The sequence below is a fragment of the Mustela nivalis genome (genome assembly GCF_964662115.1).
Source record: "Mustela nivalis genome assembly, chromosome: 3".
Taxonomy (NCBI): domain Eukaryota; kingdom Metazoa; phylum Chordata; class Mammalia; order Carnivora; family Mustelidae; genus Mustela; species Mustela nivalis.
This window is the reverse complement of record NC_139022.1, coordinates 152,711,140-152,999,497: the sequence shown is the minus strand read 5'-3', so window position 1 is coordinate 152,999,497 and position 288,358 is coordinate 152,711,140. Positions and strand designations below refer to the sequence as shown.

Sequence of the window (288,358 nt, the reverse complement as noted above, 5' to 3'; positions counted from 1 at the left end):
TCCTGTAAAATTTTAAACTCAGAGTTTTTAATTTTTTTATTTTATTGAAATAAAAATGATTGTTTCTGATCTCTGTTTTCTAAAAGAAAATCTAACTAACCATTTTTCTAACATAAGATTACAAAGATCCAAGCATTGAAAAAGGTCTTCCAGGGGCATCCAAATCTTCTTCTGAGTAATCTTTTCAAATGCTATTTAATGACAGCTCAAAAAGATTATTTTAGCTCCTCATCCCCTGATCTCTCCCAGGTAGAGGTGGGATTGGAGGGCATCGGGAAGGCTGTTACAGTTTGAGTCCTAGAGCCAGTGCTTTCTGGGAAAAGCTTTGTAGCATTTACCAGTTTCTTTCGTGTCAGTACTCCCATCAAGACAAATTTCAAGTGACTAACTTGACCTCACTAAACACAGTATTGAGAAAAGAGGACAAATTTAGCTTTTATGAGCTGCTGCAAGGGAGTTTCAACACACCACTACCTGTGGTCTGAGGTAAGATAGTACCTATATCACTGCATGAAAAGGAGTCAAAAAAACCATGAATGAGTGGTAGTTAAAAAAAAAAGTAGAGTGAAATTCTGAAATAATAGCCAAAAGTAAAGAGAAGTAAAGAACTGTCCTGGGTATTGCTTTGAATAGGATTGGGATGTTCAAGAAATGCCTTTTTGCTTTAATCAGCCACATAATATATGGCATATAAGTAGTTGAGCTGCCCACCCAACGCATAAATATTAACATTCTCTCAATATAACAATCATTAGTTAATAATCATTAGTAGGAGCGCCTGGGTGGCTCAGTGGTTTAAGCCGCTGCCTTCAGCTCAGGTCATGATCTCAGGGTCCTGGAATCGAGTCCCGTATAGGGCTCTCTGTTCAACAGGGAGCCTGCTTCCCTCTCACTCTCTCTGCCTGCCTCTCTGCCTACTTGGGATCTATGTCAAATAAATAAATAAAACCTTTAAAAAAATCATTAGTAAATATTAATGTTCTCTCAACATAGTAATCATTAGTTAGTAATCATTAGTAAATATTTGTCAGGAGCCAGTACAGGAGGCCTACTATAAGAGCTGTAAGGGACTGAATTTGATTGGCTGTTCATTTAGGTCCACTCACGCGGGAAGTGCATGAGCACTGCGGTGATTGGCTAGGCGGGCTAAGCTGCCGGTGTATATATGCTTGAATGTACTTGTAGAGGGGCGGGCCCGCGGGGAGCCCGGCCGCGCCGCGCGGGCCGAGGGGGCCGCAGCCCTGACCATGGCGGCGGCGGCGGGGGCGCCGGGCACCGAGGCGGCGGCGCGAGGCCCTGGAGGCGGCGGTGGCACCCGAGGGGCGGCGGGAGCTGCGTGCTGTGCTGCGCCAGAGGGGGAAGAAGATAAAAAGAAGCCATTAAAGAAGTTTGCCTCCACGCGTGTCTCCGTGTCGTTCTTGCTGGCGAGAGCAACAACTGGTGCCGAAACCCGGGATCTCGTGCAGAAGAGACGCGGGGAGTTAGGCAACGATCAGGTAAAGAGTGCACCTATTTCTGTCTAGTGACAGGGAAAGTTCCTCAAGTCGAGGACGAGCGTAGAAAGCTTTCCGGGATGGGAAACGAGATGGCTGCAAAGTTCCTAGGTTAAGGACGAGAGTAAAGCTTTCCGGTATGGGAAACGAGATGGCCACATATAAAATGCTGGGGCCGCTTTCTGATATCCTTAAAGCAATTGGTACTCCTTTAAAAAATAAAACAGCTCGTTTGTTTTTGAGAGAAGTGGGACAAACGGCTCCCTGGTTTTTGGAAAGGAGCTTGCAAAAAAGGAGGAAAAGCTAAAGAAGGCTATGGCGCAGCTCAAAATGCAGGGGAAAGTTATGGCGCAGCTGAAATTAAAAGTGAAAGAAGGAGCTATGGCGCAGTTACAAACAGAGACGGAAGTGGTAGATAACTTAGATCTTATGCCCACGCGCCCAGCCCCAACAGCGCCACCTTACGAGGGGCCTCCTCCGTATAAACCTTGCTGCACCAAGGCCTGCTATTGTGCGAGCTGCACCGCACGAGTGGCTGCCATAGTAGCCTCTCAGGAGTTTGGGTGGGAACAGGATTCTCATTCAGTCCTAAAATCCCCACTTACTCTAACTCCACCTTTTTTGGCTATAATTATACCTACCAAGACCTGGGGCAAGGCGAGTCAGCTCACCTTCTAGATAGGTGGCTGCTCTGCAACGGGGCACAGGCATGTACAGGCTTGTAAAGCTTTCACTTTATTAATGGGACTACATGGCATAACTGTACGTACAACTATCACATAGGCTCTCGATTTGAAAAAATTGGATTCCACTTTAGGTAAGGCTGGGCCCTTCTTCAGGTTCACGAGAGACTTCATTACGACTTCACATCTTTTTGTTTAGTTTAAACTTTAGTGATAACGTACCTTTAATACGGATTCCATTTGTTTTTAAAACCTTGTAAATATAAAAGTTTGAATTAAAACAACTGTTATTATTGCAAGGGTAATTCAAGTTTACATGGTTTTTACATTTTCAATGGTGTGATGACTTTTTTGATTCTGTGTACTCCAAGGTACTGGAAAAGTTTTTCTTTTACCAAATTTTTTCAACTTCTACTAAGTATAATTTAATGTAAAGTGATGAAAACTTGTGCTAATTAATGTATTCTAATATGTGATATAGTTTACAAGTTATAATTATTAAATGTCCATAATTTGGAATGCTGTTATTTATCAGTAAATGTAAATTATTTGAGGCATTTAGCCATACACATCAGAACTTCTTAACCTGTCTGCGTTCTGTAGTATAATTATATTATAAACTGATGACTGATACCGTCATTCTTGATTCTTCATGGCATCAAGTCACTGAAATGAAAATATGGGAGTATTTATTTACTTTTTGTAACTAAGTTGGAAACAAAAAATGATAAAAGGAAGTATGTAAGGGGAAAATGATTCTCGTTAAATCCTGCATTTTCAGTCTCCGTTGTGTCATGTGTATCAACATATTACATACTCCATGTAAAAATTTGCTTAAAGTATACAGCATTTAGCATGTAGTATATATGCCGTAGGTATTAGGTTGAAACACTAAAGTCTGCCAGAAACTTTAGACAGTAGCAAGAAAATTGTTTTGTTTTTTCTTGGAGAGTATCAGTTTTGCAAACTTCAGTTGTAAATTCAAAGGGCTGACTTTAGTTCTTCCATGGTAATGGCTTGAATAACATCATCTTTGGGATATTGCACCTCAGCTAAGCACATAAGTTACTCACCATTGCCCGTCTGTGTTAGAGCTCCCTTTCTCTTCATAGTTTTTAATGCTTCTACTATTAACAAGTCATCTAGTCTCTCTTGTGAGTCCCAGAATTGTCTGCTATCAGAATGTTGGAACGCCACGGTGGGAGACTCGGCAGTAATAGCCAAGATACCAACGTATATCCCGATGCCAGTACAGGTGAACCCCGACAACCTGCCGGTGCTGCTTCAACATAAACGAGACTTTGGAATAACAGCAGCCATTATTGCAGCTATCGCAGCATCCACCGCCGCTGCTACTGCTGCCGCGGTAGCGTTGACAACGTCAGTACAGACAGCAGCTGCGCTCAACAACGTCACAGGAATGGTCGCTGAAGCATTGGCTACGCAAGAACAAATTAACGGACATTTGCATGCTGGGAAATCAAAGAGTTGATCTAGTACAGGAACAAATAGATGTCTTAGAATCTATAATCTCAACAGGATGTATACATAATATGGCGGGACTTTGTGTTACTCCCGTAGCTTACAATAACTTGTCAGTAGCGGCCAATCTGTCTCGACAATTGGGAAGAATGCTTAATGGTACCTGGAACCATCAATTTCAAAATTTAACTAGGCAATTACGAGCTCAAATTATATTCATATATTCTACCAAAGTAACTATTGCACCTGTTAGTGAGTGGAAAAAAAATGTTACAGCAATCTGTTTCGTTCCTCAAACAGTGGGCCGGACTTGGTGCCATGGCTGTTCTCTTAATCACAGCTAACATACTAATGTTACGTTGGGTGTGTGGCTGTGTCCGTCGCAATCAATGACAATAACACCTCATGGTTCAAGCCATGATGGCTCCTGAAGCTGGTACCTCCCCCCAGATATGGCTAAGTATGCTAGATCGGTAGTCAAAGACGGGTAAGACTGATCCCACACCATAGCAACCTAAGACAGGGGCTCTTCGACCAGGGAGAGTACCCGATGACGGGTAAGCATGTGTGCTGAGGATTGGCAACCTAAGACAGGCACGATCTCAGCCATTATAAATAAATAAAAAAGGGGGAGATGTCGGGAGCCAGTACAGGAGGCCTACTATAAGAGCTGTAAGGGACTGAATTTGATTGGCTGTTCATTTAGGTCCACTCACGCGGGAAGTGCATGAGCACTGCGGTGATTGGCTAGGCGGGCTAAGCTGCCGGTGTATATATGCTTGAATGTACTTGTAGAGGGGCGGGCCCGCGGGGAGCCCGGCCGCGCCGCGGGGGCCGAGGGGGCCTCAGCCCTGACCATGGTGGTGGCGGCGTGAGGCCCTGGAGGCGGCGGTGGCACCCGAGGGGCGGCGGGAGCTGCGTGCTGTGCTGCGCCAGAGGGGGAAGAAGATAAAAAGAAGCCATTAAAGAAGTTTGCCTCCACGCGTGTCTCCCTGTCGTTCTTGCTGGCGAGAGCGACAAATATTAACATTCTAACAATATTACAATCATTAGTAAATGTTCACCCAACACGTCAATATTAACATTCTATCAATACAGCAATCATTAGTTAATTAGTTAATATGTATTTGGTGGAATTTTCCTTCTCCTTGCCTGCAATAGTCAGTGGGGAGAAAAAACAACTCAAAAAGGAACAAACAGAAATTGAGGCGAGGCAATTAAATAAAGCATCTCTCAAAAGTAATGGCATTTAGTTAAGATAATTTATTTTGTATCTATCACATACCATGGACTATTCTTGGTATTCAAGAGAACTGGAAAATAGGGAAAAAAAAAAGCTAATAGAAGACAGCTTTAAAAACAAAACAAGGTTGGATAGAGGAAGAACGCCCATTATGCATCCTAAGATTGAAAAGCAATTCTAGAGGCAGTGAAGAGTGGTGGGTGGAGAGATATGACAGCCTCCTGAGGCAAGACATAAAATACGGAGCCATAAAAGACTGATGAATTTGATCACATAGTTAAAATTTTGGAGATTGCAAAAATACATTGTCAACTAGCTGTAAATAAACTGACAAACTCAGATATCTCACAGTGTAAGGGTCAGTCCCGTCGGGGTCCCTCTTGCTAACCACATTAGTTTTCTATTACTTGCCTGCAGGAACCTTCTAGGGCTGCCACAACAGAATAATACTACCACTGAGTCAGGGACTTAACAACAGAAATGTCTTTTCTCACAGTTCTTGAGGCTGGAAATCCAAGAACAAGATGTCTGTTGAGGCCTCTCTCCTTGGTTTGCAGATGGCCATTTTCTCTCTTGTTCTCACAGAACCTTTACTCGGGGGCAGGTGTGGGGTGAGGATCTGGTGTCTCTTCTTCTTATAAGGATTAGAATCTCCCTCTAATGACCATATATTAACCTTAATTACTTCCTTAAGGACCCTGTGTCCAAAAACAATCACCTTGAGGGTTAGGCCTTTGACATATGACTTTTGGGAAAGTTCAGTTTATTACACTGAAGTAACAAATTACACAAAGTTAGCAGCTTCGAATAGCACAAATGTATTATCTCACAGTTCGATGGGTCACAAGTTTGGGTTGGTTTCTCCTCTATAGGTATCATGAAGATGAAATCAGGGTGTTTTCTTGATGGGTCTTATGGAGAAGCTGGCTGTCATTTGGGAGCCCGCCTTAGCACCTAGAGGTCTCTCTCAGGCCCTTGCATGTGGGCCCCCCTATCTCAGAGCCAGAAACAGTGTGTCAAATCCTGCTCACACTTGAAATCTCTGACTTTTACTTCTGTGTTCCCTCCTCCACCATCTACAGTTTGTTTATTTATTTAATTTATATTATGTTATTTTAGTTACCATACAGTACCTCATTAGTTTTTGATGTAGTGTTCCATGATTCATTGTTTGCATACAACACCCAGTGTTCCATGTAATACGTGCCCTCCTTAATACCCATCACTGGATTCACCCATCCCCCACCCCCCTGAAACCCTCAGTTTGTTTCCTGGAGTCCATAGTCTCTTATCGTTCATCTCCCACTCCAATTCCCCCACCCCTCTTCATTTTTCCCTTCCTTCTCCTAATGTCCTCCATGCTATTCCTTATGTTCCACAAATAAGTGAAACCATATGATAATTGACTTTCTCTGCTTGACTTATTTCACTCAGCATAATCTCCTCTAGTCCTGGCCTTGTTGATGCAAAAGTTGGGTATTCATCCTCTCTGATGACTGAGTAATATTACATTGTATATATGGATCACATCTTCTTTATCCATTCATCTATTGAAGGTTATCTTGGCACTTTCCACAGTTTAGCTATTGTGGACATTGTTGCTATTACCATTGAGGTGCGTATGGCCCTTCTTTTCACTACATAGGTATCTTTGGGGGTAAATACCCAGTAGTGCAATTGCTGGGTCATAGGGTAGCTCTGTTTTTAATTTTCTGAGGAACCTCCACCCTGTTTTCCAAAGTGGTTGGACCAACTGGCATTCCCACCAACAGTGTAAGAGGGTTCCCCTTTCTCCACATCCTCTCCAACACTTGTTGTTTCTTGCCTTGTTAATCTTTGTCATTCTAACTGGTGTAAGGCAGTATCTCAATGTGGTTTTGATTTGAATTTCCCTGATATCTAATGATGATGAATATTTTTTCATGTGTCTGTTAGCCATTAGAATGTCTTCTTTTGAGAAGGGCCTGTTCATGTCTTCTGTCCATTTTTTTGACTTGATTATTTGGTTTTTGGTGTTAAGTTTGAGAAGTTCTTTATTTGTTCTGTTTTGTTAAGAGATCATGTGATTAGACTGAGCCCATCTGTAATCCTGGATAATCATCCCATTTAAGTTCTGTTACCTTAATCACATCTGTAAATTCCCTTTTGCCAATATAACATCTTCACAGCTTCAAAGAATATCTTTAGGGACCCATTATCCAGTTTGTCACACCTATATCTATATTAGAGCTTTAAATCTCTCTAAGAGAGATTTATGGAAATGACATTAAACAATAATGGTGATAGCAGGTCTTGATTTGTTCCTGGTTTATGAGAATAGCTTTAGCATTTCATCATTCAGCGTGATTCCGACTTTCAACCTGGGGTGTGTGTGTTTGTGTGTGTCTGACTTCCTGACTCTCCTGTTTGTTTGTATGTATATATATATATACATATATATACACACACACATATATATGTATGAAAGTATCAATTTATCTTTATTTTTAAACATCAACAATGGATGTTCAATATTGTCCAATGTCTATTGGTATCTGCTATAATGCTTATGAGTTTTTCTCCTTTAACCTATTAATATGGTGCATGAATAGTATTATTGGAATGAATAGTTGTTTTTTTTTCTTTTTTTACCGAATGGTCGTTACATTCTGGTGTTGTTTTAACCCACTGAATCACCCAGGAGCCCCCTGGTGTTGTTTTAATATGTGCTCATAACCATATTAGTTTTTTTGCATATGCTTTTAAAATATAATTTTCTATTTTGTCTTCTTTGTTTTCACATCAGGGTTATTGTGATCTCATAATAAGGAATGGAGTGATTCCCTTCTGTTTATGCTCTGGAACTATTTAAATATTATACCAATCATTTCTTTTTTACAAGTTTAAAAGAACTCATCTGAAAACTACTTGGGCCTAACACATTTAGAAACAAAATCTCTTTAATAACTTTCTTACTTTTTTCCTCTTTTTGGATCAGTGTTTCATTAAAAAAAAAAATAGTGCTGCACCACAGTTTATTTCTCACTTCAGAAACCTATGCACATAGTTTGAAAGACCAAATATACAAATATTTAAGGCTTTGAATGTGACCAATGTACTTGTTTTTTGCATGTATGCTCTCTGGATTGGATTGACAATAACACTACTCACAGAGGGACAAATATATTTAAACTGTTTTAATAACATTCATAGTAGGGAAACTCTCAGAGGATGTTCAAAGGAATGGCAATGAAAAGTTAAAGAAATGTCATCAAGTTCTCAATATTCATTTATAACTTTTTCTCAAAATGAAGCTATATTTTCAAAAACAATGTTCAATTTTCATCAGTATTCAGTTCCAACAGCTTATCCTTAAAGGTTATAAATTTGCAATGTCTTCTGATAAAAGAAGTGAATTGAAAGCTAGTAAATTTCCTAGAAAGGATCTTTTAAAAAAAAATTATTTATTCACTTGACGGGCAGAAATCACAAGTAATCACAAGTGGGCAGAGAGAGGAGGAAGCAGGTTCCCTGCTGAGCAGAGAGCCCTATGTGAGGCTCAATCCCAGGACCCTGAGATCATGACCTGAACCCAAGGCAGAGACTTTAACCCACTGTGCCACCCAGGAGCCTTAGAATGGATCTTTTGAAAGAAAGTAAAATTCAAAGTATCCTATCAATTCTGGAAAGTTTTCAGTGCTTGCTTTTTGCAAGGCTGTAATATTGAGATCATCACTTACTTCATGGTTAATTATAGTTAAATGATGAAAGAGTTCACAATGGTCTATAGAAACCATTTGCCCAAGCTTTTTACTTTCATTTTTGCCCATTTACTTTAACTGTCTTTGCAGAATATGTTGCATCTTTTTCCTGCATAGAAGTATTACATTTATTAAAAAGCTGAAGATATTAAGGAAAAGTAAGTCTGAATGTCCATTTTGCATCATTAAAATGTGGGAATGAAAAGCACAAAGATTTTTTTCCATAGCTCAAGTATCCCAACAGAATTTTTCCCCTTGAGAATCCACCCTTGTATGTCACCTTGTAATCACACTTGTTTATGGCCAACTCATATGGTAAATAAAATGAAAAGGATATTCTCAAAGTTAGTGCATTAGCCATTATGTAATTCACAATTTTTACAGCATCAGTAAGCACACTGTTTAGGTCAGTTGATATTGTCAGGCAAGGAGGTTGATTTACAAACCAACACAGTTTTTTAATCTGGGAAACAACTTCAGAATGTTTTCCTTTGCATCATCAGATCATATTGCTACAGAAAACTTCATTCCAAATGACATTTGTTGACAAAAAATAGATTTGAGTAAAAATTAAAATGATTACAAAAAGTAACAAGTTATAAACAAAATAAATGCTAACATTTTCTCTTTGTAACATCTGGTTTGTGGTTGACACCTTAAAATATCACAAGCTGAAGTGAGCATTACTTTTTTGTATTTTTAGCACACTTCCTTTTTCTGTTACTCATTATAATCAATCAATCGTGTTCCAAATGGATTCCTTGGTTTGACTAGTGCCTCATCATATCTTCTGGAAAAAAAAATGTGTCTTCTTTCCCATATTTATACTTCTCATTTCTTTTTCCTTTGTAATTGTATTTTGTAGTACATCCAGAATTATATTAAACTAGTTTTTCTGTTTCAGCACTACTGGCAGTTGGGTTGCATAGTTTTATTGTGGGGAAGGAATGGACTCTCACGTTCATAGCAGAATATTTTGCAGCATCCCCAACCTCAAACCCGTAGATGCCCATAGAGACATGACACGGCTCGAAAGGTGAGTTAGGAGGATGTTAGTAAGAGAGCAAAGAGAAGAGCAGTAGCAATTAGGAACCTGGATACCGAAGGCTGAGTTTGAACAGTGGAGGAGTGTAATCAATTATTTAGGTCCTCTCAGATGCCTTCTAGTTTGTAATTTGTGAATATTTATTTGCTTAGAAGCCATTTATGCAGTATAATTTCATCTATGAAAGATATGGAGATAAAAGGTGCCTAGGAAAAATATTCAAAGTTATCAGCATTGCTGAGTGGAGGATTCACTGGAATTTTTTTCAACTTTAAAAATGTATATTTTTGTGGGATGCCTCAGTGGCATAGTCCTTTAAGCTTCTGACTCTTGGTTTTGGTCGAGGTTGTGATCTCAGAGTCATGAGATTGAGCCCCATATCAGGCTCCATGCTGAGCTTTAGATCTGCTTGAGATTCTTTCTCCCTCTCCTGCTTGTGCTCTCTCTCTCTCTCAAATAAATAAATCTTTAAAAAATAAAATTAAAAAAAGTTTTATGACCTTCTGGATTCATTTGTTCAAAAATTGAGAATATGTATTTTTATAATAAAATAACTGCATTTAAAATATTAATTTAGCAAACTTGGTAGTTGCTGACTAATCATAATTAGGTTAAAAGATAATTAAAAAGTCTTATAAAATAGTAAAGCTATTTGTTTATGAATTGTAGAAGTGTCTTGTTCATATTTTTCAATTTTCTTGCAGTAAGTATGTGTTATTCTTTTGTTGGAAGCAATTTTTATTTTTTTTAAGGGAAATATTTTGGAGACAGATTTTAACCAAAAGCTCTGAGGCATGATTATAGGAATAAGTTGCTAGTGAACATCTCAGGAAGTATTGCTAAGTTAAAAAAAACCCTGAAAATGTCCGAACTTGCTTTGTAATCCACTTTATCTCCTAGGAAATAAAGACAGCAAATGGGTAATTTTCTATTATGAAAGCAGGAAGAGCTACCTCATTTTCAGAACTCTGTGCAAAATGAAAACGTAGGTTTTTTGTTCAAAACTTATTAAGAATTTCAAGATGGTGACAGCAGAGTACTAGAAAAACATGGAATCTTTCTGAGTGCAGGACTCTGTGTCTTAGGACTCTAAAGCAGGGCCTGCCGATAGGAGTAATTTTTTCACCTTCTAAAGGAGAAATGGCAAAGCCTGGGAGAAAACGCTCATTTCACAATTTATGGTAGCCTGTGAAAGGGATGTCCTCTGTTTTAGAAAGATGGGCATAAAAAAATCAGAGAAAAAGTAGGCATGACTTCATGACATGAATCTATGAAACCATGGAACCTCAATTTCAGAGGTCTGGAAAGTTCTTGTCAATTTAATTCTGATGTCATAATTGCAAGTGAGAAAATGAGGGGCAGGTACATGAAAAAGAAAACATGCTGATTCTTCAGGCGTCCACAGATGCGGGATTTCAAACACTTGTGGACAAAGATAAAAACAGGGGCTGTCGAGGATTCTACAGTATTACAGGAAAAAACTCAGGGAGGCCAAAAGTCAGAAGGATCTGAGTCTTGGGAGGGAGAGTTTACATACACACGAAGAATGGGTCCGTATACCTTACGTTACAAGCAAAATAAAAGGCCAGCAGTTGAAGTTAATGAACTATAGGTTGATTGTGAAAACTTCTGGATAATAAAATAACAAGGATACTTTGGGAACTGATTAGCTAAACTATGAGAGTCCTGAGTAGCAGCTGGGAGTTAACCTGAGGAAAATTTTTTGAAAAAAAATTTTTTGAAAAAAAAATATTTTTAAGATTGTTCCCTGTTCTCAGTGTATCAGTGACTTACCTTGAGAGACTAATGAATTGGGTAAAACTTGCTTGAAGCTGAGAGATGGCTAATATTTTTGTGATAGAAAAATTATCTTAAATAATCCTGATAAGTAGAATCATAGGTCAAATTTACTAAGATGAAGAAAAGTAAGTATAAAGTACTGAACTTCTATCAAAACATGAGCTGCAGAGATACACTATGAGAGAGACATGATTTACCAATAAAAGACTTCAGGGTTTAGAATTGATGTGACTAGGTTAATCATAGAGGCATACTATTTTAGTAACAAATGAGTTAGCAGTGCTCTGGTTAGGTCACACCTGGAGTATTGGGTACAATTTAGAGGGCCATGAGTTAAGATGGGAACGTTTGTCATTGTCGCATATAACCATAAAGAAGAGGTTGAAAGTGTGAACATAACTAAATCACAGTGAGTATGTGAAAGCAAGAGGAACTCTCACATCTTACCAGGGGCTGATGGTGTAAACAGTGTGATCTCTTTAGAGGATGTTTAGACTGTATGTAGTAAAACTAAGGACACGCACAGCCTACCCCACAGCATTGCAGCTCCTCTGTATACACTGTAGAAAAGCAAGTACTGTTCTGAACCAGGATATGTGATCTGGAAGGTTCACAGCATCACTGTGCATAATACTACCCTACTTTGGAAGTTTCCAGTGTGCCTCAACGTTAGCATGACTTTAAGAAATGTGCCCTACCCATTCATTGGCACACAATATGAAAAAAACAAATTACAGCTACACACAACAATAGCATGAATTTTGTAAATAGCATGTTGAACAAAGGAATCAGAGCACAAATGGATCTGTACACTGTATAAATCCATTATACAAAGCACTCAAAAAAAAAAAAAACAAAAACAAACCAACAACCAGACAAAAGTCAGCTATAATGTTTGGGGGGGTAGAATATATATATTTGTGTGTTTTAAAAGCTACCAAAAAATAAATAAATAAAAACAATGAAAGTCATTACCTTAAAGCTGGGAAACTGTTTTTCCCTGGGGAATAAAGGAAATGAATGTATTGGAGGCTTCGTAGGTATGGGCAAAATCCTACTTCTTGCCCTGAACAGTGGTTAGACAGATATGTAGGATTACACATTAGGCTAGTCACTAATTATACTGTATATTATATAATATTCACAAATTTAAAAAGATGAGGGCTTCAAAATCATATGAAGATGTTTTTAAAAATCTCATGGTACAGGGGCGACTGGGTGGTTCAGTCGTTAAGGAGCCAGCTCTTGGCTTTGGCTGAGGTCATGGTCTCAGGATTCTGGGATGGAGCTCCATGTCAGGCTCTGAGATCAGCAGGAAGTCCGTCTGTTTGTGGGTTCTTTCGCTCCCTCCCTGCTTGCTCTCTCTCTCTCTCTCTAAAATAAATAAATACTTTTTTTTTAAAGATTTTATTTATTTATTTGACAAAGACCACAAGTAGGCAGAGAGGCCAGCAGAGAGAGAGAGAGTGGGGAAGCAGGCTCCCTGCTGAGCAGAGAGCCTGACGTGGGGCTCCGATCCCAGGACCCTGGGATCATGACCTGAGCCGAATGCAGTGGCTTAACCCACTGAGCTACCCAGGTGTCCCAATAAATATGTTTTTTAAGAAAATATCCCATGTTATAAAAATTAGGAAGGGATGGGGTGCCTGGTGGCTCAGTGGGTTAAGCCTCTGCCTTCAGCTCAGGTCATGATCCCAGAGTCCTGGGATCAAGCCCCGCATTGGGCTCTCTGCTCAGCAGGAAGCCTGCTTCCTCCTCTCTCTCTCTCTCTCTCTCTCTCTGCCTGCCTCTCTGCCTACTTGTGATCTCTCCCTCTGTTAAATAAATAAAATCTTAAAAAAAAATTAGGAAGGGAAAGACTCATAGGAAGGGTGATAATTATCTTCAGATATTTTAAAGGTTTTATGCTATACTGGAAATTTTGGTTTTATTTGCTTCTTTTTACTTCTGTTCTGGGTTCTAAGACCCCTTTTCCTAGAAATCAACCCTCTCCATTTCCTCTCCTCACTTCATTTAAATGATCGATGGTACCCATTTTAATGCAGAAGGATACTTGATTTAGATCACAGGAGTCCATTCTCTAGAAAGATATATTTACAATCCAATAAGGCAACTAGAACTTACTGATTGAAGAAGTTCCTGGGTAAACTGATTCTACAGAAGCTAGGTACTATTTTAGTCACTTTCTCCTAAAAACACACTGCCGTGTGCCTGGAAGTGTTTAAGGATGGCCTGAATGATTCAAGAAGAGGTGCAAATAACAGAGAGAATTTAAGAACAGACTAAACATTTCAATTGTTTAAAAACCTGCAAAGTTTCTTAAAAATATGAATGCATAACTTCTTCTCCTCCTACCCTCTCTCTTACCAAGTTGAAATGCCTCTATTTAAACATTTCATTCTTCTTCTCTTCAAACCTCTAACAAACACAGCTAATACAAAATTCATTTTACTCATATTTAGATTTAAGAATGGTTACAATCATTATGTTGTCTTTCATTCCCTTTAACCTCTCCATATTTCACACCTGGGCTTTAACTGAGTGAGCATGTTAATCATTTTATGTCTTCCACCTTCAAACTTCCAACACCTATCTTTTTTTTTTTTTTTTTTTTTTTTTTGCTATTGTGCCTTTTGTTTCTTTAATAATGAAAAAAATGTGTAAATAAACAACACATGCTGACTTTAAATGCCAGGTTTATATTTTCTAAGATGAGGAACCAACATTGTAGAACTAACAGTTCTACAGCACTAATTATTATTGACATTTGTATCAGCAGTTGGGCACAGAAATTCCTCAAGTCAAAACTCTCATTAATCCATTGAAAAAAAAAAGTGTCTCCAAATTTAGTTTTTTTCCCATAATGATAAAAATTATCCCTATGTTGAATAGCATTATTCAAAAAGAAACAGAAATAATGAGAGATGGGAAAAATATGCATTATGTATCATCCATTATTTGAAATAAATAGTTCAACTGTAGGATGGAAATGCATTGGTCTTTTATAGCATAGGACTTTTTGGTGAGAGAGGTACTTTCTCCCTAATTTAATTTTTATTTACCTGTTATCTGAACATAGCCACTAGAGTATTTCAGTTTGGGGTAATGAGTTTCATTCTTCTTTTTTTCTCCAGCCTTTATTATCAATAGAAAAAAAATACTCTCAAAATAAAACTGGTACCCATAATAACTGCATTTTTCTATTTTTCGCAAATGACTTAAATAATTGCACAGACTGTTAAAAAATTCCTCCATTTAAAATATTTAAAAATATTCTAGGACCTCTGGGTGTCTCAGCTGGTTAAGCATCTGCCTTCGGCTCAGGTCATGATCCTGGAATCCTGAGACTGAGCCTCATGTCAGCCTCCCTGCTCAAGGAAGAAGGAGTTTGCTTCTCCCTCTCCCTCTGCCTGCCCCCAACTCATGCTCTCTCACTCTCTCTCCCAAATAAATTAATAAAGTCTTTAAAAAAAATAAAATATTACAGAGTGCTCTGGAATTACTATTTAATATTTGAATTAGGGAATGCTAAAGTAGAGAAAGAAGAAGAGAAATATTTGTGTAATTTTGGCATTGAAAGTCCATGCAGTTCAGTGTATTGGGGCGTTTGTGGTAGGCAGGCTCTAAAATGTCTCCTAATAATCCCTACCTTATAACATTCATGTGTTATCCACTCTTCTTGAATATGGGGAGGATGTATCAACTCACTTCTAATGAACAGAATATGGCAAAGTGATGTGATATCATTTCTAAGACAAGATTAGAGAGAGGCTATGGGCTTCCATCTTGAGCATGTTCTCTTTTGATCTCTCTTGGATTTTTCATATGATAAAACCCAGCCGCCATCTTGTGAGACATCCCTGTGGAGAGGCCCTCAAAGCATGGGGCTGAGCCTGCCAACAGCACATAGGTAAGCTTAGTAGTAGACCACATCTTATTCAAGCCTTTGGATGAGAGCATAGTCTTAGCTGAAGGTTTGATGTAACCTTATGAAGGCACATTGCTAACCCATGCCTAGATTTCTGATCCATAAAAACTGAGATGATAAATGTTATAAATTGCTTACTTTGAGGGTGCCTGGGTGGCTCAGTGGGTTAAGAATCTGCCTTTGGCTCAGGTCATGATCACAAGGTCCTGGGATCGAGCCCTGCATTGGGCACTCTGCTCAACAGGGAGCCTGCTTCCCCCTCTCCCTCTGCCTACTTGTGATCTCTCTCTCTCTCTCTGTGTCAAATAAATAAAGTCTTTTTAAAAAATTTCTTACTTTGGCAGCAATTTGTGATGCAGCAACAGGTAGCTAATACAGTTTTACCAACAGTGAGACTTGGGAAAAGGGTATATTTGATAATATTCTATGCATAATTTTACCTGGAAAATTAGGGCAGACTGGTTGAGGTCAGCAGAAGCAACAGCGTTTGGGAACTTGTTGAAAATGTATATTATTGGGCCCCATCCCAGAACTACTGAATTTGGAAGTGGGCCTGGCAATCTGGTTTCACAAGCCTCCCAGGAGATTCAAATGCACAGTTGCTGTCCTATGTGGTAACATGTCATGAAGCTGGGGAGCCTGAAAAAAAAAGGGGGGGAACTGCTATGATTTAATGTATTATACAAAGGCCTCCAGTGAACTACAGTTCAAAATAAGGAAAAAAGAAATTATTAATTGAAATGTGTTTCTGTATCCTTTAAAAAATTTCTATTACACTACTCATACACCGTGTGAAAGTGATTTTTTTAAGCGAAAAACACAATATAAAAGACTATATTTGTTATGGTAATACTCAGTGTCTTATAAAAAAATAATCTCTTGTGTGTGTGTGTGTGTGTGTGTGTTGAAGCACTAAATTCCTCCTATGTCAGTGATAGTGTAGGATTAGTTTCTTTGTTTCCTTTCATTTTTGTGCTGGGGCTTTTTCTCCCACACCATTCCGACCCCAGCAAAGGATCAAGGACTCTGCCTGGCATCTCAGGCTGTTGGCAAAGCTGCTGCTCTCACGGGACAAGTTTCTAGCAGCAGAAGCAGGGGTCCTTCAGCTGAATGTACCATAGGAGACATGCAGGCAGCCTAATCAGAAAGTGGACATGACCCCTTCGTATGAGAGCTGTAAGTCCCCAGCTTTCATGTGGCTGCATCAAGTAGGACCCTCTCTCTGAGACCCATGACCTCCTCTGTGTTGGTGGTACCCATCCCCTAGACAAAGGCCCTCATGCAGCCTCCCAGAGATGCGATGCAATTCTCTTCTCTTTCTGATCATTTCCATGGCAAAAATTCTCCTGCAAGACTTCCCTTTTGATTCTCAGAAGGCCAATATGGAAATTAAAATGATTACTGAACGTAATTTTGTTTTTCTCTTTGCATTTATGATACAGCATTTTATTTCCCTTCAAAGCCACAGGGAGGAAGAGTATCTCAGACTGACAGGGAAAAGACTGGAACGGGTAAGAAATAAGAATCATTTCCAAGATGACTGTCTTAAGAAATGTTCCCACCACACTCAGAAAACAACAACAACAAATAGGAAGTTAATCTGCAACTCATGTTGATCTTCCTTGTGTCTCATTTGTCAAGACTTAGTTTTGAATCACAGTGGCTTCATTTCAAGTAGGTCTTCTGGTGGGAACTATTCATGCTCCCTTCTGTTGTTAAAGGTTTTCTTTCTTAGATTGTTTCCCTCTAGCATATACGTGTCTGTTCTTGTAAACCAACCCAAATTCCTTTGGGGAGCAGACATAGTATAAATAATGAGTGCAGTAACAAAAATCTGGTCTCAGGGCATTACGTCCTGAGGAAAACTTGGCAAAGTTGCAAATAAACCTGGGTTCAAAAATGCCATTTTCTTTTTTTCAAGACTTTTTTTTTTTTTTTTTTTTTTTTTTTTTTTTGGTGTGAGAGAGAGGCAGAAGGCAAGGATACTCAAGGGAACACCCTGCTGAGCATGGAGCCTGATGCAGGGCTCGATCCCACCACCCTGAGATCATGACCTGGGCCAAAATTAAGAGGCAGGTGCTTAACAGACTGGGCCACATAGGTTCCCCAGAAGGTCATTTCTTTAAATATAAATGACTTTATTTATTTAATAGAAGTGGTAACCTTTGAAATAAGATGTCAAGGGATCAACCCAGCCCAACTATATTTCAGTTGTATGACTTAACTTTCTGGAAGCTCAGGGTTCAGTTTCCTCATCAGTAAAATGGGAAGAGTACTAATTATCTCTCTGATGAAGTAGTTGTGAATTTAGATATTTTATATGTAAAATGCTTGCCATAGTGTCTGCAGCTTAACAGATATTCAGTTTAACAGATGATGTCAGCCACTGGTAGTATTGTTATTAATCTTATTGTTTTTGGTTACTGGCAACTCTGCTCTAAAAAATGATTGGGAAGAACATCAAAAATATATGTAAACCATAAAATATCATGAATAGAAGGAAGCGAAAAAGATTAAGAACATGTATGATATTCTAGACGGATCCATCCTTTGTTATTTTTTTCTGTATCTTCTTTGATACAAAATTGTTTCAAAGACAGATTGAATAATCTATCTTTGTCATTGGAATCAATTCTCAAATCATTTTAAAGCTCTTGAGTTATTAGGGGGCTTACTTTTTGCTTCCTCATTTCCACTAGCAATCTAAATCAAGATTTTTCCTAATATCTGGAAATAAATAAGCATTATTACACACACTCTCAAATGCATAAAAGTGCGCACACACACACACACGGTATAAATATTACCATGTACATGGCACATGAAGTCACAAGGTGCAGAATTAGAGTCTTTCACTCTTCAAGGGAGAAGATTCTTATACTAACCTGCACATTGATTTATGTAAATGACCATAAAATATCATATAAATGAAATTACTAGAGAGATTTTAAGAAATCCAGAATCCTGGGGTGCCTGGGTAGCTCAGTGAGTTAAGCCTCTGCCTTTGGCTCAGGTCATGATCTCAGAGTCTTGGGATCTGGGATTGAGCTCCACATTGGGCTCTCTGCTCAGCAGGGAGCCTGCTTCCCCCCTCTCTCTCTGCTTGCTGCTCTGTCTACTTTTGATCTCTCTCTCTGTGTCAAATAAATAAACAAAATCTTTAAAAAGAAAGAAAGATTGGGGGTAGGAAAAGAGTAAATGAAACAAGATGGGATTGGGAGGGAGACAAACCATAAGAGACTCTTAATCTCACAAAACAAACTGAGGGTTGCCGGTGGGAGGAAGGTAGGGAGAGGGTGATGGGGTTATGGACATTGGGGAAGGTATGTGCTATGAAGTGTGTAAACCTGGTGATTCACAGATCTGTACCCCTGGGGCTAATAATAAATTATATGTTAATAAAAAATAAAGAAGAAAGAGAGAAAGAAAGAAAGAAAGAAAGAAAGAAAGAAAGAAAGAAAGAAAGAAAGAAAGAAAGAAAAGAAAGAAATCTGAATTCCTGAACCCTATAGCTAAGCTGCTGTATCAGACTCTCCCCAACACGGGAACATTTTGTTACAAGGTTTGTTTTTTTTTTTTTTTTTTCACCATCTGGCTTCCCCTGTTAGGATGAATAATAATGTTGACGCTAATAAAAAGGCGTGCTGATGGTTACAACAGGAGACTTTCAATAATTCAATTACAGGGAAGCAGCAAGAAGAAGCCCATTAGAACTTGGTGTCAGAGAAGTGATTGTGGTCAACAAGGAAATTGAGAAGAGCTGCTAAAGACGAGAATGGGAGTGGGATTGCTGATTCCTACATTAGGACAGGGCAAATAAAGCTTCCAGTAGAGATCTTTTTCTCCAGGAAAACACTGCCATTCACACAGAATTTCAGGGGATAAAAACCGGACATCATGTTGAATGCAACCCCTTTGTATGTAAAGTTGATGAGGAGAGATATTTAGCTGATTTTGTCATTCTGAGTAACTGTTGTGTGCTTCTGGTGAATTCTTCCCCTAAAATTGGCTTCCTATATATTCACCTAAACTTCACCCACACTCTGTTCTCCAAAAGCAAATTTACAGTTGATTGGAAATAGAATTGAACGCCTGTCTTTCTCTCAAAAAGTTCTCCAGGTCTAAATTAAAAATAAAGGAATGGGGAAGAAATTGATTTCATAAGCACGGAATCAACATACACTTCCGCCTGCCAACGAGAACGCACTCCATCCTCGGTAGCTTCACAAATTGCTGCTTTAAAGAAGTGATAGAATTCTGCAGGATCTTTCTCTTCTGTAATAGTATTTCTCATCATCTTTAAAAAAATGTAATGACTGTGGGCATTAAAAGGGGCTTCTTAGACTAACAATCATATCATTTTATTCCATTTTAATCTGAAATTATGGCCTCTCCTTTAGTCATCCCTAAGCAATTAACGTCTACAAGTTTAAAACCATTTCTGCAATTTGCCTTTGTACTTTTTCTTGGAAATTGATTCTGTATTTCTGTTGCTGTGAGGAAACGATTGAGGCTGAAGTCCCCATATGGTCATATTCAGTATCTCTGCCTGTGGCACCTTTCGCTTCTAGTGTGTTGATTCTATTACTTTATAAAGTTTATTTTCATGTCTTTTCTTTAGATAAAAGTACTCAGCTGGTCTCAACCTTTTTTTCCATAACTCAAGAGGAAGTAATTTTAAATATAAAAGAGCAAACTGGTGATAGTATTGGAAATTTCACAGAGTTCCGTCCTTTCGCCACTGCTCTTACTAATTTTATCAATAGGTGATGTTGAAAGCTTGCTAATGGAAAATCACTTGCTAAATATTTTAAGTGCATTGTTTCACTTATTCCTTCCTGAAACCCTTCCATGGAGGTGGTAATATTGGCCCCATGTTTACAGATGTGGACAGTGAGGTACAGATCTGTGAAATCACCTGCTCAAAGACACATAGGTAATAGCTATAGAGCGGGAACTTGAACCCAACTCTGATGACTCTACACCTGACCTTATTTAACAACACTTGATACTACTTTGTACTATTTACCATCATTGTGCAATATTTTTAGTTTTGCAGATAATACCTGGAATTATGTCCCCCAAGCACATCAGGTCCTAATGCCCAGGATCTCTAAATGCCACCTGATTTGGAGAAAAGGTCTTTGCACACATAATTAGGTAAAAGATTTTGAGATCAGATCAGCCAAGGGACCTAAATGCAGTTCTGTGTATCTTTATAAGAGACAGGGAGCAGGGAAACAGAGACAAGAGAAGAAAGGACTGTGAGCACAGAGGCAGATACTGGAGTGATGTGGCCACAAGCCAAGGAATGCCAACAGCTTACCAAACTAATAAATATTCAAGGAAACCTGTGTTACTTCACTGATAATTACAGTCTTGTGTCTTGGTGTCTTGATGATATCTTTTCAATTGACTTATTCTCATAGCTCTGTTCATTATTTTGAAACAAAATGAAGGTATACACATTGAAAAGTAATAATAAAAGATAGATGTGCTAGAAAGCAGATCGGAGGAAGAATATTAAAACTTACGTGTCTCTGTTACTCATTCACAGCTACGTTTCTCTTGTTTTAACTCCTGTCTAAAATACATCAGATCAGCACATGTCTGCAGCTTATTCTCTTAGATGTACTTAGAGTTGCTGTCCCTTTCTTGACTGTGCCCTGGTGTTTTGGGATGGCCCCATGCTTGAGAAGCAGACTAACTTTACTGTTTCCTTAAAACCCCCTCCAACTATTTTTTTTTTAAAGATTTTATTTATTTATTTGTGAGAGAGAGAGAGTGAGAGCGAGCACAGGCAGACAGAGTGGAAGGCAGAGTCAGAGGGAGAAGCAGGCTCCCTGCGGAGCAAGGAGCCCAATATGGGACTCGATCCCAGGACGCTGGGATCATGACCTGAGCCGAAGGCAGCTGCTTAACCAACTGAGCCACCCAGGCGTCCCACCCCTTCCAACTATGATGATATCCCACAGGGTGTCATCCTCGAAGGCTCTAATAATGTCTTGCTGAGAAATGCATTCCCTATAGTTTAGCTTCCTGCTCTTCCAAATTCTTGCTCCTTCCTTCCCCTTTCCCAGGGAAGAACCTAGGATACAAGAAGCAGGGATTCCAGTATTCCTGGTCCTCTCTTTTTCCTCTTCCAGCTTCCCAACTTTATTTTTTTTAATAATTTTTTATTTTTTATAAACATATATTTTTATCCCCAGGGGTACAGGTCTGTGAATCACCAGGTTTACACACTTCACAGCACTCACCCAAGCACATACCCTCCCCAATGTCCATAATCCCACCCCCTTCTCCCAAACCCAAGTGGTGATGCAACATGGGGGCTTAAGTGGGTACGAGAAGAACCTGCTTCCCAACTTTTATGCTTCCTTATGTGAGAACAATTCTGCATCAGTTAATTACTTTAATCTCATTTTAGATCCAGATTACTTCATGCAATAACTTGTATTTATAAAAATCTTGAATGGCATCATGAACTCTCTTCTAAAAGAGACTAAAAATTTTTAAAATATTCAAATAGAAAATTTAATATGGGTTTAAAAACAGTAAAAATAGAGCTTCCCTATGACCCTGCAATTGCACTACTGATTATTTACCCCAAAGATACAGATGTAGTGAAAAGAAGGGTCAGCTGTACCCCAATGTTCATAGCAGCAATGGCCACAGTCACCAAACTGTGGAAAGAGCCAAAATGCCCTTCAACAGATGAATGGATAAAGAAGATATGATCCATATATACAATGGAATATTATACCTCCAACAGAAAGGATGAATACCCAACTTTTGTATCAACATGGACGGGACTGGAGGAAATTATGCTGAGTGAAATAAGTCAAGCAGAGTTAATTATCATTTGGTTTCACTTGCTTGTGGAGCAAAAGAAATAACACAGAGGACATTGGGAGATGGAGAGTAGAAGTGACTTGGGGGAAATCAGAGGAGAGGAGATGAACCATGAGAGAATGTGGACTGAGAAAAAAACTGAGGGTTTTGGAAAGGAGTGGGGGGTAGAAGAATGGGTGAGCCTGGTGGTGGGTATTAAGGAGGGCACGTATTGCATGGAGCACTGGGTGTGATGCATAAACAACGAATCTTGGAACACTGAAAAAATAAAATAAAGTTTAAAAAAATGTAAAAATTATTTTGTCACTAGTTGCATTACTTGTATATTTTTTCCCTGAACTTTGTCTTGTTCTTGCCCTTTTCCTATCTATTGTCAAATTTCTATTCTCAGTTTTTTTCCTCTGCATAGAAAAAGACAAAGTATCTTCTTAACATTCCAGCTCTTTCTAGTCCATTCATAAATATAAATGAACTGAGGTCATCAACTGTGATGAGTTGAATTGTGTCCTTCCATCAAAAGAAAAGACATATATTGGAATCCTAATCTCTGCTATATCAGAATGAAAACTTACTTAAGAATAGAATCTTTATAGAGGTAGTCAAGTTAAAATGAATCCATTAGAGGTAAGCTCTAATCCAATATGGCTAAGGTCATTATAAAGAGGGAAAATTTGGACACAGAGACACAAAGGGATAACAATGTAAAGTTATTTGAGAAGTCAGCCATATGACTTTAATGATGCATCTACAAAGCAAGAAATGTCAAAGATTGCCCGTGAGCACCAGAAGCTTGAAGAGGCAAGGAAGGATTCTCCCCTAGAGCCCTCAGAGGGAGCACAGCCCTGTCAAGAACCCTGATTTTGGATGTCTAAACTCCAGAACTGTGAACCAACAAATTTTTCTTGCTTTCAGCCCCCCAGTTCTTAATTCATAAGTAAATAAAGAAAAACAACCAACTAAAGATAGAAGTATAATTAATTTTATTTATTTCAGTTTTTAAGAATGGCAGACTATGTTGAATGTCACCATCCAAAGGGATCATCTGGAGGAGTGAAGTATGAGTCACGATAAGTAGAGAACTTCAGAAAAAATAATTGACCAAGTCATTTACTTCAGTCCACAATGGCTATTTCCCATGATGTCTTGCAATTAGTCACTCTATTTAAAAAGGTTTCACTGATCTCAGAATTTTGCCTTTTTGAGTTAATTACAGACATCCTTTGGACTCAGCTAATCTTCATCACCTTGGTGAGGCTTTCCTTATTTCTTATTCTTGAGAAAATTGATCTCTCCATCCTGTCTGACTCCATGGCTCCCTTACAAAGTTCTATTTATGTCAGCCCTCTCAGTATTTACCATTATTTCTTTTTGTTTCTTTCTTTTCTACTATTCCATTGGTTTCTAAAGTCAGCTTTATTGGCACAGAGTAGATATTCAGTACACATTTTTGGAATGACAGAATTAACAGAGTCAAGAAGATCTCAAGTGACTCACACAAGTTCACAGTATTAGCCTTTTATTGCTGTTATAACAAACTACTATCAATGGAAGGGCTTAAATCAACACAAATTTGTTGTTTCATAATAGTGGAGGGTAGAAGTCCAAAATCAGTCCCACTGGGCTCATGTCAAGGTGTTGGCAGGACTCATTCCTTCTGGAGGTTTGGGAGTTTGGAGGGAGATTTTATTTGCTTGCCTCGTTCAGCTTGTAGTGACTGCCTGCTTTTCCTTAGCTGGTTTCCCCTTCCTCCATCGCTAAAATCATCAGCATAGCATTTTTGAATTTCTTTCTGACTTCTGCTATCATATCTGCTTCCCTGACTCTGACCTTCCCACTTTCCTCTTATAAGGACCTTTGCGATTACACTGTACTTACTTGGATTATCCAAGACAATCTCCCCATCTCAAGATCCTTACCGTAACCATGTCCACAAAGTCTTTTGCTGTATAAGGTAATGTATTCACAGGTTCCAGAGATTATGACATGAACATCTTTGGGGGCCATTATCTACCACTATCGTGCAACTCCTTCTGGGAAATTGCTTTGGTTTCACCTGTACCTACAATAATACCCTGATGACAGCTACATAGGCACTTTAGCCCAAATTTATCCTCACAAATCTTCAGACTTCTATAGCCAGGTGTTTGCTGTCTATTTCATCTTAAATACCCCCAAAGATAGTACAAACTCTGTGTCTCCCAAATTGACCTATTAACTCTGCTTGTCACTTCCATCTCCTGTTCACCATTGGTTCATCAGTGGCTGCAGCAGTCACCAGGCTAGAAAACCTGGGATGTTACTTATTTACACCTTTTCTTTTAACCCCACTTTCATCGATGACTATGTTTTGCTGATTTCATTTCCTAACTGTTCCTTAAAACTCTCTCTCCATCAGTCCCTATTTTATGTTCCAATTTATTCTTCCATTCATTCAAACCTGGACAAGTCCTCATCCTGGTCACCTCCCCTTAAATCCATTCTTCTATGTGCAACAGAAGATTTATTTATTAAAATTTAATATAATATTTAATTAAATATATTTAATGTATTTGGACTTCTGATCTCTAGAAGTATACCTGGAGTGACCTGGAGTGGTGGGCTTAAACAAGGTCTGCTATAAGGGTTATGGAGAAATAGGACTGTTATAACTTTAACAACATGAAAATGGTAGAACTGAGCAAAGGTTTTACCTAGAGCAAGGAGAAGGGTCAAGGAAGAGGTGCAGATACAGACCTTGCCACATCTTTCTGGGGAATCAGAAATGATCTAAAGTTGATGAATCCATTAAAGAGAACTGCATTTATTTTTGAAGTCCCCACATAAGAAAATAAAGACATATGACATACACGTAACTAATAAACATTAAGCAGAAGGAGGAAAGAGGAGGTAATATCAATGAGCTAAATTTCTCATGTTTAATGGCAACAGGCCAATAGATATTATTTAGAATTGATAAAGAAATAGAAATATAATAAACATATAATCCTTTGTATAACGAGAAAGATGAGAAGAATCAAAATAGTCAACTTATCTGAGGAGTGACTGGGGGTGGGATGAGATACAGGGAGAAGATATACTTTGATCTACATCTTTCTGCTCTTTGAATGTTTTATTTCCAAGTATACCTATTACAATAATAGTGTGTGAAATGTCACCTCTTTTTATGTTATAAGTCAGAATATTTTGATGACAAGGAACAGAAGATAAGTCTAGATGGCTTATGCCATTTATCTCAGGGTAATCCTGAGAATATCCAGATGTCTGGAGTATGCTGAGTGTGCCAAGGCTCTGCTCCTTTTCTCTGTGGTGAATTGTACCTGCCCTGTTCTGTGTGTGGGCATCCTCAGATCCACAGCAGGCTTGCCTGTGATATCAGGAGGGAATGCTGTTGCTGTCTTGCTCAGATCACACTTGTCTCCAAGCTGTGAAAATTACATTTGGCCAAATAGAAAATAAATACTTGTTTGGGAGGTAATGCCCCTCCATTCCAGGGCAGGGTAAGAGAAAGGGGCAACCAGCAGCTAATGACTGACTGACAAGGAAGAACAAAAGGTCAACTCTTTGCCTCAAGGCAGAACTAACCTCAGGTGCAATTTTTGTTCCAGGTTTTCCTGTAGGACCAGACTGAAGCCATTTGACCACTGAGAACACATTCCTGCTTAGTTTTTCTTCTATGCCTTCTTCTTCTTCTCTCATTATCACTCTCCAGAGAGCATGCTCAATAAATACCTTTCATAAAGGTCCACGTCAAATTCTTTATCAATTCTTTAGGAAACTCATCCTAAGATAAAATGTCTGCAGTTCATTCATCCCAGAATCCCACCCCAACGTCCCCCAGCTTCTCCTCCTCCCTCATTTGTTTCACATACCCATGCCTAGACCAACCAATGGTGAGGGAAATACTACCTTCAATGATGCTTCTGAGATAAAACGATTTGGGGGAATCAATCATTCAAACCACTACTGATATGAGTGGATGTGATCAGGTCTTCAGGAGGATTTAATTTTCCCCATGGTTTACTTGGCCTGGGGCACTGGTAGGTGACTTTTTGTGTTAGTCCCACCACCCTGAATCTGAAATTGCAGGGAACTGTGATGAGGACACATTAACTTACTTAACTGAATAAGCCATTGATAATTTGAGAAACAGTATTTTTCCAGCTTGTCTAATTCTCAGGCAACTCCAACGCCCTAAGTCTCTAAAGTAATTTTTTAAAATTTTAATGAAAGAACACTACTTCTTTGGGAGATGACTCTACAAAAGAATAATGTCACATTTCATGATTTCCACTGTGCAATGACACATAGTTAAGTTGACAGAGAAAGCTTCGGTTCTTTGCAAAACACAAATATACTAGGAAATGCAGTGAGATTTTAACAACCAGTCTTGTCCTGAAACCATAAGGTCAAGACAAAACAAAAATCAAAGCAACTCAATCTGTTATAAACAAAACTTATGAGAAATGAATTTTTCTAGTCATCTAGGACATTATCAGGAACACTAAAACTTAGCAGCTGCTTCAATTTGTGGAAAAGTTAGAAAATTGGAGCAAATGGAGTGACAACATGGGGTAGTTTCTTCCCTAATATTCTTTCGCCTACCTCTTCCCATAGTCTAAGCTCTACCCTTGGGATGTAGCTCTAGTTTCTGGCTCTTTTCTCATTATAGAAAATCATACAGTGAAATGGAAAAGAAATGAGCTGACCTGAGGACTTAGTTTTTATTATGTGAAACAATAAAATATGTAGCCTTTCGTTGTTTGCTTTTGATTTTCCAGCTCTTAAAATGTTTGCTTTCCTCAGAAGAAAACACCAAAGATGAATGTAAGCATGTGAAAAGTAAAACAAAATTCTTACAAGGAGAGAGCAATTAAATCGAAGGACTGTTCAGTGTTCAATTATTTTAGAAAGTGGAAAAGAAACTCTGTATAAAATTTAGGGCCCTTGAAAGTGATGGCGATGAGTATAGATACTTTCCTAACACAGGTGGCCTTTACACAATGAGGCAAAAAGCATATTGTCTTGCAGGAGTCGAGAAATTTGAGACTCTTTGCTGCTTTACTCCTTGCTCACTTTGTGATCGTGGGCAAATTACTTGACTTGTCTAGTTGAACTTTCCTAATCTGAAATATTAGGAAATAGTAAATAATGATAATAATGTCAGTTATGACAATGGTGACATTTATTAAGCACACACAATATGACAAGCACCATGTGAAATATTTATATGTGTTTCATCCTATTCTTTTCTCAAAAACTCTGATATAGGTGTTTAAATTCCAATTTTATAGAATTGGCCCATCTGTTAGGAGTCTTTGGTATTACATTTCATAGGAAAACTAATCCCACTGATTTCTACAATAAGGATTGACTATTGCCCATAAGAAGAAGTCTCAAGCCCTGTTAATGCACTAACTCAAGGATATCTCCAGGGGTTCTTCCTTCTTCCATCCTTGCCATGTGGACTTTGATTGTTCTAGCTTGACCCTTTCTGTCCACAAAATGGTTAGTGCATTTCTAAAAATCACATCCTTCTACAGTGATGGGAACTAGCAAGAGTAGCTGGAAAGATTAGCAAGGAAAATATCCTCATAAATCTAGTCTGAACTCCTTTGTATTGTACTGGAATGGGTAGAAATGGGTAACATGTCCATCTCCAAACCAATCTCCAGCAAAGCCACACAATTACCAGGATCTCTTCAGACCAAGCCAGAAGCTCAGCTGCTCCTGAAGAACATAGCTTGAAAATAGATGAACAAAAATAGGAGTAGGGACATGGTTATGGGTAAATATTCTGATTCTTGAGGAAACAGGGTAAATAGCCAAGTGCTTTGCCCAGATTCAGAGCTACTGAAGGCAGAGCCAGGACTTGAATCCAGGTCTGTCTGACAACACACATAGTTTTTGAAATCTTTCCTTGTAAACTCTTGTATCTTGTTGGCAGTTATGAAATTCTACAGAAAGCCTAAATGATTTGCAATGTACGTCTTGGAAGGCTCTTCACACCAGAAATGCAGATGAAGTGAATTGTACTTGTCCCGTCTTCTTGGTTCTTGGCCTTCTCCCATCCCAACCCCCAGCTCAGCACTGGAAAGAATGGGCAGCATTACTTTCTATACTTCCCTTCTCCTCAGCCTTTTGGTGGTTGGGATACAGCAACCTTCAATGAGCATGATGTTACCACTCTAATTTGTGACGGGAAACCAGGAGATGTTTAAATCACCTTCACAGCATACTTTATGTGAATCAAAACACAGCTGAACAACTTTAGGAACCTGAGAAGTAGCCAGCCATGTGCACAAAAGTGAATGATGAGATTATTGAAAACAAGTCCTCCCCTGCTTCAGATAAAGACATTCATTCTTTCAACATGCTAAAGGAAATATCAAGTCATGAATGAGCATTGAAAAACAAAAACACACAAAAAAAGTATTTATAAGGAATTGTTTACAAGTTTGACAAGATCAAATGGATAGCTTCATCTTATAAACAGATCTGGCCTGGGACCCGAGAAGATGGTGCAAATATATTTGTTTCCCCAAAAGTGGAAGAAAATTTGTTATTCTGATTCTGTAGAATATAAATTGTCAACTACCTTGCCCATTTAACATTTCACATGAAGCAACTACTTCATCAAATGTCAGTGAAGTCTGAGTTGGATATCCCATAGACAATATAAAATATAATGTTTAGAGATTTTTATTTATGTTAAGAAAATCAAGGAACCAAACAGATTTTGACAATTGAATCATTTTATTATTCTATTACATTATTTCTTGTCTTTTTCCTCATTTTTCTTGGTCATTATTTTGTGGTCATTATTTCCATATTTACAGTCATTTTATTAAAAAAACAAGTGAGTTAGCATCTGAACTTAGAGCAAGTATAAGTGGGAAGTTCTTTGCATGTTCAATACACCTGTCACCTATATATTTGAGTTCACTCTTTGTGACTCTAGCTCAGACTCACTGATATGAAGGTGGTGTCTTAATTGAATAAATCCCTCTCCCCTTTTTCAAAAGTGCTGCATTTTTCTGGTCATTAGTAATTTTAGAGCATTGCTTTAAGTTATGCTTTTGAAAGTCCTTTCCCTTCGACTTACCATATCCCTCCAGGGAAATACCTTTGTGAAGCACCCTTCTCCTATAAGATATGCCTTTTTTTTAATCATAGATGATTAATCATATAAACATGGCTGGTGTCCTTAGTGGGATATGATGTTCAATTATCACATGATTTGCTCTGTTTTCACTTGTTCTTTCATAATTCTGACTTTTGCAACTGGAAATTAATTAATGTTCAGTTTCGTCACTTTTGTTAGTTACTTTTTTCTTAATTAACTTGCATACTAGCATATACGGTTGCAGTAAGATGGGAGACCAAGTGGATTTAGCCTCTTATGACTCTGACAGATGTCCTTGATTTGTTTCAAAATTCTTTCCCTTGTTTTATGTATTATAAAACACAGCCAGCTTCTTGGCCATCCCTTGTCTGTGCCGCTCTTCATCAAAATAAGGAGTAAAACACTTATCATTCTAAAATGTTTGTTTAAGGAGATTGTACTATTTTAAGTAGACTCTTTGTGGGAGGTCCAGGGTGGGGATACTGAAAAGATGAATAAATTTATCTTTGGTTCTATGCTGCTAGCACAGACATGCAAGCAGGACTATGCTGGTCTCAAATTCCACTCAGGGAAATATGATGGAATGCAAAACTTCTTCCCTGTTAGTTTAATAAAAATTCTATGGTAAAGAATAACTATAATACTTGGCAATCAGTGAGCACTTATTTTATTTACTTGTTTACCCATTCTATATCTGTTTATCTATTAACAATTCTGCATCTGCAAAGAATTTGAAATTGTTTAAAATAAGAATAAATATTCAGAGAAAAGGTAAAAATAAAACCAGAAAGACCAGACTCCATATAGGGGTAAGGAGTTTCAGGTTTAGTTAAATGTTGAAGAAATCCGATGCACACTGGGAAAAACTATTCTTCGATGGAGTCAACAAACCTAGACCCAAATAGTTACATTTTGGTCCATATTTTAATAGCAGATGATCCTGTTCTTCCATCTCACTGAGAAAATGGAAGCAATCAGAAGAGAATTTCCCTGTCCTTCCTCATGGTTGATTATATCTAAACCAATAATCTCTGTTTTCCTTCCTATTACCATGGGCATTCAGCCCCTGCTCTCCTCTGAGGGTGGTTACTTCACCTGTGCACAAGCTTCTACTTGCTCTGTTTGTCTAGTGAAGGGCTTTGCTCCTGCAATTGTCATCTGATCCTTACCATCCCCTGTATCTTCTATTATTTTCCCCTTACTGTTGGATAATCCTATCACCTACAAATACTCTACAGTAGCTCCTATTAAACATGAATGCACACACACACACACACACACACACACACACACATTGGCCCCATATTCCCCATAACTCTATCATCCAATTGCTTGCTGCTTGTATAGCAAAAGTATTGAGAGTGCCATCTAGAATCTTTATAGGGGTTTGAGAAGAGTAGTAAGCTAACACTTTCTTTCCTGCTCCAGGTGAGATTCAGTTAAGAGAAAAACAGAGGACTTAGAGAAATTGAGATTGCTGACCATAAGAACATGGGAGAACATAGCCTAGGTCTTGTGGCCCATAGGTTGGCTAATATTCTCTACCTAATTGGACAGGCTGACATTCCATCACTGGCACAACTGGCCAAATGCAGTACCTTCCCCCCATACACACACAGAGATAGGTCCCATTTACCTCAAGAGAGAAGAGCAAAACGTGTGCTCTGCACATAGAAAGATCCAGAGAGGGAGGGAAGAAACGCACTACATTTTCTCAGTTGTCTCTCCCTAATTCAGCATCATATCAGTTCCTTTTCCTTCCCTGGTGAAAAGTGATGAAGTGGAGAGGGGCCAGGAATGTGATTCTACTGGAGGTCTGCTCTCGCAGACATGAAGCAAGAAAAGAAGGACATCTCTCCCTACCGCTTGCACTTCCTTCCTGTCTCTTTTGAAGCTCAAAGACTCAGCTGCCCTACCCCTTTGCCTGTCTACTTCACACCCCTCCTGTAGGTTTCCCTCACCTACACCACTGCAACCATGCTGACTCTTAGTTCTGAGTTATTTTCCATATCCTCTTTTACCTCCTCCTCCCTGTCCCAGAGAAGAACTTTCTGGATCGACTTCCTGCCTCACAGGAATAAGGGGAACCAGGCTCGGGTTGCCTCGGGTTCTCTCCATGCTAAACGCTACCCATCTATTGCTTTACCGCAGTGGCCCCACATTGACAAGAGCTTCCATTGGACCTGGGTTTGACAAAAACCGGCACCTTGACAAAAGGAGCATCAGGGGACAAGCCTGGCGAAAGCCTGACTGGCTTAGATTCAAGATTGATGGGAGGAAGTGGACAAGTGACAACAGGCAGACTGAGGGACTGCGGAACATCCTACCCCCTTAGCAGCCCCAGCCATTAATGTTTATGTGGTCAGTATAATTAGCCATCTACGAAAACTTTTACAAACTTTCTTTTTACTATTAAATCGATATTTTAATCAAAGAAACTCCCTCTGAAGCTTAAGTGGTCACAAACATGAACTCCTCTAACAAAGCTGATTTTCACAGCTATGCTATATAGATTTTCTGACCCTCGTTTATCAGGTGAAGAGGAGGATCAATATACCAGTTCTGGCTTCACTAGTTTAAGAGGAGAAAACCTTATCTAACAGGAGGAAAACTCGGAAAGCTTCTCTTTCCCCATCTTCTTCTTGTTACTCTGCTGTACCTTGCAGGGAGCTGTGGGGGATAACATGACTGGAGTTGCTAATACAACTGAGCCACGTTTACCAGGTGGCATGGCCACTGTGAGGGAACATAGGGTGGCAGCTTGTGGCCTCTGGCTTCCGGCATCTGTGTGCTTAATGAACGTGAGTTGGCATGATCCCTAATATTACTCTCACTCCGGTTCTACGGTCTTGCATATGTGCAGTAAGATTGATAAATTAAGGTAAGGGCCTAGTCACCATGCTTCCTCTTTCCTTTTTTTAAACATCACTCAGATCCTGGGGAGATTGTATTACTCGAGGATTGGCAGCACATGGAGGGGTCCTGTGGGAAAAAAGAGGACTATTTGGGCCTTAAGCCCAAGTTGCACCTTCTAACTTTATGGGGGATCCTTATATTACTAGGAGTAAAAATGTCCAGCTAGGAGTAAAATGATGATTTGATTTCCCTTTTGTCCTTGTCCCACTGAGTGTATAATATAGAGGGATCCTCATGAAGAAAACAGGGCAGCAGACCACACCGCAGAAATCAGCTATTCTGGATCTTGTGAGCATCATAACATTTTGAAATCCCTTCACCTCTCAGCCCTTAAAAAGACATATCTAGCTCCGATTTCTGGGATCTTGTGTCCTATTTGAATATACCAAAACATGGCTCAGGTGGGTACCAAAAGAAGAAACAATTTTAGACTGTAAGCCTCTTGTATATCTTATATTTATAGAGTAGAGAACCCAGATAAAGCTTTCTTGCAGGGGCAAGAAAGACACACACGAACTGTGATTTAAAATGGCATGAAGTGATTGCAGTCCTTTCTTCTGATAAGTTATGCTTTGAGTCAAGAACTCCAAGTTGCAGCCTGAATCTAACCTGCTGCTTAAGCAACAAACTTTAATTTCAAAGTAGTAATTCTTTTATCCATGCATTGGAAATCAGCACAATTTAGTTGTTGAAAATAGTTGGCCCATTTTCGTAAAAATGGATGTTTGCTAAAGTTCTTGGGAAAACACTTATGCTCTGGAACAAATTGTGGTGGGAGGTTATATTTAGAAAAGCCTTCTGCAAAGGAAGCCAACCATGTGTTTGCTCTCTCATTCATCAGGTTTTGCTTGCCTCTTACATCCTGCTTTTTCTTAGCCTGTACCTAGCTTTTCATGGCCTCAAGTACCCAGAGCTATTGTCTTCACACTACAAATCCAGTCCTAGTAACAATGCTCTCTAAATATATTTTTTGTCGTCAGGCCACTTAACTGGGTTATTAAGCTTTGAAAGATGAAATGAAATTAGGCAAAGGACATTTTAGTAATCTGAGATCATCAAGTTATTGAGGACCAGACAAAGTTACGGTAAATATTAGTGTTGAAGAACTAAGTCACTGCCATGGGATTTAGAAGGCAAGGGATAGGAAAACACAACCTCTCTGTACAGGGATTGTGGGTGTTGCTGGTGTTTTATCTATTGCTGTAAAAGAACTTACCTAAAAACCTAGCATCTTAAAGCACCCATTTTATTTTGTGGTCAGGAATTCAAGAAGCACTGTGCTGGTGATTCTCACTTGTGGCCTCCTACGCTGTTGCATCAGACGTTGGTTGGAACCCCCTCACCCCACCGCAGAGCATCTGAAGATTCATCATCAGTGAATATCATAATGACTCTCACAGGGCTGTCAGCGGAGGTGGTCACCCAAGCACTTGCACATGGCCTCCCTGTGTGGACTGGGCTCCTCGCAGCATGGCTATGAGGTCCCAAGAGAAGTGTCAAATGAGAAACCTCTGCATAAGCTATGTTCTAAGATGCAAGGCAAGGGTGCTGTCTGATGTTCCAATCAAGCCCTGGACATCATACAGTGTCACTTTCCCTGCATTCTATCCATTACATAGCCACCTCGATTGCAAAGAGAGGGGCATGAGACCCAATCTGTGAAAGGAGGAATGTCAAAGAACTTATGGCCCTCTCAATTTACCGAAAGTTGGCTGACTAGCTATCTAAAAGCCAGCCTCTTAGAATGCTCAGAAGAATGTTTCTGAGGAAAGATAAAACAATAAATGGAGATATTTGTTTTAGAGACTTTTACCTATCTATTCATCACAGGTTAATTGAAGAGAGTGATTATTTCTCCCAGGCTCAGAGGAGAAACAATAATCCTTTTTCTCCCCCTATTACTCTGTTTACAGGTGTACACACTGTGAAATTCTTGTAAGGATTGAAGAGATGGTCTTACTAACAGTGGTTTTTCAGAAGAAAAATTTCCATCTGCTCTTTTAAACCAGGGATATTATTTTCTACGAGATGTATTGAGTGTAGTGTCATGTTATTTTTCTGAATTGTTCTAATACAAATATTCATATTTTTTAAAGTGCAGTTTTGAAAGAACTCACTTTCATCAAAAAGATTCTCCCAGTAGAAAATGTCATTCATAAAACTGATACAGTGATTGCTTAAATAAAGGACTCTATGGTTTTGTTTGATATGACCTGTGGCTAAAAAGAAAGAACCTTATCACTCGAACAATATGTCTAATTAGGACAGGCATACTTAAGCAATTGTTAGTGATTCTTTTTCTTTCATTGAATTTTCCAGGAAAACTTTTTAACTTAATCTTGATTTGTTTGGTTTAAACCCATGCAGCGGCATTTGCCCCCACTCAAAGAAAAAAAAAATATATTCACTTGAAGCTGGGCAGAAAAGTGTTGTATCTGATAGCTGTTTTCACCTTTAAGGTGAGGTTTAAGTAGAGTTCAGCAAATTAAAACCAGCAAAAAGGAGAAGGTCATTGAAAGCATTTATTATCATTACTCCTGGCCCAGCACTTCCCAAACATTAACTTGTGTAGGAATTAAATGGATAAATGAATCTGCGATTTCTAGATTGAGTAGGTCTTGAAAGGGGCTGGAGATTTTTGCATTTGCAAAAACTTCCAGGGAATGTCAATGCCCCTGGTTAACAGAACACATTTTGAGCAGCGAAGGAGAACACTAACGTAGCAATGGTTAGATGGGACAGGGTGGGACACTTTGAGAGAGAGAGCTGGCAGAGACAGCCCATCTGTGCTGCTGGGCTTCCAAGAGTAACACATTTTTATTTAAAACCCTTCTTAAAACTGGTGATTTTCTAGAACTTTGGTCAATCTTTATCAATGATAAAAAAAATGAAAATACATATGGAAACATTGTTATGTTTTGTTTTATTATGATTTTTAACAAAAAATTATGAGGAGTATAAGGCCTTCACTCATACTTATGGTTAAGTGCATGACAAAAAATATTCAACACATTAGGATAGCTGAGCAAGGACATCCATTTTTCCAGAGAATAAAAACAAAAGTGGTTCCGATAAATGGTTTTGACTGATACAGCAAAAAATTATTTAAAATGTTAATGTTAATTATAATGGGTTTTGCCAAATTTCTGGACCAATGATTTTATAGTTTTATAGATATAAATATTTTATATGTTTTTTTCTTTAAAGTATATATTTAAATTTTTTTTTAAGATTTTATTTATTTACCTGACAGACAGAGATCACAAGTAGGCAGAGAGGCAGGCAGAGAGGAAGGGAAGCAGGCTCCCCGCTGAGCAGAGAGCCCGATGCGGGGCTCGATTCCAGGACCCTGGGATCATGACCTGAGCCGAAGGCAGAGGCTTTAACCCACTGAGCCACCCAGGCGCCCCTAAAGTATATATTTTATAATACGAAATAAAGCATATTATATTGAGAAAAACAAACCAAACAAACAAAACTAAAAGTACCCTAAAATCCACCATTAATATTTTGGTATTTCTTTCTATATATTTTTTTAATTAATATCCAGTTTTTAAAAATTCAAATTTTTTTACTTATATTAGTTGAATTTTTACTTTATATCTCATTCACATTCCATATTAAATATTTTCCTATGACTTTTGGGGGGTATTTATAATGCTTCTTTATGCAGGTATTTCATAATTTGTTCAATAAACTTATTTTTTGAAGTTGCTTCTATTTTTCACTATCTTGTAACACCATAATAAACACTTGTAAATGCTCATTTTTGCACATGCTCTTCATTTTTTCCTAATTAAAAACTTTTGTTTATAGTTCAAATGATGAGCATGTTTCTAATGTCCTCTTGTACATTAATGTCCATATGGAATTGTCTTTCTGAAACACACAAAACTCGATTCCCTCCAGCTCACTCGCCTTACTCTCTGCCAATTTACCATTTGATAAACTGGCAATGTTACTGTTAAAAATCCATTCTCATGCACTGTTAATGGGAAAGTATATCAGGGTCATATTCCTGGAAAACAATTTTTAACTGAGTATAAAGAGCCTTGAGAGTGTCCTATCCTTTGACCTATTTCTGAAAATTTAACCTAGAGCAACAACTCAAAATGTGAACAACTGAACACAAGACTTCATCCATTTATATTTTCAATACCAAGATCTTGTAAACATACTAATTGTCTAAAAATGTAAAGAAAGTATGTAGATTATGGCATATGTATTCAAATTATTAGGCAAGGACTAGAAATACGTGTATGGAGAGTATAAAATGTGCAAACAGAAATCCTGGGTGGAAGGAAATATACCCAGATCATTAAGGAGTAGCAGCCTGTGTGGTAAAGTTCACATTGCACAACTCAAGGAATGGCTGCTCACATGCTCCCTACAAGCTAAGCGTCTCCCACTGCCCCCCACCCCCATCCCGAGCTGTGTAATAACACTGGTGAGATTATTGAAATTTTCATTCTCCTTGACTAGAAAGCACATGTTCCCTTCTGGCTGGCTAATGTGAAGGCTACCCCAAAGGGAATTTTCATGAGGAAGACACAAGAAAACTAATAGCCAAACGAGAGATGTGTCTTGAATGCCCAAAATTAAAGAGATGACCACATGTACTGGAGATGCTCTGTCAGCTTCTGGGAAATAAAATCTGTAATCAGAGTAACAGAGAGACACCGTGGGATGGCTTCCCTGTTTGTTAACACTAAAGATAATAAATACTGTAAAATAAAGGAACAAGTTTAATGGTCAGCGAGGGAAATCTTTTTTTTTTTTTTTAAGATTTTATTTATTTATTTGACAGAGAGAGATCACAGTAGACAGAGAGGCAGGCAGAGAGAGAGAGAGGGAAGCAGGCTCCCTGCTGAGCAGAGAGCCCGATGCGGGACTCGATCCCAGGACCCTGAGATCATGACCTGAGCCGAAGGCAGCGGCTTAACCCACTGAGCCACCCAGGCGCCCCTTAACCTCTATTTAAAATCAAATTTCCACCTGTTAGTGCAGAACCTAGTTTGATCAATTCAGGGTAAGTGGATTTTGCCTCAGTTGTGTCTGACATGAATTCAGTGAAATCAGGGCCTCCTTTGATCCCTCCTGCCCCTTTTCTCCCTGGAAGACCCCTAAGCTCCAGGCCTGCATTGTCCTACCATCCCTGGGGAGACATTTCTGGTGCCAGACCATTGGGATCCATCCCTGCCGGCTTCCTCCACTGGGTCTCAATGCACTTGCAGGCATGGCCGCTGTCCTCACCAATTTCCAGGCTGAGTAAAGATCTACCTTGTCAGGCAATGCTGAAAACAGTGCCTGTCATACAATAAACACCCCGTAAGTACTTGTTAAATAAATGAATTAGCATTATTTCCGCAAGGAAGTAGGTGATAAGATAGTTAAGATATAGGAAGGAAAGGGAAAGAGGCTCACTCCCTCAGACTTTAACTTCTAAAAGAATAATTAATCAAATATATTGGCTCACTATGTGCAGAGCACTGTGGGAAGCTTCAAATGCATAATCCAGATTGATTTCTAACTGAGCTGTGATCTGGGATCCCCAGGCTGTTCCATCCTGCCCACTTGAAATGGGCTGATTGACACGGAAAGCAGAAGATTTACTATGCTCTCAGAAATCTCCTTTTGCAAAGCATCCTTTAAAAAAAAAATTAACTTTCTACTCAGGTTTATGTTTGCATTAGTAAGTTCTCTATAGATGTTTCCTTTTGAAAGAATCCAGGGGCATGTCTATAACCTTTATAATTCCAGAGGCTGCCTGAAAATTTATCTATACAAAATACTTCAGAAGTCGCGTGAAAAGTACAAGTAATAAAGCTTGAAATCAGGCAGTTCCAGTTAATCTCTCAAAAAAAGCTAATACGTTGATTTAACTTTTTCCCATTGTTCTTAAAGAGGAACAGGAGAAAGCAAAGGCACTCGCTACCATGGCACCAGTGTTCCTTTATATAATACCACAGAGAAGAGATTTGGTTGGAATTTTCGAAAGGCTATGCTCTCTTACTTTGCTTCCAGAAGAAGAGCACTCATTACAATCATTATCTGTACATTTTTAGCATGACTAGCAAGTTAATCATTCCTCAAAATTTACCCCTGAAATTCTGAAGTTATATAGTAAATTTATTACTATTATTATTATTTTATATAGTAAATTTAAAGGTGGTGACTTGATCTCCTATTTGGATGGAAAAGACAATAGGGCACTTAGAACTTAATCATTCCTCCTCAACTATCTAAAGCTTCCCCAAAACAAAGGAATTTCCACTGCAACTCTGAAGTTTAGCTATTGTAACATACTTAATTATAGATTGAATTGTTTCTGGCTTGAAAATATTAAACCTATTATTTACTTCAGAATGCACAGTGGTTAAAAATCCTTGTTTAAAATGAATTATACAACCATATGTGCCATAATGTGGATTACACATTTATTATACACAAGGCCTTGTTTTTTAACAAGATTCATAAACAAATAGTACATTTGATTAATATCTAACTATTATAAAGTACTTAACAAGGGTGCTATCAAAAGCATTTGGATTACTTAATGATATTGGAACAGATTAACAGAAATGCCATAGTAAGTAAAATTTCCTTTTTTGCAAATCTAATTAAATTTTCCCTGGGGAAAAAATGTGGCAAGACTTTTTTTTTTTTTTTTAATTCTTCACCTTCCTTGAATCTCATATTTCAATTTTAAATACTTAAAATTTTTTTAATTTTTTTTAATTAACATGTAATGTATTATTTAAATACTTTTTTAAGTGCATTAGGGCAGCATTTGGAAAGGAGCCAGCTATGTAAAGTGGCTACACAGTATGTGTGTGGTTTGAATGTACTCCCATCAAGTGATGGTGGTAATTTTTTAGAGCCAAGGGAGTAGATGCTGGGGTTCAGAGGGTTGTGCCTCCAGATCTGAGAAGTCAGCTTTAATGGATAAAGCCTCTGTCAAACCTTCAAGACTTTCAGTCTCCATGAAACAGTTCTCCTCAAGGTTTATCTTGTCCAACTCCATTGCCCTGCCAGTTTAAAGTCTCTTCTTCTCATTGAGCTTTGATGACTTGATGTAGGGTCTGTTTATGGACTCATTCTAACCACAAAATCTGGTGTCTGTCTGTTTTTCCTACTCCACTGTAGACACGGGAGAGAATGGCAGTGAAAAAGGCAAATAATTCTTCACGTTACTAGGAAAATAATTTGAAATGCATAGTACCCCTCAGAAGGGTCTCTGACAACATTTGACTGCAATTTTGTAGAGAACAGATAAAGTGAAGAACAGTGGTTCCTCTGGTCCTCTTCCTAACTATCAGTCTTCTTTTTTAGAATGTGCTAGAAGGGAAAGATCAAGAAAAAGCGAAGAAAGTCTTCCCTGTACTGTGGGGAAAAAATGCACCATGACCTTTTTCTCTGTACTTTGAAAAAGAAATGAGTTTTCTATTTCACTTCTACTTATCGGAGAAATGAAAGTGCCTGCTTCATTTTCTTTCAGACCAGACTTTCCTTGAGTAAATGAACATGAGATTGATTTAACAAGCTAGGAACATTTAGCAGCAGCTCACGATCTCTGTAACATGCCTTAGAAGAGAGTCACAAATTTTCCCAAGAAAAAGGATTCTCAAGAGAGAAGAGGGTTTTGGTTTTCCTGATGGGAATTTAGTCACAAATTAACTGTGACCACCCTGAAAGGAAATAACAGTAGCAAGAGGGTCAACCTTGCCATAATCCTACTACTAATAATATTAGTTATGCACAGTTTAGACTTTCATCCTTTCTAGATTCCCATACAGGCAGTAGTGATCCATACGGTAAGAAAAGTCTACAAGAGGAATTTTATATAAGGCAAATTGTTGCCTCTACTAGGGTCCTGGAAAAATAGAATCCCAGAGACACAGGACGGGGTATGACTTTTCATCCAGACTTCTCATTTTGCATATTGAGTAATCAAGTTCCAGGGGGTTATGTGACTCATCACAAATAACACAATATCTAGTCTTTCAAAGAAAAAGGAAAAGGACTAGAAGACAGATCTCCAGACCCTTAGTAGATGAATGTTTTTTATTACATCCCTGCACTTAATTAACTGTAATAATAGCTCACAGTTACAGATCCTTTACTCGATGCCATGCACTGTTCTAATTTGGTCTGCTCCATTTTGAAAAAATAATTAATTTTGATTCTAACACACTATTTTCTTTTTTGTTTGTTAAAACTGCTGCTTTTTTCTAATTTCTTGAGAGAAGAACTTAGCTTACTGATTTTGAAATTTCTCATTTACTGACACATTCAGTTAAGGCAATACATATTCTGATTTACATTGTTTTAGTTATATCCCACAAATTTTTATATGTAGTACTCTAATTGTTTCTCAGTTCCAAATATCTTATAATTTCTGCTGTGATTTTGTTTCTGATGCATTGATTATACAGCAGTACACGTGTGTGTGTGTGTGTGTGTGTGTGTGTGCGCACATACTCACCTAGGATTAATTTTCAAGAACAGGTTTTATGGGGAAAGGGCTCATTTGTTTTGTTTGTGTTTTAATTTGTTTTTTTTTTTCTCACCTAAAGTCCGTATTGTACATCAGAGTTTACTTTTGATGTTGTATATTCTATGGGTTTGATAAACGTGTAATAATCTATATCCACCATTATAGTGTCACCCAGAGTATTTTCACTACCCCTCAATCCTCCGCACCTCACCTATTCATCCTTCCCTGCCCTATAATGCCTGGCAACCATTGATCTTTTTACTGTCTCTCTGCTAGCACTTAGTGTTGACCATATTTTGGATTTTGGATGTGTAATCGTACCTTATTATTTTAAACTACAATTCCCTAATGACATATTTAATATGGACTGAATGTGCATAACCTTACTAACTACCCCCTATTTACCATTAGTTTCCCGCATATTTGTCTTCTTCAATTTGTCCCACCTGGAAACTCTAAGTCCCTTTCTTTTACTTTGTCACTTCCCTTTATAATTATCCTCCTCTGTCAAAATGATTTAAAATCCTCCAAGCAGAGGCACCTGGGTGGCTCATTTAGTTAAGTGGCCGACTTTTGACTTTGGCTCAGGTCATGATCCTAGGGTCCTGGAATAGAACCCCACATGGGGCTCTGTGTTCAGTGGGGAGTCTCACTGAGGATTCTTTCTCTCCCTCTCTCTCTTCTGCAGAGCCCCCAATCCCTGCTTATGATTTTGAGCTCTCTCAAATAAATAAATAAATAAATAAATACTTTTTTAAAGCCTCCAAGCCTAGAGCTCTCTCAAATAAATAAATAAATAAATAAATAAATAAATACTTTTTTAAAGCCTCCAAGCCTAGCAGTTTCTTTGCAGGGTTTCTTTTCCCTCTGTAAAACTACTCTCTGCCATATTAAACTTATAACATCAAATACATTTGTGTGATTTTTCTCTTGTTAATCTGCCCACTGTCTATTTATTTCTCAGAACCACTGAGAACCCAAGAAGACAGAGGAGAATTTTTCTTCCCCACATGGTTTCCTTCAAAAACATTACCTTTCAATACAGGTGATTGTAATGTTGGGCAATAACACAACTGACAAGATTGTGGTAGAGAATCCCACTGCTAAGAGCTCTCAAGTATCTATGAGGTGCTGAAACAGAAATTCTCCATTACTTTCTAGATTTTTCTATTATCAAGCACAACAGTGTGTACCCTGACTCTTCCCACCTGTGCTGAGTGAGGATATGTTACAATTTCCATCTTCTTTGCCTTTTCTTGAGATTTGTATTGCTGTTGGTATGATGACCATTTCTCTGCTTATCTCTAATAACTTCCTCATAACAATCTTCATGAGACCAAAACATTCTTAAGTAGAATCTTGAAGTCAGTAAAACCTAATGAATTCACAAAGTGATACAGTTGAAAAAGAGCTTTGATCCAGAGCTTTCATCCAGACCAACACAGTCCACATACAGAAAAGGGAACTGAAGTATAGCAAGATGAGGTCAAAAGTAATAAGGATGGTAAGTAACATCTTTTGGAACAATGGCCAGGTGAGCAAATATGAACTCTTGATTAGAGACCAAGTCTATTTTTGTGCAGTTACTGAACTTTTTAAAATACTCATTAATCCAACCATCTGCATGATCACATTTAACCTGTATCTCTTCAGGATCTGCTTTCCTAGGGAGTCTGTGTCCATCTAGCTTTCAAATGCCTCGACCCTTCGTCCAGATTGTACCAAAACCTTCAACATATTTGGGAGCATGTTATTTCTGCTCTCCTATTCCCCTTGAGCTCAAAAAAGTTGTTTATTTCTCTCTTTTTTCATAATGTTTCTATCTTCTGTACACTCATTTTCAAATGACTCTAGCCATAAATCTAGGTACTTACTAGTCAATCGAATCATAATTTGGGGGACAATAAAGTAAAGGGAAATTCAGTCACTTGGCATTTTCTATTGATGATTATTATTTTTTTTTTAAGATTTTATTTATTTATTTGACAGAGAGAAATCACAAGTAGATGGAGAGGAAGGCAGAGAGAGAGAGAGAGGGAAGCAGGCTCCCTGCTGAGCAGAGAGCCCGATGCGGGACTCGATCCCAGGACCCTGAGATCATGACCTGAGCCGAAGGCAGCGGCTTAACCCACTGAGCCACCCAGGCACCCCTATTGATGATGATTATTGACCCATGTTTTAACCAAAGGAAATATCCCATATTAAATTTCCATCTATGGTCTTTTCCCCCACTCGTTCTTTCTATAATATAAGTAAGGCACCTAAGAAAAACACCAACTCAACTCAACATCACCAATTAGGTGATGTTTTAAAAAATGAACACTTTTTTTTCTCCACCTGGTTCTTGGTTGTTACCTCTCTAGCCATATTTGTCCCTCTGTATATGTGGTTATCATGGAGAAAGAGGTATATAATATCACTCATTATTAAGGTTTTTTGTCCATTACCTTTTAAAAAGTTCTTTGGTTTCCTTTCCACTCCATACCCAATGGAGTAACTCATGGTAGTTCAAATTATGTATCAGTTCTGCAAGCCCTAATATTATCTTGTTCAGATTTTTTTTTGAGTTTTCCCTTATGCAACACCTTTTATCCTCAGATGTCATCCTAAAGGTCATGCTTAACTTTATGTAAATTTTGGAAGAAATAAAAATTTATCCATCTTCTCCCACCTTCCCTTCATTAGTCTGCCTTCCATTTCCAGAATAGTTATTCATTTTGCTCTGTTCAGCTCATCTATAAGTTCCTGCACTCTATTCCTGCTGATCTCTTTCAAGATATAATAGATGGTTATGGTTTAGAATAAGATGCAAGATGTGATCCCTTAAGTTTCCAGTGGTCTTTCTGTTAATAGAGGACTCCTGCCTTCCAAAAAACTTCATGTTAATAAAGACCTCACAATTTACAAAAGAAGACTCAGAAAAACAGCTTTTGGAGTTAAATGATATACACTGGGTTCATATTTTAAGGAATTTTTTATGTAATTGTGACTTATTCTGATTATAAACAACAGTGCTTCCAAATGATTAGACATTTTCAAACTGTAATAGAAGCCCAGTAATCTCCTCTCTTTCCATTTTTTGTGCAATTTTTATACACACCCATGTAAATGCATATATATGCATATACCTATGTAGTTTTGTATATGCATACATGTATAGCAGAGAATGTAGTATATAAATTGATATATAAATATAGCATTAGTGTATAAATATAGACCTTTCTTTGTATATAGTTTTCTGATACAGATTATTTCCATTATTTGACTGACAAATTATTTAAATTCATTTCCAATAGACTTGTCCTCATGATACTTTTGTCAAAATAAAAATTCCATTTTGACTGATAAAATAAAGGTACTTGCAAAGCAGTAGAGATTATTCTAATTATTGGTCATCACATCATCACTTTTTTAGTATACATGATAATCATTAATTTCCAGGTAGCTGTTAAACCTGCCTTGACTTTGGAAATGCCCTAAGTAATTTCAATAGGGATTTTTGGTGAGCTTGGCAGGAATTTCTTATAGAAAGAGATCTACCTGGTAGATATGAAATTAGTAGTACTTGAACACTGAGTTCCACTTTCCAAGAACAAATCAGGCAGAAGAAACCAAACTTCTTAAAAAGCATATGTGCATTTCTATTATATATTTCTTTTTTTTTCTATTATATATTTCATCACAGTTTACCTTTGTCATTTGAGTGGTTTAGAATAAATACAATTTTGAAGGCCTATTATAAGTGAGGTAAAGCTAAGTAAAGATAACCATGAGAGACTCTTAGCCATAGGAAAGAAACTGAGAGTTCCTAAAGGGGAGGTGAGTGGGGCATGGGGGTAACTGGGTGATGGACATTAAAGAGGGTATGTGATGGAATGAGCACTGGGTATTATTAAGACTGATGAATCATAGGCCTGGTCCTCTGAAACCAGTAATACATTATATGTTAATGAACTGAATTTAAATTACAGAATGTTTAAATTTCAAAAAAAAAAAAGAAAGAAAAAGAATAAAAGAAACTGAAGTTGACTTTGTGCTCATTGAAGTGTCTGGATCTTTTTTTGGTACAGTTTGATCCAGTCTTCTCAAATTTTTTTTTTTTTTTAAGATTTATTTATTTGAGAGAGAGAGAGAGAGAGAGAACCCCCGAGTAAGGGGGGGAGCAGAGGCAAAGGGAGAAGCAGACTCCCCACTGCACAGGAAGGCAGATAGCAGGGCTAGATCTCAGGACCCGTGGATCATGACCTGAGCAAGAGGCAGACTTAACTGACTGAGCCAACCAGGTGCCCCACTCTTCTCAAAATTTAAAGAATCTGTTAATTTAATCATGTTCTTAGATCAGATATATTAAAATGTGGTATGGGAATTGGTAGTAGTCAGAGCAAATATGAGCCTTCCTTTGGATTTGAGTTCCTGATAACAATCAAAACTAACATGATTTAAAGCATCCAGGATCCAGTTACAACCTTGAGAATTCAGCCATCTCCCAAAGGTCACTTAATCTGAAGGAATTTTTTTGTTTTTCCTCCTAGGGGATTTGACTTACTAAGAGCAATTCTCCCTATACTGTGGAATGCTAGGGTGAAACCTGTGCATGTGGATTCCAAAGATTCTGTAGAAGAAGACTTTCAAATTCTATTAAAGTTTGTAATCTCCATGGAGGTCTTAAAAATATTTTCTGTCAAATATGATTCTTTATTCTTTCAGAGGTCATAAAAAGAGGATACCCTAAAAAAATGACTTAGGCTGAAAAAAAGACATTCATAGATACTTTTCCCTCTACACATACACACACACACACACACACACACTCACATACCTTCCAGCTTACTGACATTCCAGTGTGGAAGGGTTGTAAACACCATGGAAACAGGATTCATACTCAAGTGGACCTGCCTAGGTGTCAGGGTCTGGGACAGAGCTTGGCAAAATAGGTCCAACCTATAAGGGACATTCACAGGTCTATTTACATACTGTGGGCTTTCCATAAACTGTAAAATACTGTTCTTTCTCAAATTTTATGCTTCCTATTTCTTTCAGCATAAAATGTTCTTTCTTATGTGAAATGATGGCTGGAGAAGATACAGTATTTGTGTTTATGTTCTTCCTTGAAAAAAACAAAACAAAACAAAACAAAAAAGAAAATTGGCAACCTTACACCGGCTATCAAATTTGCTTTTGGAAAATTACCACCTGGTAGAATGCAAAAGTCTGGAAATGAGTACCCAGCATGAAGTGCACACACTCCCTTCAATTGTTGCTAAACGATGGGGAATTATCATCCTGGGTTTATAAGCCATTCCACAGACAATTTTATGTTATTGCTCTAGCCAGAGAGACTCCCTCTCTACCTTCTCTACAAAAAACAAGCAAACAATCAAGCAAATAAGAGGGAATGGAACCACAGTATAATTATATCTTATTTCATAGAGTACTTAAATGGTTGAAATGTTACAAAAATAACAAATTTTTTGTCTCTCCCATGTTCCCTATAAAATCAGTGATTTTCCTTGATATAAAAATATGACATAATTATATAAACTTTTTTAGTTATCCTGGAAAATGGTTATAATATACTAATTTTCAGGTAATATATTTGAAAATGTACCAATAGAAAATTTACAATGGGAACAGGTTAATTCAAAAATCAATGAGAGCTGGACAGAACCTAATGCATCATGATAACAATACAGATATGCAGTAAGAAGAAAAATAAAAAGTAACTTTCTTCATAGGATTGTTGAAGAATCCAAAGAGCCAATTTGATTTTCCACAGAATCTCTAGCTCCAGTGGTACCACTGCATAGTCAAATAATCAGCTTTCAATGCCTGCTTCCCTTTAAAGTGGACTTCGGGGGACGCTTGGGTGGCTCAGTTGGTTAAGCAGCTGCCTTCGGCTCAGGTCATGATCCCAGCGTCCTGGGATCGAGTCCCACATCGGGCTCTTTGCTTGGCGGGGAGCCTGCTTCTCCCTCTGCCTCTGCCTGCCACTCTGTCTGCCTGTGCTTGCTCTCACTTCTCTCTCTATGACAAATAAATAAATAAAATCTTTAAAGTGGACTTCGGGTTTTGTTTTTTATATACCAATTATGCTAATTTGGTCAATACAGTACTTTTTAAGTTTTCTATATCCTTCATGAATATCTTATCTACTTTATCAACTGAAATAAAGATACTGAGAATGACATATTAAAATCTCTAATTAAAATTTTAGGTACTTTGAATTTAATTTTACATAATTACACAATTTACATAATTTTACATAATTTTAATGTTTTAATGTTTTTTAATGTTTTAATGTTTCTTAATTCTGCCAGTTTTAGGTTCTGTTATTGGGCATATGAAAAATAAACTTAAGATAGTAAAGTAGGACTTGGCTTCTCTGAAAACTTCAGGATGGGAAAATAAAAAATTAAAGCAGAACATAAAGCCGGGGGAAATAAAAAAACTGATTTTTTTAAGCTCTTTAAAAAAAAGAATTTAAAGCAAAGAATTCAGATAAAGGGAATTTGGCTTATCTGTCTCAGAGAATATATGAATTACTTTTTCTCATATGGTACCAAGTTCTTTGTTTTATTTTGTTTTGTTTTTAACTTGATTTTGTTTCAAATCTGATTGCTCTCTAAGATTAGAAATTTAAGTGTTTGCCTGAGAAAGATGCAATCCATACATAAGACTAATCATGTGGGCCTGGAATATGAGAGACCACAGAAGAAGAAGTCAGGTCTGCTTCCACAGAAAAGACTACAAATATTTTGTGGTAGAACCAAACTTTTATGGTGGTATTGTTATTTGCCATAAATAACAAGAGATCAAAATCTTCTTCACAGCAAAGGAAACAGTCAAGACAAAGAGGCAACCAACAGAATGGGAGAAGATATTTGCAAATGACAGTACAGACATAAGATTGATATCCAGGATCTATAAAGAACTCCTCAAACTCAACACACACAAACAGACAATCATATCAAAAAATAGGCAGAAGATACGAACAGATGCTACTCCAATGAAGACATACAAATGGTTATCAGACACATGAAAAAATGTTCATCATCTCTAGCCATCAGGGAGATTCAAATTAAAACTACATTGAGATACCACCTTACACCAGTTAGAATGGCCAAAATTAGCAAGACAGGAAACAATATATGTTGGAGAGGATGTGGAGAAAGGGGAACCCTCTTACACTGCTGGTGGGAATGCAAGCTGGTGCAGCCACTTTGGAAAACAGTGTGGAGATTCCTCAAGAAATTAAAAATAGAGCTTCCTTATGACCCTGCAATTGCACTACTGGGTATTTACCCCAAAGATACAGATGTAGAGAAAAGAAGGGCCATATGTACCCCAATGTTTATAGCAGCAATGTCCATGGTCGCCAAACTGTGGAGAGAACCAAGATGGCCTTCAACGGACGGATGGATAAGGAAGATGTGGTCCATATACACTAGGGAGTCTTATGCCTCCATCAGAAAGGATGAATACCCAACTTTTGTGTCAACATGGATGGGACTGGAAGAGATTATGCTGAGTGAAATAAGTCAAGCAGAGACAGTCAATTATCATATGGTTTCACTTATTTGTGGAGCATAAGAAATAACATGAAGGATATGGGGAGATGGAGAGGAGTAGAAAGTTGAGGGAAAATGGAGGGAAGATAAACCATGAAAGACGATGGACTCTGGAAAACAGTCTGAGGGTTTTGAAGGGGTGGGGGGGTGGGTAGTTGGGTGAGCCTGGTGGTGGGTATTATGGAGGGCACCTATTGCATGGAGCACTGGGTGTGGTGCATAAACAATGAATTCTGGTACACTGAAAAGAAATTTTAAAAAAGAGAGAGATGGAAGAGCCTAAATCAACACTCATTTGGAAACATGTTGAGGAAGATGTTGGATGTTTCCCAAACTGAGTTGCTAGCAAAGCTGCAGGTGGTTGCTAAGAGTCAGGCATCTGGAACGAGAGTTAAAAGGAAACTAGAGACTTTGAGCTTTCAGAAGGGAGAAGAAGGTGGAAAGATGGCAAGAATAGGGGGTTTGTGGAAGTTGGTTACTGATGCGCTGTACCCTGAAGGACAGGTAGGATTGGCTGAGACAGGAAGTAGACAATTTTTTTTTAATTTTTAAATTTTTTTTTTTTTTTTTTTTTTTTTTTTGCAAAGGAAGGATGTAGAGGTAGGAAAGTTGGGACCTGATAAAGAAATGGGAGCAAATTGTGCAAAACTAATTTGTGGCTTACAGTTAAAGCTGCATTGAGGCTAGACTGTACAGCACCTTTCATGGGCTCTTCACCCTCCAGGATAGTGGCTCCAAAAATGTTTCCTAAAAGAACCCGACATACTTACCTTTCCTACCAATGTTCTCTGATATATATATATCTTATATCATACGATCATATATATATTTAGATTATACATTAAGATATATAATATATATTCAGATATATATATCATATGATCATATATATTACATAGATCATATATAAAGATTATATATATTAGGATATATATAATATATTTTAAGATATATATATCATATGATCATCTAGATATATATCACATATCATATAATATATATATTAAGATTCATGTATTTATTTGAGAGAGAGAGAGAAAATGAGCAAAGGGAGAGAACCCCCAGGCCAACTCCCCACTGAGCATGGAGCCTAAGGAGGGGCTCCATTCCAGGACCCTGAGATCATGACCTGAGCCAAAATCAAAAGTGGGATGCTTAATAGACTGAGCCAGCCACTCTCTGCTCTGATATTTTCTATCCCATTTTAAACTTCATATTTCATTTATAAGGAATTCTGGCATGGCCCACCAATGGAATTACATATAAATCTTGTTAAGAGATCAAGACCCACAGTTGGTACACAAGGCTCTGGTGAAATTCACGAATGTGTGTGAGCTGAGAAATAGATCAGGGATTCAGGAAAATGGACTGGATTGTTTGCACAAGGTAACTAGAGGGGAGGAGACAGGGAATGTAGCTTGAGTGGTTGTTGCCACTGGGAAAAACATCTGTTGAATTAATGAATGTAAAGAGAGTAAAGCCATTGCAAAACATGTTGAGAGGGAATTAAAGAATGATCCAAGAGTGATGAGAGGGGAAATGAAGAAATGGATGCAAGATGTTCATGGAGGACCAAATAAGACTTTTAAAAAATCTGTCAATGTATATGTATTTATGTATGTATAAATATTGATTAGTCATAAATAAAATCAAAGAAGCTATATGAAATAATTGTCTCAAAAACTATTTGAAGTCTTATAAGCAAATCTAAGCTACTCAAAACTAAGCTAACCAGTAATGCAATGGAAAAATTCATTCTACCTCAGGAGAAGAGGAAAGAAACATTTGTGTAGCATCTACCAAGAGCCAGGCATTAATATATGCAGTTGCTTGCTTAGTCTTCCCAACCTTGTCAACAAATGTTGATGTCTTTATCCTACAAATAAGGAAGCTGAGGCTCAGAGAAGTTCAGCTTTTTCCAAAGCTGAAGAGCTAGTCAAAACAAAACCAGATATGAGGATCCTGGTGTGTCTGATTCTAAAGCTTGTGTTTTATTGGTATATTCCAATTATGAAAAATGTTACAATTGTTTTCTGAGAGAATAAGTACACAGTACACAGTACACACTACACGGCATCACTTTTCAAACCAACCTGTGGGCTCAAAACAACTCTTTATAATCTGCCCTTGACTATACAGAGGAGAAATAAAGATTTATAATTAAATGACAGGTAATGTTTTAAAAATAATTTTTATTTAATTTTAAAATTGTTGTGATGCTTACAATTGGATGCAGGAGACAAATATTCTAAAAACTTTAATTAAAAAACAGTGGGGAAGCCATCTCAGGAACAGATGGGAAACCGTTCATGTCTTTAATCATTCCCTCCCCCAACCAATTCCATGAGGGGACAAACATATTATTTACCATATTAACACAAAATACCAACATGAGAGGTGCTAGAAATCTTGCCCTGAGTTTGAATTCCAATGGAAAGGAAAAGATTAAATGTTAAACTTGGACTAATAACCATAGTAGCAATTTCAAGAAAAAAAAAAAGAATAGTAAAAGGCAAATATTAAAATAAAAGTACAATTTTTCATTAATACTTTAATGTCAGAATGTTTTCAAGTTGGATGATTTAGGCACTGAGGAAAATATGCTCTTTTTGTGAAACGAAGAATTTCACCTTTCGTTTTGTAAAGTGTCTTTATGTATCTAACTCCTGTGCATAAACTTGTTTTCACAAATATTAAATGGGCAGTTTCTGTTGTTTGGTTCTGGGTTCCAAAGACAAACACGATAAATAACCCTTTGAATCAAACAAACAACTGAACAGTTCCTATGGACAGGCACAGAGATATTTTGCTCCATATGGAGATAAGCCCCTGTCTGTAGATGGCGTATGGGCTCAGGCATTCTCTTCTGGTGCAGCTGTGGAGTTTGATAAATCCTCAAAAGCAATTTTCTCAGCAATCCAGAAGACATTGTTTTCTATCCTTTGGGTCCCACGAACTGAAATTAAACCTTGGAACCTCTTAATAAACGTAGTATTAGTCATCAGCTTAAATGGGACACCTGGATGGCCCATTCGGTTAAGTGTCTGACTTTTGATTTTAGCTCAGGTCATGATCTCAGGGTTGTGAGATCAAGCCCTGTGTTGAGCTCCACGCTGGGCATGGGGTCTGCTTAAGATTCTCTATCTCTCTGCCCCTGCTTATACCCTTCCCCTTGTATGCGCTCTCTCTTAAATAAATAAATTTACTATCAAGATGACATAAAACACAAGTGCCTCAGCAGTGGTTTCTAGGCACATAAGCACCATTAGAAATCTTTTCAGAGATGACATGTTTCCAATGGATAAAGCTTTATTAGATATATTCCCCTTGCTGTAGAGGCTTTTAGAATCATTTGATCTTCCAAATTCGGACAACTCTAATGTGAGACATATCAAGTGTATCAGGCCCCAGTTTTGTTAGTAATAAATCTCCCTCAGAATTTCCATTGTTCCATTGCAGTCATGTCTGCTGTGTTGAGTGTGAGGAAATTCATCGGATGGGAGAATTTAAAGTTAAGTGAAGTGAAATGGTACCCAACTTTAAGCCAATCAGGACATGTAGAGCAATTTCAGATTAATCTTAAGAGACATTTATTCTAGTAGGACGTCACTGTTATTGCACATATAGTTTAAAAGAATCATAATTTGATGTATTCAGGTCTTTGAGGGGAAATTCTTTGTATTTGTGACATACATAAACACACTGTTCCATATTATTTATCATACACAAGTATACATAATACAAATGCTATATAATTTTTCCTATAACTCCACCTAACCTTTAAGAAATTGGTAATGGAAAATTTTTCTGACACTTGTTAAAGACAATAAGGAAGACTTTATTCAAGGGACCATTGCAAGGGGGTTGTACACCAGGGGAGTGAGTTAGGGCTCCATTCTGAACACAAGAAGGAAAAGTGTTGATTTATAGCCAAGGAGCAGGGCTGGGGCCAGTGGATAGAAAATTTCTAAGACGAAACATCAAGGTCAAGGGGATTTGGGCTAAACTAACTTGAAGAATCCTTGCTGAAGGCGGCCAGGGGGAGCAGATATCAAGGGTGAGGGATGTACAATTTGATCGATATGGAAGGAGCGGGGGTTTTACCTTATCAGACCCAGCAGAGCAGGATTCTTGCTAAAACTGGACTAGGGGGCTAAGGACACAGTTCCAATTATGAGCCTCCAGGAGAAGATTCAAAGGAGCCTGACTCGGGTTTGCTCAAGGTGAGAATGTTTGCCAAATACACTGTAAAATAATTACCTGGAAGGAAAAAATGACCAGCAAATAAGCTCATTACATATTCACCTCGCAAAACACCGCAGAGATAGGGATCCCCCTGACTGTTAGCGTCGCCACCACTAACAACAAAAATGATCGTATATGTTTTCTAGGTGTCAGGCCCTATACCGCGTCCGGGACTATCTGTTCTCGCCAGGGTAGACACACAATACAGTATTTGGAACTGGCAATTTGCAAATCAGTGACAAAACAGCTGTCATTAGAGACGATTTTCTGTAGATTTCCTTAAAAGACACAGGGGAAGAAAAAGAATTGCCCTTCAAGCAAGACTCCTGCTTTTCTCGGCCCCTCTTCCAGGTGCTCGCCTCCACCAGGTGCTCGCCTCCACCACCACCGCGGAGTCCCGGCGCCTGCGTTCCGGCCGGGCTCACCCGCCGGCAGGGGGCAGGCCACGGTTCTCCGTCCTCCGCGCCGGGACACTGGCGTCCCTCTTGCCCCAGGCTCAGGCCTGGATACGCTTCCTTAGCAACGGGTTGCCTTTGGCAACGGGAGGACGCGGGGCCCTCCGCCGGCTTTCCCGCGCGTTCCCACACCGGCTTACGGTAGAAGGCGCAGGCCGAACCATGTCCGAGATTCTGTGCCAGTGGCTCAACCAGGAGGTGAAGGTGTCCCAGACCGTGAGTGAGTGACACAGCCCGGGGAGAGCGGGCTAGGGACGAGCGGGGCGCAGAGCCCCGGAGCGCGGCGTGCGCATGGAAGGTGGCGGAAGGCGCGAGCCCCTGGGCAGTCCAGGCGCCTGCGGGGCCAGGCAGCGCCCCAGGCCCGTCCGGTGGCCCCAGTCACCTCAGCTTCTCCCATCCCCATCCTGCCGCTCCCGAGTTCCCCATCATCGCGGTGGGCCCAACTCCGCAGTCTGTCTCCTCTGCTGTGCGGTTCTAAGCAATCGGAGAATTGCTTAGGGAGAGAAGCATTTGCCAGACTCCATAATCTAGCCCTGACATTATTCCCTTCACATCCTTAGAAGCAGGGTAGACTGGCAAGCCAATGAACTAGGAGGCCTTAAAGCCAGCTAGGGCACTACTAGATGTGTGTGCCCCTGGACAAGTGACAACACCTTCTCTGAGCGTGTTTCCTCCAACTAGAAAATAGATCCGATCACACTCTCCCTTGCTCCTACCGACCTCGCGGGAGCGGGGGGTGTGGCTGTGAAACGAGTTAACGCAGAATACGTTAACATTGCCCAGTTGTAACAGTCTTAGCTCAAAATTTACAAACATTAGCTATTTCCGACCACTCTTCAGTCTTGGCCCAAGCCTTTCACTAATGTGATTTTATTCCAGCCATGAAGTTGGCGTCCAAAGTTTCCAACCCCCACAACCACAGACGCAGTTGTACATGCTGGCAATTTCTATGGCAGCTGAGTAATTCCAGCAGAGCCCGCTCCTCCAGCTCAGCTCTTTTCTGTTGTTTCTTAAGCACTTCGTTTTCCAGCTGGTATGGTTTTTGCTCAAGGCAAGAGGTTTTTAGCTCAAATCATTTCAGTCTGTTTTCGCAGAAACACCCTTGCATAATGCCAAGTTGCTACCAGAGGGGCAATAGTGCCAACCGGACCTTCGGTCAACCGTGGAATTTGCTAGACCAGTAGTGTTTCTGAAGCGGCAAACTATTCCTTATCAGCATTAGGCTCCTTAATGTTGGAGGACCTCCAGTTGCGTTTCCCGAGGTGTAAACCCTAGTTTTTTCTTTGCCAAACCATACCCCACACACTCCCTGGGAACTGCAATATATTTTTTCACAGGATTCTAGAATCATCCCATTTTGTCACTGTTTCTCACCTAAAATATGATGCTGATCACAACACAATGTTTAGCACTTTTAAAAATTCCTTTTTTACCCTAGAAGCCAAAGTGCGATATAATTCCCTTAAGTTACACTTCAAAGAAAAGCAATTCCAGATTGCTGAGTTTAATATGGTTCATTTACTTGATTAGTAAAAACCACACCTTTTATTCAAGTCCCCAAGACTCTATTGCATATTGAAACACTTTGAGAAAAGTAAATAAAATTAATAGGAAACATAACAATAGTAGTATGCCACTGTAATTGTATTAGTTGTAATTATGATTGTAATCCATTTTTGGGATTTCGGTTTTGAGAGGAAGAGGAAGCATTACTTCTTTCTGTGGAAATTGCAAGACTGTAGACATTTTAAGTAAGAATTTTAACAACATCAACTATGAATGAAAAAATCCTAATGCTTCTCTGAAGTTGTTAGCAGATATGGCTGCAATATTCTGCATCCCATTCATTAGGAATATGTATTTATTTCTTGACCCTAAATGCTAACCAGAATCTAAAGAGACAGTCCCTGATGTAACCAGATTGTGTATTGTAAAAGGCTTTCAGATTATAGGAAACACTCTCAGATGCGTTTGGAAAGAATAAGATAGAATTTGTGCACCTGAGGAAGCACACTGCTAGTTGTTGATTCTGGTCGTTGGAGAAGACATTTTATGGTATACAGTGAAAAGCTCAGAATGGTTTAGAGAAATTGTCATGAAAGAACTATACGTGGCAACGGCCTCTGGAGAAAGTAATATAACAATTTTCTCTATAAGGGCTGTGTTAAGAGTGAGGATTTGCAAACCAGACTGCCTGGGTTGAAATCACTTATCCACCACTTGCTTGCTGGTGACCTTGGGCAATTTATTTACCTCAATTTAATGATACTCAAAATAGGAGTAATAATAATAGCTCATTGAGTTGTGTCAAGATTAAATGAGATAATAAATGTAAAGCATTTAGAATGATGGTTGGGACATAATAAATGCTAAATCTCCCTTTTTAGAAGCTATCATACTACAATCAAAACACCAGAATGTCAGGACATTTGAACAAGGATGTTTATTGCTACATGAATTGTAGGGACAAAATAAAAAAATGCAAAACAGTCTGAATATCCTTCAATAGAAGCATACTTGAATAAATGATGCTGTATTCATGCTATGGACTGTTATGCAATTATTAGAAAGGATGAGTTAGGACTATAACTTTTGACCTGCAAGATATTCATGTATTTCTGTCAAGTAAAAAATAAAAGTTTTAGCTTATTGTGATGAGCATAATCCCATTTTTGTACCAATTAGGAAATATATATACACACATACACAGACACACAGACACACACATACATAGACACACAGACACACATTTATCTGTTTATATTAGCACAGAGAAATATATAGAGAGTCATATAATAGACTATTAATATATACATGAGTCTTCATATTATCTGTTTTTGTAAGCATAGAGAAAAGTGTGGAAGGATATAAACTAGTATATTGATAGCAGTTACCTCTGGGAAAGGAGAAGATTGCTGACTTTTCTTTATATATTGGCATTACTTGGCTTGTTGCTTGTATTGCCCTCCTATTTTGGGAGGAAAATTCAACATAGAATTATAAATAGAAAATCAAAAAAAGACCAAACTTCACATGATCAATTAGGAGAAAAAGGTGTTTGCCATCTTTTAATTGAAATTAGTAAGCATCTTCTAATATAGTATTAGGGAGGATTACATAAGAATTACTTTCTTAAATGAATTTTGTAGATAAAAAATAACAAAAATAATAAATAAAAAATATTATTAGACACTTAGGCACTTATACCAGAGCCTATGCTAAGCCCTTTACATAGGTTTTTGTTTGTTTGTTTGTTTGTTTTGGAATTCTAAAAGAAGGCCCTGAGAGGCACTCTCCTAGCTGTGTGAAGTTGGGTGAAAGAGCTGAGATGCTTGATTATCTGTTCAGGGTCACAAGCCTCGTGGATCCTAGAGTTAGAAGCTGAAGGTAGATCTTTGACTTGTGCTCTTAGGCACTGTATTGCATATCGCAATTTACAGTAAGGGAATATATTTTTTAAAACCTCAATTCTCTCAAGTGTATTCATTTGAGCTCCTTTCTAAGGATTCCTGTTCAGTTTGGAGTTATAAGAAGTACACAGATTCAACTACCCAGGCATGTTTTAACTACGCACGGTATAACCTAATTCCTAGATGGCTAAATGGCAAAGGTGGATTTATTAGTGTTTAGAAGCGGTTCAGTCTATATGTTGCTTGCTAGGACAGAGAAAACAATGAGAATGCCAAGTGACTGCATTTACATAATCTTGACAAGGCTGGATAAATGGTTCAGTCATTGACAAGGCAACTAACGCTGATTGATTTCTGCATTATTCTGAAGGGTAGAAGTCAATTTGAATAAAACATACTGTATTGAATTTTCTGTTGCCTGGACTACCTGGAGTATCAGCAATAAAGAAAATAAATTCCAATGATCCTCAACTGAGGATTGTCTCCCTCCACTTAATGAGGTTTCTGGGAGTCACCAGGGACTTGCTTACTCTCAGCATATGAAGATTCAAAGCTTTGTTACCAAAGCTAAGGATCTCCAGTGAGTTTAATTCAACTAGACCCTTTCTCCTAGAGAATTATGCTTAGATGCATATGTTAATAAGATGTCTTGGAATACAAAAATTTGCTCAACACAAAATTACATCTGAAATCCAAGCAGTTGTTTTCAAGCAGTTGTTTCTATAATGAAAAGAAAAGTAACATAGAGTAATGTTACTAAAAGATTTGCTGCAAAATTCTTTAGAACTCTCAATTATTTTCAATAATAAACACTGCCTCTGTTTTTCAAAACTCTTACGAATTCACTGTATGAAGAAACTAGCAATGGCATGTCATAAATGAACATTCTCCATAAATGAGGAGAAATATTTGAATTCTATGTATTGTACAGATCAAATCTTTTGTAAACATGAGTATATATGGATATATATGGATTCTAGGTGTGGTTATACTGAAAATTGTAAATGCCTTATTATGTATATTTTAATTGTTTCAATAATCTTAAACATTGTTATCAATAGTAGCAGAGATGTAATAAAGAGAAAATTGATTTAGGACAATTAAGTTTTTCTAATTATCAATTTTGTAGCATCTGAGATATAAATAATTATTTTTAGGTCTCAATTTTATGCCCTGAGAAGTAAGCATAATAGTGGTTCTAGTTCCAGTTATGGAATGAATGAGTCATGGGAATGAAGGGTACAGCATAGGGAAAATGGTCAATGGTAGTTAACAGTGTTGTGTGGTGACAGATGGTTAACTACACTTGGGGTGAGTACAGGATAAGGTATAGAGTTGTCAGATCATTATGTTGTGGACCTGAAATTAATGTAACATTGTGTGTCAACTGTGCTTCAATTGAAAAATGGAAAAAAAATGGTCTATATTTGGAAGTATATCAAGTGGGATTGGAAATGGAATACACCTACCACAGTGCCTAACATCTATACTCGATCTAGATACTCAGTGAATATTATTTCAACTTTTCTTCTGTCTCTCACTTTATTTAGGATAATGCCTACTATCATGCCTGTCCTATAATAGGTGTTTAGTAACTAATTGTTCATTACATGAGAGTGTACCAGTGAGGCAAAAGTAAAGTATTATTTTAGACTGAAACTTAGGGACTTGTTCATCTTGAGAAGGTCACCCTGGGTACCTTGATCCTCATCTTTGAGATTTCAGAGGTTCTGTTTTATAACTTTAAACAGTTTTTTAGGAACTGTTTCATATTAGCTGAGATTACATCTTGATTTTAGAAATCAGGGTACCCATTTATTCTGAGGAAGAAAAAGCAAAATAACTTATACTGGCAATTGTATGTGATGCATCATTTTGATGGGCTGATATGCTCAGAAAAAGATCAAATTTATAACTCTGATTTCTCATTGAGAAACTAGATGTAACCAAAAGAACCTTCAAATCAACCAATATTTCATATGTTTTATTTCTGGGCTCTAGAGATAGTTTATCTATGTAGCTGTGATAGGTTCAATTAGATTAGAGTCAGATTCCCTTCTCTTCCTCCTCTTCCATTAGTACATGGGTCGACCATATTGCTCAATGATATTTTCCAGTGCTGCTACTAATACAAAAATTTCTGAAGTTACAATATGTGTATATTTTTCTTTTCTTATAGCAAATCTCTATTCTTAATAAGGTTAATTAATATATCCCAAGATTATTGTCTATCTGATGTGGAAAAATTTAAATGGGTAAATTGTGAGCTTTAGGAAATAATCTATACTCCTTTTTAATTTTGTTTTATAAGTGGGTTTCCATTGGTGGCTAATTTTATCCTTTTATATTAAATCTTAGTAGTTTTTTAGAGAATCATATTTTCTATTTGTACCAAATATTAGGGACATTCTTTATTTGTGCCCCCTTGTGCACTAATTATACTTTGTTGATTAGGTCATATGTCAAGACCTTTCAGAAGCATCACATTTTATTTTGAGAAACACAACAGAGATGTTAAAGTATCCTATTGAATATTTTTTTGTAAATAATATTTTATGATGTGTTGTGGTGACCTTTTATTGGCCTGTGACCTTACCATATCCTAGATTCGTAACTTTAGATAGGGAAAAGAATCTTAGACATATAATTTTTCTTTGGCACATGAGGTAATTAAATCAGATGTGTTTCGATATTTGTTTAGGATTTTATAGCTAGATAGTGGCAAATTACCAGTAGATTCTGGGTCTGCTCACTTTTACTTCATTCCTTGTTTAAACTGGTGTCATTAAACCACACATTTTCCTCCCTCAGAGTCCTTAGGAAATACATTGTTTCTCATAATACAACAGATTTTGGTATTTTCTGGCCAGATCAACAGCATTTTCCTTGATAAAAATTTGGCTTCCATTGACTAGAAACTAAGACACCAGATCTGATACCTGAAGGCTGTTGTATAAATCAATGTCAAAATTTTTAAGATATGAAGTCCCAAGAAAAGAATGCCACCCAATGTTTTAACCATCAAAGACAGAATGATACAGAGATTTTGTTTCAGATAGTACATCTTAAGAATTATGATAATATCTTCTAAGGAGAGGGTTGATCAGCCTATTGTTACACTGGAGGAAAATAAATTGCCAATGTCCTGCAGCTAGAGACCACAGGACAACCTATATTGAACAAATTGGGTTTATTGACTCATGACCAACAAGAGAAAACATATATCATGGGAAGTTGTGGGTCATTCAGTAAAAAGGGTGTTAGAAAGGACTTAAAATATCTGGGTTTGGGGCACCTGGGTGGCTCAGTGGGTTACAGCCTCTGCCTTCAGCTCAGGTCATGATCCCAGGGTCCTGGGATCCAGCCCCACATCGGGCTCTCTGCTCAGCAGGGAGCCTGCTTCCCTTCCTCTCTCTCTCTGCCTGCCTCTCTGCCTACTTGTGATCTCTGTCTGCCAAATAAATAAATAAAATATTTTTTAAAATATCTGGGTTTGTGTTAGGTATTTTTTGAGGAGGGTTCAAGGAACCAGCACTTTCCCCTGAATTGGACCATGCCAAGAAGCATAGGCAACTCTATGGGTATCTTAATAGGTCTTATCTAGGAATTGGAGAGAATAAAGTAAGACAAAGCCATAATTAGTAAAAAAGCAGCAAATACTCATACTGGTCACAGTAGGGGCATTTTTGGTCATTTTTGTGTTTGGGACACTACTGTTTGGTCTGAATACAGATATGATTACAAAGGAATTTTGTTTTTGTCTTGATCTATCAGGGTCACAGAGTGGCCTTGTCTGGGGTTGGTATGCTATGAAATTGATTATATTCAGCAGGAGAATGCCAAGGCCTAACTCTGAGGGCCAGGCCAGCTCCTAGGAAACAACAAGGCCTTTTGGGGCCAGGTCAATGCCAAGCTACCAGCAGCTGCTTTTCTCTCTCTCAAATGGAAGTAAATGTCTTTGGCTTTTCAAATGTGGTTGATAATGCAGACTAGATTTTTGCTTTTCTAGGAAAGGACGAGTGAAGACTGCTAAGTAAGCATAGAATGTATAGGTCTATAGGCCCTTATTTACAATTCCAAAATTCAAGTATCTTTTTATTCATTTGGTAGCAAAACTTAACCAGAAATGCTGTCATGCTATGTTTAGTCTTCATTCCTCCCACTGAAATGTTTTGCCGTAGGAATCAACTGTGTTTGATTACACATGCTTCTGGTGGGAATGATATGCCTTATCAGGACCTAAGGGAGGGGCCTATGTATGACGTTAAAGACAATATCAAATATTTGCCCTCTGAGTATTGAGTTACTTTTTAAATAAGGATGCTTGTACTATTGTCACTGAGCTTAGGGATTGTGTAATTATGACATGTTATCTTAATTTGAAAGACACTGATAATAAAAATTGTGACTGAGCACTTAACTATATGCCAGGAATTATGCTAAGCATTTACATGCAATATCTCCTTAAATTCTCAAACCAACACTTAGGAGGTATAACGCATCACTTTCTCTCTTTCAAAGACAAGAAACCGAGACTTTTGTAATTGCACCAAATCCAGCAGCTTGTAAATGAACAAGGAGTCAAACCCAGAGAATCTTACTCCAAAACCTTTGCTTTCCTCCTTACCATTTTGGAATCCAAAAGGCTCATCCCCTTTGTGAGCTTTCCCCAGCTGGCTCAGGGTCATTTTGGTGGGAAGCACATGAACCATTTCATTTGTTGTATCCTGCCTCATATAGAGCTTCCAGAAAGGCTCACATCAAAGATTGCAGCAAAAGAAGACCATTGTGATAGGGATCAGGCGTCCAGCAGGGCAAATTGGAGGCAGGATTGAGTTGTTGCTGAATGACCTGGTCCCAGATGTAAATGACTTCAGAGCTCAGTATGAAGAATATCACTGAGCTCCCATGGTTTATTTATTTTTCAGATTATTCATTGATCTTGTCCTAGAGTCAAACCTGACTCCTTTTTCCCAGGAAATTCCAGTTGTTAGTGCAAATGAACTTATAGAGGGGGCCATTGCGGAATTAGTCATGGTAGCCAGGAACATTTACTGGGAAGAAAAATATAACAAACCAAAGGGCAAAAATAAACTTTCCTTTGCTTTTTTCTTTTTCTCCTTGTTGTTTCTTTCCCACACCCCTCCCCTTTTCTCTTCTTCTTCCCTCCTCTCTCTCTGGCTTCCTTTCTGTCCTCTCATACTTTTTATTCCGTATATTCCTAGGTAATATATGTTCTCTTCATCAACTTCTTTCCTGTCTTATTCCAGCAGGTTGTCATCTTTTCCTCTTATTTTTTTTTCTACGTTTTCCCATGTGTTCTCATTCTTCATTCACCATCCTCCTTTCTGCTTATGTAGTACCTGGTAATTCTGAAGTGACCTATGCATACAGAAGTTTCTGTACTTGTTTATTTGTAGGAAAGTATTTTTTAAAATAATTTTTTATTTTTTATAAAGATATAAGTTTCTGTACTTGTTTATTTGTAGGAAACTATTCTTTTATAAATTTTCTATTTTTTTATAAACATATAATGTATTTTTAGCCCCAGGGGTACAGGTCTGTGAATCGCCAGCTTTACACATTTCACAGCACTCACCACAGCACGCACCCCAATGTCCATAACCCCACCACCTTCTCCCGACCCCACTCCCCCCAGCAACCCTCAGTTTGTTCTGTGAGATTAAGAGTCTCTTATGGTTTGTCTCCCTCCCGATCCCATCTTGTTTCATTTATTCTTTTCCTACCCCCCCCCCCAAATCCCCACGTTGCATCACCACCTCCTCTTATCAGGGAGATCATATGATAGTTGTCTTTCTCCGATTGACTTGTTTCACTAAGTATAATACCCTCTTGTTCTATCCATGTCGTGGCAAATGGCAAGATTTCATTTCTTTTGATGAATGCATAGTATTCCACTGTATGTATGTATGTGTGTGTGTCTGTGTGTGTGCATGTGTGTGTGTGTGTGTGTATCTCATATCTTCTTTATCCATTCATCTATTGATGGACATCTAGATTCTTTCCATAGTTTGGCTATTGTGGACCTTGCTGATATAAACATTTGGGTGCACGTGCCCCTTCGGATCACTACGTTTGTATCTTTAGGGTAAATACCCAGTAGTGCAATTGCTGGGTCATAGGGTAGCTCTATTTTCAACTTTTTGAGGAACCTCCATGCTGTTTTCCAGAGTGTTTGCACCAGCTTGCATTCTCACCAACAGTGTAGGAGGGTTCCCCTTTCTCCGCATCCTCGCCAGCATCTATCATTTCCTGACTTGTTAATTTTAGCCATTCTGACTGGTATGAGCTGGTATCTCATTGTGGCTGGATTTGTATTTCCCTGATGCTGAGTGATGTGGAGCACTTTCTCATGTGTCTGTTGGCCATCTGGATGTCTTCTTTGCAGAAATGTCTGTGCATATCCTCTGCCCATTTCTTGATTGGATTATTTGTTCTTTGGGTGTTGAGTTTGCTATTTATAGATTTTGGATACTAGCCCTTTATCTGATACGTAGTTTGCAAATATCTTCTCCCATTCTGTCCGTTTCCTTTTGGTTTTGTTAACTGTTTCCTTTGCTGTACAAAAGCTTTTGATCTTAATGAAATCCCAATAGTTCATTTTTGTCCTTGCTTCTCTTGCCTTTGGCGATGTTCCTAGGACAAAGTTGCTGCGGCTGAGGTCGAAGAGGTTGCTGCCTGTGTTCTCCTCAAGGATTTTGATGGATTCCTTTCTCACATTGAGGTCCTTCATCCATTTTGAGTCTATTTTCATGTGTGGTGTAAGGAAATGGTCCAATTTCATTTTTCTGCATGTGGCTGTCCAATTTTCCCAACACCATTTGTTGAAGAGACTGTCTTTTTTCCATTGGACTTCCCTTCCTGCTTTGTCGAAAATTAGTTGACCATACAGTTGAGGGTCTATTTCTGGGCTCTCTATTCTGTTCCATTGATCTATGTGTCTGTTTTTGTGCCAGTACCATGCTGTCTTGATGTTGACAGCTTTGTAATAAGGCTTGAAGTCTGGAATTGTGATGCCACCAACTTTGGCTTTCTTTTTCAATATTCTTTTGGCTATTTGAGGTCTTTTCTGGTTTCATATAAATTTTAGGATTATTTGTTCCATTTCTTTGAAAAAATGGATAGGATTTTGATAAGGATTGCATTAAATGTTTAGATTGCTTTAGGTAGCATAGACATTTTCACAATATTTGTTCTTCCAACCCAGGAACATGGAGCATTTTTCCATTTCTTTGTGTCTTCCTCAATTTCTTTCATGAGTACTTTATAATTTTCTGAGTATAGATTCTTTGCCTCTTTGGTTAGGTTTATTCCTAAGTATCTTATGGTTTGGAGTGCAATTGTAAATGGGATGGACTCCTTAATTTCTCTTTCTTCTGTCTTGTTGTTGGTGTAAAGAAATGCAATGGATTTCTGTGCATTGATTTTATATCTTGACACTTTACTGAATTCCTGTACAAGTTCTAGCAGTTTCAGAGTGGAGTCTTTTGAGTTTTCCACATATAGTATCATATCATCTGCAAAGAGTGATAGTTTGCAGTGTGATAGTGATCTTTGCTAATTTGGATGCCTTACGTTTCCTTTTGTTGTCTAATTGCTGAGGCTAGGACTTCTAGTACTATGTTGAATAGCAGTGGTGATAATGGACATCCCTGCCATGTTCCTGACCTTAGCGGAAAAGCTTTCAGTTTTTCTCCATTGAGAATGATATTTGTGGTGGGTTTTTCATAGATAACTTTGATAATATTGAGGTATGTGCCTTCTATCCCTATACTTTGAAGAGTTTTGATCAGGAAGGAATGCTGTACTTTGTCAAATGCTTTTTCAGCATCTATTGAGGGTATCATATGGTTCTTTTTCTTTCTTTTATTAATGTATTGTATGACATTGATTGATTTGTGGATGTTGAACCAACCTTGCAGCCCTGGAATAAATCCCACTTGGCCATGGTGAATAATCCTTTTAATGTACTGTTGAATCCTATTGGCTAGTATTTTGGTGAGAATTTTCACATCTGTCTCATCAAGGATATTGGCCTGTAATTCTCCCTCTGTCTCTCTTTTTTTTTAAAGATTTTATTTATTCATTTGACAGACAGAGATCACAAGTAAGCAGAGAGGCAGGCAGAGAGAGAGGGAGGAAAGCAGGCTCCCTGCTGAGCAGAGAGCCCGATATGGGGCTCAATCCCAGGACCCTGAGATCATGACGTGAGCCGAAGGCAGAGGCTTAACCCACTGAGCCACCCAGGCACCCCTGTAATTCTCTCTTTTGATGGGATCCTTGTCTGGTTTTGGGATCAAGGTGATGCTGGCCTCATAAAATCCCATAAATTTGGAAGTTTTCCTTCCATTTCTATTTTTTGGAACAGTTTCAGGAGAATAGGAATTAATTGTTCTTTAAATGTTTGGTAGAATTCCCCTGGGAAGCCATCGAGCCCTGGGCTTTTGTTTGTTTGGAGACTTTTGATGACTGTTTCAATCTCTGGGTCTGTTCAGGTTTTCTATTTCTTCCTGGTTCAGTTGTGGTAGTTTATATGTCTCTAGGTATGCATCCATTTCTTCCAGATTGTCAAATTTGTTGGCATAGAGTGGCTCATAGTATGTTCTTATAATTTTTTGTATTTCTTTGGTATTTCTTTAGTATGTTCTTATAATTGTATTTCTTTGGTATTTCTTTGGTATGTGATCTCTCCTCTTTCATTCATGATTTTATGTATTTGGGTCCTTTCTCTTTTCTTTTTGATAAGTCTGGCCAGGGGTTTATCTATCTTATTAATTCTTTCAAAGAACCAGCTCCTACTTTTGTTGATTTGTTCTATTTTTTTTCTTTTGTTTGTTTCTATTTCATTGATTTCTGCTCTGATCTTTATTATTTCTCGTCTCCTGCTGGGTTTAGGCTTTCTTTGTTATTCTTTCTCTAGCTTCTTTAGGTATAGGGTTAGGTTGTGTTATTTGAGACCTTTCTTGTTTCTTGAGAAAGGCTTGTATCACTATGTATTTTCCTCTCAAGATTGCCTTTGCCATGTCCCACAGATTTTGAACCATTGTGTTTTCATTATCATTTGTTTCCATGAATTTTTTCAATTCTTCTTTAATTTCCTGGTTGACCCATTCATTCTTTAGAAGGATACTGTTTAGTCTCCATGTATTTGGGTTCTTTACAAATTTCCTCTTGTGATTGAGTTCTAGCTTCAGAGCATTGTGGTCTGAAAATATGCAGGGAATGAGCCCAATCTTTTGATACCACTTGAGACCTGATTTATGACCCTGGATGTGATCTATTCTGGAGAATGTTCCATGTGCACTAGAGAAGAATGTGTATTCTGTTGCTTTGGGATGAAATGTTCTGAATATACTGTGATGTCCATCTGGTCCGGTGTGTCATTTAAGGCCTTTATTTCATTGTTGATCTTTTGCTTAGAAGATCTGTCCATTTCAGTGAGGGGAGTGTTAAAGTCCCCTACTATTATTGTATCATTATTGATGTGCTCTTTGATTTTGTTATTAACTGGTTTATATAGTTGGCTGTTCCCATGTTAGGGGTATAGATATTTAAAATTGTTAGGTCTTCTTGTTGGACAGACCCTTTGAGTATGATATAGTGTCCTTCTTCATCTCTTATTATAATCTTTGACTTAAAACCTAATTGATGGGATGTAAGGATTGCCACCCCAGCTTTCTTCTGGTGTCCATTAGCATGGTAAATTGTTTTCCACCCCCTCACTTTAAATCTGGAGGTGTCTTTGGCTCTAAAATGAGTTTCTTATAGGCAGCATATTGATGGGTTTTGTTTTTTTACCCATTCTGATACCCTGTGTCTTGACTGGGACGTGTAGCCCATTTACATTCAGGGTAACTGTTGAGAGATACGAATTTAGTGCCATTGTACTTCCTGTACAGTGACTGTTACTGTATATTGTCTCTGTTTTCTTCCTGATCTACTACTTTTAGGCTCTCTCTTTGCTTAGAGGACCCCTTTCAATATTTCCTGTAGAGCTGGTTTGGTGTTTGCAAATTCTTTCAGGTTTTTGTTTGTCCTGGAAGCTTTATATCTCTCCTTCTAATTTCAGTGATAGCCTAGCTGGATATAGTGTTCTTGGCTGCATGTTTTTCTCGTTTAGTGCTTTGAATATATCTTGCCCATTCTTTCTGTCCTGCCAGGTCTCTGTGGATAAGTCTGCTGCCAATCTAGTATTTTTACCATTGTATGTTATAGACTTCTTTTCTCGGCTGCTTTCAGGATTTTCTCTTTGTCACTAAGACTTGTAAATTTTACTATTAGGTGACAGTGTGTGGACTTATTCTTATTGATTTTGAGGGGGGGTTCTCTGCACCTCCTGGATTTTGATGTTTGTTCCCTTTGCCATATTAGGAAAATTCTCTACAATAATTCTCTCCAATATACCTTCTGCTCCCCTCTCTCTTTCTTCTTCTTCTGGAATCCCAATTATTCTAATGCTGTTTCGTCTTATGGTGTCACTTATCTCTCAAATTCTCCCGTCATGGTCCAGTAATTGTTTGTCTCTCTTTTGCTCAGCTTCTTTATTCTCTGTCATTTAGTCTTCTATATCACTAATTCTTTCTTCTGCCTCATTTATCCTAGCAGTAAGAGCCTCCATTTTTTATTGCACCTCATTAATAGCTTTTTTTATTTCAACTTGGTTAGATTTTAGTTCTTTTATTTCTCCAGAAAGGGCTTTGTTCTCTTTGGAGAGGGTTTCTCTAATATCTTCCATGCCTTTTTTGAGCCCAGCTAGAACCTTGAGAATCATCATTCTGAACTCTAGATCTGACATAATACCAATGTCCATATTGATTAGGTCCCTAGCCTTTGGTACTGCCTCTGTTCCTTTTTTTTTTTTTTTTTTTTTTTTTTTTGTGGTGAGTTTTTCTGCCTTGTCATTTTGTCCAGGTAAGAATATATGAAGGAGCAAATAAAATACTAAAAGGGTGGCAAAGACCCCAGGAAAATGTGCTTTAACCAAATCAGAAGAGACCCTAAGTTGTTGGGGGGAGAAAGGGGTTAAAAAGAAGTTCAGGAAAAAAAATTAGAAAAAGAAAACAAAACAACAACAAAAAAGAATATATATATATTAGACTGGTGGCTATAATAGGGTCACCCACTTAATTTTGGGAGTATTTTGGTCTCTTAGAAGACCAAAATTTAAAGAATGAAAAATATATATATGGGTAAACACAATGAATGGATGGAATATGCCTATAAAGATGAAAAAAATTTTTAAATTTCTAAAAAAGGAGTTGATAAAGTAAGTTGTTTGGGAAAATAAAGAAAAAGAAAGTGGAGAGAATTTGCTCGGGCTGCAGACTAGAACAAGCCCGGAGCTAGATTTAGGGTATATTTTGATCTATTAGAAGAAGTTGTACCCCACATTTTTTAGAAGAAAAAACCCTATGTGTATACAAAAAAATAAAGTTAGATACAATGAAGGATAAAATATGACTATAATAATGAAGGTGCAAAAAAAGATTATTTTTTTTATGAAAGGTATTGTTAAGATAAACTAGTTAAAAAACGTTAAAAGAGGAAAGGGTAAAAGTTAAAAAAATTAGCAGATGGAAAAAATACAATTAAAAAAATTAATTAACTGCAAGGCTAAAGAATCATGGGGAGAAAGCCATTAATTCCATGCTTTGCTTTCTCCTCCTCTGGAATTCCACTGTTCTCCTTGGTAAGTGAACTTGGTCTTGGCTGGATTTCTTGTTGATCTTCTGGGAGAGGGACCTGTTGTAGTGATTCTCAAGTGTCTTTGCCCGAGGTGGAATTGCACCACCCTTACCTGGGGCTGGGCTAAGTAATCCGTTTGGGTTCCACTTTCAGGAGCTTTTGTTCCCTGAACGCTTTCTATAGAGTTCCGGAGGATGGGAATGAAAATGGGGCCTCCCAATATCTGGCCTGGAGGAGCCAAGAGCTCAGGGTCCCACTCCTCAGTGTGCCCTCAGAGAAAAGTGCTCAATCACTCCCATGTCCCTGGCCTCCAGCCGCACTCCAAGCTCACCCAGCCAGTGACCAACATCTCTGTCTCTGGCACACAGCTCCACCTGGAGTCTCCAAACCCTTAGATCCCTGAGCTCTTCCAGGAGGGTCTCCCCAGGTCTTGTGGGGACCCCACTCACAGAGCAGTGGCCTGTGCCATGGGTTACGGTTCAAGGTAACCCTGAGTGGAGAGCTCAGCTCTGTCTCTGTAGCCAGCTTCCCCACTCTAATACTCTGCAACACTCAGATACCCCTGATCCTTCTGTGACCCTATGGGAACTGGGGCCACACAGACCCCGCATGGGCTTCACCCCAGTTTAGCCTCTGGAGTGATGTCCCTCAGTGGAACAGACTTTTAAAAGTCCTGATTTTGTGCTCTGTTGTTTCGCCGCTTGCCAGGAGCTGGCCCCTCCCCCCGTGGTCTATCTTCCCATTGCTTTGCATTCACTTCTTTGCTGGTCCTACCTTTCAGAAAGTGGTCGGTTTTCTATTTCTAGAATTGTTGCTCTTCTTCTCTTCGATCTCCTGTTGGATTTGTAGGTGTTCAGAATGATTTTATAAACTATCTAGCTGATCTCCTGCTACCCGATGTCATCTCAGCTTGTTACTTCTCTGCCATCTTGACTCCTCCCCCTCTGTAGGAAACTATTTGACAATTAGATAATAACTGTTTGCTGTCCTTTGACCTTTATAGCCACAAATGCCTCTATTTTACTCATATCAGAATTGCCTTATTAATATGTCATGCATTTCAAAGGAAGTGATTATTATTTTATTTTTCTTTGACCTTTGTGTAGCAAACCGTTTACTAAAGGCCCTTTACCTACTACATGGAGGGCGACAGAATGGGATACAAATATTCCCTGGTTATTCATGGGCTAGACTTAAGGCATTCAGTCAAAGGAAGAGCAGGCATAGTGCAAAATCCAGAGGGAGGGGGAGGAGGAATGAACTACCTTAAGGTGGCAGACCAACAGCTTCTGAATGCAAAGCAATAGTCTTTAGACTATGAATAGATACCCATAGTCTGACAGTACCCATAGTATGTCAAATGGCTCCTCAGAAAGCTGAGAGGAAAATAAGGGTGGTCTAGAGAAGAGGAAAGGGGGGAAAACAAAACAACCCAGAAAGAAGGAAGCAATGACAGAAGTGCAAGACACAATGGAGAGCATCCCAGGTGTCACAGTAAGACAGTAATGGCCACCAAGACCAGGACAGCACTGGTGGCCAATAGTGTCTGGTCTTTGAGGAAAAGAGGAAGAAACAATGTCTCAGGAGGAGGAGATAACACACCTCTGCCTTTTGGACATGGAAGGAGCCATTTGGATTTCAGTGGCTTCAGATAATACTACTATCTGATGTCAAGAAACACAGTCAGTAGATTCTGATGCTGAATGGTTCTGGAGTTCATCCTAAGTAGATAGAGTCAATGGACATAGTTGACATCCTTTTTAACTACTTTATTATGTTTTGATTCAACCTGAGAATTGCAGTATTATTAGGAGTATAAAATATTTTGAGAACAAATATTAGGAGAGTTTTGGGCAAAACTGTGGGCTGGTATCATATATGCAAGAATTTTATTCTTATGAGAATGTGTGAAATGCCAAGTAAGGCCTCTGGGCAGTGGCCTTGTGGAGTGACTCACCAACACCACTGCCCACCACCCCCCACTGCAGGCAACCACACACCAAGTACCATATCTACAGATCAGAAAGAGATATTATTTCTTCATAATCAATTAGCCACCTTATTACTGGTAAAATAGATGAAAGTGGATAATCTGGTATAAAAGAGCTTGCAATACTTCAGTGATATAGTGTTTGGACAACTATTGCCTAAAGGACCCTGACAGAAACATGTTGAAGGTTTTGGGATTTTAAAATCATTTGAGAGATGATAGCTTTGTCCTATGATAGCATAATTTATTTTTTGTATCAACTTTGCATATAATCCTTGAATAATAAATAACCCAATATCCTTTGCTTTTTAAGAAAAATGCAAGTGACCCACCACTAAGGACATTTTTTAAAAAGCAAATTTTATTAACACATTTTTTCTGTACCTACCATTATGTGCTTGTTCTGTAGCAGGCATGGTACGAAGCAATTCTCATACATTACCTCTAATCTTTAAAATGGCTCTTCAGGAGAGTTATAGATATGGTTATCTCTCTTATAGAGATGAAGAGACAGGAACTCAGGGAGGTTAAGCAGCTTGCCAGAGGTTGCACAGCTAGTAAGGGGCAGAGTCATGATTTCAACGCAGATGTCCCTGGCTCCAAAGTTTTTTCCTCTGGGTTATCTCTGTCTGCTTGAGACAACTAGATCAGAGTAACCCCTGGAACTATCAAGGGAAAGCCTGGTTATGTTCAGTAAATTTTTTTTTTTTTTGAGGAGGTGCAGATAGATGGTTTTTGTAAAATTTCTGTTGTAAAAAGGTGAAAATTTAGTCTTAAAGTATACTAAAGTTAGTTTGCACCTCACTTGGCTAGAATATGCTATCAACATCTCTAGATTGTAATGATAACTAACGTATTAAAGCATAATTTTGTAAATTAAATTGAAGGCTTGACTTTAGATCTAAGGTTGTTTAGATAAATTTTATTAGTTGTATTTTGTTTAATTTGGTCAAAAGTTGTGTTTCTTTCAGAATTTCATATATCTTCAAGTATAGATTTATATATTTAAGAATCTTTATAACATATTATCTGTTAAACTTCAGTCTTATTGATTATTAAAAGGTGTTTCTAGAAGTATTTTCATGGCATTTTGAGTTCAAGTTAAGTTATGGAGTTTCACTCTATGCATATATAATGAAAATAATTGTGCTTTATATAGAACACTATAATTTACTTTTTTATCTTTATGTTTCAAAATTCAGGTCCCAAGTCATTTGCAAAGGCTTTTTCCAATGGTTATCTAATTGGAGAAATTCTGCACAAGTTTGAACTTCAGGGTGATTTTTCAGAATTTTCAGAAAGCAGGTTAGTGAGATAAATTCTTTCTTAAAAAGGGTCAATTCCTTTGGCATTTGAATGGTTTTAGCTTCCAAAGTTAAGGGATAGTGAGCTACAATTTTGTTAATTATTTCTTCTTTCTTTTAAGGGAAATGAAGCAACTTATAGTATCCTGGCAAAAAAAAAACAAAAAAAAACAAAAAAACATAACAAGACAAAACCCTGTTATATTTTTTTTTTGTAGCAACTATGCTGAGATCTAATTCATAGATGGTCATTTACCAGTTTAAAGCATATAATTCAGTGGTTTTAAGCATATTTACATATTTAGTGTATTCACAACCATGACCACTAACCACCTGGCCCCTGGTACCCACTTATCTATTTTCTGTCCCTATGGATTTGCCTATTTTACACATTTCATATTAGTGGGATCATATAATATGTGTATTTTGTGATTGGCTCCTTCCACTTAGGACACTGTTTTCAAGGTTTATCCATGTTATAGTTTGTATCATTACTTCTTAATTCCTACTTATTTGATGAATAATTTCAATTGGATATATCACATTTCACTTATTAATTCATTAATTGGTGGATACGAGTCATCAGTTATTCTGAACAGTGCTACTATATTGTGTTTTCATATGGAAATGTTCTCATTCCTCTTGGGTGTGAAATTCACCTAGGAGTGAAGTTGTTCGGTTACATTATGTATGTTTACAATTTTGAGCAACACCTGAATTGCTTTGCAAAATGCCCGTTATCATTTACAGTTACGCTAGTAACATATGAAGGTTTCGGTTTTTCCACATGATCATAAATGCTTGTTAGGGTCTTTTTGATTATTGTTGTCTAGTCAGTATTAAGCAGTATCTCTTTGTGATTTTGATTTGCATTTCCCTAATGATGGTGAGCCTCTTTTCATGTGCTTATCAGTCATTTGTTTTGCTTCACTGGTGAAATGTTATACAATCCTTGCCTATTTTCTTTTAAATTTTACTTTTTTTCTTTTTTTAAAGATTTTATTTATTTATCTGAGAGAGAGAGAATGAGATAGAGTGAGAGCACAAGTAGGCAGAGAGAGAGTGAGTGGGAAAAGCAGGCTCTCTGCTAAGTAGGGAGCTGGATGTGGGACTTGATCCCAGGACCCAGGGATCATGACCTGAGCTGAAGGCAGTCGCTTAACCAACTGAGCCACCCAGGCGCCCTTAAATTTTACTTTTTAAAGCAGTTTCAGATTGATAGAAAAATTGAGAAGAAGGGACAGAGATTACCTATTAACTCCCTCCTCTGACACATACATAGCCTCCTTAGTATCCACTCCCCAACCAGAGGGTGCACTTATTACTGCTGATGAACCTATAATGATACGTGTTCACTCAAAGTAAATAGTTTACATTTGGGTTCATTCTTAGAGTTGTACATTCTATGGGTTTGGACAAATGTAGAATGACTTGTATCTACCATTGTAGTATCTATACATAGTATTTGCACTGCCCAAATCCTCTATGCTCTATCAGTCATCCTCCCTTACCCCAACCCTGGCAACTACTGATTTTTTTTTTTTTATTATCTTTATAGTTTTGCCTCTTGCAGAATGTCATATAGTTGGAGCTTATGGCTTCTTTCACTTAGAAATATGCATTTAAGTTTCCTCCATATCTTCTCATGGCTTGGTAGCTCATTTCTTTTTAGCACTGAATAGTTTTTCATTGTCTGGATGGACCACAGTTGATTTATCCATTCACCTGCTGAAGGACATCTTGGTTGCTTCCAAGTTTTAGTAATCATAAATAAAACTGCTGTAAACATCCATGTGCGGGTTTTATGTGGACATAAAATTTCATCTCCTTTGGGTAAATAAACAGGGTCACAATTATTGGATCAGATGGTAAAAGTATGTTTAGTTTTGGAGGAAACCAATGAACTGTTTCCCAAAGTGGCTGTACCCTTTAGCATTCCTCCCAGCAATGAATGAATGAGAGTTCTTGTGACTTCACATCCTCACCAGCATTTTAGCGTTGTTAGTGTTTTGGATTCTGGCCATTCTCATAGGAGTATAGTGATAGCTCACTGTTGTTTTAAATTACAGTTCTTGAAAGTTGTGGAGTATGTTTCTGTGTGTGTATTCCCTGAGGTTCAAGCATTGTCCCAGCTGCACACAATTATGTTTCTCATCAAAAAAATGAATGATGTCAGAAAGTATACCTGTTTAGAAGACTTAAAAGCACCATTCTGACCAGATGATGTATGTAGTATTTCAGATAGACTAAACTGATGTCAGCAGGGTCATAGACGCCCTTTGTGTTAAATGGAAAAAGGGACCTCATCTGGCTGGACACAACTGTGAAGACACAGGTCTCTGTGAACAGAGAGGCCTTTGTGCTAAGGAGAGGAACCCCTTTTTGTATGAAATAGCCTTGCATCAGGGACAAGACATGACAGGCTGAGCAGAAGGTAGATTTACACCCTTGCCCCACCTTTGGACAGGGGTGTGCCCTGAATAGCATCATGTATAACAGCCCTGCTTTTCACCCACTGCAAAGAGCTAACTTTATGCCACTGAGAGTCACTGCATTCCTTAATGTGAGAAGAGGGACCTACTTGTTCTCACAACCAAGTTCCATCCATCCTGAATTCTCGGAACAAGATACTATTTTTCCCAGGGCACATGGTCTTTTAAAGAAGGATCAGTATATCCATGGATATGACTTTTGTAGAAGTGTACTTTATGGAGAAAAGGATCCTTCTTTGTCAAACCTATTTTTTTAGGCAGATAGGTAACACTGGGCTCATGATTTGGGGATTTTGTCAAAAAAAATTTTTTTTAGTCTAAAATATAAGTGTTGCTTGTAACTGAATCTATTTGCCTTAGAGATTAATAGGATAAAATAATAAAAAGTAAAGGAGCATGGATATTGCTGGGGGAACAGCTTCTACTTACCTTGTAAGTTGTATTCCCTCATCAGGTGACAAGGAGGAGAGAAGATAGGTAATCTCTGGGCAAATAAGAACTATGGGTATCAGATACTTAAAATAATTTTAAAAATCCTAAGAATGAGAGCACCTACATGACTCAGTCAGTTAAGCGTCTGACTCATGATTTTAGCTCAGCTTTTGGTCTTATGGTTATGGGATACAGCCCTACATTCTCCATTCTTACTGAGTGCCGGGCTCAGTTCTGATAACTTCTGGAAATGGATACTGTTTGCTTTTGGATTTTCCCCCCCAAGAATTTTGATGCCCCTCATCTCTGTAGCCCTAGGTTATGACCCAGGACAAAGCTCTGACGAGTGCCTCTCTGGCCATCTGTCCAAATATGTGTGGTGCACAAGACATGGGACTTTGAGGATAGGAGGGCATGGAAGAGTAACTGTGATGGCAGAGTGAGACTGGGTGGGTCCAGGGAAGGCAAGCACAAGTCATGGATCTCACTGGCCTTTTAGAGTCATACTTTTCAAACATGGTCTGCTTCACCTGCCTCGTTTTAGGCAGGTGTGTGTTACATCACACTTTAAGGTTACTTGTGCAGGAACAAACTTCAAACCTGGACACAAGAAGACCTAAAAAATGTTTACTCTTGTTGTGAGATTTCCTGTAGCATTTATTATTTCTTCTCATGACCTCTGTGACCTGCTTCTTTTTTATTAACTTAAAATATTGTATTCAAAGCTTATTGATATAGTTTGATATGCCAGGTACACATTACCAAATATTTCTGTTAAAACAATAATAGTAAACAGAGGAAATAAGACAGTAAATGACCCCATATACCTGGAAGAGGAATTTAAGTTGTTGCATCTCTGTTTTTGTTGACATTGGCCTTCCCATGATATTGACTCCTCATTCCTATTTAGAAATCATTCATAGAGTCCCTCAGGCTCATCTCCTTTTGCACCATGGGTTTTTTAATTTGCAGTGAATGGGCACTTTTAGGCTACATTTTAGAAGGCTCACAAACATCTGAAAAGGCATACACATTTCATGTCTGTGCCCGAGTATGTGTTTTCTTTCCTGTGGAACAGGTGCCATGGCTCTCATCAGATTTTCAGTGGTATCTGTGACATAAAACAAAAAACAAAAACAGTAACCTCTGGAGAAACAGGATACTATCAACAGTATATAAATTTTAAGTGTGAATCAATCACTATAAACTTCTAAACTTCTTAACTGAGGTACATGAAGATCATTGTATCATCCCCAAATAATTTTATAGTCCAAAATGAAGTTACTGAATGAATAGCCCTGTTATCAGGGTGCCCAATATGTGCCCAACCCCTCTTTTCTAAGGTATCATTTTGTTTTTGTTTTTATTTTTTTGGAGGGGGAAGGGTAGGACTTTCATTTATATATGAGTATATTCAGTATATTTTTTTTCTGTGAAAGAATGTGACTGAATGTTAGGAATTTAAAGTAAGGAGGACATAGGCCAGTGGTTAAAATTGGTATTTGTTTCTAGTTGGAACATGGAAAGGCACAGGAATTGAAAATGCCCCCAACATTATCCTTCAGTCACTGGATTCATAGGCTTATTAACAGCCCTAGATTATTTGAGACCTGTATTCTAACACGGACCTCAATTTACCGCTTCTTGTCTACTTGTTTACTCATCTGTTTTAACTGCTGTGAACCCCGCAAGGGTAGGGGCTGCACCCTATTCATCTTTGTAAGTTTAATAAACATATTAAAAGTTCATAGGCGACTCAGCATTAACTTAAAATTAGAAAGTCTTTACTGATAAAAGTAGTAATATAACATTTCAGTGAAAATGATATAATTAGTGTGATTGCATAGCTAATATCATTTAATGAAATATTTATGATGGTGCCTGGGACGATCACTGTTAAAGTCATCAGTGCAACATTTAGGGCTATTTTCAGACTCCTGTAATAAATAATGTCATTTAACAATATGGAAATTTAAATTATAGTTTTTCCTTCTGAGTAAAATATTTTTCAAAACCATAGTTGTTTTTCCGTGTAGAAGAAAGCACTTAGTTTTCTGTTTTTGTTTTGACTTCTTGTAAAAATTCTAGCATGCATTTAAGCAGAAAAATGTACAAAATCAGCTTTAGATATACCATTCCAGAGAAATAAATGGGAGGAGTTCAGGGCAAATAGAATATCTCAATGTAGTTACATGATTGAGTGGTTTTAGAGAGGAGTGGTATAGGAAAAGAATATCCAATAATTCATAATATTAGATCATGGCAATGCCTCTGATATTTGTTGTCTCTAATTCAGTGCCAGTGTCTAATTTGGAAACTGTTTTAATGCCTAGAGTTTCAAATGCCAAACTCAATAATTTTTCTCGCTTGGAGCCAACGCTTCACCTTCTGGGTGTGCAGTTTGATCAGAACGTGGCCCACAACATCATCACGGAAAAGCCTGGGGCGGCAACCAAACTTTTGTATCAGTTGTACATTGTTCTTCAGAAAAAGAAGAAAAGTGGACTGACTGGAGTGGAAATACAATCCATACAACCCCCGGCAAACATCAGACAGCAAAGTATGAAAAGTGAGGCTTTTCGAGACGTAAGTACACAGAGACGATATCGGGCGCGTTCAGGGTGGTATGGCCGTAGACGTAAGTACACTTAGAAACATAAACGTATCACAATGTAAGACTTGGGAAAGTAAAATGACAGTGACATTGGCTGCTCAAAGAAGCACCATTGGGTAGCTATGTCCCTTATGTATGTTCTTGGTCATACTTGGATTTTTATATTAATGTTTTCAAATCATTTATCATTTTTGATGTCTCCCTCCTTCCTATATACATTACCAACAGTTTATCAAATTCTGTATGTTCCTAATTTGCAGTGTTTTTATGCCTTGCTCCTCTCTTTCCATTTCTGGCCCTGTCATGTCTGCTCAGATCCCTGCGTGAACACTGCAGCAACGTATCTAACACGTCTCCCAGTCTTCTAGCTTTCCACCAGAGGTCAATCAACGGCTAGATGAATCTTTCCTAAATTCCAGTTGCACTCGGCCCTTTTGCTCAGAAGCCTGCCATTTTACGGGACTGACATTCAAAATCTTTCACTGAATGGTCTCAATCTGTCTTTCTCTGTTTCTTCATAGTCCTCAGCTTAAAGTCTTTGTTTTTTCTTTCTTTTTTTTTTTTTAAGAGGATTTTATTTATTTATTTATTTTTTGTCAGAGAGAGAGAGAACACACAAGCAGAGGTAGAAGTAGGCTCCCTGCTGAGCAAGGAGCCCGATCTGGGACTCTATCCCAGGACCCTGAGATCATGACCTGAGCTAAAGGCAAATGCTTAACCAACTGAGACACCCAGGCATCTTGAGTCTTAGTTTTTTCTTCACTGATCCTCAACCTGTTCTTGAATAGATCTTGTACATTTCTGCTTTTCTCTCCCTTTCACCTAAGCTCACACTTTTCATCTCGCTCCTTTCCACAAACTCTTCTCCATCCACTGCTGTGCAGCCTTCCCAACACAAATGGATTTTTCCTGTGGAACTCCTAGGGCCTGGGTAGTTTCCACTCTCTGGTGATAGCCTCCTGCTGCTCATACTGTTGCCAGCTTTCATGATTAATATGTCATACGGCCTCACAAGATTTTTAGTCCCTCAAATTCAAGGAATATGCCTGATAGAATGCTTTCAACATTGCAAATATTCATTGTGTTTTGATTAGTTGATACAACTTTTTAGATGACAATTCTCTCCAGTTCCTGTTGCTGTTTCCTTATGGCAAATGAAGTACATTAACTTTTCCAGGCCTCTAGGATAATGGGGAGTGTTGCACTGACCCAATGCATTAAATAGAAATGGAAATAATTAAATGTTTAAATTGAACTTCTGAAGACACAGTGACATAATAGATGTGAGGGCCATCTCCACTTTTGTATTTGTCTATTCTTAGCAGACAATCTTACGAGCCTGGTGGCAGAAGGAGCCCAGCACCCAAGAGAGCTGAAAATTAGAATAAGGTTACAACCAAAGAGCTTGGTCTTGCCTTCTGCCCCCTTCACTTGCAAAGCTGAGTAACTTTGGGCCAATCCCTGGAATACTCTTAACCTCCATTTTCCCAGCAGCTGAAATAAGATTGATTATCTCTACCTGCCTCAGAGTTAGGCTTTTTTTTTTTTAATATGTATATAATTTTAAGGAAACAATTCATGAGAAAATTCTTTGTGAAGTGTAAAACAGTCAACAGGAACAAGAGTTGTAAGAGTTGTGTAATTGAAGCCAACAATAAACCATTGTGTTTAATGTTGGCCATGGTGACCTCCCAGAGTCAACCATTCATTCATTGAACAATATTAATTGGGCTCCTATTTTATGTCAGGCAATTCCACTATAATCAACACAAGAAAAGTCCCCACCTGTTTAGAGCTTCCATTCTTAGGAGAGAAAAATATTTCAGTGGAGTAGTGTGGAATGTTCAGAGTTGAAGAGTAAATTGAGATGAGGCAGATGGGAGCAGAGACGGGATAGAAGCGTAGAGCATAGAGGGAATGTGGAGGTGAAAGAGACGAGAAGAGAACAGTGGCTGCAGGAGAGAAGCGCACGAGCAGGGTGCCGTTCTTTGTTTCCTCTATGGGTATAGAAAGTGGGACAGCTGGCCAGTTGAGAAAAAGAACCAGGGGCAGGAGATGACTGGTGTGGGAGCCAAGTCCTCTGGGAAAGAAAGGAGGATGCAGCTGATGGTCCAGGTGGAGGAGGAGGTATCTTAAGAAAGAACTAGACATGCCTTTTCTTCTGAAAGCAGGTAGAAGAAAATGCAGGTGTCTTACATAATTATAGTAATGACTAAAATTTATCGATTGTGCAGAGCAATATGCAAAGCCTGGTTCCAGGAGATAGATAAAGATTATATATATATATATATATATATATATATATATATATATTCCTTTGATCTTCACAATAGCCTTATAAGATACCCATCTTTATTATTCCCATTTTACAGATGATGAAACTAAGGAGCAGAGGAGTTAAGTAACTTGCTCAACTTAATGCAGCAAATAGGTGATAATGTTGCAACAAACCTAGGCAGAGTAACTCTAGAGCCACACACTTAACCGTAGGCTATGTTATATCTTAGAGGGTATTTCCTGGGTAAGGGAGGGATAATAAGGATATAAGATAAGATGTAGACATATGTTGAAGTAGAGAAGTAGGATGTTCAGGGACTTTACACTTTTGTTGCCTCTGTGGAGACGGAGGCCAGGCCATTTTTAATAATGAAAAAAGCAAGAAGGTGAGTAAAGGCTTAAAGTCACCTGAAAGGTCCTTAAGAGATCTTCTGAGTAAGTGCCCATATCTGCTTAGGTGGCTTTAGAAGACAAGGACCAAAAATGGTTTGAGCAACAGTTCCATTTGAAAAAAAAACTTTAATAAGTCTTCAGCTTTTAAGGAGATTACTTTTGGTTATGAAAGTTTTACTTAATTCCATTAGACCTATTACTCTGTTCCCCATTTTATAATCATTGAGGTTCATTTTCTTACACTCTTAGACTCTCATTTCCAATGGCCTGGAAGTTTTAATGTTTCTTCACTTTTTACGAGGAAGTAGCTTAAGTTATGGAAAGAATCTGGGTCTTATATTATCTCTTATATGTTGAATTGGTTTTATGAAATTATTTTTATGAAAATGTACTTCTCTAAGAATTCCAATGCCATTCATTAAAAATTAAACTCAGAAAAAATAAAAATTAAACTCAGAGCAAAAAATATATGAATATATTTGAAACTATTTTATAAGAAAGAATTCAAACATGTGTTTATTGTTTTCATGTAAATTAAAGATCTGAGTGACTAGTATGGGGCTTGCATTTATTTTAACCATCAACAAGGGTAATTTACAGAAATTTTATTTTGAAGACAAATTTTGCATGTGCTTTTAATGACAATATACTTTTTATTTTCTAATAATGAAATCCTTTGAACTGCTTTCTCCATTTAGAGACTTAGAAACCTGATACCACGTCAAACTGATTTCAATCTGATGCGGGTTACACACAGGTTTCAAGAAAAATATAAACACATGAAAGAAGATCTTGTCCACATGCATTTTGAGAAACTCCAAAAATTTCAAAAGCTCAAGGAAGATCAAAGATCCTTTAATATTGAAAAGGTTTTATAGTATGATTTTTCCAGAAATTGATTAGAGCATAGAGAATACTGTTTGGGATTTATGCCTATAGTACACATTGCATAAGCATTAATGTAGCATAAGTCGCGTGTTCCTTTGACTCATGCTCCACCTGCTCTCACCTTTCTCTCCCTTACTCTTCCCTTTGTTCCATTCCCACTCCTGCCCTCACCTCTCCTTGTGACCAGGAACGAGAACTGCCATTCTCTGGAGTGGCAGGACAACTTGATTTCTTTTTAGGTTGTCTGGTAGAAATTAATGCTTCACATGGGTGAGCGGTGGGGGTTTGCAACTAACCACTCCAGTGAAGGCTTATGATGGTTGCCCCCACTAAGGGATGTAGAGCGACATTCCCTCTCTGAGTTCCCTCTTTTGCAATCTCTTAGTTTTTCTGTCCTGCCTCATTTCTCTCGTCCTGGTAGTTTGAGGTGATATCCTGCTTGCTTTCTTTTCCAAACCCCTTAAACATCTCTTGCCTTCTTTCTGGCCCTTCTTGCTTTAACTAACTCCCCACTGCTTCTCAAATTCCTCTGAAAACCTTTAATGATCTCCTATGCCTTTAAGTACATGAGAACATGATGGTGTAAGGAATCGTTAAAGATTTTCAAGAGAATTTCAGGTGACTACATATATGGAATGTGTAAACTAAGGCAAAAGAATTATAGTTCTTCTCCTTGCACTACAAATCACTTTTTAAATTCATATATTTAAAATGGTAAGAAATGGACACATCCTGAATATAGTCAGCCCCCTGTGCAGAGGGGAGGGAAAGATGAGAGACAAATTCTGGAGGATCTTATGGTCTCATTACTTGCTAGAGAGTCGATAAAGCGCTGGGCTTCCCCTCTTGCATTGCATGGTAAGGCGACAAGGCACTCCTAAAGCAGTGTCTAAAAAAGACCAAGTGCTGGGACTCTTAATTTTTAAGGAACCAGCCCGTCTAACTTTGATGTGCTAAGTGTAATGCAGAAAGAGTCCAAGGAAAGTTGGGAAAAAGGAAATATGAAACCATTAAATATTAAATTATGTTAAAAATGATAGGAAGCAGGGGCACCTGGGTGGCTTAGTCAAACATCTGACTCTTGATTTCAGCTCAGGTCATGATCTCAGGGTCATGAGATCAAGCCCCACGGTGGGTTCCATGCTGGGCCTGTGGTCTACTTAACATTCTCTCCCTCTCCCTCTGTATCCTCTTCTCTTCTGTCCAGCCCCCAGCTTGTGTTCTCTCTCTCACATATAACAGAAAAAAAAAAAAAAAATCGCAGGAAGCAAATAGGGAGAGCCTATGTCGTCCTGGTTTTCTTGAGAAGGAAAGATCAATATATTACAACGATATAAAAAGTTATATTTTGGAAAGTAAAATGAAGAAAAATTTTAAGTTATTTATAATTTTTGACTTTTTAGTGGTTAAAGCGTCTTTGGATGGAAAAAATGATCTTATTAGCTCTAATATAATACTTAGTAGTAAAATCATGATTAGTTTTACATGTTACTTCATAAATAATCTAACCTTCAAAATATTTTGTCTGGTTTTCATGATTTCTTTTTTTTGCTTTCATTTATGCTTGTGTTCTACTTAAAATAAATACTCCCAGGTAGAGAAGAGATGATCTAATAATGGTATCACATAATTCAGTATTTAATTCAGTATTTGAAGTAGCCTCTGATTTCATTGTTTAGCTGTGACTGAGTTTGGGGGAAGTTTGTCATATCTCCTGGATTCCCCAGAAGTCCTCCTAAAGACCATCTCCCAGATAGAATTTTCTCTTCAAGTCATCTTTAGAGATAGAATTTTCTCTTTGCATTATTGGGTAGGTCAGAAGGTAGAATTGGGAAAGAATGATATTCTTCTTTGTATCTGAGGCACCTTTATTTCTTACAGTGTCATCACCTAGAATGAAGATGCACACATCTGATAGGCATAATTTGAGGATTCCAAAATCGTGTGTGTTTGTTTTTTTTAAGATTTATTTATTTATTTATTTATTTGACACAGAGAGAGATCGAGAGAGAGAGAGAGAAAGAGCACACAAGCAGGGGAGCGGCTGGCAGGCAGATAGGGAGAAGCAGCCTCCCCACTGAGCAGAGTGCCCCACGTGGGGCTCGATCCCAAGATCCTGGGATCATGACCAGAGCTGAAGACAGATGCTTAACAGACTGAGCCACCTAGGTGTCCCCCCCAACAATTGTGTTTTAATATCATACTTTTTGAAATGAGTCATATTGATACCTGCTTTCTAACATTACATGTTTGTGATACCCACTCCATTGGTAAATTGCTGAGTTCTGAGAAATGCATATATGTGTACCTGTGAGTGTGTAACATAGCCTGTTTTTCTGATGAGTGGAATAACTAAACATCTGTGGGATATTCAGCAACGCTTGAACAGAAGACGACAAAATGAAATAATGGCCAAAATCCAAGCAGCTATCATACAGATTCCTAAACCTGCATCAAATCGTACTTTGAGAGCACTTGAGGCCCAAAAAATGATGAAAAAGAAAAAAGAGGCAGAGGTAAGTGATAATCCTTTAATTTGGTGTTGTGTTAATCTTAATGAAAGAAAGATCTTTCTCTAAAACACAGAGATTGCCCCCCAACTTCTTAGTTCCTTTTCAAATTATTGGTGGCATTTTTCCTTCTCATTCAAAACCCCTTCACTGTGTGCATATCTAATCCATATTATACTGTTATTTGTTCAGAATGAGAGAATGTAGCTGTAGGTCAGGGAAAAGAAACTCATGTTAAATGACAGTACCAATCTAAACTCCTGTGTTGAGGATTCTGTGGTCACTACAAAATATTCTAGAATGGTGCTGCTGTGATGGGTCACAATCACCATGGGTACAGAGCTGTCAGTCAAGGTACACACACCATACATATGCCATTCCTACTGTATGCTTTAATCAGTCCCTTCTCACCATGCTGCACTGTTTTTCTGAGTACCAGGAATGTTAAGTTGTGTGCTTGCTATCAGTATGTGTAAATTTAAGATACCTATGCTAGTGGTGCTTTATAAGACCATACCAGCTGTCAGTCATTCTAGTAGGATACCATCTGCTTCTCTTTCATAGTGGAGAAATACTACATTTTGATACTAATTCCTGCAGCCTACGTTGCATACTACTCCAGTCTTTATTAATGATAATCTCTCCTGGGACCTAAGGAAAAGAATAACAGTTACCATTTATTGAGGATTTGCTGTATGTCAGCCTGTGGGTTGGCAACTTTACATTATCTTTCATTTGTAAATAACTCTCTAAGTAGGGTATTACTCCCCCAATTTCTAAATAAGGAAACTGAGACTCAGAAAGCTGCCATGTTTCACTCTGAGGATAGTAAAGCAGAGATTGACAGGTCTCTCTGATATCTAAATCCAATACATTTTATGTTAATCCACATTTCTTTATTTTTTAATATTTAAAAAATATCCTGCACTTGTATTCTAAAGAAAATTACTCAGAGAGTTTTTTTCCAGATCCAAATTTTAGAAAAGTATTTAATTCTTAAATTTCTCTCACATGGTTAAGGTTTATTAATAAGGATTTACAGTAGATGAAGGACGAACTAAACTAATATTCAGAGAGCAAATTAATAGCATAAAAAAGGTTGTACAAGAAATGTTTAAGACATGCAAGATAATAATTTTTGAAGAAGGATTTATATCCCCCCCAAAATGCTTATTTTTCTTTAAAAGAATTGCAAACAAAAATTCATGGCCTGAGACTCTTTGATAATTTCCATTTTCACTAAATGGCCTTTGTTGCACTCTCAGAGCTAGAACTGTGAGTGGAATGATTCAGAGAGGGCAGCTTTCACACTCTTTTAGGTATATTTAGCCTAGTCTAAAAATAATGAATCAGAACTATAAAAGTATTCTATAATGCAGCTTTTTATATCTTACCTCCTAATTAGCCTGAAATAGTAGTGAATACAACCTTGGAAATTTGTAAAGTGAACACAGTAAATGAAGATTTTTCAGTGGCTTTTAGAGATGGAAAACTGATAATGAATTTTCTTTAAAGGATGTGGCTAATGAGATTAAGAAGTTTGAAGCCTTAATAAAAAAGGATCTCCAGGCCAAAGAAAGGTGAGATGTGAATTACTTTAGCAATCACAGAACTGCTTTCTGTTCTACCTATAGCTTTTAAATACTCAGAAAGAGTTTATGGGGAATAGCTGCTCCAAAGATCTTTTCACTTTGTAGAAGCTTCATTAAGAAAGTGCAGGAAAGAAGGTAAATGAGCTAACATTCAGGTTGATTGTTCATGAACAACTTTTGTAAAGACCAGGAGAACTATTATGAGTTGGGAAGTTATTTTATTTTTCTATGCTATGCTTACTGTCCTAAGTTAACACAATTTTTGAGCATTTATAAAAATTGTTTCAAGTTACCACTAATTTAACTTTGTCGTAAAGCCTTTATTAGACGCTCATGGGTTTCTTTCATGTTGTGTGCTCAGCAGTTAGCATAGGGACCAGCAATAAAAAACTGTAGAATGAGTGTAACTGTCACTGAAATGGTCAGCTCCGGGGGTTTATTTCAAAAAATGCCTGGTTAATGGGCTTCATTTGCCTAAAGATAAAGATCCTCTCCCTTTTCTTTCCTATTAGGGGTCACTGACTCAGAGAAGATAATTGAGTAGGGTCTGCGTATGTGGGAGCAACTTGAATTCTTCCACATTTTTAAATGGGAACTTTCCAAATTCTACTCACTTACATTTTATGGAATGTGAACTAATTTCTGTTAAAGAAGAAAAGCTGACACAAATTAAATAAATCAGTTCCATATTAATATTTCTGAGGGAAAGAAACAGAGTCAAATGAGGAGAAATAAGAAAAAGAAGTGCTGGTGAGGAACTCAGGTGTGGAAGGAAAATAAAGTGAAGAATACGTACATTGTATTTTCTTCTACCCTCTGCAAAAACTTTGGATGTCCTATTCTGATTCCCACTGCCATTTACCAGTGCTGCCCCAGGCTAAAGAAAACACAATCCAAGCCTACCCACCTAGTAGCCACCACCCAAACCCCGCTATCCTCATCCCCGCGGGGGCCAGGAAACCACCGGATTTCTTCCAACTCTTTCCCTCATCTCACCTGCCATGCACTCGGGAGTGATAAGTGGATGGTATCTGCCAGAGCAATAAAATGTGGAAATACTTTCGTTACTTTAGGTGAATAGTATTCCCTCTAGCTCTGTGGCTTATCCCTTTCCGGGGACCCCTCAATTTCCACGCAATTTAGCAACCAGCATTAACACCAAACATAGCAGTGGCCTGTGATTCCTGCACCAGCACCCATTTTGATTGATATATATATTTTTTTGTCTTTTAATTTATTTGACAGAGAGAAAGATCACAAGTAGGCAGAGAGGCAGGCAGAGAGAGAGAAAGAAGCAGGCTCCCCACCAAGTAGAGAGCCTAATGCCGGGCTCGATCCCAGAACCCTAAAGCCGAAGTCATGACCTGAAGCTGAAGTCACGATCTGAGCAGAAGGCGAGGTTTAACCCATTGAGCCAGCCAGGTGCCCTCAGTTGTTACATATTTTAAAGATCATCCTGTGCAATACAGCTCAAACATTCACTCTGCTTATGGCTATTAGCTTTGCCAACCCATCTTGAACCTAAGTCTCTCTATCAATTAGCTTTAGAAACCCCAAACAAAAGCAGGTTAAATTAGATAGAGGCTTACCTCTCTCCTGTAATAGAAACCAGAATGTAAGCCTCTCAGGGAATCTGCTGGAGCTCCAAACTCATCAAGGACTGAGGCTTTCCTTTAGCTCCACTGTTCTGTTGTGGTTTTTGTACATTCATTCATATTCACAGTACAAGATGGCTCATGGGGCTCTGGCCATTTTGCCCATGTTCTAGATATAAGGAAGGAAGATAAGCAAAAAGTAATTATCTGAAATAGCTGAAATAGCTCCTTTTAAGAACCTTCCCACAAGTTCCAGGTAACATTTGTGTTTACATTTTATTGGCCAGAATTTGGTCACATGGCCACACTTAGCAGAATGGGAGGCTGGGAAATGTAGGCTTGGGCTGGGTACACTGTCTGTACTCAGTTTGGGCTGAGCCCCTGAATAAACGTGGGGCTCTGTTTTGTGGAAAAAGAGAAGGAAATGGCAGTGTCTATCACAGATCCTTTCTCGGCAGGAGCCTCTACTTGGTCTTGCCAGAGATTGAGCTTTGGAGGGCCATGAACTATAGACATCCTCACTTCAATTCTTAGGGCAGCAGTGTAGGGCCTAGGGCAGCCAGACTCCCTGGACCAGTCACCAGGGACTGTGAAGCTTCACCTGGGACTCCAGATCCTTCTCAGAATGCTGCACAAAAATCATTTTCTCTGATAGTCCAAGATAAAGAATGTTGGGAAGCACTGGTCTAAAGCAAAGTTTTGAGGAAAACAAAAGTTATGGTACAGTCAGGGCCTTTGTTAAGTCCTCTATCAATCACCGCATTCATTCTGAACTTTTAGCTTAGAATCTAGAATTTAGAATTTAGCTTAGAATCAAGCATCTTCTGGGCTCTTTCAAAAACTTCACACTATTTGATTCCATAAAGCACTAAAATCTCATAAGTTGACTATAAAGAACAATTTCTGCCCCTGCCCCTTTCACAGGCTGCTCCCGGAACAGTTCCTCAGGGATGTCACCACAAAGTCCATCTTCTTTTGTGGAAGAAGGAAACATTGTCTCAGTGAGAGCAGTGCAAGAGCTCCCATGGCTGCTTTCCCCCCACATGTATTTGTCTTTATTGTTTAACACAAATAATAAATGCTAGCTGCTACTTTTTTTTTTTTTTTAAAGCTGAGGTTGTCGCCTGCTATAATTTGACACTTGAATCCATAGACTTACTTTAGACTCTTCCTAGCAATTACTTTTTAAATATATACAAATTTGGTCAACATTTCAATTACTAGTAATTCAAACACAACCAATTATTAACTCTGTGGAGGCCTGACAAGCAGATATAGAGAAAACGTAATTATTGCCTTCAAGAAACCCACATCTAGGAAAACAAATATTTATTCAAGAAAATATCACGTAGCTTTCTTCAGACCTTAATTGGAGTGAGACAGCAGATGGATGGGTGGAGCACAGACTGATAAATAAAGGAGTAACAACATGTTAAGTATATTAAACCACGTTAAGTATATTAAACCATGTACAATCCAAAGTTAATTATTTTAAACAGCACATTTGAGGGATGCCTGGGTGGCATTAGTGGGTTAAGCGCCTGCCTTAGGCTCAAGTCATGACCCCTGGGGTCCTGGGATCGAGCCCCACATCAGGCTTCCTGCTGAGTGGAGAGCCAGCTTCTTCCTCTCCCTCTGCCTGCCGCTCTGCCTACCTGAGCTCGCTCTCTTTCTCTCTCTCTCTCTCTGTCAAATAAATTTAAAAAGTCTTTAAAAAACTTTTGAGTAAAAACAGTAAGAATTTTAAAGGATGATCTAAAAAGTTAGGCCACATAATTTTCTTAAGTACTTAATTGTACTAATTCTTCTTTTTCTTTTTTTTAATTGTACTAATTCTTAATAGAGTTAAATTCTGTATTTGATCTTACTGAGGCTTTGGTAGCTACACAGCTTCTGCTCAGACTCTTAGTGACAGAATACAGCTAAATGTTGAGCCCCAGTTGATAAAATAAACAATTTCTCTGTGTGATTTTTTTTAAAGAATTACTCTGTATCATGCTTCTTAACATATCATTTGAAGTTGAGCAGACATCAGCTACTTGTCAGAACTATGAGGCACCAGGACAGAGAGGACTATAATAGGATACTTTTCTCATGAGCTCAGAGTTCATCTAGGAGCAGCAAATGTACAAAAAATGAAGTGTAATACAATATGATCTATTGACATTCAATTGTTACTTCATTAAATATGAATTAACTATGCTTTATAAGAATACTTAGATCTGTACAGGAATTAATGGCAATTTAGTTCCTTTATACCATATTAATGTGTCCTTGGCTTTTGAATAAGGTTGTAAGTTGTATTTTATACTAAATACATTAAGAACTTGTAACATGAAAAAATATTTATAACATTAAAACATTATTTATTGGCCGGTAACAAGATATATCTTTTATCATTGTACTATTGTATCCTGTTTATTTTGTAAGGAGGTATGCAGATGAGAATTGATTATTTGATCCTTCTATACATAAAAATGTATCTTTTACTTCTAAAGGTAACTTTTGAATGAACCTGTAAGTTCTTGTATTAAGCCACCATTGTCCCATTAAATTGAGCGTATTTGCTTTCTGTTGGTAACACCACCAGGTTCTTCCTGATTCTTTAATTTTGGACATGAGGAGGACAGGAACCAAAGCAGGTCTTCTTACGTGGTTCTTCAGGACTTGGGCAAGAGGCTAGGTCAGTCTTGTGTTTGCCAGTGTGGTATGATGAGCAAGTCATTTTTTAACTGCCAAGCTCCCAGTAAGAGCCGGGCCACTGGTCTAAGCCCTCAGAAAGTTACTGGAAGTTCATAGAGCGTGCAAAGGAGCCTTTTCCTGAGGTCTTCCTCCATAGTCAGTCAAAAGTAGGGGCATGTAACTGCATTGTTTTTTTAAAATCTAAATAATAACTATTATCCTTAGTGCCTCCAAGACTTCTGCAGATACAGCAGGCCAGACAACTACTGATTTGTTAAACACTTATTCGGATGATGACTATATTAAAAAAATCCAAAAGCGCCTTGAGGAAGATGCTTTTGCAAGAGAGCAAAGGGAGAAAAGACGGCGGAGACTGTTAATGGACCAGTTAATAGCCCACGAAGCACAAGAGGTAAAATATATAGATACAGCTTGAATAATAGTGCTGGAAAGTTTGCAAAATTTAGTCTTTCAAACACACACATACATACATATATATATATGTATGTATCTTCATTATTTATTATCTGTTACTCTGAATCAAATGTCAACAGAACATATTCACATCACCATGGCAAATACACTCAGAAAAAGAAATCTACATAAAAGATTTACTAAGTAATTTAAAATCTGGTGATGGTTATATAGCATTGTAACTGTACTTAATGCCACTGAATTGGACCCTTAAAAATGGTTGAGATGGTAAATTTTATGTCATGTATATTTTCCCTCAATAAAAAAAAAAATTACTGACCAAAAAGGAACCTAAAATCGATGTCAAGTATGTGTATCCATTGTTGCTTTTGGAGGTAAGAGGAAACTTTTCCCCAGTTCTTTTGAGATATAACTGATAAATAAAAAATTGTATATATTTAATGTATATGATGTGATGTTTTGATATATGTATACTTTGTGAAATGACTGCCATATGGAATTAACTGACACATCCATCACCTCACATAGTTAATTTTTTGTGTGTTTGGTGAGAACACTTAAGATCTACTTTTGTAAGTTCAACTTTTTTAGATTGGCATATAAGTGGGATTATGCAGTATTTATATTTTTACATTTGATTTATGTCACTTAGCATAATGGCTTTCAGGTTCATCCATGTTGTCACAAATGGCAGAATTTCCTTCTTTTTTAAGGCTGAAATAATATGCCATTGTGTATATACTCCACGTCTTCTTTATCCATTTCTCAATCAAAGGACACAGAGGTTTCTCCGTATCTTGGCTATTGTGAATAGGGTTGCATTGAATAGGGGGACGCAGACATCTCTCTCAGATACTGATTTCATTTTCTTTGGGTATATACCGAGGAAGTGGGATTGCTGGGTCATATGGTAATTCTATTCATAATTGTTTTGAGGAACTGCCATATTGTTTTCCTTAGAGGCTGCACCAGTTTACATGTCCAGTGACAGTTTTTTAGAGTTCCTTTTTCTCCACATCCTTGCCAACAAATGTTATTTCTTGTGGGTTTCTTTCTTTCTTTCTTTCTTTTTAATGTGATAATCATTCTAATAGATAATAGATATGAAGTGCTATCTTATTATAGTTTTGATTTGGATTTCCCTGCTAATTAGTGATGTTGAGCACCTTTTTCATGTATTTATTGGCCATTTGTTTGCCTTCTTTTGAGAAGTGTCTGTTCAGGTCCTTTGCCCTTTTTTTTTTTTTTTAAATTGGATTATTTGGGTTTTTGCTATTACATTGTTTGAATTCCTTTTATACCTTGGATATTAACCAAATGTACATTTGCAAATATTTTCTCCCATTCTGTAGGTTGCCCCTTCACTCTATTGGTGGTCTCCTTTACTGTATAGAAGCTTTTAGTTAGATGTAGTCTTACTTATGTATGTTTGTTTTTGTTGCCTGTACTGTGAGGGTCATATTAAAAAGAAAAAAGTCATTGCTTAGACCAATGTTAAGAAGCTTTTCCCCCTGTTCTTTCTTCTAGTAGTTTTATAGTTTCAGGTTTGTGTGTAATTCTAATCCATTTAGAGTTGATTTTTGTATACAGTGTGAAATTAGCATACATTTTCATTTTTCTGCGTGTGAACATCCAATTTTTCCAGCACCACTTAAAGAGACTGTTCTTTCCCCATTATGTTGCCTTGGCACTCTTGTTGAAGATCAGTTGACTCTTCAAGCATGTATTTATTTCTGGGCTCTCTCTTCTATTCCATTGGTCTATATGTCGTTTTTATGCAGTACCATACAGTTTTGAATACATAAATCAGGAATACCTACAGTTCTGTTCTTCTTGCTCAAGACTGCTTTGGTTATTCATAGTTTTTTGTGGTTTCATATGAATTTTAGTATTTTTTTATTTCTGTAAAAAATGCTATTGAAAATTTGATAGTGATTTTACTAAATCTGTAGGTTACTTTAGATATTTTGGACATTTTAGCATTATTAATTCTTCTAATCCATGAACATGGGATGTCTTTCCATCTATTTATGTATTCTTCAATTCCTTTTATCAATGTTTTAGTTTTTAGTACACAGATCTTCCACCTCCATAATTAAATTTATTCCTAAATTTTTTATTATTTTTGATGCTATTGTGAATGGAATTGTTTTCTCAATTTTTTTTCATATTATTCATTGTATATAGGAACACATTTTTATACATGTGAGTTTTGTATATTGATTTTTATTTATTGATTGATTTGATATTGATTTTGTATCCTACAACTTTACTGAAATTGTTTTTCAGTTTGAACAGATATTTTTGTGTTGCTGTTGTTGGAGTCTTCAGAGTTTTCTGTAAAAAAAAAATATCATATGCAAATGGAGACAGTTTTACTTCTTCCTTTCTAATCTGGATGCCTTTTATTCTTTTTATTGTTAATGGTACTGGTTAAGACTTCCAATACTATGTTGAAAAGAAATGGTGAGAGTAAGTATTTTTGTCTTATTCCAGATCTTGAAGGAATGCTGACAAGCTAATAGATTTTAGTAACATACTATCGAGTATGGTGTTAACTATGGGCTTGTCATACATGGCCTTCATTATATTGAATTACATTCCTTCTCAATTGTTATTCCTCTCAATTTGTTTATTGGTTTACTCTAGTGGTTCTCAGTGTGATTCCTCGACTGGCAGCATCAGAATCACCTGGAAATTTTCAGTAGTGTAAATAATTAGACCTCACCTCAGATCTACTGAATCAAGCTCAAATCACAGTTCTGGGGTGGAGCCTATATTATAAGACCCTCTAGGTAATTTGATGCAGCTATAGTTTGAGAATTCCCGATCAACTCTCACATTGAACACATGTTCACTGAGCTTCTTCTATGCTCTGGGTACTGTTCTAGCTAGACCTAGGATACCATACTGAACAAGAATATTGAGAAATATGTTCTCACAGAGCTTGCTGTTTGGGAGAGGATCTATAAACAAGGAACGAGATTAGAGTGTGAAGGGGCAGTGAAAGTGATGGGAGGGACAGGTGACTCTCCCTCACTTGGTCCAGAGACAGTTTCTAGAGGATGATAAATAGAAACATGAAGACAATAAGTTTAGGTGTGGGTAGTTGTGGTGGGATGTGAGTGGAGGTTAGTTTCCAGCAGAGGCTAGAATGGTGGAAATTGAAGTGTGTATCCAGAGAGAATATCATATAGAATGGCTCAGCACTGAGAGCTAAGGTTCTTAGTGAACTGAAGTCATTTGGCAGGCATCCTCAGAAACCAAATCATGATGAGCCTTGCCAGCTGCATAGAGGGAAATAGGAGCTTTTATCCTAAGTGCAAAGGGGAACAGGAGTTACAAGGTCATATTTGACTTTAGAAAGATCACTCTTTGACTTTAGTTGTGAGAATAGATTACAGCAAGTGAAAACAGGTTGCAGCTGGATTCCTACTAGGTTAGAAATTATCCCAGTTTAAATTTAGGGTGGTGGCAATGGGGATGGAGAGAAGTGACTTCAAGAGCTATTTTAGTAATAAAATCAATAGGTATCAACAGTTCCTTAGACAGTGAGGCAGTGAAAAATTGGGACGAGAGGCCAGCTTGCGCAGTTAGGTGGATGGAGGTGGCATTTACCACAATATGGAAGATGATGTGGAGGAACAGACCTGAGAAGGTGATTTAAAATGTGAATGTAAACAGGACAAATTTGCATGTCTAAAATATGAAAGACTGGCATAAAACTTCACATAAGTATAAAGATGTGAATTTATTTCTCCGTGGATTCACTTCTTTCTTAGAGAAAAATTTAAAAAACAAACAAACAAAACCCCTTTCATCTCTGTGCTAAAAAGTTCTTTCTTACTTCAGATACATATATAAATTTGCTCAGGCATATATCCTCCCTTTTACTTAATAGTCTCTCTTTTAACTGAAAGAATTACAGATTATGGAAATTGGATGATTAAAAAGTAGATCGTGAAATAACTACCTATTTCAAGTTTCCTTAAGTAAGGAATTAAGTGGAATTTTTAATTAATTTTAAATTAATTTAAATTAATTTAATTAATTTTTTTTTTGTTAAAGATTTATTTATTTATTTGACAGAGAGAGATTACAAGCAGGCAGAGAGGCAGGCAGAGAGAGAGGAGGAAGCAGGCTCCCTGCTGAGCAGAGAGCCCGATGCGGGACTCGATCCCAGGACCCTGAGATCATGACCTGAGCCGAAGGCAGCGGCTTAACCCACTGAGCCACCCAGGCTCCCAATTTAATTAATTTTTAATTAAGTGGAATTTTTAACACACTTCCATTTGTGTTACAAAATACTTGTGCATGGCCTGCTCGGGGTTTTTTTTTCTTTTTCTTTTCTTTTTTTTGCTTATAATCTAGACCTGATATTTACCTGGAAAATTGGGTTAATGAATTCTTTCTGACTTTCCTCACTTTGTACCAGGATGCTATTAGCATTGGTTTTTCAAGGCTCTGGCCAGAGATTTGTTAAGGGACCAGCAACCTAACAGATATTAAAGTGAGTTAATGCTCTGGCTATTTCCAGCAAGGGAACTATTTCTTTTCAGTGTTTGGGAAAACTGCTGTTCCTCCAACCAGCCTGGGGTATGCAGCAAGGGACCTCCACTTCCACTGCCTCCTTTCTACCAAGTGTAGTGTCCCCGCCTCCCTGCACAGCTGACACAAGTGCCCGGGCCACAGTGGTGGACTGTGAAATCTCCACTTGCAACATGGCCCATTTTCCTATCCATCCTTCTCTCTTCCCAAATGTTCTTTGTCAGGGCTGGGATTTCTTCTGCTTCTCTCAAGTACCTGCAGCTTTTTGAGAGCATGACATGGATCTGATGTCAGCCCTAGATGCTTTTACTCTGGCTTCATTTGTACTGAGCTACCAAGAATGCCTCTAAATATCTTCTCTAGCTTCCAGGTTGTTGCAGTTTCCCCCTGGGGTTTGTATGCTCTGTTTTAGTTGGGCTTGTGAAGAGAGAGCCAGAGACCTGTGCTCAAGTTGTTCTCTTGCCTCATGATTCATAAAGAAATGGATTACATGAATGAAATGATGAGCTTTAGGGTTAGAACAATCACTTTAAGTTTTTTGGGTGGATTTTGGAGAAGGGTGGTGGGAAGGATGGTAGAGGAGAGGCTGATATTGTTCCAGGTAGGGGCGGTGCCCATCGGTATGGAATGGGGTAATGGGTGCCTTAAAAACATACACAGGAGGTAAAATAGACTACTTCTTCAAGAACTGGATATTAGGAATGATAAGAGAGGAATAAACTTCGGATGGCACTAACATTTTAGGTCAGAAGTCATAGCTTTATAGGGTCATCAACTGAGATGGAGAAATTCTGAGGGAGGACCAAAACTGAAGGGGAGTTGGTGGGTTTAGTTTAGGTCTCCATGGGTTTGAAGTACCTCATAGGCATTTAAAGCGGAGATATTCAAACTGTCAACCCAATTTAGCTCCCAGCTGGTTCTATGGTCTTTTAGCTAGCATCTTGGTTGGCTCTTGGGATTCACTCCAACTTAATTATCTCTACCTTCCTGAACCTATTCCGTGTTATTTTCTTGGAAACTGTGTTTGAACATCAGACCCCTCCCCTATGTCTTAACCCAACATCCTTAAATATTTAGCTTCCAGGTCTTTCCTGCAGGACTCCATTCCTCCCCAAGAGCTGCTTAGGCATCTTTGTCGTTCTGAGCATGGCATAGAGCAGGGTAGGCTCCTGGCTCCAGGTCATGCGAAAAGCAAAGGACCTGGCATCCAAATTGAGGGTATTTTGGGTTGCATATCTTTCTAAATCTTCCCCAAATATAATTAAAAGAGAAAATTTTTGTTTTTATTCATTGTAGATATAGAATATTTCATCTAAGATAGGGATTAAGCATAAATCTGTTTAGGCTGCACCGAGCACCTAATCATAGCTTGTATCTTTTTATGAGAAAATGTGTTCCACATCCCTGTGAAATTTTTGGGAAAAAGTCTATTTCTAAAATATGAACTACTTGTACAATGGAACAAAAAAATAAATCTTTTCCACTCAACTTCTGGGTGCAGGTCTTAATACACTTGATGGTTCTTCATACTAAGGCTTTACATCCATAGCATTGACTCAGCATTCAATAGTGATTTCCTTTTCTTTCTACCTTTCTAACTATAATGTGTGGTCAGTAATCAAAACAGTTCTGACCAATCCAATTTGTTCTTTATAAGGGTCAGAAGACTAGAACTCATCTGGACAACTAAATTGCCTTGACATATAAACAACCAAATTATAGAATATACTCTATATTAATTATAGAATTCACTTGAATAATAAATCAAGCCTATATTATTAAAAAAATATATGGTTGTGACTATGCTTTATATATCCCAAGTCACCCCCAAAATGTGGTAGGCAGTTCGGGCTGGACTCAGCTATGCTGTCTTATTGCTGGTCTCAGCAGCCTCTCTCATGTGTCTTTGGTCAGCTGGTGTGTTGGCTGGAGCTTCTTCAGGTCCATCTGGGAAGACTGGTGCCTCACTCTACCTCGTCTCTCATTTTCTTGCAGACCAGAAAATGTGGCAGCCATGGTGGGGTGAGGCCGCAAGAGAATTAAGAAAAACAGATCCCATGTGTGTGGGATTTTTTTGTTGGTTCTTTGTTTTTTGTTTTTTGCTAATGTTCTATTGGTCAGTTTAATCAAATGGTTACCCATACCCCATATTTAAGGAGTGAAGCAATAGATTGTACATATATATATATATATATATATATATATATATATATATATATAAATAATTTCTTTTCAATGTAACAGTATTCATTGTTTTTGCACCACACCTAGGGCTCCATGCAATCTGTGCCCTCTCTAATACCCACCATCTGGTTCCCCCAACCTCCCACACCCTGCCCCTTCAAAACCCTCAGATTGTTTTTCAGAGTCCATAGTCTCTCATGGTTCACCTCCCCTTCCAATTTTCCTCAACTCCCTTCTCCTCTCCATCTCCCCTTGTCCTCCATGCTATTTGTTATGCTCCACAAATAAGTGAAACCATATGATAATTGACTCTCTCTGCTTGACTTATTTCACTCAGCATAATCTCCTCCAGTCCCATCCATGTTGCTACAAAAGTTGGGTATTCATCCTTTCTGATGGAGGCATAATACTCCATAGTGTATATGGACCACATCTTCCTTATCCATTCGTCCGTTGAAGGGCATCTTAGTTCTTTCCACAGTTTGGCTTTTTGATAAGAACAGCTGCAGGATAAAATTGCAAGGATACGGATGAAGAAAATGGAAGAATTTGTGGCCATTTTTGCATTCTGCCTCAGCTCCACTACTGGATCTTGAAAGGAAACAAATGGTTAACATTAAAGAATCCAGAATTTTATAATTAGATTACCCGTATGTTTCAAAGTTGTTCCTGATTTTATTTTGTATTTTATATATGTTACTAAAAATTCATGTTTATTTTCAGTTGAAGTTTCATTTAATCTACATTTTTACATAATTCCTGGGTTCGAGTTTTGGAATTTACAATAGAGTGTTATTATTTTTCATCCAGATTCTGAAAATATATAGGGTATTTCTCTCATAATCTCACAGTGGCAGAGATCAATTTGAAACAATGTCATTTGAAACAATGTCATTAATAATGCTAGATTTTCTTCCTAAACAGTTGGATTGTTGAGTGTTAAATGGACAGCTCCAATGTTTAAGTATTCTTTTACATCTTTCACCTTGAGAATTTTAATTACCTCCTCCTTCCACATGATGTCTCTGTTTAGACAGAATGAGAGCTTGAAGGTGCTTTGGAGATCATCTTCCACCTAAACCCTTCATTTCACCTGTCAAGAAGTAGGCCCTGAAAAATCCAAATTACTTGTCCAAAGCAACACAGCCAATTAATGGTATGACTGGGGCTGCAATGGCTTCTGATTCCCAATTTAATGCTTTATTCCACTGCTCATGTACTGACTACCCTTCTGCTCTCTTAAAATAGATAGAGAGCCAGGAGAATGCATCTAGTTTCTCTTTCAGATTACATCCAGTCAGATTTTCTAAGACGAGCCGTAGGTCATGGTCTCTTAGGATCTCCTCTAGTCTTCTCATTCCATCAAATTCCAGCTTTTCCTCACACAGGTAGTGAGATGTCTACACTGGCAACTAACCATATCTGCCATCTTCAGCCAAAGTCTGCATTTACTTTTACAACCAGTATTTATTTCAGGAATTTCAAATTTCTGAAAACATGCTTGTAAGTTGAGAATCATATCCTTTGTTTATAACACGTTAAAAACAGTTACCTAATTTATTTTTCATTGGATTTTAAACAAAGTAACAATTCACTTAAAATAATTGTGACTTGCAAAATCATAGTGTTTCCAGATACCAAAATGGTACAACCTTTGTTGGAAATCTTCATTTTATAACTTGATTTTGCCATGTTCAAATTTAAATCATAGGACAGATGTCAAGGAATACTCTGCCTTGTGCACATTATTTATACATAGCCTTCTTAACCTAGTGGGAAATTTGGACATGGCCTTGACAAATAATTGGCTCCCCAATGGTGTTTTCAGGAGGCATATCGGGAGGAGCAGCTGATTAATAGACTGATGCGGCAGTCCCAGCAGGAACGCAGGATCGCTGTGCAGCTCATGCATGTTCGACATGAGAAGGAAGTTTTATGGCAAAACAGAATTTTCCGAGAAAAACAGTATGAGGAGAGACGACTTAAAGATTTCCAGGATGCTCTTGATCGAGAAGCGGTAAACGATAACTCCCTTAAAAATCTAAGCTTACTTTTGATCCTTTCTACCAAATCAAGGTAAACAAAACTGCATTTAGTTGCCAGTCACTTAAGAAGAATTAATTTTTATATGATCTCCCTCTTCACTCCCTATTTTTATCTTTGTGTAAGTAAAATCACAGCCCATAGGGCTTCTACATGTCACACTCTCCCCCTTTAGTCTTGCTTCAATTTGATGTTCACGACCAATCTTTATGTCCACATAAAGTCATTTTGGTGGCCTGGAACTCGTTCTCCCGTAGATTCCTCAAGAAGGGCTCAGGGAACAATATTCCATGTGTGTTGTATTGGTTATTGTGTGGTGTATAACCGGATAGGCCTTTTATACCTGATGGTCAGTTTTGCTCTATATAAAATCCCTAGTCCACATTTTATTTCCTTGAATATCTTAAATACATTATTCCATTTTCTTCAAGTCAAAGTGTTAGTGCCTATAATGTGATAATCAAATTTTCAGTTTCTTGTGTTATTACTCCATTTTTGTAGATCTACTTTATTTTCCTTTAAAATCTTCTAAGTTTACTTGCATGGTATTGTTCTTGGTCATTCTGGGTGAACATTCTCAGGTGGTGAGAGCACTTTAAAGCTGCCTCTTTTCTATAAGATACTGTTAGTCTTTAATAAATGATTCCTTGCTTTGTGATAAAATAGGATTTTTATCAGGTCCACAGTGCTTGAGTCCTTCCTCTAAACCCAAATAGGTGACTTATTCAGGGTACTCTGGTTGATTGTATTTGAGAATGGTACATATGTAGGTATGTTCTTGGCCACTGTGGCATCAGTCCATCTAGGTCCTTTTATAACTCTGAAAATCAAAATATCTAATCTTTTGATTATTTAATACATTAATATTTTCCTTATCTTTATGTATATATGAGTTCTAGTTATCAAAATAGATCTATTTTATCAATGGATTATGTAGATTTCTTCTTGCCTATTTCCTTTTGGAGGTATTTCAAACATATTCAGTCTGTTGGTCCAAATTTGACTGAAGAAGTAGAAAACTCGTGTGAATGGCATTTTAAATAGCCTGTCTTCAGCGCCATAAAACAATCACAAAACTAGGCTGAATGGAAGAGAACACCTCATAAAAATAGGAAGGGAATGCTTTATGTATCAGATTCATGGTTTACACTATGATAGTCCATGAAAATAAATACAGCTTTTGCCAAAATTATACAATTTTTAGAAATATCATTTAAAGGTAAAGAAAATGGTGCTCTTGCCTTTTGTAGAATAGACATTGCTGAAATAGGGGTAGGGGTAAAGAACTATACCTCCATTACTCCATGAATTTGAGCTGCATGATTGCTGATTTCAGGTGTCCTCTTAAAGAGCTGAATTATCTGGATAATTGTTTTATCCCTCTATTTTGACAAGAGTGAACTTGAATAGATTGAATGGTATTTGCTTACATTAGAAATTATGTGTTTAGCTAATCTTTCTAAGTGCCTATTGAAAAATATGTCTGCTTCAAGCCCAGTTAATGAAGTGCATAGTATCAAAGCATTTATAGCAGGATTGGGCTTACTGTGACAATCTGCATTTTTCTTTAACTAAGCCTGAACAGACTTCAGAGGACTAGAACACTCAGGCCTGCTAGAGCCTTAGAGACCAGAGTTGTGAGGTTCTGTAGCATCTGCAAAAATTATATCCCTTCCTTTCACAATGATTAACTTTCCTTAAAGCTGAGGTATCTGCTTCCCTGAAACTCTTCTTTGTGAGGTGGCTTGATTTCATGGTTTCTCTCTGAAAATACTGAATTAATCACCTCCCATATCAACAGTGGCTGGTGTACAAGTAGGAGCCAAAGAAATAAATATTAAATTGAAGTTTCCAAAGGGACACTGTTACCTTTTCTTCCTAGTCTCATGCACTAAATAAATAGAATATATCTTGTTCCCCACAGCAGATCATTCTACTGCTTTCCTATTGTGGAGAAGAGACTATTTTAAAAACTGTTTTTACTTGCTACTGTTCTTGTAGTTTTTGCTGTTTGTGGTAGGAGAAGGGGGAGAATTCTAAAAGTACTTTTAAACATCTTAAAATTTAAAAAATCTGTTAGGTGGGGTGCCTGGGTGGCTTAGTCAGTTAAGCATCCAACTTTTGATTTAGGCTTAGGGCATGATCTTGGGGTCTTGGGGTCAAGTCCTGCACTGGGCTCCAGTCTCAGTGGAGACTCTGTTAGGGATTCTCACCCTCTGCCCCTCCTGCTCCCGCTCACGCACTCTCTCTCAAATAAATAAATCTTTTTAAAAAACTAAAAAATAAAAAGTCTGCTAAGGATAGAGGCTATTAGTAATATGTCATATTATTAATATTAATTATTAGTCTACTATCACGTGATCCCTTTCTGTTGAGTTCTGCTATGGAAATGCTCTCCTGGTTTTCTTCCTCCTTCATTGGCTGCTTCTTCTTGGCCTTCTTTGTTGGCTCATTCTCCTCTAATACCAAAACATTTAATGCCAGGTTTCCTTAAAGCTTAGTTCTAGGCCTGTTTCTTTGCTGCTCTTGTTATTTCCTCAGACAACATCTTAATGCACAACCAGGGTATGTAATTGCTGTGATAGGTGACTCATAGATTTATACGTTGTCCTCTACAGCAAAGACCCACGTACTCAACTGCTTTTCTGACATCACTACTCTTATATCCCAGTGATACCTTAAATTCAACATGTTAAAGCCAAATTTATGACTCTTCTTACTAAACTGCTCTTTTTCAAGTTTCTGTATTTTCATAAATGGCAACATTATTTACTCGGTTATATGAGTATAAAACATCAGGATCCACTCAAATCCTGTTCAACCCTTTCTTCCATATCAAAAACATCACTGTCTTGTCCATTTCACATACTAAATATTTCTTCAATTTGTCCATTTTTCCCCATGTCTACACTACCAACCCTACTGCTACTATTACTACTATTACTATATGACTATGACTGCGACTACAACTATTACTACAGTGGTCTCCTTTGTCCATTTTGAGTGGCTGTGAATTAGCAACTGCAGTTGGGATATAACATTCTTTATATTCTCTAAATCAGCCCAAGCTTGAAGTCCAGCAAACCTCTGCCCATAGAGATGCACAGATGCATGGTGCCCCAGGTCACAGGCCAAGTCACCAGGGAAACACTGCAATCCTCAGGGCCAGGCCCAGCCTGCTGTCCTTGAAACCCGAGTTGCGCCAGACCACGCACATTGCCTCCAGTGGCACATGTTTTCGTAGAGGGTGTTCCAGCTTTCATGGGTCCCTCACATGTTCCCTTCTGAGGCTCTTCTGCTCCCCAGGAAGTGCCAAGAAGTGGGTGCACATCTTTTTCTCTTTCTCTTTGCTCCCAGAATCTTCCCTCCTTTCCACTCCCTTGGAGTGACCAAGATTAATTTGCCTTTGGGGAGAGTCCTTTAAAGTGAGGAGGGGTTTCCAATAGCTTCTGCTTTTCTGTCTTGCCAAAATTTCCTGAAGCAGGAGGTAAAAAGTACCTGTTAGAAAAGAAGGAAGGCGAAATTAGAGATAACTTATACAAATTTCCTGCCCTACTATCATCTCCTACAAATCATTTTCCATTGTGCAGGCAGAGGAACCTTCTTGACTCTCAGATTTGACCATTGGCCTCATACTCAAAAACCCACCCATGGCTTCTCTTCAATCAGATCCCTGCTCACACCTTGCTCCTGTCTGTCTCCCGGACTCTGGCCATACTGGTCTGCTCTCAGATCCTTGAACAAGTCATTTCTTCTGCTATCCCCTTCTTCCCTCATATCTTTCCCCAGCTACTCCTCATCTTTCAGAACTCTGTGCACAGGTCATTTCTTATCTAAGCCAGGACTCCTGTGAAAGCCCATACTCCATCACCCTTCCTGATGACACTGTACAAGTGTACAGTCATTGTGAGGCTTTTTCACTGCCCCTCCCACTGCACATAAGCTCCGTGAGGAAAGGGATCATGTTTGCTTCTGCTCACTATTGTTTCCCCAGGGCTGAGGCCAATGTCTAGTACATTTCAAGAAAAGCCAGGGTGGGGCAGGGGGTGGGGGGCAGTAGTGCAGAAAGGGAGAGAGGGAGAAAAAGAACTTTGTGTTGTCCATCATCAGTTTTTGTCTGTTTTGGTTTTGTATTTAGATTAAATCTCTTTATCTCATCCTTCAAGATAATTGAGTATCTATTCTATATTGTTTCTGATTTCAAATTTCTATTCTACCTATTAGTAGTAATAGTACTTAATTATAATAATATTTAACATTTTTTGAGCATTTATTGTGAGTCCAGCTTTGAGCTGTGTTTATCACATGTACATATAATTCTTGCAACAGCCGTCGGAAGTGGACGCTACCCTTGTCTACATTTTGCACATAAGGGAAACAAGACTTAGAAAGCTCACCTTCACACAGACTGTCAGTGGTGTAGGCAGGAGCACAGCTGGCTCTAGCAGACTCCAGAGTCTGGGCCCATAACAACCGAGACTGACGACCTCCTACAGACTTCCTTTTTCCTTTTCCTTCTTTCTTTTTTTAGGGCTTCAACCCAATTTGCTGCAGTGCAACAGGAAATGGTGGTGGGTTTAGCACAGGGAGGTGGGGTTGGGTTAAGTTAGAAAACTAGTAGCTAAAAAGTAGGAAGAAAGGCATTGGAGGGAGGAAAGGAGACAGCACCAAGGTGAAAGCTGCTGCCTTCTGGCAAGGATCTTTACACTGGTCCCTGTAAGGCTTGGGTCCCTTCCCAAGAGAAACATTTCCACATGATTTACAGGTACTCTGAGTCGAGCAACCTCACACCCCATTTCTTGTCACCACACAAGTTCTCATCTAGCTACTTCTGCTCTTTTAGATTCCTCTTCATCAGACCTCTTCACAGGTGATGAACATACCATAGAGCTTCCTACTGAAATGGTGTGCTTTCCCCAGGAAGTCGGGACCTATAGAACAACACAACAATAACAAATTCTGGTGATTCCTGAACTTGCCAAATGGACAGGACTGACCTCGGGGGTCACCCAGCCTGACCACTTTCCCAATGAAAAGAAAAACTAAATATAAAACACTAACAAAAACAAATTAAAAAAAAAAAAAAACCACTAACAAAAACAAACGAACCTTCCATTTGGTTCAGTGGACAAAGGCCATAGTCCAGTGTCAGGCATTTAGTCATGTGTGAGTAGTATCACAAGAAATATTTGCCGATGGGATGGTTTGGTAAGCTTTTCTGTGTATGCCAAGTCTTCTTAATACCCCCATTGCACGCTGAGGACATGGGGCTTAAGGGGGCCTGGGACTAGGAGCTTAGGACTTGACTTCTGTATACAGGCTGGGGCTTGACTGATGGCAGCTCCCCCAAGGCCCAAGTTCACCTCCATTTTACACTCATTGGGTTAAGTTACTGGAGGCAAGTCTGGTTTCTGGAGCATGTTAGCCCAAGATAGAATTTCTCCAGGAGCTGGGATAGCTATTTGAAAAACAGCGTTTAGTCATGCTTTGACCTTTGCTCTTTGTGTGAAGAGAGGGTTTCTCTAAACAAAATAATAGTGCAAATGAAGCTAAGGGTCATAACAAACTGTATTTCATCACTTTCTTCAGAAATAACTGTTCTCTATGAGTGAATTTTGCCAATTTATTAAGGCTCTAGGAGCAGAATGGGTTTTTTTGCTGTTGTTATTGCCTAAATACATTAAACATTTGTGGTTCATGTGTGATATTCTCAAGCCAGTAATATTAGAGATTTTCCAAAATATTTTCTAAGGATGAATCAGTATCCTAGAACTCTCTCACTAAAAGATGGGGGCACTGGCCAGGCAGAGCAGAGATATCAGGTTAGGGCTCCTAAAATGGGTTGGAAGGGGCCAGCTGTGCTAGAGTCTGACACAGACTTGCCTGTTTCTCTGTGATCCCTGCCTCTATTTGCAATCCATGAACTCAAGTCTTCTTTTTAAACACTTAAGTTCCAATTTATCATTAGTCTTCATTGGGCTTTCCACAGTTATACCACTGTTCTCTGTATTCTATTTTGCTGGTAAGATACACTAAAGATGGAATACTCGGTAGTTAATAAGGAGAAAGTGCTCTTTCGTGATTAAGTTTTTCTTGGTGTAAAAGGAGGTTTCATTCTATTTAGAGATTTTTTTTTTTGCCTATTGAAATGATAATTTTTTTTCAGGTGAATTATAGCAAATTACATTGACTTAAAAATGTCTTTGCCTTTCTTAGGCTTTGGCCAGACAAGCCAAGATTGATTTTGAGGAACAAGCCATCAGAGAGAGGGAAATTCATGAACAGATTGCTGTGGAAAGAGCTCAGGCTCGTTACAGAAAGCATTACACAATATGTGCAGTAATTTTGGATCAAATACTTGATTTGTCTACTAAGGTGGCAGACTACCGGATGTTGACAAATAAGTAAGTGTTGTTTTTTATAATCATTACAGTAGAGACATCACAGGAAATGAGAGAGGATAAGACAGTAATGTAGACACTCAGTTGATAAGAGAGACCATAATTTTTCTTAAAAAAAAATACTAAGCAGTGGGGTCCAAGATGCCTGGATTACTGACTTAACTCATCCCACATGAGCCTTATTTCAGGTCATATGTCTTTTAATAATTAAATTTTGTGTCTAGATTATAATTAAGATGACTATGATAATTTATTTGAAATACTTGGACCTTCCTAAAAGCTTGGAATTGTTTGAAGATTATTTTACTGGTCATTAAGTATATTTATTTTTATTGCAATTTGTTTCTAAAAGAAATTAATACACTTAGAAGGAATTAGTCAACAATACAAAATATATTAATACTATGCCAGAATAAGAACAAAGGAAAATCCAAATTAAAGTAGAAAGTTAAGAACAAGCAATAAACTGGAACATGGTTATATTGGCAGCAGTAGCTGCTGCAACTGAGCTGCAAAATTTTATCTGAGCTTCCTGGTAGCCAAAGTAAAAAGGGAAATACAACCTGTCATGTGTTTTCCATTTTCCATTCTGGTTCTTTACAAAATACATATCTCTTCTTGGCACTCAGTTTAGAACAGTAGTTCACTTATATGGTATCCTCACCTAAGACACATTGAGTAGTGTAGTCAATCTAGTGGAGAATGTCCTCAGCAGCATCTTTTAAGCAGATGTATCATCTGGCTTAATAGACTTATTTCTTGTGATATTCTTTGCTGAAAGCTAAATAGGAATGACATCACAGTAGACCTCAGTGAAAGGGATTCCACAGGGCAAAGATAAGGTGACCCAGTTAAATGTGCATACATCTCAAATTACTTAGACTAAGTTCTTCTAGAGAACCCACTATTGCCCACAGTGGCTGCACCAGTTTATAATCCCACCAATAGTACACAAGGGCTCCCTTTTCTCCACATCCTTACTTACAAGATATTATCAGTATTTTTTTTTTCTAAAGCACAGGTAAATTTTTGGTATCAGCCAAGTCAGAAGAACTGACTTTTTTAGACTGCTTCTTAAAATTATTAATATTCAGATAGTAGGATATTAATTAAGTAACTGTAAGATTAAGTTTTGGACAATATATAAGTTATTAATCACTTGCATCACCATAGAAACCAATGCCATTTCAATAATTCTGATGTTATATTATTTCTATGGCTGAGCTTATCAGTTTCTAAACTTTCATATCTCTACAAAGTAACCCTTAGCAACTGTAAATATTTTATTAATGGGAACATAAGGTGATTATATTTGAAGTTGTACATTTCATTGAAATACTACTTTTCATATTGTGGCAAAACATACATAATGCAAAATTTATCCTTTCAATCATTTTAGAAACACACTTCAGTGGCACAAGTACATTCACATTATTGTGCAACTGTCACCATCATCTATCTCCAGAACTTTTTTATTATTCCAAACTTAAGTTTGTACTGTACACATTAAGTGCTATACACATTAAATAACTCTCCAGCCCCTGATAAACCTCTGTTCTACTTTTAATCTCTGTGAATTTGTCTACTCTGGGTATCTAATACAAATGAAGTCATATTTGATTTGTTGTTTTAGTGTCTGGCTTATTTCATTTAACCTAACCTCTTCAAGTTTCATCCATGTGGCATGTATCAAAATGAAATGAATGAAATACTACTTGTTTTGCTGTAATTTCAAGCTCTAGTCTATTTCTAGAGAAATACATCAGAATTATGTCAGACTCTTTTCTTCCTTTGCATTTTGCTCTTCTTGAAACTATCTTCCCATCAGGCTGTCCTGATTACCTCTTGAGCCTTCATCAGTTTTAAATAGAAATAGTTACTGAAAAATAATTTTGAAGGTCATCAAATATACAATGACAATATAACCATCATACATTTGACTTTTCTATTAGAAATTATTGCAAATATAGAAACCAACTGTCATCCTAAAAGGGCTTTGGAAAATACTCAGTCTGTTCATTTTGCACAGGAAGACAGTGATATTACAGCATTTAAAGGATTTCCTAAGATTGCACAGCCATTTAATGTCATGGCTGGGAATTGTTTTAGAAAAACCCAAGTTTTAGGATAGCACTCATTATTTTCAGGCATATTGTTCTGTTAGTGCACAGTCAGTATGAAAGTTTGAAGAATCAGTGGCTTGAGATGACATGGATTCATTCAAACCTACTAAGTTTGAGACGTTCTCTAGCCATTAGCAATATACAGTAATAGTAAGTGGGATCCGCAGTCTCAAACAGCAGACAGTAGGGAATGAATTTAATAATGTAAAAGCCAAGGTTTAAGATATATATTGGACTAAACAGCGATTCTTCTCTACTTTTCTTTTAAATCTTTTTTGCTATAGTATGATTCCATATAAGTTGATGCATGATTGGAAGGAACTGTTTTTTAATGGAAAGCCCATATATGAGCAAGCTTCTATTAAGCATCTACCAGCTAAGCCCTCTGCAGAACAACTTACAGAACTGGAGAAGAGGGACTTACTCGATAACAATGATTATGAAGAATATAAGGTACTTACTAATGTGGCATAATGACAGAGAATGCAACATAACATGTGGTGTTTCTCTAACATTAATTTTGTGATGTTATGTCATTTCATCCTTATTAATAAAAATGAACATTTCATATTTGCCTTTTCCCTTGATTTAATTTATATTTATATATTAATTTTTAAATGCCTAGCCTATTCATAATCTGTTATCTATTACTCCTAGTAATAGTCAGGGAGTGGTCTAAAAAAAATAAAACATAATACATTGTGAGGGCTGATAGATTATAGAATTTTTTAAATATTTTAACTTATTTATTAGCATTTTCTTTGTATGAGCTGTATACCTTCATTACAAAAACCCTTGCATAAAGGTATTTCTTTAGTAATTTATTTAAATTGTATATAGTTTTTAGAGGCATATGAAAGAGGAGAAGTTCTGGATTTAGGAGTACCATAGATTCAAACAAAGCTTTATTCAGATTTGAAAAAGTAATGGGTGTCACTTGTGCTTAAAGAGCTGCTTAAAACACTTTGGGTCAGGCCCACCAAGGTGAGACCTTGGGAAGCCTGGGAGAGACTTAGTTTCCCAATTTATGAAATGGGTATATTAATATACTTATTTTATTTTGTTATTATGAAACTTATTTAAGATAATATGTGTTAAATATTTAATCAAGTGCACTGCATGTTGGATACAAATAATGCATATAAATTTATTTCCTCATCACCCTGCTCTCCCCATTGCATTTCACTGCACCGTTAGGAAGAAAGATATAAAATTAAGAGCTATCAGATGGAAGTTCTAGGTAAATATGCATCAATGAAATGAAGAATGAGGCCCACTATTAGATCACTGAATGAGTTTTAGAAGGGTAGTAAGTGCAACATGAAAAAAAAAAGAGAGAGAGGGAAGAATAATTTGACCGAATCATTTGCTGATATTTACCAAATACAAAATAAATATTTGTTGAAAAGGTGCATGGGTAAAATGAATGAATGACAATGAATAGGGCAAAGTGTGAAATATAGATTTATAGGGGTGCCTGGGTGGCTCAGTTGGTTAAACATCTGACTTCCGATCTCAGCTCTAGTCTTGATCTTGGAATTGATAAAATGATGAAGTGAGTTAATGAGAAATTAAATGCACATCATTGTAATTGGATGTGTCTATATTTATATCATTAAAGGAATTTTTATTTAAGAATTGGCTAGAACTTTATAGTATATACATGCATATTTATTTAATATGGTTGTGGAATATAGTAGATCTAGTGTGTTAACCTAAAATATCCTTTTGCATAATAAATGCTCTGATATTAAAATATGTGAAGTTATATTTTCCTGTTGTAAGTTAAAAGTCATTTTATTTGACAGATTTTGCTAATTTATAGAATATTTATTTCTAAGTTTTTTCTTAAACAGCTCTATCTCCTCTATTCTTATTGCTTTCATAAATCAGGAGATCTGGTAGTCTGCAGCTTAGCAAAGATTTGCCTTTCTAATTTTTTTCTTGTTTGGGAAATCATTACCACAGGAACATGCTTGTCTTACCCACATCCTGAAGCAGCTGGTATGTTTCTTTTGCACGAAATTATAAACTTTTGTTAGGAGTATGTGAACATCTAGCAATATACTTTATTTTGTTTATAGTTTTTGCTGTTTTCCTAAAAATGAAAAGTACCCTAGGATTTCTGATATATGTTTATTATGTTCTGTTCCTTTTGACTACATGATGGAATATAGATGATGCACAGGTGTTAGGATATTACTGTAAACCATCCTCTTCTCACTCCCTGTTCTTAGAGCTTTTTTCTCCTCAGAAACTTATCACATGTTCCTGCAGGTAAAAAAATAAATGCTTCAACTTGTAAACTATATCATCTGGCATAAATAACTTTTTGTAGGAGGAAGAGGCAACAATCAGCGTCTTAGCTAAAGGAAACCATTGTCCATATTTATCATTGCTAAATATACTCAGGATTTTTAATCCTTCAAGTAAATGCACAACTTAGAAATTAGTCTTTGAAGAGTTTACATTCTTAGCATACTTATCATACTGTATCTATTGATATGCCCAGATCCAACATTCTGAAAGAATGGATACATTGGGGCTTCAGGCCCACACTTTTAAAGGTCTGTCAGCATAACCTAGGATGCTTAAAATTTTTGAATATTACAACTAGAAATAGAAATAAAAACAAATTTTCACTCATGTACATATCATTTATAGAGACTAAGATTTGAACCTCATTGCTTAACATCATTTCCTAAATCATCACATTCTATAAACTGGATACACATTTTAGAGGTCTAGTTCAAGAACAGTATGGCCAGGAACATCATCTATCTGTCCAAGAAGGAAGCCTCATGGAGCAGCAGGACATCCATTGTTACAGGATACCCATGAACTACTCATCCAAGAGTGGGGAGCAGTTCTGAAAACCCTATGAAAGGTTTTCAGTGGCCTATGGGCAGCAGGCTAAGCCAGGAGCCCAACTACTTAAGAGCCAAAGCTGTTCCAGCACGGCTCCCACCCAGCAGCCAGTGGTTCTTTACTGTGCAGTGGACTCCTCCTAGTAAACCCCAAACTTTCCAACGTGCAAGTCCTTTTTATGACTCTTACTGGAAAATTACCCAGAATCCCACAGTATTTGATTTTTTTTTTTAAGATTTTATTTATTTGAGAGAGAATGAGTGAGAGAGAGCACAAGAGAGGAGAAGATCGGAGGAAGCTCCTCCCCAAGGAGCTCGGAGCCCAAAGCAGGACTTGATCCTGAAAGTCCAGGATCATAATCTGAACGGAAGGCAGTCGCTCAACCAACTGAGCCACCCAGGCACCCTATAGAAACTGGTTTTTAGCAGTTACCTACTGAATGAGTGGGAGTTACCAAAATTTGGTCTTCATAAACTAAAATTTGGCTATGCTTTCTTGAAGACACAGATTTTTCTAAGTCTCTGCCACAAAGCACCTGGCAATTTATGGAGATCTGCTGTGCATGCCCACGAACAAGTTGTAGTTGGAATTACCATTTTGGAAGAAGGATCATCTATGTTGTTGCAAGCTGTTCATGGTTTTTAATTGTTGTGATTTTTGTTTTTAATGAAAACTTGGTGTTTAAATTCATGACCAGTTGAGGTTGCAGTGGTTGTTGGATTACTCTATAGTGTATGTTGTAATGCACATTTTTTAAAAATTTAATTTCTTTTCAGTGTAACAGAATTCATTGTTTATGCACCACACCCAGTGCTCCATGCAATAGGTGCCCTCCATAATACCTACCACCTGGCTCACCCAACCTCCCACCCCTTGCCCCTTCAAACCCTCAGATGGTTTTTCAGAGTCCATAGTCTTCTACGATTCATCTTCCCCTCTAATTTCCTTCAACTCCTTTCTCTCCATCTTCCCATGTCCTCGTGTTATTTCTTATGCTCCACAAATAAGTGAAATCATATGATAATAGACTCTCTCTGTTTGACTTATTTCACTCAGCATAATCTCCTCCAGTTCTGCTCATGTTGCTACAAAAGTTGGGTATTCATCCTTTCTGATGGAGGCATAAGACTCCATAGTGCATATGGACCACAGCTTCCTTATCCGTTGTGTCCGTTGAAGGGCATCTTGGTTCTTTCCACAGTTTGGCGACCATGGCCATTGCTGCTATAAACATTGGGGTACAGATGGCCCTTCTTTTCACTATATCTGTATCTTTGGGGTAAATACCCAGTAGTGCAATTGCAGGGTCATAGGGAAGTTCTATTTTTAATTTCTTGAGGAATCTCCACACTGTTTTCCAAAGTGGCTACACCAACTTGCATTCCCACCAACAGTGGAAGAGGGTTCCCCTTTCTCCACATCCTCTCCAACACACGTTGTTTCCTGTCTTGCTAATTTTGGCCATTTTAACTGGTGGAAGGTGATATCTCAATGTGGTTTTAATTTGAATCTCCCTGATGGCTAGTGATGATGAACACTTTTTCATGTGTCTGATAGCCATTTGTATGTCTTCATTGGAGAAGTGTCTGTTCATGTCTTCTGCCCATTTTTTGACATGATTATCCATTTTGTGTGTGTTGAGTTTGAGAAGTTCTTTATAGATCCTGGATATCAACCCTTTGTACTGTCATTTGCAAATATCTTCTCCCATTCTGTGGGTTGTCTCTTTGTTTTGTTGACTGTTTCCTTTGCTATGAAGAAGCTTTTGATCTTGATGAAGTCCCAAAAGTTCATTTTCGCTTTTGTTTCCTTTGCCTTTGGAGACATATCTTGAAAGAAGTTGCTGTGGCTGATATCGAAGAGGTTACTATCTATGTTCTCCTCTAGGATTCTGATGGATTCCTGTCTCACGTTGATGTCTTTTATCCATTTTGAGTTTATCTTTGTGTACAGTGTAAGAGAATGGTGTAGTTTCATTCCTCTACATATAGCTCTCCATTTTTCCCAGCTTATTGAAGAGACTGTCTTTATTCCACTGTATATTTTTCTTGCTTTGTTGAAGATTATTTGACCATAGAGCTGAGGGTCCATATCTGGGCTCTCTACTCTGTTCCACTGGTCTGTGTGTCTGTTTTTATGCCAGTCCCTTGCTGTCTTGGTGATCACAGCTTTGTAGTAAAGCTTGAAATCAGGCAACGTGATGCTGCCAGTTTTTTCTTTTTCAACATTTCCTTAGCAATTCAGGGTGTCTTCTGATTCCATACAAATTTTAGGATTATTTGCTCTATCTTTTTGAAAAAAAAAAAAAAGGTGGAATTTTTATCGGAATGGCATTAAAAGTATAGATTGTTCTAGGCAGTATAGACATTTTAACAATGTTTATTCTTCTAATCCAAGAGCATGGGATGGTCTTCCATCTTTTTGTGTCTTCTTTGATTTCTTTCATGAGTGTTCTGTAGTTCCTTAAGTACAGATCCTTTACCTCTTTGGTTAGGTTTATTCCCAGGTATTTTATCGTTCTTGGTGCTATAGTAAATGGAATTGATTCTCTAAATTCCCTTTTTCTATTTTAGTTGTTAGCATGTAAGAAAGCAACTGATTTCTGTACATTGACTTTGTATCCTGCCACATTACTGAATTGCTGTATGAGTTCTAGTAGTTTGGGGGTGGAGCCTTTGGGTTTTCCATATAAAGTTGAATTAAGGTATCAAGTCATCTGCGAAGAGAAAGAGTTTGACTTCTTCATTGCCAATTTGGATACCTTCTATTTTTCTTTGTTATCTGATTGCTGTTGCTAGGACTTCTAACACTGTGTTGAACAAGAGTGGTGAGAGTGGGCATCCTTGTGATGTTCCTGATCTCAGCATGAAGGCTGTGAGCTTTTTCCCATTGAGGATGATATTTGCTGTGGGTTTTTCATAGATAGATTATATGAAGTTCAGGAATGTTCCCTCTATCGCTATTCTTTGAAGCATTTTAATCAGGAACGGATGCTGGATTTTGTCAAATGCTTTTTCTGCATCAATTGAGAGGACCATGTGGTTCTTCTCTCTTCTCTTATTGATTTGTTCTATCACATTGATTGATTTGCAAATGTTTGAACCATCCTTGCAACCCAGGGATGAATCCCACCTGGTCATGGTGGATAATCTTTTTAATGTGCTGTTGGATGCACATTTTTAATCAATAGCAATTTTGACTTATGATTTTCCACTAACTAGACTTTAAAGATGCATTTGTTTGTAATGGTTTAACTCTAATACTCCTGTCACTACAGAAGATGTATACATACCCATCCCCAATTTGTTTATACAATGGCTTATTACCAGGTCTTTCCCCCTCCCCCTCCATGAGATTGTTTCTTTCCTACATAAGTCTCATCTAATTGGTTTGACCCTAAGCTCCAGATGCTCTCTTGTTCTTACTCTCTAACTCCAGGCTTTATTATTAGTCCAGTGGATTTCTAAACTCAAATTCTGACCATAGACTCTCCAGCTTAGCTCTTGCCTTGTTCCCTGGTGTTCCCTGGTTTCCCAGTGAATGACCCAGTCTTCACAATGTATTATTATTCAGTTCCTTTATGGACAGAATATTAACTTGAAGCCTGTGTCATTCAAGTGACATCACTGGGTAACTGATCCAAGTACACTGATTAATTTTAGTAGATGCGTGTGAATAAATCATTATTTTTACTTATTTAAGAGATATATATTGTATTAGCTCAGGCTGCCATAAGAAAATACTGTAGACTGGGTGGCTGAAACAACAGGAAATTTTATTTCTCACAGTTCCAGAAAGTCCAAGTTCAGGATAATAGCTGATTCAGTTCCTTGATGAGGACTCTTTTCCTGACTTGCTGATGGCTACCTCACTGTGTCCTTACATGGAGAGAGCGAGAACTCTGGTTTGTCCTCTTCTTAAGAGGATCCTAATCCCATCATGGGGGACCCATCCTCATAAACCCTTCTATACCAAAGTACCTCCCAAAGCTCTGCCTCCAAATACTATCACGGTGGAGTTAAGGCCTCAACATATGAATTTTGGAGGGACTTATTTATTCAGGACACATGTTTACTTGGGACACATAAAATGCCTCAAAGTACATATTTGCCAGTCAAGTATAGGAAACTTATTTTCACGTGAAATTATTTTATTGCATTTTATCCCCTGCTGAGAAAGAAGTCTTAACACCTTGTCTTTTAACGATGAAGATATGTTTATATCTTTTGTTTCCAGACATGCAGGAATGTAGCTGCCTTTTAAGTAGGTAGAGTAAGCAGTTGCTTTCATATTCTTAGTTGAGATGTTCTGTTAGGCATTCTACTTTGAAGCTTCTGCCTGCCATTGTACCTGATAACCCCACATTATCACTCTTTTAGATTAAGACTTCAGAGGTATCTGTTAAAATACAAACACTTCCCAAGATAAGTAGTGAGAATCATGATCAACATCCAAATAGAAAAGAAGTTTGATATTGAAAAGAATGTTCTCACTATCATTCTAGTTTAGTTTATATGTCATACATTTCGTAACTTTGGTGTCTTCTCCCTTTTGCTTAGAGTTTTGCCTCCAACCCCCTAAATTTCTCCCATAATACTAGGGCTACCTGGTTGGATTTTTCAGACTAAGCTTCATTATGTGACTGTGTCTTGGTGAAGTCACCAGTATGCCCTAGAGTAGTGTGATTCATGTAATCAACCATAGTGATAATAATTTACAGAACAGAACATCAATGTATTGGTTTTCAAAGGGAGACATAGTTGCCCTTGGCCTGTGGTTGCCAAGAAACAAGGATGTCTTCTAACTGCTGTGGATCAAAGGTTTCAGAGAGCTGGAGTACGTTTGACAGAAGTCTGGGACTTCTGTCCGTGCGGTGAGGGGATGAAAGGAAACCTTAGGTCATGGAAAGGGTATTTCACTTTAAATGACTAGAATAAGTGACAACCTAAGCCCATTAGAGAACCATGGTAGGAATAGTTGAATTAAGGTATCAAGTCCAAGGCATTATACCAGAATTAAGAAATGGTTTACAGGGCCCCTGGGTAGCTCAGTGGGTTAAAGCCTCTGCCTTCGGCTCAGGTCATAATCTCAGGGTCCTGGGATCGAGCCCCACATTGGGCTCTCTGCTCAGCAGGGAGCCTGCTTCCCCCTCTCTCTCTCTCCCTGCCTCTCTGCCTACTTGTGATCTCTCTCTGTCAAATAAATAAATAAATAATAAAAAAGAAATGGTTTACAAGGCCAAAGATTGGTACCCAGATAGAATGAGGGGTGAGAAGGATAGAGCAAAGGAAAAAGAGTTTGGGATGGCTGAGATGAATAAAAGAAGAGTGAATGTCCACCACCCATTTTTATTTTCCCATGATGACATAGATTAGGGAGAAGCCAGTCCTCTTCTAGGCTCCTCTCATCTGGGGTCAGGCAAGACAAAGGATGGTTCAGGCCTTCCTGGGCTTTCTAACACTGATTTTCTGGTTCATCCTGTACCTACTTTGCCAACTAGAGGAGCCATCTTCTGTGCATCTAGTCCAGCTTATCTTCAGTTAGTTACTCAGATTGCCCACCTAATATTTTAAAAGAGGTTTTGAAGATCTGAACTCTAGAACTATGTCTTGTCAGCTACACATGTCATGTCAGAACACATGGGGTTGTTAATCTCAAGAAAATTGAATGGATCTAAGAAAGTCTGAATTTTGGTGAGGGGCAGATGTCTTGGGCTGAAAACTAGAAGCCCTGGAATAATTCCCCTGGAATACCCTCCCATTGCACTCCTCCTACCCAGTGCCTAGGGTCTCTCAGTCATATTCTTTGGTACACTGGACTTACCATAGTTTTTATACAGTGGGTAGTCCCCTCTAAGCTTTTTTTTTTTTGGCAGGGGGGTGTTGTTGGTCCACACCTCTTTAAGATATCAACCTTAGCAGTGAAGTCATGAAAATAGAATGCAGTAGCCATTGCTATGAGAGGGGGTATTCTGTGTGGAAAAATTCTACATGAATTTTTCAGTCACAAGCTAGATAGACCAAATTATAGTGTCTACACACTTTGTGATATTGGAGAAATTCCAGCCAAATGTGTCCCTGGCTAAGCAATGACAGCAGATAGATGAATTCAGATGTAGAAGCTTGTGGAAAATTACTTGAGCCACAAGAGCACAGAGATTATTATAGATTATTATATTATAGATAATTATAGATTATTATATTATTATATTATCTTGAGGAAGACTACCACTTCCCTAATGAAGAGAACATGATTTGAATGACTAAGGAAGGAAATTTACTATTTTTTATAAGGAGAGCTACCACCACCAGAATTGTTTGGCAGCCCTGGCATAGATAGGGCTCTGATATAAAGTCCAGTATATATCCACGGGCATTTGGGGCCAGGAGAAATGCAAGACTTAGAGTCTCAATTTGTTCTAGCTCCAGGCAGTTGTGCTTTGAAAAACACAGCTGCTGTAATTCCTGGTGTGTCACGTTTAATGCCTTGGAAGGGCCTTGGTGGCTTTCCAGAGCAGTGAATGGAGCCAGGAGTAGGAACCTGCCATTTTGGGGTAAATAAACTAATCTCTCACTAATCCCTCTCTGTGAGTCACTGTGAATATGTCTGAAATCAGAATACTAAGTAAGTAGAAACCCTTGCCTATTGTTTATATCCAATTTGTCACTGAATTTCAACAGCACTGAAATGTAAGTTTTTAGGACAGAGGATCTCTCAGAATGACTTAGTGTCAGTTACCCCTACTAATCAAACCTACAAGACAAAGTATCAGCTCCATGATTCTTGCTGCCTAATGCATAAGTAATCAGTTGCTCAAAGTTTTAGGAAAAGAAGACTGCCACTGTTTGCAAGTGCTGAGCATTCTGAATTTCCAGGTCTGTTACCAGCTAGAGTGAGTTGATTGCAGAATGAGGTACCAGACTCCCCCATGTGTGGGCCTATAAGCTTTGACAGTGTTCAGCACCACATGCTAGGTAATTGACCATGACCAACTTGAATTTCCTTCTAAAAACAAGTATAAGGTAGATGGACTCTGTTACCCTAGGTCGCCTTTTGTGCAAAGCTAGAATTAAACACATCGGTTCATGGAATACTACATCAAAAACTAATGATGTACTGTAGGGCGACTAACATAACATAATAAAAAAAATAAAATAAGCATATCTGTTTTCATAATAATAGATCAGGACAGGCTGGGGAAGGCTACTGCTGGGACAGAAATGATCAGGCTTCTGAGTAAAAGCCATAATTTGATTAAGACCAGTTCTTCAGATTGGCTGATGAGTTGGAGTTAACCATGAGATTGATTGATAGACAGGCATTGATGACTCAGTTCTGCTTCTGGCCAGAACAGTCTTCAGCTCACATTGTACTTCCTGGTGGTAGATAATGGCATGGCCCAGTCTGTGTGCTCTAGCACAGAGGAGTGTGGGGGCATACCTTCTCTCTGGAAGTGCACCTCCCTGACCAATGTTAGTGTGAGGTGTACATCCCCACCTCCCTTGCTTCTCTGGAACCTGAAGGCCAGACTGTCTGGCCAGAAGGTATGGTCAGGAAGCTGATAATACTCAGACCTGACTGGAGGTCAGATGACTCAGAAAAGCTGCCAAGTTCACTCAGCAGGGCCAGTTCATCTTTTCAACTTGTTCTGAGACCTTTAATCTGGGCCCCTGCGCAGAGCCCTTTCTATAACAGCTCCTGGACGAGAGGCCAAAATTCAGTTACACATCAGCCAGCTGCTATGTCTTCTCTTCCTCCTTAACAAAGGCAGTAGAAGGCAGTATCGATCCTTTCCAATGGACCCTGGCTATCAAACAAGCACCACGCAGTGGTCAAGAAACCGGGTGGCCAGGTTATATGAACTGAACTCCCCACCAGATAAGGCAGCTAGTTACCCCTTCTGTTTCTCCTGTTTCCAGCTGGTTGTCAGGAATTTTTAAATCTAATTTACAGATTTCGGCAGTTCCTCTAGATTCCTTTAGGATTTTGGGGTAGTTGGAGGATAGAAAGCTTAAGAAAGGGAGACAACACAGCCTCTGAAAGCTACCAAGTTTTTCCCTATTTATGTCTGTGGAGTATGTCTTTTTTTCTGAGTGCCAGATTTCTCAAGTGCTGTACCTGGAATATGGCCACGTGACTTTCCATGTTACCACTGTCATAAATGTGCTTCTATAATATTGAATGCTTTCTGGTAGGAGGCAGGACAGATCCAGACCCTAGTTCAGCCAGGAGAGCTGGTGCCCGGGATTGAATTCTTAGAGCTGAAACCAAGATAGATGGTCAGGATAATTTACCTGAAGTCACTGAAAACAGGAAGAGGCAGGGGTGGGCTTAAGCCAAGGCCTTTGAATACTCCAATGATCAAAGCTCAGATTGGGTGAGAACCAGACTAGAAAATGAAAACAAAGGCGGCAGGCTGGAAGTGAGGCAGAACTGGAACAGAACAGGACTCACACCCATTAAAGTCCTGGAAACAAAGTAAGGAAGCCCTAGGCAATTGCCACAAAGAGAGCTAGAATGCCTGCAGCTTATTTTTTATCTGCCAGTCAGAGGTTACACGGTTGGGTCAACCTAGTTTAACAAACCCAAGAAAAATAGGCAGTTAAAAATATGAAATTAACGAGGTCACAAACAGCTTGCCACAGAGCGGCTCTTATCTACCCGTTCACACAGGCTGCTTGCTCTTTTCTACTCCAGGACCCTGAAAATCTCTGGCCTTGCTTCTTACAAAGTCCCTAAGTTAAGAGTTATTTAAGTTTACTGCATTTTCACTGGGATGCTGTGTGCTGCCACTAAAAAAACAAACAAAACAAACAAACAAACAAAAAAAAACAGAATACCTGGATTTAATGGAGAGTTTCCCTCAAAATTATCCTGCACAGCCATGACTTCTAGAAATGCTTCCAGGATTAGCTCATTTCATACATGGTGTGTGGATTCTTAATAATTTCTGTGAGGATGACGTTTTCTGATCTTGTTCCTGGATTTGAAATTGGGTTATATCTAAGTCATCTTTGTACTTAATCAAAATTACTAAAATGATATCCATGTATTAACTCATTTATTCAGTTCACATAAGCCCATGCTACTGATTGCTTCATCGATCCATTAATTCAGTCAATAAGTATTGACTATCTACTTTGTGCCCGCATTATTCTAAGTACTAGAGATATGAAGTTGATTAAAATAGAGATCCTTTCCTCCTGGTGCTCACAGTTTAGTGGAGATGAGAAAAAAAACAAAACAAAATAATATTCCAGAGCATGATGTTAAGTGTGGATAAGCACAGGTGGTTATGGGGACACTGGAAGGGGTGAGTTACCGCCGAGTTGTAAGGTATGAGCAAAATTGTATTTCAAGTATCAAAGACTGTCATCACTTCCTCACTTCTTGCAGAGTGCTGTGCAAGAGAAAGCCAGCCATAGGAGATGCAAGACTAAGGCAGCTTGAAGATCTGTATGATGGAGTGCATTGGTTGTGCATTGGCTGTACTCTGAAGGGTTCATAGCCCCCTTTTGTGGAGTTACTACCTGTGGTGTTTCTCAGACACTTTATTAGAAACTTTCATCTTAAGTCCTTTGGCCATGCTGTACCAAGGCAATCTGTTCATTGTTGGTTTTATTATATAGATTAAAACATTGCCTTTCAGGAACACCCAAGCAGATGTCAAAAACACTGTAAGTGTTGTGTTCCCTAAGAACTTCTTTCTCTTTCTAAAGACTTTCTAGTGACTTCCAACAAAGGGCAGAGGCTGTTAACACCGTTGTAAATCCATGGTCCCTGTGTGTTGGTAGACAAGAATTCACAGGGAGAGGTGGACCCCTAGGTGTTGGTGGATCTTGAGTCTTGTATCTTCTCAAGTATGCATACTGATGGTATTTATGCAGGGACAATAAAAATATTACTGCTTAAAGAAATATTCATAATTATTATATATATATGACAATTTCCACTAATCAAGTGCTAGTATCAGGAAGCACATCTACACAGAAAAAGTATCTCGTTAAATCAATAGTTTGAACCAAGTGATACTTAGTACTGTCCACGCTAGGCATCAGAGTCTTGAAACTAATAGTAAGGTATCTATTTATAATAGTACCTGAAGGAATAAGAATGGTACATTTTGTTATATGATATTTCCTCTAATAAAATGTTATTATATAATTAACATAATTGGTTATATTATATAATTAACATAATTTACATGGTTGGTTAACCATGTAAAATAGGGATCTGGTTAAAAAAAAAAAAAAAAGGAAAATCTAGTTCCTCTTCACTAATGGCTCTCTTTAACTCATTGTATTTAAACTAGTAACTTCCTTCTGGTCTGAATTTTCCTTTTGCCAGTTCTTCTGACCTCTTATTCACTGCCATGTTTTTATTCCAAACTGTGATGATTACTTTGACTTACCCTTTATCTTGGTCTTCATTTAGAAATTTTATCAACTGTATTTTTAAGATGGTTCTACAAAATGTGTTCCACCAAATCCTTGATCTCCTTATCTCCACAGGTTAGCCTTATTGTTCAAAGAAAATGTTCCTAACCTAAGCATTCAAAGAAAATGTTCTCTGCATGGTCAACATTCTGTCCCATTGTGTTGGCCACATTCTACCACTAATTCAGTGATGGAACAGGGCTTTATTCTGATCCCTTTGTGAGGATGCATGCCTCTTGGATTGGGGTGCAAGCTGAATGTGGTTTCTCCCGTTGGTAACCCTCCTATGTGACACAGTTATGTGCCTCCAACAGCAGCCTGAGAACTTCATAGTTAAGCATTTAAAGTGCACAGTCACATAGGCTGCACACACAAGGATTTCATTCAATTTTACAGCACCCCGTGAAATAGATGCTATCATTACACAAAGAGGAGACATTGACAAAAGTACAAAACAAATAAGTAGCAGAACTATTATGGGAACCCCGGTCATTTGATTTCAGTCCCAGAATGGTTCCTTTAGAAGAGATTAAATGACTATACTGCACAAAATCATTAGAACATTGGAGACTTTCCATTTAAAACTGGACTTGGACTTAAAGCCTTTTATTATTTTTATTTTTTGGTGTCTTTTTTTTTTTTTATTATGTTCAGGTGGCCAGCATATAGTACATCATAAGTTTTGATGCAAGGTTAAAGCCTTTTTTTAAGAATAATATCTCTGGTTTTTTTTTTTAATTTGATTCATTCCTGATTGGCCACATTACATAAAATTCTTATCACTTGTCTAATTTAGAAGTATTAGTGATTCCAATGAAAGTGGAAGCAAAAAATATATTCTAATTCAGTGATTATGGAAAGCAATTTAGTATTTAGGTAATTTTGAACAATGCATATAATTATTGTGCACAGAATTATTAGAAAAACCAAAGACATTAAACTAAAACAAAATAAAATTTATAAAGAAAAGATAGTTTGACCAGAAGTAATAATCAGATACAGTTATATTTATTTAGTAATTAATTCCACCAATTTTAAAGGAAAACCTATTATGAATACTTCGGGTGTTTTTATTTATTTGTTTCAAAAAGCATTTCTTTACCTCAGAATGTTGTCATATCTGAAGTTCTGTCACCAAACCAGGTAAATCTTCTATAGCACTTATCAAATCTGTCAGTTTATATTGAGTGAAATTTTTTTGTCAGACAATTGATAGATATTGAAAGAATACTGATAAAAATTTAAATGCAACAATATAGGCATGTATTTATTGATATATGACAGAGCATATATAAAACATATATACATTTATATATGACCTTGCATATATGAATATTTATGCTATGTCACATAGAATATATATTAATGTAAATATACAAATGTAAAGATTTATATCCTGATGTGTAGTCAGAACAAAGATATGACTTTCCTCCTCCTCCCCCCACAAAAAAATGACATAAGGCAATTCAGATTAGCAGAAGTTGAAAAATTGACTTGTGTTTTGTGAAGAAATATAGTGAACTTTGTCTTTTGTTTTTGTTCTCTCTTTGCTTTTCATGATAGCCCTATGTTGTTGAGGGAGCTCACTTTCTCCCCCAGTGGATATTTCTCATGTTTTTCTGTCCCAGTTATTTGGCCTAAGAAGACAAAGTTAAAGGGGTTGGGGGAAAGTTGACTGGGGGCAAGTGATAAAATTTTTTTAAAAAGTGCTAATGAAATGGATCAACTTTGGGGTTGGGTGGCTCAGTGGTTTCAGGCTTCTGTCCTCAGCTCAGGTCATGGTCCCAGGGTCCTGGGATCGAGCCCCACGTTGGGTTCTCTGCTCAGCAGGGAATCTGCTTCCCCCTTTCTCTCTCTGCCTGCCTCTCTGTCTACTTGTAATCTATGTCAAATAAATAAATAAAATCTTTTTTTAAAAATTGGATCATCTTTAATAAGAATTGGAGAAGACTTAAACATGATTTCTTTAAAAAGCTGATAAGCTGATATATCTTGAATTCATAATGTTCTGGACCACTGACACAATACATTAGAGTGTTTTGAAATTTGAATAGTCTCTCTGCTCAGCAGGGAGCCTGCTTCCTCCTCTCTCTCTCTGCCTGCCTCTCTGCCTACTTGTGATCTCTCTCTGTCAAATAAATAAATAAGATCTTAAAAAAAAAAAAAAATTTTGAAATTTGAATAGTTAGATAAATAAGTTGTACGTGCTAATTCCAAATAATCTTTTTTAGGTTCAATTAGCCAACATTTAGTACAGTATTAGTTTCAGATGGAGAGTTCAGTATAATTTCAAATAATCTTAAAATATATCACAAATTATAAGAATTTCTACTCTTTGTAGATTGTGGATGGAATATTTGTATTATGAAATATTACCTTATATATGTATCAAAGATAACTTTTTAAGATCATTTAAGTGACTTCAGAAAAAATAGTATCTTACCGAAGTTTTCAATAATCTGTATATAAATTAAACCCTGATTCTTATCTGTTCTTATGTCTTTAATTTTTTTAATTTTTTAAATTATTATTATAGTGATATTATAGCAACTTTGAACACTTTAAAAAATACAATAGACATTTTAACAATGTTTATTCTTCTGATCCAAGAGCATGGAATGGTCTTCCATCTTTTTGTGTCTTCTTCAATTTCTTTCATGAGTGTATTGTAGTTCCTCAAGCACAGATCCTTTACCTCTTTTGTTAGGTTTATTCCCAGGTATATTATGGTTCTTGGTGCTATGGAATCGATTCTCTAATTTCCCTTTCTGTATTTTCATTGTTAGTGTATAAGAAAGCCACTGATTTCTGTACATTGACTTTGTATCCTGCCATGTTGCTGAATTGTGTATCAATAAATCAATGTGTTAAATTACTCTCCCACCAGTATTGAATGAGAAGTATGACTAATTTTTTTGTGTTAGACAAAATATGATGCATCATTGTTTTATTTGTGTATCTTTATTTCTGTGAATTTGAACATTGCTTCAAAAACTCATTGACCATTTTATTCTATTTTGGGTACTGACTGTTCGTATTCTTTGTGCCATTTTTTTTTTCTATTGGGATATTTTTCTTTTTTATCTGATCAACTTGTGGCTTTTTATAAACTAAGACTATTAACCCTTTGTCAAAGGTATATATGTTCATATTCCTTTTGTTCTTTATGTTTAAGTTGTGTGTAGGTATGTTTATGTGGGGGGAATGTATAGAATATTTTATTTTCATATAAACAAATTTATCAGGCTTTATCTGGTTTCCATGCTTAAAAATACCATCCTGGAACATATAAATGTTAATCCATATTTTGGTGCCTCCATGATTTATTGGTTCCAGAATCTATTTTCATAAAAATATAAGGATATACAACTTTATTTTTTTTAAATATGTGGCCATAAGTTATTCTAGTGCCAGTTATGAAATAATCTACTTCTCTGTTTCTGTGAAATATAAACCTTATTATGTACTGAATTCCTACTATACTTAGCTCTGTTTATAAAATTTATATTTTTGTGCATTGAACAAACATTTCTTTCTGAAATTCATTTTTTTCATTACTGTATCTTTTTTTAAAATTAAATTCCATTTGCCAACACATAGTACATCATTAATTTCAGATGTAGAGTTCAGTAATTCATCAGTTGTGATATGCTCATCATATCACGTGCCCTCCTTAATGCCTGTCACCCAATAATTCCACCCACCTCCCCTCTCACAACCCTCAGTTTGTTTCCTATAGTTGAGAATCTCTCATGGTTTGTCTCCCTCTCTGGTTTCATCCCGTTCAATTTTCCCTCCCTTCCCCTGTGATCCTCTGCACTACTTCTTATATTCCACATATGAGTGAAACCATATGATAATTATCTTTCTCTGATTGACTTATTTCACTTAGCATAATATACTCTAGTTCCATCCATATCGTTGCAAATAGCAAGATTTCATTTTTTGTTGGCTGAGTAATATTCCAGTGTGTGTGTGTGTGTGTGTGTGTGTGTATGCAAAATATATACTTATATGACTGATATGTCATTTAAAAATATCTCTCCTCTACTCTATGGTCAACTAATCTTCAACAAAGCTGGGAATAATACCCAATGGAAAAAAGACAGTCTCTTCAACAAATGGTGTTGGGAAAATTGGACAGCCACATGCAGAAGAATGAAACTGGACCATTTTCTTACACCATACACAAAAATAAACTCAAAATGGATTAAAGACCTACATATGAGACAGGAATCCATCAAAATCCTAGAGGAGAACACAGGCAACAACCTCTTTGACTTCAGCCTCAGCAACTTCTTGTTAGACAAGTTTCCAAAGGCAAGGGAAACAAGCAAAAATGAACTATGGGGACTTCCTTAAGATCAAAAGCTTTTGCACAGCAAAGGAAACAATTGACAAAACCAAAAGACAGCCTACAGTATGGGAGAAGATATTTGCAAATGACATATCAGATAAGGGCTAGTATCCAAAATCTATAAAGAACTTATCAAAATCAACACCCCAAAACCAAATAATCCAGTCAAGAAATGTGCAGAAGACATGAGCAGACAGTTCTGCAAAGAAGACGTAGAAATGACCAACAGACATATGAAGAAATGCTCCACATCACTTGGCATCAGAAAAATACAAAGCAGGGGCGCCTGGGTGGCTCAGTGGGTTAAGCCGCTGCCTTCGGCTCAGGTCATGATCTCAGGGTCCTGGGATAGAGTCCCACATCGGGCTCTCTGCTCAGCAGGGTGCCTGCTTCCTCCTCTCTCTCTGCCTGCCTCTCTGCCTACTTGTGATCTCTCTCTGTCAAATAAATAAAATCTTTAAAAAAAAAAAAAAGAAAAGAAAAATACAAAGCAAAACCACAATAAGATACCACTTCACACCAGTCAGAATGGCTAAAATTAATAAGTCAGGAAACAAAAAATGTTGACAAGGATGCAGGGAAAGGGGAACCCTCTTAAACTGTTGGTGGGAATGCAAGATGATATAGCCACTCTGGAAAAAAGAAATTAAAAATGGAGCTACTCTACAACCCAGCAACTGTGCTACTGGTATTCACCTAAAGGATAAAAATGTAGTGATCTGAAGGGGCACATGTGCCCCAATGTTTATAGTAGCAATGTCCACAATAGCCAAACTGGAAAGAGCCCAGATGTCCATCAACAGATGAATGGATAGAGAAGATACAGTACATATATAAAATGGGATATTACTCAGCCATCAGAAAATTGAAATCTTGCCATTTGCAACAACATGGGTGGAACTAGAGGATATTATGCTAAGTGAAATAAGTCAATCAGAGAATGACAATTGTTATATGGTTTCACTCACATATGGAAATTAAGAAACAAAACAGGATCATATGGGAAGGGAGGGGGAAAAAAGATAAATCAGAGAAGGAGACAAACCATGAGAGACTCTAAACTATAGGAAACAAACTGGGTGCTATGTGCAACAGATGAATTACTGAACTCTACCTCTGAAATTAATATATGTTAATTAACTGAATTTAAATATAATAGATTTTTTTTTAAATTTAAGTATTCTTAAAATCTCTTGTTTCTTTCATTGTGTGTTACAAAATGGATACTTGCTATTCTTCACTTTTGTTCAGAACTAGTAGCAATTTCTTTATCATGATTAGTCTGGACAAGTTCTAGAAATACATCAATAAAAAGTAACTTTACTCTCTAAACATTTCCATTTTTATGAGTTCCTTCCTCATTTATTTAAAATTATTTTTTCCTATTTTAATTTTTAGTTTGTTTCCCTTATTTTTTATTTTAGATCAGGAATTTTATGGGACTATGAATTTTCCTCTGAGTACAGTTAGATCCCATCCCATATTTTTAATAAATCTATTTTTTAGTGTTCCATTGTACATTTTTTAAAATTTATTTTTTATTTATTTTCAGCATAACAGTATTCATTGTTTTTGTACCACACCCAGTGCTCCATGCAATCTGTGCCCTCTCTAATACCCACCACCTGGTTCCCCCAACCTTCCCGCCCCCCACCACTTAAAACCCCTCAGATTGTTTTTCAAAGTACATAGTCTCTCATGGTTCACCTCCCCTTCCAATTTCCCCCAACTCCCTTTTCCTCTCTAACTCCCCTTGTCCACCATGCTATTTGTTATGCTCCACAAATAAGTGAAACCATATGATAATTGACTCTCTCTGTTTGACTTATTTCACTCAGCATAATCTCCTCCAGTCCCGTCCATGTTGCTACAAAAGTTGGATATTCATCCTTTCTGATGGAGGCATAATACTCCATAGTGTATATGGACCACATCTTCCTTATCCATTTGTCCAGAAATGGGCATCTTGGTTCTTTCCACAGTTTGGCGACCATGGCCATTGCTGCTATAAACATTGGGGTACAGATGGCCCTTCTTTTCACTACATCTGTATCTTTGGGGTAAATACCCAGTAGTGCAATTGTAGGGTCATAGGGAAGTTCTATTTTTAATTTCTTGAGGAATCTCCGCACTGTTCTCCAAAGAGGCTGCACCAACTTGCATTCCCACCAACAGTGTAAGAGGGTTCCCCTTTCTCCACATCCCCTCCAACACATGTTGTTTCCTGTCTTGCTAATTTTGGCCATTCTAACTGGTGGAAGGTGATATCTCAATGTGGTTTTAATTTGAATCTCCCTAATGACTAGTGATGAGCATTTTTTCATGTGTCTGATAGCCATTTGCATGTCTTCATTAGAGAAGTGTCTGTTCATATCTTCTGCCCATTTTTTGATATGATTATCTGTTTTGTGTGTGTTGAGTTTGAGGAGTTCTTTATAGATCCTGGATATCAACCTTTTGTCTGTACTGTCATTTGCAAATATCTTCTCCCATTCCGTGGGTTGCCTCTTTGTTTTCTTGACTGTTTCCTTTGCTGTGCAGAACCTTTTGATTTTGATGAAATCCCAGAAGTTTATTTTCGCTTTTGTTTCCTTTGCCTTTGGAGACATATCTTGAAAGAAGTTGCTGTGGCTGATATGGAAGAAATTACTGCCTATGTTCTTTTCTAGGAATCTGATGGATTCCTGTCTCATATTGAGGTCTTTTATCCATTTTGAGTTTATCTTTGTGTATGGTATAAGAGAATGGTCGAGTTTCATTCTTCTACATATAGCTGCCCAGTTTTTCCAGCACCATTTATTGAAGAGACTGTCCTTTTCCCACTGTATATTTTTTCCTGTTTTGTCGAAGATTATTTGACCATAGAGTTGAGGGTCCATATTTGGGCTCTCTACTCTGTTCCACTGGTCTATGTGTCTGTTTTTATGCCAGTACCATGCTGTCTTCACATTTTTATTTTTAATTTCTTCTTTAATCCAAGAACTATTTTACAAGAATGTTTTTAATTTTTAAGGATTTATATTTCTCATCTCTTTCTAAAATTGATTTCTAGTTTTATTGCAAAGAGCATGGTTTGTAGTTTGTTTGGAAACCTGTAATTATTTGATCATTTCAGCAAGAAACCTGAAGAAACTGGGAGTCAAACATAATAGAGGGCATCATATCAGGCATGAATACTTTCTTTTATCTTTCTTATATTAAAATATCTTAAAATAAGCTTAGTACTTGCATAAGAAACCAGATAAATGACTATTCTCTTTTATCTGTTTACTGAGAGTAGCTTCAATTTAAGTGTCTTTATGATCAACCTGAGTTACAATATGTCTCAAATAACTCAATATGCTTACTTTTATAAACTGTTAAGGATTTTTGTTTTTTCTTTTTCACTTTTCCATACGAAGCTTTTTTTGCATATTATTTATGTTATTTCTATTTATGTAACATAATTAAAATATTACTTTTGTTTGCTATAATTTGAATTTAAATATTAAAATTTTTTTGTCTAAATTCCACTTTTAAGAATATTCTGTTTTGTTTGTTTTATTGTTATTTTGCAGAACATGATTGGAGAGTGGGCCTTACCAGAAGAAATGGTTGATAATATACCACCCTCCAACAATAACATATTGGGCCATGTGATTCACAGATTAGTTGAAAAATCTCATCCTCCTCAAGTCAAATCAACAATACCGGAATTACCTTCATTTGCTATTAAAGGGTGCTTACTGGGGAAAACATTTAGTGGAAAAACCACGGCTCTAAAGGCTCTACAAAAAGGTAGAATTTCTTCTTCTTCTTCTTCTTCTTTTCTTTCACTTATTGGATTCTATTTGCATTGACTGTAGCTTCAAATGACTAGGTATGTAGACAATATACATAAGAACCTGCTGATATATTGGGAAACTCTGTCATCAAAAGTTTTGTCCAAGACAGACACTTTTAGGATTGTAGAGTCATAAACTAGTGCTGTCCCATCAAACCTGGATATATGGATATGTTATATATTGGTGTGAATAATCTTAAGAAATAGTAAGTTAGAAACTTTTACTTATAGATTTTATTTACCTACCAATGAAGAGGGAAGTTAATAATTTATAACAAATATGAAAGAAATCCACTTCAAATTATAAGTGTATTAATTCTTCACAGTCATTGAGTTATGTCTTTTTAATGAACCTGTGGCTTTCTTCTTTGAAGCTCATTCAGGTAGAAGGCCAGGTTTCCATCTGTTTAATTACTTTTTATTCAGTCATACTTATTTTTTACTGTTTTCACTGGGAAACTCATAATTTGCAGAGACTATTAAGACCATCTTAAACTATTTCAATGCAGACAAGAATAGACCATTCTTGCGATATTAAAAGGACCTCCTTGAAAAGCGGCTTGACAAAGGCACAATGAGATACCAGTTCACACCCACTAAGATGGGTATAATTAAAAAACAAAAGGAAAATAACAAGTGTTGGTGAGGAAATGTTGATTGGAACCCTCCTCATACATTGCTTGTGAGAATGTAAAATGGTATTGCCACCATGGAAAGCAATTTGGTGGTTCCTCACTAAATTAAAAAAAAGAATTACCATATGACCCCAACTATGAGATATATACCTTCAAAGGTGTGAAAACAGGTGTTCAAAATAAATCTTGTGCAGGAATATTCATAGCAGCACTATTAATAATAGCCAAAAGATGGGGGGGAGGAATTCAAATGCCAATCACCTGATAGATGGATAATAAAGTGGTATTAATCTATGCAGTGAAATATTATTCAGTCATTAAAAGGGAGTGAGATACTGCTATGAGTTGCAACATGGATGAACCTTGAAAACATGATGCTGAAAGAAATGAGACATGAAATGCTATATATTTTGTTTCCATTTATATGAAATATCCAGAATAAGCAAATCCTCAGAGACACATGAGAACTTAGTGGTTGCAGGGACAGGGATAGAGAGATAAGGAGTAACTGCTTAATGGGTACAGGGCTTTCTCTTTGAGTGATGAAAATTTTTTGGACAACATGGATGACCTAAATACCACTGAGTTGTATGATTTATGGTGGTTAAAATGGTTAGATTCATGTTATGTGAATTTTACCACAATAAAAAGAAGTGGCTTGATCCAAAAGACAGTTGTAGGAGACCCAAGAGATGGTGTTATTGGATGAAGTCAGCACAAAGGATAATTATGTCAATTTCCTAAATGAAAAGGTATTTAATAAAATTGTCTTTTGCACTTTAGACTTTCCTATTCAGATACTTTCTATTGACACTCTTGTCCAAGAAGCTATCAAAGCATTTCATGACAAGGAAAAAATCAGTGAGGCTCTGCCAACTGAGAAAGAAGCTGAAGAAAAGACTTTACCAGTTCTGCAAGAGAAGAGCAAAGAAACCCAGGCAAGTGCAAATTTAGTTTTCTTTTCTGCTCTTCATATTCTAGAGATTTGAAGCTGGATGGAATCTAAGAGATCTTCTAGACCCAAGGTTGGCGAAGTTTTCTGTAAAGGCCCAGAGAGAAACTACTTTAGATTTATGGATCAAGAGACAAAATCAAGGTTATTATGTGGGTATTTATACAGTGAGAGAAAATTTCTCCCTGACACCCCCATAATACACCCCAGTTTGCCTGATGGGTCATGCAGGGTGGTTGGCCCACTTCGTGCCCCATTACCATCAGCTGGAGACTGTCTCTTGAAGAAAAAGCCACCTGGTAAGACTAATAAGGGGATGAAGGAGCTGAATTGCAAGGGATTTGGAGGAGGGTGGGGTATGAGTGCTAGAGGAGGGCATTCACCAAGTCATCGGCTCCTGGAGTGATATTTCATCACTGAGACCCTGGCAGTGGCCAACAGCAGAGTATCCATTGCATAGTTAAAGACCAGTGCCAGCTTTGGGCAGTGGCTGAGACAGATACTGGAGCAGAGCAGAGAAGGGGCAGAGGGAGATGCCAGGCTTGGTCCCCTGGCTCACAGTGCTTTTCCACAGAGGGATGTCCAGGGACCATATACAAAACAGTTGGCTGGCTGAATTCAATCTGCAAGTAGATCTCAATTGGAGGGGTGGTGGAGAAGGGGGAGGTCTTCCTCGTGGTTTATCTGTATCACATTCCCATCAATATCGCATCTTGCTACATTGCATGAAGATTCTAAGGCAGAAAAATATGAAAATGTGGCTCCACCTTGAGACTCAAAATGTGGTCCAGCACCCTCAATTTAAAGGGGAGACAGTGGAGGTCCTAAGTATGAACTGGTTTACTTGAGGTCAGAAGGCTTGTTGATGAGTGCTGTGAGTGGAAGCCCAGATTCTAAATCCAGTATTCTTTTTCCCTGCCATATGTTGTCTCTGCAATTGAGCAAATTAGCAGAGAATTTAATCCACATCATTTTCATGGGCTATAAGATAAATGCCATTTAACTACGAATTATGAAAATAACTGGAAGAAGGGGCGCCTGGGTGGCTCAGTCACTCAGTCGGTTAAGTATCTGCCTTCTTCTCAGGTCATGCTTCCAGGGTCCTGGGATAGAGCCCTGCGTCAGGCTCCCTCCTCAGCGGAGAGCCTGCTTCTCCCTCTCCCTCTGCTGCTCCCCCTGCTTGAGTGTGCTCTCTATTTTTATCTCTCCCCTTTTCAAATAAATAAATAAAAATATAAAAAAATAATTGTGAGAAGTGTGGACTGCCTCTTATTCTGTATTTTAATCAATTGGGCGATAAATAATATACACGGGTTTTCTTTTTTCCCTTGTGGCTATGACTGACACCGCTAGAACTATTCTTTCTAAAATGGTTTTCCATAAATGTTACCTCTTCCTCAGGTTTCACTATATTTTCAAAATAGCGGTTGCTGTACTTTATATAGAACTGAAGGTCATTTGAAAGAGTACACCATAGGTTACTATTTCTGTAAGAATAGTACTCAAAATTTATTTATTTTTTGTCATCAAATTTTAATTGTTTTCAGAAATCATTCAGTTCTTCTTAACACCAATATTATAGAAAGATAGTGTAAACCTTAATTATAGAAATAAAATGGGTATTATTAAAATGTAATAATGTTACAATTTCTGTGTGTGTGTGTGTGTGTGTGTGTGTGTGTGTGTTTTCTCTCCAAAGGATCTACAAAATGTATCTTCACCTTATCCAGTTTCAGAGGACACATTGCCAGAAATGGAAGATAAAACTATACTTAGTAAGTGAAATATCAAAACAAATCATCCATTGTTTACATTAGGTAGGCAGACAGATAAATAGTAAGTGCACACGTATGTGAGCACAAACTTGCTTTCAGGGAAAGAAAGGGGAGTTTTGCATAGCTGTCTACCTGGTCATTTAACAGACAGAGCAAGATACACACATAAGCCCCTAACCTTTGTCTACAACTACCGGTAAAAGATGAATATTATGATGGAATCTTTCTATACCCTTTCAAGTAGTTGTTCTGTTTTGTTGTGCTTATGAGAACAGTCAGGAGAAATCCTCCCTCTTCCTGGATTTGCAGGGAGACAGAATTATATTGTTTCTTCTCGCCTGTGCAGATCTAGGTGAGTGGCACTGCTCAGGATCCCTGGGAGCTGCTGCTGCTGCTCTGTTCCCTGTGTTGAGGGAGGCTGCAAGGTCTGGTCTCTAGTATCCACCTGAAGAGTGGTTCCCTAGATAAAGTTAAGTTTATTTCCAACCTTGGGCAAGGCACATAAATAGAACCAACCATTCCTCCAAACCTAATGAAAAGTTATCTCATTTAGGATCTGGGTTCTAGTCTTTTGGATGCTTTTTAGAAACATTGAAGGAAACAATGTTAAGTCTTAAATGTCTTTTCTAGCTATGCTAGTGAAGACTTGCCATATTTAACAATTTCCTCATTTTCTAGTGTGAATTTTTGATCCCCCTGTGCCAAAGTCATTATCACCATCACCCATGAATGGTGTGGTGAGCATGCTGGTCTAGAGTGGCTGTGGTTTCCATCCTTTAAAAGGGTATAATCTGTCCCTTATTTCAGTTATGTGTATCATACAAGATAATTTGAATTGACTTAAAACTATTCTAAGTATTATGTGACATATTTTCTTACAAAAGTCCAGTTAATTATAAATGGACTCTGAAAACATTTTTTTTCTATAGTTTGTAACTAAAAACCCTTCTGAGTTCTAGAACTTTCTACATTTACACATGTTTATTACCTAGAACTTGATAATTTAGGAAAATAAAAATTAACAAATTAACATTTTAACAAATTTTCTTGAGAAACTTGGCTGGTTTTCTGAAAAGAAAATTTAAGCTGTATTTAAGTACTTCTAATGGTATTATTACAGGTGAGCCATAATGGAAGGCAGGAAGTAAAAAACTCCAAGCCACATAATGGCAGGATTTTAATGTCTTGGAAGGCAGGTGAAGCCATGCTGTGATGATCTTTCCTCTGAGCATCTCAGGCGTGGCTGGATCCAATAACCTAACCTGTCTGTCCAAAACCAAAGATGATCAAATACTAACATGGTTGTTGGTAATAAACACTGGAGTTTGTTCTTACCACTTTTTTGTTGCTAGGTACTGAGACAAATAAAACTACAAAAGTTGAAGAAGTCACATCAAGTGATAGTTTCTCTGAAGTAAGTACGGTATTCTAATTTTGGCTACTAGTATATTGAAATATGTCATGATTCAAAGTTTTTTGCTATGTCTTCAAATGGAATGAAATAGCAATGTGCTCCTCTTTCATTTAAAGTAAATATGATGGTAAAATATTAGCTAAATCTAATTTACTTAATTTTCTTTATACTCTTTATCTCTAAAGCAGTGGAAATTGCTATTCAGTTTTGCCAGGTAAGAAGGTATGTGTGTGTTTTCTAAAAAAATTTAGTCTTGGGGCACCTGGGTGGCTCAGTCATTAAGTGTCTGCCTTTGGCTCGGGTCATGATCCCAGGGTCCTGGAATCGAGCCCCGCATCAGGCTCCCTGCTCATCGGGAGACCTGCTTCTCCCTCTGCCTGCTGCTCTCCCTACTTGTGTGTGCACGCTCTCTCTCTCTTTCTCACTATCAAACAAATAAATAAAATCTTTTAAAAAAATTAGTCTTATGTCAAGTTTATATTTATGTATTTTTCTTTACCACTTAATTTATTACTTTTATTTCCTTTCCTACTCTCTTTTTTTTTTCCTACTCTCTTTACCTTTAAATAATTTTTTCCAGAATTTCTTCTTAGACTTAGTGCTGACTCTACAGAATTTTGTAGTAATCTCTGAAAGAAATATTTATAATTCACTGACTATTACTTCTAATGGAAACTAATATTTCCTCATATATTGTTGCTTTTCTGTATATGGAGACATCTTTTAGTCATCAAATAGAATGTCCGGACTAATCAAGTGAGATTTTATCTGCTTTATTTTTATTACATTTAATTAACTTTATTATGCATTTCACCTTGGGAAACAATTTTATTGTTTTTAATTTTATTTCTTTAGGGGAGAGCCAGGGCAGAAGGTGAAGGAGAGGGAGAATCTTTTTATTTTTTCAAATAATATCTTTAAAAATTTTTTAATCTAATTTCAATTTAATTAATGTATAGTGTATTATTAGTTTCAGAGGTAGAATTTAGTGATTTATCAGGTGCATACAACACCCAGTGCTCATTACTTCAAGTGTCCTCCTTTTTTTCTAAAAAAGATTTTATTTATTTATTTGTCAGAGAAAAAGAGAGAGTACAAGCAGGGGGAGAAGCAAGCAGAGGGAGAAGCAAACTCCCTGCTAAGCAAGGAGCCGATGCAGAACTCAATCCCAGGATCCTGGGATCATGACCTGAGTCGAAGGCAGATGCTTAACTGATTGAGTCACCCAGGTGTCCCCATTAAGTGCCCTCCTTAATGCCCATTACCCAGTTACCCCATCCCCCCATCGGCCGCCCTTCCAGTAACCCTCAGTTTGTTTCCTATGGTTAAGAGTCTCTTACAGTTTGCCTCCCTCTCTGTTTTCATCTATTTTATTTTTCCTTCCCTTCCCATATATTCATCTATTTTGTTTTTTAAATATCACATACGAGTGAAATTATTTGGTATTTATCTTTTTCTGACACATTTCACTTAGCTTAATACCCTCTGTATACCACATATTCTTTATCCATTCATCTGTCAATGGATATCTGGGTTCTTTCCATATCTTGGCTATTATGGACATTGGGTGCATGTGCCCCTTTGAATGTTGGGTGCATGTGCCCCTTTGAATTGCTATGTTTGTATCCTTCAGATAAATACCTAGTAGTGCAATTGCTGGGTCATAAGGTAGGTCTATTTTTTTATTTTTTGAGGAACCTCCAAACTGTTCCCCTGAATGGCTGCTCCAGTTTGCTTTCCGACTAGCAATGTAAGAGCATTCCTGTTGGGAGAGAGGGAATCTTAAGTAGGCTTCATGCCCAGCAGAGACCTCAACTAGGAGCTCAGTCTCATGACCCAGAGATCATGGCCTGAGCTAAAATCAAGAGTTGGATGCTTATTTGACTGAGCCATACAGGCACCCCTAGAAAACAATTTTAGATTTCAAATATTTTAGATTTCAGGACTACTTAAAGATAGAGAAACTTGGGAAGGATATACCAAACTATAAATATGACAGCCATTGGGGAGGGAAATGGGCTTAGAGAAAGTGATAAAGGGAATTTACAATTTAACTCCATATTATATGTTCATATATTTGAAATACAAATTAGCAGAAGGACTAAGTATATTTTTTATAAATGCCTTTATTGAGTTACAAATCCTCCAAATTCCATATTCAATTCAAAAGGGCTCACTTTTTTGTGTGTGCACGATTGGAATTATCTGGAATATATCAGTGAACAGAAATGACAGGGTTCCTGGACCTTAAGGAATTTACACTCTAATAGAAAGAGACAGATAACAAACCGTAAGTGCAGTAAATGAATTATATGACACATTAGCTGGTAACGAACCAGGAGGAAAGAAAATGTAGAGTGGAGTAAGGGGTAAGAAGCACAGGCCAACGCCAGGGAGGTGGGGAAAGAGGGAAGAGTACTGTATTAAGTGGAGTAGGCCTCCTTGAGAAAGTGAGGTTTAACCAGATTGAAAGAAGTTTGAGAGAACCTGCCACATATGTCTGGGGCAGCGTTTCAGGCAGTAAAATAGCTGGGTGGCAGCCATGAGGCAGGAAGATGCCTGGCCAGCGAGGTGGATATTAGTATGGCATGCATGAGGTAGAGAGATGAGCAGGAAGGGAAAAGATCAGGTCAGCCTTATAGGCACGATTTGGACATTTGAAGTAAACAGGGAAACCTTACAGGGTTTTGAGTAGAGATCTAATATCATTTGGCTGACAAAATACTCACTGGTGGGTGATTTAAGAATAAACTCCAGGGAATTTCCTGTTGATAGAGCAGCTCTATTGGACCAGCCCTTCTACAGATAACATTATAAATGCTGGACAAGATAGAAAAGCAAATTATTTGAAGGCCAAAAGAAAATCATAAAAAGCAAAGAGGCAAACAGACAAGCAGCATAAACCAGCAGAAATTGTATGAAATTGGATCATTGAATGAAGGGAACTTCCCTGGGCAAGAGCCATGCAGGTACAGGTTATCCCAGAGACATGCCATGTCTGCGTAGCATAGAACGCAAGCAGAAATCTACCATAGTTTCAGTTGAAGGTATTAGAAAATGAAGGTTGGGGACATCAGAGCAGCTGAAACATGAGAGGAAGATCTTGGAAAGGAGGGAGCCACAACAGAGGAGCCTCAAAATCTACGTACATTCTCCCTAATGCTTGGCTGACTCCAGAATTGTGCCAGACGATCAGTGTCTTTCACCGGGGAGCATGCCCATTTAACTTTTTCCCCCAAGTACCAGATTCTGACTTTTAAATTAACTGTACTCTACCATTCATTGTTTATTTTCACAGCTGACTGTGCGTGCTCGGCTTGGTGCAAAATCAGAAAAGTTGCTGAAGAAAGGAAAGAGCATTTCTGACATGTTGCTAGTTAACATCTTGGTAAATGCTATTAAGTATGTATTTTTTTAATCTACTAATATATTCTTTATCAGATAGAAGTAGAAAAAGAATAATGTATAAAAATCGTGGTTTTTTTTTTTTTTTTAATTTTTAAGATATGTTTTGTGATTTACATGCTTCTATTTCACTTCCCCCACTTGACCAGTCTTGACTTCACTCAGGCAGATGTGAATACAGGTCAGGTTCTATTCCCTGCAGGGAATTCAAGGAGAAGTTAGATACTTGGAAAGGCCAAGAGACACATTATAGAGCAGAGGGACCCTAACTGTCTGGTCATAGGCCAGTGCCCTTCCTTGTTTAACTTTTCAGAAGGAGGAAGTGAACCCAGTGATCCAAGGCTGGTCAGTGCTAAATAGGAAGGCAATGAGAGAAGAAAGTTTGCCCTAGAGAGAAGGAGATTGTATTGTTTACTATGAGCTCTAACAGAAAAAGAAATGAAGTCATAACTTTTAATGCAAAAATCAGAATCTCAGTTTTACATAATTAGAGATTTAGAAGAGCAGAGTTGAAGTTTCTTCCCTTTTCATGCCCTTTTTCAACTTAGAGACCTAAAATAATCATTCTTGGAGCTCTTATTCTCTATGGAGGATGCTGCCCTGAAAACAAAAACCCAAAAAATACTCCTCACACTCTAGCAACTTATTATCTAATTGAGATAAGGAAGACTCATTTGAATATTTCTCATTCAAGAAATACAGTAATTATTAATTATAGAGCAAAGTGAATGAGAGCCAGGGGCGTTCAGATTAGACATTTCTGGCTCCATGCTGGTTTGTGGGGAGTAAGAGGAACTCTCCACATTGGCAATGTGATTATTCACAGTGTGCTAAGCTTGGTTCTGGGTTTTTAAAATGAATCACTTCAGTTTATCCTTATAACCGCCCTGTGAGGTATGTTGTCCCACTATGTGTAGATGAGAAACAGGTTTAAAGGAGGAACTGCCTATGAACACAGGCTAGAAAATGCAACACATTCTCCTACAGTGAGATCAGTTTGTTTGAAGTAAATGGTTCAAGAATGGGAGAGATAAGACACTATAGGGAAGAAAGTTGTGGCCAGTTAGTTCTAAATACCATTTTATGGCCTCTGGAATAGATTTGGAGGGAGGAGGGACCTACAGAAAGATTTTAAGCAAAAGGGGGCGCCTGGGTGGCTCAGTGGGTTAAAGCCTCTGCCTTCAGCTCAGGTCATGATCCCAGGGTCCTGGGACCTAACCCCACATCGGGTCTCTGCTCAGCAGGGAGCCTGCTTCCTCCTCTCTCTCTGTCTGCCTCACTGCCTACTTGTGATCTTTGTCTGTCAAATAGATAAATCTTAAAAAAAAATAAAATAAAATAAATGCCATCTGCTTTAAAAAAAGATTTTAAGCAAAGGAGTGATTAGGGTAATTAATAGACCTAATTTTAGCAGTAAAGTAATAATATTTGTGTGGAAGGAGGTTACCGTGGAGTTAAAGGAAATGTAAAGGCAAAATTCGTTGTATTGTTACTTCCAAAGTGTTTTTATCTATCAAAATGTTAATGCCATGTCCATTTTCCATTTAGTGAGATACCTGTTGATCAAGGATGGGTCTTAGATGGTTTTCCAATGACATTAAAACAAGCAAAGCTTCTGGAGGAAGCTCTCACGGGCTGCAGCAGAGAGGTCCTAGAACTGGAGGAAAAGAAAACACAGATATCCACATTGGCTATTGACCCTACAGCCTCCAAAGAAGTGCCTTCTCCCGCTTCTGCACTTGATTTTGTCATGTTATTAGATATTTCAGATAATTCCTCGCTGGATCGCATGAATGACACAATGAGTAAGCTGGACACTTTTTCCTTTCTTTCAATCTTCTTTTTAATATTTCAAAGCTCTTTGTTCATTCCTTCTTTGAATCAGTGAATACTCCCACTTACAATTATAAGTGGTAATAAGGAATCCATTTCAGATTTCCACAGAATTATCTAGCAGAGCACATTTCCTCTTGCTTTAACTATTGGCGTTCAGCACTGTGGAGAACTAGCAGAGAATTCTATGCTGACTGCATACATCTCGCTGAACGCTTCCCTCAACTTGGCTGCTCCCCTGGCACAGGGATGCCCTTTCTGAGATTTGCATGCATGGAGGAGCTTCTTGTGGCTGTCTAGTATACCTTGGTGGGTCACCCTAATGAAGGTCATAAACCATATCTGTTCTGCAAGCAAGGGTCTGGTAACCTCTTTCCTTGAGATTATGTTTGAAGTCAGAGGAACAAGGATCAGTTGACTGAAGTCCTCACATGGTGGAGTTGAATAGTCTTTCCAACACTCACAGTTTATTTAATACTTTTTGGCATTGAAATGAAAGTATTACTTTATTCCACAAATTAAATATGGGAAAAGCACATCTTGAGCTTTGCCTTTCCAAGTTATGAGATGTTTGACCTTGGAAAAGTTACTTCGTGATTCTAAACTCAAGTTTTACAATCTATATAATAAAATGCCTCATTGTATTGTTAGAGATATTAAAGGAAAACTTTCTTTACCCAAAACACTTCTGACACCAAATGTGTGGGTTTCCTATACCACCCAATTCTCCAGTTCTTGGGAGAGACCAACTGGGTATTCTACAGTTTGATTCCATTCTGGCACGAACTACTGGGGGTTAGGGCAGACTCTATAGGATAAGAGCTCAGCTCCACAAGGCTGCCCCCAACTTTAGATGCAATTTCAAGTAGTAGATTCCCCAGGTTACCCACACTTCTGTCTGACTTGGCTACAAATGGCCAGTTTCCATGACTCTTCCTCAGGTTTGAATTTTCTTCAATGGCTCATAAAACTCATAGCACTCTTACTGTTACTGGTTTATTATAAAGGATATCATAAAGGATTCAAATGAGCAGCCATATGAAGAGGAATACAGTGCAAGGTCTGGAAGACTCTCAAGCTCAGGGATTTGGTCCCCATGGAGTTCGGGTTACACTATTCTCCTGGCATGTGGATGTGTTCACCATTGCAGAAGCTCTCTAAAGCCCTTGGTTTAGAGCTTTTTATGAGGCTCTAAAGAGCATGATTGATTAAATCCTTGGCCATTGGTGATTAACTCAGCCCTCAGCCAGGGAAAGTTATATCTCATAAACCAAGAAAGGATAGAATTTCAAAATAAAGTCATACTATTCCCATCCCAGAATAGTAAAGGCTGGGGTCTTAAGGCTCAGTCTTGGGTGTGGGAGCCCACTGTCTAGGTTTGGGTACAACAGGCTGTGGAGAAGCCTGAAAGACATCACAAGGAAGCACTCTACAGCCAAAGCCCAGTGGGCTCAAAGGCTGAACATCAGGCAAGTCAAGGTTGGGCAGAGAGGAAGGGACCAGACTCAAAGACAATAGGCAGGAAACCAGGGAGACATATGGAGAGAGATCAGGCAGTCTAGGAGCACAAGACTGTGTCAGAATGGGAGACAAATTGGATATCTGGGTTTTTAGCCAGTGCCTTAGTCTTTTGGCCAGTCTGAGAGGGAGCAGCAGTGTTCATAATATGGAGAAGAGGTATAGAGAGGTTTTGGATGTAGGCTCTGTATGGTTGACTTCTCTGACTAACACTACTGAGAAGAAATGGGAGAGGTTTCCAGGGCTGATAATGTTTATTCATTGATCTGGATGCTCTCTTCAGTTTGTGAGGTCATTGAGCTATATATTCATGTATGCATTCTTTTTGTTTAAACATTATGTTTAATGTTTAAACATTAAAAAGAAGTCCAGGAAAAAAAAAAAAGAAGAAGTCCAAAGCCTAGAGTCAGATTGACTGGAATCAAATCCCTTCTTTGTCATTTATGAGCTGTGCAATTTGAGGCCCATTACAGAATCATAATGTTTCTTTTCAAGTTATGTTGTGAAAATAAGATAATATGTGTAAAAGTATTTGAGAATTGTGTGCTAAATTTTACTTAAAATACAACAGAGAAATCAAGTAAGATAAGGACTAAAACATGTCTATTGGCCTTGATTTTTTGGTGACTAGAACAAGAGCTATTTCAATGGAGTAGGGGACCAGGAGGGATGGTCTTAGGTGGACTGAGGCATGAATGAGAGGTGAGAAGGTGGAGAGCATGAGTGAAGATAACTCTCAAGAAGCTTATCTCAGACTACCTATCTATCTGTCTATCTGTTTATCTACCTATATCTTTATCTACCTATCTCTTATCTATCTATCTACTCAGCTGATCTTTGAGCCAAGGAATTAGTGATGTTGCAAGGCATGAAATGGCATATTTTCCTTCAAAGATGCTTACCAGTACAAGTGTAGACTTGGAAAGAGAGATAAATATCAGCTAAGGCTGGTGTAGCTGATGGACACAAGTCGAAATTGTCAGATGGAGAAAAGAAGGTGAAGTGTTCAACCATGCAACTCGGGTTTGCTAGAAAATAAAAAGCCAAGATAATGCTGGCAAATTTGGGAAAAAGGATGTAGGAACTGAGTAATGTTGGAAAGAGTCATCAGCTACATGGGAGTGCAAGAAAGACAAATAGTAGGACTGTAGGTCATTAAGATCACAGAGATGATCATTCAAAGTGATCACAAAGTCCAGGATGTGGACATGGTCTTAGAAAGAGAGTGCCACAAGTGGAGAGAAGGGAAAGGGACTAGTGCCAGGGTGGAGCTGGGGAGAGAGGCAAGCTGACTAAAGTGCTGAAGTCCATGACAAATATGAGACAGTGACCATGAGATGTTGCAGGATAGCACCTCCTGAGAAGAGCTCCCACGGCCTTCTACTACCACCCTTACTTATCTTTGGGTTTTACAAATAACTTAAAAGAATTATTCTGAAAATCACTTCATCTTTTTCAATCCTGAATGTAAATGGAGACAAACTGATCTCTGTATCCTGTGAGGGTCCTCCATTTTCCTGAACACGATTAGATCACCCTTCAGGGTTCCCTTGCATTGACTGAATTCCTTTTAATCTAGTTCAAGGCCCTCTTCCTTCTTTATAATTTTCCATTTGTTCTAAGTTCATGAGTTTTCTGAACTTTGTACCATTCAATCCTGAATAGGATTCAATCAGAGCTGTTGAAGATGTTTTTGTTTTGTTTTTGGTCTCTTGTGGTCGTTCCTTTATGTCTACCGTTTAAGGAAATATCACAAAGTCTAGAAATAAAGGTAATTTGCTTTATTGGAATGTAATATACTATCAACAAATAATTTTTACATATGTTTGACTTTATGGCTTCCCTGTTATTTCATTCTTAGTCTTTAAACCATAGTGTTGATTTTCTCATTATTTCCTAGTTTGTTATTCATCATGACACACCACTTTTCATTCTCACCTCTTCAGAGTCAATTCTGAAAGCCTATGAATTTAAACTACAGCTTCTCTTTAATGTTGTATAGCATGTCATTTTCTTCAGTTGCCAAGGAAAATTTTAATCTGATTCCGAAACTATATGCTTTCAACATGTTGCTAATATTTAATGAATATTAGAACAATGGCAGGATCATATCAATTGGTTGTCTGGCATCAGTAAATTTTAACAGTGCTATTGCAAGTTTGTTTTAGCAGATTATGTAATTAAATAATTTTTGTATCATAGCTGAAGGATTTTCAAGTGAAACTTCTCATGGAGACATCACTCAACATGGCACTGCTGAAAACCAAGCTATGGATGAGGACCAGAATTTAAGAGACCAGATTCAGCATAGGTTAGTCTAAAACTCACTGTCCTGCTTCTTATTTCTTGCCCTTAGAACAGACTGACCATCAGTCACTTTGGAATCATCAGATCTTGGGGGAAAAAAAAGAAAAAAAGATGTATTTCCTAGCATTCATTCTTTTACAAGTAAAACAAAGCTAAAAAGTTTTGATGTTGAGTGAAAAATTTATGTGCTTGCTTCTGTATTCAGAGCACCAATCATCATAGACTGGGAAGGAAAGAATTAAATCATGGTACACTTCCCTTTATGGTTCATTACATGGGATCCTAATTTAGCCTTCATTCAGCGAATGCCAGTGAAGATCATGATATTTCAAAGAGCTAGGCTTCAGACTGGAGTATAGTTTAAAACAACTTCCATTGCTAAAATGATGTTATACAAAAAAAAAAAAAACCAAAAAACCAAAAACAAAAACACCCTTCTCTTGGTTGTGCACAGTTTATTCATTGGAAGAGAAAACTTAGACAGAGTTAGACAATTTTATGAAACCTGGAGAAGTCTAAAAATAGGAAGTGGGCCAGAGACAAGTAATTATCTACATTAATTAGCTAACTAACTACAGTAAGTTTATCTATCCATAAGGAAGATAAGACTGTTTCAGGAATCATCCCAAGATCATCTGTGAGTCAAGCAAGTAAGGCTGAGCTATTCACATTTACTCAAAGATTTCTTTGATTTCTGTCTGTAAGAGAAAAAACAGATGACCTCAGGCTATAGCTCAGGCTGTAGCTACCATGAGAAGTGTGCTCAGAGTTAATTCTACAGTGAGTGCAGGCGATCTTCCTGTAGATTTCCACTTAGTGAACCAAACTTACACTGAAGGTTTCCTAAAATGGTGGCCTTTTCAAATCTTCTTTTACCCCCACATATCTCAAAAAAATATTCCTTGATGTTATTAAATAATTTCTTCTTCAAAATAAATAATAATCCATTGCCTGTATATTTTTTAGAGTTCCTTTTTCAGTTTAACTACATTGGCAGCTTATATTTTCATTATGCGTGCCAAGTTAATTATACCTAATGTTACTCAAATATTTTAATTGGTATATGTTATTATACAATATTTTTGCAGAATTATAGGCTTCTTGGACAACTGGCCTTTATTGGAGCAATGGTTTACAGAGCCAGAAAATATTTTGATAAAAATCAATGCTGAAATAGATAAAGAGTCTCTATGTCACAAAGTAAAAGAAATGTTTACGACTGAAATAACAAAAAAAGAAAATAAAGGTAATAACATTTCTTTATAATTTTGAACTTATGTAACTAAAATGTGTGGTTTTAATGAGTTTGGGAAAAAATGAACACACGATTGCCAAGTTCTCTGTTTTATTTGGGTTATACTACCTACAAGTATCTTCTCCTCCTGAATTTAGCTCTCTGCTGCAGAGATTTCTAAATAAGAGATTTTTCTGTATTTTAATTTAATCAAAATGAAAACTGAAAGTATTTTTCATGAGGAAAAACAATAGAGTTAAAATTAAGGATGTTATAGAAAAGAGTGAAGATTTCAGTATTAACTTAGGAGTTAACCTCCTTTGGGATGAAATCCTAGACAGTTTATTTCTCCCAAATCTTGATGTGGCGTGATTTCATTGATTATTAACTACTTATTTTATGAGCCTTCTTCAGGACTATATCTAATCACATTAAACCATCCTGACCTCTTTCCTTCTTCATTCAACCAATAACAATTGCCCACTAGCTTTTCATAGTATTATTGATATTTATTATTGAAACGGATCTTAGGCTAATACACTGCTAAGGCCAGATTTCAATGGAGAATTTTACCTTTGCAAAATGATATGAAAAATAAATCTTTCCTTTTATTTATCTGTCACTGCTAATTGTATTGACAACTGCAGCTTCTTGGCATAATAAAAAAGTCAAAGTTAGTAATACCACAAGGATTCTAAAACTGCCTTGATAGCTTGCTGTCTCCTATCACTATATTCATGATCTAACCACTATAATGTATCAATTAACTGACCCCCAAATAGCACATAGGTGTAAGCCATAAATACCATGAGGATCCAGGAGCGTATGCTTAGGAAAACAAGCTCCCATGTCCAAATGTCTCCTCCTAATAACCACCCATGTGAAGCTCTCAGACAAAACAAATACCAATCCATATATTACTTAAGCAGTTTAATATGTTACTTGACAGAAATTAGGCTGGAGACTAGAGGAAACCACCCACAGTGATCCTAGAGTCTTGGTTGGAAGGCAAAAACACCACAATTCTAAGCTGTAGCTTCAAACATCTACAGGTTAGAATTGGTTTGTTGTTGCCAGCTGTCAGACTCACTTCAACATCTTCCTGAAGAATTTACGTTCTAATCACTGACTACATTAACAACTGCCACTTATTTAAGATTTACATTCCTATGGGTTAATCATTTTAACAAATAGTTTATCATTAAAACCATTGACCTAGCCCAATACTCTGAATTAAATGTCCTGATTAAGGTAAGGAGGAAAAAAAGAGTTTGTGGTACTTCTGTATACATTGAGGTAAAACATGACCATTATATACTTTTAAGCAGGGAAAAGCTGGTTATATATAAAATAGTCCTGGTTTTGTTTTTAAAATGTATGTTTTTAAAAAGTATGTCTCTGTACTAAATATATATGCATAGGAAAGAATCTGGCGGTCCAGATGGTACTTATGGTGGAGGAAGACTGGGACAGAGACACTACAGGCAATTTCCCTTTCCGCTTATCTGTCTAAATTGTTTTGGACTTTTGCAAACAATATTTCTGTATTAATTTTATAATCAGAAAAAAAAAAACCCTTACTTTCCACTTTGAAAAAACATCTAATAGAATAAAGCCTCCTTGCTTGCTGAATTGAAAAGAAGAATCTAAGGGCAGAGGGAATAGGTATAAAAAGAAGTAGCCACACAGGAGGGAGGGTATGCATTGCCTGTGGTGCAGTCAGTGACGCTGAGGCCATGTCCAGCGAGGAGGGCAGCCAGGGAAGTCGGGACAGGAAGGGTGAACCTGAATGGTGAGAGGCAAAGAGCCAAACCAGCAAGAAGAGCGTAGAAAAGCACGAACCAGCCCTGTTCTGCTCCTTCAGGTCCTCAGGCTGGCCGGCTCCTCTATCCTGCTCAGCCCTCCATTTAAAACTTCAGAAGCTGCCCCCCCAGCACTGCTGACCCTCTTGACTCCTTTCTGCTTTATTTTCTCCGTAGCACTGACCACCACCCCTTCTACAAATGAACTTACTCAGCATGTTTATGGTTTACCAACCACCACTAACACGTAAGCTTCAGAGGGCACCGATTTTTCTCTTTTGTTTCACTGACCTAACTCTGGTGACCAGAATTGGGCCTACTCTTGTTTTTACTACTTATCAGCTGTAGGTGGTGGGAGTCTTACCTCATTGCTAGGACCCTTCCTTTCCTTCAGGCACAGTTCAAGTCCAATCCATAGTTGCTGCTTGAGTTAAAGAATTGCTAAGAAGACTTGAGTACTAAGCACTCTTCCATGTACTTTGCATGCTTTTAGCCCCAGAAGGCTGGAAGGCACAGGTCTTTCCCCTTCGGTTTCCCTCCCACCCCCAAGGCTTCTGTCCATTTTTTTTTCACCTTCTCTTCATGTATTCTTCACCTCGGTTTTTTGAAGTCATCCTTTATTTTCCTATTCCACTACCTTAGCTACAGCTAGCATGTCACTTTTACACTCGGCATCCATGTCAACAAGACTTTCTACCAACTATACACACGTGCACCACATCGTAGTCATCATCATCGTCGTCCCTGAAGAAGACAATATTTCTAACCAGGGAAGTCTTCAAATCCTAGCTTTAAGGACTGGATGATTTAAGGGAGAGACTTAAAACTGGAATTTAAACTTAAATCAGTATGGGCAATTTTATACTAATTTAGGCTTATCTTGGTTCAAGTAAAATAATAGGTGTCTAGAGTCTCTAATAAAGGTCCAATCTTATTATCTATTTGAAGTTAAAAAGAAATTAGAAGAAAAGGAAGCTGAGAAAAAAGAAGAAGTTCTGCTGGTTGAGCCTCCCCCTCCTCCTCCTGAGCCAGAAAAAGAGAAGGAAACCCCTTCAAAAACTCCTCCTGCAAAAGGAAAACCACCATCAGGTGATTGACAGAATAATTTATAATCCTGTTTGTCAGTTTCTTATCTTCACTTAGAAAAGAATTCTAAATTGCAGTACCAGTGCACTTACTTAGATTCAGACTTAAAGCAACTTCAATTGTATGAAACCATGTTACGTGCTCAGGTGGAAGTGGAAAAGTCCTTTGTAGCTAAGAGCGTGGAGGGAACATGGAGTCCTCAGACCCAGTTCTTCTGATTCGAATAAGGCCACGGATTAGAATAGGAAGGGCACAGAGAATAACCAGAAGGAACTTACAGCAGCTCAAAAGGACAGACGTCTGTCTGTGGAACTGTAGACTGATGCTTTTGTAGAGCGAGAACACATTCAGAAAATGAGAGGTAGTAGAACCAGTTGTTCACAAGAATAAGGGAACAAATCAACAGCCTTCATCAGGGTCTAGAATTCATATGTAACTTCATTATCCGTGTGAGTACATGTGATAATAAAAGGATAGAAATGAGCACCTGGAATCTCAGGAAATGTATATGGTTGTAATTTATAATATATACACTTAAAGAGTTTGTGTAGGGAGTACTTTTTAGCTTAAGTTCTTTCTACACCCTTAACCACGAAAGACCATTAACTTAAGGGGTAGACAATAAACATAATGACCAAAGTGAAGTGCTCAATTGTTGCAGTGCCCGATACTGGTAGCATGTTAGTATCAGTCTGATGCTATGTATAGGAAGCAACTATGGTTCTCGTGTCTGGTTTTAGCTTTGTAAGTAGCTGGCTGTGCATTACCACAAGTCTACCCAGGAATCTTTGATCTTGTGTCAGCATTGTATTTTCAAATTCCAGAATCTTTGTGCTTCATGGACATTTGAGATGGATGTGAATTTTTAATTGAATTTATTTATATTAAATAAATTTGAAGACTAAGTAACATATATCATGTTCTATTTAAAGACCATTGTATTCCAATAAAATGGGGTTTGACTGAAGGCAAAACACACAAATTCTAAAGAAATTTTTTAAATCATATGAACAATAAAAATACAAAACCATGAATTAAATATATATGCCCTTTTCCCACTACCTCATTAGGAATTAAAAAAAAATTCAGAGGTCTGGAGGAAAAATAGAAATCTTTAAAACACTGTTTAGAACTGGGGAGAACAGTTGTCACAGTGACTCAAGTAAGCCTAGACTCATCCAATGTAGTCTTTTAAGCTCTGACCTTTCTGTCCTACCATGACCTTCCTCCCTCTCTGTCTGGTGGCAATCTGGGGGACCTGTGTACCTGAGCCATTCCCCAAAACCAATCTCTCGCGTTCCTGGTTACAACACAGTTCAGTCTTTAAGTTTCTGAAGTTTGTTTATGATTTTAAATTTGTATTCTTGAGCGTCTGGGTGGCTCAGTCGCTTAAGTATCTGCCTTCGGCTTAGGTCATGATTCTAGGGCCCTGGGATCAAGTCCCACATCGGACTCCCTGCTCAGCGGGGAGCCTGCTTCTCCCTCCCCCTCCACCCCTGCTTGTGCTCTCTCTCTCTGTCAAATAAATAAATAAAATCTTTAAAAAATAATAATAAAAAAATAAAATTGTATCCTTGAATACTGTGCATGGAAGGAATAATAAAGCTATTGTTGCTTAAAAGAGTGCTTGCATCTGTCTCTTTTTTTCACTGAAGAGAGGCCTAGTGCCTGATCTTTAAAAACTTATCCACATGTTAATCTCCAGGGGCCTAATTACTACCTTCCAACAATAACGTCCTAAGGGAAAGAGAGCTCAGTGCTTGTGGGCATCAAGGGGGCAATAGAGGGAGGCAGTGAAATGGGCGGCCACCCTGACAGCTCAGGGAAGCTTACTGAAGCAATTTTAGGAAAGTTCCTGTCAGGTTTGTTTATTTTTATTTAAATAATTAACATTTTTTTTTCAAATTAAACGTTTTCAGAAATGAAAGTCTAAGGCTTCTGAACATGTCCAGCTCAAACACCCAACTACAATCTTTAGAAGTTGAAATGAAAAGAGGAATTATTTACTAAATTATTTTTCAAAAAATCAGGGTGGAAACAGAGTAAAGAAGGAGGCATAGGGCTCTCAGTCCAGGGACAGTCATTTTGTCCCTGTATGATTCTGCACTGTATGTAGTTCTACATTTTATACCAAATGTACTTGGGATTAAATTTGAAGGAGTTCACAGTTAGGTTCCATTAAAGGGTCTATTATCAAATCCACTATCAAACTTCAGAGTTTAACTTAAAACTAGAGTTGTCAGTGTGACAGAATATAGTAGTACTATAGCCATGCTGCTATTTAAAAATAATTTTTGAGATTTCACATCTATTTTAAAACTGATTAAAAAGAAAAAAAAAAAACAGATAAAGTAGAATTAGACTTGCTCTAAATAGGACTTGCCCACAATACTTTATAAATTTAGTGTCTTTTATAAATTCAGGTATCTCTGATTGTAATTTATTTTCTCTGTTGCCTTGTTTAGAGCTAGTTTAGAGCTAAATAGTTGGTTATCCAAAGTATTGTTATTAAAGAAAATAAGAATTTATCTAAATGTTATTGTTATTATTAATAAGCTTATTTCTAAAAAAAAGCAACTAGTTCAAATGTTTGGTTTTTGTTTGTTTACTTATTTTTGAATTTGGTGGTTGCTGTTTGGATACTTAAAAACTTTTCACAGAGGCTAACCAAGTTTCAAGGCTAATCTTTTTCTATGTCTTATTTCTATGGAGTCTTGGTTGTTGGTTCTGAGAAGTTTAGATGTAACATGCGTTATATATGAACACGTTCTTATAATTATCACTTCTAAATATAAATAATAGGTCAGACAGGTTATCTCCATCATAGGTATTTATTTATTTATTTATTTATTTATTTGACAGAAGGAGAGGGAGAAAACAAATAGGAGGAGTTGCAGGGGAGAGCGAGAAGCAGGCCTTTCACCGAGCACAAAGCCTGACATGGGGCTTGATCCCAGAACCCTGGGATCGTGACCTGAGCTGAAGGCAGCTGCTTAACCATCTGAGCCACCCAGGCACCCCATCATAGACATTTAAATTGCCCCATATGTCCATCTTTCTTTTTTTCTTTTTTTTCATTTTATTTTATTTATTTTCAGTGTTCCAGAATTCATTGTTTATGCACCACACCCAGTGCTCCATGCAATACATGCCCTCCTTAATACCCACCACTAGTCTCACCCAAACCACCACCCCCCTCCCCTCCCAAACCCTCAGTTTGTTTCTCAGAGTCCACAGTCTCTCATGGTTTGTCTCCCCCTCCAATTTCCCCCAACCCACTTCTCTTCTCCATCTCCCAATGTCCTCTGTGTTATTCCTTATGCTCCACAAGTGAAACCATATGAAAATAGACTCTCTCTACTTGACTTATTTCACTCAGCATAATCCTTTCCAGTTCTGTCCATGTTAATACGAAAGTTGGGTATTCCTCCTTTCAGATGGAGGCATAATACTCCATTATATATATGGACCACATCTTCTTCTTTCCAATGAAGAATAAACTGTGGCCCAGGGCAAAGAGAAGATAATGATTGAAATTGTTTAGTGAATAATGTGGGATGTAGGGTATTTTTTCAAGGAACTAATTCATTATTTGGGATGCCTTATTGACCTATTGATGATCAGTTTCCCATTTTCCCCCTTCCAGTATAGTTTTGTACTAGAGTCCAAGGAATCCAGCCAGATCCAAACCATCCTCTACATTGCAAGCTATGGTCAATGCAAAATGGAAATGTAGAAATCACAAGGCATGAGGTCAGGAAAAGTTCAAGGAAGCACCATCTCAAAACAGTGTGGTTATTCAGCTCTTCTTCAAGGTGTTTTGGCATCATTCCTATTACAGATTTAGTAGACTAATTGTGTAAGGATAATTTAGTTGAAATAAATCAAAATCGAGCAATATGCATCAAATGAACTCATAACTAACTTTTAAAATGCTGCAGCTATGTTGCATTGAAGAATTTACAATCAAATCCATTATCAAATACTGATACTAAAATTAGGACCAAACCTCTCAGTGTGACAAATTGAATAGCACTATCAGGGCTGTTATTCAAGAGTTTTAATCCAGTATGTCTTCAGGTTAATTTTCGCTCACAGTAAAGACATCACTAACGCAACTGTTTATCTGTGAGAAATAACATTTGATCACGTACAAGCAATGTAGCCCAGGATATGAACGAAAATTGTCAATAATGTTTATGTCTCGAATTTTGTTTAGAGTCCTTGCATGGTAAGCAAGAATCTCTTCAGGAAGGAAAAGGGAAGAAAGGTGAGACTTCACTCAAAAGAAAAGGTACTCAGATAAAGATAGACGTGGTTCAATGTAATTCTGCATTTCATAACTTCCTCAGGGAAGAGAGCCAGATTTGTTAGTCGTATCCGACTTCTCTTAGGCATTTGTAAACCATAAGTCCTTGCCAAAGAATATAACCTCCGTCATTCTGTAGCCTGGATTTTAGCAAAGGTCCTGCCAAAAAGAGTGATGCTTGTGGGGAATAATTTAGAGATATCTAGTATATAGAATATTCACTCATCATAGAAATTATAGGTGTTATTCTTGGACTAGGCTATGGCATCAGAAAACTATACACTGACCCATATTTTCTCAAGCTCTCATCAAATTGCCTAATCTGATATGCCCTTTGGTATAAGGTCCTCAACTTCCTTCACAGTGTAACATACCAGTGGATGTGAAACTTTCATTATACCAATAATAAGCTCATACTTCATTTTCTGAGGGGATAGTATTCCCACTATATCATTTAATGGCCTCTATATGAAGTCCTAGGTGAGAAATTTCATTCAGAATCAAGGGACAGGAAACCTTTTCTTCTTCTGAGTGGTTAGATAATTAGCACATATAAATGATAATATTTCCTTTTCTATTTTGGCTGTCCAGTAGTTCATAACCACCTAGTGCCCGTATCCGTGCAAGGGTACTTCGATCTCAATGTCTGCTTTCTAATACCTCTCCCGGCTTTGACCTTCTACTTTGAGTTGTACTTGTCCTCACCCTAATTTCTTGTAATTTTTCTGTATTTTATTTTAAGTGTTTCTGTGAAATAAAGGGGACATAATTTTTAAGTAATTGAGAGTTGGCAGAAGAAAATCCTAGGTTCTTAAATGCAGATTAGTTAGATTTATGTTGAAGCTGCTATAACAACCAATTAAAATTGAAATGCAGTTATAAATATATACAGTTGGCTTTCTCAGGGTACATTCAAATGGGGTTGTAACGAGTGTGTACCTTTCTTTAACTTTTTATTGCAAATTGCCAAATGCAGTTGCAACCCAAGAGTGTGCAGGTTCACAAAATGATGGGCTGAAAAAGATCTTTATTTTGCCAGTTAAAAAAAAACATAACCATGATTCCAAAAGAGAATCTCACCCTTCTCTGATTATATAACATGATATATAATTAGAGCCACCTGGTGAGTTAACACTGAGCTATAAATTTTAACTACAATGTTAAGGGCTATAATTTATGCTCAGCTCTACCCATTTACAATTAGGAGAATAATTTTCATATTTACATTATTTATTCCTTGCTTTTTCATTGTGGTCAACAAAAGCAAATGAAGGATCATCATAGAATCTTAAAATGAAAAATTAAAAAAGCAAATTAAATATACTATGCACATTAGTTACCAAATCAAGTTAAACATAATAATGCACATGCTTTAAGAGCATCCTTAGTTAAAAGAATACACATTCCAAATAAACCATAAGCAAATACAAGTCCAACCAGTAAAATTTATACACTGGAGCCATGCAGTTAGCTCAGTTTAAATAACTAAGAATTTTCCAACATTTTTTGCTTCTATATTACTGAATTTCTATTGTGTTTAATAATATTTGAATAAGCGAATTTGCATTCATAATTTAGAAGTCTTTCTATTACATAGAAATGCTGGTTTCCAGGATGTGTCACACGTTTCCTCTTTAAAAGGAAGTTACAATGTTAATTCTTAGTATTTGAAACTAACATCATTGGAGGTGAACATTACTGACTGATTTATCTGTTTATCTCACAGGTCATTTGATACCATTATATTAAAATCATCTCTTCTGGTTTAAGGAGCTGTCTCCTTTCTTCTTTCTTCAAACTTATCTTTATTTCCTGTTGTTGACATCTTTAACTCAGTCCTATTCTTCTCTGCATCATTCTCTACACTTCTCCCAAAATCTTGACACTGAAATGCCATTTGCCAAGTGTATTCTAGTGTTCTTAAAGCCTGTCTTACCCTCCAACCCATTTGCCATTGTCCCAGCTTACTGCTTCATAAAACACAACTTATCAACCCCAAGACCTTACCTACCAGTTATTAATTAGGGACTGAATGAAGCAAGTTTTCCATAATCAACTAATTTTCAGAAAATACTGAGTTATGCCAAACTAAAAAGTTTTTAATGCAGGATTTAAAAAAATATATCAATTTGCATCTCTAAAGAAGTAGGAGATGCAATATTATATTATAGAATTCTCTCTTAGGAGAGTATCCCCTGGGGCTAGAGTTTTATGGACCAAACACTGAGGGAAAATATTGTCTTTAGTTCCACTGGCCTGCCCATGTGTTGGCGTTGGCATCGTTCCAGAGCTTGCCTTCTGACTTAACTTCTAGTAAGAGAGGCTACAAGACCACTTAGCAATAAAGAAATGTCAGTGTTATAAACACCAGTAGTATTTAACTGAAAGGCCATGGAAAAAGATAAAAGGGTAATGAAATTGAAATACCTGGCTGCATCCACCAGAGCAGTGGCTCTTTGAACAATGGCTCTTTAAGTGTGGCGCCTGAACCATTAATATCATGTCACCGGGGGACTCAACTAAAAACACAAATGCTTGGCCCCGCCCCAGACCCACTGAATCTAATACTCCTGTAGGGCCCAGCAATTTGTGTTTTAATAAGCCCTCTAGGGAAGTCTGATGATGGCTAAAATCGGAGAACAATTAAACTGCAGCCCAAGGATTAGTCCTCTACTGTAGCCATTGGAATATCAGAAACATTCCATATTTAGAACATATTATTTATATGTTCCCTCCCCCCAAAAATGTTTAAGTTGGATTACAATTTAGAAAAAAAACATATATATGAACTATTTCTATCTCAACATTGAATGGCTACACTGAGGACTAAACAGTCTAGCTTTCAAGTGAAAGCCAGTCTCTCCTTAGAAACTGAAGCTTCCATGTGGTCGGTTGAGTGGTACTGAGAAGGACACACCCCTGTTACATTGCAGATGCTGGCAGATTATGCTCAAGTCCCTATGGCATAGATACATTTTTATTCATTCAAATTTTGTTTTTCCCCTTAGCATTTTCATCATTAAAAACCTGATTAAAAATGGAATCAGGGGCGCCTGTGGCTCAGTGGGTTAAAGCCTCTGCTTTCGGCTCAGGTCATGGTCCCAGGGTCCTGGGATCGAGCCTCACATCGGGCTCTCTGCTCAGCAGGGAACCTGCTTCCTCCTTTCTCTCTCTCTCTCTCTCTTTCTCTCTGCCTACCTGTGATCTCTATCTGTCAAACAAATAAATAAATTAAAAAAATCTTTAAAAATGGAATCAAAGCATAATGGTCCAAAAAGACTACCTGGCTCGCTCAGTTTTCACTGAATGATCATATTTTAGAAAAGAAGAAAGAAGAAACTCATTCCAGTCTCATATTTACAATTGCAAAGTTCTTCTTCTTAGGAATTCTTCTTAGAGAATTTCATCTTAAAGCAGACACAGTGTTATCACTTTTATTTCACCAGATTCAGGTCAAATAATGGAAAATCATCCTATCAAATAATGAACATTGTTGGTTATTGCCTGAACAAAGATTTTCTTAAAAATCTTTAAATGTAAAAAGATTGGGAACAACTTCAGACCTGTAGATAATGGGTACCATTTAAATAGTAAAGTCACCTAAACGCTCCATAAGACATAATTGACAATTTCTCCTCTACTTATAATCTATATGTTTTTAACTAACATAAAAGTGTAAGATACATTATCATTTAATAATATTCATTAAGGAAGTATAACTATAATTATTCTGAAGATAAGTGTAACTTAAACAGAATGAATTTCTAAACCACAATAACCTTGATCATTTAAGGAAATATTAGGCTTTCTGAGTTCAGCTGCTTTGATCAATCATAGAATCTGTCAGACCGGAAGAGTGCCATGCCACCCAACTGACCTAGACTCCCTTCTTGACACTCTCAGGGGAAGTGAAGCGTATGCCCTTTCTGGATTCTGAACTGAACATTAACTAGCATTATTTCTTTTCCTCCTCTTTCTCCTCAGAAACCCTGTGTCTCATTCAGGGAATGTTGGAATATTCAGGAGCTACGGTACTCTGACTCCTTCCCCACATCCTTCACTGACTCTGGCTGACTTACCATAACCTCCTTCCTCCCTGCTCCTCCCCTGAGCTTCAATACAAAAACAACAAACAAACAAAGGAAACCTGAGAGCACCACTCATAGAATACTTATGCTCTTTCTCACTCGGGATGGAGAATTTAATTTACTAGTATTTGCAGTAGTAAATGAAATGCACTTTACAGTGTAAACTTTGTTCATTATGGAAGCAAGGACGGAGAAAAAAATAACATATCAAGTTGCTTTTCATAGCCAACTAGATAACAGACCTGAATAGCTTACAAAACAAACAAGCAAACAAACAAACAAACAACCTGTTCCTGATCTTGTTGGTTAATTTGGAGACTTTAGAGAATGGGGTTTTTGATTTGGTAAGGCTCTCCAAAATTGCTTAATGACTTTCCTGAAGTCCACCCTAATCCTAGATTTATTCATCTACCAGAATCTGGTTCCATTCATCTACTTGAAATGGAATGATCTAATATGCATATTTAAGGTTCTCCTAAAGGAAAATCACCAGGAGGGAAAGGATCAGTAAAGAAATCACCTGCCGATTCTACAGACGTGTCACCTGTTCCCGTAGTACCTCCACCACCTAAGCCAGGATCTGAAGAATGGGTCTACGTGGATGAACCGATTCCTGAGGTATGGCAGTTTAGATTGAAGCTTGTAGAAGCGAGCCTTTCTCTTGTTTGTAGTAACATTCACACCATTATTTGAACCACCCAGAAGGCCTTTTATAGCTGGTGATATGTATACTCATCAAAAAGCCGAGGTGAGGGCACGTGTGGTGATGAGCACTGGGCGTTATATGCAACTAATGAATTGTTGAACACTACATCAAAACTTGATGATGGACTATATACTGGCTAACTGAGCATAATAATAATAATAATAAAAGCTGAGGTGAATTTTTGAGACTACTCATTGAATCCCATTGTATCCTCTCCCTACTCCTTCGAGTTTCTGAGTCATGCTTTGAACAGCTATTAAGTGCTGAAAGCAGGAGAACAAATGGGTTCTGTAAGGACCAATTTTCTCCCCAAGGACAAGCAGAGATGCAGTTTCCTGGAAGAATGACTTCCTCAGAACACATATCCAGCAAATTATAGCCCTCCATCCATGTTCTCATGCCCACATTATAATGCTTTCAAATGAAGTTTAACCTCTGACTTCTCACAAATAGAAGAAACTTTTTGAAGCTAACTAAACTAATAAAAGAACAAGTCGCTGTCTGGCCTGAGAACTTTAAATAGGTACGCCAGAATAAAGCAAAGAGATGCCCCAGGTGAACCCTGGAAAATTCCTTCAGTTCTTTGTTCTCTGACAACTGCAAAGCCCAGTCTCCACATAGGCAAAGTTGGTTGTTTCAATAGAAAAATCGTCTTTAAAAAATCACCAAGAATGGTCTTTCCTTTCCCACTTTTTTCAAAGACAAATTGCTCTATAAAAATGCAGCCCCTTTTTTCTTCACTGCAATCCTCAGTGAATTCCTACTCTCATGAACTCTGAGCACTGACGGCCTGGGCCAGGCATTTGAGACCCAATCATGAATTTCTGTGGTTGTGCTGTTGCTATTATTATTAGTTTTTCCTAGAGAAATGTCTTATCTCCCCAATTAGATTATAAACTCTTTGAGAGAGGGAAGGAACATGTGGGATAATTGATTATATTCAATACAGAATCAAGCACAACATAGATTCTTGATGAAGCTCTAATGATTTAATTAATTTACATTGATAAGGAAGTTAGAACAGAAAATATTCGAAAATGAGAACATTAAGTGATATAACTATAGATGTGTATAATACCACTCAGCCAAACAGAAGCTACTTATTGAAATAAAAACATTAAAAAACTTGTCATAGAATCAGGATATAAATGGTTGTTGGGAAGGAGATAAAATTAAAATGATATTATTTGGCAGGGTCGGGGAGTGAGAGACAAAAACATTGAAATCTAATCCTTCACTCCAAACCTTGAAGCTCATGAGAGAAATAAATTCGTACAGGACAAGAAGGAAATAGAGGACAGAAGTGAAAAATAAACATTAACATTGAGATTTGGCAGATCTTCTAGCAGTCATAATTCTGGCAGAAAACAGATGATAATTTAAGGAGAGTTGAATAAAGTATCAAAAATAAGGGAACATATAAGAATCTGATTATTACCCCAAACAAGGGATGGCTGGGAGCCATATGGCTTGTAGGCCTGAGAAGATGGGGAAAGGGAGCACATGCTTGGAGGACCTCTGTGCGGAGAAGGCCATCTGGCAGGAGTTGAGGCTTTCAGTAGAAGGATGTAGCCACATACAGTGGGCAGCAGAAGACAGTGTTCTTCCTGCTTTCTTCCTGCTTTCCCATCCCTTGCCCTAGAAGATGGAGGGCAAGGTTGTTTCTGGAAGTATAAGATTGTTCAAGTTAGCCATCCAGGGCACTGAGCAGCCCAAAGAATGAAGAACAGGAACTTGGTCTGAGGGGACAATGGGAAGATATGCCGTACAGACTTCTACTTCTAATAGCCTAAGTGAAATCATGTGGAGAATGTATTTTGCTACACTAGAAGTAGTCTAGAGCCTTGAAACAAAGCAGCCACAGAATCCACTCTAGTCATTTTTCCAACCTTAGTTTCTCACACTTTGGCGGGTAAGCTACAGAGCTTACTTGTCAAAGAAGAAGAAAAAAGACAGATGCCCAGTTAAATTTGAATTTCAGATTATCAATGAATTTAAGTGGGCCCCCTATACTTTATCTGGTAACCCTAGTTCCAGGCCTCCCAAGGACCCTCATATCTATCTCCCTCAGTAGGGATGTGGATGGAGAGAGACGAAGGGTGGGAGGAGAAGAAGGGAAGAGGGGGAAAGCTAGATTGAGAGAGAGAGAGGTTGAGAGATTGAGAGAGATTGCTTTCAGATCTGGCTCTCCTAGGTGGAGGCAGCAGCCAAGTTCCAGGAGAGCCTGGGCCCTACCCCCTTCGTCAGCCGTAGGAGGGGTGCAGAGAGAACGGAGAAGGCAGTCAGAGTGAGAAGTCTTTGCTTTTCAGCTTCTGGAGTTTTGAAGCATATTTACTTTGGCTACTGATTTCCTATTATACTCAGTCTTAGCCAGTGATATAAGAAGCCCACTTAATTGGAAAGTATAGATATTAACATCTAGTCACATCACAGAAGTTCAGGTGCCCAGGCCCAGAAAATATTATGTCATAGAGACTGGAAGATCCTATACATATGAAATTATCAATACCTCATAGAAATCACAGAGGATATGGGAGATTCCAAAAGACCAGGTATAGGTAAATACCTAAATGTTTAATAAAAAGCTGATGGGATTTAGTAACATACAGACAAATACTCCAGACATTAAGTCCTGACAAAATTTGAGAGAAAATATGGAAAGTCTGACTTCTGAGCATGTATAAACTACAAAAATGACCACCCAGAGCCCATACAGGTTCACTAAGTCCTGCTGAACTGGCCCATTCCTTTTCCTTGACAGAAAAATTGAATAGATGGATCAGGAAAGTACCATAAACTTTGTATATCTTAAGTTCAAAATAGTATTTGACAATTTTTCATGACGTTCTTAAAAAATGAGATCTGTGAGCCGGGTGTTACTTCACTTAGGTCAATTGCTAAGTGGTAACTCTCCATGCACAGAGTGTGAATTAATGGATTCAAGTCAACTCAGAGGGAGATATTGTAGTGGGGCTTATTTAAAATGATCTTTAACACCATCCAGGGTATGATGAAAAGTAGAAACCAGAGGCATGAGCAAGGGGGGGAAAAAAGGTGTTAAAATAATGTCAGAGGAGCATTAAAGGAACCATAGATGTTTAAGTTAATAAATGCATTCTTCAAATGTGTCTGGACATTAAATCATAGACTTTTAGAACTAGATGGAGCCAGCCAGTCTCCTAAAAAATTAACTGATGATAAAATTGGATTCAGATGAGTTTACATAGTAAAATTTATCGAGGACCTGCTACGTACAAATGCTGTACTAGATGCTGAGACTAACAAAACAAGCAAGTTTCATCCTGAATCCCAGCCTACATCTCCCCACTGTCTTCAAATATCTGAGAGGCAATCATAGGGAATACTGTATGAATGTAGTCTGCCCTTCTCCAAAGGGCACAACTAGGGCTGGGGAGTGGGACATATAGGAAAGCAAAGTGCTGCTCAACATAAGGGAGACTTTTCTAGTAACATAGTTATGTGACACTGGAGGACCTACCCTGAAATGTATCAGTGAGATCCATGGAGGGACCATTTATCTCCACTATTTGGCATTTCTCAATTGGAAAGGAGATTAACCAAATAATCTCTCAGATCCCCATGTATAATTCCCCAAGTAAATAAATGCATAGCCAATAAGGGAATATTTAGTACAGAGAATTTATATTGAATATAACATGTATCTTCAATTTTATTACCTTTTGATTATTTCTTAGTTTTGGTTATTTATTTGTATCACCAAAGGTAACACAAACTTTCCAATTTTCATGGTACACACAGCAAAGATAAAACCACTTGGGCAAATTCAAAGAAATGACTCATCACCACCCTGACATGAACCCTAGATATTGCCCATGATAGGCAGTTTTCCAACCTGCGCAAAATATGACATCTATTTAGTCGTTCAATAAATATTTCTTGAGCACCCATTATGTCCCAGACACTGTGGTGATTATAGGAAAAACGGTAGAGTGGTGACTAAAACAACCATTGTTCTCATTGCTCTTTTTTTTAGAAGATTTTATTTATTCATTTGACAGACAGAGATCACAAGTAGGCGGAGAGGCAGGCAGAGAGAGATGAAGGGAAGCAGGCTCCCCGCTGAGTGGAGAGCCTGACTCAGGGCTCGATCCCAGGACCCTGAGATCATGACCTGAGCCAAAGGCAGAGGCTTTAACCCACTGAGCCACCCAGGCACCCCTCTCATTGTCTTATGAGACTGATATTCTAGGGGCAAATGTGGACAAATGAACAAGCAGTTGCCATTAATGTCAACCTTGCTATAATAGGAGAAAGAACAGGGCTTGAGATAGAACTCTGGAATGTCAGAGGATGACCTTCAAGACGTTGTGGATCAGGGAAGAATTTCTGGAAGAAATTTATCTGAACTGAGACATGAAGAAGTATTTGGAATAGAAATTAGCAGGCGGAGGAGTCAGAAGGAGGGGCAAGAAGTTTCACAGAGAATGCTTTAGACAGTTGCATCTGGTTCTTGTTTTTCTTGCTTCATTGCTTGTTGCTTGATATTGCTTATCTTGTTCTGTATTGCTCTTTTGACTTAATTCGTTGGAAGAATTGTCACTTTGAAATGATTAATTTTATGCTTTACCATTTAACAGGAAATACCTTCCTTTTTAGTACCTTACTGGGAACTAATAGAAAATTCCTATATAAACTCCATCAAAATGGTACTCAGGCATCTGAGAGAAGAACAGCATTCAGTGATTTCTTACTTATATGAAATTAGGTAAGTAAAGATACTTATATGAAATACTTATAAAAAGTTACTTATATGAAATATTGTCAGAAATACTTATATGAAATTAGGTAAGTAAAGTCAGAATTTTGTAGTCTACAGGCATGGCATGTGAGCTCCATCTAATTCTCTTATTGTCTTACAGAACAAATTTCCAGCATTTTCTACGGCGTCCAGATCACAAACAAGATTTTGTATCTCAATGGCAGGCTGATTTCAATGCTCTCCCTGATGACCTGTGGGATGATGAGGAAACAAAGTCTGAACTACACCAGAGAGTAAATGTAAGGAAACCTGCGACCTGCTGCACTAGGGTCTTCACATACGTGAATATTGTACTGTAGAACCTAACTTATTCCCTTCTTTTTCTGTGAAGTGTGGGGGTGAGGAGGGAAATGGTTTGAACACTTACCTGCCAACTTTCAAGAGCAATGGCTCTTCTAAACTTGAGTTCAGAATGAAAACATGGTGGACAATACTTGCAGAAAGAGGATCCAAATCCAGCAAAGCAAAAGCATTCTTGGCATCTGTTTTGTAGCTTCCTAACCCCTTTGTTCGGCATTGTAACTATCTCTATGACTGGCATTAAGCGCATGCCTACCTTGAGTGCGGTCATAAGGATGGATGATGTCAGGGAGAAGAGGAATGAGGGAACTTCATGGAAAACCTAAAGGGCAGCCAATATTAAATAGATCCTTTGAGGGAAGGTACCAAATCTTATACATCTTTCTCTCTCCAGCAGGCACCATACCTAGCACTTAATAGACAGATTTTCATAAGTTCATAAATGGAATCTATTATGCTGATGTCTTAGAAGAAGACTTCTGATGTCCAGGAAGCCTGATTTCAATTAAGAAATTAAAAACATTAAACTTTTAAAAATATCAATTCAAACAATAAAGTAGAGAAGCTTCTAATAAGAATAGTCAAGGAAAGAAAAAAAAAACTTTAAGTAGAGATTCGGATAGATCCCATAGTTTTTGACTTTATAGTTATAATAATAATTGTTATAACTATAAATTATATAAATATACATATTATAAATTATAATTAATTTCCAAATAGTGTCAAATTGCCTTATTGATATTCTCACTGGCCACATAATTATTTTTTAAATGTTTTGTTTCATTTCCAAGTGACAAATGTTGTTATTGCTTAAAACTTTGTCCCTTGATTCTAATTCTGTTGCATTGTGATCTGAAAATTAGAGGTTTTATTTTAATTTAATTTAGTTATTTTAATAATATTTTAAATTTATCTAAATTTTTAAGTTACCTGAAACATTAATTTTTTTTTGTTTATATTCCATGGATGCTAGAAAATAGCATATAATCTCTATGTAGAAGGTTCAATAAGTTTTGGCCAAATCAACCTTGTTAATGTCATTAGACTGCTTTTTAGCAGTGAATTCTCCACAGAAGTATATTATAGAGAAACTTGAGAAGTTCTAAAGAGTAAAACTGCCTTTCCTTCAGGCCCTATGTCCAAACTTAGGTTTAGGGTGGGCCCCACATATCACTTTCATTTTTTAAAATGTCATAAGTAATTCTGATTGAGAAAATTACCCTTTTATATCTACATAATCTTGCAAAAACTAATGGAAGTAAGTTAAAAATCCCTATGATGGTTACATTTCTATCCATTTGCCTTGCTTTATAGATTGCTTTACAGATTTTAATGTAGCAACATTAATAGCTAACCTGAACTTGGTACAGTGCTGGCACTGTTTTCTTGCATCCTCAGGACAACCCTCTGAGATGGAAACTAGTAAGAGTCCCATTTTATGGATGACAAAATATGGTGAAATAAGTGTCAGAGCTGGGATCTGACCCCACACTTCCAGGCTCCCTAGCCCATGCCCTGAAGAGATCGTTAAAACCGTTTCTCTGATGCAGCATTATTTGGCATGTGAAGAAACATGACACGCTACCTCTTCATGGTCTCCTATACTCTTTACAGTATAAAATAACCATTTTTGCACCAAAGTACTTCTTTTGTATTGAATTCTACTATATCTAATATCAATTCTGTGTACTTGCCTTATTTCGTATTTGTATTTGTCTTGAATAAGTTTTGACTTTGACCTTTTTGTGTCATTTTGTTTTATGTGAGACTCTAGTAAGCACCATATAAATTGAACTTTGGCTTTTGACCCAATAGAAAACCTTTAAAACTTTTTAGAAGAGTTCATTTTCCATGATTTTTGTCTGCACAACCTTCACAATTAATAGCCATGAGTTTTTCTTCAATACAACCCACTCTGATTATTCAGGAATACACAATAATTCCCTAATTCTTGCCAAATGAAATGTGAAAGCCAGCTATGCCTCTGGGTAAGCCCAGACCCTTTCTATGCTTGGTCAATGTCTTTGTTCTTGGCTTATTTCATTCCAATTCTGAGAAGTTAATGGAGAGGTTCTGCTATTGTACTGTCCCCACTCTGCCATCAGAAATCTGAACCACAAAAATGTTAATACTTGCCAAAGCCTCACAGTGAGGCAGGAACAAAAAGAAAACTCTTCTAGCTCTCAAAGATGTACAAACTCTTGGTAAGCACAAGCCAGTATGCATTGAAAGTCTGCCAGAGCATTTGTGGAAACACCATGGAGATAATAAGATCAGCTCTAAAATGATGGTGTTTTGTGCTGATACTTAGCATAGGGCTACAAGAATGGCTGTGATATTTTCATTTTATGTGCAGTTCCCTGAAAATGCCAAGAGTTCTATTAATACAATATCACAGAACTAAAACCCACTGTGGTCACTGGAATGAAACTTCTTTGCATTAAGATGCCTGGCTCCACCACATGGAAACCATAGCCAAATGACTTCACCTGTCTGGGCATCAGTTTTCCCACCAGAACGTTCTTCCTGGTTATTGTAGCAATCAGCAAGGTAATCCATGTAAAGCACTTAGCACAATGCCTAACGCATAATAATGTTCAATACTTTATTATTGTGGAAACTGTCACATTTTGATTGACTGTATATATTTCATTAATGGGATATTTTATTAAACAGATGTTTTATTGCATGGATAATATGATATCCTTATAAGATTATAGTAGTTTTTATTAACTAAGGAATTATTATATGCTAAATAGTATGCTGAGTGCTTTATATACATAAGCTAATTTATTCCATATAGCACATCTGAAAGGTAAGATATAAAGAGACTGAGACCTGAAATGGTGGTGTAGATTACTCAAGAGCACAGGCTCATATTCTCAATCCACCACCTACTCATGGTGTGCTTTTCGGAAGACAACCTCTCTGTGACTCTTCTGCGAAATGAGCATTATAACATAGTACCTCAGGTTGTTGCCAGGCATTAAATGAGTTAACATAAGGACAATGACTTATGTTCTGACACACTGATGCATGTAGAAAGATCCAGTTTATGGTAGCTATTGTCAGTTTTGTTATACATGTGGCAGAGCTGGGATCTTTAAAGATTCTTCCTACTGTTGGCTCTTTGGTACAAACCTAATTTTTGGACAATCCTATTAAGCTCAGACAGTATTTCTTGGTGAATGAGATGTTCCACTCATATTTATTGAACAAACTTATACCCTTGGATTAAATACAGCTGCATATTTCCTCACCAACAATACACATTTCCCAAAAAATTCCCTGAAAGGACTTTTTTATTTATGTACTTATTTTGAGAGAGAGAAAGAGAGCATGAGTACATGGGGGAGGAGGAGGGAGAGAAAGAGAGTGAGCAGTGGGGGAGGGGCAGAGAGAGAGAGAGAGAATCTTAAGCAGGCAGAGCCTGTTGAGGGGTTTGATCTCATGACTCTGAGATCATGACCTGAGCTGAAATCAAGAGTCCAATGTTTAAATGTCTGAACCACCCAGAAGCCCCAGGAATTTTTCAACTAAACAAATTTTCTGAAAAGGGATTAGACTGCTACATAAAACATAGCCACCCATAAATAAAGTGAGCTGCAGTGGACTTGTGCTGGACATGAGCATATGATATGGTGAGCTGGTCTAATAAAGTAAGGTGTGGCATAGAGTGGAAGCAAAATAAATATTTGTTGAATAAGGGAATAAAATGCATGAGTGCATTAGGTCTAATTTTCTTTGGAAACATTTTTAAGACAGGCAAAGGATTCTAGTTTTATTACACTGCGACAACTTGAGCCGTGATGTAAAGCATAACAGTGAGATTTCTTTCTGCTCAGGATTTACGAGACCGCCTGTGGGACATCTGTGATGCCCGGAAGGAAGAGGCTGAGCAGGAGCGTCAGGATATCATTAACGAGAGCTGGTTGCAGGACTCCATCGTAATAAAGATGAACCATTTCTTCTCACTAATGCAGGTAAGAGCAGCTCATCAACAGCCCAGAATCTTGCCTCCATAGCAATGTCCTATCCCTCCTTTTACAACTCCTTTGGGAGAGTGAGGGGCCCCTTCAGGCTCCTTTTACTCACAGCGCTCTGCCTGGCCTGAGCTGCAACTTGCTGAGGAAGTGAGCTGAAATAAATCTTTTGGCCCGGGAACAAACAATCACTAGAACTGGGAGCATCCGGGTGCCTGGGTGGCTTAGTCGGTTAAGCGTCCATTTCTTGACCTCAGCTCAGATCTTGATTTCTGGGTTGTGAATTAAAGCCCCATGAAGCTGGGCATGCTACTTTAAAAAAAGCAAAAACAAACAAACAAACAACAACAACAACAAAAAACCTGGCAGCATCCCAAACAACCACCAACCAGTTTTGTGTCCAGATGTCTTAGAACTATGGAGGGGCAGGAGAGTTGCTGTCTATACTGGTTGTTACCCTGTCAGCCTCTCACAGTGGACACCCAAAGTGGCCAGCAGAGGCCCAGGAAAGCAGCTCTGCCACAAAGCATGGGCTAGTTTAACATCAGCGGGCATTTGATTCCAGAAAATAAGTTTATGTCAGGATTGAAAAAAAAACAAAACAGAACAAAATTAAAAAAAAAAAAAAACAAAAAAACCCATTCACCAGAACAACCTCATTAACTTATATTTGTAGCCTATTAAATAAAAATTACAGTTGGTGAGATAAGACTTATTAGTCAACAGATAATAATAGTCAAGACTATTGTCAACAGTGGGAAAGAAAGCACAGACCAGGTCTGGCCACCCAGCATTGGCAGGAAAAAGAACTAGAGTTTGACAGCCGGGGTGTCGTGAGCATCAGAAGCCATCTGTGCTTGTTGATTGGCTTTGCCTGAAGGAAAAAAACAAAAACAACAACAAAAACCCAACATTCTCCTGTCTTCACCTAGTTTTACCACTGAGAGCAAGGTACTCTCAAGGAGCAAGTTAGGCTCCTCCCCTTCTAGAGGAACTGGCAGATAGGTGATGATGCTTACTTTTCAAAAGGATGGTGCCCAGATACTTAGGAAAGACAGTTTTGAGTTCTAAAACTGGCAAGAAGCTTTTTTTTTTTTTTTAAAGATTTTATTTATTTATTTGACAGAGAGAAATCACAAGTAGATGGAGAGGCAGGCAGAGAGAGAGAGAGGGAAGCAGGCTCCCTGCCGAGCAGAGAGCCCGATGCGGGACTTGATCCCAGGACCCTGAGATCATGACCTGAGCCGAAGGCAGCGGCTTAACCCACTGAGCCACCCAGGCGCCCCCGCAAGAAGCTTTTAAAAAGATTACATCTCAGGGGCGCCTGATGGTCCTGGGATCCTGGGATCAAGCCCCGTGTTGCTGGGCTCCCTGCTCAGAGGGAGTGTGCTTCTCCCTATCCCTCTGCCCTCCCCAACCATGCTCTCTTTCTCATAAAAAAATTTTTTTAGGAAAAAAAAAATTAGATTTACATTTAAATGGACAGAGCCAGGATTTATAATGACAATTTTTCTAAAGTAAATTAGAAAAGGGCAGTCAGGACCCTAGAGTTAGGTAGGAGACTATCCAAAGTTTAGCCAAGCTGAGGGGAATAGTAAGCTTGTGTTAGTCAAGCTGTGTTACATGAGTATTTTTTCCGAAGAGCATAGCAGTGAGGGTGGAGAATGGAAGAGGGTATATTTTTCATCTTCAACCAATTGACTTACATGAGGAGATACTTCAGGAGAGCGGGATGTTTAGCTGACAATCCGAGCTAGCACACAGTTGGTGTTCAATAAAGGCTTGCTCAACCAATGACAATTATTGCTGATACTTCCAACTTTCACAGGGACTAGCCCATGGTATAGGGGCAGGCTGGACCACAGGAGGCCAGAAAAGTCATCAGAAAGCTGAGACCCAGGAGCAGCCTCACTGACTACCAGCTCTGGGATCCAGGTGTGGGTTGTACAAAGGATTAAAGTGAGCCTGCCGAGCAGCACTAAGCCACACTGGGTAGCATTCCTGGGGCACTGGATTGGGCAAGGAGAAATTGACTGTTGGAATAGATGTGTCAGAAGCTTCCAGTGGGAATAGCTGAAATCCAGTAGTAAAGGCAAAGGGAAGGAAATTTTTGTGCAAGAGCATTTTTGTGAATCATTTCTTATTAGTCCAAGCAGCACATGCCTCTTTGGGGAATAACACCTAGATAGAAGGTTCTTGTCCTGGAAGTGAATCCACATCTAAAACCAATGAGGAGGAAAGAAGATAACGGACGGGACAGCAAATAAGAGCTGCTCTTTGCTAATTCCTTACTCCTTCCTCCGCATATGCCAGACACTGCTCAAAGGACTTTCACGTACGTTATATTAAACCTTCACAACACCCACATGTGCTGACTTCTGTTATAATCCTTCAGCATTGTTCAGATAGTTGAAGGCCCACCACATGGAACAACAAAGGACCTCATTCTGCACTGATTAATAATTTCCGGAAAATTCATTTCAACTGAAAAATGTAATATAGTGCTTACAGAACTTATACAAGAAATATGTAAAGGTCAGCTTGTTCCTTCTTGTTTACTAACATTCATATTTGCTATTAAAGGCAGAACTAAATCGTTTCCAAGATACAAAGAGACTCCTTCAAGATTATTACAGGGGAATGGAAGGCAAAATCCCAATCGACGACATTAAAAGATTTACTCGAGTCCCCTTGGTCCAACTAGATAATAGAGAAATTTTGGAAAGCCAACTTAGGTAAGGCAGACCATTGCGTTGCACTATAATTAGTTTGGGCATAAAACTTTATGATTTTAAGTTGAATACCACTAGTAAAAACCTGAATCTGCAAATCCAAACTGCAAAAAAACTCCAAAATGGAAACTTTTCTAACTTCAACTTAAGATGATTAATATGCACTATTATCCAAATTATAGTGACTATTTACTCACTTTGCTGCTGAGGTATACTGTGTTTTATTATGAACTACTTCCAAAAGATTCTACTGGCGATATTAGGGAATATAGAGAGTATATAAATTTTGAATTCTGAAAACCTGTTGGCTCAAGAGTTTTCAGCAAGGAATCATGAATCTCTACCACTTTTATGAAAGGTCCCAAGCACTTTTTATTTGTATGTGCATGTGTGTGTGAGTGTCATGTAAGTGAAAATGGAAAGGGTTGTGAGTCTTCTTTTATAGGTAAGGAAATTGAGAAATAGTAAACATCAGTCATATGTGATTTTAACTTTATGAGGTAAAAGACTTGTCAGTAGTTTTACATCAAATTCCAAGCAGAGCAAGAAAATAATTATATTTTCAATCAAACACTTCCATCTAATACAAATATTTGTAAATAATTGCTTTTATAGACCCAGTGGGTGAGGGCAGGAGAAGGGCAAGATCCCAAACCCAGAGAAACTATGAACAGATAGAAAAATGTCTTTAAGATATGGGGAGGAGGAAGGGTGCCTGGTGGCTCAGTCTTTAAGGATTTGCCTTTGGCTAGGGTCATGATCCCAGAATCCTGGGATTGAGCCCCTCATTGGACTCCCTGCTCAGCGGGAAGCTTGCTTCTCCCTCTCCCACTCCCCTGCCTGCCCTCACTTGTGTTCCCTCTCTCCCCATCTCTATCTCTGTCAAAAAAGAAAAAAAAGTTTAAAAAACATAAAAAAGAAGAAATAGGGAGTTGGAGTGGTGGTAATCCCAACTCTAAAACATTAAGAGAGCAAAAAGTAAGAACAAAATAACAAAAGGAAAACTCAAAATCCTTAAAATTGTATAAGTTAATTAAAAATAAATTAATAGGGGCGCCTGGGTGGCTCAGTGGTTTAGGCCTCTGCCTTCGGCTCAGGTCATGATCTCAGGGTCCTGGGATCGAGCCCCACATCGGGCTCTCTTCTCGACGGGGAGCCTGCTTCCTCCTCTCTCTCTCTGCCTGCCTCTCTGCCTACTTGTGATCTCTGTCTGTCAAATAAATAAATAAAAATCTTTAAATTAATTAATTAAATAAGAGTTAAAGTAATATTAAGAGTTAAAGTAATATTTTCTCATGACTGACAAGGAGGTCATGAGAAAAATAATTGTGAAGAGAGAAAAAAAAAGAAGTTAGATTTAAAAAATAATATAAAAGCTGAATATTAAGTTTAAATCTCCAAAGATATGCAATATGTATTGGAGATTGAAAGCAGTATATGTACAAGTATATGTATAAGTATATTGTACAAGTGTGCTCGAGTCAATGCAGGTAGCACAAGTGGCACAAAACATGCATATATTGTGATTATGTTTTGAAGACAGATAGATCTGGTTTCAATCCTGCATGTTATTTACTAATTGTATGAGAATAAATTAGAACAATTTATTCTGGAAGGAAAGTCACCCCACTTCTCTTAAGCCTTGGTTTTCTTATTTATGAAGTATCTATAAAGTAGGGTGATTGTGAATATAACAGAAAATGAAATCCTTAAAGCACTGAGTATCATGTCTGGGGATCAGAAGACTTGAGATCTAGTCTCAGTAACACTCAATAACTGATGACTATTATTAATGCATATTATGACAATAGCCTACATGAAGTATTTTTTCTTCTTATAATTTGTATATTTTTAGTAGTTTTTAATTTAAATTCAATTAATTAACATAGAATGTATTACTTGTTTCAGAGGTAGAGGTCAGTGATTCATCAGTCTTATATAATACCCAGTGCTCATTACATCACGTGCCCTCCATAATGTCTATCACCCAGTTACCCCGTCCTTCTACCCCTCTCCCCTCCAGCAACCCTCAATTTGTTTCCTATAATTAAAACTCTCTTATGGTTTGTCTCCCTCTCTGATTTCATCTTGTTTTAATTTTTCATCTCTTCCCCTATGATCCTTTGTTTTGTTTCTTAAACTCCAGAGTATTATAGCTGTGAGTATTGCATGTTGTTGCTTTGCTTTATTCTCCCTATACCAAAAAGGATTTGAGATGACCTGAACACAGTAAGATTATACATGAGATCTGAGACCCACTTTTTCTCACTCTAGATTTCCTCCATGTAGTCTCACAATGTCCCCATAATGCCCATATGTAAGCAAGAAAACACAAGAAGGAAAGTACCGTCTTCTTGATACAAATACAAAAGAAATGTTTAACTCAGCAAGCTACTGGAAAAGGACTTCGAAATTGAAAACAATAAAAAATTCCAAAGGCAATATGAACCATCAGAGCCATTAAAAGAGGCCAAGTTCCAATGTCTACAGTAGCAGTGCATTCTGTTCTTAGCACAAAATAGCAAGTCAGGCATATTGGGGAAGCTATTAAAGTTGGTTAACAGAATGAAACAGGGGAAAGAACAGCCAGTTCTTATTTTCTGCAAAACAACTGTGTACCACTGTCAACCTCAAATCACTGCTATAAGTACCTACTGAAACTCTCAATCAGTGTATCAACCAATCAACTAATCAACCATAGTCTCTTTAAAATGTGTAAGGGAAACAAGCATACTATTAAGCATTTCCACATAGCTGTCTACTTTATTTCTATAAAAACAGCAACAGCAGCAGCATAATAGTAACAAATAATTGGTTAATAATTGCCAGTGACTAAAAATAAGCAATGATAGTAGCAATTGTGTATTTATATTATTTGAGGAAAGGAGCTTCAGGAAGTCAAGTGTCATGCCCCAATTCATGTATATTGATTGTGACAGAGCTAGCTAGACCAGATTTTTTTTCCAGTAAGTGAATTCTAACCCCAAATTTTATTTCTAAATGATATGCCTCCAAAGTAAGGTGTTGGGAAATGCATGTTATACTGTATTAAACATTTGGAGATGATCATACAACCTTTACCTTGTTAGACACATGAATCTCAGTGTCTCAGTGACTGACATTTGACATTACTTGATTATTAAAATGTAAATTTGCCTGTGGGAAGATATGTACTGCATAGAAGAACCTCAGCACATGGCCTCTGTAGGCACAGTACATTGTCAGAATGCCAAGTACTATAAGAATTAAAGAGCCAAGTTCAAGAAACCACATCTAGTGTTCAAAACAAGACCAAGCTACTTGTTTGCTGGAATTCACAATCAGCTTTCTGGATCACCACTCTGTTCCCCAGCAGCTTGAGTCTGCCAGACCAAATACTTGATAACTATCATGGCTCCTGACTCTCCTCAAGTTTCAGGGAAGTCATGCTTGGTGCCTAGCCCAAGCCTAGTGGGGGGACAATTTACATTTTGGATTACTAAGGATCATAATAAGCATTCTGCCTTGGGGATCTCTTTCTGTTTCTCTTAGCATTTGAGATTGGGAGTCCTTCAGGGATAGAATGTTCCGGGGACAGCTCTAAAATTTCTACATAGGGGCAGCAATATGGCTGAAAGAAGGGAGAGGGAGAGCTCATCTCTGAGTTCCCATAGCACTTTAAAAAGCAAAGAGAAAGCTTCATCATCATTACTCTTAAGTGGGGAGGGCTGTTGGATTTTTTCCCCCACCCACCACCAAAACCTTGTGACCTCCATGAATCCTTCCCCCTTGCAATCCTCACATCTGTCATATCCTGCTTTTTTACTGTCCACTTCAGGAAGCCAAATAATGCTAGTCATCTTAAAGGAGTGGTGCCCAGTTTTATTTGATTTGATTTTTCATGATTGATTTGTTCCTTGTCAGAAGTTGATGCCCTGGACACATTTCAAAATTGCATATCTTCAAGATTCCTGTTGTTTCATTTCCCTCCCCATTATCAATGAGAATTAAACCTAAAAATTATGTTTTGTTAATATTTTCTTCTAGTTTACTCTTGTTAATAAGACTATAAAAATTTGAATACAGGGATGCCTGGGTGGCTCAGTGGGTTAAGCCTTTGCCTTCAGCTCAGGTCATGGTCTCAAGATCCTGGGATCGAGCTTCACATCAGGCTCTCTGCTCAGCAGGGAGACTGCTTCTCTCTCTCACCCCCTCTCTCTCTGCCTGCTTGTGATCTCTGTCTGTCAAATGAATACATAAAATCTTAAAAAAAAAATTTGAATACAGTCTTTTTTCTTTTTTTTTTTTTTTAAGAGAGGGTGTGGGGAGAGGCAGAGAGAGAGAGAGAATCTTAATCAAAGCAGGCCCCACTCCCAACATGAAGCCCTACGGCCTCAATCTCACAGCCCTAAGATCATGATCTGAGTCAAAATAAAAAAAATCAGTCATTTAACTGACTGGGCCACGCAGGTACCCCCTGAATACAGCTTTTATATCTTTTCTTCACTTGAAGAGTTCTTCCAGGACAACTATGAAAGTATAGGTTAAAGCAAGGTAACAAAATTCCCAAAGTAACCTGTCAAAAAATAAAATTCTGGTAAATGAAATATTTATATTTCCTTTTTATTTGTTGGATTTTTTTTTATTTTTTCAAAGAATTCCTCTAATTTCTCGAATATCCATATCCCCGGATTCAACTATGTCCAAACCAAAAACAAAGGCCATACTGAAGGGCAAGATCGATTACTCACTGGAAAATGTTGAGGCAAACTTTGAAGCAGATGAGAAGTTGTTAATGGACACCTGGCAGCAGGCTTCTTTAGCAATATCTCACATGGTAAGCAGTGCTCATTATTACATTTTCACTAAGCACTAACTTTGGTATATGCTATGAATAGAAAATTTACACAATGTTGTATAAAGCTATACCTTCAGGAACTTTTTTTTGTCTCATTTTGTTTACTGAAAGAAATAAGAAATAAAACAATTCAGTCAGCAAATATACGAGCTCAAGAATGGAGAAAATCATTAGATTATTTTTTGTGCTGGGCTCCAAGTGCAGAGACCAAAAGGGTCCTTTGGGAAAAGTCAATGACATGGGTCAAGTATAATGCAATAAGGGAGGCTGTGGCCTAGTGGAAATTACACTCCTAAAGAGGTATGTGCTGTATCTCCCAGACCAAATACCATTTAAGAATGAGGCCCAGTATGGCCAGATTTTATAATTTTCCAGGAAAAGCCAGAAATTCAGATTTGTATGTGAAACCTACTGATTTTAGCATGTTAGAAATGAAATTAAATTTATAAAACTTTGCAGAGCTAAGAAAAACACACATCTGGCCTGTAGATCTCTAGTTTGCATAAGCTACCTATGGGGTAAGTATTATCCTCACTACCAAGGAAAACGAGGATCCAGAAAGGTAAAAAATTTTGCCAAGGTCACTTATCAGGTCATGTATCAACAAGGAGATCTGACCTAGGACTATATGAATTCAAAGTTCATGTCCTTTTCAGCTTCACTGGGAAGCCAAGCGACAACAATAGTCCCTGTGTTTAAGGTGCCCATACCAAATCAAAAGAGAAGAGAAGAGCATACAGATAACTGTAATGTAAGGAGAAGCTTCCCCCTGTACAGAAGGTGCACACAAGGTTTAGCTTGGAGGACCACTGTTCCCTCACTCTCCAGTCCTAAGTGCCCAAGGTGGTTCTGTTTTCATTCTGTGCCAGGTGCTCTTTGGGTTTCCCCAAAACCGAAAGAAACCCAAACCTTTCCAAAAAACTTTGTGGAAGAGATGGAAGAGGTGGAAGAGGAGCTTACCTCAGGGTCTCAGAGGGAGGAGGTGACACTTCTGACTGGGTGTTTTCCAAGTCCCTTTCTGGCCACTCGACCTCCATGGTTTTTTTCTCTAGTTCGTCCCACAAGAGCCGTAGTGTTCTTTCCTCCCTTTGTGTTCTCCTTCTGTTCCCTTTTTTCTTCCTTCTTTCATCTCTCCCTCTCAAAAGTGATTGTAGTTGCCTTTCATTGTCTTGCTTCTTCTATAAAAAATTTTAGTGGGATTTTGACACAACTAAGAAAAGTACATGAAGTAGAACTGCAGGGCTTGCTGAACACACCTAAAGTTACTCGTGGAACCAGCACGTGGGAGAAATGGGAAAGGTCCACACCTACCCAGCCCTTGCCCCTCCCCAGTTCCAATCCCCTGGATTCCTACAATGTGGACCCTCCACTTGCCTTTTGACTAACTGTTCCCTTGATATTCATAAGTTTTAAGTCTATTATACCTCTAAACAGTACACTTTAGCTTTGCTTGCTTTTGAATTTCAAATATATGGACTCATACTTTTTTTCTCTTTGTGTTTTCTTTTCCTCAACGTTATTTATGAGATTAATTCAATGTTGTTGAGTGGAGCTGTAGTCCGTTCCTTTTTGTTGTTATACATTGTTTCATTATATAAATTTATCACAGTTTATTGAACTAGTCTGCTACTAATACACATTTGGGCTTCCAGTTTGTGCCATTATGGATATCCTTGCTATGAACATTCTTGTACTTATCCACTGATGCACATATGCACACACAGCCTTTGGATATATGGCTAAGAGTGGTTGCTATCTTCAATGTCAGTAGATGATACTATACATAATACTTCAGTTTGCATAAGTAATACCAGATTTTCCCATTCACTGCAGTATTATCTTTGTCATAAATTAAGTGACCACATATCATAAATTAGTTCTGTTGCTTTGCTCTATTTTTCCATCCTTGTACCAAAACCACATAACATCATATCATTTGTTATCCAGATGAGCAAATCTTCCTATCTTGTCATCTGTCCAATGCATTTTGGCTTTTCTTGGCTCTTTGCCTCTCCATATAAATTTTCAAGTTAGCTTGTCAAAATTTACGAAAGTGTTGGCTGTAGATTTTTTTCGATGCTATTTATCAGATTATGGAAGTTTCTTTACATTTCTAACTTACTGTGAGGGTTTTTTCATAAATATATTAACAAAAAATTTTCATGCATCTATTGAGATTGCCAAATGATTTTCTTTCTGTTTTCTATCAATAGCAAAATACCGTATTGGTCAATTTTCTAATATTAAACTTAAATCACATCCCTGGAATAAGCCCAACATTATAATGAAACATCATACTTGTTACATATTGCTGGATTGGTTTTCCTAATAATTTACTTAGGGTTTTTGAATCTGTTCATGAGTGAGAAAATCCTATAATTTGTCTTTCTCATACTGTCCTTGTCAACTTTTAGCATTCATGTGAAACTAGCCTCATAAATCAAGTCAGGATATGTTTCCTTTCTTTTTATTCTTTAGAAGAGTTTGAGGAAGTTGGAATTATTCCCTCTTGAAGTGTTCAGTAGCCTTATCTAAGAGGCCATCTGGGCCTGGTGAACTAAAACTTTTCTTACGAGGAGGTAATCTTCCTTATCTATAATGGGTTTTTTTTTTAGAAATTATGGTTTTAAATATTGTTTACACATTATATCTTTGTTCACTGTTTTATTTTTATCCTTTCTGTATCTTTTCCCGTTTGCTTTTTCACTCCTACTTACTTTTAGAAGTAGTGCATTATATTATGTTCTTTTACTGGTTACTACAGGTTACACCATAAATTGTTAACTTAACAAATTCTAAATATTATTTAGTCAGTAATTCATGGTGTTATCTCTAAAGTAACCATTAAGTGAATTAGTGTGTAGTGAAAAATGAATAAATTTAAAATATTAAGTCCAAAATAAGAAAAGAAAGGAGGACAGAAAAAGATTTAGGACAAAGAATACAAATAGAAAGCACCTAGTAAGACGATAGATATAGACCCCAAATGTATCGATAGCTACTTTATAAGGCAAAATGATCCAGTTAAAGGAAAGAGATTGATTTATTTTATTAAAAAAATATGTGATGCTTATAAGAACACAGAAATCATCTTCTGTTCTTAACCAGAGAGGAAAATGAGGTAGTGTGATGGCTTCCAGTAGCCACCATGGAATCCTAAACCCTTGACCCAGAGGCTCAGAGCTCCCCATCATGCTAGTACCAACTCATGAAGCCTTCTCATAAAGTAACTAAATACTGGTTCCTATATATTTAATCAGCATTAACAATTTTCATGCCTTGGCCAATGTCATCTTTCTCTCCTAAAATATGTTCTTCCTTCCTTCTATTTGATTAAACTATATGCTTTCTGAAAGTCTTCAGAGCTAGTTCCTGCTTTGCTTCCTGAGTTGTTGGTTGCTGTTTGAACCTCTTGTCTTCTCTGATCATGTGCTCTTCCAATCCCTGTCACAGTATTATCTTCCCAAGCATCCAGCTCTTCCTATCTAGGAAGATTCTAGGTGATTGTAATGTTTATCTCACTATTTTCCTAAAATAGTAATTGTAATGTTTATCTCACTATTTTCCTAAACACTGAACACTGGATTCTAAGACTTTTTATACACCCTATACCTGGCAACATACCCACATCTAATATGATACTAAGCCCTCAGCACAGTCTGACATGGGACTGCTGCTGTACTGAAGATGCTGAGGTTACTACTGATGATGATGCCAATGACAATGGTGATGAGTTTGATTACAACTACCAAGCACCAGAGAATGGGAAACCAGAGCTAGGAGTTTGAGGAGGAAAAAAAAAGGAATTATTATTCTTATGGAGCTACATAAAGTAATTTACAACTCTTACAAATCTGATTAGAATTTCCTAGGGGAGATGACATCGTAGAATATTACATTATTGGAAAGAGCAGCACATAGCAAAAAGAGCACTGGCTACCACTCTGGGTTTAGTTGTATGATTTTGTGGAAATAACCTCTTCCAGTCTTCAATTCCTTATCTGTAACATGGGAGACATTCCACATACCTTTCCTCTCATGAATGGTTGGAAGATCTAATGAAATAATGTATGCCGATGTGTCTTGGAAATTGTAAATATAATAGATCATGATGTTAAAATTTATTAACAATTGTACTATTTTCCTTGTGGACTTTAAAAACCACATAGAGGGTTGCCTGGGTGGCTCAGTCTGTTAAGCGTCTGCCTTGGGCTCAGATCATGATCTCAGGGTCCTGGGATCGAGCCCCGCATCAGGCTCCCTGCTTCTCCTTCTCCCCACTGCTTGTTCTCTCTCCCTCTCCCTTAAATAAATAAATAAAATCTTAAAAAAAATAAAATAAATAAAAACCACATAGAAATAAGGGAGAAAAGTTTAGTTAGTACTAATCTAATTAGTATTCCTAATAATTATATTTGAATCCTGCTTTTATGTCTCTCACAGACGTTTATGACCTTGATATCACATGGCCTTAAAGGGAATTTTAAGCTTCCAGTGAGACAGACATACCTGGGCAAACGACTGTAGGGACAAACAGTACCAGCAGGGATGAGAGCAACTGAAAGCAGAGAGTTTTAATGCGGGCCTTTTCCTACACAGCAGTCCCACCAACAGCTACTCGTTTAGTGTGCAATGTTAACTTTTAGAAAAACTTTCTTCTAATTAACAGGTATGCAATGATTTCAAAGAAACAAGTCATAGCTAACGCCCACAATGTCAAGACATTATTTCTAGAGTTTCTTTAGACTTACAGGTAGATTGCTGAATGTATTGTGAATTATGTTAAATTTTGAAAGAGGCTCAGAGGTCTTTGAGGGAAGTGGACCAAAAAAATGCAGATGATGATAATTATCATCATCACCACCACCACCACCACCACAAAGTTGTTTATAAAGGAGAAAAATCCAATTTTAAAGGGAATTGCTAACTTACTGTGCTTTGCAAAAACAGATTCAAAACTGAATTGCTTGCAATTTGGGGGGAGATTAACAAGTCTGCTTTCAGCTTTACCAAGAATTTTAAAGCACAGCAGATATTATGAAATCCATTTTTATGGCTTAAGGGCATCTGATTAAAACCACATACATACACTCACACAAAACTGGCTTGTTCTCTGAAATCTTTCTGTATTTCTCCAAAGTTCCACTGATCTTAAAGAAGCTGTGGGTAAGTTCCGTGGAATAAGATCATTTAAAAAGAAATTCCATCTATTAATAATCATTTCCTGGGCATCCCCATGAGCATAGCAGGTGCTAAAAGCTGCTTGAAGCCCATTTGGAGGGTGGAACAACATTTTACATTCATAGAACATTTGGGGACAGCTACATGCTGAGCCCAGGGGTCTGAAGTGTGCAGGAACTAGGGGCAAGCGGGAATTGGCTGGTGTATCTCGCCAGGGGAGAGGAGAGCTTATGACTTATTCATCTTTCTACTCACCTTCATTCAACTTCCTTTTTCTCCTCTGAGCCCCTCACCCATTCCTCCCTAGAAATAACACCAGGCTTGGACATAGTAGGTACTTTAGTAAATGACCCCCCACCCCATTTCTTTACCAGTTGCTTTATTGAGATTTAAGGTTTTTAAACATATGTTTCTCCTCCCTCCTCTGGGTTTGGCAGGTTTTCTTTCTCCCTTTTGGGAATCTTTTCTCAGTTCTCATTTCTGGGGGCTACACCCTCAACTGCTCTTCACCTCTCCAGGGGCAGCTGGCCTTATTTCAAAAGGTCTGGCCTTTGAAATGCACGGCCCCAGTTGCAGCAGCCTCAAGACAATTTTTTTCTGCTTCCTGAAGCACAGAACTCTGGAGGAGGGATGGAGGGGTCGCAACCGCACCGCACCCTACTCCTTCTTCAGCTACGATGAGGAGGCCCGGAAACTCATCTCTCACACCAAGGCACTCCACTCACGCGACTGAAAGGAGGGGGTAGCTGAGATGGCAGGAAGCTGCAAGTGCCCTGAATAGAGGAAGCTGACAGGTCATCCTCATGAGCCCTGCGCTTTCTGGGATGATGTCTAGTGTTAGAGGAGAATGGAAGCCCAGAACGCAAGAGTCGATGAGCCCAAATTATACAGGGCATGCAATCCCAAAACTTGGTTGGGGAGCAGGAGAAAGTCTTACCCATATTATGTATAAAGCACAGTTACAGGTAAAATATGTGGACAGATGCAATTCTGCGGTATTAAAACTTCATGGAAGGGCACTATTAGGAAAAACTGTCTTTAAAACTCTGTGGAGCAGTGTTTAATGATGATGATGATGATGTGAGAAACACTGGTATGGGGGAATGCCCTGGAAGAATGGTGAGTGTTAAATCCATAGAGTCTGAGATTAAAAAGAAAGCTTTTTAAAAGCATCATTATGGAGCTGCCAGAATGTGGAGGTGTCAATGAGGAAACGTAAGACTGAACTGCAGGCAGTCCTGGAGAAAGTGAGCAATACACACACACAGGAGGAAAGCCACTTCTTGGAGCCCGGGCCAGGTTTCCATATCAGTAAAACACTGAAGAGTGTCTTCCGTAAAGACTGAGTACATGGCATGGTTGTTTACAAGAGAATGGGGCTTCAGCTCAACTGGGCGATTACTAAATCCACATGGCTCTCATATTTAAGTGTCGCATTCATCAAAATCTTGCTTGTATCCGACCAGGTGGCTGCTGAAATTCATCAGAGGCTCATGGAAGAAGAAAAGGAAAACCTGCCAGCGGACACGAAAGAAAAATCTCCTCAGATGGGTACAAATAAAAAAGTCAAAAAGGAACCACCCAAGAAGAAAAAAGCAGACAAAAAAGCAAAAGGTAGTGAAGGCTTTGGCATCCAAAAGTGCAGATGCTTTAACTGTCCTGGGTAGAACACAAACGTCTAAGCAGTCACGTTAAGCTACTGTTGGTTTGGTTTGGTTCTGAGACCCAGGCTCCGGGGGTGTTCGCCGGCTAATCGTACTGGGTTCCAACCAGTCTCACCTAACTTGTTTATCCAAATAGCTGAGCGTATCCAAGGTAAAATAACCCTTAAGGACAGTTTGGAACATGCTGGAAGAACTCCAGATGGTACTGTGTAATCTGAAAAGTGTACCCAAAAGGGGTTATATTAACTGAGAAGAAGTTGGGTGAAAAGCGATTATATGTATATAAGTTTCAGGTTGAATTCAGGTTTCTGGTTTAATTCAAGCAAGTTCCACTCTTCTGGAGGCCTCCTGCCTATCTCTGCCTCAGAGGCCTCAGGAAAAAGCAAAGGTAAGAGAAAACTCAGGCTGACACAGACCTCCTGTCAGCCTTGGGATTAACTCTGGCACAAACATTATGCCCCCTCTGAATGTCTTCACTTGTACATATTTAAGGTGAGTTGAGGCAAGAGAGGAAGAGACAGAAGCACGGGGGCAGAAGTCACTTCACTAGGCAGTTGCTCACGGGACACTTGTTAGGCACCCACTAGAAGAGAAGCGTGCCATGATGGGGGCTAAGGACATGATGGTGAACATTAAGAACGAAAACAAAAACCCAGTCCCTACCCTGATGGGAACTCAGTCTAGCCCCAGAGACAGACATTTGATCCATCATTGCTCTTTAGTGGGAAGGTGCAGGCGACCTTGAGCGCAAGGTCACCTCAGTCCTTCTGAGGAGTGGGGAAACACTTCCCAGCGGGAGTACATTTAAACAGCCCTGAGGAGGAGTAAGAGGAGGAGTTGAGGATGTGGGCATGCCTGGGGTTGAGGGGTGGCACTTGAAGCCAAGAGAAGAAGAGCACCACAAGGAAAAACACACCACTTAGTCCATCTCAGATGGTAAAATTGCAGGACATGAGCAGCATTTGGAGGACATGCTTCAATGTACTTTTATTGGATAAATGGTTGAGTCTAGTCCCTTAATTTCACAGATGATAAAACAGAAATTGAATGAGATTAAGCGCCCTTTCACCTGTAATTTATACATCTACTGTTGCAACTACATTTTTTTTAAGGATTTTATCTCTTTATTTGACAGAGAGACAGAGAAAGATCACAAGCAGGCAGAGAGGCAGGCAGAGATTGAGGAGGAAGCAGGTTCCCCGCTGAGCAGAGTCCAAAGTAGGGCTCGATCCCAGGACCCTGAGATCATGACCTGAGCTGAAGGCAGAAGCCAAACCCACTGAGCGACCCAGGCGCCCTGCAACGACATTTTATTACAGTTTCTTTATTTACAGTTATGTCTTCTTCACATGACTTGAACCCCTTGTGGTCAGACCTTCAAGACAGATTTATTGCACTAAGTAGAACTACGTAAAGGGAGCCTGCAGCTAGCATCACACTGCCATTTCTCAAGGATAGATTGTCAGATAAATGCTGACAAATTCTTATTTTCTAATTCTCTTATATAATCATGGAAGTACTTCCAGTTAAGTACTACTGAAAAGATTGTTAAGTAGATTACAGATTCTTGACTGTGAGCCGCATTTCAGCCATCGTATGGATGTTGTCAGCTGGTCTTTTCTTGATGAGGATCTGGGACGCATTTGGCTAACACTAGTACCTCTGATGGAATAGTACTTCCGCAGCTGGCTAATGGCCTCCGTGCTGTGTTGCAGTTTGCTGACTTCCATCGCCAATCTCTGCACTGCACCTTCCTTGGAGTCTGTAACTGTGTCTGCCCTCCCTGCACACCTCACTTTCCCATGATGCTACACAAAAGGGGCATTTTCACATGTGTCTAGCCTAGATAACACCTGGAGAATTTTCAAGGAAAGATCCATACTTCCCACTCACAATCAGGACTAGGGTCGGTCCTTTCCAAATCCCAAGAGGTTTGCGGTAGACCCGCACGTGTTGCTTGGTCGACATTTTTGTCCAAGGAGCTGTGCGTCCTCTTGCATGCTGGCTCGCTCCTCCCCAAGTTCCACTGTGCTTTCAGGCAAATCACCACCGATGGCAGAAGTCACACCTGTGACGGTGACAGCAGAGGAGATTGCCCAAATGGAAAAGAGAAAAGAACTGATGCTCAAAATCAAGGAAGAACACCTCGCAGCTCTGCAATTTGAAGGTAGCATTTGGAAAGAACTGAGATGATTCTTTTCAGTGGAAAACAGACCAGTAGGAAAATAGCTTTTGAATGGCTCAAGTTGTGTCGAACAACAGAACAAAGGGATTGAAAAGTACAGCATTTCATTGGTTGTTTTCATAGGACCACATGAGGGCTAGATTCAGCCGTCCTATAACTGTGTGCTGAGATCTCAGAAAGAAAAATTTGGGAGGGGGCTAGGAGAACACCAGCAATAATTAACAATCTCAGAGAATAGACACAAAAAGAATATGTCAGAGTCTGTGTGGTTTTACAGGGGTGGTTTTCTATGTGAAGAATAATTGAGGCCTCTCCTTAGGAAAATAAATCCCAATGGAAGGCTAACAGTCCCTGAATGTGAGTTCTTGGTAACAGAGGCCCTAGAAGAGCCAGTCCTGGATCCATAATGTTCAAGAGCTTCCTTTTCTATAGGTAGCAGTGATTTTATAAGATATATCCTCCTGGCCCTTCCACTTGTCTTAGAATGCAACTGAAAATGGACGTTGAAAAAAATCGGGAAAATGAGCAAATGAAGCCAGTGGCAGTGGAGGAAGCAGCGAAGAAACATGGGAAATCTATTTCAGAACTAAAATCCACAAACCTTAGGGGGTGCCATGGGCAGCAACAGGCCCTGGAATACAGAGAATTTACCCTAGTTTGGCCAGTGCTAAGAAAATACAATGGTGTTGCCATCCTGACCTTCTTTAAGTAGGGAAATATTAAGAGACTTTGTATCTTCCCCCTTTTGAAATTCAGAGATTATCTATTTGTTCTTTCCCACTCCAATTTATCAAAGAACATAATGCTGAAAAGTGTAATAAATGTAAAGCTCAGTTTATAATAGTTTTGGCTTAAATAAATTGTCAAATGACCCTACCATGCATTACCCATTTTTTTCTCAGTGACATAGATTAATTATTACCTATACTCATATATTAAATGTGCACTTACATCTTCACAAACTGAAGCATGATTGGTTTAAAATTGAATTCAGCTGGTGAGAAAATGCATGTATATATAATCCTTTATTTTCTTTTTAAATAGAGATAGCCACACAGTTCCGGCTTGAACTGATAAAGACCAAAGCATTGGCTTTCCTTGAAGATTTAGTAACAAAGGTGGTCGATGTATATAAACTATTGGAAAAGTGGCTTGGTGAGAGGTACTTGAATGAAATGGCCAGGTAATGTACCCCATGGCTTTTCCAAGGCATATATTTTTCTTAATTCCTGGAGGTCAAAATTAGCAGGTTTTTAGGCATTTACAACTGTAAATTACATTTGCAAATAGAAATTTTGACCTTTTAGGGAATCACATATGCATTTGTATTGGTTCTTCTCAAACACTAAGTCATGGGTCAAACTGTCCTGTTGCAATGTCCAGTTTTACACATCATTTCTGAGTTTGGTTTTTAGGCTGCTTGATGAGGACCATAGTTTACAAGGTATGTTTATAGGTAATTTCAAAATATTTTTCAGAAGTAAGATTGTGTTTCATATCTTTCTAATGTTAGACTTATTTTTAGTCAGGGCTGGATTAATGGGAGACTTACAAGTCCAAAACAACTGCAATGTTTTATCCGTGAGGCTGACTCCCTTGTAAGGGTAATACCCAGTTCCACTTTGCTCTTCGGTTCCAAAGGTTTTTCAGACTTCTCATCTCTAGTGAGGGGCAGAGAGTCTCATTCTCTTAATTCTCCCCTAAAAAGCAGCTCAGCAAAGCAGAAACAGCCCTCAAGTGAGAATCAGGAGACATGATGTTCCAAGAGATGGGAATTCCCTCATTGTCCACAGATGAACACCATGCCTAATTGCTCGGGGCCCCATGGCTTCATTTATAAAAGGAAACACAGCAACCAGGCTATTTCAGAGGTTTCTATTAGATCTAGATTCTGGGAACACTACAGTTTGGAATAAACATTGGCTGGAAATTTAGAAGTTGCTACCTACATAGAATACAAATGGCAAGTATTCTCAGAAATAACTATTGTCTGGAAAATAGTTGTTATGGTTTGTTTTCTATAATCCTTGTCTCATAATGAAAGTTCTGTTGTAAAATCTTCATCCTAGTTTTTTTAATATCTGTTGTGCTATATAATAACTAACACACACACACACACACACACACACATACACACACACACACCCCTCAGCCTGGTAACCTTACTGCAGTAGGCTTAAAATAATTTTACTACTGGGTAGCCAAGTCTGTTACTCGTTAGCGTCACAGAGCAGTGATGTTCAGTTCTGTTCTCTGCCTGCCACTTACAAATGAAAATGTATTTTCTTAATTCATAGCATTCGCAACTCCCAGTCACGTGACCCTCAAGAGTAAATGCTTCTTATATTTTTTATCAGATGTACTCCAATTTCTCAGATTTATATTCTGTGTATATATCTGACCCCTGAATGTGACCGCAAGAAGTTAAAACCAGGACTATTCAGGCATGCTTTCTGCTTTGGTTATTGTACAAATTCTCTGGTGATAAAGGGAAAATATAGAGAGAGCTACCAGATCCCTCAGAACTCCAAATCTTGCTTTCCGTTCCCTTGGCATTTTTTAAAAATTTTTTTAAAATGTATTTTCAGCGTAACAGTATTCATTGTTTTTGCATCACACCCAGTGCTCCATGCAATACGTGCCCTCTCCAATACCCACCACCCGGTTCCCCCAACCTCCCCCCCCCCCCCCCCCCCCCCCCCCCGCCTCCCTTCCCTTGGCATTTTTAAATCTCTTCCGTTCCTGGTAACCTCCACTAGGTGGAGCACACCCATTTTGAGATCCTGGTTGTGGCTCAGTCTTGGTGGGCAGTGGGAGGCCTTCCTCACTCAAGGGAGCAAAACTTAATTGCTATCCATTCCCTTTCTCCTACACACCCCAGTGCACACACACCACGAGGCACAAACGAATTAGATAATACGCACTATGTGGGCACTTGCTAGTATAGCATGCTGGAGTTGAATTCTAGGGTTGTCTTTTCAAAGAAAGCAACCAATACTATTTTTAAAAATTTTCAGTCTATAATATATTTCGGTGTTCCTCAGTTACATAAAAGTAGATTAAAAATGGATTTTTCCTTCATGTCCTAACTTTATTGCAAACTAGATACACAGTCCTTCCTGTAATACAGTAATATCATATTTATTCATGTATAAAACTTCTCTAGCTTTTGAAATGGCCCTTTAATTAGGGCCATAACTATAATTCCCAGTGTAGGTTAAATCCATGCTCTGTGTGATTTCATATTAATAATTATAAGGTATGGAGTTACACGTTACTGGCTTCATGCAAAGATAAGGAAATTCAGGGAGCTTAAATTTAAGTTCCCAAGGACCTATGGCTGTGGAGTGTTCTGGAATGGGAGCGCAGCTTCCAGGGTTCTTTCCACTGCACCTATTATTGCTTATACTACATGATTTAACTAGGAATTATTGCTTGTAAAAATAGAAAGCAATTTAAATGTGTTTATATTATGAGAGTCCATTCTGACTTTGTGTCTTAAATAACATCAAACTCCTCCAGTCAAAGTTAGAGAAAAGTCACTCTTCCAGAAATCCATTATCAAATTTGATAAACTTAATAACTTTTCCTGATTCCAAATAAATGTGTCAATCTAACAGTTGAATTTTACAGATTCTTCTGCCATATAACTTTATTCTGGTGAATACCTAGAATGAAATATATCTCTTGACACAATCGTACTTACACAGTAAAATATGTTCTATTACTAATAAAACCATATTTGATGAAGTCCCTTTTTGTTCAGCTTTGTATACGTATGTGACCATGAGCTTTATAGTGAGCAAATACTTATTTCCAATCTACACTTATTTAATTATACTCTGTCTTTTCACAAAGTGGGTTTGAAGAGAATTGGAATTTGGAAACATGCAGATTGAGTTGTCTACTTTAGCTATACAATGTGTAGACTCTTTGTATATGTCTAGTAAGCAAACACTGTTAATCCAGTAGCATTTAGTGGAGATAACCCTTCGCATTTTTCCATTTTCAGTGTGGAAAAATTAACCGAGGTGGCTCGCTATCACATTGAAACATCTAAAAAAATTCAGAATGAACTCTATTTAAGCCAAGAAGATTTCTTCATTAATGGCGATGTGAAAGTCTTTCCAGACCCTCCTCCCCCAGTGCGCCCCCCACCTGTGGAAAAGGAAGAAAATGGCACCCTGACCATCGAACAGCTTGATAGTCTTCGAGATCAGTTCTTAGATATCGCACCTAAAGGTAGGAAAAATAATTATCATGAAAAGGCACAAAAAAATTTAAGACTATTAGGGTAGCAGTCACTTGCTCACAAGTAAAATCAGCTCCCCTGGGTTGCATGTCACCAAAATGAGCCCTCACTCTGCTCTAGTTTCTCACACATCTGCTTCATACAACATAGATCTGAGTGAAACAAATAGGAGGAAACGTGACTGATCCTTTGGCAGTGTGGTGGTCTTCATTCCTGGTAATTCTCCTCTTCAGCCCGTCCCTGTCCCTGGCCAAAAAGTTGGTAAACTTGGGTCTGACTCTGGCAGTTGAGAGAGACAGCATTTGGACATATGTCCAGTCTAGGGTTTGACCGAGACGATGAGTTTGTGTTTCTGTCTCCCCTACTAGTCTGTGGAAGAAGACCAGGGAGTAGAGAACTTCCCTTTTCCCTCAATGCTTCACGACTAAGAATAGAACTAGGGAACCTGTCAACAAAATATCTGCTTAACTGATGAAGGTGTTCACATGTATGTGCACATAATATTTTATGTACATGAATTCTTTATTTCCTCCACATGTTATCATTATGATTCTGTAACATGTGCAAGTGCTTTCTTTAAAAATTCATTCTCTTTCTACTTCCAGATATTCTTCAATGAATTCCATCAATTGATAGCACAAGTAATTCAGACAGATCTTATAGAACTATCATCTCATCTCCATTTTATTGGTCTGGACACTGAGTCACAGAGCAGTTTTTACATATGGTCATATGTCATTCAGGCCTCTTTAGATTCAAAGCTCTTGCCCCTTCTCACTGAACTAAGTCACCTTTCATAATCAGGTTTATTTTCTCTCCCAACATCCATGTATTGGAAAATCATTACTTTTCCCTAGAGAATAGCCAACTGACTTTAATCTAGCACTAACACAATTCCACTTTCATGGTGAATATACTCACTTGCTTTTTTTTTTTTTTTTAAGTCAAGTATTTCTATAAATTTCCATTGAATCTCATTAGTCAGAAGGGCATTCCTTAATTCTAAATCGGAACATCTCCTGGCTAAGCCCAGCAGATGAAACAAGGTGTAACCATGGGCCTCTGGAGGACCCCCTTCCCTGGCACATGTCAGCTCGTCTAACCGGCATGAGCGGACTCCACCTCCAGTACATAAAGGCACACATGACAACTGTTGATGGATACCAGCTCCGGCTGGTGGTATTTGGGCAGGAAGGAAATGCAGCCATCAGCAGGCATCAAAAAATGGCAGTTTTATAAAGCCAGCCCATAAAATCCCTTCCATCCGACAGGCAGATTCGATTCTCTTCCCCGCGGTGTGGGGTTCACAAGGCCCTCTTATTACATATTTCCTTCTCGAGAGTTGCTTTTGCTCTTCATTATATCTACACTAATTTTTATGTTTAAAACAAAAAGATAACATATATAAAGATTCTGAATATGAAATACACTTTGATTTAATCCTACACTAGGGTGATGAGAAGGAAATCATCCAAGTAGCCGGTCAAAACTAAAAGCATTTGGGGGCATTTGAGTAGGTGGAAGTGGATTTTGAAAATTATTAACCACTCATAATCCCTTTTAAAAGGGACCTTGGGGGTGCCTGGGTGGCTCAGTGGATTAAGCCACTGCCTTTGGCTCAGGTCATGATCTCAGGGTCCTGGGATCAAGTCCCGTATCAGGCTCTCTGCTCAGCAGGGGGCCTGCTTCCCTCTCTCTCTCTCTGCCTGCCTCTCTGCCTACTTGTGATCTCTGTCTGTCAAATAAATAAATAAAATTTTTTAAAATAAATAAATAAATAGAAGGGACCTTGGTATTCATGACTAAAACCATAATACATTCTTGGATTCAACCTCAAAACCAGAGCCTCCATTTCAACTAAAAGTTTAAAAACAACAAATAGCAGCTGTAAGTTGGCAGACACATGTCTTAGAAGATTAACCTTACAAACCCTTGGGACTAAAGCATGTCAACTGATACATTTGTCTGTTATCTGAATATGGTAGAATGAGTGCAACAGCTTACAAAGTGTGGTGGAAAGAGGAAGGAAGGGGGGAAGAAAGGAGGCAGATAATTATATATTTTTGAAAAAGTAGATGCAATAGGAAAACCACTTGCCCAAGGGACTTAGAGTGTAATTTGAAAAGGCAAGCAAGGAAGAAGAAAATATAAACTTCTATTTAATTTCTTTCTGGAAGAGCATATGAACTTTATAAAAGTGCTCAAGAATGCAGAGCAAAAGAGGATCAGTGCACAGTGAGGTCGGTCAGGGCTCAGGGAAGGTTTGAGGGGATACTACCTTGGAGGAAGGAACTGGAAGAAGAGGGATTGATTGCAGGGATATAGGGGATATTTCAAGTTGGAGGAACAGCCCCTGGCCAGCATGCAGATTAGATGCATGGGTGTGGATGTTCTGGGAAATGTCAGGATGCTGCTTTGCTGCTTCTTCCCCAACCCTAAGAACCTCAGGCAAACAGACGAGGAGGCCTTCTCTGAGGAACCACCACCATCCATCCAAGCTGGAGAATTATCCCAGATTCAAGAATAACCATTGTAATTACTACAAGGTTTACAAGGCTATACAATACTGTGAGAGTGGGGGGTCTTGAGGGTTCAAAATGACTTATGGGCTATGAGCAATCAGGTTAAATTCTTTATTATTAGCTCAGTTATGCTATTGAACACAAGCACACATGCACACACACACATATTCATTGCTTTTTAAGTACGTGTAAAACCATAGCACAGTATCAGGTAGTCTATCAATAAAAAGAATGTTCACTGTTCTTATTCTTGCTAATGTTGTAGAAGGAAGGCAAAATAATTATCATTATCATTCCATTTTCTCGCTCCCAGAATCACAGTTCTCTGATGTTTTCTTTGAAGTCAGGTTGCAAATGCAGACATTGCCCCTCCCCGAGGAAGTCCAATAATCACCACTCACCCTTTCTCCCTGACTCCCTTAGCTCCCAAGACATCCTCTGACTTTAGTCTTTCTTGCTCACTCTTTCTTCCTGTTGTCCACTGCCTTAAATGATACACAGCCATCCATCTTTTAAATGAATTCTTTTATCATATTCCTTCTGAGAACTGGAAAATAATCTTCTTTGGCATCTTCCACTGTATTTACCTCAGAACTGTATAATTTTGAAAAGACAAGCTCAGTTGAAGTAATCAGTTTTGAAAGTATGGAGCAACTGGTTGAATGTGGCATATTTCTAAATGTGTGATCCTACAGAACATCTTCCTTGAACTTGAAACTGCTGTTATTTTTAAGAATGTATATTTATATATTAAGAAATATGAGCAATTTCCATGAACTATTTCATATTTGCCAGTGTAACCTATGGTATCTAAGAGGCAACTCTCATGCTTACTAAAATATGGTGAAATATGATGAACAGATGTGTTTTTCTCTAGGAAAAAGCATATATGTTCACACATAGTCATTATATAACTAGGCCCACAGGAAGAGGATTTTAGCAAATTTATAAAGAATGGTCATATCGTGAAATTCCACTTTGGTAACTCTTAATTATGCTACATAAATAAAATTATTTATGGATATATATATATATATATATATATATATATGCCAGAAAAGAAAAATAACCTTATGCATGATAATAATACAAGATCATGTGAAATGCAATGAAACCATTTATCATGCCAGCGTTTTTCTTCCCACCCAGCAAAGAGCCACATTTGAGAATCTCAGGAGCAGCTTAAGTTAGAGACAGTGAATTGGCAAGACATTCTTTCATTGACTGTCCCAGGAATCATTCCCATGACAGTACTCCCAGCACAGAGGGAGATTTAGTGAACATATTCTGAATTCTAATAGCCAGTACTGGCATGGGGTCTGGCTCCATGTGTCTGGCCCCATGCTAGCCTTTCCATGTTGATTCACTTCTTACCCATGGCTGGCTGAGTAAGAAAACCCAGCCATGGGTAAGAAGAATCAGACAGCTCTTTTCAAATCCACCTTTTGTCAAATGATTGTAGTATGTTCTGGGGCAAGTTAATTAACCTCTCTCAGTCTCAATTTTCTCATCTGGACAATGGGGTATATCAATAGAGTTGCTATGAGCTTTAAAATAATTTATGTAAAGTGTTTAGGAAGTGTCCGACACATAGAATTGCAATGTAAGTGTAATATAAGCCATTATAATTTAATTATATAATTAGAGTAATATCATATTATTATATAATATATAACATTATATAATAGTGGTTCAAACTATTCCAATTATTACTAAAAATGTTAGCTCAGTATCCTGAAGGTACACATGGCACAACAGGCATCTATAGCATTACCCTAGAACATTTCCAGAAAAAAAAAAATTACACCACCTGATAGAATTAAATCATAAGGTATGTGGCCCCCCAAGGGAACATAAACATCCCAAACAAAAACAGTCATTTTGTGTAGCACATTGAGCTCTGGGTAGGAACATCTTGTCTCTAAACACCAAGAGCCAAGCACATCAGGAAGGCAGTCTTTCTCCAGCGGAAGCAATTTGGAGTCTGTTGAAACTAGAACACTTTAGCAATGTTCCTCAGTCCCCACTTAAACCAAAAGAACTCCTTTTCTTTGTAAACCCATCAGTATTCCATGTAATGTCTGTAGAGATTTGGTTCATGGCTATTTTGGCTTCTGCTGAGAGGCTATCCGGGGAGAACACAGTCCAGCAAATTCCGCCTCCTCACTCCTTCTTCAAGAGAGGCAGCATTTAGTTGCTCGAGGCTATGAAATTGTTCTAAAAACTCACAAGGGGCTCCACCTCTGAACCTCTTCCAGAAACCCTTAGGATCAGTGATTGGTCTCAGAGACAGAAGTTACAAACAGAACTCTTGTCTGTGGTGGCTAAACTAGATTATTTGGCTACATGGTTTTTACAAGAATTCAGAGGAGGAAGTAGTTACTGCTGCTTATGTGGGTCAGCACAGGGGTTAACCCAGTAGAGAATTTTCAATGGAACCTTCCAGGAAGAAGAGCTGGGGAAAGCAGGCAAAGGGGAAATTAGAGTAGACGTGGAGATTTTGAAGTTGCATGACATATTTCTTCAAGGAACAGCAAACAGACAGCTGGGGCAGGAGGCAGGAGGTGAGGACCACAGAGAACTTGTGGTCAGATTGTGAAGTCTCAAAGTGGTTTACAAAGGACACGCAGGAAAGAATTATCAAAGGCCTTTAGTGCCAGATGATGTGGTGAGTGGATTACAAGGAGGCAGAAACTAAGAGCTCAGGAGATGCTGCTGTGTATCTCTACAGAGCCTCCACCAACTGAGAGACAGGATTAAGGGCATGGGGGTTGGGGGGAATCATTGGAAATTCTGTGGATCTTTCTAAGCTAGTATCTCTGCGAAAATTGTAGAAATGGGATACTATATATTTGCAGGGAGGTAAGCCTGACTTTACACAAATCAAAAAATTCAGAAATATTTCTTAGAAAAGGTATGCTAGAGAAGGATTGGTCTTATTAATAGGAATATGTCTCCAGGTGGTAAACTCTAGGGATTATTGCAAAAAAGGAGTAAGGCCCCTGAATGTCCTGTGGTTCTCTCAGTGGGTGAACTCCTTCCGCTACAGAGATTCAGATCACGGAAATGCAGTAGTAAATCTAGAAGCCTCTTGGACCTGTTAAAACTGTCTGTGGGCAGAGTTTCGTCTGCCTCTTCAGGAAGAAACACATTCTAATGAAGCCAGAGAATTTACATTAGGCAAATGAAAGTATGTGCTCAGAATTCTAGATAATACCTTCTGGAAAATCTGTTCATAAAGCTAAAAACATAAAAGCTAGCTAAATCTGTAGTGAAAGTTAAAGTCCTTCCCTTCAGTAACAAGAGACTTCTTTTTCATATATTCATTCCTGTGTTTACCAGCATTGACATGTGGCCAGCAGGCAACAGTCTGGTGCCAAAGGCCTAGAGTGGGAGCTTGAGGACCCAATAGGTAGGGCCCAAAATGAAGGCAGGAGGAACTAGTCACAAGAAGGCCCACTTTAAGCAAAAACAGTGATATTTAGGATTTGGGAGAGAAAAAATACAAAATGGGGCTCTGTTTTAACAGTAACAACTGCAAAGAAAAAATTTATTAAAAAGCAAAATAGAAGCTAGATGCAAATTGGGTAAGAAAAGCAGCAGCAAACTGACTAATGTTGAAGGTTTCCAGGTAAAAGACATTAATAGATATAAGGTCATGAAAATCCGTTGGGAATGTTGATTTTCTTAAACATCTGCAAAGTGCTTAGCACTCACTTGGGCATTATTCAGTACACTATCACACCAACATATATTCCACTTCTTCATTAAACTGTAAAATAGGACAATATCATCTAATGATCACTAGAGTCACAGAAGTTGAAGGAGGGAGGTAAATATGTGGTCCAGGCTGCCTGCCTTCAGAGAAAAACTGTATTTTAGGATGTTTCTTTGTATAATTTTAATTTTTCTGTCTTTCTCTCCAGATGAATATACATATTCCACACTCTGACAAGTAGGTTTCAGAAATTAGATCTTTGGGGAAAAGAAAAAGATGAGGCATGAGGCACAGCTCCTTGAAACCACCTAAGACGGGTCTCAAAGCCTGAAGCCCTTTCTGTAAATGAACAGGTTGGCGCGGGTCCTGCCAGAGAAGGAGGGACTGTGGTGGGAAGAAAGAGATGGCTAAGGCGAATCTTGTAGACATGCTGCCGTGCATGTCCTGTTACTCTTTCTTCTCACCACAGGAAGCAAATGTCAGCAAAAAGCAATGTCCCTCTTATGCACAGAGAATCAGATTCTAGAGTGAAGAAGAACATAGCCCCCTTTGTCCTTATGAGAAACCTGTAGTAGTGAGGTAGCTAAACATGGTGGCTATGGAGTCGGACTGGCTGCTAGTGATCCCCAACTCTATCACTTATGAACACGATACATCAGGAAAATTAACTGACCTCTCTGTGCCCTAGGGGTTTTTTTTATCCATAAAATGACAGATAATTAGTCTATTTTCTTAACTATAAAATGGGGATGATGGATTATGAGGATCTAATGGTATAAGACACTTAAAGCACTCACCAGAATGTCTGATGTACTATTTGTAAGCACTCACTGTATTTTTTTCTAGAAATAATGAGCAAGTGTGGGGCACAGAGATTAAGCAAAACAGGGTATATGTTGGTGATTACTGAAAATAACAATATGGAGTTATTTTAAAGGCAGGGATCCTCCAGATGATGTGAACCAAGTCCCTAGAAAGCAGAAAAGGCTGCGGAAGCTTGACCATTACCTTCCAAGGAGGAATGATCAATTTTTGAAAATCTGGCTAAAAAAATACCCTTGGCTTATATATGATGAGATACTAAATCTTATGTTCTGTGGCCTGTGCCGTAAGCATGGAGTGAAGTCAAGGGGAAATCAAGTGAGTTTTTCCTATGGCACTGACAACTTTAGGACAGAATTTCTCAATGCACATCATCTCAGTGAGGCCCATGCCAAAGCTTCACTAATGGAAGCAACAAGTATTTCTCCAATGAACCGTGCCACCACAGAGCTCATGGTGACGACCATGAGCAAAGTCACCCTCGGGAGAGTAGAGAACTTGTTCAGATCATGCCACGCTATCGCCAAGACGGGACGTCCCCTCAAAGACTTCATCTGGATGTGCAAGTTGGATGATATGAAGGGGGTTGATATTGGCCCGGTATTCAGAACTAACAAATCAGCAAGAACCTTTACATATTTTATCGCTGAAGTGGAACGGAGAAATCTAAGAGAGAAACTAGAACAAAGTAAATTCTTCTCTGTCCTCAGTGATGGAATCACAGACAGTTCAACTGAGGAAACTGAACTTGTCTATGTGCAGTTTGCACGTGCAGGAAAAGTGCATTGCCAAATTGTTGGGGTACAGACAGTAGAAAAGAAGGATCCTTTGGCAATAAGAAATGCCATTGAGAAAACTCTAGAGAGAAATCTTCAACTTAAGTTATCGAACCAAGACTGGGCAAAGAAATTGGTTGGTTTTGGAAGTGATGGTGCCCCTGACTCAGAGGGAGAAAACAATGGGGTGGCCCTGCTTTTGAGAGAAATCCAGCCATGTGCGCTGACTGTGTACTGCTTTGCACATCATCTCGAACTATCTTACGAGGCAGTGTTCCAGAGAATTCCCCTATACAACGATGTCAGAAACCTTCTTCACAGCATATACCACTTCTACCACAGTTCCCCTCTTCTCAGGAATTCTCTGATGACCGCTTTCAAAAGCCTTCACCTTCGACCTGTGATGCCTTCTCAAGTAGGGGGCAAGAGGTGGCTTCAAGAATTACAGGCAGCCCTCCAAAACTTTCTCAAGGGATATCCTGCAATAGTCCAGCAACTGCATTTGGTAAGTAATTTTGACATACCATACTATTTTAGTTTTCCAGAGTGACAGGGAATATTTTTATGGAGCAATCTCAAATAATTTTAATAAAGATAAACCAATATTTTATTCCCAATCTATGTTACAGGCAGATGAAGACAGAAGTGATACCAGTCATCAGAAAGCCAAGGAACTCCTACAGTTCCTTCTCCAAGCAGACATTGTTAAATTCATCCATTTCTTAGTGGATGTCATTAATATACTTAGCATTTTTTCCCGTGTCAATCAGAACAGAAATTCTTCCATTGCTGACATATTTGCCACATTAGAGTCAACACTGGAAATGCTCAGAATATATCAAACAAGGTGAGGAATTGGGGAATGTAGACCATATGACTGGGGACATTATTTGCCAGGTGCCTTTTCACTTAATTGTTTATTTGGGTAATTTTTTTTTTTTTTTTTCCCTCCCCAGACCAGGACCAAAAGAACGTTGGGTAGATTCAGTCACACACTTTCATGGTAACTGCCTGGGAGGAAAGGGAGACATTTCTGATGTAAGAAGCACAGTCTTAACACATCTTATCAAGAGGCTGCAAAGCTGCTTCAGAGATGCCAGCCAGGATGTGGTGAAAGCTACCATGATTGGGAGCTTTAAACTGTGGCCTGCAAAGATAAATCGAGGTACTCTATAATTTCAAACCTATTGTTCTTTGACCATCTTTAGGTTTCTTTCATATCTGTGACTTTTTCTCTTATATATCGATGGCAGAATTTGGAGAAAAAGAGGTATCCATCCTCATTGCCCATTATGAACCAGTACTGGAAGCTGCCAATGTGGAAATTGATGAAGTGGACACTGAATGGAGCATGTTGAAATTAGAGATATATGCTAGGTAGGCATAGTTGACATTTATAAATATTTGAATGAAACTTGGGAGTCTCAGTCTTTTATATTTTTCATCCTTCCCCCCACCCAGATTTCAGAACATCCGCAAGTTGACCTGGGATTATGTGAATTCAGTTTACTTACACAAGTATCCAAATATCCTGACATTAGTGGACCTAGTGCTGACCCTCCCTGCAAGTTCCGCAGAGGCAGAACGTGGCTTTAGTCAGATGAAACTCGCCAAGACACAAATGGATGCCAAGATCAAGGCTGAAAGTATGACGGATCTCCTGATAATCCAGTTGAATTCTCCAGACATTAATAACTTTGACCCAAGGAAAGCTATCCATTTATGGAATACAAGAGCACCATCTTCCACTGGTGACACAAGACCTAATTCTGCCTGCTCATCAAATTCAGAAAGCCATTATGAAAGTGATTAGTAATCTGATAATGTTGACTTTGTCATTGATCAAAGTAAAAACAAATTCTTTTTAATCTGAAATTTAGAAGTAAAATAGTAACCCGTCTTCATATCAAACACAGAAGGCATTTGGCATCTTTCCAGACAAAGCAAAAATTTCCTGTACCTTTCTTTAAAAAAAAAAAATATATATATATATATATATATTTATTTATTTATTTGAGAGAGAGGGAGAGAGAGCGAGCATGCACATGAGGAAGCAAACAATGGGGAGAGCGAGGAGAGAGAGAATCCTGACACAGACTCCCCACTGAGTGTGGAGCCCACCCAATGTGGGTCTCTATCCCACAACCCTGAGATTATGACCTGAGCTGAAATCAAGAATCAGCCACACTGACTGAGACACCCAGGCAATCCTTCCTGTACCTTTCCAAGTCTACTTCTACATCCATGCATTCTTTCACGTTTTTTTTTTTTGGATGGAAGTGATACTTCTAAGCAATGGTGTTATTTTGATGTCATCTTTTGCAGAGTTTTGCTAAGGGTGACCAGACTATGACTATGGTCTGAGTTCCCTTCGGCCTGGCATACAATTAACATCTTTCCTGTGTAATTCTAAATGACAGCTACATTAGATAACTAACTTACTGCCAAACTGAAAAAGAGATTGGGGGAGGGGTGGTCCATGAATAAAATTTCCAAGTTTCTCTGTTTATGTTATCACATTTTATGTGAAAGTCATATCACTATGTATCTTGGCCATGTAGGTGACAAAGTCAAATATTAAAAAGTTTTCACATTTCATGTTAAGGTCATTAGATAAACAATTGCTATGTAAGCTGGAAGCATTATCTTACAACACTTTGCTTGCACCATAGCTATTAAAGACAATGGAAATATATTGAACCTCTCCAGAATTTTTAAATACTTAGAGCTTCTTCATGGTTTCATAAAATGGATTTTATTTATGGCTTCATCTTGAGGAACATGAGTGATTATTTCTAACTTGTCTAAAATCAAATGTGGTTTTTCCTGAAAATAAAGTTCATCTCACTGAACATTCTACCCCCTGGGAAAGTGTTTCTCATCTCTATAAAAACAAAATAACCTGGATACTCAGGTTCAATCAAAAAGGATAGAGAATTTATTTCCAAATGACCTGTTGGATGGTCATATCAAAGGAAGAAAGACTCTGCTCTTGCCACCCAAAAAATTAACTTCCAAATCTCAAAATTGTATATTTGGTTTGAACTGCTAACATTTTAAAAGGATTCATGCATTTTCTTAAAGGTTAGAAGAAATGTTAAGGTTCATGTTGGACTTTTATAATTGTTAAAAATTCAGATGTAAAAAGAAAAATTTGAGATGCTACGTCTGTGGTTCTATTTCTACTCTTTTTATTTCTAAACAAAGAAGAATAGCTCTATACTCTGGACCTGAAAGAAACTGAATACGTGTAAGGAGTCTCTCCTGACTCTAGAAGGTACTTCTGTCAGAGGGGTTAGATAGACATTTTTTAAGACGCTTCATTTATTTTGTTTTTCTATTTCTTTTTTAATGCATGCACATGCAATTTGACACAAGAGACAGACAAAAACAGACTTCTCTTTTGGACAGGGTAGAAGAGATTAATGTATAAGAATAAAGCATTTAAAAGGTTGGTGACCTTTTATGAAATTCTTTGGAATATTGAGCCAGTTAGATTAAATTAAATTATCACTCCCAGTACAGTAATTTAACAATTCAAGCCTCCCTGCATTTACAAAAACAAACAAACAAAAAATCTCTTCTGAACCAAATGTAAAATGAGGATACATGTGTTACTTGATTACAGTGGTGATTCGTATGCATTTGAAACACCTGTATCCCATACTCACCAAAATATTTTACTATTGTGCTCTATTGCAAATAGGAAAAATCACAGGTTTTTTTTTTTTCTTTAATTCTACTAATTCTACTCTGAGCAAAAAGTCAAAGGAAGATTCCAAATTAAAGTGTACGTTCTCAGTATTTTTCCCAGTCTGAAATGATTTATTACTCAGCCAAAAAAGACATTCTGACTTCACTGAGACACAATAGTGAGAGTGCCTCAGGAAACTGATTATTACTCTTATGTTTTCAAATGTCTTCTGTTCTTTAAAGGTTACAGTTTTAAATAATATGAATAAAGAGATTATACAAATATCTATTTTTGTTCTGTTTTAGCAAAAGAAACAAAATCCCTGTCACATAACATAATTGGAAAAATATTTTTCATTATACTCTAGGCATAATAGGACATAAAGCATTTACTGACATCCTGCTGGATCTGGTAACCCTGAACCTTGGAACAAACAACTTACCTAGTAGTTGGATGCACCTTACTCAACCTGAAGTAAGCCTCCATTTTGTTTGGGGGTCAAGACTCTGAGAATTCTTCTGATTTGATTAAGTCGATAGTTTTAAATCATCAGCACTTGCAGTGTCTGACATTCAGGGGGCAATTAATAAAAACTGAATGGAGAAAAAATGAGCTTGAATGTAAGATATGCCATGCATGTGTTCAACATTGAAAGAATGCATGATGACAGTGACAGTCCATGAAACATTATAGAGCCGGGGGGGCTCAGCCTGTGAGTTTGTATCTCTTACTTCTAGAGAGAGTGATCCTGACTAGTAACAGTAGATGATTCTGGTGGTTCTTGCTTTTCAACATAATCTGTTCTTTAAGAGTGTACCAGAAAACAAAATGGTTGTAATATTTCTCTACAGGTTGTAGAGCCCTTGCACAGCCCCTTCTAGAATCTTCATCCTCCCTCTGTTGAAAAGTTAGAGTCATGGAGTCACATGTGTAAATTTGTTGTGTAAAACAGTAAGCAAAAAACTCAAATGCCAAGTAAGCAAAAAGTGAAGAGTGTCTAGGTTCTGTCCAGTGTGGATTTGTTGGTAGAACCTGAGGGAAGAAGCCTGAGAACTCTCTTCACCAATATATACTCCTCCTTCCTTCCTCTAAATGTCTCACAAAGAAATAGGAACTGAGAGAGTTTCACGGTAGAGTCATACAAACATTCCAATGTTATTTCCTGTTTTCTTCTAGTTGCAGGAGTTAACATCTTCATTAATAGTAAACTCAGAGTTTGTGGACTGGCGGAAATTCCTATTAGTAATCTCAATGCCCTGGATCATCCCCATGGAAGAAGAGCTCCTCGAGACCCTGCAGAGGTTCAAAGCCGTGGATGAAGAGCAGTTGGGCACCATCACTTTCGAGCAGTATATGCAGGTTGCTGCCAGGGCCTGGTGATACTACTACTATTGGAGTACTTTTTGACCTAAAAGATGTATTACTCACTGATGTCACGTTGCCAGGTTTGGGCCAATGTTCTGCTTCTTGCCTGTCCCTCTCTGGGCACTCAGAGGCAGGGCAGACACTGTCCAAGTCCCAGGTGGAAGTCTAGTTTCCATCCCCAGGGAGATGGTCTGGAAAAAGTCAGAACTGCTAGGATAACTAAGCTCTGAAAAAAGTCACATCAACTTCATTGTTCTTCTCCTAACTCCTATACAGTGGTCCTTAACCTTGGCTATAAATTAGAATCACCTGCAGAGCTTTAATACATTGAATGCCCAATACCCAATGCTCTGAGAGTAGTAACAATAGTACTACCCAGGGAAATGAACATAGGGAAAGGGGAAGGGCTTTTTTTTCCCCCCATTTGGTTATGAGCATGGGAATGATGAGAGAGTTTTTAACAAGTTGAGTTTGAAATGTCTGTGAGAAATGCAGACAGAAGCATCTAATCTGATATGGCAGATGCAGAACAGATTGCAAGCCACTATCATGTAGGTAGTGATTAAATATAAGAATGGACAAGATGCCTGAAGAAAGTGTAGAAAGTCATGAATAACTTAGTAACATGATACCTGGCCATTGGCCTGGGCAGGTAGGCTATATAACAGGTGATCTTTTCCAGAACCATTTTGGTAGAGTACAGAATCCAGATTGCAGGAGATTGATTAAATGAATAGGTCTCTAGGAAGTGAATACAAAAGTCAATTCATTTTTTAGAAGTTTGAGCAAGGAAGGAGAATGAAACCCCATTACTAAGAGGGACTGAATTACTTTTGTCTCTACTAATTCTAATAATTTTATTGCTCATCATTCATATGGCCGATAAATGCAAAAGATGAAAGTGATGATAAGATTTTAATTTTGAAATAAGGTAATAGTCTTTAGGTGCCTGTATCATGTGTACATTTCAAATTGAAAGAGCACATGCCTTCCTGCTTCTCTTTCTCCTGGCTTCTCTTTTTGTCCTTAATTAATGGATGGTATACCTATAGACAGCCCCGATATTCCTATGCTTGTGCTGATGAGCCAGAGGAATTAATACTTGAATATGAGGAGGTTCCTCCAAGACTGGTCAAGATAGCTGCTTGGCTGATTGGGCTTTGATATATTTGTTTGCCAAGTAGAGAAATTTATAGATACTACTATCACTGACCTCAACTTAAAACTTATGAAAATGATTTTGTCTGAAAATAAAAACAGCAGAGCAAAATTTACTCTGTTTTCATCATTGCCTTCAGATTTTAATAAGTGAGCACTTGCGAAATCACCAACCTTCACTACAGTATGTGCCAATTACCACAGGATATCAATTTAAACATCCTTTTGTACAAACATGAGATGAACAAAGGATGTTGGCAATTTTTACCAAAATGCTGAGCCAAAACCAGAAAGCTCCTTTACACAAAGTATAAATTTCTCAGAGAAAGTTGGCTGCTACATTTAAAAGGAAGAAGTACTTATTTGAACACCTCCTGTGTTTGGGGAGCAGTTGACTTCCCAGCTCAGCACTCTTTCCCACCCCCCCCCCCAGTTCCCAGTCCACAGGAGCCCCAGGATAGGAAGGCCATTTGGAAAAGCCCACTTGGTCATCCCACATGACTTTCAGAGATTTCCAATACTTGTCAACTCTCTCTCTCTCTCTCTCTCTCTCTCTCTCTCACGCACACACACACACACACCCAAACCAAAACCAAACCAAAACAAAACAAAAGTTATATAGCAAAAGTCAAAACCACTTTTAGGGCAAAATTTTATGAGATTTAAAAAAAATGCTACATTAGAACAGTAAGATAGCATAACACGCATTGCTGAAATGGAGCTCTCTGGGAGAGGAGAGCTCTCTACACTGCTTTTTATTTTGTTTGTCTTTTTCTTTTCTTTTGACTAATTGCAAGTTCACCACAACAGCCACTTAAGAGTGTGCTGATTTCCCCAGCTTCTAAAATGGAATGAGATAGCTGGTGAATTCACCTGGGCTATGTACCTGGGTTGAGCTGTAAGAACATAAAAACCTGTTTACCCTTGACCCTCAACCCTCCTGCAGCTGTCACACGCTTGCCTCCATGGTGTGGGGAGACTGAGCCACTCCTTATAGAATTCTGTGATAGTGAACTCTCAGCTCACCTTCTGTCGGTGAGAATGCATGTGATTACGGGCTTAATGAGTCAGATGTTCTGGAATCCAAACAAAACAGCACTCATTCTTTAAAGAAAAGTAAAGCAAAACAAAACAAAACAAAACAAAAAAACTTTAGCCATGATGTGGGAAACAAAGGCAGAAGAAAAATTATTAAATTTCCTTACTACTTACAGCCCATTGGCAAGTTCTTGAAATAGGCAGAGTGACATACCTCTGGGGACTCAACTGTCTCAATGTTGACACTTTGCTGAGGGCAAAAGGCAGCATTAACCCAACCCACAGGACCCTGTAAGTCTACTTTAATGTATAAAAATTCCTTTGGAAATTTCCTTTATCTCTTCTCCCAAGATACATGTTGGCAATCATCCCCCCAAGTGTATAACCCACCCATACACATCTAAAGGGTCTCATGACTGAGTTTTTACTAAACAAACAATAATAAATGTTCTTTCCTAACAATATCTAGCCCTCACAGGATCCTGAAAACCTTGTTTCCAAAATATTTAGGAGGCTTACACTATCCCTAACCCCCTCCCAACTTGAAAGTATATGATGGGACACTTCTTATGACCCCAGTACAGCTCTTTCTGCCCTGGGGTCCTGTCCCCGTGCTTTAATAAAACTACCTTTTTGCACCAAAGATGTTTCAAGAATTCTTTCTTGGCCTTCAGCCTCAAACCCTAACATCTTTCCTATGTCAGGCCAAGTTTTAGCAAGAGAGCATGAGGGACATTTCTGTCTTTTAAGGGAAAATTGCTTAATAATCCAGTGAGGCATGATATGGCCGACAGAACTTTTATCAACTTAAACCCTACTATCTAGGTTCATATGTAACATTTCACATTGCTAAAATTTTCACAGATGACTTTTTAAAAATCATAGCTTGTTTCCAAGTCAGTTTATTATTTTTTTTCCTTTCTAATGTGGTCTTCTTGTGTGAAAAATACACAATGTTTTCATTTATGCAATATCTTGTGTTTTTAGTAAACTAAAATGAATGAATCCTTTTTTTAAGGATCAGGGAAATTTCCTGTGTATTGAAACAATTAAACATGGAATTGAGAGTTAGTTGAAAAATGGAAGGAGGAATCGGGCTCCGATCTCTATTTCTTTTTTCCCTTCTAGCTTCTTTTATTATTTCCCCCTTTGTTCCCAGTTTTCAGAAATTTGATTATTGTGTTCCTTGATGTGGTTTTCTTCATGTTTCTTTTGCTTGGTTCACGGAGTTCTCGAACCTCCATGGGTTTTGTAGTTCTTGTCTAGATTGGAAGATTTTCAGCATTTTTTTTTTCTATTTTTTATGCACACCTACTCCATCTCAAAATCCAATCACATGCTTATTGTCCCACGGGTCACTGAGGCTTGGTTCATTTTTTTTTTTTCCAGTCTTTTCTCTGTGCTTAACTTTGTATTCATCTCTATTCCTATGTCTTCAAGTTCACTAATCATTTCCTCTGCAGAGCTGAATCTGTTATTAATACCATGAAGTATTTTCATTTCAGATATTAAATTTTTTTGTCTCTAATAGTTCAAATTGATTCTTTTTTATATATTTCATTTCTCTCTTCATTATGAGCTGTTTTTTTTCCTCTATCTCCTTGAATAAATGAAGTATACTTAGAATAGCTGAAGGAACATCCTTCTCTGTTCATTCCATCATCTGTGTAATTTTTAAGTTTGGAGTTATTGATTGGTGTTTCTTCTAACTATGGGTCATATGTTATGGCTTTTTTTTGTATGCCTAGTAACTTTATATTGGATGCCAGATATTGTGAATCTTATATTGTTGGCTGCCTAATTTTATATACCTTTAAACATTGTTGGGCCTGAAGTGGCATTGCTTGGAATCACTTCTATCCTTTTGAGGTTACAATAAGATTTATAAGCGTGGGTCCAGAGTGACCTTTAGGTGAAGGCTAATCTGGTCCCACTGCTAAAACAATTATCTCCGAGGACTCTCTCCAGTGCCTGTGTTTGAGGAGATCCTTTCACTCTGCTTGGTGGTAACATGTGTGGAATCTTCCTCTCAGCCCCATGTGAGGCTCAGGAATTTTTCAGCTTTCTCCTCTCCTGTGGTTCTTTCTCCAGCTTCTGGTACCTTCCATAGACACACATCCACAGATTGGCAAGTCAAGATTTATGGAGATCCCTCTGTGAATCCTCAGAACTTGCTCTCCCACTCAAAACATCTCTAGTATTCTGCCCTGAAAATTCTAGCCAGCTTGGCCTGTCTTAACAACATATTTTGGCCACAGAAAGACAACCAGTCTCTATTTGGATGCCTTTCCTGGCACTGCAGTCTGGGAACTCTCTCCAGCCTGAAATATTAGTCGGACTCCTTGGTTGCTTCCCTTAGTTCAAGAATTATCCTGTGTTGCCTATCATTTAATGTCTGGAAAATTAACTTGCACATATGTTGTTTATTTTTCTTGTTGTTTAGGGCAGAAGAGTAATCCTGAACTTTGGTGCTCCATCATATCCCTTACTTATGTTCCTCATCTCTCTATTCTCGCCTAAGTGGTACTTACCCTCTGCAGATTAGCTATTGGGCAAGGGTCTCCTCCTGGTGAATGCAAAAGCACATTCAAAGCCTGAGCCCATGCTAGACCTTTGGCTTCTTCTGAGTCTTCTCTTTCATAGGGTTCTACAGGGCCAGCATCTCCTTTATCCCAAATAAAAAGAAACCCCAGTTTTCAACTTTGGGAGCTTCATCCCCTTACAAGTTACTCAAAGCCATTCCAGCATTCTCTCAGAGCATGGGTGATCCTTGGGAGGAAAGAAGGCATAGAGCATAGGCCACAGTCAGGTTGGGCAAGCTAGTGGCTTTTGACAATAGACAGTCATGAGAGTAGGTTGTCACTCCGGATGTAAGAGATCTAGACCTGGAAACAAAATGCGTATGTATATGAAGTACTTACCACATACAAAAATTAAGGTTGGAATGACATATTCTTTAAACCCAAGGCATTTATACCTGATATTCAACAGCTGACATGAATGGCAACATCTAAAGAAATGGACTAAATGTCAATTGTGTGGTATAAACAAGTTAAATTGGAGTTCAGAAGCAAGATCAAGGAGGGCAAGATCTCTAAGGAGTTGTGATCAGAACAAAGCCTAGAGAGATGTCCTGGTTTACATGAGTGTACAGGAAGTCGCATCTCATAGGAGGGATGATGTGAACAGAAGAGCAAGAGTAGGAAATGGTTCCAGGCAGAGAATATAACAAATTAAAGTTTTGAGAGATTGATGCGGTTTCATGGTAGAGGCTGAAATAAATAAGAAGGAGACTGGAAACAAAAATGTCCCATAACTTACTGGGATGGCCTGTGACAGAAGAAAGAGCCTCTACCCCAAGGCGGCAGGATAGAGAGGAAAGAAAGGAAGAGAAGGGAGAGATATTGCCAAATAGGAATCAGAAGATTCAGTAATTGGTATCACATATGGGCTGAGAAAAAGGGATGTCATTAAAAAGTAGGCCATTGAACTACTGAGTCAGTCACTCACTCACTCAACAAAGATTCTTCCAACAATGTGCTCCAGCATCTCACTGGGCCCTGAGAATAGAAAGCCACATGGAGAGGACATGTGGAATGCGAGCTAGTGATATGAGTGAAGACACCTCCAGAATGTTGTCATGCATGCAAAATCTAGGACAGTGACTTCCAAACTTCATCCCATGTTCTGACAGCTAAAATATAGCTAGCATCCCCAATATGTGAATTTTCATTTATAAATTATACATGTGTACTACTGCACTAATATATTTTTATATTATCAAATTTCTAAGAATAAAAATTATATAAGAATGATATCAAATAAGTGTAAATGGAAGTTCTAGGATTTTCTCCTGCAACCCCATGGTCTTTGAACCCTATTCCGGAGACCACTTCTCTAGGCAGTTGAACAAAATGCGTTCAATCCCTGTGGCTTTTAAAGGAATGATACTTTAATTATTTTTATTTTTATTTTTTGTATAGGCTGGTCTGTGGTTTACAAGGGATGAAGATACAAAAATTCCAGAAAATCCTCTTGAACCCCTGCCATTCAACAGGCAAGAACATCTTATAGAGGTAATTACTGAGATCCTTAAAAAAATTTACTATTACAACACTGGTAATTTCTTTATCTTTTTCTTCCACTTATATAATTTGTTTTGGATTCCATTCCTTCAACCCCTGTTCCTTTGCTGTATCCCCAGAATATAGATTTTAATAATCATAAAGTTGCCTCACAGGAAAGTTCTAGGGGGAGGAGACAGGGATCAAAATCTTAGACAGAGTTCCACTGTTTAACTCCCTGTGTGATCTTGAACATTTTCATAACCCCTTGGGTCTCACTTTCCTCATCTGTCAAAGTAAGCTGTTGTTTGACACATTTGTCTCTGAAGGTCCTTCCAATTCTAAAAGCTTAGGATAAGAACTGTCATTTTACCAATATTGTAATCCCCCCTTGGAATACATCCCAAGACCCCAAATGTATGCCTGAAACTGTGGGTAATACCAAACCTTATATATACTGTTTTTATAAGTCAAACTTACAAATTAGGCACAGTAAGAGATTAGCAGTTATAGCTAACAATAAAATAAAACAACTGTAACATTATTCTGTAATGAAAGTTATGTGACTATGGTCTTTCTCTCTCAAAATTTCTTATTGTGCCGTATTCACCCTCTTTTTGTGATGATGTGAGATGATCAAATGCGTGTGAGGAGATGAAGTGAGGTGAATGACATAGTCATTGTGATGTAGTGTTAGGCTACTAGTGACCCTCTGATGATTTATCAGAAGGAGGATCATCTGTTTCCGGACTGAGGTGGACCACAGTGGACCGTGGGTAACTGCAACCACAGAAAGTAAAACCACAGCTAATGGGGACTACTGTGTATGTTTTTGTCCATTTCTCTTTGATTTTGATTAACTTGAACAACATACCAAGGGTTGCATAAGCATTGCCCATGACCCATCAGATTACTATTATCAATATTATTATTGCCAATAATGGTATTATTAACTTCTATCCCTAAGCCCACAATAGAAAGCAGGACTAAGGTAAAGTACTCTGGCTTCAGTGTAAATGTTTAAAATATAAAAATATACATAAATCAACCAAATTCAGCAGGATATGAGAGACATTGCATGGTGGATTTAAACAGCACAGCAAACTGGGTGTGTCAATGGTCCAATTTCAGCCAGCCTTTAGTTTAAAAGTTCAATATAAAATTGAACAAGACCCCAGTTATACCCTAAAAGTGAGCAGTTCCCTTCAATTGGGTGCATAGTATCAGAGCACCTATCCCATGATAGCAGGAGAGCAGGTAAGAAAAAAGGGTCAAGGAGTCACCAGAGTCCAAGACCTGAGACTGGCAGGTGTGGAGACAATTTTTTTGTCTTGGTCATGGTGGGAGTTTTCAGTATGAAACTGGAGGTCCTAGAACAACCCCGTAAAGACTTTGGAAGGCCATTCTCTGTATGACCTTGTAAACAAAGTTTTGTTTAACTTGAACAACAATAAACAGGTTCTTCTGTGAATAAACTGGAAGTCTGAATTTGTCAACTCAAAGCACTTTCCTTTTCAGCCAGAAGTTTTAGCAATGTCAATTGATGGCAGAGCCCTTTGGTTGTTCCCCCAGCAGCTAATATCAGCAGCCAGACAGTGCCCTGACAACTGCTAGGAAAGGACCATTGGTGCCAAGGAAGGGAGTGGCTCCCTCCTACTGGTGCTCAGACTGCTGGAAAATGACCTACAGGAACAGAACAAAAGTTGGTAGCAGAGGCAGGAACATGAAGCCTGAGAAAGAATGGAACAAAGAATGGCTGGTGTGTGTATGTGTGTGCCTCCGGAGGACAGAAAGAAATGGTGTTTTCCACTCCTCGCTGCCTCGGAGACTCGATGCTCAGAATTACATAAGTCTCAGTGCTCTTAAACTGGGATTCAATACACAGATTCCAATGCTCGCAAGCTTCAAGATCTTGAGGAAGTTACCTAACCTCTCTGTCAATCCTTCTCTGGCAAGGTTGTTGTATCAAGTGAGTGACTGGTATGTAATAAGCCCTATGTAAGTGTTAGCTAAACAGAAGCTAGCCCTGCTAACTGCTATAGCTGGTTGAAGAATGGTTAATGGTTAACATGATAAATAAAGGTGTGAAAAAAAGAAAAAACAACAAAATGAATTTACCCCTTTGGCTGTAATTCGAGTAGGAAAAACCAAATTGGCAGGGGAGGGTGGGAGGGTGAGCAATGTCCCATGGAGAGGGAATTCTGAGCGTTAGGAGCCCTGGGCTCTGTCCCCAGTTCTGTCATGACTCACTGTAGGAGGCTGAGCAGGTTTCTTCACTCCAAGGGACTTTGTACTTTCTTTTTTTTTTTGGCAAAGACTGAATTTTTATTTCTTTGATATCTAGGTGACTTGAATTTTAGAGTCCGATTTAAGATAATTAGAGAAACAGTGGCTCTAATGGGCACTGAATCTCTTAAGGTTAACATTACTTTCTTAAGAAGAGGGTTTGAACTATAATCTCAGGTCCCACCCAATTCCCCAACTATGTCACTTGTGCTCTCTGTGACCCAGGGCCCACCTCTGAGCCACACTGGAAGGGGCCCCTTAAGACAGACCATTAGCACTCCACAGGCTTGAATGACCCCAGAGTCCCAGACACTGGATGGAAGGACCCATTGCATCCAAGAAAGGAACCCTGAGACATGTTTATTTTGCAATCACAGTGTTGTCCCCTGACATTGGAGGTTATACAAAATATACATGTCAGGGGGTAGGAACCTTTGAATACTACAATATTGTAAATGATCTTAGGAACACAGTAAGCCTTATGTTTTATGAATATTCTATCCATTGACTTAAAATCAAGCTTGTATAATTACAGAAAAAGTGCAAATATCAGCTTATTTCATTTTTGCACATTTTTTTTGAGATAGAATATTTAGCTGATTTTTTTAAGGGAAATAATGATGTATTCCTCCTGCATAGCACTTATAAGAGCAATTCAGTGGAAATCATAATGAAGTTCAACAACTCCTATGAAAGAAATGGAAGATAGGCCCTCAGGGACCCTGTGGTGATTATCTGTCAGTCTCCCTGTCGGTCTCCCTCTACTCCTAGTCCTGCTGGCAATCTCTGAAGTAATGAGAGGCAAGAGGGGATGAAGAACACAAAATCCTGAGGAACCCACCAGGTCATGAGATCATGAGAAAAATCAAAGGATGCCTTACTGTTGACGAGTGTTTTTAAGCATCTCAATACAGCTCTGTGCCTGGCTTACAACAGACTTACAACTCCATTAACTTTGATAAAATTGACTGAATGAATTTGCAGATTCCATCGACCCCTAAGACTCTTCCTTGCTTTGTAGCATAACAGATCCCATGCAGTTTCTTATCAAAGTGATTTTTATCTAAATTTTATTGGATTTGTCAAGTATCAGACACTTATTCTTCCCACTGTGTAATTCAATTTATTCATAGTTGTAAGGATCATGAGTAATAGAGAATAGCTTGGTATCTATGGATATAAGCATTTGAACATTTGCTTCTCAAAGTAGAGGCCAGGACCAGCAGCATTAGAATCATCTAAGAACTTGCTGTATGTACAGAAACGTACACCATTCCAGAACCACCTACTTAATCAAAATCTAAGTTTAAAAAAAGATTCTCTGGGTCATTAAATGTACATGTTTGAGAAGTACTCATGAAGGAAGCCAGTCTCCTCTTCAAGCAGGGCCATGGGGCTGGTTAGATGCTTAAGTGTGACCTGTGAGTTCCAGGGTTTGAGCTGCTTTGTCGGGCCCCAAGGGATATTGAATTCCCACATACTAACTTCTCTTACTGCTAGATACACAGGACATTGCATATAGAGCTGACTTCAGCTCAATCTTCTAGTGTCAGAGAGATTACAAAAAACAAAAAAAAAGGATATTCAGTGATTAGCACACTCTCTCCTCCAGTATGAATCCAAGATGGAAAAAATCACATGACTGTTAAGAAATTAAGTATGGAGTTCAGAGAAGTGTTGGCAAGTTGAAAGATTTTAATGGCTAGACTCCACTCACCACAGGGAGATCTACTAGAAGCATTGTATTTAGAAGTCAGAACCCAGTTTGTCAGAGTGGTGATAAGGATAGACAGATACGTCCTTGCTCTGTGGCTCCCTTTACCTGCTTAAAAGGTAGTCCCACTTTGGAAAACGGTGTGGAGATTCCTTAAGAAATTAAAAATCAAGCTTCCCTATGACCCTGCAATTGCACTACTGGATATTTACCCCAAAGATACAGATGTAGTGAAAAGAAGGGCCATCTGTACCCCAATATTCATAGCAGCAATGGCCATGGTCGCCAAACTGTGGAAAGAACCAAGATGCCCTTCAAAGGATGAATGGTTAAGGAAGATGTGGTCCATATACACTACGGAGTATTATGCCTCCATCAGAAAGGATGAATACCCAACTTTTGTAGCAACATGGACGGGACTGGAAGAGATTATGCTGAGTGAAATAAGTCAAACAGAGAGAGTCAATTATCATATGGTTTCACTTATTTGTGGAGCATAAGAAATAACACGGAGGACTTGGAGAGGAGAAGGGAGTTGAGGGAAATTGGAGGGGGAGATGAACCATGAGACACTATGGACTCTGAAAAACAATCTGAGGGTTTTGAAGGGACAGGGGGGTGGGAAGTTGGGTAAGCCTGGTGATGGGTATTATGGGGAGCACATTTTGCATGGAGCACTGGGTGTGGTGCATAAACAATGAATTCTGGTACACTGAAAAGAAATTTTAAAAATTAAAAATTAAAAAAAAAAACTATAAAATGTAGTCCCCACCACCTTTACTAGCATATTTTTTCTAAAAATGTTGATACCGTTGATTAGCATATAATTTTCTTTAACATTAGAATTTTGAGTCTCAGTCTTCTGTATTTTAACTTGGCATACTCTTCATTTAATGCCATTCATTACATATTATGTTTACTGATTCAATCCTCAGAAAGTGGCCTTATTCTAAAGCTCCTGAAAGGATCCTTCATTGCCTGTCCATCTACTGTTTACCCAATTTAAGCCTTTTAATATTTGATTGAAATTCTTTTTGTGTGACAGTTTTTCTTTAGGCTATTTGCTGACCATGAGAAGGATCCGCCTCAACTTGACTACACACAGATGCTGCTTTATTTTGCCTGTCATCCAGATGCTGTGGAAGGGGTCTACAGGGCTCTCAGTGTGGCCATCGGGACTCATGTCTTCCAACCAATCAAAACTCCTCCTGTTATTGTAGAAAAGGTAATTGTGTTCCAGAAATGGACTACCATTGGAGTCTGGAGGGGGTTGACAGGAAATCCTAAACCTCTAACAACAGAGACTCTGTTTGTTTCATCTCTGTATTTTTCTGGATACATAACACAATACTTTACACATAGTAGGTCTTCAATAAGGCTTTACTCAATTGTATTAAGAACTAGAGACCCACTATCCAAAAACAAAAACAGAAACAAAAAACCTTTGCAGTAAAATCAAAATTTGCTCAGTTTCTTGGTGGAATCCCAGTTTGTTCCATAAAAGACAGCCTTTATTTTACATGAAGTGCTGATGCTTCTAAATGAAAAAGAAGTGGGTATCAATCCAATTTATCTGTCATCCTATGTGGAAATTCTACGTGAAACAAGTAGACATCTCAGACATCCCACATACATGTGACACTTGATAGTGTTTCAGGCCAAAACTCAGCCACCTGAAATCCATAGGTTCCTTGCATCTCCTGCGGCCAAGAATGAAGCAGCTTAATAGCTAATAAAACCTCATACTCCATTTTGAGATTTCTAAAGGACTGGCATTCCCTAGCTTTTGGGGATGAAAAAACCTCAGACCAGGGGGCTAACTAATGTACTTATTAGATGCCAATTTGCATGAATTTTAGTATTCCCCTGACCTTTTGGGGGACAGAGCTGTGGTGCTCATAATGGAACACTTTGTGTCCATCCTTCTTTTATGGACACAGAGGAGAGAGAGGCACTGCCTAGTCCAAATCTGCAGATGTCCTAGCCACACTTGTTTGTCTTTCATACGTGTTTGTGAAAACAGAGTATGCTGGATTCACTTAAAAAAAAGAAAAAAAAAAAAGCGCGGGAAGTTTCTGTGACAGCTTTCACATATACGAGGAAACAGACACAATTAGATGTAACCCTGGGTCTTGGCCCTGAACAAATGGATGAGAGATAGCTTTGCCTCCTATTTGGGTCAGAGTGAGGCCAGACAGGTGTCCAGTAAGCTGACGCCGTTATGACCTGACGTGCTGTAGTTGCTATTTCAACACTTACACAGTGACAGAAAGTACATCAAGAGTGTTTGTTTCACTCAAGAATACTGTCTCCTTAGACAGTATTGGAAGGCCAGTTTCAGTTTTTCCAAATAAATAGGAGTTAGATTTGAACTGCCTTTTTTGGGACTGCATTTGCTACTTCCCCAGGGGTGTTCCTATCTCCCCTTATAGGTTGGGCCTCCCTGAGCTAACTGGAACATGGATCATAGCCTACCAGGAGGTCTCAGTCAAACGTCTGTCCTCCAGAAGAGCTTCCCTGACCTCAGAAGATGTCAGGCACCCACTGCCATATATTTCCGAACATTCTGTATTTCTTTCATGGTCTCTTCACAATAACTATTTCTTCAGCTCAGCTTCTTTTCTAGACTTCAGGCATCCTGGGGGCAGGGAGGGGCCATCTGTCTTATTCTGAACCTGTCACAACCCTGAACCTGAATTACTGGCACTAACTCAGCAAAAATTTCATTGAGTGAGTCAGTTAATTAATAATTGGGTTTGTAAATCATGCCCTCTGCATAGCCCCGTGATCCTCAAAGGATACCGAAGAGGCCAGATTTGCTCCCCTGAAGGGACTTTGTCTAATTGCCCCCATCTGTGCAGAATAGAATGGGAGAACAATGCCCCAAACATGGAAGGGACACAGTATAAATAACAGATTAACATGGTCTTACTGAACAAAAGCAGTGTTTTTCCCACCTCCTTATTTTTGTTTTTGCTATTGCTTTGCCTGGAATGCCCTGCATCTCACCCTGAAGGGTCCAAGACCGTCCCGGTATCCAAGGTCTTTTTCAACTACGATATGAGTCATGAAGCTTCCCCTGACACTGAAGAGCAACACTGAACGCTCTCAAATGGGTCCCCTTATACTCAGATCCTCCCTGACAAGGCTGAGTACCACTGCATGCACACATGTGTTTACTCAACAAATATTCATCCAGATTTTCTGTGTACGAGAAACCACACTTGACCTGGGGATAAAATAAGTAACATATAGAATACACCATATGGAAATAAATGCTACAGGAAAAGAAAGAATTTAGGGAAATATACAGAAGTTGGGGTGGGTTGCAATGCTGTGAAGAGCTGCAAGGTAATTGCAATTCGAAGTAAAGACCACAGTGGATACCAAGCCCTAATTCCAAAGACCAGCCACTGTCGTTGGAGAGAAGTGAGCTGGAGGAGAGTAGTAAGAACAAAAGGTGAAGGGGAGAGGGCTGTGAGGCCACTGTAGGGACTTGACTTTGACTCTACCAAGAGATGAGATGAGAAGTTATTGGAACATGGCCGTCTGACTTAAAATATATGGAGATCTCTGGCTGCAGTGCTGAGAGCCGACTAGAGGGGGGCAACGGAAGGAAATAAGAAGAACTAGTGATTCGGGCAGCAGTTTGTGTGTCTGTTGAATCCTACTGCTAAGTTATTTCCACCTTGAGTTGGGGACAACATGTTAGCTGCTGCATAGCAAGTGTTCTATCAATGTTTGTAAACATGGCAGAAAAGAAGGGAGGAAGACAGAGAGAGGAGAGGAACGGAATCCTGTTTGCAAGATAGAGAGGCGGAAAGCAGACATTCCCAGCAGAGGCAATAGTAGGCTCAAGGAGGCTGCAATGAGCTGGAAAGCCCAGGAAAGAGGAAGCATGTGCTAGAATTGTTGCTATAGTAACAGACAGCTGCCTGAGTGAGTAGCAGCCAGGCCAGCTAGCACAGGAAGCCTCTGCCTCTCCTCTGTCCCTAAACCACTCATTCACAGAAGCTAGTGCCCCACCTGGAAAGCAAGTCCCTGCAGAGCTGTTCTCCAGAGTTCTTCTAAAGCCCAGGGACACTGCACAGGAACTGCTCCATAACCACTGCACCACACAGATGGAACCAGTCTGAAAGGCAGGGGACAAAGAGCACACTTGTGACACACCACCCACAGAGGCCTGTTCCTAGACCATGGGAGCTTGAGCTTTTGAAATACAGAATCCACCCACCTCCCTCATTCTTGCTCACCCCTTGTTCTTACTATCCGACCTCCAATTATGCTACTCTGTTACTGTGCCCTTTCCAGCTGTGTTCTAGTTTCCTGGGCAACCTCTTCCCAGGAAGCCAGATTGAGCCTGCTCAGAAATAACACCTCCAACGGATCCACATTCACTCCCAGGACATTAAATCAAATCTCTGCTTTTGCTTTCCGCATAAACAACTGGAAATCTCCCAACAGTTCATTCTTCTTTACTCCATTTCTATGACTCATGCTGTTATATTCAATGTGGCACAAACCTTCTGTTCAAACCCATGAGTAATTCAAAAGAAGTTCAAAAGCAAAGCATTCGGAAGTATGCACTAGTCCTGATGAAGCTCTAACTAAGCTGACATTTGGAAAGTGGTTCATTCTGGCCTGCGTGGTATGGGGTTATGATGTAGGAATTCAGTAAATTGTAGGCATGAAATTGCCACATTTTGAAGATCTTGTTAAAGCATCTTGGCAGAGCATTTGAGATGCTGGGGTTTGAAACATACACATTTTCATTCCTTCTTACGCTTTTGACACCTTGCCCATATTAGTCCCAAGGACTGACCTTCTGTTTTGTCTCTGAGAGGTGGGACTGAACTGATTGAATGAAAGCAAAGCATGGCCAGGCATCATTCTGGGGACAAATTTTTTGGGAGATCTTGAGCCTTCAAGAGGTAGCTGAGTGTGACATCGTGTTTGCTAGCACCACAATCTGTCCTGCTGCTCAGATGCTAATGTGACTCGGAAAGAGTTTTTTGAGTAACTGCTCACTTAGAAGCACTGGCTTTTCTTCAAACTGGCATCGCTGATTTTGTTCATACACCCACATTCAAAATTGTGATCTTTCAGAGATGTCTGTCAGAGAGAACCTCTTCTCTCTCACCCTCTACAGTCTCACCAGGATGCTGATCTGGCACCTTGGGTTCCCATCTCAGCTTCCGCTCATTCCCTGCCCTCTCACTGAACCACTAAGTCTATTCTTTCTCAACCCTATGGAGAGAGAAAAAAAAAATCAAAAATTGCAAAAGCATGCACTGATATTTATAAGGATTCTTCATTAAAATTTCAAAGGCTTAAATGGTTGTCTTTTGGCCACAATTCATTTGTCCCATAATGATTATACTGGACCTCTGGAAAGTTGGTCTCTCTCTAATTATGGAAATAGTGCAGAGGGACAAGCCTTTTTCTCTGTTTAGCTTAGTACCACCTGCTCATCTAATCCGACAAGTCATTTGCTCACCCACAGGTTCTGTCTTTATCATGTCCACGCAGCATTTATACTGCAGTCTCAGTAGAAGTCCATTCATCCTGCACCACTCAGCAAGATGTTTGACATCTTGACTTTGTTCATTTCATGATACAAAATGTTTTCTTGCCCTGGAAAACTATTGTTAGGTAGCCAGTGTGATGATCCCCAACCTTCCTAGGGGGATACAAAAATGCCAGTTTCACATTTCTGCAATGTAACATTTCAATTGTTTAAAATAGAGAAGAATTTGAATAGAGATATTTATACTTAATTCCAAAATCTTCACTTAATAAAGCATTCTCTCTCTCTCTCTCTCTTTCTATCTCAGATTAGATTAAATTCCCAATTTACCAAACGATATAGAAACCCAACCTACCCAGAGCTAAAGCAGATGCAACCTGTCTTCATTATACTACTTACAGCCCCTACCAATCTCCTAAAGGGACTGGCAACTATCAGATGCTTAATTTACTGATGTATTATAATCCTTTTTATATCAGGGACTTTTATGACTACGTGGAAAGAATTTCCATTTCCATGATTAATTAACTTGCACTTAATGCTTCTACTGAAGTGAATATTTATAGATATTGGATCCCTCCTTTTATTTAAAGCTTACATTTAGCTTTTTCTCCTTTCTTGGGATAAAGGAGAATCAATATTCGGGTGTTTTCTGACATCTGACCCACCAACATTCTAAAATCACCCATTTTTCTATGGCAAATGGTCAAATATCAATTATCTCACCAGGAAACACACTCACCTAGACATATTTATTACAGTAAATACAATAAATACAAATCTGTAGAATATTTGGAAAGTACAAAAATAAGTAAAAAAGAAATCACCTGTTCCACTACACAGAGGTAACCACTGTTAACTCTTTACTGTGTCTTACTTTTTTTCACTAATAAGCATAGATATATAAGAAAATGAGGATCCTAGTGTATTTATTATTTTCTTTTGTTTTCTTTTCGCATTTATTCTGTGAGTGTTTTCTCATGTCGCTAGGTAGTCTTCTAAACCACACTTTTCATGGCAGTATAGTATTCCATGACAGAAATATACTGTAATTTTTGTCACCATTCCACATTTTCGGGATTGCAGATTTTCTGTGTTTACTGTAAGTAATACTGAACAAACATGCATATGTAAAAGTCTTTGTTCACATTTCTTTAGAGTCAATTCCTAGACCTGTAACTATAGGGTCAATAGGTAGGACTATTTTTCAGGCTTTTGATAAATATGAAATTATACCAGAAACAAGGTACTATTTCCCGTACTCACAGCGCCAGTACCTGACTTCATGGCTCTTGGACATGTTTCAAGGAGCTGCCATAACAATCCCACTGGACTTTCCACATTCAGTTTGTATTCTCTCTTGCCTTCCCGTGTTTAATTGGATTTAACCTCCAGTATAAAAATAAACATTTCTGAAGCTCTTAGAATCTATCAAGCTTAAGTAATTACTTGCCATAACCTTTCCACTATAGTCGATTTCCTTTAAAGCAAATCCTTTAAAAATTGACATTCATATACAGAAGTCTGATACCAGTTCTGCTAATTCTCTCGAGTATCCATTTATGGAGGAAGCTGAGGTGCCTGGCATGTATGGTGGTAAGACACACCCCACATAAGGCATCTGTAATCTACAGACAGAATTGGTCTAGAATCTTGACATGATCTCCAATGCAGCTAGCATATTCTCTTCTATACTTTGTTTGGCTAGGTTGTGGGAGACACCATCATTTCATTGCATGAAAAGTATGTTGCAACATTGGCGTGTGCTAAATGTCTGCATTACTGGAAAGATCAGTTCAACCTCATATTCTCTTCATTTAATCATGCAGACCTCCTCCTTGACTGATATGAGTCCAGTTGAGGAATATCCTGAACTCGAGGGAAATTTTGTGAGTGAGGAAGGGGAACTAAGAGAAGATGGGGAGAGAAAGGAAGAAAACCCTGAGAACGTGAACACCGAGAAGATTTCCATGGAAAGACTACTCAAAGTGTTCCAAGGAGGAAAAGAAGTACAGGACCCTAACCGATTTGCCAGCCACCTACAGATAGAGAATGCTTTCTCAGAGGTTGGTTAGATTCCTTCATAAAAGAGGCAACCTGTTCATAAGAAAAGTCAGCCTCAAGTTTTAACATGGTTTCATGGAAATGCTCTCAAATGTATTATAGTATAGAAATTGTAGAAAATTCCTTTATTAAGTAAAATAAGTTTTTAACATCTGCAGGACTGTAAAGTTAACTTCATTTTTTTTCTTCTTTAAAGAACTTCGTCAAAGTATTTCAAGACCTAGGTGCCAAGAATCTGGAGCCAGTTGAAGTTGCTATTCTTTTGAAGCATCCTTTTATTGAAGATCTGATTTCAAATTATTCAGACTACAAAATCCCAGTGAGTATTAGCCAAAAGTGTCTTAATTCAGTTGATCTCAGGATCAGGACATGGTGGGACATCTCCAGTGTGGACTACAGAGACAGGAGGAAAGCTGGAGCTGGCCGGACCAGGGTCAGGAGAAGCTAAGCTGACAACAGCATCAGCTCAGACAGGCCAGCCTGTGATACACAGAAGGCAGCAAGTTCAGGGAGAGTAGAGGTAGCTAGCAATACTATCGATGATACTGCCAGCCTTATCAGGAGAGGACATGAACGTGAATTTGCTGTTGGGGTGGAGAGAGGACAGCATCACAGGAAAAAGGAGAGGCCTGTGCAAGGCCGTGAACACAGGACTGCATTGGAAGACGGGGAGCCTGTAGGGGTTCTGAGTAGGGGCGTGATGTGACATCATCTTCATCCTGCAGTGTTTCTTTGTCTCTTCACAGTATCATATCATTATATCTCTACCTTTTATAGGGCTCTTTAAAAAAAGAAAAAGCTGTGTCTCTATATAAATAGGCCAAGATAGCTGGAAACAGGGTTAGCATTCCACAAGCATTTACTGTTTGCCTCAAAACTAGTACATTACATGTCCCTTTCCAGTTTCTTATATCGCATATTTTTACTAATAAAGATTAGCCTTCTTCCCCAACTTAGGAGGAGGAGGGCATAGGTCAGTGTGATCCTAGAATTAATGGAAACAGAAGACACCAGAACTAGACAATAAAGTGGAGAGAATGGTGAGGGAAGATGGGACAGTGGCCAGTTGTGGGGATCTCTCCCACTTTGGCTTTCCTCCGGGCCAGCATCATTCTGTATGAGGTAGGTTCTGGAGCTATATGTTGGAATCTATCTTATACTAATTACCAAGAATGAGTAAGAACATAAAATGATGCCGCAACTATTTCCTCCCCTAATGGGAGGAAAACTCCTTACAAAGTCAGGCGATTTGGGAACACATTTACTCTGGCCAGACTAAACATGGCTAACTTGCAGAGAAGATTCTAGTCAGCATTTTCCTAAGAAAAGAAAACAGCCAGTGGCTGACTGGCTTCAAGAGGCAGCCCCTTGAAAAGGTATTCTGACTCCTAGGGTAAGCTGAGTCCCTGGGGCTCTTTTCATTTATGCATTTCCCTCATTTCAGAAGGAATCTGATCAACTTGCAGTGCACCTCACTACTGACATTTTGGACAGTGTTGTCTCTCTGCACAGGACTGTCTCCAGCATAGCAGGATTCTGGGCCACCACCCACTCTTCCTCTGGGGCACTTGGACACACTGACTACCAACACCATCTCTGCACATCTCCCAAATCTCCCTGGCGTGCAACATCCCTCTGGCTGGAGCCGGCCAGCATGGGGTGCTGACCTCCAGTGAGTCAGTCTCCCAGGACCAGGATCTCCTGATGCTCTAACAGCAGAAAGAGAATTAGCCTGTCTGTCAGCAGTCGGTCTGTCCATTCACTCCTTCCTTACCACAGTGTTTCTGTAGAGTCGGAGGCTTCAGGTCCCTCCCTCCTTGCTCCCACCTCGAAACCGTGAGAAGACAGGGGACTCTAGAAATGGGAATCAGAGAGTTGAGACTGTAACCTAAAAAGCCTAAGCCCTGATATTCTAAAATAAAAGAGCTTCCCTTTCCAGTAAGAAGCTCTATTCTCATTTTCACTGAGAAAAAAAAAAAAAAAAAAAGAAAGAAAGATTAAAAATAAAGGAAAGGAAAAAAAAATTTCTGAAGATTCAGTTTCTGTCAAAGCCATCCTGTCACCATTTCTCCTCCAAATATCCATGTGCAAGTAAATAGATCACATTTTAAAATGAACTTTAACCACAGTGATGTTATTTGAAGATCTTTCAAGATAAGTAGAGCAAAAGCTAGAATGTGGTTTTTCAGGTTAAAATGTTGTTTGCTGTTATAAACAGTGGGAAGTGAAGGTTGTTGCCTGATAGCTCTGTGTTTACAAGGCTTGTGTTTGGAAGCAGCAACGTTTTAAAAAATATATATATATTTGAAAAAACAGTATTCGGAATGATTTTGCTATGTTTTGTTTTTGCTCCTATTGGGAGGTGGCCTGGCTTTGTGGGTGAGAGAGTGGGCCCAGGGGCCACACTGATGGGGTTCACACCAACAAACTGTGTGACCTTGGGCAAGTGACCTCATGGTGCCTTGGTTCCCTCATCTGTAAAATAGTGTTACCATACCCCCCCTAGGGCTCGTGCATGGATTAGATGACTTAGTACAAATAAGTGCTTAGCTCAGTGCTTGACAGGTAGAAAGCACCTGATAATAAATGTTAGACATTATGATTATTATTACTCTTATTACTAGTACCGATTTGCTGGTAGTTGCAGTATCCAGAGCTATATGAAATTATATGTGGAGAAATAAATAACCTGGCACTCCTGAATTCAGTGTCTGCTCTTCTAAAAGAAAGAGAAGGCTTTCATTGTGCAGTGCCATAATGACAAAGAGTCCAGATTGGTGTCCCAGATATCTCGACATGGCCACTACTCATGGGGAAGATTCAGATTCAGATTGTGTTGGAATTCACAGTCATTCATTTAAAGTCATGTATTTAACTTCTATTTTCATAGATCTAATACAAAGAAGTCACTTCGAGTAATGTTCCTAAATTATTATGGAAATGCTTTGGTTAAATAAATGTGACAAGATCAATGAGGGTACTGTAACTGGGTTGTTAGTAAAATCAATTAATTTCCCATGACGAGTATACTTACAAATGTAAGTGAACAAATGATTTTCTATACCAACCTAATAATGTTGACTCAATGTAAATTATTTTTAGCAAAGCTTTAAATCAGGCATCCTTTCCCATCCTTGAAATTAAGGTTTCCATTCAATCAGAGATAATAATAAATCTTTTAGTATTAAAATCCAAATACCAAAAGATTTATTATTATCTCTGATTGAATGGAAACCTTAATTTCAAGGATGGGAAAGGATGCCTGATTTAAAAACTGAGGGTTGCTGGGGGGAGGGGGTTTGGGAGAAGGGGGTGGGATTATGGACATTGGGGAGGGTATGTGCTTTGGTGAGTGCTGTGAAGTGTGTAAACCTGGTGATTCACAGACCTGTACCCCTGGGGATAAAAATATATGTTTATAAAAAATAAAAAGTTAAAAAAAAATCCAAATACCACAGGACAATTTTTTATAAGCAAATGAGTTGGGACCCAATTAATTACATGAGGATAAAATACAAATTATTAAGGATGAGTTGAAGGATTGTTCACCCCACTGTACCTTCAGGGTATCTGACTTTAAAATAGTCTCCAACCTTCTCCTTTATCTTCATAACAAACTATGATGGCTGCTTCGGCGGTTTGTGTTTTCAAAGCACCCATTTCAAACATTTCCAGACTCTCATGGCTTTTCTCCATTAACTGCTACTGAAAATTATGGCCTCTGACCTCAATGGCAAACTTACCCAGGGCTGACTTAAATATCTAGAGCTTATGGCTTTGTCCATGCTGCAGAGTATCAGATGATCCCAGGTCAGCTCACTCCTTCATTCCCAAGAGATCATTCTGTAGTCAGCATTAGTTGTTCTAAGTACACTCACTATTCAAAGGAGGCGTGTTATTAACAACTATGGCAGGTAGGACCAGAAAGGTCAGTGGTGAGCAGCTATTCTTTTTCACTTAGTTCATTCAGGTTTGACCTCTGGCTGCAGGACATCTGTATTTTCAAAGAACAAGATCTCATAAGAAAATGATTCACTATGATTCTTGGTAGTGACTGATAATAAGCAGTGTGTGTCACTCGGCAAGGGTCAGCTCAGATAGTGAACTAACTTACGTCTTCTTGCGCATAGTGACCTCAGGCAGATTGAAACCTTTGGAACTCAGTTCTGAAGAAAAGAAATTTACATTATTAAAACATTTCCCTAAATTTGTTGTGGGGGGTAGAAATTGCATATATATAATTCTACATCTTCCATGTGTGTTTGCACCCATTCTGCAATTTGCTGATGTTTTAAATTTATGTTTTCAGTGTCTGTGACGTAAAATGTAAAATGCTGGTATTTTAAGTGGATGAAAAACAGATCTTCTATTCTTAATATTGTTTTTTAAAAAAATGGAGAAATGAGACAATCTCCCCTCCAAATAATCTGCTAGTCTAAAATTCTCAAATCTGTAGACATGACTGACTTGATTAGAATTTTTCTTTAATACAATATGAATACAGTTGTTCATTCATTATTAGAGAAGTAACACTTTGGCTTGTTCATTATGTGCCAAACTCTGTGTAACTGCTTCTTACAAATGTTATTTAATTTAATAAGACAGTTCTATTCATTATTAGATTAGAAAACAGAGGCTCCAAGATCTTTGATATCTTTCCAAGGGTATAGCCAGTAAGTTGCTGGGTGACATTTTAACTAAATAGGGCACTATTTTCTTAAAGAAAAAAATAAATAAAAACAATTTACTGTTTCACCACTCCCATATATTAAGTGATCATTAATCCTAAATCACTTATTAATATTTGTTACTTCTCTTTGTTTCTCTTCCCTTAGGATATTAAAACAATTCTCCAAAGGAGTGAGCATGTACAAGGAAGTGATGGAGAGAGATCTCCTTCGAGACTTATAGAAGAAAAGAAATGATGACAAAAGTGTGATTTTTATAATTTGACAATGAATCATCCAAACATCAATGTAAACAAGGTGTTAGTCATATATGTTGTCATTGAAAGTATAGAAATGACCCCTACCAGATTATGAGCAGCGATGAAAAGGGGGCCTTCCTTAACTCAGAGAATATTCTATAATAAACCTTAATTACAGAGCAAAAACCCAAAGTAAGAAGGAATGCATTTTTAAGTGATTTTGAAAATAGACAGCATTGGACAATATGTTCAAAAATAAACACACACATGAGTCATGAAAATTCCCTATGAGACGTGGGGAAACAATAGGCAAATATAGTGAAATTCCCCCAAACTCCACATCAGGGAACTACTGATAAGTACATTTTGTCATTCTTGCTCCATGTGCAGTAGAATGTCACACCAGCCAAACGAAAAGAAGGCTGCATCATCACCTGCTGGTACAGCCACTTCCTATCATCTATTCCTAATTCTTTCCTAGTAGAATACTATATTTCCATATAGATGGATATATTTGCACAATTATATCTTTTTATTTATATAGATTAGTGACTCAAATTCAGGGATACTTTTTTCAAGAGAATGTTTTATTTTTAAGTGAGTGATAATGCATCCTCAGTGGTGGGTCTTCTGTGAAACTCCTGCTTGGTCTCTATCCTCTCCCTGGCTGCTCCTTCTGAGGCTTTCTTGTGATTGGATTCTCCTCTCTTTTACTCAATCTCCAAATGTTGGAGAGCTTCAGAACTCAACCTCCTTTTGCATCTGTAGTCAATCCCTGGATGACTCATCCATTTCCATTACTTTGTGGGTACTAATAGAGGCCAACACTGAAATTTCTATACCCATATCCCCTGGAATCCAAACTTCACTCACACTATTCATTTGATTATCATACTGATGGCTTATAATCATCACAAACTCAACCTGTCCAAGCCAAGAGGGGGAACCTTTTATGACACAAGTGAGGTCATGTCCCCCCTCTGCTCCAACCCTCCATCAGCATCCCATCTCCAACCCAAGTCCTCACCTTGAGCTTACTCCTTGCTACCTCTCTGATCTCATCTCCTGCTGTTTTGCCCCTTGCCCACCCTACTTATGACAAATCCACCTTGTTGAACATAGAACATACCTGCACATTTCTGTCTCAGGTCCTTCGCAGGTACTTTTTTCTCTGCCTGGAATGATTTTCCCCCAAATATCTGCATGACTTGTCCCCTCACTTCCTTTAAGGAGCCTGTTTATATACTTTGTCAGGAAGGTCTTCCCTTAATGCATAACAAAACAGAAATAACCCACAGCCCAACACAACACAATTTTTTTTCCTATTGTATTTATCAACATCTGACAAACTAAATGTTTACTCTTTTGTTTGCCTGTTGTTCCAATAGGTTGTAAGATCCATGTAGTCAGAGATTCTTTTGTATTTTCTTTATTACTCTGCTCCAGAACCTAAGACTAAAATCATAACCAGCTTTAGAGTCTATTGATACTTTTGTGCAAAATGTGTGGAAATATCACTTTAGATTGATCACTAAAATAACAAGCAATCCAAAGACAATTTCTATCGTTAATAACAATTATTTTTCTTTCTGGGGAGTGACACATTTCCTTAATTTGCCTCTTGTGGGCTCCATTGTCAGAACCCTTGTCTTCAAAATGATGGAGGATGGTGACCTAGAGGCATAGAGATGGAGAAGAAATTTTGCCAGAGATTTCAAAATCCAACTTAGCCTATTTGCATGCAATTCTAGTTATTACGAGATAATTCTAGTTATTCCAGAGAAGGGAGGAAGGGAATATCTGAAAATTGAGTTCAAATAATTAAAATATCATGATGAGGACACAGGCAATAAACTAATCCACATTTCACCAAAAACTGAACAAGACAAGGCCACATTACTTTGTAACAGAAAAAAATTAAAAGCAGAGCTAATGGTATCCCTTGCTCTCATAATATTCTTGCACAACATTGTTAAATAAGGACATTACAGAATCTCTCTCCTGAGGCCCATTGACTCATCTAAGCAGTAGGAAAGAAACCACCACATGAAAGGTCTTGCTGGTGGGTATTTGCTACCATGTCACAATTTCTTCATCATCATCAGGACTAAGCAGATGTTGTGACTAGGCATTACCCAGAGCTGTAGAAGGAGCTCTCCCACACAGGTCCTGGGGCAGGCAAAGTGTTTCACACTGAAACTAAAGGCTGCATGGGATTCTCTCAGATAAAGGAATAATGTGCTAGAACTCATCTACTTGAGGGCTTTTCAAGTCTTATAACTTTAGGAAATGCCTAACCATCTTCTAATTGTTCTGATACTGCTTTTTAATACTGCTATGTCCTCCAGCTATTACCTTTATGAGATAAAATTCTCTTATCTTGGTGGCTCTCTTCTGGATATCACTGTGGTCTTTACAGGATTGTTCATAATATTTTGGGGGGAAAAGTCAACAAATATGGACTACGTGCAAGGACAAGTGAGTCCAGACCCAGTAGAGGGACACAAAAGATTCATAACACAAATTATTTATTATCTCCCTTCCTCAATGGACTGTTAGCTACAAGAACTGCTACCCCTGTCTATCTTACTGATCTCTGTGATACAAAACATTCACAAAGACATTCAAAAAGGGATATAAGATCCAGGCCAACTGTAGTTACGATTGAAACAGTGTTGGAAGAGAATTGAATTAAATTCTGTTCAATTAAAGAAAGAAGACCCAATAATAAAGTTAAGGGACTAATAATAGCTGCTAGTTTTGAAGGTTTACAATGAGGCAGGCACTCCACAGAGAGCTTTATAAACATCATCTCTGTTAGGGCTCACAACATTGTGAGGTAGGTACTCTTAGGATTGCCATTTACATAGAATGAAAATTACTTTCAGAGAGATGATTAACTTGCCCCAAGTCACACAGCTGGTAAATAATAGACTAGGCACTCAATATTAACACCAAAAGCCAACCTCTTACGTGGTTTGCTCAACTTATGTACAAATAACCGATCGCACAAACACAGGATGGAGGAAGTATGGCTTAGCTGTGTTTAAAAATAAAAACAAAGGGTTTTGTTCAAAGCAATTTGACTAATTAGTTGTGTGATGTGGCCCCTAAGGAATTGAATGTCCTCAGAGCATTAGTGTTTGTAAGGGAGTTGCTGATTTTCCTCTGATCTGCCGTGGTCAGGCTTCAGCTACAATTCTGTGTGCCATTCATGGTCATGCACTTTAATATATGCAGAGCCTATATATGCAGAGGAAATGATTTTTTTTTTTTATTCAGAAGTGAGGAAATTCGAACACCTTAGCCTTGGGCTTGAGTAGAGAAGCTTCCAACTCAAGGAACAGAGGAGTACTCTCTGCGGTCCCCAGGGATAGGCAACACTAGTGAATGTTGCAACATGGCAGATGGTAGCGGCTGCTATAGCTCCTGTTGCTAGAAGAATTCTGACAGAGGCGGAGGACCAGGTGGCAGAAGAGTTGGTTGCCATGACAGGAGTACAGAACTTTGCCCCTTGTCCTGCTCCTACTGCAATTCTCTCTCTATTGAATCATCCTCTCAGCTCTGCTACCTCAACTTCCATCGCCTCAAAGGGCCTTTTCAGCTTGGTCTTCATTATGTATGGATCACGCCTTTCTTTAGAGCACTTTGACTACGTTTATCCCACTGTTTGAGCACCCCCTATTTCCTTGCACTAGAAGCCCTATCCATAGAGTCCAATGCTATACTGGAGCCACTAAGCTGTTATCCTCCCTCAGCTGGCTGCAGGCTCCTTAAAGGAGGATTACAATGGGAATAGATGGGCTATGGACATTGGATGTGGCATTTGGCAGGATGCCCCACGCATCTCTGAGGTTCTTTGAGAAAAGCTCCATCTTCTTACTTCTGATTCTCCACCCAGGCCCCAACCCTCCTCCCCTCTAAATGTCAGCACCTGCTGTTCTCCTGGTCTTTGACACTCAGAAGTTGGGCTGAGTCCTTGCCTCCCAGTTGTCTCTCCCCCTTCACACTGGAGTCTTATTGCTCCATATAAATGACTCTCACACCTGCCCTCCCCTTTCAGTTCCCACAGTCCCCAGCCTATTTCAACAGCCCTCAAACTCTTTCTTCGAGGCTCTTGAATAGCTCTCAGTTGACCCCCTACTTTCTTTATCTTCTTCATCTTCCCTTTTCTACCCCAATACAACCTCTGCATTATTCCCAAAATAATCTTCCTGAAACTCTGCTTAAGCATGTCACACTTTTGCTTTAAAAAGTTCCCTCTGACCCCTTGCTGTCAAAGAAATTCCACACCTCTTAGAATATTATTTATAATCTGATTTTTTCTATACTCATTTTTTTCTCACACCTTCATACAGCTTCACTCAATATAACATCTAATTACTAGATAAGAAATACAGAATGAAGTAATGAATGAAGAGAGATGTCTCCTTTTACCAGAAATTCTAAAAGGCGAGAACATCTTTTAGTGTAAAAAAATGTTCCTGTAAACTTTTTCACCCCTTACATTAGATCTCTTGAGAGAACTGATTTCATCTTCTCAGGATTATTTGTGTGTGAGAGAGAGAATGTGTTTGGAGGTGGTAGAGGGCCCTTTCTTCCTCCTTAGATGGTTCCCTGCAGCTCTGGAAAAGACAGACTGAGAGACATCAGGGTACATCTCCTGGAGGCTGTCTGATTCATGGAAGCTAAGGAGAAGCAAGAATTTTATTATAATCAGCTTCTTTGAGGACCCGGAGCAGGTTGGCCCAACAGAGCCCATTGTCTGGGTTCATCTAAGGCCCTCCCCCACACCTTACCCATCTTATCTAAACAAAGGGCCCTAAGTTTGCCCCAACACCCTTTGCAACTTATTCTGTCTCCTCTCTTATTTTACTGGCATATTTGACTTAATAATGAATTTATGTTGCCTGTTGGAGTAGCTCCTTCGGCCTCCAATGATTCTCATGTTCTCCAACACGGACTTAGGAGGGCATCCTCTGCTACTAGAGGCATCACCAAAGATTCTGCTGATCTAGGGATAAACAAATCAATGAGCACATCCACTCTCAGATTCTTAGCATAAGAACAGAGTGAAATTTTGTTTGTAAGCCTATGTCAAAACAAATCTGGAAAGAGATGCCACTTTAGTCTCGTGGCTGCAGTTTAAAGCCCCAAAAGGGCCACCCTGGCCTCAAAGCAGCGCCTTGAGAGCCTGAGCTCCAAGCAAATGCTGGTGTGTCTTTGCTCACTTCATGCTAACCACAAGGAGACAGCAACACTGAGCACTGTCTGAAACAGCCTCACCTTGCTGTGCCCCCACAAACCAGGCTGAAACCACAACATCCTTCTCGCACGCGGCAGACCTCACTATGTGCTCGAAAGCTGAGGGCTTACTCCTCTCCCAGTAGTTTCACTGTTTGAGCCCATCTCAGGGTGTAGTCCCTGTAAATCAAGGAGAGCTTTGTCACCAGGCTCCTTGCAAGGGTGTCTACAGGCGCACTGGAAGTCATCACAGCTTTCTCATGCTACAGGAGATGGTAAACCATTATAATTTTTTCCTGAATTTAGCTTCCCTTCTCAAAGTTTACCCCTCCTGTCAATAGGATTGTTTGGAAAGTTCTTGTATAACATTAAGGTGCCACTTGTAAAATTAGGCTGCTGTTATTTCTTGCAGAGAGCAATTTCCTCCATGCTGATAACCCTGTTTCTAAACACTATATTTTCCTAAGGTAGTAAGCGGGTAGTAATAAATACTTCTTGGGTACTTGACATATGCCAGCCACTATTCTAAGCACTTTCTAAGAATTAACTCATTTAATTCTCATTCTAGAGACAGTTCATAAGGTAGGTATATTGCTATTCTCATTACTAAGGTGTGAAAGGTTAAGGAGCTCACCTAACCAGCATGGCTGCTAAGGGGCCAGGATTCCTACCAAGGATGGAAGAGATCTGCCTCCAGATTCTTTACCCTTAATTCTCCATGGTGGGTCCAGTAGAGCCATCATAAAGCAAAGCCATGTGTTTAAGTCCCCCAGAGCTTCCCTCAGGTAAGGATTGGTGCCTTGAACTCTCTGCCCCTTGAGCATTGCCTCCCTACTGACAATTTTTCCATCAGGGGTCTTGGTTGATGGAAGATGACTCCACTGACCTATATACCTGATTTTTTGTGGCCTCCTGGCTTGCCTTGCCTGTGTTGCTAATTTCACAGTTCTTCCTCCCCAACATTCAAATCTTCACAAGTCTGATCACAACATCTCTTTATCTGACCCTTGACCTATTGCACGTGGTCTACTCATTCTCTAGCCCCCTTGCTCGCTGGGAAGGGTCTAAACCCTTTCTCTTGACAAATACTTTAGACAGAGGAACAGTGAGACAGATGAGCCTCCAAAATACTCTTCCCCTGCTAAGCCCTCTCCTACAGAAGCATCATGATAAATTAAGGTTCTTCTGTCAGTCATAGCTTAATTTAATGGACAAATGAAGGAGCATGTGCTCGAACTGAACTTCTACAGTTTCCTTGACTACATGATGCTGGGACAGTTTGACCTAAGAACACAGGCTGTAAAGATAATGCTAGATAGATGGACTTGACAGACATTTGAAAAATGTGGTAGCACATCAGATTTCTTAAAAACTTGGCTTCTCATTCTGTCTTTAATTTTCACACTTTTAAAAGGGAATAGGGTAGATTTCACTTTTAATTCTGCTATAAGAGAACAGAGCACAAGTACCACAACAAACACAATTAACCATCGTTGGTGGCAGAGAGGCCACAGGGCATGCATGTGAAAAGGCTGAAATTCTGATCCGTATACAAAAATCTCTTCAGTTGGAAATATTGACAACTCTTTCAGGAAAAGAGTTTATTTATTTATTTGACAGACAGAGGTCACAAGTAGGCAGAGAGGCAGGCAGAGAGAGAGAGACGAGGAAGCAGCCTCCCTGCTGAGCAGAGAGCCTGATGCGGGGCTCTATCCCAGGACCTTGGGATCATGACCTGAGCTGAAGGCAGAGGCTTTAACACACTGACCCACACAGGTGCCCCTCTTTCAGGTATTTTAAAACATTTTGTGAGCCAGCTCTGCGTAAACCAAATGATTATATTTGTGGGCCTTTTATGTGGCCCGTTGCCTATCCACTTTCCTTTGTCAGGTTTCCCAAAGTGGGCCATTCCAAGCAAGTCAGAGAGTAGTTGTGGTAGCAAGAGTAGAGGCCACCAAACACAGCACTTCAGTTTAAACCATGTGCACAGAGCCATAACTAGCTCATAGAGCACCCTTGTGTAACTCTCCATGAGGCACCTTCTGGGAGACATCCCTTCCTCCAGACTCAAACAGTACATGGCAGGACACAGCAGATCAGGGAATAGAATTCAGTCCCCCATTCTTCTCTCCACTGGTTGCATTTTTGCAGTGCACAGACTGCCCAATCATCTACAGGAATTTGGTGTGGCTTCATTCAGCATATCTGGAAAGTCAAACTGTGTGAATGAAAAAAATATATATATGAAGAAGAAAGACTGTGACTGAGTTTCTCCCACTGTCATGCAATTCCTGGGATTCTAAGTATTTGAGCCACCAACCAGGAGACCAGGGGTGCACAGCTCAACCAAGACCAGGGTACAACTCCCTCTACAACCTGTTGTCTTATTGCCTGCATCTCCCACCCATGTTGACATGGATGAGTAGAAGAGAAAGTAGTAAGTGGAAGTGGTAGCCTAGAACAGGTCTAAGAATAAGCACACAAACACATCGCACAACCTGCGAATGCATTTGCCCACACTTCTCTTGCATTAGGTGGTTGTCTAGCAATGCAAATTCAACCCAACTCTCAATTTTACCTGCAAGGCTAAGTTGAATGGAAATCAGCACAACTTCCTGTACTCATCCCACCCCCAATGACTAAGAACAAGGCAAGGCCACAGAAGTGGTGATGACTGGCAGCACACGTATCAGTTGTGATCAAGCTATTGTTCTGGAAACCACAGCTGGTGGATCTATTTCCAAACTGGCTGTGGACTCACTTTATAAGGTTCTCCCTTCTCACAGAAATTCCCAGATACAGAAGAACATGGTAAGAAGATGCATTCCCTATGTCCACCCTGTCCCCTTTTATTGTTACCATCACATCCCCTTACTCTTTGGGGAAATAATAATTACAAAAATAAATATATTGTTGCGAAACCTCATTTCTGATTCCAAAGGGGCTCTGGGTGAAGGCATCTCTCTTGTTCTCCTCCCATCCTCTGGCTCCCATCTCGCTCTCCACACCCATCCACCAGCCCTGAACAACCTCACAGCTGAGGTGCACATGGGCAGCAATTCTGAGCATCATGGGACCTGTGAATAGAGAACAAACTCCTCTACTTCAACTTTCCTGTGAGGCAATGTGTGCTGCTCTTTCCGGCACACAATACAACTTCCCGCACTAGAGGCAGCAAATGCTAAAAGAGCTGTTTACTAAAACCCTGGGACACAGAGCTTCTTAAAGAGAATGACACTAAAAGAAGTTCTTTCCTCTTGCCTAGAATGCTATGTGGCATCAGTTCCCTCCTCAATCTCCACACACACCCTAGGACTTCAGTGTCCCAGATGCAGCTGGAGACAGATGCCTCTTAGAAGAAAGATACTCTGCAGAGGAAAAAAGTTCCTGGCAGAAGTGGTGACGGCCAGAGGAAAGAGACAAAGCTGGTGAAAAGTAAGAAATGGTAGATTTTTTGCAGGGAAGCCTCATTTGCTTATGGGCACATATAAGAACCATCTCAGTCTTCCTAAAGATTCTTCCAAATACTTGGGCAACATTTTTCAGGAGGCTGGTCCTGAGAGAGTGGGTAGGTTCAGGGGCCAGAGAAGTTTAAATTATTGTTATTAATGTAAAGTCATTTCAACCCACAAGGTAGTGACATCTAGAGAAAACAGTTTAAAAGGTTTGTGTATTTTAACCTTCAGAGCCTGTGTAGAATTTCCATACATTTTAAATCTTGCTGTGTGAAATGTTTCCTAAGAGTCAGTTGTATATACGAGATTTCCAGGAATCATCAGGGTGGTGGGGATGTTCCATGTTCAACCTTAGGAAGTAGAGTTGCCTACCATTCTTCAACCTCTGCCCTCTTGGTGTCAGCAGATCCAGTGTAGACCCTGAAACCTTGATTTCCCAGGGATCTTGCAAATCAGAGAGCTGACACTCCTTGTCAGCTCTCTGATTTGCAATTGTCAGCTCTCTGATTTGCAAGATACCTAAGAACTCTAGTATCTCAAGAAGTTGAATCAGTTGTAGCATTTATAACTCAGTGTTCTGATATTGGGAAATTGGATATTATTGCACGCTTAACCCTAGGATGAGGATCACAGTTCAAACTAGGGGGATTTACAGGAAAAGTATGAAGGTCCCTTATGTCAATGACTCACTCTGCCTGCTCTGTCAAATTCTCTCTTGGCAGATAAACCCTCAGTGACATAATTACATTCTCATATCCTTAAAAAGCAAGCCATGTGGCTTGAAGAATTTTCCTTTCTCACCACACTTCTTAAACAGGAATACACTAGCATGACAAAAGCAGCAGGAGTGTGTGTGGAGCTGCCATCTCCCTAGAGATGTGAGGAGCAAAGTAATTGCTGTATTTGCAAGAAGTTGCTCTTCAAATTTGTCCAAATAGATAATACAGGCACATAGAGAAGTTCAAAGTTTACACAAATAATATATGACAAAAAGTAAGTTTCCACCCAATCTGGTTTGCTAGTCCCACAGGGCTACACCCAAGAGTTAACTACCATTATTAATTTCTTAATTATCCTTCCGGAGGAGATATTTGTAATATACCCCCTTCCAATTTAACACAAGTTGCAAATGATTTGCAACTGTGATTTTCAGATGGTAAAGTATATATGACTCATCTGGGGACATTATTTAGATGAGAATTCTGATTCAGTAAATCTTGACTAGGACTAAGATGCTGCATTTCTAACAAACTCCCAGGTGATGATGCCAAGGCTGCTGGTCCCTCATTGGTCACACACTAAATAGCAAGTATTTAAAACCTTGTATTTACTCTAATATGAACTAGTGAGGTAAAAATGTGAATTAAAACATACCTTTTTTGGAATGCAATCTTACAATACTTACTAAAATTAAAAATATTTGAAGTCTCCAACCCAGCAACCATATTCTAGCCCAGAGGAAAACATTATCATTTTATATATTATATTTATATATATATAATATATATAAATATAAATATTCACTGCCATGGAAATACATTTATAGGGAATGATTGAGTTAACTGTGATATATCCATATCACAAAACATTGTGCAGTCATCTAAAAAAAAAAAAAGACAGAGAGAAAGACTTCAGAAGGTAACTAGTTGATTTAAAGAAATTTCCATAAGGTATTGTAAACCCAGATTCAGTGAAGTACGTATTAAATGATCCTCCTATTTTTGCCAAATAAAAGACAAAAACTAAAGGCCTATGTATGTGTTTGTTTATACATGTATGTAATATATATGTTTATATAATGTATTTACATATGTGTGTTGTGTGTATATACTTTGATGTATATATGTTATATATGCTTCTATGAGAAGATAAAAAGATAAGATTCACACTAAGTTATCAACCTGGATTTAGGGGGGAAGGAGGTGATTATGGGTGGAAGGGATAAATGAAAAGAAATGAGAGGAAAATTGTATTAAAATAACATGTATAAATTATCATGTATGGACCTATGTATGGCATCGAGAACAAACTATACATACATCTGAAAATAAAATGTGAGACTTCAGTGTCCTCAGAACACTGTTCCCCTTTCTAAACTTTCTTAAAAAAGACTTTAGTATGAATATTTGAAAGTCTTCACTTAGCTCTTTGGTACCCATATGGTACCTCCTCATTTGGTTGCTTTCAGCAGAAAAACAGAAAAAAAAAAAATGACAGTGAAGATTGATGTATCAATAATGGCCAGGGAAGGCATAATTTGGGATTCCCAAAATCAATTGCCCATAAGAATAGCCACCATAACTGTGATTAAATCTCCCTGAAGTCTTCATTGAGAGTTATCAACAATTTCTTTTCACATAGCTCAGAAACTGACACCTATCTGTAAAAGCATTCTCTTCAAAGCTTGTTTTCCCCCAAAGAAATAAACACCAAATTAGCAGTATCTAGCCCACATCACGGTGCAGAATGTGGGGCAGATTACCAAAGCATGTGAGACGCACGTAATTTGAAGGGTTTTTTTATCCACAGAGTAAAGAAACATTATTTTTTCCTCCCCGCTGCTTACCCACATCTGAGCATAATCAGACAGACACCTAAAATATGTGTATGGCAAATCAGCTAAAAAAATATGGCCATACTTGCATTTTGTTTTGAAGATTTTCAGATAATATCTGAAAGATTGTTTCAAAGCCACAGTTCTGGTATTATGGTCCAGGGCAATGCTTTAACCATTTCAGAAGTAGATCAGAATATAGGTTTTTAACTCTTTCCCCTTATAAAATACAGAACAGATTTTAATTTCACTTTAGTGGCAAAGCTATTAGACCTACACATATGTAATCTAATATGTTCATTTCTATCAGCCAAATGTTTATTTTTGTGGTAAGTTGAAATGTACTGAGACATCTAGTCACACAGACTTCATAAATATCTGCTATCTACTTCCTTCCTTTCTAAGAAGTTTCCTTCCTAAAGGAAAGTTCTAGCCATGGAATGGACAGAGACAATCTTACTTGTATCATCTTTCTTCTTCACCTATATCCACTTTTTTAGAATAGTGTTGACACTTAACATGCTGTTTACTTATGGTTTGTTAAGATGAGTATGCAAAAGTTTTATTCTAAGGGCTTCAGATGCCAACCAGGTATAAAAATTTAGGCCTCCTTGGTGAATAACTCGGTTTTCCTATCACCTCCATCTGTGGGAATGAAATGCCATCCACCCAGTAGACAAGGAGTCCCTAAGACTGTATGAACAAAATGGTGGAGTCCATCGCCAAAGCAATTAGGAGGACCAGAGCCTTTAATCCCCTATAATTTCCCATCCCAGCCAAATACTGAACTGCCACTGGGGAACAAGTGTACAGGCTCCCCTCTCTGACAAGGCATTAACCTCTCTGGGTTAAGAAGATACCATGGAGACAGTCCCACTTGGCCTCCTCCCCCACGCCTTAAGAATATGGAATTCAATTGGAAATTCAGGGCTCTATATTTGTTATTAGTTCCTGGAAATGTAGCCAACCAGTACTGCAGAAGTATACAGAGTGACCCATGGACTGGGAGGAACACCCTCTGGTGAGACATAAGACTTGGCACACAAGACATTTAGGGTTAAGATGGTGGAAGAGTAGGGTGACCCTAAGCTTGCCTCCTCCCTCAAACACAGCTAGATAAGCATCCTGAACATCCAAGAAATCCATCATTAAGTCTTATAGAACAAAGCTGCATGTCTACAAACAGGGGGAAAAATGACCTGTGGAAGGTAGAAACTGTGAAGAGTTGATTTTGGGGAGATAGGAGTGATAGGTGTTGCAGAGGAGAGGGAGTCCTGATCCCAGAGAGAGTAGGGAGAGAGAATGAGAGAAAGAAAGAGGTGGGGGGAATGTAAACACATACAGGTGACTGCACAAGAAACTGTTTCCCAAAACCATTGGCTGGGGAAAAAAGAGAGGGTTTCAATACCACCACGTTTTTGTAACTAGCAGAGCACAGAGTCCGAAGTTTCAGAGGTCAGTGCCATAGCCAGAGTTGTGTCTGGGGAACCTTGATGCGGAAGCAGTGTGGAGCCTCAAGAGCAGGCAACACAATCTAAGGATCCTCTGGGTTGGTCAGGGAGAAGTATCTCCCCTCTTTGGGGTGCAATTTGGTAGAGGATAGATGGTCTTTCCATGGGCAAAAAAGAGTCCGTGGGAGCCCCTAAACTTCCACATTCACTAGCATACGAACAAAGACTCTCACCGAGGGCAGCAAACCCTGGTGTTGGCTATGTGTTGCAATTTCCCATAAACTCTGAATCACTGCACAGTTGCACAACTGTTTTCTGGAACAAGCCCACACTGGCCACAGCACAGTGAGACCTTCCCCAAGAGGATCAGCACAGGTCCATACCATGAGGTTCTGTAAAGTGTGGGGTATCAAAACCCAGCCATTCCTGAGATAAAGCACAAGAGTTCTGTGTCACCTGGCAGGTGGACATCTCATGTAAGGACAGGGTGAAGGTGGGGATCTGGAAACTGGGGATACAGGAGGAGTGATTTTTGCATGTCTGTGAAGGCTTCATGAAGAGTGGCAGGAATGAAGTTCCCATTCTGGAGATGAGAGAGCAGAACAACTCTTTTCACCCCTTGCCCACCAGCACTGATCCACCTCAAAAAACTAACCTGTGCCACCAAGTGGGGAATGGAGCTGCTACACCAAGCCCCACCCTCTGTGTGCTGCAGGCACATTTCCACTAGGGCAAGTTCACATGAGAATCCAAGCAGCAGGCATCTCTCCCAGAAGACTGGTACAAATCCCTTACACAACCAAGTCTACTGATCATGGAGTGCTACAAAGCTTCAGCTCTAGGGGAAACAGGATCTAACTTCCTTTGGATTTTGTTGTTGTTGTTGTTGTTGTTTTTGCATATAAAAAGGGCATTTTTTTGTCTTTTTTTTTTTTAATTTTGATCCTCTTTTCTCTTTTTTTAATCAAGCTTCTCTTAACAAGCAGACCAAAAACACATCAAGGATCTAGCTTCCTTTAACCATATATTTTTTTCCTTTAATTTTTTAATTTTAATGTTACTTTGCTAATTTATTTTGTTAATTTGTTTATTTTGTTTAATTTTAATGTTACTTTGTTAATTTATTTATTATTTGGTCTCCAAAATGACAAGACAGAGATATTCACCCCATAAGAAAGAACAGGAAGAGATGATGGCCTAGGATTTAATCAATATAGATATAAGTAAGATTACAACATCAATTGTAAGGATACTAGCTAGGTTTGTGGGGGGAAGCATAGACGATACTAAAAAATTCCTTACTGCAGAGATGAAAGAACTAAAATATAGTGAAGTCGAAATTAAAAATGCTCCAAACAAGATGCAAACCTGAATGGATTTCATAACAACAAGGATGGATGAAGCAGAGGAATGAATCAGAGATATAGAAGATAAAATTATAGAAAATAATGAAGCTGAAAAGAAGAGGGGAAACCAAAGGCAATAGATCATGAAGGTAGATTTAGGGAACTCTGTGTCTTATTAAGATGGAGTAACATTTATATCATAGGAGTCCCAGAAAATAGAGAGAGAGAAAAAGGTGCAGAAGGTTTTTTCAAAAAATTATAGCTGAAAACTTCCCTAGTCTGGGGAAGGACACAGACCTCAGAAGCCAGGAAGTACAGAAAATTCCCATTAAATTCAATGAAGCCAGCCATCACTAAGTCATATCACAGTCAAATTCATTAAATCCACAGACAGGAAAGAACCCTGAGAGTAACAAGAGAAAAAAAAAACAAAAAAAGTATTTAACCTACAAGGGAAGACAGATCAGTTTTGCAGCAGATCTGTCCACAGAAACTTGGCAGGCCAGAAAAGAGTGGTAAGATACATTCAACATGATTAATGAGAAAAATATGAAAACAAGAATACTTTATCCAACAAAGCTGTTGTTCAGAATAGAAGGAGAGAGAGTTTCCCAGACAAACAAAAACTGAAGGAATTTGTGACCACTAAACCAGCTCTGCAAGAAATAGTATGGAGTCTCTCTGAGTGGGAAAGATTAAAAACAACAAAGAAAGGAACAGAGAACATCACCAGAAACACCAACTTTACAGGTAACACAATATCACTGAATTTGTATTTTTCAGTAATCACTCTGAATATAAATGGACTAAATGCTCTAGTTAAAAGACATAGGGTATCCAAATGGAAAAGAAAAAAAAAAAAACAAGATCCATTTATATGCTGCTCAAGAGACTCATTTTTTAATTTTATTTATTTATTTGACAGACAGAAATCACAAGTAGTCAGAGAGGCAGGCAGAGAGAGGAGGAAGCAAACACCCTACAGAGCAGAGAGCCTGATGTGGGTCTTGATCCCAGGACCCTGGGATCATGACCTGAGCCGAAGTCAGAGGTTTTAACCCACTGAGCCACCCAGGCACCCCAAGAGACTCATTTTAGACCTAAAGACACATCCAGATTGAAAGTGATGGGATGGACGAGCCCTTGGGTGGCTGTTGGCTATGCATCTGACTTTGGCTCAGGTCGTGATCTCCAGGTTCTGGGATTGAACCCTACATCAGGCTCCCTGCTCAGTGGGGAGTCTGCTTCTCCTCCCACTTTCTCTTTCTCCCTCTGCCCTTCCCCACAACCCTTCTCTCTTTCAGATAAATGAGATCTTAACAAAAAAAGGAAGGAAGGAAGGAAGGAAAGAAGGAAGGGAAAGAGAGAAAGAGAGAAAGAAGGAAAGAAAGAAAGAAAGAAAGAAAGAAAGAAAGAAAGAAAGAAAGAAAGAAAGAGAGAAAGAAAGAAATGGAGAGTAAGTGAGGGGCTAGAGAACAATCTACCTTGTTAATGGACATCAAAAGAAAGCCAGAATAACCATACTTATATCAGGCAAACCAGATTTAAGAAAAAGATTGTAACAAGAGATGCAGAAGAGCACTAGATCATAATTAAGGAGGTTTAATCCATCAAGAAGTTCTAACAATTGTCAATATTTGTGCCCCCAACTTGGAGTACCCAAATATATAAATCAATTAATAACAGACATAAAGAAATTCACAATAAAAATACAATAATAGTGGGGGACTTTAACACCCCACTTACAGCAATGGACAGATCATCTAAGCAGAATCAACATGGAAACAATGGCTTTGAATGACACATTAGACCAGATGGACTTAACATATATATTTGAACATTTCATCCTAAAGTAGCAGAATACACAATCTTTCTTTTTGAGTGCACCTGGAACATTCTCTAGAATAGTTCATATACTGGGTCACAAATCAGCCCTCAACAAGTTGTAAAAGATTGAGCTCATGCCATGCATATTTTCAGATCCCAATGCTATGAGACTTAGAGTCAACCATAAGAAAAAAGTTGGAAAGGTCACAAATATATGGAGGTTAAGGACATCTTACTTAAAAGAATGAATGGGTTAACCAGGAAATTAAAAAGAAATAAAAAGTACAAGAACCTAAATGCAAATGAAAACATAGTAGTGCAATACCTTTGGGATGCAGCAAAGGCAATCCTAAGAGTGAAGTATATTGCAATACAGGCCTAACTAAAGAAGCAAGAAAAGTCTCAAATACACAACCCAACCTTACATCTAAAGGATATAAAAAAGGAACAGCAAATAAAACCTAAAACCAATAGAAGAGGAAAAATAATAAACATTAGAAATAAACATAGAAACAACAGCAACAACAACAAAAAAACAGTAGAACAAATCAACAAAACTAGGGGCTGATTCTTTGAAAGAATTAATAGAATTGATAACCCTCTAACCAGGCTTATCAGAAAAAAAAGAAAGAAAAAGGACCCAAATAGATAAAATCATAAACAAAAGGAGAGAGATCACAACATAGTGATCAAGTGGGATTTATTCCTGGGCTGCAAGCCTGGTTCAATATTCACAAATCATCCAACGTGTTATACCACATTAATGAAAGAACAGATAAGAACCATGTGATCCCCTCAATAGATGCAGAAAAAGCATTTGACAAAACAGAACATCCATTCTTGATAAATGCCCTCAACAAAGTAGGAATAGATGGAACAGACCTCAACATCATAAAGGTCATATATGAAAGACCCATAGCTCACATCATTCTCAAATGGGAAAAACTGAATGCCTTTCCTCTATGGTCAGGAACAAGACAAGGATGTCTATTCTCATCATTACTATTTAACATAGTACTGGAAACCTTAGCCTCAACAATCAGACAACAAAAAGAAATAAAAGACATACAACTTGGCAAAGAAAAAGTCAAACTTTCACTATATGTGGAGGACATAATACTCTATGTAGAAAACTCAAAAGACTCCACCAAAAAATTGCTAGAACTAATATATGAACTCAGCAAATCACAGGATATAAAACCAATGTACAGAAATCTGTTGCTTTTCTCTACACAAATAATGAAATAGCAGAATAAGAAATCTAGGAATCAAACCCATCTGCAATTACACCAAAACCTATAAGATATAGAGGAATAAACCTAATCAAAGAGGTAAAAGATTTAGAAAACTATAGTTTTCTAAGTGTAAGTGTACACTTTTGTAAGTGTACAAAAGAAACTGAAGAGGATGCAAAGAAATGGAAAAGCATCCATGCTTATGGATTGGATGAACAAACATTGTTAAAATGTCTATACTACCCAAGCAATTTACACATTTAATGCAATTCCTAACAAAATACTACCAGCATTTTTCACAGAGCTAGAACAAGCAATCTTAAAATTCGTATGGATCTACAAAAGACCCCGAATAGCCAAAACAATCCTGAAAAAGAAAAACAAACTGGAGGCGTCATGATTCCAGATTTTAAGCTATATTACAAAGCTGTAGTCATCAAGATAGTATGGTACTGGTGCAAAAACTGACACACAGTTCAATAGAACAGAGTAGAAAAGCCAGATTTAGACCCACAACTATATGGGTAACTGATTTTCAACAAAGCTGAAAAGTATATCTGATGGAAAAAAGACTGTCTCTTCAACAAATGATGTTGGGAAAACTGGACAACAACATGCAGAAGAATGAAACTGAACCACTTTCTTATACTATACACAAAAATAAACTCAAAATGGATGAATGGTAATGTGAGATAAATGTGAGACAGGAAGCCATCAAAATCCTAGAGGAGAACACGGGAAGAAACCTCTTTGACCTCAGTGGTAGCAACTTCTTATTAGATACCACACCAGAGGCAAGGGAAATAAAAGCAAAAATGAATTATTGGGACTTTAACAAAATAAAAATCTTCTGCACAGTGAAGAAAACAATCAATAAAACTAAAAGGCAGCTTATGCAATGGGAGAAGATATTTGCAAATGACTGATAAAGGGTTAATCAGATAAGCTATCCGATAAAGGGTTAGTATCCAAAATCTATGAAGAACTTATCAAACTCAACACCCAAGAAACAAATATTCCAGTTAAGAAATGAACAGAAGACATGAATAGTCACTATCTCAAAGAAAAGCAGACATATGAAAAGGTGCTCAACATCACTCATCATCAGGGAAATATAAACCAAAACCATGATGAGCTACCACCTCACACCTGTCAGAACAGCAAAAATTAACAGTTTTTGGAGAGGATATGGAGAAAGTGGAACATTCTTGCACTGTTGGTGGGAATGCAAACTGGTGCAGCCACTCTGGAGAACAGGACGGAGGTTCCTTAAAAAAGTTAAAAATATAGCTACTCTAATACCCAGAAATTGCACTACTAGGTACTTACCCAAAGGAGATAAAAATACATATTCAAAGGGGTACATGAACCCGGATGTTCATAGCAGCATTATCAACAATGGCCAAACTAAAGAGCCCAAATTTCCATTGATTCATGAATGGGTAAAGAAGAACATTTGCAAGGGAAATCTTAGCTTTTTCTGTGTTTGTTTTACTGTGTGTTCCCTAAGAAATGTTTTATTTATCAATAGCACCTAGTTAACCATCCTTCCGTGTTACCTAATTTGCTACACTCCTAAAGCATTTGATGCCAGAGTAATGATATTTTGCTTTCAAGATAATTTTTAACTGATAGCTGTTGTCTATCTGTTTCCATCCTGGCCTAAAGCCCGAGTGGCTAGTCTCAAAATTCCACCCAATTCCACTGAATGGAGTGCAACTCATATTTCATTGCTTTGGAAATAAGGCTCTGAAACCCCAATTTTTTTCTTCTTTTTTTTTCAAATGATACATAGATGTGTACTGTGACAGCTGAACTTGCACAAGTAGAATTGTGCTTGGCAGGACACTGACCTGACCTACTTTGATGAGAATGTGTTGCACAATTGTAAATCACTTACTGACACTGGCTGACCTATTTCCAATTATATAAGGCTTCTGTGAAACACTTATTGAGAAGGGACATGAATTAAAATCACTATTGAATTGTCTCTTCAATCAGATCGGAGAAAATCACAGAAAATACAAAACAAAATCCTATTCTACTCTGCTATTGAGAGCAACATATTTTTCTGTGTTCTTGTTTTTAATCCTTGAGTGTTCTTAATTTATTAAGAATCATCCTTAAGAACCAAACTGCTCCTTTAGTCAATTCTTATTCTTCTTCTTATAAGTGATCAGTTTAATTCAACCGACTAGAATGACTCATATCTGAATAAAATTTTTTAAATCTTTGAAATAAAAAGCTGTTTACAGTACTAGATAAAATTACCTGGCAAATTTTTCTTTTTCTTTCCATTTTTTCTTCTTTCTTTCTTCCCTTTTTTCTTTCTTTTCTTTCTTTCTTTTTTTTTTTGAGTATCAGGTAAGATATCTGGATATCACATTTTTGATACTGAATACTGCTGCACAGAAAATATTCTTTACTGAAGACACATGTAAATACAACTCAAAATGGCACTAGATGAGCTCTTGGTGGGCCTAGCATTTGTAAGTTCCAGAATTACCCAGAAGAGAAAACATCTATCCATTCATTTTTATTATATAATTACCAAAGTGTTAATTACATGTATTTTGGGTGTTCCCTTATTGGGGAAAATGTTTTTAACACCTATAAACCACAAGCAGAGTGTCAGATTAAACAAAGCCCTTTGTTCCCACAATTTGTTCAAAAACAATTTGTATCTGTAAGCAAAATTTGATGTCAACATAGATCTGTCCTAAAACGCTGACTGAGATCATAAGTTGGCTAACAGCTTAGAAGTTAACAGGTTGATAGGTGTATAAAGTTTAGGATGAACTGGGCTTCAGAAACCAAGCAGAAAATGGATTGGTGGGGGGTCCTTTTAATTTCAATTCAAAATAGGTTCAAGATTTTTATTGTGTTTCTATTGTCTGGGGAAAAAAATCAAATCCTACTCCTTTGAACTGTCTCATGGCGCACAACTACTGCTAAGTGACTAAAACATAAAAATAAATCAACTTCTGATGCATCACAAAAATAAAGGCCAGCGTGTCAAGATAGAACTATTGCCTAAACTATGTAAACAGGAAAACCTAATCTCTCTAAAATTTCCTACCTGAACACCTTTTTTTGTTGTTCAACAAGCATGTTGGTAAATCACTGGGAAACATTAAATTGCTTGCCTGCAATTATTAAGGTATTGCTTAACATAGTAACTCATCGCAGGGTAACAGGGACAGAAACACCTGTAGCCAACCAGAATGAGGCCAGTTGTCTGTTATCTGCAAGAAAAAGAGGAGAGGGACCAAAGAGAAAGAAAGACTGTAAAAAACATATTTAAGACTACAGCTCGCTTTCAGGATGCCAGGATGGCTCAGTTGGTTAACTGGCCAACTATTGATTTCGGCTCAGGTCATGATCACAGAGTCATAGGATTCAACCCTGCCTGCAGCCCTCTGTGGGGCTCTGTGCTCAGCGAAGGGCCTACTTGAGATTTTCTCTCATCCTGTCCCTCTGCCCCTTGTTCCACTCTCTCTTTCTCACCAAAAGTTCATTCTGCTACTTGGCTTCTGCTGTTCTGATCACATGCAAACCCGGACTCATTCTATTAAATCCCCAGCGTCAGGTAATTTAAAATGAAAGCAGGCCAATTAATCTTTGGAGGTCAGTCACACAATACACTGAGCCTTTCCCTTTGCAGCCTCCTGTTCTGTTGCTGCATAGATGCAGCCCTTGAGTGTTAACCTACTCCTAGGAGGATGGAGGAGACAGATAGTCAGGGAAGAAGAAACAAAGCTACCCACTCCCTAGAATGATTTTAAAAACTCACCTTACTGACGGAAGGAGGTTGTAAAATAAGCAGTCTTCACCACAGTTTTTATTTATTTTAATGCTTTATGACAGATAAATATTTCCTACATTAATCTTTCCTTCTTACTTCACATGAGTTTTTCTATGCTCCTCACTTGGCAAAAATAATAATAATGATAATAAATGTTTTACATGGTCAGTTCTCTTGTACATAGATATAGGTTGTGTTTCTCCACCTTCCCCCTGTGTGTTCTCATTGATTTTGGCTCACTGTGGTATAAAGTAGAGCACTTTTTTTCCTTTTTGGTCAAAAAGATGATAATTCATCACTGTGTTATACATTCCCAAATGACCTGAAAAATAGGATCCAAAAGTATATTTTGCAGTATTTAAAGTTATTGTTATTTGGAAATTTTTAATGTCATCACTTGGAAAATGAAATTTTAAAGTTTAGTCCAGATAATAGTGGGAAAGACGATTAGAAGTATATACTAAATATTAACCACCTACTCCAAAGATTTCATCAACACAAATCATCTCATTTTTTCCAATGTTAGTCATAAGGCATCACTTTCAGTCTTTCTCTGGTTAAAACTGAAAAAAAGAAACCACCCCTTTCCCTTAACTTTCTAGGTAGATGTTTTACAATTACAAGAAATGTTTGTTTACGAAGCAACTGAGGGAATGAATGATGCAAAGTAAGAATCCTTTATGAATGCCAGCAAGTAATTAGGAATTGATACACTCATAATTGGGAGTGGGGAGAGGACAGAAGGCATTCTGAGTACTTTCATCAAAAGAAAAGTCTGAAAGTTCTGAATGGTGAGTGGGAAAAAACCCAGGTAGGAAAGAAAAACGCAGTTTCACAGTAAGAAAGCTACCAGTGAAAATCAGTCCCCTGAAGGGCTGCATTGCAATGAGAGAAGGGCAAGTCTGAAGAGGCTTGAAATTAGCGTTATCTCCAGAAACAGCCAAGTAAGTCAATGCGTATTTATGGGGCTCACTGCCCTTCATCATTGTTGTCATCATCATCACCGCTACCATCATCACTAATACATGCTGAACATCTTGTTTTATCTCATTTGATTATGACAACAACCTTATTTAATAGGAAACTTGGACTTTGAGATGTTGAATAACCTCTCCAGGGGTCACACTGTTATTTTAAGTATGCAGGTCTATATGATTCCAACCCCATTGTATTAGCTGTTATACCAATATTCCTCAAAGAATACAATTTAAAGATGATATACCTTGGAAGGAGCCAAACTCTGAACATATAACCACCATTCATTCAGCCACACATTAACCTTGTCCAATCTCTCAGACCTAAAAAGAACATTTCATGTCCTATTAGTCAAATATGCTTTCCACCACATGAAATAAAACACCTTTCAAAGAAGGAGATTTCTGTGCCCTGTACATATCTGTGAGCTTATCACATAATGTGAAATAAGAGCTTTTCAATCAGTCTCATTGGAATCCCACTAACAACATACAATTCTTTAAATCACATCATCTGAACTACTATGATTCATCTTTTCTTGTATTTGTGCTATCATTCTAGCTAATCATACTATAATACTAAAATATGACTCTTTTGTTAGTAATACTTTCCCTAATCAGATATGAGGCTGTAAGGGATAGACTCACAAAGTATTAACCTCCCCTCTTCTCTTCTCCCCATGATTTTCTTAGAAGTATATACTTTGATAAATTAGATATTTGAAGACATCAACAAAATTTACAAAAACCTTTAACTAGACTAAGAAATTCAGGAATTCAGACTAAAAATTCAGGAATGAAAAAGCAGATATCACTATATATCCTACAATAATAAAAATGATTATAAGGGAATACTATAAACAATGGTATGACAACAAATTATATAATTGAGGTGATAAACAAATTCTGAGGAAGACATAAACTATCAAAACTGACTCAAGAAGAAATAGAAAATCTGAATAACCCTAAACAAAGAGATTGAATTAATAATTTTAATTATTATTATTATATATTTATTATTTATAATTTATTATTATATATTTATTATTATTTATAATTTATTATTATATATTTATTATTTTCCCACAAAGAAAAGGCCTATGTGGCTTCATTGATAAATCCTATCAAATATTTAGAGACAATCTAATGCTAATCATTCACAAATTCTTTCAAAATATAAACAAGCTTGTAAGAAATCCCAATTTATTCTATGATGCCAGTATTACCCTATATCAAAACAAACAAAGACATCACAAGAAAAAACTACAGATCGATGTCCTGTATGAATGTGGATGTAAAAATCCTCAACTAGCCAAACTGAATCCAGTAACATAACAAAGTCATGACCAAGGAATGTAAGATCCATTTAACATCTGGAAATTAATACAAGTCATTAATCTTATTGGTAAAACAAAAGAAAAAGCCACACACACACACACACACACACACACACACACACACACAATGGAATACTATACAGCCATCAAAAGAAATGAAATCTTGCCATTTGTGATGACGTGGATGGAACTAGAGGGTATCATGCTTAGCGAAATAAGTCCATCAGAGAAAGACAACAACCATATATGATCTCCCTGATATGAGGAAGTGGAGGGGGTTAAGGGGGTAGGAGAAGAATAAATGAAACAAGATGGGATTGGAAGGAAGACAAACCATAAGTGACTCTTAATCTCATAAAACAAACTGAGGGTTGCTGGGGGGAGGGGTTGGGAGAAGGGGGGTGGGGTTATGGACATTGGGGAAGGTATGTGCTATGGTGAGTGCTGTGAAGTGTGTAAACTTGGCGATTCACAGACCTGTAACCCTGGGGATAAAAATATATTATATGTTTATAAAAAATAAAAATTAAAAAAAAGAAAAAGCCACATAATCACCTCAATAGATGCAAAAAGCATTTGACAAAATACAACACCTTTTCATGATTAAAATACTCAACAAAGTAGGGTAAGGAAGGAAATTCCTCAATCTGATAAGAGGCAACTAAAAAAACCCATAGCTGATACCATGTTCAATGATGAGTGGCTAAATGCTTTCCCCCCCACAATCAGAAACAAAACAAGAGTGTCCACTCACATCAGTTCTGTTTAGCATTGTACTGGAAACTCTAACCAGAGGATGTAGTCAAGTAAAAGAATTAAACACATTCCAAATCAGAAAGAAAGAAGGAAAACTACCCCTCTTCAAAAATGACATGATTTGTGTATAGAAATTGCTAATCAATCCATAAGGGGGAAAAAAACTAATAAGAATAAGTGAGTTGAGAAAGAATAAGAATAAGTGAGTTGAGAAAGATTATAGGATATAAGATTCATATTCTAAAAACAATTGCATTATTATACCAGAGCAAATAATATGAAAATGAAATTAAGAAGACAAGACCATTTACAGGAGCACCAAAGGGATTAAAATACCTAGGAATAAATTTAAAAAAAAAAAAAAAAGAAAGAATGTGACATGAAAACTAAAATCCACAAAACATTTTGAAGAAATTAGTGAAAACATTAGAAATGGAAAAATACCCTATTTTAATGAATTGGAAGACTTAGTATTGTTTATATAGCAATACTCCCAAAACTAATTTTCAGATTTCATGCAACCCTATCAAATTTCAGCTGCCTTATATGCAGAAATTGACAACCTAATCCTAAAATTCACAGAAAGGCAAGACTCCCCAAATAGCCAAAACGTTCTTGAGGAAAAGGACAAAGTTAGAGGACTTCATACTTCCTGACAACAAAACTTAACCTGGGTGGCTCAGTTAGTTAAGCATCTGACTCTTGATTTCAGTTCAGGTCATGATCTCAGGGTCTTGGATTGAGCCTTGCATCAGACTCTGTGCTCAGGAGGGAGGAGGGAGTCTGCTTGGGATTCTCTCTCTCCTTCTCCCTCTCCCCTTCCATTCTCTCTCTTTCTCTATCTCTCTCTCTCAAATAAATAAATAAATCTTTTTAAAAAGAACTGATCTATAAAGCTATAGTAATAAAGGCAGTGTAGTACTGTACTACCATGTACTGTAATACCATCTCTATTCTACTCTCCAGTGACCTAGAGGGAAACCTGTGGGATGGCCACCTCCAAGCATGCTGCTGAGAAGTGAGGTACAGCTCCCTTCTATTCTTGCATCCCCCAAACCTATCTTAGGACCTTCTCCCTTACCTTGGGTTTATACGCCTAGTGCAGAGAGGTGTTGGGATGCTGGACTCCACATCATGAGTGCACACCAGAACAAAAGTCTCTCTTTTCTACTCTCTTGATTTCCCTCCCCTTCCCCATTTAGAACCTCTTTAGCTAGTTGTGAGAGAGAGAGGGACATGGGTAGGAGTGGTTGTATGTATTGGACAGTCTTCAGATGAGATAGGGAAAGAAGAAAATATCTTGCCTGAAACACAATTGTTCTAAATTTCCCCTACCTTTTAGAGAGTGGCTTTGAAATTGAAAGCCAGAAATTTGAAGTCTGTTTTTCTAGTATCATAGTTTTCACTTGTGGCAAGAGACCTCCTGGGGAGGGTTCTGGGTAAAAGCTAATGACTGGGGAGACAGATGGTTTAACACTGTCATCTGCCACATTTTTTACCCTCTTGATGAAAGCAGATGGTAGAAAAAACTTGCCTGCACTAAATATCTATATGACAAGCACTGAAGCATGTACTTCAACCATAGAGTGACCCTCAGAATTAAATATTATTCCCCCGTATTGCTGATGACAGACACTTGCTGAAGTTGAATTGCAATCCCAGTATGATTTCAAGTCCATGCCCTATTCACTAGAATCTGGAGATTTTTACCTTTTAAGCGGTAGATCTCATTTATTTTCCAAACAAAAGCCTACACAAAAAACTATATTATTAAACAGATTTTAAGCAGGAGGAAGGTTACTATTCTCTTGGTTCAGAGTGTTTTCTCATCGGCTCATTCAGCCCCTCCCTCAAGTATAGTCTGTCTATGGTGGGACTAAGAAAAGAGAGGGATTTTCTTTTCCCTATTTCTAGCCCCATCTGAACGGCCATTCTCCTCCAGCACTTAGCAATTATATGAAACTTTGTTGGGGGGAAAGCCAGATCATACTAGAGCACTGTTTGCACTGGGAAGTTGGAGGGGAAACTGATGACTATGGTGAAATGAAGTCCTCACGATTTCTTGTGGGAAGGATGGTTGGCAGCGCTCCGAATTATGGCATTGTGCACAGTCTCCAAGAGTAGAAAGAAGCGGCTCTGGCTCACCTTGCAAGAAGATCCCAGGTGCTGGCATATAGTTTGCAGCTGTGGACCCCAACACTTCCCATCTGAGCTCTCCGAAGCGCTCCGTCTCAGCCTGGGAACATGCCTTCTTTTCCCACCCCCTCTCTCCATTCTCCTGTCCCTCAGGAGAAAGGTGGTTACTCATCTAGTCTGAAGGATGGAAAGAATGGTATGTGACAGGGCAGAGGGGTTGAGAATCCTCTCCTTTGTGACTCTATTTATGCTCCTCTTCTCTTTTACTACCTCCAAGGCTCAGACTTCTGAATTCAAAAGCCAGGAAGAGACTCTCTACTTAAATGTTTTCATCGGGCAACTTTCCTCCCTGAGTGAAGAGTTCGGAATGTCTGTCTCTTGTCTGAGGAGTGGGGGACAGGAAGAGCCAAAGTGGGAAGGAAAACCCGTGGGTAGGAGCAGGGAGGAGGCAGTGGTTAATATTTCCCAAACATCACCATGCTGGAGACAGACCCACAACATGCTGCCTCAGCTTCCCCTTCTTTTCTTCCTGCATCCTCTAGTGGCCCATAAGGCATTTATGAGAGACACTGTGAAAATATGAGTACAAAACACTGCCCAGAATGACCTAAGTTTTTACTTGAAATAGGATTTTGCCTTTCTGAAAGACATTGTAAAGTAACCAGTGCAGGCAAAATTCAGCTTCTCATAATAAACTGGAAAAAAGTTGTGTCCTTTCAGTGACAACACAAATATGAGATGTACACGGGTACACAGTCTATAGTTCCCAGCCTGTCCCTGCCACCTTTATCATTCTGCATTTACCCAAAATAAATCCCCTTCTTTTTGCTTCTAGTAGTGGAAAAGAGTTTAGTTAAGAAACCACATGATTTGGTCTGAAGTTAGGGGATAGAGTTATGCTGTTTGTAGAGAGGCAGAGAGTTGCTTTAGAAAGGGTGCATGCAGAGCCTAGACAGAAGAAAATGGTGAGGAGCCTCCCTAGCAAGGTCAACCCCCTTCCAGGGAATGGGGGTAGAATAAGAAAGAACAGGCTTATCTGTTCCAGAGTAGGGAGGTAGAGGCCAGCACAAATATTCAATGTCATACTATCAGACATACCTCCCCTCAACTGCCAAGATTGACATGAGAGAAATAGCCAGGAAACTCAAATCAAAAGTCTGAGACACAGCTGCCTCAGTCTCTAATTGTCCACGGTTCCCTGCGAGCAGCTCATCTACTTTGTCACGGTGTCCACCTCCCCAGGTCAATGTATTGGATTTTAAAGTTTTGTGTCACTGTCCCTTCTAAGGTTCTAATAAGAGAAAAACCTTTGATCCCCATATATGGCTTAGAGTTTCAAGAGATGCATGGAGTACCCAAATTTGGAACCCTAGCTTTAGAGTTTTAATTTTCTTTAAAGCTCCTTGGGATCAGAGACCTGAGATCAGAAAAAATGGCCCTGGTTTGAATATTAAGTCTTATTTCCCCATTGGGCAAGTGCAAGTTCTGTCCTGCCGGATCTAGGTCCATTCACCTGATGAGTCATTTTGCATTCTTTAATCCCGAGATCAAATGCCTCCTCTCTGGTCCTGCAGGTGGAATTGGCTATCACTGCCTGTGTTCTTCATGATGTATACTTTGGCATAACTACTGAGTCTACAACCCTTGTAGAGGCTTCTTGTTGGCCCCAACATTCATTCTCCCCTTCTTCCTTTTACTAATAGATTCTCCAGTTTTAGTTTGAAACATTGGCTAGAAGTAGTCTCCATGGCCACTTCTAGCAGCAAGGGAGAAAGGAAAATGTAGTCTGAAAAGCAGTAACTATGTTTCAAACTGTGAAACTATGTTTCAAAGACAAGAATAGAAGTGATAGACACCATTTTCAGATCATGTTCTTAAAAAGGAAACTGACTCCTCTTCACTTTCTTGTTTTATCTGCTTCTCAAAGTCTGGAATAAGATCATGGTACAGGTCAGCTGACCTTAAAGACACAGATAAGAGCAACATCCTAGGAAATGAAACAGTGGGCTGGGCACCTAACTGAATGAACCCCAGGAACAGCCTCACTGCTGTGGGTCACCTTCTGAGAGAGCAATAAAGCTTCATCTTCCTTAGAACCACTCTATTTCCAAGTTCCTGCATTTCTGCCAAATAGCCCAACTAATACATACAAAAAGAAATGAAAGTCCTATATAAAATTCCAAAGTCTCCTGAGACTAATAAATAAAAGCACAAAAGTTTATACATCCATAAGCAAAAGTAGGCAGGACTTCTCTGTTTTCTTGGAAAGCATCGGAAGTAACAGTTGTGTCTTAAGAATTCAGCATAGTCTTATGTAATCTGCCAACAGACAGACCCCTTGCTCCTTCTTTTCCAGGAACATCTGCCGATTCTATGTGGCAACTCCATGAACAATATCACTCAGGGTCACTCTGCTTATGTTGATGTTTAGCTTAGGAAATTATCAGACACCAGTGCTATTCTTGAGGACTTAATTTGCACAGGTTCTGGGTTCTAAGAGGGCAGGGAAGCATGAGAAGTAGGATTGAGGGCTGGCTCTTACCAGTTTTTCCAGTTGTCTGGATTTGGATACTGGTGCAACAATCAGCACCACAGTTGTCTGGAAAGTGTTCTGCAGGCATAGCCCTTCCTGCATAGTGCTTCCCTGCAAGAACATCTCTGCAGAAAGAGTCACAGACCAGGGCTCAGGATGGTGTCACTCAATCCAGATTTTCTCCAAAACACTACAAGGCACTGACCCTAGAGCTGTGAGCAGGAGCCTTCTGTGAACTGTCTGTTGGGAAGGGCCGGAAGGGAGAGACAGACCTACACCTTGCCCCGGCTGCCCCCCAAAGTGCCAGGATCTGCACCCATTGCCAACAGGCATACCACTTTCCTCAAGGACCAACATTCAAGTTCACATTTGTATCAAAATTTGTGCATATATTGAGAGCAAAACACTCTCTTTCTGGCAGAAATGTCTTCAGCAAACAGTGAAAAACAGGCACTCAAAGACTGCATTTTTGTTGTATCCAAAGACAGAGACTAAAATCTTGTCAGTGCAAAAGAGCTCTGACATTTCAAACTCTGCCCAGAAAGAACTCATTGCATGACATGACAGCTAGGCATGGGGCTGAAGACACAGGGTAAGGAGGAAAGGGAAATGAAAGAAGAGCCACAACAAGGAAAACGTTGTGCTCCTGGAAATGAAACTTCATAATGTTGGGACTCCCCCTCAGAGCCCTAGGGACTGACTCAGCACACACTGATAAAATGCTAAAAACAATTCATTGAGGACTAGAGCAAGATTAGGTCTGCTTACAGTCATCCTCGCCTACTTGATGCCTTGGGGGGGGGGGGGTTCCTCTTTTTATTTTATTTTTTTCATAGTTCTTGGGGGTCCCCAGTCACTCCACTGAGCTGGTGTGGATTTCTTTCTTCCAGCAGAAAGCAAGTGCCCAGGACTGTTTCCCATCTTATGGATAATATCTTACTGTTAATTAAGAAAGGTAAGTGAGGGGGGGGCACTTCCTCAGATTTCATAGAACATGTTTTGGAGCTTTCTGAGTATTTTTTAAACATCAGATTTTGCCCAGGATATTCCTGTAGCAACATATATTGCCTATTATTTCTATTGGAGCTGCCGTTTCATTTTATTTTTCCTCAATGTCCAATCACAAGGTGAGTAACTTTTAAATCTTTCTCATTGGGGACAAATTACTAAATGTTACTATTTTATAAACCTTGTACAAAAATGGACTCTGAGAAGTGCTTTTGCTCTTAAAACAGTTTGTTTCCCAAGGGTTCTGAAAGAGATGACATGTTGGTGCCTGACCCACTAAATTAATAATTTCTGTCAAGTATGGAAATGAAATTTCTGGTCCTAAGGGATGAGTTCAGAGAGTGAGGATTAGTAATAAGCCTAAATTTGCCTAGGAAAATCTTTGTCCCTACATATTGGGACAAAGAGACAAAACCTGGGGCTTCGTGGAGTGGATTTTTACTAAGAAAACAGACAGTAAACAGTCAAATAAAGAATACACACCCTCTCCCACCCCCTATCCAGGAACCTCAAATCTGGCTAAAAGGTGAGTTCTCTGAGCTCTTCAGGGCTCTACTTGTGATATACAAAGTTATAGACATAACTTATTACAGTAGGAAAATAAAAGAAAATCATTCTTGCTTTCTCTGTTTAATAGTCTGAATGATCACGTGCGCACACGCGCGTGCACACACACACAGGAAGAAAGGAAAGTTGTGACCAACTGATACTGGGAGTCTTACAACAGTGTTCTGTTTGTATATGAGAAACAATAAAATGCCTTTCCTTTTCTGTGATTCACCACATCATAGGAACGCGTGAGACTAAAGGAAGACAGAATAGAAGAGAGGGAAGAGAGAAGGTAGTGGTACAAGGAAATGACAGGAAAAGAGAAGGGGGATGTGTACAACAATCAGGCTTCAGCGTCCAGGGATCTGCTTTGTCCTCAGTCCACTGCTGGGATCCTGACTTTACAGGTGGAGACTCAGGTGCCCTGAGCATCTTTCCTGATCTGCTTTTCTTAGCTCTCTACTTCTCTCACAGATTAATGACAAAACAACACAATGAAACTCTCTCATCTGGAGAAGTAGGTAGAAGCAACTTCTTCCTAAGTTTCCAAAGGCCTAGCCGGAGCTGGGCCAAGAAAGTAGAGAAGGCACCATTGCTCCCCCAGAATCTCTAGAAGGACTAGTGAGCCTTCTCTTTTCTTTGAGCTCCCCGCACTATATCTAGGTTTCTCTCTAGGTCCTTAGGCACCTCCTGCCCCACCCAAAAAGAGTAAGTACACCAGTGGAAATCCCCTGAGCAAACTAGCACATGCTGTACCAAAATATTGTGTCTTGGCTTTGTTCTTTTACATCTTCACAACTAAAGGAAAGAGATACAATCAAAATGATAGTCCACTAAAATGATAAACAAGAGAATTTAAAGAGACACAACCCAATTACTCACCCATGGAGTGACAACCTGAGCAATCCATGGGACCTATGCTGGCGGAGAGATACAACACATGATTCCTTCTCTAACACTTACTTAGTTTATGGGAGTTCGTAGTTACATCTTTCTTGAAAGGATCTTCAGCTCATTGCAAAAACGTACCAATTTTCATGAATCAGACTCATGGTTTTTCTAGCCAAGCTTTCAAGACAAGATTAGAAATGAGGGCACAAATTATTATTTGATGCACAAAATTGTCACTCTTTGAAATATGTTTGAAAATGCCAAAAGAAAACCTCAGCAGGTGGAGGAGATAGATTGTGTCCATGCAGCTGGCTTCTTGCTCTGAAATGTCCCTTGAGCTTGCGCTCCAGGGTGTGATCTTATGAACAGGGCACCCCTTCTCTTTCACTGGATCTGCCTCAGCGATGGGGACAAGCTTCCAGAGACTAGTATTGATGCCCAACTTCTTCTTTTCTTATTTTATGAGTCTGTCACAATAACTGTGATGATGACATCCATGAACTCAGGCAGCTTTCAAAGTCTTTCTGTGTTTTACACGTTGGGGTGGTGTTCGTCTTTGCTAATTCAGCCACTTTTACAACCCTGTAGGACCAATATCTACCCAATGTCTGTAAATCAAACAAAAGTTCACTATCATTTTCTACTCCACATCTCAGTACTCATCATCTTGTAATTTTAGTCTTATGGCTTTTTTTTTTTTTTTTTTTTCTAAAAAAGAGCTGAGGGGTATTTTATAACTCCAGTCCAGGTGATTAGCCAGTGAAGACCTGAGCAGTCATCAGTGTTATGGAAGGCCTGTCCCTCTGTTGATAATAGGATTGCTATCAAGCAGCACCTTCATTTGAATACTAATAGTGGTTTAAAGAAAAAGATACAACAATTACCAGGAAGTCCTTTAGACTTAACAAATATGGCTACTTTAACCCAGGAGCCAGGCTGGGAGCAATGTTGTTTGGCAGACAAGTTTGGGGAGAGTCTGAATTATCTTTGTCATTGTCCTAAGCTTTTGCCCAGTACTTGTAGGGAGGTACCAGTGTGGTTTGCGAATACCGTATGTTCCCAAAATGTTGTGTGGCGATCACATTTTCACAAATATAAACCAACTAAAAACTCAAAGATAAGCATATAGTTTCTGCAGTAGGTCCTCAACTCTACTGCTGTAACACAACAGTACCTCTGTTCCAATAAAACTTTATTTGCAAAAATAAGTGGTGGGCCAAATTTTGTCCCTTGGCCATAGTTTGCCACGTCCTGAACTAAATAAATAATTCTTGAATGCCTACTTTGATGAGCAAGGCATAAGTAAGTACTGGAGACACCCAGAAAACCAAACAAAATTGTTGTTCTTATGAAACTCTCTAGTGTGTATGTTCAGAGATTGGAGGTGAACTATTTAAAATAACAATATATTCATAAAGTGCAGAATCTTTCCTTAAAGAGAAACCCCAGACAATCAACTGATTAGATTTCTAAGTTTAGAGTTTTATCTTGCTTTTTTAAATTGAATCTTATTTAATTGAATCTTAAGTGAATCTTTTTTTATTGAATCTTTTAAATTGAATCTTATTTAATTGAATCTAATTTTTTAATTGAATCTTTAATTGAATCTACGCTTTTTTTTTTTTAATTAAATCTTATTCACCCTAGTCTCAGGTAGTTTGGGGCTAGATTTGAATGTGCTACCTTACTCTGGAATAAGCTGAATAAGTTTGGGGGCTGAAAGAAATGTCAAAGAGGTACAATAATTCAAAGGCTCTATCCCTTCATTTCCGCTACCTCTGCTTACAACAGCAATACTTTTTACTCAGACTTCCTGTTTCTGGCACTTGCCTTCTTTTTTGCTGTGTTTATACTTCCCCCTGTCTGTGGTTAAGTAAGTATAAAGTGCCAAAGCTGTAGATTTGTCTCTGTCTCTCTCTCACTGCTGCTCTCTCTCATTCATTCCTACACACAGGCTCACACACCTCCTCTCTCCTTTCTTTCTCTCTCTCAGAATGATGATTCTGGGTACAACTTTTGGTATGGTTTTCTATTTACTTCAAGCCGTTTCTGGAGAAAGTGGCTATGCACAGAATGGTGAGTCATTCCTAACTTTTCTTTAGGATTTCAGATTATCTCTAGCCTATGCTTCAGGTTACTCAGATCCCTAACAGACCTGATCTGGATACTGGGTTGGAAAGGAGTTGGAGACCTTACCACATACTCAGTCATTTTTTAAGTTCTAACCACCAGGATGGGGGGGTCTTAGGGACAATACTGTGGGTGGTTTATAAAGTCTTAGAATTGTCAGAAAAGAATGCATTTGACTCTCTAAATGTGGATCTTAATTGTTGGTCAATGCCTCTGCTCTTACAAAAAGAACACCCATATGGACACAATGGCTGTGCTTATTGGAGAATCTCCAAGGAAGTTTTACCTTGTTAAAAAATCAAGCTAGATTTCTTTTGCTTAGCTTTTCAGGAGGTTCCAAAAGCATGATTTTCATGATAAAATAATTTCCAGAAACAACAGCTTTGTATGCATTCACCAATGCCATATCTTTAGCACCTGAAAGAGTATCTAGAACATGTACTCATTCAGTCTTCAAATTGAGTTTTGATAGACTTACCTGAGATTCTTAGTGAATAACTGAACAGAGAAAGATCTGAATGAGTTGTCTCATTGAAATATATTTAATTTTCTACATATTGGCAAATTTATCATCCTATAATAATCTGTGGAATCCTGGAAATACTTAACATCTGGAAGCCAGTGCTGCCTACTTAGTAAACAGGTTGTTAATTACAACAAGACTGTAGACAAAGGCAAAACAGCTGCAACAGGAGCCAACTGGGAATTTGCACCACCCATTTGTTCCTGATAATTAAGTCCTATCACTTTAAGAGTTAAAAAGGCTTTTCTTACCAAGGTTATCAAATACATCAGCCTAATGATTCAGCTTAGATATGTCAAGTCATGTATTTACTAAGGGTGGAAATTCCTAGAATATTTTCACTAGGGGCATTATCAGAGGGCTGACATTTTTCACAGGGTGACCATGTATGAATTTCATTGTGAGGATGATTATTATTTGAAAGTGTTGCCTAGTGTTTGCACAGATAGGTGGTTGGCAAATAACACCTAATTCTAACTCTTCAGAGTATAATCTGTTCCTTCTATTTCCTCCTGGTGGCCATACTTTTTTTTTTTCTAAGAAATAAGAATTCTAACTGAAAACTGATCAGATGGATTTAAATTTAAATTTCAGATGGATTTAGGAGATCTAACCACTCATCCACATTGATCATCTAAAAACACATTTCAGTTTGGTTGTATAATAATCAGCTGCTATTTGTTGAAAGATTCATTCTTTGATAACCACAAAGATGAACAAAAGAAGAAAGGGTTATTTTTTAAAAATCCAAGCCATTTATGCTTTTAATTAAATAATTTATTCCAATAGAAAGATTTCTAAACCACATGGCCTCGTCTATTATACATATTCAAATAATTAAATTTTTATAGAAAAATATGCTTAGATAGTGAGCATTTAAAGGATATGTTAACCCACTGTTTTAAGTTCTATGTAATTTCAAAGCCATAGTAATAATACTTTTGACAAAGAATTCTTTTTCAAAGGAGCCCCCAAATTTTTCACATATATTTCAGAATTAGAATTCTTATTTTACCTTTTCATTTATTATTTCTCAAAAACAACAACAAAAAGATGATAGTCATAACTAACCCTTTTTGGGTGCTTACTGTGTTTTAAGCTAAGTCTTTGCATATATTTTGTTCAATCATTCTTCAAAATAATGTGAATTTCCATATTGAAACAATGAGACATAAAGAGGTTGAGTAACCTGACAAGGACCACAGCTAAAAAGTAGAATAATAAGAATTTAAACCCACAGGTGTGGTGACGGAGGCCTTAACCACGGTGTATATAACCTTTACCTAAGGATTTTTCAGCTTAGATCAAGTATAATATTCTCTTTGTAAAATGCCTTGCAATTTTTGCAAGTTGTTGAAGGGAACTTTTCTTGGTTACAAAGCAACTTTATTGGCTAAAGAGCTAAGGAACTGCTTCTCAAAACATAGTCACTTTAATTGTATGACCAGTGCTTTGTATATTGTATGAAAATGTACATCAGACTCACTCCACCAGACAGGATGGCTAAGGTAGGTGGGAGTGCTTTGTTCTACTGGTGCTCAGCATCTGCTAGTCTGTGTTCTCTCTCTGGCTTATACTGATCTCGAAGAATTTTGGAGACAAAGTTGATCCACAGAAGCCTGAATCCAAACAGTAATGTAGGTTCTATTGTATAGGATTGGTGGAAGATTTATAAAAGAGAAAACATCAAGACAGAGTGAGGACTGCTGAGTAAAGGCAGGCTAAAGCCACCTAGAACCATTCCACTGAGAAAATAGCCAGTTCTTAGGAGACAAGAGCTTAGTCCTATAAGATTAGGAATGAACATGTTTTAAAATGTGAGCCCTATCTGAGGGTTTTGAAGGGGTGGGAGTGGGAGCTTGGGGGAAACCAGGTGGTGAGTATTAGGGCACATATTGCATGGAGCACTGGGTGTGGTGCAAAAACAATAAATACTGTTACGCTGAAAAGAAATTTAAAAAATACATTATTAAAAAAATAAATGTGTTTCTATATTAAAAAAAAATGTGAGCACTAAATGATGGGTTTCCCCTCATTATTTAAAACTGTCATCAGGAAGAAGGCTATACCTTGCTGAAATTACATAAGAAGCCTTTGCTAGTGGCAGAATTGTGGGCCTAGTGAGTTCTAGGAATGGTCAGAAAGAGAAGTGCCAACAGCTCTTATCTAGATCTAGCTTTTCAAGATTTGTGGCTTTAACTGAACCAACCTGTCACTCAGCTAGTTGGTCCACTCACAACCAGCTTTACTAATTTTCTCACAGACCTGCTTAGTTATTGAAATAAAGAAGATGCTGTTTCTACATTTCATTGCATTCAGGACACTCAACGGGGGTTTAATTTTAGTACATTCTATGTACTATGTACATCCTATTTAAAACCCTAAGAGATTCTAATTCTAATTTCTGTTGTTGATGGGTCAAAGTATTTTCTTGTATTGATGGACCTGGAAGCCATCACAGGCTCACATTTGACCACTCCAAGAATGGCTTCGGTTACATTGGATTTTTTTCAGGTCCCAGTCCAAGTGTATTTGCTGACAATTTTTTTTATTAAATACTGTGAAATATATATACAAAATGTCTGTTAAATCTTAGGGTCCTCAACCCAGTCTAAGAAATCTAGTACTATCTGTGACAGAATGTACTGCCCAAAAGTGGCTGAAAAAAAATTCTGGTTCCCTCCATACTTCCAGAATTCTGATGTCTTTAAGATATAATATCTATAGAGGAAGGATCTATATACCTATAGAAGCAGTACCTGTAGGATTCATGCGAAGGTCTACTAGATCTGAGTCCTGTCAGATCTAATTTTTTCTAACCACATTTGCCTTAGTAGCTTAAGACAAATTGCTTTAAATAAATATTTGTACAATGGAGATAAGCAATTATACTTTTGGTTAAGATGCCTATTTATGCAAGGAAAAGCTATCCCTTAAAAAGTGAACTTCTGACTGTAAGATGGTTCTCATTTTCCTTCATTCAAAAAAGAAATACTTGGGAGTAAATAAATGAAGATTAGTGATAAAGTCAAAGGCTAGATTAGGTAACATTTGAAAAATGGAGATAAAGTATCCATATTCGAAATGTACCATTTAACAGAAGAAATTAACAGTATAAAAAAGAAAGAGTATATTTAGTATTTTATTCTAAAGAAAGCGTATACTTAGTATTTTATTCTAGATCTCTGGGACACTAACTCAATAGCAGAAATATTTAGAAATATTTGGAGGTTATTTAGTAATTGTGATGATTTTGTTTCCTGTTAGAAAAATCTGTGCTCACTAGAGAATTTGGTTTGGGTTTGGGTTCTTTTCGGTTTGGGTGTTGGTATTGGTTTTTCTGTCTTTTCCCTTGGGCTTTTCTTCTTTAAATAAACTTATAATCATTCTTTCATGTCTGCCCCAAAAGGCTACCATTTCTTTAATGTCACCCCAGATTTCAAAAGGAGGTACCATTTGCTTCATTAACAGCTGCAGATTTGTTCTTCCCCAGGAGAGTTTGAAGATGCCGAACTGGATGACTATTCATTCTCTTGCTACAGTCAGTTGGAAGTGGATGGAACCCAGCACTTGCTGACCTGTGCTTTCGATGACCCCGACGTCAATACCACCAATCTGGAACTTGAAATATGGTGAGGTGCCTAGAAATCCTGCCTCTCCTTTCATGTGCTACTTAGCAAAGGAGGGAGGATGGGGCCTAGTTCTCAAGTACTAAAGACAAATAGATTCCAAAAACTTCCTGAAACTCCCTGTTGTTCACCAAAAGACTCCAGCAGAGATGCTCTCACAGTTTCATCTGTCCGGCCTTGCTGCTACAGCAAGCTGACAGGATGACCTCACAATCCTGACTTCGTGGCAGAGTTTAAATCTTGCCTTCCTAGGACACTCCTCCCCCAGATTTCTTTGTCCAACATGAGACAGTCTAGTGCTTTGTTGCACTCTGGAGCACAGCTACCTGGTTTCTGATCCCAATACTGCACAGACTTGGCTTTTTAACCTAAAGCAAGTTATGTAACTCATCTATGCCTCAGTTTCTTCACCTGTTACATGAAATATACTAACTCATAAGGAGGTCTGGATGATTAAATAATTTAATACTTTAATAATTTAATTAGAAGACACATCCAGTATATAATAAGTAATGGGAAAAGAGCATTAAAATAACAAAATCTGAGTACAGACCTACTTCTACTCTCTTAACATAGTTTCACTTCGCATGATACCCTCAGTATCAATTTTCCAAAAATCTGCAGGAATAACCCAGCTCTTGGTTTCTTGAGGTCTCAGAGCAAAGGCAAGGGAAAAGAGAACGTTTCTCTCTAGTTTGAAAGTTTGATGAAGAGCTCAGGGTGCTTTCTTCTCCCTCCACAAACCATCTTTTGTTGCTGAGGGTTATTCTCTCTGATGACTTGAAAAAAATGCTCCAATGTGAAATTCTAACTTAGGGTTATCTCCAAATTCATATCAGATGACCTAATTAGTTTCTTAGAAAAAAAAGTAAGTCAAGATTCACCAGTCGGAAAAGAGGGCTTCTTAAACTCAGTAGTCCTTCAGCTAAGCCCCTCTAATACAAAGTCTAGACAAGCTCTAAATCACATGTGTTATATTAAATTATAGGAGCTTTCCTGCATGTGCTCATGCAGTGCCTCCTGATGGAGTCATTGGAGAAGGATGGTCTTGGACTTGAATTCCATAGAGCGTTCTCACTCTGCCTCTGTAGGTTCACTTCTCTAACACACTTTCCAGAAATAAATCGTCAGAAGAACAGCAACCTTCTTTCCAGAAATAAATCGTCAGAAGAACAGAAACCTTCAATGTCCAGAATCTCTACTGCAACTAGATATACCAACATAGCCAAACAACTTATTCAAACTATGCACTCATTTTTATGGACAAAACCCGTTCAACAGAAGTTTGACTTTGGGTTTTCTACTCAGCTCTTTGATGGACTGTCATGCTAGGGTAGTTTCTCCTTGGGAGGCTGAGATGGCCTTTCTAGCCACTTTCCCTCACACCACTTCCTTGCCCCCTTGAATAAATTTGTCCACTCCCTTTTTCAAATTTCTTGATTATTTTTCCTGTCATATTGTAATCTGTCAGCAGCTTCTATTGGGGGTTTTCAATTGGATTTAGATATTTCAGTTGGAAAGAGATTGTCTTAAGACATGTTTTGCAGTGTGAAACAAATATGAGGAGGATAAGGTGCTCCTAGATAGCAGCTGTTTTTATAAAGGTATATGTTGACAGGGATTTTCATGTAATTCCTAGGCCCAGCAGGGACATTGTTTCTCAAATCAAAATCCCCTGGTGTGTTATATTTGCTGGATAGGCTAGGTTGCTTTTCCAGTGAAACTAGATTTATTGGAACTTTCTGTTCCTTTAACATGTTAATAAAGAAGAAATTGGAAATGACTCAAGAATGTGCTTTCTGATGAGGTCTTTACACAGTTTAGATTGTTGCTAGAAACCAGGTATTACTTCCCAGTTTACTAGGGGCATTTTCCTAGGTGAGTTTACCACCTGTCTGATCTGGCCACCAATCTCCCAGTGTTAGAAACTAAATTATTTAGTGTTCAGTGAGAGGATCCACCTCTCAGGAAGGTAATTGGATTAGCCAAAATCATAGGATTAGATTACTGGCATGCCAGTTGATGATTTCACAGTGGTAGATAACAATTATTACAGATACCCAGATATTCATACTGGACTCAGGACCTATGAGACTTGGTCTTGGGAAAGAAGAGAAACAGAGCAGGCCAGTAGGGTGTATATCAATATAAATCCACTCTTACTGGGTGATCTGAAAATTTTTCATGCACCAAAACATTAACCAGTTTGCAGGTACCTAGAATGACAAAATAGAGGCACCAAAAATAGTCACCTAGGTTAGAATCCCAATAGCAACCCTTATAGAGCTCTGTGACCAAGGAATTACTTAAGCTCTCTGATCAGAACAACTACCTTGCATCGGGGTTTTTGGCATATGGTCAATACCTGTAAATGGCACTTAATTCTCAGTGTAGACTGATTTTCATTAACAATGTGATCAAAAGTTTGTTCAGTAAATAGAACGTAAAACAAAGGAGTTTGTTCATTTTAAGATGAAGGTTATTTGGTTCAGACTTTAAAGTGCTTATTAATTTTTTTAGGATTAGCTGCCAGCACTCAAACATCTAGTTTATCTCTTTAAAAATCAGTTTTGATAATAGTGGGCCCATAAAGCACAAGGACAAAGTAGAATTCCAGCTGCTTCTGTGGGTAGACATTGAAATCTCAGTCCAGAGGTTAGGCCCACTCTTATAGATACCAAAGGCACTTGAATTGGGAACCCTGCTTTTTAGCTGTTTGAGTAAGTCCTACAGTCAGCTTTCAGAAGGCGGCTGATTTCCTTTATTCCCGCATTCCTAGGGGTACCACATTCACTCCCAGTTGCCACCTACAGATATCACTTCACATACGTCATTCTCGGTTTCATCATTTACCACCTGTGACACAGGCACCCTACCAAATCTACCTCTAGAATTACCTAGCAATATCTGTCAGGTAATTAATTTAGTCCTTCTTCAGTAAACCATACTAACTTTCAAAGTTGTTTGATATTTTTGAGATTGATTCTGTCTTTCAAGGCCAAATGATGCTTTTGTTTCTGTTTTTACTATTTCCATGGAGACCCCTGTCTGCCCCCTCAGGAGAAATGCATTTATCCAGATAAACCAGACATGATTGCAGGAAATTTAGGAAGCTGGAGACAGGGTAGAGAGGCAGGCACTATGGTTTTCCCAACAGTCTCTCCCAGTTTTCAGAAACAGAGGGTTTTTGTGAGTGGCTTAGATTGAGGACCCCTGGGAAGGTCCTGCAGGCCCAAATTTGTTAGCCTGAGGTCAAAAGTACATCAACAACAACAACAACAACAACAACAAAACAAACAAACAAATAAAACAAACAAAAAACAGAAGTAAAGCCAGCAAATCACCGAAGTAGTAATTTCTGAAAGTTTATTGTGCATGTACCAAAAGGTTTGCAAACCAGGAGCACTTAAACTAAAATATGGAATGAGGCTTAGAGATATATTGTTATAAAGTAACTTATATCGTGTAAAGGCGATGAAGGTTTATTCTTTACAGTGATTGGCTATAATGTTAGAATTTTCTTAACTGAATGGAAATTGGTTAGTGGTTACCTCCTATCAATTTTGGCAAACGATTTAAGTTTTGCTTATGATTGTCAGAAGCATAAGCAAGAAGTCACCCAGGTTAAGTTAATCTTGCTTGTCTTACAAAGTAAGCTAAAACATCTGCTTACATGACTAACTCATTTTGTCTGCCCAGAGAATATTCAAGTTTGGTTTCTGTGTTTAATTTTAACATTGGATAATTATAATCCTTTTTTTCTCCCCCCAAAATACCCTAAAATGGCTCTATCTGACAGAAATACAGTGCAATCCACAAACATCTGAGCCATATATTTAATTCTAAATTTTCTAGTAGCCACATTTAAAAAGAAAATTGGTGAAATTAATTTAAATTAACATATTTAATATAATAATATATTTAATTTAATATATTTTATTTAAGTTAATATATCTAAAATATTATCATTTCAACATGCAATCAATATAAAAATATTATACACTCTTTTTTGCATGCTAAATCTTCAAAATATGTTGTGTATTTCATAGAGCACATCACAGTTTAGACTAGCCATATTTCCAATGTTCAATAACCACATACCAAGTAGTGGCTATTGTGTTGAACAGTGTAGTTCTAGAATATGTCTAATCTTAGCAATAGATACTTAGCAACAAAGTAAATTGTTTTAACCTAGTTAAGTTAATTGAAATTCAATTGGATTGACTTGAGTTTAACTTATCATGGGGAAGACACTAAATTTTCTTTTTTTTTTTTAAGATTTTATGTATTTATAGACAGAGAGAAATCACAAGTAGATGGAGAGGCAGGCAGAGAGAGAGAGAGGGAAGCAGGCTCCCTGCTGAGCAGAGAGCCCGATGCGGGACTCGATCCCCAGGACCCTGAGATCAAGACCCAAGCCGAAGGCAGTGGCTTAACCCACTGAGCCACCCAGGTGCCCAACACTAAATTTTCTCTAATTACCTGAGGCCAGGGCCACTGGCACAAAGTGAGACTGTCCACTGTAGGCCACTGGGTTTTCTTAGCTCCTAGCATGGCTTCCCCTCCATATAGAGGGGTCCTGAAATTCAGACACTTACAAGGATGCCAAGGCTCACAAGCCAACTGTATGGTGACCCTTTCTATTTCATTGCTTATTAATCTCATTCTCCAAAAGGTGAGAATGAACCAAGAATACCATTTTAGGTTCTTCTTAAACTTCCAACAATACCAAGAACTTGCTTCTTGTTAAGGATTTATAATTGAATATTCTACGATGCTTTACTTACAAATATATTCTAAACTCGATGACTGAACTAAAAGCTATTATCTTTTTAATTTCTCCACATCATGTCTTACCTAAATTCAGAAATGAAATCTACTCCAATTCTTCCCTTCTATCCTTATTCATCTAATTATGACGTATTGCCATCTTCAGAACTTTCCATGTGACACTCGTCCCAAGTTTGTCCCCTAGTATCCATCTGGCCTAACTTAAAAATTTGCTTTTGATATTTATTCTACTCCAAGGGGAAAAACCTCAATGAAGGATACGCTCTCTAGGAAGTCCAACACACACACGTGCACTCACACACACACACACACACACACTTAAAGCCAAAACAATTGCATACCTTAAGATATAACAACAAAAAAACTATAATTGGGGGTGGGACAATTTTAAGGAAGGTGCCACAAGTAGTAAATATACTTAGCCAATTAATAAACTTAAAATTTCTTCAACCATCTCTATCTTTGTCTGAATGCAGAAGTATAACCAGTCACTCAAAGATCACAGCAACCCAGAGCTGGGAGACTCTGCCCCTAAATCTGAGGCATCCTTCTCAGATTTTAGCCCAATGCCCACCTCATCTCAAGCCACAAACATGTTCTTTCTGCTCAGAGTCCAGGAACAATCCCAGAGAGGGCTCACTTGAGCACATGCTGAGATAAGTACACCCACATCCAGTTTGCCAAAGAAAACTAACACATTCTGTATTGTAGATAGTAAAGGACCTTTTTAGAAGATATTCCCTATAATCTTTTTTAAAAATAACTTGTACTATGCAGCCATCAAAAGAAATGAAATCTTGCCATTTGCGACAACATGGATGGAACTAGAGCATATCATGCTTAGCGAAATAAGTCAAGCAGAGAAAGACAACTATCATATGATCATCCTGATATGAGGAAGTGGTGATGCAACATGGGGGCTTAAGTGGGTAGGAGAAGAATCAATGAAACAAGATGGGATTGGGAGGGAAACAAACCATAAGTGACTCTTAATCTCACAAAACAAACTGAGGGTTGCTGGGGGGAGGGGGTTTGGGAGAAGGGGGGTGGGGTTATGGACATTGGGGAGGGTATGTGCTTTGGTGAGTGCTGTGAAGTGTGTAAACCTGGTGATTCACAGACCTGTACCCCTGGGGATAAAAATATGTGTTTATAAAAAATAAAAAATTACAAAAAAATAACTTGTTATTTAGAAGAATTCTTTCCCTGTAAGCAAATCTATACAAAGCCTTTATTTTTCCTGCCACTATCCCCACTTCAAATTTGAGCCAGCTATACCTCTCTTCAGGGCTATTTGGCTAGAAGTGCATGTAGAAAAAAAATTGGTAACCATGTTTATCACAGGAGAGGGACATTAAATTGAGGGTTGAGGAAGGAAGAGAAATGAGTACTTTTATTTTTATTCTTCATTGTTTAATTATTTTTACAATGAGAATACATATTTTACTTCCTTCTTTAATATGGAATATTTCTTTCACCCTAGAAGGATGCCTCCTGTCCCCTTGCAGCCGTTCATCCCATGTGAGCAATCTATCACCCCCTGGTTTTGCCAGTTTCCAATAGTTCTTATAAATGGAATGACACACTGTTTACTGTTTTCTATATGAATTCTCTCACACAACAAAATGCTTTCAAGAATTACCCATGTTGATGTATGTATCAGAGCTCATCTTTTCAACTGCTATTAATTCCACTGCATGAATATATCACAAGCTTTGAATCCTTTCTCCTCTTGATGGACACTGGAGATTTTTCAAATTTTAGACTTTTTTTTTTTAAGATTTTATTTATTTATTTGACAGAGAGAGATCACAAGTAGGCAGAGAGGCAGGCAGAGAGAGAGGAGGAAGCAGGCTCCCTGCCGAGCAGAGAGCCCGATGCGGGACTCGATCCCAGGACCCCGAGATCATGACCTGAGCCGAAGGCAGCGGCTTAACCCACTGAGCCATCCAGGCGCCCCGAGACTATTATTTTTTAAGCTGCTACTAAATTATTTTACAGATGTGTTTGTTAATGCACGCTTTCATTTCTCTGTGGTAAAAGCCATAGTGGAATCACTGAATCATAGGGTAGGTGTGTGTTTAACTTTGTAGGAAACTGTCCAGCAGTTTTCCAGAGTGTTTATACCATTCTATTCATCAACCAAGAAAGTGTGAGAGCTACACATCGTCTCCAACATGTGGCTTTGAAAACAGTATCTCGTGATTTTTCTTTACCTTTCTCAAATAACAAATAATTTTGACCATCTTTCTGAGTAGCTGCTGGCCATTTGTATGTCTTCTTATGGCAGGTGTCTGCTAAAGCCATTTGTCTTTTTTACTGAGTTATTTATCCTTTTATTGCTGATGGGTATGAATTCTTTGTATGTTCTGGATATAATTCCTTTGTCAGATACATGGATTACAACTATTTTCTGCCAGTGTGTAACTTGTCATTTCATTTTCTTAATGGTATATTTCAATGAGGAAGAAGCTTTCATTTTGATTAAAGTCCAATATGTCTTTTTTTTTCTCTTTCATGTTTAATTTTTATGTGTCAATACTATTTTTGTTCACTCCCAAAGTCAGAAAGAAAGTCTACTTTTTCAATGTTGTTTTGAGTATTCTGAGCTCTTTATATCTCCACATAAATTTTAGTATCAGCTTGGTTTTTTTCTTTTAAATCTTGCTGAGATTTTGATTAATATTATATATGTTACATTGGGGGAATTTGTTATCTTCTCACTACTAAATTTGCTAATCCACGAATACGCCACTCCATTTATTTAGATCTCCTTTAATAGCTCTGAGGAATGTTTTATAATGTCCATTGTAAAGGTCTTGAACATCCTTTATTAATTTTATCTTTAAGCATCTTATGTTTATTGTTATCATAAGTAGAGTTGTTTTTAAAATTTATTTTCTAATTGTTTGATTCTAGCTTATAGAAATATAATTGTCTTTTATATTCTGACCCTGAAGAATTCACCCTACTAGTTCCTGTAATTGTGTTGGAGAATCTATATAATGCTGTCTGCAAAGAAAGGTTTTTTCTTCCTTTTCAAACTGGATATCTTCTTGTTTATTTTTTCCTCTTGCCTTACGCACTGACTAGAACCTCTAGTACTCTAATAAATAAAAGTGGTGAAAGTGGTCATTCCTGTTTTGTCCTTATCAACGGGAGAAACGTTCACAATTTCACCATTAAATATGATAGTAACTCTAGACTCTGTAAATTTCCTTTATCAGGTTGAGGTAATGTTCTTCTATGAATTGCTGAGAGTTTTTTATTATAGGTGGATGTTGAATTTTGTCATATGTCTATCTGCGTTACTTAAGATAATCAGATTATGTGTGACTTTTGTTCTGGTAATACAGTGAATTGTATGATTCATATTTGATTGCTGAACCTGCCTGGATTTCCTGGGATGTGACCTACTTTCTCATAGTAGTAACATCAATGTGTTAATATTTTCTTGAGGAAATTTTGATATACATTCTAGGGGGATGTTTATCTGTAAATTTCTTCTCTGTGATATTTTTGCGAGCTTTTGGTACAAGAGTTGAGCTAACCTCATAAATTAAGTTGGATAGAGTCTGTTTCTACTCTATTTCCCAGAGTAATTTCTGTAGAATTGGCACAGTTCTCAGTTTTCAGTTCTGTTTTTCTAGAGCCATCTAGCTATTGCTAACCCATGCTTTTCTTAGCATGTTTCTTAAATATTTGCTAGAAGTCACCAACATAGAAGTATCTGGCATAGAGTTTTCTTATTATGGAAGTTTGTTGATATTAAATGTAATTCCTCTGAAAGAAATAGAGCTATTGAGATACTCAATTTCTTCCTTATTTGTACTTTTGGGCAATATCTTTTTCTTAGTAATTGCTCTAATAGTTAACAATATTCAACCTTATCATAGTTTACTTAGAGTTAATATTGTACTATTTCATATATGAAATCTAAGAAACTTGTAATGATACATCAATATACTAACAATTATCACATCCTATCTTATGCACTATTGTTATATATTTTTACATCTACCATACATTATAAATGCCACAATAATGTTATAATATTTGTTTTAAGCAATCATTTAGCTTTAAATAATTTAAAAGAAAGAAATATATATTGTCTTTTACATTTACCAAAGTATAGCCTTTCTGGTACACCTAGTTGTCTCCTATAGATCTGCAATCCCTTATGGTCAATGCCTTCTGGTATAAAGAAGTTAAAACAAATTATCTCAATTCTTATTTATCTGGAAATATCTTTACTTGACCCTAATTATTGAAGAATATTTGGTACATGTGAGACTTCAAAGTGGACATATTTTTTTCTCTCTTCCAGAGTTTTAAAGGTATTATTCCAGGGTCTTCAGTTCCCATAGTTTTTTATCAGAAGTGATATTTTTCTCTAGATACTTTCAAAATTTTCTATTTGCCTTTGTTTTTCAGCCATTCAACTGTGATGTGCCCAGGGGTGGTTTCTTTTGGATTGATCCTGCTTGGATTTGCTAAGTTTCTTAAACCTAAAAATAGACATTTTTGTTACATTTGGGAAATTTGCAGCCATTATTTTTTATGGCATTTTTTTTCCATCCTAGTATCTTTTCTTGTTCTGGAATTCTAATTACATATTTATTTATCCCTTGATATCATCCTATAGGTCACTGACCATTTCTGTTACTTCAGACTGAAAACTTATCGTTGCTCTATCTTCAAGTTCACTGACCCTTTCCTCTGCCATCTTCAATCTGTTGTTAAGCCCATCAGTGCATTTTTACAAATTTCTTTTTTAATTCTTTATTTTTTATAAACATATATTTTTATCCCCAGGGGTACAGGTCTGTGAATTGCCAGGTTTACACACTTCACAGCACTCACCAAAGCAAATACCCTCCCCAATGTCCATAACCCCACCCCTCTTCTCCTAACCCCCCTCTCCCCAGCAACCCTCAGTTTGTTTTATGAGATTAAGAGTCTCTTATGGTGCGTTTTTACAAATTTTGGATTTACTTGTTCATTACAGTATTTTCATCTGGTTTTCTTTTACAATTTCCATGGCTCCATTAACATTATACATCTATTCAATCATTATGGCCATATTCTTTGTTTAGCCCTTGAACGTATTTACAAAAGCTGCTTTAAAGTCCTTTTCTGCTAATTCCAACATCTGGTCACTTTAGAGTAACTGCTTCACATGGACTGCTTTTTGTCTTGACTATGGGTCTCATTTTTCTTTTTTTCATCTATTATAGTGGCTTTTGAATGTATGAAAGACATTGGTAACAGGTTTTCTGGATTCTGTTAAATTCCTCTGCTGAATTTTAGTTTTACCTCTGTTAGTAGGTCAACGGGACTAGATTAATCTTCAAATTCTCTTTTATTTTGAGACAGCATCTAAAATCTCATTTCAGTACTTTCTAGAGCCATCTAGCTATTGCTAACCCCTGTTTTTCTTAGAGTCTCTCCCACACTTGACAATTAAAGGGACATATACTGATATGCGCAAAGTTTATATGCAGATCTGGTGTCATACATCCCCATTAAAAATATCCAGCCATGCAGACAAGTCCTCTAACTTCTCAAGAAAATAAAATTGTAGCTTTCTGTTATATTCTAGATGCCTATCACAGTATGATCTGAGGATTGCCATCAAACAAATTTTAAAAAACTAGGAACAAGGATACCATCCACCTCTTTTTAAAGGATTAATTTCCCTCTCATGTCTGCATATTTTTGGTTACTCTCTAAAGCTTTTAAATAGGATTTCCAAAAAAATAGCTTGTCTAAGGTTTATAATAGTTACATATTAGAGGGCTAGTATGACATAAGTTGTTCTGCTATTACTGGAACTCAAACATATACTTTTTATTTTAAAAGTACAATGTGGAACTTTTTAAAAAATATATTTTATTGGGGTGCATGGATGGCTCAGTGGCTTAAAGCCTCGGCCTTTGGCTCAGGTCATGATCCCAGAGTCCTGGGATTGAGCACTGCATCAGAATCTCTGCTCAGCAGGGAGCCTGCTTCCTCCTCTCTCTGCCTGCCTTTCTGCCTACTTGTGATTTCTGTCAAATAAATAAATAAATAAATAAACAAACAAACAAATGTATTTACACATTCAAATAAATGTATTTATTTATTTATTTATTTGAGAGAGAGAGAGAGAGAGAGAGAGAGAGTGTGTGTGTGTGTGTGTGTGTGTGTGTGTGCACGAGTTGGGGAGGGGCAGAGGGAGAGGAAAAAGGAGATTCCAGGCTGAACAGGGAGCCCAATGCAGGGTTCAATCCCATGACTCCGGGATCATGACCTAAGCCAAAGGCAGACACTTAACTGATTGAGCACCCCAGTGCCTCAATGTGGAGATTTTGATGTTAGTTGTACAGTAGGCAACAATCTCTCTTCCTCAGTTTCCTGAAAGTCTGATCTGAATTGGGAAGAGGAAGTGGCAGAGTTCAATTCCTAGAGCATGGCTACTGTGTGTTAAGCTAGGGAACATGGGAAGAAGGGTTGATTTTAAAGTCTGTTGAGTAGGTAAAAGTGGAGCACAGTCAAAATTACCTTTGAAAATCCCTAAATTACTCATTAAGTATATATGGTTTTATGTATACAATTCTTTAGACTATTGTATCATTTCCTTTAAGTTTTCTGGGGGCAATGTTTCTTTACAGGTTTTATTTTCTCAACTTATTTCTGCAGGATATCAAAAAGAGAAATTACCTTCTCACCTAAACAAGTATTTGTTTTTCAATGATTGATCATTTAAAAATAGGAATTTTCCATCTTTTTCATGAACATGCTTTGACTGTTTCAGATTCAGTATATCACTAGGTATGACAATAGCAAGAAGCTACATTATTTAATTCTGTCTCTCTCTCTCTCATAAGCATCTATGCATCCACACACCTATAGACAGAGTTGAAGTCACACAACTGCAATATCCATGTAACGCTACTCTATTGTATACAGAGACTCCGACTTGATTTAAGATGGATTCACTTTTTGTTTCTACAGTGGAGCCCTTTTGAATGTAAAATGCCTGACTTTTGATAAACTACATGAGATGTATTTCATTAAGACAAAGAAATTCTTACTCATTGGAGACAGTGAAATACATGTGAAACTTGGAAGAAAGAACATAACTTTCAAGAAACTGAACATAGTCAAAATAGGTAAGAATTTGTATATAGGGGTAAGGTTGCCATTTAGGGATATATGAAGACACTGATTTAGTGTCATAACCTGTAAGTGGAAACTAGACAAAGTGATTGAAGAGATGCATTCTTTTGCTGGTTTTAAATACTATGGTTCACTTTCTCCCCCTATTTTTGACCCCTTCTTTGGCGCCCCAAAAGAAAATTAAAGGTAAGAGAGCAGTATTCATTAGAGACAACAAGGAGGTGAGAAACTTTAAATCTATCTCAGCTTTGCTTCACTAAATTGGTAAAATATAGAGTAAAAGCACAAGTTCTATCTGTAAAAAAACCCCGGAAAAAAAGTCAGAGAAAAAGTCACTAATGTGAAAAAGACACATTAGTCAGAGGGTTGTGCATGTTGGCCACACAGCAACATAGGCCACAACCTATGTGAAAGCAAAGAAGGAGATAATAACAACAAGGTAATTATGAGTATGGGACACAAGAAAGTTGGCTTTTGTCATTTGTAGACTAGGCTGTCAAGGATGGATGGTCAGTTTGTGCACTGTGCAAGAGCATAATATCTACAGGTTCATCACTGGAATTGCAAATATAGATAAATAGACACACACACACACACACACACACACACACACACACACACATAACTGAAAATATGTATCTCTCACTTCTCTGAGAGCAGGTAGAAAGGACAAAGATTCTCAGTCTTCTGACAGACTCCTGGCATTTTAGAGACTCCCGCTGGCACCCTGTCCATCTGAATCCCCAAATCATACCCAGTTCTCTCAGAGGCCCAATTTCTATACCCCAGCAGAAACAAATCTCAAAAACCACATCTGAGGAGCCAAGGGAAAAAAGCAGTAGTGCTTACACCTGGTAGCATGTGCCCCTGTGAAGTGGGAGTTAGGAACCCCTTGGGGTTTTAGAAAGCACCCTTAAGCAACCAGGATGAGAGATAGTGGAGGCATATTACTCAGTAGTACCTTCTTCTGGTTCTTAAAGTTATATTTCATTGGCAGAACTGTCATTTAATTGAATTTAAACTGGAAGTCCCTGATTGAGCTCTAGAACAGAGTTCCCCTGCAACCACCTGGCCCTCACTTACTTCCCTTTCTTTAGGTTTGGGCCCTCTGATAAGGCTAGAGGGGTGACTCCCTCCATTCCCATTAGTCTTGGTGGCGTAAATCTCTTATTGTTCAGATTGTTTCCAGAATAAATAAACTTATAAAAATATTTCTTGAGAAATGAGCTACTTTTCCTAATGTGCTCAAAGGCACCCTTTGGACCAGAGACAGACCTATTTGGAGGACACCTGGCAAGCCACTATGAGATAATGGAGCACAAAAACAAAAGCTAGAGAAGAGCAAGCCTCAGAATCAGACAGAACTGACTTTAAATACTAGCAAACCATTTTATAGAAGCCTGAACTTAATTAATCTCTCTGAGACTCAATTTCCTTGTCACTATAGCGGTAATAAGGGATTGTTGGTGGAAGCTTGTATAACTAAAGCACTTGGTGCTTAGTAGGTGTATAATCGATAGAAGTCTGTTCTTCCCTTTTTGGGAGTCCTTGGGAGATGGGAAAGAAGCAAGGAATTCAGTGTCAGAGGTTTCATTGAGAAGGTGAATCTTAATTATTCTCTTGAATGAAGAGTAGGAACTGACTTGGCACGTGAAAATGTTGACAATATTTTGTGGTTGTCTGTTTCTTTATACCCACCTGCCTTTCCCCTTGTTTCCCCTGGGCACCTTCCCTTTCTATAGTGCATCTAAGAGTAAAAAAGAATAAACTTCCTCTTTTATAAGACATCGAAGGACAAAGGAGAGACTTCCTCTTTTTCAGGATCTCTGGGGCAATGCAGGAAAATCTTAGGTGGTTACCACTATGAGCAAGTGACAATAATAAGTGAGCCAAATTCCACCACATGAGTTCACTTTACTGGGTCAGCAAGTCGGTCTCACAGCCCAAATCAGGTAGCTTAGACTCCAGATCAGTCTACAGAGTAAGAGTTTGATGAGCACATACTCTCTCATTAACAATAGGTTTAGCTTGGATTTTAGCCTATGTGCTCCCCATCTCTGTCTGAGATCAGCCATGCGAAAAAGTGGCTGTCCCACCTTTAGACAACTAACATCCCAGGCTTTGGCGATAGAGTAGCTAAGAACCCAAGACAGGAAAGCTTCTGGACAATAGTGGAGAGGCCACCTGACACGCATGTTTTTCAAAGAATTTAGTACATTTCTCTGGGATCATTTTGCCTAGAATAAAACCTATCTACCTCAATAGCATTTCATATATGGTGCATATGATCCTAAGAGGAACTTTGCATGGCAAGCAGGCAGAAGAAAGAGACTAGAGAAGAATTTAGAGCCAATACAAACTAGATTGAAGTCACACCAGAAGTTATGAGCTTAGGGCCAGGAGGCAGATCCTCAAATTCTATATAGCTGAGACGTGCAAGGCCCCCAGCTTACAATCTGATTTTATTGGAATAACAAGGACTCAAAGTTCAAATACTCCTATTTGGGGGCCAGTTATTAGCAATTTTTCTAGTATTCAAAAGGCAAAGAGAATATGTTTTAGTGTAGAATTGGCACTAGCTGCCATAACAAATAAACCCTAAAACATATGACAGCTCAAACACCAAAAGTTTATTTTTTTGCTCACATAAGAACCAAAATAGGTATTTCTAATTTGTGGTTGATGCTCCTCCAAGCAATATTCAGAGTTCCTTCATTCTGTGGTTCCATTGTCTTCAACATATGTCTCCAAGTGTTAGAAAGGGAATAAGCATAGAGCCATACATGTAAGGTTCCTGGGCCAGGATGGGAGATGGTACACATCACTTCCACCCACATTGCTCACAAGACCACACCCAACTGCTAGGGAGGCTGAAAATCGTAGTTAGGCTTGTGAATCAGAAGAAGAAGAAACGGTTTTCTCAACAACTGTCCAGTTACTGACTCAGAAAAAGAACGTGATTTTCAGAGTAGGTGAATTTTAAAAAGTATAAATGAATTTAAAAAAGAAAATTCCTTTTTAATTTCTTTTTCCTTTCCAGTTAAACCTGAGGCTCCTTTTGACATAAGAGTCATCTATCGCAAGGGAGCAAATGATTTTCTGGTGACATTTAACACATCTCATTCACAGAAGAAGTATGTGAAAGAATTAATGCATGAGGTGGCCTATCGTCAGGAAAAAAATGAAAATGACTGGATGGTATGTAGATTACCCACATTTATCCATTACAACATTCATAAAGATGTATATATAAATATACTTTATAGATAAATTTACATAAAATATACAAAATTTAAAACACTTACATAAAACTCTAAAATAAAAAACTTCTTAATGTTATAAATTTCATTGTCCTGGAGGTGAATTTACCTGGGGAGGGCCCATAGCAATTTTGTGGTCAAAATATACCTTTTCTGGGAGAGTCTGCGTGGCTCAGTCATTAACCTTCTGCCTTTAGCTCAGGTCAGGCTCCCTGCTGGATGGGAAGCCTGCTTCTCCCTCTCCTACTCCCTCTCCTTGTGTTCCCTCTCTTGCTGTATCTCTCTCTGTCAAATAAATACATAAAATCTTTAAAAAACAAAATGTCCCTTTTCCTGAAAGAAGCTTCAGGTTCCACAAAACCTAGGTCTTCTCGGGGCCATCCCATTCTAGCTCTAATTTTTTTTTTCTTGCTCTATTTTTTTCTTTTCATAATGTTTCTAAATTAGGCTGTTGAATTAACAATACAGATTAAGACAGAATCGATCCTCTTTATTTGGGGGGTCTCAAAAAGTACACAACTCTCACAGGCAAATCAGACAAAAATCATGACCAAGCCATAGCCACAGTCTGGGTCACAGTTGTGGAATCAGCCTGAAGTAAGGAAGCGAGTGGAATATTTTTCTTCGTTTTTTTAAAAGCCTGAGTTCTTCATCTGCTTAGTAACAAGATTCATTTGTATCATAATTTGGAGGACTATTTAGACTCTATGAGTTACTGTTGTTGGAATGGTCTAGCTGTCCCGGAAATTTGTCTTGAGGAAAAGACAGGAGGAATGTAGAGTCTCCCAGATTTTCAGGTTTCTCTTAGCCTACTGGCTTAACTTCTGTCTTTTTTGTACCACATGGACAAAAACCAAATGATGGCTTCTCCTTCTCAAGGTGAAGAGTGTCTACTTACCCATACTCTTCCCTTTTCTCAGGCCAGGATTAGCCTTCTTTTTCCACAACATGTTGCTGTATAGTACTTATATTAAATGTAATGTTTGCCCTAAACAGCCTTCTCTGTCTTTCTACCCATCCATCCCACAAACTAGGCTACCTTGATCCTGCCCTCTTGAACCTTCATCTGAAAACGCACCAGTGGAAAAACAACTATAGCGTAGAAAGGAAGGATCTTGAATAAATGATAGTAGGACAGTCAGTTTGCTACTTGCCAAAAAACCCAAGTTAAATGTTTAACTTGCTCCATATAAAAATAAAATAAAATAAAAAAATGATTTAAGGAAATTATATAAAACTGAAACTATAAACTAGGTAGGGAAAATATAGGTAAATGTTTATATAATCTTGAGATGAAGAAGAATATCCTAAGCATAAAAGCAGTAAAAAAAGGCAAAAGATTGATACGTGTGACTACATAAAAATAAAGGCTTATAAATGTCAGCACATAAAATAATCAAAGTCATTAAGCAACTTAGAAATTAGAAATTAGGATTAAATTGTCACGTATACTACTGACAGATGGTTAATATCTTTCCTATATAAAGAGGTCATATAAATCATTAAGAAAAGGACAAATGTGGAATAGAAAAATTAGCAAGAAACTTGGAAATGTCTCATAAATTAGAAATATGTAAATTCAATAAATACATGAAAACTAATAATTGAATAAGTATAAATGTAAGTAACAATGGAATATTAACTTTTTATTGATCAAATTGAAAGATGTTTTTTCCTCCTTAAGGGTAATACACATTTTTGAAGATACTATTGTCTCTATATTGTTATTTACAATATTGTCTCTATATTGTATATTTTCTAGAGAGAAATTATTCCTGCTCACTAACCTTACCACTCCCTTTTATTTCCTTTTGGAATGTGAAATGGGGTAAAAGGGGAAAAAAGAAATTAAAGTATAGAAAGGAAGGTGGGAGCCTGGGAGTGATTTATATCCTCTTGGAATGGAGAGCCCAGCTCACCTGGGCTGAACAAAGGTCACCTGCTCACCTAAACAAAGACTTATGGTACTGTTGTCCTCCTTGACCCCTGGTAGTATCATTTAGGAGCTCACACATGGTCCTCCCCATGTTATAGCTTCTTTTCCTAATGAGAGTATCCATGTGACTGAAGACACTCAACTTGAAATGATTCGGGGGATCTGGGTAGCACTTCTTTTTCAATCCTAGACATGTAACAGCGTACTTTGTTCTTTAGCATGTGAACATATCCAGTACAAAGCTGACACTCCTACAGAGAAAACTACAGCCTGATGCAATGTATGAGATTAAAGTCCGGTCCATCCCTAATGCCAACTATTTTCAAGGCTTCTGGAGTGAATGGAGTCCAACCTTCCACTTCAGAACACCAGAGATCACAGGTGGGAAATGACTGTAGAATCTTTGTGCCCTTCATAGGGCTTTGCATGTCAAAGTGTGTGAGCAGGAGTGAGAGCCAGAGAGACTAAATGAACCCACAAGTTAGGATTCCCCCTAGGGTATTTTTACAGTTTTATAGAATGACCTGCTGTCTTTGCCCCTTTGGTGAAGAACAAGGAAGTGGTGGGAGCAAGGTCCTTAGTTGTTGATCAAATGACTCTACTGGTATCGTCAGTGACTCTATTGACCTAGATGCTCTTGGGAGATGCTAATGCTGAACAAAATGCCCATTGACTACCTCCACTTTACCAATTTAGACTGGAATTCCCATGGCTGGTCTCTGTAAAGTGCCTCTAGGGAACGCCTGTGGTGATGGAAGATGGGCAACCAAATGCTGCTCTTCTGTGCCCCCTTTTTCAGAATAGCAAAGATACCCACGTGGTCTAGGAAGCAAGAATGGCTAGAAAAAAACAAAGAACATGGCTCAGGCAGGCCCCCTGAGGAACAAAAACACCGCAAACATATCTTATCTTTGACGTATGAGGGGAACTGTTCTGCCATCCCAGACTCCCATTCTCAGACTGGAATTTGTCGAGTCTTCAGTACAGAGAATCCACCTCATCATTCTCCTGCAGGGCTTCCTTCTCTTGGTGGTGGGAGTTGGGAAAGAGTTCTGGCAGCTTAATGCCTGTCACTTTTATATTTCAAGTGACAGATGTTCTAGACCTGGTCACCCAGTTCAGTACCACTTACTGAAACCAAAATTCTTAGTTTATAAAACTAGTACATCATCCTATTCGCTGAAAAGTAACTTCAAAGAAATAATAGATGGTCCTATGTTACTAAATAAATTCAAAGCACCCTTAAAGCATCCCCTACTATGTGGTTAATGATTGCTAACCAAGATCTATCCTTGCATTCCAGGGAGGATGGATCCTGTTTTACTAACTATTAGCATTCTGAGTTTCTTCTTTGTGGCTCTGATGGTCATCTTGGCCTGTGCATTATGGAAAAAAAGGTGAACTTTAACTAATAAAGAAGATGGTTACTTGGGGTCCCAGACAGTTGGAGCTCTAACCCTATTTATTGATGAAAAAACTACAAAGGGGAATAAGGCATTTCTGGAATTACAGTGCCCATATTCCTCCCCAGCTGGGGGCACTGGTGAATTTCAACCGTTAATTTCATAAGGGATGAAAATATGTAAATTTGACATAGGACAAACCCTCCTCCCAAACTTTTTCTCCTAACAGAATAGAAAGTATGCCTCCAAAATGTTTGGGTGGCTTGGGGTACCCAGGGAAAATGCAGAATGTATTTGAAAGCTTGAATTTCAACACATGACTTTGTGGGACTTTGCATTCTACCCCATGAAAGAGCCATGTTGGCTTCATTACAAAAATGATGTTTTTGGCACATACCTTCAAGTTATTAATGTTCTAGAAAGCTACCCACAGCACAGAGCCATATATTCTCATAAGACTCCAACTTGAAAAAGAACAACTTAGAGCAATTTCCCTGGGTGACTTAGAAAATATTCCTCATCTCCACCAGAACAAGAGCAGAGGGGAGGAATAAGATGACGACACCTGTATTAGGAGTAGATGAACAGGGTGAGTGTTGGCTTCATAGCTACACCATTGCCAAACTTCACTGTTCCTCTTTCCCAGGGCTCTCTCCCCAGTGCTCACAGAGATGACTGACAATGACCCCTCTGTGAATTGACAGGACACTGAGGCCCAGGGAAAACAAGTCACTTACTCAATCTCACCCACCTAGTTGTAGCAGAGCCAAGACTAGAAATCCACTCTTCTGATTTCTGGCTCAGAACAAATGGAAAGACCTACTGTGCATGCTCCCACACCATTCATTTCCTCTTTCTCAATGTTCCTTCATTTCAGAATTAAACCCATTGTGTGGCCCAGCCTCCCCGATCATAAGAAGACTCTGGAACAACTGTGCAAGAAACCCAAAAAGGTGAGGGCTTCTGGCGCTTCTACCACAATGTTAGAGGCATCCCAGTACCCAAGAATGATATTGCAGGATAGAGAAAAGTTGAACAATAAGTTTTGGTCTTTTGTGCTTCCCATGACTAGGGTCCCTCATGAGATCCTGGCCGTACCACCCTAGAGGTAGGAAACTAAAATGAAGTAAAAGTCTCAGAAGTCTCCCAGGGTGGAGGACATAGCCAGTCCCTTTAGACCTTGATGTGTCAGAGCGTTTCCAGAGGCAGAGTCAACTAGAACATGTGGGTCGTTCTCCAACCTTCTCTGGTAGACCCCTGTCAGAAAGTTCCTTACATCCTTCCATGAACTGAACCTTTGCTTGTGTGTCCCTTTGGAGCACTCTCTATGCCTTCTCTCTTTTTTGGTGCAGAATTTGAATGTGAGTTTCAACCCTGAAAGCTTCCTGGACTGCCAGATTCATAAGGTGGATGACATTCAAGCAAGAGATGAAGCAGAGAGCTTTCTGCAAAACACTTCTCCTCCACAACTAGATGAGACTGAAAAGCAAAGGCTTCGAGGGGGTATGCAGGGCCCCACCTGGCCATCAGAGCATGCAGTCATCACCCCAAAAACCTTCAGAGGAGATTCACCCTTCGGAAGCCTGGCTGGGAGCACCAGTATGTGTGAGGCCCTTGTGCAACCTTCTTCCAGGTCCCCAGACTGCAGGGAAGGTGGCAAGAATGGGCCTCATATGTACCAGGGCCTGCTGCTTGGGTTTGGAACTACAAATAGCACCATGCCCACTCCATTTCCTTTCCAGCCAGGAATCCTGACACTGAACCCAGCTGTCCGGGGACAGCCTGGGCTCACTTCCTTGGGATCAAGTCAGGAAGAAGCATATGTCACCATGTCCAGCTTCTACCAAAACCAGTGAATTGTCAGAAATGCAGGACTGGAACCATGAAGACCAAGATGACCGAGCTCCTACTTACTTTCCCTCATAGGACAAAGAAGACAAAATTAATGCCAGCCCTCCGTATAATCTACAGGATTCAGAAACATAGGTTGGACCACTCCTCCCCACTCCAGGGTCATTTGGCTTGAAGGGAGGAGCACTCTGCTGCAGGCAACCCAAATTATTCCATTATTCCAGAAAGAAAAAGAAGCAGGAAAGAATGAAAGAAAGGGTGGAGGAGAGGAGAAAGGGGGGTGTACAGCAGGAAGAAGGCAAGGGCAGACAGAGGGAAAGGAGAACAGAGATGATATCTTCCATTACTAGGACTCACTGTGTGTCCTGTGCTCTGCACATCTTGTCTCCCTGCATCCTCATGGTAATCCTGGGCACTGGCGCAATTTTTATTGTTATTATTATTATTATTCTCTTTTCTAATGGATAATGCAAGTGAGTCTTGGAGGCGTTAGGTAACTTGTCCATTTTGTTCCCCCTCAGCATGGGGTTTGATGGTTGGCATCTAACTCTGCCCACCGCCCTTCAAGGCATGTACCTTCTCCTTGATTAGGGGTCGTTCCCTTTACAAGTGCCAGACTTCAATAATATGGAACAGGATGACTATATAATTTATCGTCCTAATTGAGTCATTTTGAAAGTGAAAGGGGACATTATAAATACTCATTCCAGGACAAGCAGCATAAGTCAGGAGTTTCCCAGGCATATGGGGACAAGGCCACCAAAAAAAAAAAAAAAAAAAAATGCTAAGAGAAAGAAAGGGTGATGTAGTATGTGAACTACCATGGCTAGCCACGTCTATGAAAACTGAATAAGGCAAGAAAAAGCCACAAATGCCACTTGATTTTGTTTTTCTGAAAAAGGAGAAGCCCAAAATTTCTACTGTTAGTTATCAAACACATGATTCTCTTGCTACCACCACCCAGCTGCATCCCTTGACACAGAAGAATCTGTTACCAGCTCTGGATACAGGTGCACTTGAGCAATAAACCAAGAATAACCTTTCTTTGTGTGTAGAGACTGCCCCAACCCAAACATATCTACAGACTGTCCTGAGTTTTATGGCCTTAGATGCTGCCACAAGCTTCAAGGGAGAATTATAAACATACACAGTGAGTGAGCTGACTTGGCCTGGGTCTTGAAGATAAAGAAGATTTGACATGCGTCCCCTTGCCTTTCTTGGTCTAGATGAATTTCTGGTTATTATCTCAAACCAGGTTAAGACAGCTAAGTAATCGCAACCCAGGGGAGTGCAGGGGAGGTCTCTCCCACAGGCCCCCAGCCCCTGGGCACCTGTAGAATCACACAGGGCAGCTGAGGCTCAGGAAGTCATGAAGGGCATGGGTTCAGGATTTGGTTTGGTTTTGTCCAGGAGTTTGTCCCTGCTGTTGTTGGGGTTGATATTTCATATCTTTTTTTTTTTTCTTTCTGTTTTTAGTTTGTTGAGGAGGTGATGTGTTTTTAGTCTCTTTGTTTTGTTTTGTGATATCTGGGAAGGGGGCTTTAAATTCTGTCTAACAGATCTTATTTGCTGGTTTAGCAGCCTAATTATAGTAAGATCATTTATTCTTCCATTGGGCATTATACCTTACAAATGCTTTTCTCTGAATCAGTGAAGAATATAATCTCACATTCCCTTCATGCTTTTGTGATTTTTAAAGCATTTCCGTAAGCATTATCCCTTTCATTTCCTTGACAAGTGTTTATGGAAAGTCTGCAATATGCCAACCCCAAGGCTGGGTGTGAGGAATCAAAGACTAATAAAGTCGGGGGCCTCATAAAGTGAGCAATCTAATAAAAGTGCCAGCTTTGTAAACAAATGATTATAATCACATAAAGTGCTATAATAGAGGCATGATCATTCAAAGGGCCCTGTTGAAGACAATCAGAGAAAATGCCATATCTGCATGGAGGAAAAGCAGAATCTGCCTGGTGTGTCAACAGCAGAAGACATTTTCCACCAGGTAGACATGTGTTCTTTACCTTTTGTAGAAATGGGAACCAGGTCTCAAAGAGGAGGTCATCACAGGAAACTTCGTATCAGCCTAGTTCTCTGGTACCTTATCCACCGAGGTCCTATGAAGTGTGTTGTTAGCTTTGACTTATGGGAAAACTGGGAGACAGAAAGGACAGGTAAGTCATTCCACCTGAGGTGTGAAGTCAGGACTTAAAGCCCGAAGTTTGTTTCCCTGGCATAATAGACAATCTCTCAAAGAAATGAGAGCATAAGTCTAGAGGAAGAATCCAAGTTGCTCCAGCTCTAAAATCCTGTGTTTCAGTATTGTTGAGTACAGATGATCATTTGAATTTTGTGTGTGAGTGTCTGTCTTTTACTGGAGGGATTTAAAATTATTGTATTATCCTCTTATAATCATAACTGCTGCTAATGTGTGATCTTATACTCAGGGATAATGTATAATATCAGATTACAAGTTAGTTCTGACTGACCTCCTTTCAGATTTCATTAAGAAAGGAAAGCTGGTGAGAGACAGGGCAGAAGGCAGAGATGTAAACTGCTAGTTCTGTAGAGCATGAAATGATTGCTGTTTTGACAGGCAGCTCATTTGGTCAAATAAACAATCCTGGCTGGATCTAGGGAGCCTTGGCGTGTTCAACTGATTTTCCACTAGCTTTTGCCTCACCTGTCCTTCTGGTTTCCATGGAAACTGGCTTCAGAAAAGCCAAGGATAGGCCAGTTCAAATGTGCATATATGTGTTTTCATAACACTTCTGGAGGCACTATAAGATGGAACTGGCCAGGAAGGTGGTGAGAATATGTGGTAAGACAACTGGAATGGTACAGATCAGATGGCATTTGTCAGCTCAGTGGTTTTTCTTTGGGGTTGTTCTAAAAACTCTCCAGAATTCACTACAGTGAAGGTCTCTGATTGGACCACATACTTCCCATGGGCATTACAAACATTTTGCAGAGCTGCTAAGTATCTAAGTATCCATTGTGTGTTACCATCTCATATTTAATTAAATGATATGGAACTCTCTATGCCTGTGCTTGTCGTCTGTGAGGAAAAAGGGACAGAGTGGGCCACAGTTCTCCTCAGCCACTGAACACATTCTGGTGTCATTTGCTGTCATTTTATATTTGGATCTCTAGGGGAAACTCACTTGGTAATTAAGTAATGAATTCACAAATTAAGGAATTAATAACAGTTTGTTGAGTATCTGTTTTACGTTACTTTGTCCTGTGCTAAGCACTGGAGTTACAGAGATGAGATGTTTCCATTTCACCATCACCGGGGGCCAAAGACACACAGGAACAGTTACAATGTCCTATCACATACTTGAAGGCCTGGTATCACCAGGATTCTCAGTTGAAGCAATAAAAACAAATGTAGGCTGATTTTTCAGAAAAGGAATTTAAAAAGGCTACTAGAGTCCTCCCAGAAAATCCAAGGGGATCGAAGAACCAAACATGGAGTACACGAAGCTGTCCCTTCCCTCTAGCACAGGCATCTTCAAAACCTGGTCAACCTCCTCCACCACCACCACCAACCCCAGAGTAGACCCGACCACCATGTCTGGCAGCTTCACATCCCTGGAATCTGCAGTTAGGTGTAACAATGCCTACCTAGCTCAGGTGCCTGGGCTCAAGCAGTGAGAAGCAGAGAAGAGAAGAGCTTGTGTTTGCCTCTTCTGCAGGAAGAGGCTGTGCCTCGTAGATTGGGGTTGTCTCCAAATAAAGGAATGAATTGCTGCCGCTGGCTGAGGAAGGAAACAAACAAACCAGGAGCAGCAATGTGGAGGAAATCACACCTGATGTGGCAATGCAGTGGAAGCAGGAATGTGACAGGAACCTGCAGGATGTTTCCTGGCAGAGAAAGCTGCTCAAAGTCACGGAGCTGTGACAGAACATGGGGCGTTGGGGGAGGTATAGATATAATAGGTGATGCCTCCTTGTCTGCCTCCATTGCAAACAGTAAGGTGTTGGTTTTTCCCAAACGTCAGACCCAGGGCACTTTTATAAAAAGTAATACATTGCTGCCTGGAACACTTTATTTTAATTAAGAACATCTGATTGTATGCCCATTCAGCACTCATCTGTAACAAGAGCAAAGCTGCTCCTTTGGGTTGTGGGTTGTTGACCATCATCTACTCTTTCCAATTTTGCCTTCTTTAAGATGGATAAGGACCTTCAAACACTTAAAAAAAAAATGTAGATGCCTAACTTTGTAAAGGTATTTAATTTTTCAAAATTTTTTAATTATTTTAAAATTAAATTTAAAATTAATTAAATTTAAAATTAATTTTCTAATTTTTTAACTTTTAATTATTTAAACTCTTCAAAGGTATTCAACAGCCCTGTCTCATGCTATCATGTTTTCAGCCCTGTGACAGCATTCTTTCATGACAAGCGTGCCTTTGTCAGTTTTTTTTCAAACCATTGAAGATAGTTCTCGTAGATCCACATGAGTCTTTCTTTGCATACTCAAACTTCATCAGCCTTATAATATGATCACAGTAACAGGTTCGGTTGGCCTACACAAGTCTGAAACACGCAGGACTGACATGGGTGAGTTTATGTTTCACTAGAAGATAACCTGCTAGCAGCCAAGTCTCAGCAGAGGTGTTAACTGTACCTCACAGAGAGAATGAAGCGTGCTGGTTCATTCAGCAGGTGGTTCAGTGGAAGCCATCCAGAGGCAGAGAGTCTGCTGAGCGGTGGCTAAGACGGTATTAAGAGAACTGGTGGGGAGCAATGATTAAGCATTTGACAGGCCAGTCTCAGAAGTTTTGATTTAGTCTTCAGGGAATATACGTGGAAAGATTTTAATCAGGGTTGTGGCATAATAAATTTTATGTGTGTATCAGGGTTAATGGAGGAATCCTGTAACACCTTAGGCTTACTTCTATTCACCACATTGATTTGGCATTATCTGATCTGACTCCCCTTTGGGCTTCTAAGTACTCTGGCAGAGAGAACTGTGACTTACTGGTGTGTATGTGTGTTGTTAAACACAGTACCTAAGAATCAAGAAGGCACTCAATCATAACATGGAATGAATGAATCAGCATGCTAGTGAATGATATTAGTCAGTGTGCTTCCTTATCACCATTCAGGGTAGATTAATGCCAGGATAGGAGGCTCAGAGACACTGCATCCCTGAGAGAGTAGCATATCTGGGCAGCCACGTGTAGGGAGTCGGTTGCCTTCCCCATCCACAGTTACCTCCCCAGCTGCACTCTTAACCACTGTAACCACAGAAGTGGGGAAACAATAGGGTGGGGGAAAGAATTTTTCAAAGCTTCATTTTTCAAAGCTTCATTTCTCTGGTGAATATCTACATTTAATTTTGTTTATTTACTTACTTAGTGTATTTCTGATGCACAGTGAAGTCTAATCTAACTTTACATTTTAATGGCTCATGGCATTTCTGTGGGATTTGTGTATCTCTTGCAATGAGGTAGCTGTTAAGGCAAAGAAAGTATGATGCATAAAACTTGGTGGGTCAGGGGAATACATTAACACTCATGAAAAATACTGGGGAAAACAAATGTGAAGCAAACAACACATGAAGCCCCGGAGGTTTGAAAAACCAAATTTTGATGTTGAATTCTGCAGAAACAGTTGAGCTGATCTGGTGGACCCTCAACTATAAATTAGGAGGGTCAATTCCTTTCTACTCTGGTAAAAGCTTCTCAATGAGAAGAGAACTCCCAGAGGCTGAGAAGGGCTTTTTCTTTTTTTATGACAAATTATTTTGTTACAATTAAGAATTGGACTGGTCATTACAAAAAGGATAAGTAATCAGAAAATATTTTAATATTAAGCCAAAGACACTGTTGTCTACTGATAACAATGAAATACTACTTTTATAGGTTAAGGAATAATTAGCTTAGATAAAAATTTAGGAAATGCTCTTCCATGAGACTGATGAATATGCTGTCAAGTCCCTTCTTCACACATCAATAAACTTTCATGGATTTAAATGTAAGGGTGCCAATGCAGATTTGAGTGATGCTTAGGATTAATTTTTTAATTAAAAAAAGCTTTAGCAAAATAAGAATAGGATATAGGCCAGGGTCTTGCTCAATGGTAAAATATTAAAAGTACCCCATTAAACTTAGAAATAAAACAGAAGAAATTCTACTGTCACCACATTTAACATTGTTTTTGAAATGCTAGAAAGTGCAATTAGACAAGGAGAAAAAGCGAGAGGCATAAATATTAAATAGGAGGAAACTAAATGATCATTACTGGCAAATGAAATGTTTGCAAACTCAAAGGGATCAAGTAAAAAAATACACTAAAAGACACAGAGACTTTATTAAAGCCTTTGACTATAATATTTCCACTTGTTGAATTATTTCTTTAAATCTTCATTGAATATTTATTATGAAACAAATACTTGCTTATTCCTCAAAATTTAAGAAACACAGACATATATGATGAAACAAGTAAAAGACCTCATTCTCCAATTCACTGCTCAGAAATAATCATATTTAATAAGTGATGTGTAGTCTTCCATATCATATTGTTTCCATATTGTTTTAAATATCATATGGAGAAATATGTGTTCAAGAAGAGCCTGCACAAGTCTGGAGAAGAAAAGAATTGAGAAGAAACTGACCAAATGAGTGATTTTGACATTTATTCATTTTTTAAAGATAATATAAATTACACTCATTTTATATTTAGAAATGACAAAATGATAAAAATTATCAGTGCAAAAAGCTACAAAGTTACTTGCCTAGAAATTATAGATATCCCTGGTTAGATTTTCCTTTTTTCTTTTTCTTTTTAATTTTTGTTTTCTGTTTTTTGACAATCATAGACATAGACATAGAGAACCTATGTGTCCAAATCAGGGTACTTATAAAAATTTCATTTACTTCTAATTAGGGGAGAAAAGGTAGATTATTTAATAGAGATTAGAATAATACACTAGCCATTTGTAGATAAAGGTGGAAGTCCTGACTTCTAAAATAAATTCAACATAGATCAAAGATATAATGTTAAAATGAAAACAAATATGCTAGAAAAGATGAGCAAATCATTTTATACTTTTTGATAAAATAAAATAAAATTACAAAACCCAGAAACCATAAAAGAAGCGATAAGCTTGAGTATGTAAAATTTAGCATATTTTAATTTCTTTATGAAATTAAAAAATGCACAACAAAAAGAAGATAAAAATAAACTGTAAAAACAGAGTAACTACAAGATAGGCACAGTGCTAATATCCTTAGTATCCACAGTCTTTAGATCAATAAGCAAAAAATGAATAATTTAAGAGGAATATGGACAAAACACATTAGCAGATGGTTCACAAAAGCAAAATTTATTCTAAAAATAGGAAATAGGAAATATGCTCTCTTTCATTCAGAATAAAAAGTGCAAATAAAATAATGAGGTAAATATTTTGCCTATTAAATTGTTAAAATTAAAAATATTGCTAAACTTCAATGCTGGGAAAGGCATATGAAAATAGGCTTTTTCATATACTTTTGATAGAACTATAAATCAGTGAAACTTTTAAGAGGATGCTTTAGACATACATTACAAAAATCTAAATATGTATATTCAGAAATTCCACTTTCAAGAACTCTCTACAGAAATAATCAGAGGGGCTCAAAAATACATGTACCAAAATATCTATGCCCCACTGTTCAAAAAGGAGAAAAATCATAAATATTCTACATAAAATATGGTATATCCATACTATGGAATAATAACAAAGTCACTAAAAGAAATATGGTAGAGATTTAGATAAATGATAAAGAAAAATGTCTGTGCCATTTTGTCAAAGGCTTCTAGGAAGGGGAAATTCTGTAGAGGTCTCTGCCTCTCTCTTACTCCCTTCCTCTATCATTTCCACAATAAGAAAACACCAGATTGAGCTGTGTAACTATTAACTGTTGCTGTGTTGATGGTCAGTAACAAACCATGCCAAAACTGAGTGGCTTTAAACAGCATCATTTATTGTCACAAATTGTTCATCGTGTGGGAGTTGGATGACCTAGGCTGAGTTCTGCTGGGTGATTCTACTAGTATCAGCTGCAATGACTCTGCATCTGCAATAGAACAGAAGTCAACTAACTTATGCTGGGTTCAACTGGGAATACACTGATCTGTGAGTTGCCCATCTTTTTCTTGAGAAAATACAGAAAGGGAAATTAGAGGATCGATTCCATTTATTATAGCACCAAGAACCATAAGATACCTGAGAATAAACCTAACCAAAGAGGTAAAGGATCTGTACTTGAGGAACTACAGAACACTCATGAAAGAAATTGAAGAAGAGACACGCAGTCAAGATGGCGGAGAAGTAGCAAGCTGAGACTGCTTCAGCTGGCCGGAGATCAGCTAGATAGCTTATCTAAAGATTGCAAACACCTGAAAATCCATCGGCAGATCGAAGAGAAGAAGAACAGCAATTCTGGAAACAGAAAAACAACCACTTTCTGAAAGGTAGGACCGGCGGAGAAGTGAATCCAAAGCGACGGGAGGATAGACCCCGGGGGGAGGGGCCGGCTCCCGGCAAGCGGCGGAGCAACCGCGCACAAAATCAGGACTTTTAAAAGTCTGTTCCGCTGAGGGACATCGCTCCAGAGGCTAAACCGGGGCGAAGCCCACGCGGGGTCAGCGTGGCCTCAGGTCCCGCAGGGTCACAGAAGGATCGGGGGTGTCTGAGTGTTGCAGAGCTTGCGGGTATTGGAACGGGAAAGCCAGCTACAGAGACAGAGCCGACAGTAAGCTCACAGCTCGGTGTTACCTTGAACCGGTCGCAGGCTCCGTGAGCTCGGAGCGCGGCCGGAGGTCAGGCAGACGGGAGTAACTGGGCGCTGTTCTCTGAGGGCGCACTGAGGAGTGCGGCCCCGGGCTCTCGGCTCCTCCGGGCCGGAGACCAGGAGGCCGCCATTTGTGTTCCCGTCCTCCGGAACTCTACGGAAAGCGCTCAGGGAACAAAAGCTCCTGAAAGCAAACCCGAGCGGATTACTCACCCCGGCCCCGGTTAAGGGAGGTGTAATTCAGCCTGGGGCAAAGACACTTGAGAATCACTACAACAGGCCCCTCCCCCAGAAGATCAACAAGAAATCCAGCCGAGACCAAGTTCACCTACCAAGGAGTGCGGTTCAATACCAAGGAGAGCAGCAGAATTCCAGAGGAGGAGAAAGCCAAGCACGGAACTCATGGCTTTTTTCCCGTGATTTTTTTTTAGTCTTGCAGTTAATTTAATTTTTTCTTTTTCAATTTTTTTTTTTCTTTTTCTTCTCGCCTTCGGGAAAAAAATTTTTTTTTTTAACTGTTACCTTTTTCTTTTTTAACGATTTTTTACTAGTTTATCTAATATATATATTTTTTCTTTTTTACATTTTTCTCAGGTGTTTTCTTTTTTTGAAAAAAAATTTTTTTTCTTTTCTTTTTTTTTTTCTTTTCTTTTTTCTTTTTTTTTTCTTTCTTTCTTTTTGAACCTCTTTTTATCCCCTTTCTACCCACTCACGATTTTGGATCTCTTCTAATTTGGTTAAAGCATATTTTCCTGGGGTTGTTGCCACCCTTTTAGTATTTTACTTGCCCCTTCATTTACTCTTATCTGGCCAAAATGACAAGATGTAAAAATTCAACGCAAAAAAAAGAACAAGAGGCAGTACTGAAGGCTAGGGACCTAATCAATACAGACATCGGTAATATGTCAGATCTAGAGTTCAGAATGACAATTCTCAAGGT

At 38.4% G+C, this 288,358-nt stretch overlaps 2 protein-coding genes and 3 long non-coding RNA genes across 14 annotated transcripts; 2 read left to right on the top strand and 3 right to left on the bottom strand.

The window, feature by feature from the left end:
- Nucleotides 1-53,150: 53,150 nt before the first annotated feature.
- On the top strand, nucleotides 53,151-221,033 carry SPEF2 (sperm flagellar 2). Of its 4 annotated transcripts, XM_082724236.1 has the most exons (42): nucleotides 53,165-53,290; nucleotides 71,379-71,481; nucleotides 76,738-76,990; nucleotides 80,387-80,557; nucleotides 82,952-83,092; nucleotides 84,602-84,666; nucleotides 89,181-89,367; nucleotides 97,951-98,139; nucleotides 104,382-104,569; nucleotides 106,974-107,142; nucleotides 127,908-128,127; nucleotides 129,592-129,746; nucleotides 131,460-131,535; nucleotides 132,888-132,949; nucleotides 136,248-136,351; nucleotides 137,903-138,159; nucleotides 141,908-142,016; nucleotides 143,101-143,258; nucleotides 145,997-146,137; nucleotides 150,354-150,404; nucleotides 155,001-155,149; nucleotides 159,857-159,984; nucleotides 160,139-160,277; nucleotides 164,184-164,321; nucleotides 166,905-167,056; nucleotides 171,689-171,869; nucleotides 178,538-178,685; nucleotides 180,774-180,902; nucleotides 181,965-182,103; nucleotides 184,933-185,162; nucleotides 192,350-193,515; nucleotides 193,640-193,857; nucleotides 193,967-194,175; nucleotides 194,264-194,387; nucleotides 194,472-194,656; nucleotides 197,072-197,178; nucleotides 197,881-198,063; nucleotides 204,249-204,341; nucleotides 209,375-209,554; nucleotides 215,686-215,922; nucleotides 216,117-216,239; nucleotides 220,756-221,033. In XM_082724236.1, exons 1-42 carry the CDS (start codon nucleotides 53,233-53,235, stop codon nucleotides 220,843-220,845), a joined length of 7,305 nt encoding a protein of 2,434 aa, XP_082580362.1. In that variant the 5' UTR covers nucleotides 53,165-53,232; the 3' UTR covers nucleotides 220,846-221,033. The 4 variants fall into 4 exon arrangements, with proteins under 4 accessions (XP_082580363.1, XP_082580365.1, XP_082580362.1 ...); XM_082724237.1 differs by lacking the exon at nucleotides 80,387-80,557 and having other exon boundaries at nucleotides 53,151-53,290; XM_082724238.1 differs by lacking the exons at nucleotides 192,350-193,515; nucleotides 193,640-193,857; nucleotides 193,967-194,175; nucleotides 194,264-194,387; nucleotides 194,472-194,656.
- LOC309861392 lies at nucleotides 99,276-105,312 on the bottom strand. Its single transcript, XR_014309927.1, has 4 exons — nucleotides 105,231-105,312; nucleotides 103,049-103,096; nucleotides 102,563-102,713; nucleotides 99,276-101,663 (listed from the first exon to the last, which is right to left on the bottom strand). It is a non-coding gene; the product is annotated as an uncharacterized lncRNA (long non-coding RNA).
- On the bottom strand, nucleotides 113,703-120,124 carry LOC309860874. Of its 2 annotated transcripts, XR_014309681.1 has the most exons (4): nucleotides 119,969-120,124; nucleotides 118,398-118,537; nucleotides 117,676-117,818; nucleotides 113,703-113,955 (listed from the first exon to the last, which is right to left on the bottom strand). It is a non-coding gene; the product is annotated as an uncharacterized lncRNA (long non-coding RNA). The 2 variants fall into 2 exon arrangements; XR_014309682.1 differs by lacking the exon at nucleotides 117,676-117,818.
- On the bottom strand, nucleotides 177,409-229,162 carry LOC309861390. Of its 5 annotated transcripts, none has more exons than XR_014309923.1 (4): nucleotides 221,977-222,365; nucleotides 219,664-219,797; nucleotides 180,629-180,803; nucleotides 177,409-178,585 (listed from the first exon to the last, which is right to left on the bottom strand). It is a non-coding gene; the product is annotated as an uncharacterized lncRNA (long non-coding RNA). The 5 variants fall into 5 exon arrangements; XR_014309922.1 differs by lacking the exon at nucleotides 177,409-178,585 and adding an exon at nucleotides 229,014-229,162 and having other exon boundaries at nucleotides 179,438-180,803; nucleotides 221,977-222,302; XR_014309925.1 differs by lacking the exon at nucleotides 177,409-178,585 and adding an exon at nucleotides 217,695-217,774 and having other exon boundaries at nucleotides 179,438-180,803.
- A 20,884-nt stretch (nucleotides 229,163-250,046) lies between these two features.
- Nucleotides 250,047-281,669, top strand: IL7R (interleukin 7 receptor). 2 transcript variants are annotated; one of them, XM_082724234.1, is made up of 9 exons: nucleotides 250,047-250,092; nucleotides 250,394-250,455; nucleotides 258,095-258,233; nucleotides 270,018-270,175; nucleotides 273,223-273,380; nucleotides 275,597-275,759; nucleotides 276,682-276,775; nucleotides 277,659-277,734; nucleotides 278,134-281,669. In XM_082724234.1, the coding sequence occupies exons 1-9, from the start codon at nucleotides 250,061-250,063 to the stop codon at nucleotides 278,635-278,637; spliced, it is 1,386 nt and encodes a 461-aa protein (XP_082580360.1). In that variant the 5' UTR covers nucleotides 250,047-250,060; the 3' UTR covers nucleotides 278,638-281,669. The 2 variants fall into 2 exon arrangements, with proteins under 2 accessions (XP_082580360.1, XP_082580361.1); XM_082724235.1 differs by lacking the exons at nucleotides 250,047-250,092; nucleotides 250,394-250,455 and adding an exon at nucleotides 253,773-254,024.
- Nucleotides 281,670-288,358: the final 6,689 nt, after the last annotated feature.

Coding starts and splice junctions, on each gene's coding strand:
- IL7R (XM_082724234.1), top strand. CDS start 250,061: ATGACAGCTAGGCATGGGGCTGAAGACACAGG. Junction 250,456..258,094: donor CTTACTGTTAATTAAGAAAG/GTAAGTGAGGGG, acceptor GTTCTTCCCCAG/GAGAGTTTGAAGATGCCGAA. Junction 276,776..277,658: donor TGTGCATTATGGAAAAAAAG/GTGAACTTTAAC, acceptor CCTTCATTTCAG/AATTAAACCCATTGTGTGGC.
- SPEF2 (XM_082724236.1), top strand. CDS start 53,233: ATGTCCGAGATTCTGTGCCAGTGGCTCAACCAGGAGGTGAAGGTGTCC. Junction 132,950..136,247: donor CAAGTGATAGTTTCTCTGAA/GTAAGTACGGTA, acceptor TTATTTTCACAG/CTGACTGTGCGTGCTCGGCT. Junction 209,555..215,685: donor CTCCTGTTATTGTAGAAAAG/GTAATTGTGTTC, acceptor TTAATCATGCAG/ACCTCCTCCTTGACTGATAT.